The sequence below is a fragment of the Hyperolius riggenbachi genome, chromosome 1, assembly GCF_040937935.1.
Source record: "Hyperolius riggenbachi isolate aHypRig1 chromosome 1, aHypRig1.pri, whole genome shotgun sequence".
Taxonomy (NCBI): Eukaryota; Metazoa; Chordata; class Amphibia; order Anura; family Hyperoliidae; genus Hyperolius; species Hyperolius riggenbachi.
The window spans coordinates 431203230-431491587 of record NC_090646.1 but is presented as its reverse complement, the minus strand read 5'-3'; the positions used below and the strand labels follow the sequence as shown (position 1 = coordinate 431491587).

At 44.5% G+C, this 288358-nt stretch overlaps 3 protein-coding genes across 10 annotated transcripts in view; 2 read left to right on the top strand and 1 right to left on the bottom strand.

The window, feature by feature from the left end:
• Positions 1-9958, bottom strand: part of AOPEP (aminopeptidase O (putative)) — a 539579-nt gene extending 529621 nt beyond the window's left edge. For 7 of the 8 annotated variants that reach the window (XR_011020920.1, XM_068237287.1, XM_068237306.1 and 4 more), the window contains exon 1: positions 9887-9958. The gene's annotated coding sequence lies outside the window, so the exon portion shown is untranslated. Of the gene's footprint in view, positions 1-9767; positions 9788-9886 lie in introns of those variants that run through there. The other variant, XM_068237297.1, reaches the window with a different exon arrangement.
• Positions 9959-126612: 116654 nt separating this feature from the next.
• LOC137518876 (fructose-1,6-bisphosphatase 1-like) lies at positions 126613-183657 on the top strand. The gene is made up of 7 exons (XM_068237276.1): positions 126613-126891; positions 150807-150969; positions 160495-160587; positions 165919-166059; positions 167982-168119; positions 169472-169591; positions 183319-183657. The coding sequence occupies exons 1-7, from the start codon at positions 126722-126724 to the stop codon at positions 183508-183510; spliced, it is 1017 nt and encodes a 338-aa protein (XP_068093377.1). The 5' UTR covers positions 126613-126721; the 3' UTR covers positions 183511-183657.
• A 4710-nt stretch (positions 183658-188367) lies between these two features.
• Positions 188368-248160, top strand: LOC137552971 (fructose-1,6-bisphosphatase isozyme 2). The gene is made up of 7 exons (XM_068271424.1): positions 188368-188659; positions 206989-207151; positions 215013-215105; positions 221000-221140; positions 225169-225306; positions 229730-229849; positions 247843-248160. Exons 1-7 carry the CDS (start codon positions 188490-188492, stop codon positions 248029-248031), a joined length of 1014 nt encoding a protein of 337 aa, XP_068127525.1. The 5' UTR covers positions 188368-188489; the 3' UTR covers positions 248032-248160.
• Positions 248161-288358: the final 40198 nt, after the last annotated feature.

Genomic DNA, 288358 nt, shown 5'->3' with positions numbered 1-288358 from the left:
CCTAGTTAAGACATTAGGCATGGGTGCTGTGATGACTAATGTCGAATGTAGTGATAATAAATTGATGACATGACATTTGAAAGTCAGATAACGCATTTTGTGGATCTTTATCCGCTTCTTCAGATCAATAAAACAAAAGTGTCTGGTATCACACATTCAGTGAGCATGGAGCGCCTGTCTAGATACAGAGTGCCACAGAAGCTATAGAATGCCACAAAAGCGCCACAGCACTCGCCTGCAGGGGAATAGGCTACATCCTGGAAGCGCCTCGGGGGGAGGATGTAGTGTAAAAGGGCCCAAAGACCCATTTGGTTGCACAATTAAAGGAAACCACAATTTCTTCTTTTTAGTAATTGCAAGAAATACGTACATTTCACTCAAAATATAACACAATTTGGTAGTACTGCCATGTCTTCTATGGAGCTATATGAACTGCACATTTTACAGTTTATTGTATATCACCCTCTTGTGTCTTGGAATTTGTTATAAATGTTTTTCATTGTGCTACTTGTGTCACTGTAATTACCAATTCTGTATTTTGTATTGATTCTGTATTTTGTATATTGTTTATACCATTGCCTATATTATTTTGTACCCTATGTTTGTTTCTTTCTGCAGTTGGCTGATGGTGTAATGGTTAAGGGCTCTGCCTCTGACACAGGAGACCAGGGTTCGAATCTCGGCTCTGCCTGTTCAGTAAGCCAGCACTAATTCAGTAGGAGACCTTTGGCAAGTCTCCCTAAGGGCCCTTTTCCACCTGCAATCGCTAGCGTTCATGCTGAACGCTAGCGATTGCTGAATCGCAAAACCGGCGATTCCCCCGACGTTTGCGGCCACGATTTTGCTATGCTATGCACTGCATAGCAAAATCGCGGCAATTATCGCTCCGCCGCGCGTTCGCGTTCCCGACAAAAGCGAATCGCGGTAGTGGAAATGACCTACCGCGATTCCTATGTTAAAAAGCAAACCGTAGCGATTGTAAAATCGCTAGCGGTTTGCGGTTTTGCGATTCAGCCAGCGCAAACGCGCTGGTGGAAAAGGGCCCTTACACTGCTACTGCCAATAGAGCGCGCCCTAGTGGCTGCTGCTCTGCTCTGGCGCTTTGAGTCCCCAAGGAGAAAAGCGCAATATAAATGTTATTTGTCTTGTCTTATCTTGTCTTTCTTACTTTGTACAGTGCCACGGAATATATTGGCACTTTATAAATTAATAATAATTGTAACTGATAATATCCAACATTGCATATGAAGAGGGATTACAAATCTAAGCAGGTTCCAGCTGTGAACAGTAAAGCATATTAAGTCATTTTGCTGACTGTAATAGTTGGAAGTGTCTAGCCACTCTCTGCAGCATTCTGTGCAAAAGCCCCCAGCCTCCTGGGCACTGGGAGATTACAGCATGTACAAGAAAGAATGCAGCCTGCACCAGGAATGTTTTCCTTTATTATCTTTCAATGGATACCACAAAAGTAATTACTGGCTCCTTCCATCGAACATAGATGTGAATTAAGGTAATGACAGATGTTTTGAGCGTCCACATGCCCATTATCAAGCTAACCCAGGGTGGTTATTGTTGCAGTCTTTCTTGTGGGTACTGCTGATTGCAGTAATCCGTCCCTATAATAGCCCACTGCGATGGTGTATAGTCCAAAAAGCACATCATCTAGCTATACACCAGCCAGACTTACACGATTCCAAGGCTTACAATGCATCTGTGCGTTTTTGGACTGGATAAATTGGACTGCTCTAGGGCCCATTTTAAAGTACACAATTTGGAGCACATTTTTCCAGGGGCAAGAATGTTTTAAAACATCTTATATACCTTTTTTCAATAGAGAAACCAATATAGTTATCACACTTGAGCAATTTGTTGGGGGGAAATGCACCTTCTGATGAAACTCACTGCAGGTAAAATCAGAAGTAAACACAAAAGAAACATTCACTATACACTAAAAGAAATGCACATGCTAAGGGATTCACAGATGCTCAGTTCAAGTGTGAAAAGGATCACCGAGCTGGAGATCATCAGAGATCATAAGCAATACTATGGCAGACAGCTTAGATTTATTTACAAAAAAATTCCAGTAGGGGGAAATGCATAAAACTGCAGTTGCACAATTGCTAAATCACTTTTTTCTCTATGTTACGATCTGGCACAGTCTAACCTTTGCTACGTAATATCAGAAAAACCCATTCCCTATGATCAGTTTAATCTTTGATGATCTCTGGGTCTTGCAATGTCTTTGTAAAATCAGATCCAGAGAGATCCAGTTTAGGAACAGACTTTACTGGTAATGGGAATGATTAGCGATATAGCACATTAGCTACAATGTGACATGCTGCTGCCTACAACACCTACTTATGTAGCTACAAGCTTCTGCCAGTCCATCACTGCCATCATTAGTTGCACTGAATTACATTAGCAAGCCTGGAACTGGAGCCGTTTAGCTGTTACAAGATTCTGCTCCACAAAACTGCCATAAGCAGAGAGTAATTGTCACATCAGGTGACAGCCCATGGCAAGGGCAGAAAGAGGAAACTCTGCTTATAATTTATATGGGAGGAGTACACAGGGTGGGGCATATAACCAAGCGGTAACCTAACTGTTTTTATTGCAATAATAATGCCAGAAAAATATAGTAAACTACAAATTTAATATAGAACCTCTTTCAGCACATTTTACTACCATCTAGTGGTCATAGCTGGTGAAACATTCAGGACTCATAATTCAATCGCATCCTGTGAACCTGGGCATTGGGAAAGACCATTTTTTTCCACTGCATGCAACCCTATCATCATTGTTTTCATTGGATAAATGCAGGTATGGCAACATACAACAGATAATAAGTAACTTTAAAGGACCACTATCACAAAATTTGTAACATTTTAAAAACATATAAAACACATACAACTAAGAAGTACCTTTCTTCTAGAGTAAAATGAGCCATAAATTACTTTTCTCCTATGCTGCTGTCACTTACAGTAGGTAGTAAAATCTGACAGAACTGACAGGTTTTGGACAAGCCCAGGGATTGCTTTTGTAAAAAATAAACAAAATACTAAAAATCCCAAATGGGCAAATGCACTAGTCCAAACCCTACTCTAAGTGACAGCAACATAGAAGAAAAGTAATTTATGGCTTATTTTACTCTACAAGAAACGTATTTCTTATTACATGTATTTTACATTTTGCAATTCTTCACGACTGTGGTCCTTTAAAGAGAACCCGAGGCGGATTTATTAAATCCTAATAGGACACAGAGGCATGTTCTGTGCACAATGACATGCCTGTGTCCATCTTCTGCTGCCGCCAGTTTCCCCCAGGCTCTGCTGTCCCCACGATAAATGGCACCAGGCTAGCGATAATCTGCTTGTCGCTAGCCTGATGTTTAACTGGCAGCTTGTCAATCAGTTTTCCCCGCATCACCCCCCCCCCCCCCCGCCTCCTCCATAGTGTGGCTCCCCACGACTACGATCGCAAAGGAAGTAGGCAGTTAAAAATCTGACAGAACCGACATGTTTTGGGCTAGTCCATCTCTTCATGGGGGATTCTCAGGGTTTGCTTTCAACAGCATTTCCTGAACAACAGTTTAACTTCCAAAATAGTAAGATACCAGCCGGCCTCACTAATCACTTGCACACTATTATGTCAGTTAGACTGTGCAACTGCTGTTCAGGAAATGCTGTTGAAAACAAAGAAAACCCAGAGAATCCCACATGAAGAGATGGACTGGCCCAAAACCTGTTGGTTCTGTCAGATTTTAACTGCCTACTTTTTTCACAATAGTGGTACTTTAAGCCCAGTTAAAGAGAAACTGTGATCAAGAATTGAACTTCATCCCAATCAGTAGCTGATAACCCCTTTCCCATAAGAAATATTTTCCTTTTCTCAAATGGATCCTCACGGGGCTCTGAATGGCTGATTTTGTGGTGAACCCCCTCCCACAGTGTGATGTCAGGACCATGGTCCTGACAGATTCCTGTCTGTAAACATCATTTCATTGGGAGAAATAACAGCCGTTTACAGCTGGGTCCAACTGCCAAAAAAAAAAAGCAAGCAGCATCTCCTTCCACTGACATCACCTGCCAGCAGTAAAAATGTCACCATGTGATACACGTCAGAATGTAAATCAGGGAGAGGAAATATTTTACAATGGGCAAACACTGACTAAATCACTTATACATAATTATTGTAAAAATGAAGCACTTTTTTATTACATTATTTTCACTGGTGTTCCTCTATAAGGCTGCTCGTCTCTTGCTGTCTCCCTGGGTGACTCCTGTCACCCGCAAAAGTCCCCAAAAGACTTGCTGAGACGCGCTCCATTGCACATGCGCAGCCTGGCCAGGCGCACTCCCCCGCTGCGCTCCTGTCCCTGTGAGGGGAGAAAAGTAACATTACTGTGCAGGCGCAGATCATTCCCAGGGACGGGAGTGCAGCCGGGGGAACGTGCCAGGCCGGACATGTGTGACAGAGTGTGACTCGGCCAGGCTTTCGGGAACAATTGCGGGTGATAGGAGTCACCCAGGGGGATAGCAAGGGACAAGCATCCTTAACGGGGCTTAAGGAAGCCCCAGGTAAGTATTGTACCAGAGACGCTTCTCATCTCTGGTACACTCGAAGGGGGTTTTATATGTCGGTACTGAAGTGGTTAAAGCGGATCCGAGATGAAAAACTAACTATAACAAGTAACTTGTCTATATATCTTATCTAAAGTTTAGATGGTTTACACAGCAAATCTAGCTGCAAACAGTTTTAATAGAATATGATTATTTATTCCTGTGATACAATGACAGCAGCCATGTTGTTTGTAAACATTACACAGAGGCAGGCTTATCTGTATCTTGAGCCATCAGCCTAATCCCCTCTCCTCCTCCCCTCTGCCTCTGAAATCAATGGCTAGTAACAGCTCCCCCTCCTCCTGCCCAGACTTAGCTCCCATGAGCCGTTGCTACTGTCTGATAGTGCCTTGGCTCTCTGAAAACCTGTTGGCGTGGCTTTTTTTAATTTATAGGGAATTAACCACTTCCCAACTGAGGGGTTTTACCCCTTGACCACCAGAGCAATTTTCACCTTTCATCGCTCCTTAGATTCATTCGTCTATAACTTTATCATTACTTATCGCAATGAAATGAACTATATCTTGTTTTTTTTGCCACCAATTAGGCTTTCTTTAGGTGGGACATTATGCCAAGAATTATTTTATTCTAAATGTGTTTTAATGGGAAAATAGGAAAAAGTGTGGGAAAAAATTTATTATTTTTCAGTTTTCGGCCTTTATAGTTTTTAAATAATGCATGCTACTGTAATTAAAACCCATTAAATGTATTTGCCTATTTGTCCCGGTTATAAAACCGTTTAATTTATGTCCCTATCACAATGTTTGGCGCCAATATTTTAATTGGAAATAAAGGTGCATTTTTTTCAGTTTTGCGTCCATCCCTAATTACAAGCCCATAGTTTATAAAGTAACAGTGTTATACCCTCTTGACATAAATATTTAAAAAGTTCAGTCCCTAAGGTAACTATTTATGTATTTTTTTTAATTGTAAATTTTTTTTTTTTTTTTTTTATTACAAATTGGGGAGTGTGGGAGGTAAGGAGTTAATTTTTTGTGTAACACTAATTTATTTCTATGTAAAAAATGTTTAGGGTGTAATTTACTATTTGGCCACAAGATGGCAACAGTAACTTTTTGTTTACTACAACCTGCAAGCGTCCTTCCGGACCCTTGCAGGAAGTACTAGGAGGCTGAGAGTTTGTTTTTTTTTCACAATGATCGCGCTGCTCAGTGGAGCAGCAGCGGATCATTGCGGGGCTTAGATCAACGAACGGGAATGGATTTTCTCGTTCATTGATCTCCGGGCGAGCGGCGGGCGGCGTGTTTACCGGCGGGAGTGCGCGCTAGAGCGAGCGGGAGCGTGGGCAGCGACGGGAGCGCGGAAAGTACGGATTTCTCCGTCCCTGGGGGTTAAAGGATGGAAAAAGGGACGGAGAAATTCGTACGGGCGGGAGTAAAGTGGTTAATGTATTAAAACGAAAAACAAAAAAGTATTTGGCTTGAGGAATGCCCTATAAACAATAGGAAAGGAACACAAGTATGCAATGTGTAAAAGTTCACCTCGGATCCACTTTAAAGTGAACCTAAAGTCACGCGAAAAAAATGAGATTAACTCACCTGGGGCTTCCCTCAGCCCCCTGCAGACGATCGGTGCCCTCGCAGCTCCGCTCCGATGTCCCAGGACCCGCCGGCGAGCACTTCCGGTTTGGCCGTCACCGGCCGACAGGCATGGGAACGCGAGGCCAGGAGGCCGCAATAGCAGCATAGGGGGCGATATACAGGCTGGGAACGCGAACAATCACTCGCGTTCCCATGCCTGTCGGCCGGTGACGGCCAAACCGGAAGTGCTCGCCGGCGGGTCCTGGGACATCGGAGCGGAGCTGCGAGGGCACCGATCGTCTGCAGGGGGCTGAGGGAAGCCCCAGGTGAGTTAATCTCATTTTTTTCGCGTGACTTTAGGTTCACTTTAAGATAAGTCGTACAAGGCATCAGTGCAATATAACATACTTTATTACATGCCATACTTCACATACTAGAAATAAAGCACAATGTGCTAAGGAGGCCATAAAAAGAGAATGGGGTTATGGGTTGTATACTAAAAGCTGTCAATAATTAGTAGTGCAACACTGTTCTGTTCAAAATGGACAGCCGACAGACAATCCTGTCTCTAAAGTAGCATAGTGTGACTCTGTATGATGTGGCAGGGCTTAGTCAAGCATGTATACTGTACAACCACATGACACGTTTCACACCGATCATGGAGCTTTCTCAGACATAGTGCACCTCCAGCTTCTTTCATACAGGAATTTCATATCATAGAGTCCCAGCAACTTATCACAGTTCGCTTTCAGTGGTCCAGCATTCTGCACACATGTGAATGGGGCAGAGGCACATGTACTAGAAGACAGCCATGGTGCAGTGTTTAAAACCCTGTCAAGTGGAAGCACAGTCACATGATGCAATTCACTGCAGCCAGAGTTTCATCAAATGTGATCAAAACAAGCACTGCATTAACTACAATGGGCTCTATTCTCAAAGACTTCCCGCATGCGGTAAAGTACATGCGGGAAGTTTGCGACCAAAACACCGTCAAGTTGACATTCTCAATATCTTCCGCATGTTTTTCCGCATGCGGAAAAAGTGCGGTAAAAGTGCTGGATTCATGCGGAAAATTTTCGGCAAAAGTCGGTATTTTTCGCAATAAAAAAATCAATTCTCAAAAATGTTCAGGCGCATCATTTCGTCGTTATTTACTGATTTTTAACACCTACAAATATTAGGTGATATATTCCGCATCCCATTGACTTTAACGAAGTCTGGAGGCTTAAGGGCTGTGCTTGCTGGACTTTAATTTTTTTTTTTAAACACTTTTTCATGCGACCTTTTTACCGCATGATTCCCGCATGAATAATGGCTGTTTCCGCATCTTTTTTCCCGCATGTGGAAAACATGCGGAAAATATTAGTGAATGTGGAAAAAATGCGGAGTTTACCGCTGGCGGAAATATAGCGGTAAAATTTTGCGGTGTTTTTGCCTCTTAGTGAATAGAGCCCAATGCCTTCTGGGAGGGGAGGTGCAGCCGAGCTGCCATTCACCAGTCCTTCAGGATAAGGGAGGGAGTGTGGCTGAGCTGGCTCTTGTTCCTTCAAACATTATGGTTGATGGAGGTTAATGAAGTGGTACGGCTGGGGCAGGCTCCCCAACTCTGCAAACAGTAGTCTGCCACTGTTATAAAAAATATGAAAGTATTTTTAAAAAAGGGCTTTTTTCTGTAACTTATCCCTTCCTGGCTCCCCCACCTTCGCAGTCCCAATCAGGGACAAGGGGAGTAGATAAGTAGCACAAGCATGGCCAGATTTCAGGCAAGGCTTTATAGCCCATGGCCTAGGGCACCAGGAAAGCAAGGGGCGGGCTGTGGGCAGCAGGGTGGTAGAAGCAGTTAACGTGCCGAACATTCATCCTGCTACACAGAGTTTGCACATAGTGGTGGGTGGCTACTAACAGCCAGATCTGGCACTCGCCTTTCCCTGCACTGCCTAAGCACTTTTTTACGTGCTTTTGCGGAGCAATTTTTTTTCACTTCCTGACATCAGTCGCGAAGTGAACTCTTTCACTCGGAAATGAATAAATACAATGTATTTATTCATAGAAGCGCTCGGAAAATTCGCTATACAAAGTGCTTTTTCAAGCACTTATTGATTTCCCTATACCTTCCATTGAGCCAAAGTGCTCAAAAAAATGGTAGAGGCAGCGCTTTTGTAAGTCGCTCGCATTAGAACCGCTCATATGTGAACACTCTCATAAGGAATCATTGCACAAGCGCTTCCACACTTAAAATTAAAACCGCCTATAATGTGAGCAAGGCCACAGTGAAGCTGCTCATTGGGCGTTATTTACCATTTTACCTATAGTATTGTCAAAATACTTGAGGCCAGTGTCACACTTAGCAGAATTGCAGATTTCGCAAGCGCTTAAAAAAACCGCTCATAGTGTGAACAAGTCTTAATAGTGATCTCTGCCAAATGTGCTGCTCGCCAAGAAGCTTACAATATAATCCCTGCCATCATGTCACTAACTGTGCTCAGAGAAGTTTATAATGTTATCCTCACCATCACTTCCCTAACTATCCTCAGAGGAGCCTAAAATCTAATACCTGCCACGTTGAGGGGAGTGGAGTTTTGGTTGCTGTTGGCTGGGGGGGGGGGGGGGAGGGACGCAGCTGGTGATAGTGGGCCTTGGGCAGTAAAAAGTACAAATCCGGCCCTGGGCACGAGCACCTAAACCTTGGCGCAACAGCTCAGGGTGGGACTTGAATGGGAACCCCAGTATGACATGACTGCTGCAACTTTGGGGGTAGAGCTAGGTGCAGGCAATACACAGTGCAGGCAATCCCCTACCTACAAACAGGTTCTGTTCTGGGAGATTGTTTGTAAGGTGAATTTGTTTGTAAGTTGAGTCCCGTGTTAAACATGGTAAAACATGGATGAATGATTTACTTTTGGACAACGCTGGATTTGGACAATGCAACTTGTAAGTATGGTCCATGCACATGCAATAGCACAAAGCTGCTCATACACAGACTCCTGCTCTGTGCACCAGTGGCTTCATTCTACTGTGCAGTACAGCCTTGCTTGTACATATAGTGCGACCATAAGGAGGCTCCCAAGGCAGTAGCGGAGGAGTCAAGGAGGACTCTGAACCATTCAGACAGAATCTTCCAACTAGTTAGTATTAGGAAGGATAAAATGAGATGCAAATATTTCCGAGTTCATGCAGATTTATGTAATTTTTAATGCAAATACATGCAGCTTGAAAATGAACCAATCACGTCCCAGCCAGATTTAAATTAAATTGGTCCCTTCTCAAGCTGGATATATTTGCATAAAAATTAACATTTATCTGCAAGAACTCAGAAATATTTGCATCTCACTTATCATCCCTACTTAGTATATGTTTGTTTGTTTTTTTGTATGTTGCATTGGAACTGTCAAAAGTTCAGCTCTCAGAAATTCCAGTTATTGCAGGTGGGGAAAAAATTGCTCAGCTGAACTAAAGAACCATCTTTGTTTATCACAGGTGCTAAACACAGTTTCTTTCCTCACTTCACAGAACTGTTTCTATATTTAGTAAAGTTTTTCATCTCTGAACAGTCCCCCTCTGTGAAGGCGTATTGCAAATTATGTTACATTTATACAGAATATAAAACCTTTTGGCAAGAAGGGACACAAGTAAGACGTCACGTGCTCAAGTATCAACGTCACTTCGGAGTGCGAGCAGCCTGTTCAGTAGATTATACACACATACATGTTCCCGGCCCCCACTCACCAGCGGCTGCTCACACTGCTGCTCTGCGTGCTGCTAATACTCCTGCCTGCAGCGGCTGCCTCACTCTACGAGCCTGGTTTATTGCACAGCAGATTCGACACGGGAGAAACAAAGGCTGCACGTTCGCATCTGCACATTCAACACTGGAAGGTAAACACGGACCATGCTGCTGCTGGGAGGTGGGCGGAGCTACATCACACAGCTCAACCAGGACTCGACTCAGCTCAGCTGCTATCAATGGCAAGAGATAGGGAAAAGCCTTTTCACAAGACTTGACAGCAGCAGATTAAACTTTTCTTTGATAATTTCAAATACGCTCGATTTTGTTTTCAGGAAAAATATAGGAAAGAAGCCTAATGGAGCAATATTTTAGCATCAATTAAATTAAGCAATTATTGTTGTTTTTATTGCACATATATATTTTATGCAGCACTCTACAGAATACATTGTATAATTACGGCCATTTATTAGGTTTTTAAGAACATAAAGCACCAACATTTTGATATTTGTGTTTTGGGATCCTTTTACACTTGCTCTTCAATTGCATTGCAACATATCCGAAAAGGTGCGCCACGCATTAACATTGCAGTGCAACCATCAAGTAAAATGAAAGTTTGCCTCACTGCCACTGTAAGCATGCATGTTGCCCTGTAAATGCACTGTATGCACAACCTTATCCCAATGGAAGCCATCGGCTACATTGCGCCTCAATTTATGTGATATCCACATAGGAATATCATTGCATCTGCTTGTGATGTGATGTTGTGACAAAACAAACTGAAAGGACGCTGGAGGCTGTACACACTCTCAGGGCTAGTTCACACTCGAAGCGCCGCTAGCCTGTGATCGCGTTCAGCTCGCGATTTTAACTTAAATCTCGCAATTCTTGCACGCTTTGCACTTGTGATTCCCGTTCAATAGAACAGGAATCACAGAGCATCGGCCACAAAACGCTGCAAGCAGCACATTTGCGATTGATTGAAATCGCAACCGCTGCAGTGTGAATGTATCCATAGGGATACATTGTAGCAGTGCTTTGCTGATCGCCGGCGATCAGCAAAGCGCTCAAGAATCGCCATAATGTGAACCAGCCCTTAAGGGCCCTTTTCCACCTGCAATCGCTAGCGTTCACGCTGAACGCTAGCGATTGCTGAATCGCAAAACCGGCGATTCCCCGTACGTTTGCGGCCGCGATTTTGCTATGCTATGCACTGCATAGCAAAATCGCGGCAATTATCGCTCCGCCGCGCGTTCGCGTTCCCGACAAAAGCGAATCGCGGTAGTGGAAATGACCTACCGCAATTCCTATGTTAAAAAGCAAACCGTAGCGATTGTAAAATCGCTAGCGGTTTGCGGTTTTGCGATTCAGCCAGCGCAAACGCGCTGGTGGAAAAGGGCCCTTAATCAATGTCGCTCAAAGGGATCAGGATTCCGATCCCTTAAGCAACATTGCAGGCCTGAGGCTTTGCTTGCTTGCAGAAGGTAGATTGGTAAAGGAGTAACTTTGTGCCGGAGCACCAGCCATTAACTCATTAGCGCAACATGCGTTACTATAGCAAAGTGCATGTTAAACTGGTAATGCGCTAATGGGTTAATGGTTGGTACTCCCCCCGCCCTTGTAATGGTAACATTTCCATTTCTATGCATGGCAACTTCACCAGAGTTCAGTGCATCTGGCTCCAAATTATCTGTAGAAATATTCTGCTCTATGCATTTTCCGAGTCTTTTTGCAATATCTTAGGCCTAGTGCACACCAGAGCGGTTCTGCTGCGGTTTGCGATCCGCTTGCGGGTGCGGATCCGCTAGGGTAATGTATTTCAATGGGCTGGTGCACACCAGAGCGGGAGGCGTTTTGCAGAAACGCATACTCCCGGGCTGCTGCAGATTTTGGATTGCGGATGCGTTTCTGCCTCAATGTTAAGTATAGGAAAAACGCAAACTGCTCTGAAAAACGGCACTTCAGAGCGGTTTGCCAGGCGGTTTTTGTTACAGTAGCTGTTCAGTAACAGCTTTACTGTACCAATACATGAAATCTACTACACCAAAAACGCTTCACAAAACCGCAAAATGCTAGCTGAAACGCTACAGAAAAAGAAGAGAAAGCGTTTCAAAAACTGCTAGCATTTTGCGGATCTGCTAGCGGTTTTTGGTGTGCACCAGGCCTAAGATGGGATTTTGGCGCCTTTGTCGAACGGAAACCCAAGGTGAACTGCAGGGCAGTTTCTAGGCCAAAATGCACCCAGGGAGAGGGTGTAAAAATTGCGCTCCCCCCATGGAGCCAGGTATAGGTGCCCGCAGTATAGGTTAGCCAGGTCTAGTTGCACTCAGTATAGGTAGCAAGCTATAGGTCCCCCCAGTGTAGGTAGCCAGGCATAGGTGCCCCAGTATAATTGCCTAACCTGTTTAAATAGTGTCTACAGGCATGTGTGGGAAGGAGTTATTATGCTTTCCCCTCCCCGTTCATTAAGTCTCGTAGCCATACATGCGAATAATGCTACGGGAGCATGATCAAGAAAACGCACTGCCAGGCCAGCGCATGCGCAGTAGTGCATGACTTTCCATTTAAACATGTCAGTTCACCTCAGGTATCATTTAAAGCAAGAATTTCACCCATTTGGGTAAAAAGAAAAAAAAGATACATTTATGTTCCTCAGCCCCTCCCTTATGAAAATGTAGCCTTATTTTATTGCCCTCCACAGGCTGTCTTCCGTAAATGGTGCATACACACATCCAGTTCTACTCTTCTTAACCATATGTACTATGCAGGTCAAATGTGTCTGTCAATCACTGCTTTTTTTAGCTGCTGCTTATGCATGTTCATAGCTTCACATATGCCAGTAATGGCTAACCTTGGCACTCCAGCTGTGACAAAACTACAAATCCCATCATGCCTCTGCCTCCCCGAGTTATGCTTAGAGCTGTCAGAGTATTGCAATGCCTCATGGGACCTGCAGTTCCACCACAGCTGCAATGCCAAGGTTAGCCACCACTGACATATTCTGTCTATCCATCTTAGCCTCTGCCGTCCTCTTTCTTATTAAGGTACACTCCTGGCCAAAAGTTTTGATACTGTCAAAAAATATTAGTTTTCACAGTTTGCTGCTAAACTGCTGTTAGATCTTTGTTTCAGTTGTTTATGTGATGTACTGAAATACAATTATAAGCACTTTATACGTTTCAAAGGCTTTTATTGACAATTACATGAGATTTATGCAAAGAGTCAGTATTTGCAGTGTTTTCAGGACCACTGCAATTTCGACTGGGCGTGCTCTCAATCAACTTCTGGGCCAAATCCTGACTTATAGCAACCCATTCTTTCATAATCACTTCTTTGAGTTTCTCAGAATACGTTTTTTTTTTTTTTTTTTTTTTGGTCACCCGGCTCTTGAGGAATGACTACAAGTTCTCAATGGGATGAAGATCTGGGGAGTTTCCAGGCCATGGACCCAAAAGTTCAACGTTTTGGTCCCTGAGCCACTTAGTTATCACTTTTGCCTTATGACACAGTGCTCCATCGTGCTGGAAAATGCATTGTTCTTCACCAAACTGTTGTTAGATTGTTGGAAAAACTTGCTGTTGGAGGGTGTTTTGGTACCATTCATGGCAGTATTTGTGGGCAAAATTGTGAGTGAGCCGACTCCCTTGGATGAGAAACAACCCCGCACATGAATGGTCTCAGGATGCTTTACTGCTGGCATGACACAGGACTGATGGTAGCGCTCACCTTTTCTTCTCCTGACAAGCCTATTTCCAGATTCCACAAACAATCGGAAAGGGGCTTCATCGGAGAATATGACTTTGTGCTAGTCCACAGCAGTCCATTCACCATACTTTCTGCAGAAGCTCAATCTGTCCCTAATGTTTTTTGGGAGAGAAGTGGCTTCTTTGCTGCCCTTTTTGACACCAGGCCATCTTCAAAAAGTCTTCACCTCACTGCGCGTGCAGATGCGCTCACACCTGCCTGCTGCCATTCCTGAGCAACCTCTGGTTCTAATTCTGGTTTAGTAGAAATGGCAGTAATCTGCAGTGCAAATAAGCAGGGATTTCTAATGGCAATAAGGTAAGGTATTTACAGTGCTGCCCATAATTATTCATACCCATGGCAAATTTTGACTTAAAGTCACTTGCATTCAACCAGCAAGTAATTTTTTTAATGGGAAATGACATAGGTGTCACCCAAAAGATAATAAGACAATGTACAAGAGGAATTATTGTGGGAAAACATTTTCTCAGCTTTTACTTACATTTGAGAAAAAAGTGTCCAGTCCAAAATTATTCATACCCTTCTTAATAATCAATAGAAAAGCCTTTATTGGCTATTACAGCAATCAAACGCTTCCTATAATTGCAGACTAGCTTTTTGCATATCTCCACAGGTATTTTTGCCCATTCATCTTTAGAAATGAGCTCCAAATCTTTCAGGTTGGAGGGTCTTCTTGCCATCACTCTGATCTTTAGCTCCCTCCACAGATTATCAATTGGATTCAAGTCAGGACTCTGGCGGGGCCACTCCAAAACGTTAATGTTGTTGTCTGCTAACCATTTCTTCACCACTTTTGATGTGTGTTTTAGGCCAAAGTCATGCTGAAATGTCCATTGGTGGCCAAGGCCAAGTTTCTCTGCAAACTACCTGATGTTATCGTTGAGAATCCTCATGTATTGCTCTTGTTTCATGATGCTATTTACTGTGATTAGGTTCCCTGGTCCATTGGCTGAAAGAACAACCCCAAAGCATTTGGTTCCTACCACATGTTTGACAGTGGGGGGTTGAAGGATTCTCCTTTTTTACACCAAATGAAGGAAACAGCATTGTGACCAAACAATTCAATTCTTGTTTCATAGAAGACCAGGGGCCATATGCAATTTTCTTTTTCACCTGAGTTTTCTCCTGGGTGATATTTTTACATTTGTCAATAAAATGCATTTTAAGCCATCAGAAAGCAAGAAAATGCTCAAAATAATTTTAATAGTCCTTTTTCATTTACTTTTTGGTACTTTTTTAGTTGAAAAGTGCTGGAAAGTTATTTTAATTTGAAGATGAAAAATTATCTCCTAGGAGAAAACTCAGGTGAAAAAGTGAATTGCATATGGCCCCAGAAGTCTTCTTCTTTGTCCAGATGAGCATTCGCAAAGGCCAAGTGAGCTTTTGTGTGCCTTATCTGGAGAAGTGGCATCCTCCTTGTTTTGCATCCGTGGAACCCAGTAGTGTGCAGTGTCCCTTGGATTGTCTGCCTTGAGACATTGCCACCAGCAGAGCCCAGATTGAGCAGGATGGCCTTGGTAGTGATCCTTGGATTCTTTTTCACCTCTTTTACTATCCTCCTGGCCAGCACAGGTGTCACTTTTTGCTTCCGACCACATACTCTGAGATTTTCCACAGTGTGGAACATCTTGTATTTTTTAATAATACTTTGCATTGTAGCCACTGGAACTTGAAAACATTAACAAATGGCCTTGTGGCCCTTTCCTAGCTTGTGAGCAGCCACAATGCGCAGCCACAGGTCCTCGCTGAGCTCCTTTTGTCTTAGCCATGACTGTCCACAAACCAATTGCAGAGAGCTGCTGTTTTTCACCTGTTGAGTTGATTAAAACAGCTGGTCCCAATTAATCAGGGTAATTAGGATGCTTTAGAACAGCTTGGACTTTTTGGAATGACATAGAACTTTGGATTTCCCCACAGACTGTGACAGTTTGTGAAGGTTATGAATAATTTTGGACTGGACACTCTTTGCTCAAATGTAGATAAAAGCTGAGGATTTTTTTCCCCACAATAATACCTCTTGTACATCCTCTTATTATCTTTTGGGAAGCACCTATGTCATTTCCCATTAAAAAAATACTTGCTAGTTGAATAAAAGTAACTTTAAAGAGACACTGAAGCGAAAAAAAATATATGATATAGTGAATCGGTTGTGTACTATGAATAATTACTAGAAGATTAGCAGCAAAGAAAATATTCTCATACTTTTATTTTCAGGTATATAGTGTTTTTTCTAACATTGCATCATTCTATAATATGTGCAGATTACACAACACCCAGCATTCAAAATGAGTCTTTCAGAGCAGTCTGTGAAGTAATGACCTCTCCTCTAGCAGAGGAAAAGTAAATAGTCCAGGAACAGTTGAGATAATAAAAATCAGATAACAGCCCTCTCCACGACTAAAGGTGGCCATACACTGGCCCGATTCGCGGCCGTTTCGACAGCAGATTCGATCCTGGGATCGGATCTGCTGCCAATCGTTCGCGCTAAACGCACCCACCGATCCGATTTCCTCCCGAAATCGGATCGGTCCGTCGATCGCGCCGTGCGGGAAATTACCCTCGATCACCCGCGGGTATACATTACCTGACGCTGGCTCCCGGGCGTCTTCTCCGCATCTTCTCCGCGCTGCACCCGCTCCATCCCGGCGCTTCCTGTCACTGCAGTGACCAGGAAGTTCAAATAGAGGGCGCTCTATTTGAACTTCCTGGTCACGAAGTGACACAGGAAGCGCCGGGATGGAGCGGGTGCAGCTTGGAGAAGATGCCCGGGAGCCAGCGTCAGGTAATGTATGCGCGGGGGGGGGGGACAGGCGGCAGCGGCGGCTCCACAGATTGTGATCGGTTTCAGGCTGAAATCGATTCACAATCTGTTTGCAGTAAAGGCAGCCATACGATCCCTCTCTGATCAGATTCGATCAGATAGGGATCTGTCAGCTGGTCGATCTAATGGCAAATCGACCAGTGTATGGCTACCTTTACTTAGTCGGAGAGCTTAATGGCTTGTTTGCATAGAGATAACAACTGGAGTTTCTCAACTCTTCCTGTACTGGAAACAATTACACTGATGTATCTGATCTTAATGTTTTATTTCTTAGCTGTGCTACACATACAAATCATAATATCATCTTTTTTTTTGCTTCAGTGTCTCTTTAAGTCAAAATTTGCTAGGGGTATAAATAATTATGGGCAGCACTGTATGTGGGCTGAGAACATAGGTAGTATGCATTCATGATGTATTTTACATATACAGTTCTTGTGTACAAAATATACTGCAGTGTTTTTGTTTTACATAGTTTGTATTACATGTTACAGTGCTGTACTGTATAATTTAAAGGACACTGAAAACATCCAAAGAACATTATTTATACTGTATGTCATTAGTCATTGATCTTCCCGTACAGTAGAAGCATTTATAACACATGACAAGTTTGATTTACAAACCACCTCCTGTAATGTAGCCCATTTGTAATTAGAGGATTCATTTATAGATATTAATCTATAAGAGCAACATAAATGGAGATTTTACCTTTTTGTTTGGTGAGCATGAGACCTTGGAGCATGATTAGAAACTTCTGTTAGTGCTACGGAGCTACGGCCGGCGCATCTGACGTCACTGCACTAGGAAGTGTTTGAGGAAAAGCCAAACGTGGAGGGTGCGAGCTAGCGAGGACCAGGCCAAGGGATACAAGGAGGGATACGGGACGCCGTTCACCCCATGCCCGGAGGCTAGGACAGATCCCGCTGCCGCCATAGTATATGATGCGCTTTATTACAAGAAGATCTAAGTGAGTGCGCATTCATTGCGTGGGCTACCACATTGTCATTCAGTCTACACTATGATGTATTTTATGTGTTTTATAATTTTATGATTCTGGAGAGGAATGAAGCGGTATTAAACAGAGAATTGAAGATTTTAAAAGTGCCTGGAGCATGCTTGTGAGATATATGTTAGATCAACCTGACTCTGAGGTGGCTGCTATTTGGTAAACTGGGAGTGGATTCACGAGTGGAACACGAGCACAATTGTCACAGGGGTGATTGACTGCATGTGGCATATTGTAGGTTTATGGAATCATGCTATGTGCGATTTGTTTTTTGATTTGTAGGAAGGTGGAGAGCGCAGTTCAACTACTTGACATATAATATTCAATGGGCAGCCTGTCAGTACTTGGGGTCTTCCCTGGTTGTACGCTGCCTGTGGCTTTATCCATTTCATCTGCAGATCTGTGCCTCCATGGTCACAGCTTGTTTAGTCATATGTTGAGGGAATTTAATTTGGTGTAGACAGACTACTAGCTCTTCAAGGCAGTATGCGTTTGTGTATATGACTGCTAGACACAGTTTACTGTATGTATTGATGCCCTTTTTGAGCACCTGAGTAAAGTTTCACCCCAAATGTAGTACCTTGACCCTCTATAATATGCCTTTACTGGCCACAAGAGCCCCTGCTCAGAGAGGCAAGTCATATCATAGGCACTTTTTGAGTCCTTCAGAGTAATTGGTGGGTCAAAAATTAAGGCGGAGTTACCCTTGTGAATTTTATTCAATTTGTCAGTTTATAGTCCCTAACACGTGAATATGTAATCATAGATTTAAATGACTCACCGGAATGCTTAAATTCATTGTAGGGAAATTAGCACTATATATGCTATTACCGTACTGATTCATATCCCCATATTTCTGACACAGTCAAAAATGAGCTGTGTAAGTAACAAAACCACTTATATATTTCTTTCTATATAAGATTTAAGCAAAAGAACATAAAATGAACAGCTACTGCCAATCTGTTTTATATTAATATTACTTTATTATTATTTAGTATTTATATAGCCCCAACATCTTACGGAGCGCTGCACAAAGAATATAGTCTTGTCACTGTCAAACTCACAATCTAATCCCTTTTTAGGCCTATCCTGGAGCTTCCAATAATTGTCGAGTTTGTGGCTTTGACTGAATTAAACTTGATGCCCAAGGAGGTGAAATGACAGAGGATCTACTCCAAACATGAAGCACATTGAATTTATAATTTGTTCTTGTCATACACAAGAGATTAGATGATGACTTGTTCTTTCCTGTTCTTCTGGGGTTGTTCATTGGTTTTTATTTTGGTCTCTGCTGACAGCACATTCAGGTTATGGGTCGGGTGATTTCTTTTTCTTTTCTTTCATTCTAACTATGGTACATCTACCATTCTTTTTTACCCCTTACTTATTTTTCACATCACATAATTTTTTTTGTTCATTACATCTTTTATATTTTTTATAGCTAACCGTCTATGATCTAAAAAATGATGTGTGTGAGTTTCTATCTTTTATCATCATTATGACATTCTTTAATACGTTCAATCTATTTTTATGTTATTGTAAATTAGATTTTCTTTCAGACACTTTGTGGTGTAAATGATTGATCCGGGATTATGGTACATTGTGGACTGTCTTAATGATGTGTTTGTTCCTTTAAGAAGCTCTGTTAAGCCTTCTGAATCTTTGGATTATGTTATTTTAGATCATTTGTCAGTGTACAGTCATATGAAAAAGTAAGAAAATGCCATATAAAGTTTTTTTTTCTCTTTCACCTATGTGGGCGTATTAATAATTTATCTTTATTCAGACACTGTATGGTATGAAGACAAAGATTGATTAAAATGAACATCAAAAAACCTGTGGGAAGTTAATTGCAAACATTTAAAAAAATAACGTGCCATTTTTTTCTGTGGAAAAATGAAAAATGTTGACTCCAGGTTTTGTCTCCTCTGGTGAGAATCAGATATTTGTTTCTGACATCAAGTGGGAGAAATGTAATCCCACTCCAAAGTGCAGATTTTTCTTCTGCTGTGCAATGTTTTAGGGGTTCCTTGCAAACAGAGCCCCCCACAGTTCTTCAAGAGGATTTACTGTAGATTCAAATGTCTTTGCCAGATTACAAAGTAGTCCCAAACTATAACATTTTCCCCACTGGGATTTAAAATGTATATTCAGTTTGCTTGGTTAGTGCAGCCTTTATACAGTATGCCTTCTGTTAAGCTTCATACGCACGCTAGATGGTTCTCAGCCGACACCCTAGCAGGTGTGGAAATCATCATCTCCCTAGAGTGCAGGCTTCATGCCACTCAGTCATGCACCGTGTGATCATCATCCCAATGCCCCATACAACTGTAGCCAAGCTCCTTGCTGTAGCCAAGCTCCTTGGTTGCGGTTAGAAAAAAATAATCCCAGAATAGACAAAAGATTTATGAAGATAAAAAGGCAAGGATAGCTTACAAAGATATGCAAGCTGAACTCCGAGGTCAAGGTCCATCAGTGTCTGATTGTACTATCTGTTGAGTTTGGAGCAGGAAATGGGCTCAATGAAAGAAGATCAAGGAGGACTCTACTAATGAAAGAAAACAAAATATCATTCTAGAATTTGCTGAAATGCAGATTGACAAACCACAAAGCTTCTGTGAGAATGTCCTTTGGACAGCTGAGACAGAAATAGACGGAACTACAGCATTTTGGCAAGTTACATCCGATCTATAGGCACAAATTAAAAAATATAAACCTTTCAAGAAATAGTAGAACACGCCTTCTGTGAAACATGGAGGTGGCTTAATTATGTGTTGGGGATGCTTGCCCGTTTCTGTCATGGTGAGCATTGAGTCTATGCAGGGAACAATGAAATCTCAGTCTAGCACAGGCATGGGCAAACTTGGCCCTCCAGCTGTTGAGGAACTACAAGTCCCACAATGCATTACAGGAGTCTGACAGCCACAGTCCTGACTCATAAAGGCAAATGCATTGTGGTATTTGTAGTTCCTTAACAGCTGGAGGGCCAAGTTTGCCCATGCCTGGTCTTGAGCAAAATGTACTAAAGAGTATCATTCACACACTGCCCAATGTCTCAGTCACAGGTAATGGATCCTCCAACAAGATAACTTAAAAAAAATCTATATTAACCACTTAAGGACTGCAGTCTTAAAGAGGATCTGTAACATCAGAAGATCCCCTGGGGGGTACTCACCTCGGGTGGGGGAAGCCTCCGGATCCTAATGAGGCTTCCCAAGCCGTCCTCTGTCCCACGGGGGTCTCGCTGCAGCCCTCCGTACAAGATGACGTCATTATTTACCTTCCCGGCTCCTGCGCAGGCGCTCTGACGGCTGTCGGCTCCGAACTACATGGAAATACCCGATCGCCGTCGGGTCTGCTCTACTGCGCAGGCACAAGTTTCCGGCGCCTGCGCAGTAGAGCGGACCCGACTGAGATCGGGTATTTCCATGTAGTTCGGAGCGGAAAGCAGCCACAGCGCCCCCACTGGAGCCAGCAAAGGTAAATATTGATTTTACAGTCGGGTCTGTCGCCGGCTGTTCGGAGGGCTGCAGCGAGACCCCCGTGGGACAGAGGACGGCGTGGGAAGCCTCATTAGGATCCGGAGGCTTCCCCCACCCGAGGTGAGTACCCCCAGGGGATGTTTTTGAGGTTACAGAGTCTCTTTAAAACCCCTTAAGGACCAGACACTTTTTTTCCATTCAGACCACTGCAGCTTTAACGGTTTATTGCTCAGTCATACAACCTACCACCTAAATGAATTTTACCTCCTTTTCTTGTCACTAATACAGCTTTCTTTTGGTGCTACTTTATTGCTGCTGTGATTTTTAGTTTTTATTATATTCATCAAAAAAGACATGAATTTTGTCAAAAAAATGCACTTTCTGTGCTGACATTTTTCAAAAAATTTCTATATACATTTTTGTCCAAATTTATTGTGCTACATGTCTTTGATTAAAAAAAAATCCAATAAGTGTATATTTATTGGTTTGTGTAAAAGTTATAGCGTTTACAAACTATGGTGCAAAAAGTGAATTTTCCCATTTTGAAGCATCTCTGACTTTTCTGAGCACCTGTCATGTTTCACGAGGTGCTAGAATTCCAGGATAGTATAAATACCACCCCAAATGACCCCATTTTGGAAAGAAGACATCCCAAAGTATCCACTAATAGGCATGGTGAGTTCATAGAAGATTTTATTTTTTGTCACAAGTTAGCGGAAAATGACACTTTGTGACAAAAAAAAATAAAATAAAAAAAAGTTGTGACAAAAAAAAAAAATGAAATCTGCCATGGACTCACCATGGCCCTCTTTGAATACTTTGGGATGTCTACTTTCCAAATTGGGGTCATTTGTTGGGTAGGTTTACTGCCCTGGCATTTTGGGGAGTGCTAAATAGTAAGCACCCCTGTAAAGCCTAAAGATGCTCATAGGACTTTGGGCCCTTTAGCGCACCTAGACTGCAAAAAAGTGTCACACATGTGGTATCTCCGTACTCCGGAGAAATAGTATAATGTGTTTTGAGGTGTATTTTTACACATACCCATGCTGGGTGGGAGAAATATCTCTGTAAATGAGATTTTTTTTTATTTTTTTTTACACACAATTGTCCATTTACAGAGATATTTCTCCCACCCAGCATGGGAATGTGTAAAAATACACCCCAAAACACATTATACTACTTCTCCTGAGTACGGCGATACCACATGTGTGACACTTTTTTGCACCCTAGGTGCGCTAAGGGGCACAAAGTCCTATGAGTACCTTTAGGATTTCACAGGTCATTTTAAGGCATTTGGTTTCCAGACTACTCCTCACGGTTTAGGGCCCCTAAAATTTCAGGGCAGTTTAGGAACCCCACAAGTGACCCCCTTTTAGAAAGACAACACCCCAAGGTATTCCATTAGGAGTATGGTGAGTTCATAGAAGATTTTATTTTTGTCACAAGTTAGCGGAAATTGATTTTTGTTTTTTGTCACAAAGTGTCATATTCCACTAACTTGTGACAAAAAATAAAATCTTCTATAAACTCATCATACACCTAACGGAATACCTTGGGGTGTCTTCTTTCTAAAATGGGGTCACTTGTGGGGTTTCTATACTGCCCTGGCATTTTAGGGGCCCAAAACAGTGAGGAGTAGTCTGGAAACCAAATTCCTCAAAATGACCGTTAAGGGGTATAAGCATCTGCAAATTTTGATGACAGGTGGTCTATGAGGGGCCGAATTTTGTGGAACCGGTCATAGGCAGGGTGGCCTCTTAGATGACAGGTTGTATTGGCACTGAAGTGCAGGAAGCGCAGGATGTTCTCAAATCGTGACCTGGACATGGCAGCAGAGAACATGGGCATGTGATGTATTGGGTGCATAGACCAATAAGACTGCAATACATTCTTTTTGACTAGACCCATGTTAAGGAGAAGGCCCCAAAAAATGTTACGTTCGGAAACTTGGAGTGGTTTCCAACGAAAAGGCTGGGCATGGTAGTTTCTTGGATTGGCGGTTGCGTATTGTGTGGCATAACGGTTGGTCTCAGCCACAATTAAGTCGTAGAGACCAGCAATGATCAGAAAAAAAAATTCTGTCACTGCGGTGGGGCGGGTGAGGGTTTGGCCGGGTGATCAGAAGCCCGCAGGGGGAAGATTAGGGCCTGATCTGATGGATAGGAGTGCTAGGGGGTGACAGGTGGTGACAGGAGGTGATTGATGGGTGTCTCAGGGGGTGATTAGAGGGGAGAATAGATGCAATCAATGCACTGGGGAGGTGATCGGAAGGGGGTCTGAAGGGGATCTGAGGGTTTGGCTGAGTGATCATGAGCCAACACGGGGCAAATTAGGGCCTGATCTGATGGGTAGGTGTGCTAGGGGGTGACAGGAGGTGATTGATGGGTGTCTCAGGGTGTGATTAGAGGGGGGAATAGATGCAAGCAATGCACTGGGGAAGTGATCAGGGGGTCTGAGGGCGATCTGAGGGTGTGGGTGGGTAATTGGGTACCCGCAAAGGGCAGATTAGGGTCTGATGTGATGGGTAGCAGTGACAGGTGGTGACAGGGGGTGATTGGTGGGTGATTAGAGAGAACAGATATAAAGCACTGGGGAGGTGATCAGGGGGGGGGGGGTCTGAGGGTGTGGGCGGGTGTTTAGGTGCCCGCAAGAGGCAGATTAGGGTCTGATCTGATGGGTAGCAGTGACAGATGGTGACAGGGGGTGACGGGGCGATTGATAGGTGATCAGGGTGTGATTAGAGGGGAGAATAGATGCAAGCAATGCGCTGGCAAGGTGATCAGGGGGGTCTGAGGGTCATCTGAGGGTGTGGGCGAGTAATTGGGTGCCCGCAAGGGGCAGATTATGGTCTGATCTGATGGGTAGCAGTGACAGGGGGTGATTGATGGGTGATCAGTGTGTGATTAGAGGGGAGAATAGATGTAAATAATGCACTGGGGAGGTGATAAGGGGGGTCTGAGTGTGATCTAAAGGTGTGGTCGGGTGTTTGGGTGCCTGCAAGGGGCAGATTATGCTTTCTGGTAGGGTGTGCTATACACCATATACTATCTTAGCTCTCTGTAGGTATGTTATTTGCATATTGCAATCTTTTTAGCCACTGTGTGGCAGTTAGATGGTTTCTGTACTATTGTGATATATAAGCTTCACTTCTGCTGTCCCGCCTATGTCTCGTAATATTGTGTGCAACCTGATATCTATGTATGCTCTTTAGCCATGTGCTGTTAGCATCCTGCTGCGGAGACTTTGTTAACAACTTGTGTGGGCGGTGCGCCGATGTCCGGACGCACTGCACACAGATTGGTCGGCGTTGCATGTGGGCGGCAGATGACGCCGCACCCTGCCCACGTGATCCTGACGTTCCCCATCTGGTCCGCCGGGAGTACGCGACCGTTCTTCCGCAATGGGATGCGGACTAATAGATTTAAAGGATGATAGAGGCGGTTCTTATGCTGTGATCCAATCTGTGAGTACCTATATAGTTTCCAATCAGGTCCGCCGTGTGGGAGGGCCTCTCTGATAGGTTGTGTGAAACTAGATAATGTGATTGGTTACTCACAGTACCATGTGAGTATATAATGAAGTTTGTTGAATATATACATGTATTTGACTTGCAGCTTAGCTTGAGAAAGGAGCGTTGCAGCTCTAAAACGTTGCTATAATGGCTGACAAGCAACTTTAATCAATAAAAGAGCATTTAAATACTTATGGTGCCGGCTTCATCGCTACACATTGAAGATTGATCTGGGGTGCTAAAAGATTCAGCCGAGGCACGTACAACGGCTATCAGAGGAGGTGCCACACTACTTTTGATCTAAACGGGGGTGATTGGGTGCAAACAGTGGTCTGAGGGGGTGATCGGGGGGGGGGGGGGTCTGAGGGGTGCTTTGGGCGATCAGGGGGCGGGGGGGGCAGGATCAGTGTGTGTGTGTGACTACATGCACAGCTGCAACCTACCAGGGCAGGAGGCAGCCTGTATAATACACTTTGTATACATTACAAAGTGTATTATATGTATTCCATGCGGCAGATCGGGGGTTAACAACCCACCGTCGCTGCTAATTGGCCGGCGGTTTGACATCGCGGGTGGGCGGAGCCTAATGCCGTCGGATGCGCGCGCATCTATGCGCACGATCCCCGGCTAATTAGTCCCCTGGGTGCCACCGCCAATCGATGTTAGGCGGTCCTGTGGGGGCCTCTTTGCCAATTGGTAGTGGGCGGTCGGCAAGTGGTTAAGGGCCCTATTATTTTTGTCCAGACCATTTTATTGTGTTATTATTAGCAATTGTAACTGTGCACATCTATGGTAATGGTGTACAAAGTAATTTGTGCTTCTATCTCAGGGCAGGGTCTAAGGTCAATAGAGAAGACATTTCATAGTCATATTCACATTTTAACACCAACTGCTAGATTTGCTCTTACCCTTATGCTTCTTCCTCACCTATATACTTGATTTGGCTGTTCATTACATACATATAAATGCCAGGAGACAAGCTCCAGTTATTGGCAGTGTACCTCGCCAGTTTATATCTCCTTCTTTGCATGCGCAAACCCATACATGACAGTAACCACAAGCAGGCAGTGTGGCTTCCTACCAACACTAACACAGATGTCAAGAAACCAAAAAGTGTAAATGCATAGATACGAAGGCTGGAATAAGGCTGTGCCAGCATAATGGGACATTCAAGCTTTAATGATGTTCTTAATTATTTGCACCTGGCTTGGTGCACCTGGTTCTAATTTCAAGCATTCAAGACAGCGATAAACATAATGGTGTAGTTACTTTTGTTACTTGTGAAATGTACATATTTATTTATTTAAATTATACAATCGACTAAAAAAATCGAAATTGTGTATAATATGAGTTTATGTACGTTTTTGTCCATATTGTAAAACAAAATATTAAATATCTGTATGCAGAAACAAGTGAAACATTTTTTAACACACCCCAAAAAAAGTTCAAAATGTACATGGGTTGTACTTTTTGAATTGGCTGTACATTGCAATTAACATTTATTACCATTTTTTGTTAATTGTATCTCTTTTCCAGGAGATGGTGCATTACCGTATGCGTACGTTAAAAAGGGGCGCTGGGAAAAAAGGGCGCCGGGTTTTTAACGATAAGCATGGATAACGTTTAAAAATGTATTGTACTGTATTTCGTTTAAAATTAATGTTTTTTAAAGTTATAAATCATTAAATAATGTGCATTAAATCGGCAATTGTAAAAACGTTAATCTTTCGTTTAAATACTGAAACGTATAATAACGTTTAAAAAAAAAAATTACTAAGTAACCCTCCCTGTACCTACCCCTAACCCCTAGACCCCCCTGTTGATACCTAAACCTAAGACCCCCCCTGTTGGTGCCTAAGTAACCCTCCCTGTACCTACCCCTAACCCCTAGACCCCCCTGTTAGTGCCTAAACCTAAGACCCCCCTGTTGGTGCCTAAACCTAAGACCCCCCTGTTAGTGCCTAAACCTAAGACCCCCCTGTTGGTGCCTAAACCTAAGACCCCCCTGTTGGTGCCTAAACCTAAGACCCCCTGTTGGTGCCTAAACCTAAGACCCCCCTGTTGGTGCCTAAACCTAAGACCCCCCTTTTGGTGCCTAAACCTAAGACCCCCTGTTGGTGCCTAAACCTAAGACCCCCCCTGTTGGTGCCTAAACCTAAGACCCCCCTGTTGGTGCCTAAACCTAAGACCCCCCTGTTGGTTTTTTCGTTTAAAAATAATGTACAAAAAAAAAATGTACTGTTTTTCGTTTAAAAATATTGTTTGAAAAAAAATATTGTACTGTTTTTCGTTTAAAAATAATATTTAAAAATGTATAAATCATTAAATAATGTGTAATCATGAGAAGCAGTAATAAAACATTAAGTCTCCGGGCGCCGCTTTTAAAACGTTATTTTTCTCCGGCGCCCTTTTTTCTTATCGGGCGCCCATTAAACGATATTTATTATAGGAGTGAATGGCGGCGCCCGATTTGTCCACTAGCCTCAGGCGCCCGAATTTACTGTTCCCTTACCGTATAGCCTAGAATATTGTAATGATCGGTTTCAGCACGCAGAGAGAATCTGATTATTGGTGATCTGCAGTATCACCAAGAATGTAGATATATACCTGATTATGGATGATCTGCAGAATCACCAATAATACAGATATAGTACTAACCTCTGGACACCTGTATGTATTCGTGAGTGTTTGGTGTAACAGTATGACTTTGAGTGATGCACCTGCAGAGCAGGTGATTTAGGCAGTATGGGCAATACTGCTCTTAGAGAGTACAGAAACCTCCCAGCAGCCTGAGACTCTCCAAGGGGTGGAGTCAGGCTGAAGGTAGGAAGGACCAGAGAGTGAGTGACACCTGAAGATGGATGTCACTGACACATCTGGAGACTATCTCTTAAAGGGAGAGATAGCTCTCGAGGTCGGGCAAGCCAGGTCGGCAACACACGGACAGACAAAGTACAAAGACAGAAAGCTGATTCGGTATCCAAGACAGGCAGGGGTTGGCAACGGAAAATCAGATATGCGTGGTACCGAATCAGAGAGCAGAGGAATAGTCAGGAAAGCAATAGGACATAACAAATATCAAACAATGCCTAGTCTTGGGTGTGAGGTCTCTACACCCTGGAACTAGTCTGATGTATAACAGAATGCTAACACAAGTTCCCTAGTCTTGGGTGTGAGGTCCGTGGTCTCTACACCCTGGAACTAGTCTGAAGTATAACAGAATGATAACACAAGTTCCCTATTCTTGGGTGTGAGGTCCGTGGTCTCTACACCCTGGAACTAGTCTGAAGTATAACAGAATGATAACACAAGTTCCTTAGTCTTGGGTGTGAGGTCCGTGGTCTCTACACCCTGGAACTAGTCTGAAGTATAACAGAATGATAACAATAGTAGTAATCTGGCTCAGTGTGAATTCCCAGGTCCTCCTGGTTCAAGCACACTGTTGGATCTGACTAAGGTCTGAGTGCTTCCACGTAGTGTTCGCAACGGCAGACAACTTGTGAGTGGCCAGCAGTGACTATATATAGAGCAGCGCTCTCTGGCGCCACCCCTACGTGATGAACCAATGGTTACCAGCTCTGAGGTCAGCTGACCAACCTGGTCAGCTGATCCCTCCTTGGCCATCATAAAAGTTCTGCCTCTCAGCGCGTGCGCGCGTATTCCTGAACCTATGTGCACTAACAGACTCAGCCACACCAGATGCACGCTGCTGCGTGCAACCCGCCGCGCTGGACGCGGAACCAGCCGCCTTGCTGTCCATACATGCAGCGGCTTTTCCGCGTTCTTTCAGATTATCAGATGCACGCTTCCGCATGCAAACCGCCGCGCCAGACGCGGAATCAGCCGCCTTGCTATCAGCACACGCGGCGGCTTTTCCGCGTTCTCTCACAAATATAAGTCGACCTCATGTATAAGTCGACTCCAATATCTGACCCTTTTAAGCTGGAATTTTATTGACTCAAGTATAACTCTACCCAGCAAGTTAATGGCTGCACTTGGGGACCAGGAGGGGTTAATGACTGCATTGCATACACTACTGCAGCCATTAACCCCTCCTGTCCTCTAAATGCAGCCTATAACTCCTCCAGGCCTCCAAATGCAGCAACTTTCCCCCCCCCCCCCTTCATGCAGCCCAGTATTTCCCCCTTGCCCCTTTCCTTTTTAATATTTGTGTCCAGGACTTTCAGAGCTGTGTTTTCTTGGCATTTACTTTATCAAGAAAGTGTCACTTACCATTGGGCAAATTGCAGCAAATGGGAATGTTACTTAGGGTCAGTCCACACTAAATCCGGTTGCAGAACGCAATCCGCGGTATGGGCTCCCGTTTTTGAAAGTGGAACGCAAACGGATCCATGCTGCTCTTTTGCAGCAAAGGTTTTTGATCCTTTTGCGTTTTTTTCTGGCCCAAAAAATGGATGGCTGTGGGGGTAGCAGCCAGGACCCCAACAGGTGTCCCCCAGGTTTCCTGGGGGGTAGCAGGAAGAGGAGTAGCGGGAACAGGGGAGGGGGGTCCCCGCCTCCGTCACCTGAGTCCCCCTGTCCCCGCTCTCCCTCTATCTATGTTCGGCAAAAGTATAGCGAGCGGGGAAGCACCTTACTTCCTCTGAATGCCGTGGCATCCTGCAATGCCGCCCTCTATTGGGCAAGTAGAGGAAGACAGGTAATTACTTCCCCTCTCGCTCGCTCTTACTTTTGCCGCACATAGCTGAAAGGGGAGCGGGAACGGGGGGACCGAGGTGAGGGAGGGAGGGATGGGGCGACGCGACCCCCCCTCCCCACCGCTGTGCCCGCCCTTGTCCTGGCTGCTACCCCTTCAGGCTACCTGGGGGGCACCTATTGGGGTGACGTGAAGGGGAGGAGCAGGCAGTAGGCAATGCAGATCACGCTCCGTTTTGTGTGCAAGAATAGCCTGTGTAGAGAGAGATCCGTTTTTGCACTGCCCTTCACTACCCCTCCATGTATCCGGGAGTGATCAGGGTCTGTGACAATACTGCAAATCCGGACCCTGCGTTCCGTTTTTCAGCAAGGATCCCCCGGATCGCTGGCGGACCCGTTTTTTAACAGGTTGAAGACGGCCTCTATTTTTAAACATTGTATCCGTGGCTCTGGTTTTGATCAGGCCCCAAAAACAGAGCCATGGATAGGTTTTTAAAACAAGTGTGAACCGACCCATATAGTTAACACGTTATTCAGTGTGCTCGGTGTTGCTCATGACTCATGTATAAATCGACCCCTATACTTTTATTTAGTGAGTCAGACCCAAATTTTTAGACTTAGTCGAGTATAAAGGGTACTTCTTAACTTTGTTATACTTAGATTTTGACACGATTATATTATACAGTATTTTGCCTTATAATGTAATGTATGTCCTATGGACTGGAAAGCAAAACAAGACACACCTGATTGCATCAGGGCACATCAACCCCACAACCCTCCTCCTGCCCCCCTCCCTTGAATGTATTTTATCCAACATATTTCATCAGACTTTTGATCCATAAACTGCTATATCTCAATCAAAACAGTGTTGACAGAAAAGTATGGGCAGCTTAAAACATGAAGCGCTTCCTTCAATCCAGCAACATATAAGTCATCATATAAAGTCGTCCATACAAATGTCAATTTTGAGTTGCTTTGCCAGACTGTACTGCTTGATGCAGTGTCACATTATGAGACACACAGTAGATTTACCCCCACCCCTCCTGTCTTACCCACTCCCTCCTCATAGATATTTTTAAACATGTCTAATCAGACTTTCAATGGATAAACTGTTCAGTTAAATACGTTGGGTCAATAGATAACCCGCAGATTCAATCTACGTGATTGGATCGACCAGGTGTTGAATGAAAAACAAAATGATGCTTGTAAACGTTTAAAGTGCTTCTCTCAATTCATCAAGTACCATGTAAGACATCATATAAAGCTGGCCATACACGAGTCGATTGTTTTCCTGAATCAACTACAGTATTTCTTTTTCACTATTTGTCAGTAAGTGCATATATATATATATATATATATATATATATATATATATATATATATATATATATATATATACACACAGCAGCGGTCATTTACAAGCTCAATGTATGCATGTTACCAGGATTTTATCCCCGGAAATAGGCTATAGAGCATCACTCTGCAGCCTTTTTTTGACCATTTTGCAGCAAATGGAGAGACCATTGACTAGCAGAACCAGTAAGTGATTTGTCCTGTCTGCATATCACTGCAATAGATATGATCCTGTTGAAAAGCCAATCTAATCACTGCTGCTGCTGCCATGTTGTCTGATGTCAGTGATGTCACACACGCCGGCAGCACGCTGGGTGTGTGGAGTTACTCTATGGTTGGTCTATACACAGTAGGAAGGGGAGGGGGCAGGTGTGCGGGCGGGCAGGAGGTGGTCATGGAGGAATTGAGGAGAGACAAGACAATTTGTGGCCACAGAGTCTGGTGGCTGGGACAACCGGCGGCCCACCGAGGACATTAGCTGGGACATATTTGTGCCTGGGACGGTGGACCCTTTGATGAGGGTGTGTTTTCTCATGCCCATACACTACAATGAGTTTTGTGAGGGTGTGTTTTCTCATGCCCATAGACCACAATGCATTTGATGAGGAGGCATTTTCCCGTGCCCATACACTACAATGCATTTGGTGAGGGGGTGTTTTCTCATGCCCACAGACCACGATGCGTTTGGTGAGGGTTTTTTTTTCTTATGCCCCTGTTGATGAGGAGGTGTTTTCTTATGTCTAATAACTACAATGTATTTGTTACAATACATTTGATGAGGAAGTGTTTTCTTATGCGCATAGACTACAATGCATTTGTTACAATGCATTTGAGGAGGTGTTTTCTTATGCCCATAGACTACAATGCATTTGTTACAATGCATTTGATGAGGAGGTGTTTTCTTATGCCCATAGATTACAATGCATTTGTTACAATGCATTTGATGAGCAGGTGTTTTCTTATGCCCATAGACTACAATGCATTTGTTACAATGCATTTGATGAGGAGGTGTTTTCTTATGCCCATAGACTACAATGCATTTGGTGAGGGTGTATTTTCAATTTTAGTGTTTTCCATAGGCGCCGGTTTCCCTAGATATGCCAATGGTTAGACTCTCTCCTACGAGTCTATGTGACCACTATTCAATATGGCTTCAAAGGATATTCTTGGAGCTGATGTCTCTTGTACCTGGCCATAAAAGACCAAATATCTTAATTGGGTGGCACAGTGGTTAGCTTTCTTGCCTTGCACCAGTAGATTGCCAGAATGCCAGGTGTGACCTCCGTTCAGGGCACACAACAATTTGTATGTTTTTTTTCCAGACATATTGGCCCTTATTCGATTCACTTTTTCTCCAAAGTTTTCTCAAATGATATAATTGAAAAAGTACTAACAAGAAGGTGAAAAAGTACTATCAAAGTTATTCCGAGTATTTTCTTGCTTGCTGGTGGTTTAAATGGCATTTTGTTGATAAGGTGTGAAAATATCATCCAGGAAAAAACTTAGGGGAAATCTAAGTGAACTAAAAAAATGCCTTAGATCTTGAGCTTGGCTGAGGGTCTGTTAATAATGGTACTTGTTCAATTTATATTTACAGACATATTAATAAATATGTAATAAAATGAAAAACAAAATAACTTGAACATGGGATTATGTTTCTTTTACTGTTTGAACATTTTAGCTTACGTCACTGTGTAAAGAGCAGTGTACAGCTATTAGCAACTCAGTATGGGGAGCTGTTGTACAATTTTCTTTAACCCTCCATCTATTCCACCAGTGAGCAGTCATACTGTGAAGCAGCACTGCACGTTTTCCACACACTGATGCTTCAGCACACTCCTCAGCAGGAATCTCATTTTCTGTATAGTACGGGTCAAATTTCTCTATATACTTTGGCCAGTTTTCCACAAAATTATCAAAAGCCTCATTTTTCTCAAATGTGCAACCATTCAACACAGCTGCAGCTTGTTTTAACAATTTTGAGCACTTACAGTAACTGTAAACTTAAACTGGCCAGTAATTCACAACGCTGCATGGAATGGTGTAGTTTGTTTTCCTTCTTAAATCATGGAAACCCAGGAGATCTTTGCTGCTAAAAAAAGCTGCTATCAACAGAGTGTACAAGTCCCAGAAACAATGCTGGAGTGTTAGAATCTTACAAGTGAAATTTTAACATGTGATGCAATCTTCCGGCATGCTAAGTTATTTAATACACTTGGAAAATATAGGTGTTTTCATTTCAGCTTACAACAATGAGGGCAGCAGAAAATGGATTCCTGTAAAAATGTATTCTTGCTTGTTTCTCCTTTTGGACTGGTCAAAATTTCCTTTGTTTGTACAAGTATGGGCAACTATAGCTACATAGCACTCCATATGGTTACTAAGTAGACCCACATAGTCTGACTGGTAATGATGGCCAGTTTACATAATATAAAACTAGACGCTTGAAATAATTCACTTATCATTTCATGTGAAATACTGTAATTTGCCCTCTTTATAAAAAGCAAATTATGATAGTTGAATTAAAATCAGTGTGTGCATAGGAGCAAATGAGCTATACCACCACCACTATTCACATTAATTGTAGTCTGTGTAAAGTTTCAGCTAACCAGCATGTTACATTTTTTAATCCATATGATAGTTAATTTAACAGTTTTTTTCAATAAACATATTTAAAATGCATAGCTGGCTAGGGTCATTTCCTGTTGACAAGAGGCAGTGTTAATAAAAAAGACAGCTGTCCAGTCTCCTTTCACCTTTCCTATCATCACCTACACAAGTCAGAGATGAGCTGAGAGGAGGCCACTAGTTTTTCCCCATGTTCAGGTATCTTCAGATGACAGAAAATCCATTATAAACTACTTGGTTTGGGAGCATAATTTGTTCCAGAAGCATGCTTGTAATCCAAAGCACTCTTATTATATCAAAGCAAATTTCCCCATAAGGATTAATGGAAACTAGTGTTGGGCGAACAGTGTTCGCCACTGTTCGGGTTCTGCAGAACATCACCCTGTTCGGGTGATGTTCGAGTTCGGCCGAACACCTAGTGGTGTTCGGCCAAACTGTTCGGGTTCGCCCGAACGGCTCAATGCCTGGCCGAACAGGGCCCCTGTTCGGCCGAACAGGGCCCTGTTCGGCCGAATACGGCCCCCCTATGGGGTCACAGGCATAAGGGGGGAGCATGCCCCAATCGCGGGGGGGGGGGGGTCGGAAATTCCCCCCACCCCCTCCGCTAGCGCTCCCCCCTCTGCCCGCTTCCCCATACAAAAGTTTAAGGAAAGTAAAATAGTACCGGTGGTAGTGGCTGGCAGTGGCACTGTGAAGTGAGTGAGGAGGAGGAGTCCGGAGAGTGACACGTTGAGGGAGGCCGGGCAGCGGGCGGTTCAGCGGTAGTACCCTTGTGGTACTTCCGCCCTTTCTCTGACCTCACGTCCTCTGCGTGATGACGCATACGAGGGTACGCGTGACGCGTACCCTCGTATGCAGAGGACGTGAGGTCAGAGAAAGGGCGGAAGTACCACAAGGGTACTACCGCTGAACCGCCCGCTGCCCGGCCTCCCTCAACGCGTCACTCTCCGGACTCCTCCTCCTCACTCACTTCACAGTGCCACTGCCAGCCACTACCACCGGTACTATTTTACTTTCCTTAAACTTTTGTATGGGGAAGCGGGCAGAGGGGGGAGCGCTAGCGGAGGGGGTGGGGGGAATTTCCGACCCCCCCGCGATCGGGGCATGCTCCCCCCTTATGCCTGCAACCCCATAGGGCCCCCAAAAGTGGGATGTTCGGGGAGTTCGGGGTTCGGCCCGAACATGCCGAACATCGCGGCCATGTTCGGCGAACGTTCCCGAACCCGAACATCCAGGTGTTCGCCCAACACTAATGGAAACTCAGATGATTCGTTCCACAAGCCGAAAACCATAATAGAAAAATATTTCATACAAAGTACTGTACTGTATAAAATAAAAATGTTAAAAAAAAGTATTTCAGCATAACAGAATCATTGCTATCTGTTGGTTCACCCCAACCTTTTTTATGCAGCTTTAACTTATACAATGACAGTTGCTTTTGTCTACTTTTGAGGATTTCAAGGAAATGTAACATTGTACAGTCCCTACACTTAAACACGTACATTAAAAAGAACCTCTAAGAAAAAAAAAGAGCCCCTGGAAGGTACTGACTTTTGAAGGGGGAATCCTCTGCATGCTAATGAGGCTTCCCCCTTTCTCCTGTGCAGCACAGTTCCAGCACTGGGACCCTCAGACAGCAGCAGGCAACAAGATTTACATTTGGGATCCAGCATAGGCGCAGTACTATCTTTCCCCTTCTGCTCCAGCAGAAATAGCTCCGATCGGGTCGGCTCTACTGTGCAGCAACATGCGTGTCGTGCCTGCACAGTAGAGCGTACCCGTTTGAGCTTGGCTATTTACACTGGAACTCAAGGAGGAGATGGTACTGCACCTGCTCTGGATCCTAAAGGTAAATATCACTGTGTGCTATAGTCGGTGGATTTTCCGGGTGAACAAGCGCTGGATCAGGGCTACACAGGAGGACAGAAAAAAGCCTCATTAGGATCCAGAGGCTTCCCCTTCCCGATGTAAGTACCCCTAGGGGCATTTTTTTCCTGAAAGATTCTCTATAAGTGCAATCTTGCAGAACCAAAGGGAGAAGAACTGTCAGCTCAGTTGTGATGACGTGATGCATGTATATGTTTTGAGCTTTATATATCAAGACAATGCTTGCTTATCAAGTCAAAATTTCATAAAAATGTTTGCTTTGCTTGTCTTGCAAAGTGCTTTTACACAAAGTTATTTTCAATCCAAGGTTTTACACTATATATTTTAGAACAAACCTTGCTTGGTAAAACTAAGTACAGTAGTAGCAGTAGAGTATTGAACCGTGTTAGCCACCTTGGTAAAAATAACAGAGGCAAATGTGTTTCTTGTATTCAGCATAGATCTGGCAGGATATATGTGGTTTCATGTTTGCATGCAGCCCTATAAATGATGTTTATTTATGAGTGTGAAAATAGTTGTACATAAAATATCTGCACCTTATCTCTTACACTTACATATCCTCTTTCTCCTATCTGCCTGTTAGGCATCTGGGATGATAGCTGAGAATTTGTACCAGCTGGAGCCTGTCCAGCCATGACATAAGACAGCTCCACTGATGACTGCTTTGCTGTTAAAACAACAAAAGTCCAATTCTCCTGATGTCACAAGCAATAAAATAATGACCAATTTTATGGCAAACATTTAACAGGAGAACTGATACAACCCAGCATCAGGAAACGTTTTTTTCCTCCTGGAAGTGCAGGTTGTAAATTCTTGCTCAGTGTATTTTGATTTGTTGACACATGGGATTCCAACTGGGCCTTGTGTGTAAAAGCTTTGATTAAAAGGGAGCTGATGAACGTAACTTCTATCTGACCTTGTGTAAGGTTATGTCTGAATGGAATCTCTGTTTGACAGCACAAGTATCACACTAGGTTTCAGATATAGTTAAACAGCTATGTAATAACACCGCTAGATCTATAGTTAACTACTCAAAAATACAGTAGCCATAAAGGAAACCTTAAAGGAATACTATCGATTCACATATTTTTTTCAATTGACACAGGATTTGTTTGGGAAGTGCTGCTAAGTACTGGTGTATACATTTTAGTAGCAACTTCTTTGTTTACTGTTATCAAAATACATTCAAACTTTACTGACGCCAAAACTGACGGCTGACTGAGCCATGAGGAGAGGGGAAATTCCCCTCACACTTGATCAGTTAACTCTATGTGTAGCTCTGTGTGTGACAGAGAGAGACAGGACACAGGAGCTGCAGCTGTTGGGAGCTCTATTTCTGACTGAAGTGTCTGAAGAGAGCAGAGGAAATGTAACTAATTGTCACAGCTTTTCATATTGTTTTTGCTTTCAGAGTTTGATATGTTTGATATTTTCTTTCTGTAGTCTGATATGCAACTCTGGCTGTGCATTGAAGCAGACACCCCTTCTGCAATTGATTTGTCCCAATATAGCTAAATCCTACCCTCAATTACAGCTTTTGCCTCTGATATTTAACATGAAAAGTAGGAAAATGTTTACACAGCTACTTAGACATTATTTGTACATTGTCATTTTAGAACACTTGGGTATCGATAGTATTCCTTTAAGTGAAGGGAATGTGCACGTAGCCTTTGCTGGATTTCCTTTTATTAAATGCTGGTTGGCTGGCATATAGATCCTCTGTCTCTCAGGGTCTGTTCACATGTTCACAATTTAATCTGCTCTGCCTGGCATACAAATCCATCTACCATACCTCCCCTTCGTATATTTTGGATCTCATCCAGACATACTCCCCCAACACTCTACGGATGTCCACCCTCACATGACTTGCTCACTCCCAAGGCGCTAGGACTTCTCCAAAGCAGCCCCTACTCTATGGAACTACCTCCCCCGTCAGGCTTACCCCTACTTTCAAATAATTCAAGAATGCAGTAAAACTAATTTATTCACTATTGCTTACCTGCCATCTTCATAACTCCACCCCCTCCCTTGGACTTACCCCCCCCCTTTTTTGTCCCTCTCCCCCACCCCTTTAGATCATGAGCTTATTTGGCAGGGCCCTCCTACCTGTGTGCCCTTCTCTGCCACCATATGGACTCGTCTATTATATTTATCCCACATTTTATCCCTACATTGATACATTACTATTTTGTGTACCATAGTTGAATGCTATGTCCTTGTGTAACATTGTTTAATGCTGTAATGTCTCCCCATCTGTTGTACAGCGCTGTTTAATGTGTTAGCGCTTTATAAATAAAGTTTATTATTAATAATAATTGCCCCTTGTGAATGCACTGCCCGTACAATTGTGTGGATGTATTCACATCTTTGGGTTGTAATAGATCATGTTATCCTAATGCTTTGTCTACAGTGTATTTCTGAATACACTTTTTGCAGACACAAGCGTTCCTTAGCAATTTAATGTGCATAGTGTGTGCTGCGTTATGCCTGTGTTGTAGCGTAGGCGTTATGCAATGCACATAGTGTGACGGTAACCAATACTTTTTGAATCCAGAAGTATACAGATGAGGAGTTTGGAAGTTACCGGCTCTATGCTTGTCCCAAGTGTGTGGCTTGGAGACTAATGATGCCAGCAGATCAGCATGACAGACAAGTAACTTGTATTTTAGAAAAATGAAAAAATATGTCAGCTCTTCATATTTCTGACTGCAGGTTCCATTTGAGAAAAGCTCAAGTTCAGATAAATCGTTGAATTATCTTAGAGAAAAAAATAAATAAGCAGTTAGCAGAAGGAACCTTGTGAAGTGAAACTGTAAAGGGACCCATACACTAGCAGATCAAGTAAATAACAATATCTTCTTATGTACTTATGTCTAGTATGTAGGGGAACATGTTAGCACTAAACAAACCGATTGCGCAATTGCAATAAAGCCTGGTACACACCATACAATTTCCCTTCAGATAGATGGGTCGAATAGATAATTTCCAACATGTCCGATCTGATTTCTGATCGTTTTTCTGATCGATTTTGTATAGATGTGAACAGAAAATCGATCAGAAAAACGATCGGAAATCAGATCGGACCTGTTGGAAATTATCTATTCAACCCATCTATCTGAAGATAAATTGTATGGTGTGTAGCAGACTTTAAGCTTAAGTTCTCTGTAGAAGCTCATAGACAGACATCAGAGTCAGTCATGAAAGCATGACCTGATCATCAATGCTCTTGGTTGTGCAGCTGATTAAAAAAAAATACTGTACTGTCCTATCCTCACGCTGTCCTGCTTAAATACCAGGAAAAAAACATGACAGCTGATGCGGGTCAGCTGTGTAGTTGACAATATGGTCTGTTGCTATGCGGGGGGGATGACAGGGCGTCACATGCGTGACTCGTTGGGCAGGGGATTGGTGCAGACAATGCAATTGGCCGTCGCGGGGGATGAGTTGATCTGTTGCGTGTCGGGAGTTGGTGGCCGCTGTACACACACCTGAGTAGTGTCCCAGACTGTTGTTATCGGCTGCCTTAGCTAGGCGTATGTACCTGCCTTTAGTCCTCTGCAATCTCTATCTTGACCTTTGCCATTTAGAGTGACAAAAAAACCTTGCTTGTCTGACCTCTGCAGCTGTACAAATACTTACCGGTATGTCCCGAATGGTCCATGGTAAAACCTCTTAGAATATTGCCATCTGGAAGTGAGGGCTTTTCATCATCTATAATCAGATCTCTCCACATTGGCTGATGCGTACAATGATGTCCCATCCAGAAGTGCAAGAAAATAACATTAAGAAGAGAACATTGTTCATCTCTAGATATCTGGGTATCATCAAATTACTATAGAATTGATAGTATTGAGCTCAATGGCTGCTGTTCACAAAGAGAACTTTATAGGACTTTTTAATTCTATTTTTTTAGTTCTACTAGCTATGTCATCAGTTTTTTCCTGAACTCCTGAACCCACACCTACTCATCACTTTTCATAAGAGCACACTGAGTTTTCCACTCTGATAGTGGTGATCTTAATGAAGAACAGCCATGTTTTGCCACCCATCACAACCTTTGGAAGTAGTGGCTGTGGTCACAATTAAAGTCAATGGTTGATGTACCACTATCTCTAAGATAACAGTTGTGGCTACAAATAATGGTCCCAAGTGGTGACCACTTACCCCAATATAGTGAATAAGGCTTCTGATTGCCATTTCATGAAAATTTTGTTAAGGAAATTCAATACTTTTTACATTTGTTTTTCCCAATTTCATAAATATAACTTCATAGAATTTGCTATCAGGTTTTCAATGTCACCTATGTACTGTCATCTACTGACATCTACGTGTGTTTACTATTTACCTGCATACAGTGTTTTACTGTCGCTAACATCTGGAAATATGCTTGAAGAAGGGGACTAGTTCCCTGAAAGCTTGCATAACTTAACTTTATCTGCCTTTTAATGACAATTAAAGAGACACTGAAGCGGAAAAAAATTATGATAATGAGTTGTATGTGTAGTACAGCTAAGAAATAAAACATTAGGAGCAGAGACATAAGTCTAATATTGTTTACAGTACATGAAGAGTTAAGAAACTCCAGTTTTTATCTATGCAAAAGAGCCATTGAACTCCACAACTTTCAAAGTCACAGAGAGCTCTGTCTTCTGAAGCTTATTATCGCAAGTAAAAACAAGGAACACCAAGAGCCCCAATAGTGTAATATGTACTGGTAAATGGTTACTAGACAGAGTAAATATTAATACTCACAAACCAGGGTTACCATTAGCCAACCACTGTAAAAGCAGGTGGGGAGATTTTCCTGACCCCACTTAGAAATAAGAAGTCGCTCTCTGTAGATGAGGAAAAGGGGGTTCAACGCCCTACACCCAGGGTAGACTCAATATTATGCAGGAGAACAGAGGCGCCAAAAGGATACAAGGAAGCTAAATGAGCTTAAAAAAACAAATTCTTGGTAAATAGAGGAGGTAGTGGTAGACTTACCTCCTCCAAGTAGACACACAACGACTGTAGTAAAGACAGTCAATATATTTTATTTATGAACTCCAAATATGCAATGCATTTCGCAGGTTCGATCCCGCTTCTTCAGGAAATAACAACGGAGCAATAGAATATGTGGTCAGTAGAAGAGCCAAGACTTGCCTTGAACAGCAGCAGAGTTTTTGTACTGCTGCTTTTTCTGCTTGCCCTTTCTGCCCTGATCTACTTGCTTGTATTGCCTGCCCTGTCTGCATAGCCCTGTCCCTCTGCTCCCTGACATTGACCTTGGTTAAGGGCAGCCACTCTCCTGGGCAACCCAGCGCACCATCATCTTGTTCTGAGCGGAGATCCTAAAATGGGAACACCTTGTCCACAGTGAACTGCCTGAAAGAACACCCCTGTTGGATACAGTCATTGCCCACATCGAACACCTGACTGGCAGCATCATGTTTGCCCCGAGTAAACACCGCCATGGGGTAAGTGGGCAGGCTCCTGGGTGAGATTCAAAAGGAAAGGACTACACTCATCATCCCAGTCATCCTTCTGTCGAATGTATGTTCACTCCCAAACAAAGAGGAAGAGCTGCTGCTTCTACTCGGCAGCAAACTCTTGATTGGCAGGGACACCTGGTTCTCTGTTTCACTGAGACCTAGCTAAATGAAAACTTCCCTGATAACTCTCTACAGGTGCCAGGCTATGACCTCCTCAGTGCAGGCCACGACCAAGCCCTCTCCAGAAAAATGAGAGATGGCAGCATATATTTCTACATGAACACCTCCTGGTGCACAATACCACCCTCCTCAGAAAAGGTTGTACCCCTGATGTTGAGCTCCTAGCCATAAACTGCAGGCCACAGTACTCAGTCTCACCCAGGGAGTTCTCCTCCATTCTAGTTTGGGTCTACTTCCCCATCCCACCAAGAATGCCCTGTGAAAACTTAGCAACAGCATCTCACAGTCAGAAATCATGGCCCCCCCTGGGGCCCGCTCGGGGCCTCTTGTGGGGGCTGGAGGGGTGGCAGCATGAGGCCAAAGTCGGCGGGGAGAGGGAAAGTTCCCCCCCTCTCCCTAACCTTGGGGCTCTCCCCTCTGCGCTCCCCTCCAGCTTAAGTTACAGTGTGGGCAGCGAGCAGCGGCGGGCAGATACATACCTTCCGTACGTTCCACTGCATACTCCTCGCTCTAGCGTCTAGCACCCCTCCAGCCCCCACAAAATGGCCCTGAGCGGGCCCCAGGGAGGGAGGGCCCGCTCTGCAATTCAGCAGGGGTGCCCGGTGGGGCCTAGTTATGCCCCTGATCCCAACCAAGACCTTAAAAGTTTTTCCTAATAACAAACCCTGGTTCAACAGCAAGCTATGCCAATTCTGTAAACTCGAGGAGGCTCATAAGTCTGGCACCCCAGAAGTGTTCAGGAAAGCCAGGAACACCCTGAACCAAGAACTGATAGCTGGCCTACTCCAACAAGTTGGGCCTCAGCCACCAGTCCAACAACTCCGATATGTTTGAAAGGGCTTTTGGGCGGCCACAAACTTCAATTCAAACATCCCTCACCAACACGTGGTCCCCAGCGTCCAACTGGCTGACGAGGTCAATGAGCTCTACTGTAGATTTGAGCATCAACTATGCAGCACTGGGTTCACGTCAAAGAAGGCCCCCAACCTTCCCAAGGATCCACAGCACCACAGTTCCGGTTGTAATTCAGAAAATATACTTTGACATCTCTGCAAGCTCAACCCCAGAAAAGCCTTAGGTCCGGGCGGCCTTGAGCTGCCTAAGAACTTGTGCGGACCAGCTGGCTCCCATCCTCACCTCTATGTACAATAGACCCCTAACAGAAGGCAAGGTCCCCTCTTTAAAAAGTCCACCATCATACCAGTTCCCAAATAGCCAGGAAACACAGAGCACAACTTCAGACCCGTAGCCCTAACCCCCACTATCATGAAAATCCTTGAGTGACTGGTGCTGGCCTACCTGAAGCGCACCACCAACGCCATCCTTGACCCACACCAATTCGCATACAGGGCTAACAGGTCAGTAAGTAGGGCTGACGAAGGCGTGGTCAAACGCCGAAACGCATCGTGACGTCAGACGGCATTGCGTGAGGAAGCCTCGCCCACCAGACCCTCGCTCCACACTGTACCATCGCGCTCCTCGCTCTGGCCAAGCGAGAGAGCTGAGAGAGGACCTGACGGCAGGCTCTGAGACACGCTATATCTCTTCTTACACACTGTAAGTGTAATTTTAAATGCGCATTGTCTTTTTAATTAAACGTTAATGCACCAGAGAAGCGCTCTTGTTTCTTCTCTACGTCATGGAACACCCTGACCGACCTGACTCTTACGCCAGGATCCTGTTCTTGGACTTTAGCTCCGCTTTCAACACCATCTGTCTGGACATCCTGCTCCACAACCTTGCACATCGCGGAGTTGAGACAAATCAAGGATTTCCTCTCTAACAGAATGCAACAGGTTAATCCCGGTAACTGCTTCCATGAGAGAACCACCAACATAGGCACACGGCAAGGGTGTGTATTGTCCCAGCTCCTTTTCTCCCTGTATACCAACAACTGTACCTCATATGCTGACTTCGTTAAGGGTATTAAATTCATAGGTGAAACACTATGATTATCTGCAGCACCGGTGAGCATGCGTACTGCAACGAGATTGGGAGAATCTGGACTTTAGAAAACATCCTTCCACCCTCCATCCACCCCTGTGCAGCTCTGCCCCTCACCCTTGCCGTTTTAGGCAGGGGCGTAGCAATAGGGGGTGCAGAGGTAGCCACCGCATCAGGGCCCTTGGGCCAGGGGGGCTCTCCCTCAACTGCAGTATTTGCTCTCTATTGGTCCTGTGCTCATAAGAATCACTTCTATAGATACTTTGAATAGTGGAAATCATTAAGAAGCTGCTTCCCATCCCCTTCTTGCACCTCTGACACTGTAGTTGCTATTGGCAGGTTTCGGTGTGCCGCATCAATTGTTATGTATAGAGTGCTTGGGGGGCCCCATTGTAAAACTTGCATCGGGGCCCACAGCTCCTTAGCTACGCCACTGGTTTTAGGGTTTTAAATGCTTACCCCCATGCTTCTCATGCTTGTATCAATATATAGATATACATAAACCCTAACACTTGGTTTGTCAATGCTATATTTGTCTGTCATATGTACTACTGCCATTGCCATGTGAACCACAAATTATTATGGGTACGTCAATTGCCGTACTTAGTGAATAAAGGTAAATCTGATTCTAATAGACAGTCTACATAATAGTTTATCATTACATGTCTAGAAGCTGTGTCAGCCTTATCTCTTGTATTAGCAGCAACACCTTAAACAAGAGGTACTCTGATTCATAGGTTCTACACTTGGATGCTTATAGACTTATTAAGATCTGCTAACTGTTGACTGTAGACCTATGATTAGCTTATAAGTAAAAATCAATTTATAGAACCAGACAGATTGTTGGCAACTCAGTTAATGCATATAACCAGCTTTTTTTTTTTAATTTCAACAAACTGAAATAAGCAGCACATAAACGGTATCATTTCAAAGGGTGAAAGGAGATGAAAAGCTAATGTAATACAAATAGTAGAACCTATGTATGAGTTCACATTGTTTTCATTGCTTAGTCATTAAAGGATGGCAGATGGCCAGAAAAGCACTCAGTGTTTTCACTGTGTTATGCATCTGCCCAGCACTTATTTGTGTATAGCTGGTGTCTCGAAAAGAAATCAATGTGTGGTTATCAGACACCAGTGGGCTACTTTCTGCAGACTGGCATAGCATGGCTATTCTTAAAACACGAGTATATCTGTCATAAATACAATGTTACTTAGGGGTGTTTGAGGGAAAGTTTAGGACTTAGACTGTATCTTGTAATGATGAGCCTACTACAACTCTCTGCCTTGCTGAAACAGAAGGTACTGCCTTGCTGAACCAAGGTACATGCAATTGTTAGGCTTCACATAAGCAGTTACTACCCTAAAACATCACTTCAGGTTAGTGAGTAAATATGCAAATCCTTACTGTATGACTCAGAACTGCTGGCTATCAAAGAACTATAGCAGAATAAGCCTGGTGCGGGAGAATTGCTCACTCTATAATCTCAATAATCTGCCTAAAATAAAAATTTGGACAACTGTTTATAATATCAAATCTGTGTACTGAGACCATTGAAACAATTGCCTACACCACCATGTTGTTGCGATTCTGTAGTATATAATGCTGACATCTTCAACAGCACTTTACAAAGTGAGACAGCGCAGGGAAATGTAGGTGCACCATGCCCCGCCATAGGCCATACTGTGAATTACAGTTATAGCGGCGCTTAGACATTAATTTGGGCGCCATCAAAAGACAGTGTATTAGCTGGCAGATGAATTACGTCTTTCCCATGAGTCTATGGCGGCCTTGAGAGGGAATAGTAACGCCGATAAGACTTTTGCAGGAACAGGGTGAGCCGTTTCTTGGCTTCACCCTGCCCCCAAATTTCCCGGCACAGTTTTTGCATGTATACTTTACAGAGTACATATGCATGTCAATATCTATACCTCAGAAGAGCTCACAATCTAATCTCCATTATAGTCATCGCCTAGTGTATCCTCCATTGTGTAATGCTGGTAATACACCATGAGATTTTTTGGCAGATAGATGATTCGATAGATAATTTCCGACCGGTCAGATCTGATTTTCGATCATTTTTGTGATCGATTTCTCATAGAAGTGAATGGAAATTGATCAGAAAAAGAATCGGAAAATTGATCAGAAAAACGGTCGGAGAATAAATCTTCTGAAAAATCTCATTGTGTATTCCCAGCATAAGACTCAACAAGCACAGAGCAATTATAATGTTCAAAGAGTATATTGTTTAGTTCCCACCACCCCAAAAATGGTACAGGCACCGCTTTGCTGACCACAAAGTGGGCGCAGCGCGCTGATATGAACCTTCTCACAGAGATTCATTGCACAAGCATTTTATGGGCGATTTTGAAAATTGCCTGCGCTTGAAAAAAGGGCAAAAAAGCCCTTAGTGTGAACAAGCCCTAAGTGAAACCAAATTGAAAAAAAAAACACTTTGTTCACCCTCTCAACAACTTTCATCAAGAAATTGTCTATAATTATCATGGTGTAGATAATCTCTTATATCAGAGAATAAGTATAATTTTAGGGCTCTTTCTAAGAAAAGTCAAATAAGTGAATTGTAAACAATATTGCAGATCATTTTGTATTTTACAATATAAAAGAAAAATCTCTTTACATTTTACAGAGTACCAAAGATCTTCAGTTTCTCAACACTCATAGGCTGGGTTCACACATAAAAGGTTTCTAGTTTTTGACAGTTTGCATTAGTTTTGTTTGAGTTTTCTATGGCTTGACTCACACATAAAATGTAACGATTGATGTCAGCCAAACAGATTTTCTGATTATTGGTGATCTGCAGTATCACCAATAATACAGATGCTATACCTGATTATGTGGTGATCTGCAGAATCACCAATAATGCTAGTATAGCCAGACACAGGACAACCAATGTGAGATAGTGTTTGGTGCAACAGTAATGAGGAAGAGGAGATCTCCCGAGGAGCGGGTGACTCAGACAGTACTGCAGCCAATGATCACCTGGGGAGCAGGTGATTCAGACTGTACTGCAGCCAGTGGACACCTGAGGAGCAGGGACCACTGACTGTGCTGCAAGGAAGATCACCTGAGGAGCAGGCGATAAGACTATACTGCAGCCAGTGGACACCTGAGGAGCAGGGACCACTGACTGTGCTGCAAAGGATGATCACCTGAGGAGCAGGTGATTAAGACTATACTGCAGCTAGCGTACACCTGAGGAGCAGGGGTTACAGACAGTGCTGCAAAGACTGATCACCTGAGGAGCAGGTGATTAAGACTATACTGCAGCTAGCGGACACCTGAGGAGCAGGTGTTACAGACAGTGCTGCAGCTGAGCTTCACCTGAGGAGTAGGTGAAGGCTACTACAGATCCCTCACCAGTGGCTAGGCCCACTGGTGAGGACAGGAAGGTCAGACAAGCAGAGTAGGCAATGTACGGACAGATAAAGTACAAAGACAGAAGGCTGATTCAGTCTTAAGTTCAGGCAGAGTCGGCAACAGGAATCAGATGGGCAGAGGTACAGAATCAACAAGCAGGAGAATAGTCAAAGGAAGCAGAAGGTCATAACAGATAATACAATGCAATTAGTACTTTAAGCTATCAACAGAATCTGGCTAAGTGTGGATCCCCAGCTCCAGCTGGTTCTAGCACACTTTGGGATCTGACTAGGGTCTGAGCGCTAACACGTTAGCATTCGCAACAGCAGACACGGGGCAACTGACAGACTAGTACTATATATACAGAGATGCCCCGCAGCGCCGCCCCATCACTCAGCCAATCCAAAGTACCGTTGGAGTCAGCTGACTTGGCAGATCAGCTGACTCCCCTTCTATTCGCATAAAGGTCCTGTCGCGCGCGCATAGCCCTCAATCTATGTGCAATAAAAGGACCAGGCAGAGCAGCAGCATGTAACTGCGCGGCAGAGGCCGTCGGCTGATACGCGGAGATAGCCGCCATGCCGCTTGCCTCTGTGGCGGTATCTCCGCTATCTATTACATAAAAGGTGTACATTTCCAGTCCAGTCCTGTCAGTTTTGTATCCGTTTTCTATGGGTGTTTTCACACACAAAGGTGTACAGTTACAATCCTGTCAGGTAAAACTGATAGAAAACTGATGCAAAATTGACAGGACAGAACTGGACCGGAAATGTATAGATTTATGTGTGAACCAGGCCTTACACTGATGCATCCTCCCTTCTCCTTTCTCTCTCTGACCGTTGGACCCAAGCTTCCATCAGGACACATGATTAACACAGCAATGCAGTCTACATAAAAGACAGTTGGATCAACTGCCTCCCTCAAAGGAGCCACTCCTCCCTACTATCTAATATCCTACTGATAGGTGTAGGGGTGTTGCCACGATCCTGGGAGATCCGGTAACCCCTGGGCACCAGGATATAATTAAAGTGGCCATGCAGCAGTGCCCCCTGCTTGCAACACTTGCCACTCTAGTAAGGGGTGAAGTATTATGTGTACCACACTCCAGCTTCCCCAACATTACGGGCACTGTGGGTGTGCACACCGGGGCCCCCATATTCAGGGCATTGGCTTCTGATCTACCCCCTAGCGACATGCCTGGGTGTAGACATCCTCTAGATCAGGGGTGTCAAATTCAAATACTTAGTGGCATGGCCGGCCTTTGACCTGAGCGACCGGAGCGGTCGCTCAGGGCGCCGGCTTCCAGGGGGCGCACTTCCCTCCCGAGTCCCTCCAATATAAGTGTCCCCTCCGCACAACTTCCCTCCGATTATTGTGCCACAGCGCTTAGCTCCTCTCACTTCCCTTCCCTTCCTCCCTCCCTCTGATGTAGAGAAGGCAGTGGCTCTCACCGTCCATCTCGCCTCTCAAACAGCAGCTTTGCTCAGCTCAGCCTCTCCGGGCATTCTTCTGAATGGTGGCTTTAAGGGTCCTCGCTTGATGAGGTCATCAAGCAAAGCCCTTCAGAAGGATGCCCGGGGAGCTCAGCTGAGCAAAGCGTTGTTTGTGAGATGGACTGTGAGGCTGCAGAGCAGCAAGTTTGGATATAGCCTCTCTCATCCAGGGATGGATCTGACACAGCAGGGGGGAGAGAGATCAGAGTGCTGCAGCTGGAAGCTCATCTAGCGGGAGAGGTGATAGTGGAACTGAAAACTGTGTAAGCTGGACAATTAAAAGTAGTTTACTTTCTGTCTGACTTTGATCTGTTATCTGTGCAGTGTCCCCCGGACCCCCTCCCCCTCTCTGCTTTCTAACTTCTCACCATGGTATAATAGTTTATTTAACGCTGCTGCACTTCCCAGCCAAACTGGATAAAGACTGGAGCACTAGTAGTGAGAAACTATTCATCTCCTCACAAGATCTCCTCTGCCTCTACCACTTTATCTTCCCTTCTTTCTGATGTCCCACTTTTTTATTTCCCACATCTATCTCCCTCCCCATTCTCATGTCTCTCTCCCTTCCACACAGTCCTTATTATTTTTATTAAGGTGCCCATACATAGGCAGATCGACTAAGAGACAGATCTCTCTCTGATTGGAGAGAGATCTGCCGGCTTCCCTTACACCACAGGCGATTCTTGATAGATTTCAGCATGAAATCTCTCAGGAATCAGTTTTGTGACGCCACCTCTCCGATGCCCCCCCCCCCCCAAACCCTGAAAACGCCTGCAGTGTGAACGAGCCCTAACTGTCTTCCACCCCACCCTCTACTCTGTCCACTCTCTTCCAATGTTTCTTTATCTCTCTCCCACCCTCCTCAATCCTCCTTATCCTCATTCTCACTCTGCTTCCCCACCCACCCCACCCCTTTCAAAAAAAGAAATCAGCAATAGTTCACTGTAAATGTCTGAATATCATCATTTAAATTATCAATTATTATCATGTATTTAAATTTTATAGCACTGACATCTTCTGCAGCACTTTACAGAGTACATAGTCATGTCACTGACTGTCCTCAGAGGAGCTCACAATCTAATCCCTGCTATAGTTATAGTCTAATGTCCTACCATATTACTATTATGTATTTATCTAGCAGTGACATCTTTTGCAGCACTTTACAGAGTACATAGTCATGTCACTGACTGTCCTCAGAGAAGCTCACAATCTAACCCTACCATAGTCATAGTCTGATGTCCTGCCATATTATTATTATGTATTTATATAGCACTGATATCGTCTGCAGCACTTTACAGAGTACATAGTCATGTCAATGCCTGTCCTCAGATGATCTCACAATCTAATTCTACCATAGTCCTAGTCTAATGTCCTACTATTCTCTTTGTATATATTTATATAGCTCAGGCATCTTCCACAGGCTGCAGCAATTTAATCTCTACCAGATCTGCATGTGTGTGTCTGTGTGTGATCTGTGTCTGTGTGATCTGCATGTGTGTGTGTGCGCGTGCATGCGTGCGCGCATGCGCGTGAAGAGGATGAATGGGGGGGGGGGCACCAAAATCTGGTTACGCTTAGGGCGCTGTGAAACCTAAGGCCGGCCCTGCTTAGTGGGCAAAAATTGAACACTGGGACCAGGTCGTGGGGCCAACCTCAATGTCTAGTAGCAACCTCCCCCCATTTATAAAGTTTGCTGCTGTCCAGTGGTCCCCCCTCCATGCCCTCTACAGTTCCCTGGTGTCTATTGCCCCCCACCCCCCTATACAGTTAGTTCCCTGGTGTTTAGTGCCCCCCTCGCCTATACAGTCCCTTGGTGTCCATTGGCCCCACACCCTCCCTTATAAACTTCCTTGGTACCTAGTTGACCACCTCCTTTCCCTATACAGCTTCCTGGTGTCTAGTACTTTCCCCCTTCCTCCCTGTGCGGCTTCCCTGGTGATCTAGGGCTTCAGCTTCATTATAGCTTCCCTGGTGGTCTAGAGTGGGCCAAACATAATGCAACGTGGGGAAACCACTTGTGGCTGCTTTACCACATGGCTGAGTTCCAAGTACTATCCTTAGGCCAACTTTCTTGTGCCCTTCTTTCTTCATGCAGTCTTCTTGTCTCAGATGTCAAAAAGCACCCTACGCAATGGGTTATGTGGTCCCTTGCAGAAAATTGGAACTGGAAGGCATAGAAGAGTAAAGGGAGGAAGAAACCATAAGTCTGTTAAGTTTGGGGAAGTGTGCACCTGTAATCTGATGGTAACGATAAGTGGATATATATATATACATACATGCACAGCATTTCTTTGAAAAGGAATACTAATTAATACTAATTAAATGAATTAATAATTATTGAAGGTGAACTGCTTTTAAAGGTGTATATAATTTTAAGTCAATATCCAGGGTAAGACGATCATAAACATTCCTGATCCAAGACAAGGTTTTAATTGTATCCAAAAATTACATACCATATTCCTAAAAAAAATAATGTAGGGTTTTAAGTGAATTCAGAATGAAACCACATCCCAGGTTTCCTGCCAGTCCTCCACCAAGGCAATTACTACTCTACAGTTGGGTTCTACAAAGATTCTATCCAGGCATATATCAAAATATTAAAAAAAGAGTAACTGTCAGGCTACAAAAGCTAATTTCAACCTCTATTCTCCTGTGTTAAACAGTTTAGAAGGAAGCCAAAAAGGCAATACTGAAGTTAAAAATCTCTCTTACTTTGATGTTTGCTGAACAGCAAGGCTCGTTATTCCCAAGCTCCTAAGGAGGGCGGCAGGACGCATAACAGATACTACAAAGCATTTTAAGGCTGCTCTTCTCCCCACTGCACTACCTTGGTCCTCCACTTCATTTCCCAATCCCGCCCTAAGGCTGCTTTCACAGTGGGAAGTTACAAGCTCTTGTAACAGCAGCCTAAAACTAACAGCACTGAAAAATCAATGTGCTGTTCACAGGGCACATGTTCTGTTAGAGTATACTGCATGAGTCCGCTATTGTTCCTAGCCACATGGCTAATATTCACTGCACAGTAGTGTTGTCCGGATCATGAAGCATTAGGATCTTTGATCCTGATCTTTTTTGTGAGTCATCAGGAAGCAGGGAGGATATTACATCACAATTGGCTTCATACAAGACAGACAAACATGGAACCTGCCATGAGCTGTCAGGAGCATCATTCTCTGCAAATACTATATAAAAATTCTGTGAAATCCAAACGTGGACAGTGAAATGCATAGGTAATGTAAGTACAGCCAATATTTAGCTACTGATATGTGTTTTTTTTCTCTGAGACCCTATACCTAACAGCTCCTCTTTAAGCTCCCAATGAGAAAAAATCCTATACAATAAAACCTAACTGTTCCTGCGTCATCCTTCCTGTCCCTGTCTGTGTGTCCATGGGTTTTTGTACTGCGCATGTGCGCAGTACAGACAACCGTTGGGACAGAAGGACAGGACAGGGAGCCAGGCGGGTGCGCGTGAAGAGACCTAGAGCCTGTTTTTAAATGGGCTTAGGCCAACTAGTATAATATAATTAAGGTAAGAAAACTAATATTGAAATTAAGTTACTCAAGAACAACTTACTTTGAGGCCATGTTCATATGCGTTTCGATTGCGTTAGCGTTCGCGTTGGGCATTTTTTAACGCTTTTTTTTTGCAATTCCTGGCGATTTCTGTGCATTGGGCGTTTTTGGTAAGCGTTTTTGTAAGCACTTTTTTTGGGCATTTTGCGATTTCTAAGTGCCCTAGACCTTATTTTTAAAGGGAAAAGGACCTAAAAATCCCAGAAACACTTCACATTTAAATTGACAGGGGGAAAAAAAACAAAAAAAAAACAACAACAACAAAAAAAATCCCCCACGAAATCACTGACAAAAGCGATTTTTCTAGCACTTTGCACTTCTCCTATACCTCCTATTATCTCAAATATCGCCCCAAAAATGGTCCATGCAGTGCTTTTCAGATCCGAAAGCGAATGGAACGCCCCAATCTGAGTTAGCGCATAGGAAAGCATGGTGTAAGTGCTTTCAGGGTGATTTTGAAAAATCGCCAGTGCTTAAAAAAATGAAACCGTGCCTCTAGTGTGAACGAACCCTTAGGGATTATTTTGCTTGTAAATGTGCAGAAAGGTGATTTTTATCAAATAGGTGATAAGTAATTTATGAGAGGTTTTTGAATAGAGCCCATTTGTATATAACAATATTTTTACCATTGCTTCATCTTTATCTGAGATAGAATAATAAATGTTAAAATAACGGTAATACAATCACAAAATATTGTCTATAACAATGAAAATGAAAATATATTTACAATCGTAATAAGCATAGTAAAACATTGGTAAATATTACCGATATTTAACTACAACTAAAACTAACCCTACTCTTACACAGAACCCTCCCTCTACCGATGCCTGACCCTAAGACACCCCCCCCCCCTCCAGTGGTGCCTAACCCAAAAACCAGCTTCCTGACACCTAACGCTAAAACTCCCTTTCTCTGCTGCAAATAACGTTGTAACCTGATTTATCCGTTAGCACTCGGCCCCGGCTGAGTGGAATCCACAAGACACTGACTCGGATGAAATTATCAAAGATTTATTTGTAACCTAAAGGTGGTCACTGTAGAAATGGATGGACCAAAAACACTTCAATGTCACAACACACTTCCCTTGCACATTAAGGGTCACAATAATACAATCTCCTGGTCTTCACAGCCAGTGCACCGGTAAAAGCTGCGGAATAAAAAGGTTAGTTACATACAAAGTATTTGAACTACAAAGGTCTTCTTGTACAACAATTCACTTTACAGCATATACAATACACAGTACCATTGTTGGGCTTGGGCTGGGGGAAAGGGGCTGGTCTACTGACTAATTCAGTCCAGTTCCTAAACAGTTCCCAGTCCCTTGTAACCAAGTCCAAGCTACATTGCTCAGCAAAACCTTGGGGGAACTCGTGACAGTTTTTGAGATGGTACTGAACAATTGACAGTTCGCTGGTTGGTCCCAAATAGGACAGTCACCTTGTTCAAAGATCTGTTAGGCTCTTTACTCTTTGTATGGTAGCACTCAATTCACTTTACCCCTAACACCTCCCCTCGGGATGGGCCTCCCAAAATAACAAACAAAATAAAATATAAATCAAATAATAAAAAAGGGTTAGAGCAAAATAAAAGTAAATAACATATAGTGACTGATGCACCCCTCTATACCATCAATACCTCCCTCCTACAATATAACTCAGTTTAAGTGCACTTTGACTTTAAGGCTGAATAAGCTCTGAGCTCATAACGTTGTAACACTTGAACTTCAACCTGGTTGACCCTGTTGCTTGATCAGGTGTCACCTGGTTTCTCACTGTAGCACACTGTAATATCACAAGATGCAATGTAACTCCTCCTCCTTCACTTATCTTCTTTAGCACAGACAGGTTCTCTTTAATTATCCAATTCTCAGTAATTCTGCAGGACACATCAACTGAAGAACTTATAACTTTAACTACTGACTTGAAATGGACTTGACAGGAACATTGTCTCTATACCAGGACTTAATGCAAGTGGGGGCTGTATCAGCTCAGCGGGCACTTTAAGGAGGCTACTAATGTCTTCCAGCAACAACAAGGCCTGAACACGCAATACACTTCTTATAATCAGCAGTAACTTCTCTTACTTGATCTGAGCAGTTCTCTTCTGCATAAACAACTGTATTCTTAGCACAATGTCTCTGTGTCTGTATAGCTTTCTCACACAGGCAGTCTCTAGTAACACCACTTCCGAACAGAGTTGGCCTCTTCAGGTTCTGGGTTGCTATCTTTCTCAGCAAGCCTCCGCTGAACACCGGCTACTAACTGAACACACACTGTGGCTTGTATGGTACTCAGGCCCATACTCATCTGTCTGAGTCTCCGGCCTAGCTCGGATTTGGGTCTGGGTCTGCCGCCTCGGGTCACTGTCCTCACTGGCTCTGCTGTGGTCACTGTATGGCTGCCGGGTCCCCTCTTAACCTCCGGGTGACTGCTACGGCCTCTCCTATGGTCTGCCTCCTTCCTGCTCCGCACCGCGAGCTCCTGGCTCTAAGTCCTCATCTCTCCACACTCTGGCGCGATCTCCTCTGGTCCCAACCAGTTCCCTCCGGTTACACCCTCTAGCTCCACCCCTCCACTATAGCTTCCTGACAGGCCACGCGGGGCTTCCAGAAAGTTCCAGCAAGTTCCACTGCTCTGAGTACACTGGTCGCCTAGCAACAGCCTATATGATCATTCTAGTGCTTACTCTCCTTCCTCATGCGACTTTTCAGTTCCACCAACCTGGCATTTAAAGAGGAGCTGTAACGTCAAAACGTCCCCTGGGGGGTACTCACCTCGGGTGGGGGAAGCCTCCGGATCCTAATGAGGCTTCCCACGCCGTCCTCCGTCCCTCAGGGGTCTCGCTGCAGCCATCCGTACAGCGGCGACGTAAATATTTACCTTCCCGGCTCCTGCGCAGGCGCTCTGGTGGCTGTCGGCTCCGAAGTAGGTGGAAATACCCGATCGCCGTCGGGTCTGCTCTACTGCGCAGGTGCAAGTCTCCGGCGCCTGCGCAGTAGAGCGGACCCGACGGAGATCGGGTATTTCCATCTATTTCCGAGCCGAAAGCAGCCACAGCTCCCCCGCTGGAGCCTGCAAAGGTAAATATTGATTTGACAGTCGGGTCTGTCGCCGGCTGTTCGGAGGGCTGCAGCGAGACCTCCGTGGGACAGAGGACGGCATGGGAAGCCTCATTAGGATCCGGAGGCTTCCCCCACCCGAGGTGAGTACCCCCCAGGGGATGTTTCTGATGTTACAGAGTCTCTTTAAGGCAAATTGTAGCCTTAGCTACTGAAGTCACCTTACACATAGAAATACATGGGCAAAATCTTGTGACCCTTTTGTGGAGGGTTACAACTTTAACCACTTGAGGACCACAGTGGTAAACCCCCCTAAAGTCCAGGCCATTTTTCTACTATTAGGCCACTGCAGCTTTAAGGCCAAGCTGCAGGGCCGCACAACTCAGCACACAAGTGATCACCCCCCTTTTCTCCCCACCAACAGAGCTCTCTGTTGGTGGGGTCTGATCGCCCCCCCCCCCCCCATTTTTTTTTTATTTGTTTCTAAATATTTATGTGCTGTTTTTTTTTTTCAAAAAAAAGGCTACATTTTATTTATTTATTTATTTGTTGTATTTATAAAGCGCCAACATATTACGCAGCGCTGGACATTAATTTAGGTTACAGACAATATTTAGGGGTGACAAACAGCAATATGACAATACAGGAATACAATACATTTCTTAAATGCTGAGCCACCCTCCCTCCCCTGGCCAGCCTATAACAGCGATTGGCTGTGATAGGCTGCCGATCGCTCCAGTGTCCCACAGGGGGACAGCCGTGTCACACGGCTATCCCCAGTACAGCGCTGCTGCTGATCGGTTTCGCCGTCTAACAGTCTCCTGAGCTGCCATTGCCGCTCGGAGACTGAAGGAGGGGCGGAGCTCCGCACCCCGAGCAGGAGATGCGCGTGCACCCTACGTGCGATCTCCTGCAAATCCCAGCCCCAGGACTTGACGCCAATTGGTGGGGCTGCCGCCGCGCCCACGCCCACTGGCGTTAGGCAGTCCTCTACAGGTTAATACAAAAAGCAATATATTTCTAAGATAATAAAGTTCAAAACGATAATTTACAATATGATAATTCTCAAAATTAATTTCGAAGCTATATTTATCAAAACACTTATTCTCAAAATGAAAAATTTCAGGATGGGCCTGGCACCCGCTGTTTATTGGGTGCCCAAATTTCTTCTTTGGCACCCAATAGCCAATATTTTGCATTAGCGCCTTTGGGGCGCCCAAACAGTCTATTAGCCCCAGACGCCCAAATTTCCTAATTCCCCTATCCAGTGTATGTGGTATCAATGCAGCACCTTAAATAATAAAAAAAAAAGTTTACAAAACCCCACTCAATTGTTTGCAGTGTACTGTATATGGTTGATGCCGGTTCCTCCTTGTAGTTTAGGGAATGAAATCCTTTGTGCTGCGAGCAATAAGAAGACTGAAGTCAGGGTCACACTTAGCAGAATGGCATGCACTTTCACGATGTGCTATGGGGAAAACTCCTGCAATTCTGCTAAGTGTGACCCTGGCCTCAAGTATCTTGACAATACTATAGGTGAAATGGTAAATAACGCCCAATAAGCAGCTTCACTAATAGAGTATCTACAGAAGTAAAAGTGCGTGCTTAGTGTTATTAATATTAATTATACAAATTTTAAAAACTTAACCACATGGATGGGAGTCCAATTCACCTAGCAATAAAGTCCAATCTTTCTCTGTAGGATCCTTGCACTCACACCAATCTCAGGTGATATGTCCCGCTCTTTCTCTTCCTATATGTGAAAGAGATAGTTTTATGCTATGGTGAGTCCTTTTAGTTATAAGGAAACCCTGCAAAGTTCCATGGAAGGCTTATTGGTCTGAGTTGGGAGAGGGAGTTAACTAAAGGCCTTTGAGCTGTCTAATGCTGGGTACACACTATGATATTTTCTGGCCGATTTACTGTCAGATCAATTATTTCCAACATGTCCGATTTGCTTTCCAATCGATTTCTGAGCATTTTCCGAGCACTTTAAGCACTTAAGGACTGCAGTCTTAAAACCCCTTAAGGACCAGACACTTTTTTTCCATTCAGACCACTGCAGCTTTAACAGTTTATTGCTCGGTCATACAACCTACTATCTACATGAATTGTACCTCCTTTTCTTGTCACTAATACAGCTTTATTTTGGTGCTATTTGATTGCTGCTGTGATTTTTAGTTTTTATTATATTCATCAAAAAAGACATGAATTTTGTAAAAAAATGATTTTTTTTAAACTTTCTGTGCTGCCATTTTTCAAATAAAGTAACATTTCTATATACATTTTTGTCTAAATTTATTGTGCTACATGTCTTTGATCAATAAATAGACACTTACTGGATTTTTTTTGTTGTTGTTTGGGTAAAAGTTATAGCGTTATAACTTTTGTGAGCACCTATCATGCTTCATGAGGTGCTACAATTCCAGGATAGTATAAATACCCCCCAAATGACCCCATTTTGGAAAGAAGAAGACATCCCAAAGTATTCACTAAGAGGCATCTTTTTTGTCACAGGTTAGCAGAAAATGACACTTTGTGACAAAAATAAAAAATAAAAAAATTTCCATTTCTGCTAACTTGTGACAAAAAAAATGAAATCTGCCACGGACCCACCATGATCCTCTCTGAATACTTTGGGGTGTCTGATTTCCAAAATGGGGTCATTTGTGGGGTGTGTTTACTGTCCTGGCATTTGGGGGGGGGTGTGCTAAATTGTAAGCACTCCTGTAAAGCCTAAAGGTGCTCATAGGACTTTGGGCCCCTTAGCGCACCTAGGCTGCAAAAAAGTGTCACACATGTGGTATCGCCGTACTTAGGAGAAATAGTATAATGTGTTTTGGGGTGTATTTTTACACATACCCATGCTGGGTGGGAGAAATATCAGACCTGGGTTCAATTCCTGGCCAAGGTATGTAAGCTGGCTTTTGAAAGCCTACAAATCTTTGAGCAAGCTCATTTTTCTCTAGGATATATCATAATGGTACATGCTAGGCTGGTTTCAGAAAGTAGTGTTGGTGGTGGTATAGCGGTTAAGAGAGCTATCTACCACGCACTCAGACGTGGGTTCAATTCCCGGCCAAGACCTGGGTTCAATTCCTTGCCAAGGTATATAAGCTGGCTTTTGAAATTCTACAATTCCCTGGAAGATGAGACCCTCCAGAGGAGGGAGTGAGGGAGGAGGGAGTGAGAGAGGGGGAGGGGGAGAGGGAGAGAGAGAGGGATACACTGCTTGATGCTGTAAAGCAGTGTAGGCCTGTAATTGAACATTGAATGAGATTTGTCACCTTAAAATAGGGGTTTATGTGAAATCTAGATTTTTGTCTGGGACTTTTGATGTGTATTTCACTCAATCATGTCTGCTTCCAGGTATTAGATCCCTTGAAACATGTTTTCTATCATTTTTTCAGCCGGTAGAAATTTTTCTAAATTCTTAAGTTCGCCTCCCCATTAAAGTCTATTGCGGTTCGCGAAAGTTTGCGCGAACCGAACCTTCCGCGAAAGTTCGCGAGCGGGGTTCGGGAACCAAAAAACGGAGGTTCGGCCCATCTCTACATGGCAGCAGAGAACATGGGCGTGTAATGTATTGGGTGCGTAGACCAATAAGACCGCAATACATTCTTTTTGACTAGGCCCATGTTAAGGAGAAGGCCCAAAAAAATGTTACGTTTGGAAACTTGGAATGGTTTCCACCAAAAAGGCTGGGCATGGTAGCTTCTCGGATTGGCGGTTGTGTATTGTGTGGCATAACGGTTGGTCTCAGCCACAATTAAGTCGTAGAAATCCACGGTGCAGAACAGATGAAAAAAGTCTAGGGCCAATCCTAGATTATCTGTCTCTACCTGGACTTCAGACTGGGCGGTGAAAGGGGGCAGTACGGGTGCGGCGGAACCAGAGGATAGCCAATTGGGATTTGCCAGCACCTCTGGGAGACTATGGGTAGTACGGGCACGTTTTGCTGGTGGCTGCGACTCGGGTCTTAATGCACGTGCCACCGAACCAGTTTCTACTACCATGCTGGTGCTCGCCACTTCACCAGGGTCTACGGTAGTACTGGCGCTAGGTCCAGGAGATGCTACGCTGCTGGTGCATGCCTCTCCAAGAAAACTTGGATCAGTGCTAGCACCACTCTGCTGCCCTTGAGTCTGATCCTGCGGTCCAGTGACATGGAGTGTGGTACACCTGGCTCTACCTGGGACCTCAACCTCGGAAAGAGAGCCACTGCTGTTCACCGGTTCATATTCTGACCTGGATGATTCGTCGGATGAGGCTTCCCAATCGCACTCACCCCACTGGGCCAGAATCTCGGCGGCCTCTTCAGCAGAATACCCCTTTTTTGCCATGGTGGACTGTTAAATTTAGGGGGTTTTCCTCTGAGACTACCCAGGAAAAAGAAGACCTACCTAGCAAAAGGGAATACTTGTGAAGTAGAAAGCGGAGGTCACTGAGTTTTGATTAAAAAAAAATGTAAACTGATCTTTACAGCGCCAAAGTTATTGTACAGTGTTTTTTGCAGTGATCAGAAGAAAAAAAGTTCTGTCACTGTGGTGGGGCGGGTGAGGGTTTGGCTGGGTGATCAGAAGCCCGCAGGGGGCAGATTAGGGCCTGATCTGATGGGTAGGAGTGCTAGGGGGTGACAGGTGGTGATTGATGGGTGTCTCAGGGTGTGATTAGAGGGGGAGAATAGATGCAATCAATGCACTGGGGAGGTTATTAGGGGGGGGTGGGGGTCTGAGGATGATCTGATGGTGTGGGCGGGTGATTGGGTGCCCGCAAGGGGCAGATGAGGGTCTGATCTGATGGGTATGATGGGTAGCAGTGACAGGGCATGAATGATGGGTGATCAGTGGGTGATTAGAGGGGAGAACAGATGTAAATAATGCACTGGGAAGGTGATCAGGGGGGTCTGAGGGCGATCTGAGGGTGTGGGCGGGTGTTTGGGTGCCCGCAAGGGGTATATTAGGGTCTGATTTGATGGGTAGCAGTGACAGGTGGTGACAGGGGGTGGCGGAGTGATTGATAGGTGATCAGGGTGTGATTAGAGGGGAGAATAGATGCAAGCAATGCACTGGGGAGGAGATTGGGGGGGGGTCTGAGGGCGATCTGAGGGTGTGGGTGGGTGACTGGGTGCCTGCAAGGGGCAGATGAGGGTCTGATCTGATGGGTATGATGGGTAGCAGTGACAGGTGGTGTCAGGGGGTGATTGATGGGTGATCAGTGGGTGATTAGAGGGGAGAACAGATGTAAATAATGCACTGGAGAGGTGATCAAGGGGGGGGGTGTCTGAGGGCGATCTGAGGGCGTGGGCGGGTGTTTGGGTGCCCGCAAGGAGCAGATTAGGGTCTGATCTGATGGGTAGCAGTGACAGGGGGTGACTGATAGGTGATCAGGGTGTGATTAGAGGGGAGAATAGATGCAAGCAATGCACTGGTGAGGTGATCAGGGGGGGGGTCTGAGGACGATCTGAGGGTGTGGGCGGGTGTTTGGGTGCCCGCAAGGAGCAGATGAGGGTCTGATCTGATGGGTAGCGGTGACAGGGGGTGATTGATGGGTGATTGATGGGTGATCAGTGGGTGATTAGAGGGGAGAATAGATGCAAGCAATGCACTGGCGAGGTGATCAGGGTGGGTCTGAGGGTGATCTGAGGTTGTGGGTGGGTAATTGGGTGCCCGCAAGGGGCAGATTAGGGTCTGATCTGATGGGTAGCAGTGACAGGTGGTGACAGGGGGTGATTGATGGGTGATTGATGGGTGATCAGTGGGTGATTGGAGGGGAGAGACAGATGTAAACAATGCACTTGGGAGGTGATCTGATGGCGGGTCTGCGGGTGATCTGAGGGTGTGGGCGGGTGACCAGTTGCCCGCAAGGGGCAGGTTAGGGTCTGATCTGATGGGTGGCAGTGACAGGTGGTGATTGATGGGTGATTGACAGATCATCAGTGGGTGATTACAGGGGATAATAGATGTATACAGTACACGGGGGGGGGGGGGGATCTGAGGGGGTGGGGGGTGATCAGGAGCCCCCAGGGGGCAGTTTAAGACCTAATCTAAAATATAGCATTGACAGATAGTTGATGGGTGATTAGGGGGGTGATTGGGTGCAAACAGTGGTCTGAGCGGGTGATCGGGGAGGGGTCTGAGGGGTGCTGTGGGCGATCAGGCGGCAGGGGGGGCAGGATCAGTATGTGTGTGTGTGTGTGTGTGTGATTACATGCACAACTGCCTCCTCCCCTGGTGGTCCCTCGATCACTGGGACCAGCAGGGGAGGAGGCAGCCTGTATAATACACTTTGTATACATTACAAAGTGTATTATACACTTTGTACGGCGAGATCGGGCTGTGTACAACCCGCCGGCGCTGCTAAATGGGCGGCGGGTTGACGTCGCGGGTGGGTGGAGCCTCATGCCGGTGGATGCGCGCGGATTCCTGCGCGCGATCCCCGGCTAATTAGTCCCCCAGGTGCCGCCGCCAATCGGCGTTACGCGGTCCTGGGGGTGCCACTTTGCTGCCGCCTATTGGTAGTGGGCGGTCAGCAAGTGGTTAATAGGTAATCTATCGGAAAATGCTGTACAGTAATCTGACAGTAATCTAACAGTAAATCGGCCAGAAAATCTCATAGTGTGTACCCAGCATAAAGCCTCATCTACACTTTACAATTTTCTGTCAGATCGATGGATCTATTAGATAATTTCCAACCGGTCCAATCGGATTGTGTTAGATTTTGGGTACTTATCAAAGCAAAATCTATTGCATAATTGATCTGAAACACTTTGGACGTCTACACACCATGTAATTTCTTATTAGATCTATCTAATGGATCTGTCTATCTGATAGAATATTGTCCCGTGTAGATGAGGCTTAAAGCTTCATCTACATGGTACAATTTTCCATCAGATAGATAGATCTAATAAGAAATTGCAATTTAGTTAGGAAGGGGGGCAGATGAGAGGGAATATCCTGCACGCTGGTGCCCCCTGCTGGTCATATAGCCATTGTCTATATGCAACTGAAGCCCTCTCCAACTGACTGGCTGACTTGCTCAGCTTCTGCTTGATTAATCACTGCAAGCTAGGTGTATTATATGTGTGCATTTCTCATTGGCTTATAAGCAGCCTGCAGGCTTTATAAAGCAGCAGAGAACTGTTTGGGAGTGAGTTTCTCCAATTGTGTGTTTGGTAAGTTTTAGAGCAGTAGGAGACAGGCCTTGGGGGTGGCAGCTCCAAGGATTTGGCTGCGCTCACATATGGTGTTAGATGCTGGTTCTGGGGCCCCGGGCAGTGAGAGTTCCCGGGGCCCCAGGCTGGCTCATGCACCATTGTTTTTAATTTTATTGTAGTATCCCATGCAGTTTAGTTAGGAGGGGGGCAGATGAGAGGGAATATCCTGCACGCTGGTGCCCCCTGCTGGTCATATAGCCATTGTCTATATGCAACTGAAGCCCTCTCCAACTGACTGGCTGACTTGCTCAGCTTCTGCTTGATTAATCACTGCAAGCTAGGTGTATTATATGTGTGCATTTCTCATTGGCTTATAAGCAGCCTGCAGGCTTTATAAAGCAGCAGAGAACTGTTTGGGAGTGAGTTTCTCCAATTGTGTGTTTGGTAACTAATAAGAAATTGCATCGTATGTAGATGTCCAAATTGTTTCAGATCAATTTTGTGATAGATTTTGCTTTGATATGTACCCGAAATCTATTGCAAAATCTAACGCAATCCGATTGGACCTGTTGGAAATTATCTAATTGATCCGTCTTAATAGATGCGATCTGATGGAAAATTGTACCGTGTAGCTCTGGCTACTATAAACTGGACAGCGGAGGAATAGGTGGAAGGCCATTAGTGACACTCTGTATGGCCTGGTGCACACCAAAAACCGCTAGCAGATCCGCAAAGTGCTAGCAGATTTTGAAACGTTTTTTCTTTTTTTTCTGTAGCGTTTCAGCTAGCGTTTTGCGGTTTTGGTGTAGTAGATTTCATGTATTGTTACAGTCAAGCTGTTACTGAACAGCTACTGTAACAAAAAACGCCTGGCAAACCGCTCTGAAGTGCCGTTTTTCAGAGCGGTTTGCGGTTTTCCTATACTTAACATTGAGGCAGAAACGCATCCGCAATCCAAAATCTGCAGCAGCCCGGGAGTATGCGTTTCTGCAAAACGCCTCCCGCTCTGGTGTGCACCAGCCCATTGAAATACATTACCCAAGCGGATCCGCACCCGCAAGCGGATCGCAAACCGCAGCCGAACCGCTCTGGTGTGCACTAGGCCTATGAGGAGATTATTACACTCAGGTGGTGGAGTTAAAGAGACACTGAAGCGAAAAAAAAAAATATGATATAATGAATTGGTTGTGTACTGTGAATAATTACTAGAAGATTAGCAGCAAAGAAAATATTCTCATTCTTATTTTCAGGTATATAGTGTTTTTCTAACATTATATCATACTATAATATGTGCAGATTACACAACACTCAGCATTCAAAATGATTATTTCAGAGCAGTCTGTGAACTAATGACTTCTCCTCTGGCAGAGAAAAATAAAATTGTTCACTTACACTTGAGATAATAAAAGTCAGAAGACAGCCCTCTCCACGACTTTTAAAGTCGTAGAGCTTAATGGATTTTTTTGCATAGAGATAACAACTGGAGTTTCTTAACTCTTCCTGTACTGGAAACAATTAGGCTCAACACACACCATACAATCTTGGTTGTTCAATCTTACCACTTTCATGTAGTATAGGAGCTTATCCAATCAATCATTCCAGGTATTTTCAATCTGTTGGCCCTTATACTACATAGATTTGGTAAATCTGTACAACCAAGATTGTATGGTGTGTGTTGAGCTTTTAGACTGATGTATCTGATCTTAATGTTTTATTTCTTATATGTACTACACATACAAATCATAATATCATATTTTTTTTTCGCTTCAGTGTCTCTTTAAAGCATGTTGTGTATGCGGTCTGTGGCTGGCAGCCATTCAAGAGGATGAGAGGCTATAAGACCTAGATGTGAGGTGGTGGTGAAAAGCAAGAAGAGAGTCTATCACAATATAGTCTGTACAGCGCTGTGGAAGATGGCGCTATATAAATACTAAATAGAGAGAGCATGTGGTATTCAATACATTATCACTCTATTGTTTTTGTTTATTTTCATGTTTTATGATGAATTTGCACATACAGGAAGATAAAGAGCAGGACGTATTGCCTGGGATTGATGTGAGTGCAGGATCCTACAGAGTTTTGCTTCACAACCTCTATTTTTTTCTGTTCTAGGATTTTCTGTTTTATTATTCAGATTCCAGCTGTCATATTTTATTTAACATTTTAATACATCATTTAGGCATTAAACCAATAAAAATCATAAGTCTGTGGAATATTATAGTTTTTTGTTCCAAGCACGTAAATCAGAGGCAACATTAGTTCGCTAAGAGAAATCAGATATGCACTGCCATCTTGTGGATGTAGGAAACACACAACTATCTGCAGTTAGCGAAGCTGAGTGTGTTTCCTTTCTAAATACAAAAGTTTGCTTTCTTAAAACAGAAAGAATTTGCGATAATTCAGGTTGGAGTGAGCTCCCAGATGTCTTCCAGTGCATCACTGCTTTCTAAATACCAAAGGCAAGGAAGTAATGGTTATAAGTCAGCATGAGGCAAGTACAGGATGTGCACTGGCTACTGGAAACTTTGCATTTTTTATTAAACATCCATGGAACTGACAACAGAACAAAACACTGGCAAATTGTCATTAGAGTTGGGCCGAACCTCCGATTTTAGGTTCGCGAACCGGGTTCGCGAACTTCCGCGGAAGGTTCGGTTCGCGTTAAAGTTCGCGAACCGCAATAGACTTCAATGGGGATGCGAACTTTGAAAAAAAAAATTTATGCTGGCCACAAAAGTGATGGAAAAGATGTTTCAAGGGGTCTAACACCTGGAGGGGGGCATGGCGGAGTGGGATACACGCCAAAAGTCCCCGGGAAAAATCTGGATTTGACGCAAAGCAGCGTTTTAAGGGCAGAAATCATATTGAATGCTAAATGACAGGCCTAAAGTGCTTTAAAACATCTTGCATGTGTATACATCAATCAGGTAGTGTAATTAAGGTACTGCTTCACACTGACACACCAAACTGTTCACTGAACAGAACAGGTATGCAGTGGCGGGTTCACTGAACAGAACAGGTATGCAGTGCCGGGTTCACTGAACAGAACAGGTATGCAGTGGCGGGTTCACTGAACAGAACAGGTATGCAGTGGCGGGTTCACTGAACAGAACAGGTATGCAGTGGCGGGTTCACTGAACAGAACAGGTATGCAGTGGCGGGTTCACTGAACAGAACAGGTATACAGTGGCGGGTTCACTGAACAGAACAGGTATGCAGTGGCGGGTTCACTGAACAGAACAGGTATACAGTGGCGGGTTCACTGAACAGAACAGGTATGCAGTGGCGGGTTCACTGAACAGAACAGGTATACAGTGGCGGGTTCACTGAACAGTACAGGTATGCAGTGGCAGGTTCACTGAACAGGTATGCAGTGGTGGGTTCACAGTACAGGTATGCAGTGGTGGGTTCACAGAACAGGTATGCAGTGGTGGGTTCACAGAACAGGTATGCAGTGGTGGGTTCACAGAACAGGTATGCAGTGGTGGGTTCACAGTACAGGTATGCAGTGGTGGGTTCACAGAACAGGTATGCAGTGGTGGGTTCACAGAACAGGTATGCAGTGGTGGGTTCACAGAACAGGTATGCAGTGGTGGGTTCACAGTACAGGTATGCAGTGGTGGGTTCACAGAACAGGTATGCAGTGGTGGGTTCACAAAACAGGTATGCAGTGGTGGGTTCACAGAACAGGTATGCAGTGGTGGGTTCACAGAACAGGTATGCAGTGGTGGGTTCACAGAACAGGTATGCAGTGGTGGGTTCACAAAACAGGTATGCAGTGGCGGGTTCACTGAACAGGTATGCAGTGGTGGGTTCACAGAACAGGTATGCAGTGGTGGGTTCACAGAACAGGTATGCAGTGGTGGGTTCACAGAACAGGTATGCAGCCAGGGACAAGCTAAGCCTAACTAATCTTTCCCTATGAGAGAGAGTGTGCAGCAGCTCGCCCTACTCTCACTAATGCAGGCACACGAGTGACCGTAATGGTCGCCGCTGCCTGCCTTTTAGTAGGGGGGAGTGGCTCCAGGGGCTAGTGTAGCCTAATTGGCTACACTGTGCCTGCTGACTGTGATGTAGAGGGTCAAAGTTGACCCTCCATGGTGCATTATGTGGCGAACCGAACTTCCGCAAAGGTTCGCCTGCGGGACGCGAACACGAACCACGGAAGTTCGCATGGAACCGTTCGCAGGCGAACCGTTCGGCCCAACTCTAATTGTCATGCCAGTCCTCATCTCCGCAAACCTTGTGCAAGGATAAGCACAAATCAAAGTTAGTATCATTAATTTGAAATTTATCCTAAGGGTGTTTACACGCTATGCACAATTTAATGCAAGGTATTACTGTATATGAAATCTTACTGTCTATGAATTGCTAACATAGTGCAATTATATTGAAATGGTATGTTAGCAGTGCTGTGGAATCCGATGGCATAATGTGATGCATGCTGTGTGGTGCCATATAACGTGCGCGTTTACAGTTACTGTGAAGCTGTATGCTTTAATGCATCGCACCATACGCATAACACGTGATGTGATTTTTCTCCTCTATTGCTACACCCTGTTTGTATTTAGAGAATTAGCCTGTCTAATTCCGCCTCATTTGTGTCTAATCACAAGTTGTAATTTGATCTCTCCCCTGTGTCACCTGACTGCCATGGCAGTCAGGTAAGATCATATGAAAGCACAGGCTGTTAACAATATGTCTGCTTCCATGAATCAGGAAGTAGAAACAGTGCAGATTTATTTTAGGATTTGTATCAGCTGTAACACAGAAATGTTTTTGTTTAAAGGTTATTATGTTGTTTGTTTATCTTTTAGAGCAGAGAGGATGTTCTGAGTTCAGGTCCACTTTAAGCTGAACCTAAACTTAGATTAAAACTAGATACTTCAGTAGAGGGCAGCCTTGGGAAGTCCAGAGGCTCTAAAGAACTAGAGGATCCCAGCCAGCAGCAGAGGGTTCAAGGAGGGCTGGAGCATCCAGAGGCTTCCCTAAGTATGGTTTCTCCCCAGGTTACAAACCTCTCGAGTTACAAACAACCTGCCGAAACAAACTTACATCACTTACATGCTAAAGGAGAAGTAGGAGAGCACAGAGAACTTCTCGGACCTCTGTGGGACATTTTCAGAAATGACAAAGGTAGGTGCAGTGCAGGTACGGGGTGGGTGGGGAGGCACAGGGGAGGTAGGGGGTACAGTGTTCTAATTACATACAATTTTATCTTGAGACCAAACCTGTAGTCATTATCTCTTTCGTTATCTGGGGACTCCCTTTATCAAGTTTATTTTTGGAGTTCTTTGGAGTTCAAATTTGCTTTAGCACTCATGGTCTATACATTTTAATCTTCTCTAATCAATATGTATTTTTCATAACTTTGGTCATCTTTCTACTATTTCTGAAAAATATATATATCTTAATAAACAGCATTAAAATAAATCCCATCTTAAGGGTTGGCTACGTTAACTGCAAAAACAATGTACATTTATCCATTATTGAGCACACCTCAAAAAGCCTAAAATGGGTCAGAGCGTACAGTTATATTAACCCATTCGCGTTCCGTCGTTTTCACTTGAGCAATGTTCACCTCCCATTGATTAGCTTATAACTTTATCACTACTTATCACAATGAACTGATCTATATCTTTTTTTTACGCCACCAATTAGGCTTTCTTTGGGGGGTACATTTTGCTAAGAGCCACTTTACTGTAAATGCATTTTAACAGGAAGAATAAGAAAAAAAACGGAAAAAATTCATTATTTCTCAGTTTTCAGCCATTATAGTTTTAAAATAATACATGCCTCCATAATTAAAACTCACGTATTGTATTTGCCCATATGGCCCGGTTATTACACCGTTAAAATTATGTCCCTATCACAATGTATGGCAACAATATTTTATTTGGAAATAAAGGTGCATTTTTTCCGTGTTGCATCTATCACTATTTACAAGTTTAAAATAAAAAAAAATATAGAACTATTTCATCTTTACATTGATATTTAAAAAGTTTAGACCCTTAGGTAAATATTTACATGTTTGTTTGTTTTTTTGTAATGGTTTTTTTTTTTTTATATTAAACATTTTATTTGGGTATTTTTGGGAGGGTGGGATGTAAACAAGTTTTACAATGTAAATGTGTCTTGAGTTTTACTTTTTTTACTTTTAGTTGTAGTTTTACTTTTTGGCCACAAGATGGCGGCCATGAGTTTGTTTACATGATGTCACTCTAAGCGTAACATACGCTTAGAGAGACGCATGGGGGAGGCAACAGCCAGAAAAAGCGCAGCTTCCGAGAGAAGCTGTCGCTTTTTCAGCGGGGGAGAGGAATCAGTGATCGGGCACCATAGCCCGATTCACTGATTGCCTGGCTAACGAACCGCGGGCCGGGAGCGTGCGTGCACGCGCGGTAGCGCGCATGGTTCCTGGACGTAGTTTCTACGTCCAGGAACTAATATAGGTTAATATATACAAACGTAATGTCAAAATTAGGAATGAGCTGTCAGATTTGGATCAGATCTGGCTGATTCGTTAAAGTGGACCTGAACTCTTGCATAGGACAGAAGGAAAACATAGAGAAATGCACCCTGTATGTATTTAGAGAGGTTAGTCTGTCTAATCCTCTCTCATCTGTGACTTATCACCACTGTCATTTGATCTCTCAGCTTTGTCAGCTCAGGAATCTGCCATGGCAGAGCAGCTAATTTGTAAACACAGGATGTTAACAATAGGTCTGCTTACAAGAAAGCAGGAAGTAGACACACTGCAGATTTATTGCAGGATTTGTATCAGCTGTAACAAAAAAAATGTTTTCTTTAAAGGTTATTATGCTGTTGCTTATCTTTTAGAGCAGAGAGGAAGTTCTGATTTCAGGTCCGCTTTAAGGGCTCTTTCACATGAACATCAAAACGGTGTGTTAAACGGGCTATTTAACCATCCAATTGCCAGTGTTAAATGCCTTCCTGTTGCAAAATAATGCAAATGAATGGCAGTGTTTGTAACTACAAGCTGGTAACAGTTGATGCGGTACGTTTATTTTGTATTATACGCTCCTAGATGACTGAGCATATCTGATCTGTCACAGCCACAAATTTTTGGACTAATAAATGACAGTTATTTTTGCAGCAGTGCCAGGATTCATCTCCATTTTTTACTATTTTGGATGGGGCAGCTGAAGACTCAGGCTAAGTTCACAGTGGGACGTTAAAGTCGCACGTTAAAACAGCATTTAACGCAGAATAACTCACTGCAATGAAAAATCAATGCCCTGTTCACAGTGCACATGTTGCGTTGGTGTCTAACCTGCACGTTAAGTAAAAGTACTGCATGCAGTGCGTTATACATGTTATAAGCTGCGTTGGACTGTTTGCACATGCTCAGTAATGACTTGGAAGCATACTTTTCATTGCCTGTATTTTTTACTGTATCTGCTGTATGCGACGGTAACGCTGCGTTGCCACTTTTTGGGCGCGTTGTGTTGTAAGCTTGCGGTGCGACTTGAACGTGGCATCAAAACGCAACGTCCCACTGTGAATCTAGCCTCAAGCAACGTTTAGGCCTCTGTTCCACGAACTGTTGAGCTGTGTGTTCGGCAAGCAGTTATCAGCCAGCAGTGAGCAGTTACCAGGCAGTAACAAGCAGTTACCAGGCAGCAGTGAGCAGTTGTGAGAGTTTGAGAGGCATTTCACTGCCTATCAACAGTTCCTGGAAAAGAGGCCTCAAATGGAAGAAGGATCCAGATAATGAAGAGGAGTGAAGAGGGCCAAAGGACCCGGATGGGTCTCCCCTGCAGAACTAAAATTTGCGGGCAGCTGGCAGCGTGCGGGACTTACCTCTGCCTCGTTCCAAGCGCCGGGTAAGTTCTGCGTGCTGCTGCTTTGGTCTAGACCAGACCAGACTAAGGAGCGGGAGCCCCAAGGTGAGGGAAGGGGGGAGAAGTCCCCCCTTCCCTCCCGCTGTACCTACCGCTCCCCCTTCACTGTGCTGCCACCCCGCCTGCTGGGGGGGACACCTGGCTACCTATTCTGTGGACACCTATAGACCTGGCTAACTATTCTGGGGACACCTATGGACCTGGCTAAATATACTGGGGACACCTATAGACCTGGCTAAATATTCTGGGGACACCTATAGACCTGGCTATATATATACTGGGAACACCTATAGACCTGGCTGCATATAATGGAGACACCTATATACCTGGTTATCTGTATGGGGGACACCTATAGACTTGGCTAACTATTCTGGGGACACCTAAAAACCTGGCTATCTGTACTGGGGACACCTATACACCTGGCTATCTGTACTGGAGGCACCTATAGACCTGGCTAACTATTCTGGGGACGCCCAAAGACCTGGCTACCTATTCTGGGGGACATTATACATCTGGCTACCTATTCTGGGGACAACTATACTCATGGCTACTTACACTGGGACACCTATAAACCTGGCTACCTATGGTGGGGATACCTAATTTGGGGTGACTGCTGTCAGATTATCTGTATTTTTGAGAAGTATACAGTATATGCTATAGATCAGGCACCAAAATTTCTGCTCTGGTGACCAAAGATCGCTATTTTGTATTGGCGCCTAAGGCGGCGCCCATTTAGTGCTTTTTTCCTGCCTCGATCTGCGTTACCTAATGTAAACGATGCCTTAGAACTGGATATACTACTACACAAGAATCTTTTTTTATTATACCATTTTTTATTTTTACCACTAGGTGTCACCATCGGTTAATGCAGTTCTGTCTAGCTCAGCGTGAAATCGTCCCCGAAATCGAACTTGTCAGTTAGAGCTAGTTCACACTAGGTATCCGTGGCTCCGTTTTTAAAACCTGATTAAAACCGGAGCCACGGATAGCAATGTTAAAAAATAGCAGCTGTCTTCATCCAAGCAAAAAACGGATCCGTCTGCGTTTGCGGGCACCCGTTTTTAAAACCGTCCTGGAAGATCCGGATCTACTGCATTACTGTGCATTACTGCATTACTGTGGGCAGCACGGTGGCGTAGTGGTTAGCTCTCTCACCTTGCAGCACTGGGTCCCTGGTTCGAATCCCAGCCAGGGCACTATCTGCAAAGAGTTTGTATGTTCTCTTCGTGTCTGCGTGGGTTTCCTCCGGGCACTCTGGTTTCCTCCCACATTCCAAAAACATACGGATAAGTTAATTGGCTCCCCCTAAAAAATTGGCCCTAGACTACAGTACTTACACTACATAATATAGACATATAGCAATGGTAGGGATTAGATTGTGAGCTCCTTTGAGGGACAGTTAGTGACAAGAGATATATATATATATATATATATATATATATATATATATATATATATATATACATACACTGTACAGCGCTGCATAATATGTCGGCGCTATATAAATACTAAATAATAATACTGTATTTTCACGCAATGGATCTGGAACCTGATACACGCAGGGGTAGTGGCAGCCAATGGGAAAACGGATCCCCCTCTATACAGGCAGATTTGGACACAGAAACGGATCCGTTTCTGTGTTACAGCCTGTGGGGAGAGAAGGGGCCGCTTTACTGGAGGGGTATAGTGCCAGGACGGGGGTGGCAGCGGTCAGCGGGTAGGGGGGACGTCCCCCACCCTCACCTGGGTCCCCTTTCCTCCAGCTACATGCCGCAAAAATGTAATGTATAGCAGCGGCGAGCAGGGAGCTTACCTCCTCCTCCTACTTCCTCCGCTCGCCGCGTCACTGCCTGCAATGCCACCCTCCAGAGTATAGAGGAAGTAGTAGGAGAAGGAGGTAAGCTCCCCACTGCTATACATTACATTTTTGAGACATGTAGCTGGAGGTAGTAGTGGGGATGGGGGACCCAGGTGAGGGAGGGGAGGGGACGTCCCCCCTCCCCGCTGACCGCTGCCACCCCTGTCCTTGCTGCTACCCTCTCGGATCAAAAATGCATGCTGCACAAAGATCAGTTTGCGTTCCTTTGGCTAGGATCACGGACCACTGGTTCCGTCCTGCAACGTGCCTAATGTGGACCTAGCCTAAGATGATGATAATTTCATGTTTATGAGGAAGTTAGATTAATTGTATGCAAATACTGTATATGCAACACAAATGGTCAGTGAGATGCAAATAATTCTTTCAATTGGATCAAATAAACTTCCTGATATTGTAGCCCATTTCCAAGCTGCATAAAATATGCATGAAAGTTGGAATTCTATGTATATTATGTAGGCCTCTTTCAGACTGGAGGCTATACTTTGCACTTGCATGAGCAGTTAAGTCACCCATCTGCCTCCCACCAGTGCAATTGGGGTGCAATTTAAATGCAGCTGAATTGCAGCTGTAGTAACACCACGCATGTCAAGAGCCAACATGCGGTAATGTAACAGGGCGACAGAGCATGCCAAGTCTGAGCACAGCAACACTCAGATCTGACTCCATGGGGGAGCTGCCTGTCCCGCACCGGTGTTGAGCACTAGCGAACACCCGGCCTGCACTGGACATTCAGGCCTGGTGCACACCAAAACCCGCTAGCAGATCCGCAAAATGCTAGCAGATTTTGAAACGCTTTTTCTTATTTTTTGTAGCGTGTCACCTAGCATTTTGCGGTTTTGTGAAGCGTTTTTGGTGTAGTAGATTTCATATATTGTTACAGTAAAGCTGTTACTGAACAGCTTCTGTAACAAAAACGCCTGCAAAACCGCTCTGAACTGCCGTTTTTGAGAGCTGTTTGCATGTTTTCTATACTTAACATTGAGGCAGAAACGCCTCTGCAATCCAAAAAAATGCCTCACCCCGGGAGTATGCGTTTCTGCAAAACGCCTCCCACTCTGGTGTGAACCACCCCATTGAGATACATTGACCAAGCGTATCCGCAGCCGCAAGCGGCTGCAAAAACGCTAAATAACCCGCTCGGTGTGCACCAGCCCTCAGGGCTTATTCATACCTAGGGCATTTTGTGGGGTTTTTTTCTGAGCGCCGGCAATTTTTAAAAATGCCCTGAAATCGCTAGTGCAATTAATACTTATGGGATAGTTCATATCAGCGCATTGCGTCCGCTTTCTGCTCAGCAAAGTGCTGCATGTACCATTTTTGGAGTACAATAGAAGGTGTAGGAAATGTGCAGAACGCTCACAAATCGCTTTATCCGGGCAATTATCCGGCGATTGTGTGAGCTCTGTTATGAATAAATGTATTGTATTTATTCATTTCCGGGTGAAAACGTTCACTTCCTGGCTGACGTCAAGAAGTGAAAAAACGGAATTGCTATACAAAAGCGCTTACAAAGCGCTTTGTACAAAATAGTAACGTGCAGTGGAGCGCCGGGAGGGGAAAACAAAATTGCACAAAAAAAGCACAAACCGCGGCCGTCAGCAATTTCAATTTTAGATGTGAACAAAGCCTCAGTGCTGAATTCAATAAGGGCTGGTGCACACCGAGCGGCTTTTTGGGCGTTTTCAGATCCGCTTGCGGCTGCGGATCTGCTTGGTCAATGTATCTCAATGGGGTGGTGCACACCAGAGCGGGGGGCGTTTTGCAGAAACGAAAAATGCCTGGGTGAGGCATTTTTTGGATTGCGGGTGCGTTTCTGCCTCAATGTTAAGTATAGGAAAAACGCAAACCGCTCTGAAAAACGGCACTTCAGAGCGGTTTTGCAGGCGTTTTTGTTACAGAAGCTGTTCAGTAACAGCTTTACTGTAACAATATATGAAATCTACTATACTGAAAACCGCAGCAGCAATCCGCAAAACGCTAGCAAAACGCCTCATAAAAATAAAAAAAAGCGTTTAAAAATCTGCTAGCATTTTGCGGATCTGCTAGCGGGTTTTGGTGTGCACAGATCCGCAAAATGCTAGCAGATTTTTAAACGCTTTTTTTTATTTTTATGAGGCGTTTTGCTAGCGTTTTGCGGATTGCTGCTGCGGTTTTCAGTATAGTAGATTTCATATATTGTTACAGTAAAGCTGTTACTGAACAGCTTCTGTAACAAAAACGCCTGCAAAACCGCTCTGAAGTGCCGTTTTTCAGAGCGGTTTGCGTTTTTCCTATACTTAACATTGAGGCAGAAACGCACCCGCAATCCAAAAAATGCCTCACCCAGGCATTTTTCGTTTCTGCAAAACGCCCCCCGCTCTGGTGTGCACCACCCCATTGAGATACATTGACCAAGCAGATCCGCAGCCGCAAGCGGATCTGTAAACGCCCAAAAAGCCGCTCGGTGTGCACCAGCCCTTACTGAATAATCTCTAGCTTGGAATTGTAATACGGTAGATAATGATTTTAACTTGTCCAGTCCCAAGCTGCATAACATTCACATAAAATTTGCATTACCTCAAATTATTAGCATTTAATTTGCCAATCTATTTTACAGTCCTCTGTAAGGGCTGGAACCCACAGGAGCGCTTTTGGCAGCGTTTTGGCAGCACTGCGATACGCTAGCAGTTTGCCAAAACGCTGGGCTAATGTTAATGGATGGGGCAACTTCCACAGGAGCGTTTGCGTTTCCCAGAAACGCAAACGCAGGACCTGCAGCATTTTGGGAGCGTTAACGCTTCAATGTAAAGTATTGAAACGCTAGCAGAAACGCTCAGCAAAACCTAAACTGAGTGGTTTTGCTAGCGTTTTGCGGTTCAGCACACTGTAACAAAATGAAAAATAATTCACAGGACCAATCAGGATAAAAACGCAAAACGCTACGCACCCGCTGGGCAAAAAAATACAATGTTGCAAAACACAACCAAAAACGCGCATGAATCCGCTTGCAAACCGCTCAGACAAAACGCTAGCGGTTGCGTTTTGCGTTTGCTGATTTCAGTGGGTTCCAGGCCTCAGATAGATTGGCAAATTAAATGCTAATAATTTGAGGTAATGCAAATCCAGGAACAATAATATATCAACTGATCAACAGCAAGTGTGACCACCTTTATAAAATTCTTTGGCAATTTGCCAGTCTAGAGGTATGTTTCACCAGAATGCCAGGGCAACATATTATAGGTGAACTCCATGCACATGTCAGTTTACATCCAGTGTAAGGCCTGGAACCCACTGAAATCAGCAAACGCAAAACGCAACCGCTAGCGTTTTGTCTGAGCGGTTTGCAAGCGGATTCATGCGCGTTTTTGGTTGTGTTTTGCAACATTGTATTTTTTTGCCCAGCGGGTGCGTAGCGTTTTGCGTTTTTATCCTGATTGGTCCTGTGAATTATTTTTCATTTTGTTACAGTGTGCTGAACCGCAAAACGCTAGCAAAACCACTCAGTTTAGGTTTTGCTGAGCGTTTCTGCTAGCGTTTCAATACTTTACATTGAAGCGCTAACGCTCCCAAAATGCTGCAGGTCCTGCGTTTGCGTTTCTGGGAAACGCAAACGCTCCAGTGGAAGTTGCCCCATCCATTAACATTAGCCCAGCGTTTTGGCAAACTGCTAGCGTATCGCAGTGCTGCCAAAACGCTGCCAAAAGCGCTCCTGTGGGTTCCAGCCCTTAGAGCTGGTCCACACTAGACACAGTTGCAGGACGGACACTGCAGTCCGGATCAGGGGAAGTACCCACCGTACTGCAAACTGATGAAAGTGCATCAGTTTTGCATCAGTTTCCGTTCAGGTTTTTCCCTGACAGAAAACGTCTCCATCATTAGGAAGGAGTGGGAGGATTTTTTTGGGCCAATCATAAAGCTCAGGCTATCCGTTTTAACATCCGTTTTTTGCCTGTGGAGCTGGAGATGCGTTTTCTCATTGCTTTCACTACCCCCTGCGTGTATCCGTGGTCCTGATCCGTTGCGTGAAAATGCAGCAGATCCGGACCTTCCGTTCAGGTTTTGAAAACGGATCCCCGCAAACGCAGACGGATCAGTTTTTTACTTGGGTGAGGCTGGCTGCTATTTTCAACATTAGTATCCGGGACGCCGTTTTTCATCAGGTTTGAAAAACGCAGCCACGGATACGTTTCCGGACCTAGTGTGGACCAGCTCTTAATGTAGCAGCGTCAAGAAGTCTACAATAACGGAAAATTGTATACTTGCCTAACAATAATTTTCCTGTACTGATCCATCCGTGGCAGCACTACTGGACAATGCCCCGCCTCCTACTCACCTAGGACAGGTGGATAGGTAAATTATAGGAAATACAGTAGCTCCTCCCCTTGTCTTTTTTTTTTCTTTTCTTCCACCTAGGACGTTCTGTAGCTGATGAGAGTTTTTTTTTACTCCTACTGGTTTTTGCTTTTGGCTCCTATCTGCCAATGTCTTAGGGCCCTTACACACGGGCAGTTGATCTGTGTGCTCACCAATCAGTTTTCAAGCAGCAGCGTGCAGTAACCAAGCATTTACCAGGCAGCAGCAAGCAGTTGAGAGAGGTCGGCGGGCATTTCACTGCCTCTCAACTGCCCGTGTGAAAGAGCCCTTACAGTCCTCCACACAGGTTCATCCCCTCCTGTGTAAAGAATCCCCCATTCTTTAACTCTAAGGCCCGGTGCACACCAAAAACCGCTAGCAGATCCGCAAAATGCTAGCAGATTTTGAAACGCTTTTTCTTATTTTTCTATGGCGTTTTGCTAGCGTTTTGCGGATTGCTGCAGCGGATTTCAGTATAGTAGATTTCATATATTGTTACAGTAAAGTTGTTACTGAACAGCTTCTGTAACAAAAACGCCTGCAAATCCGCTCTGAACAGGCGTTTTTCAGAGCGGTTTGCGTTTTTCCTATACTTAACATTGAGGCAGAAACGCACCCGCAATCCAAAAAATGCCTCACCCCGGCATTTTTCGTTTCTGCAAAACGCCTCCTGCTCTGGTGTGCACCACCCCATTGAGATACATTGACCAAGCGGATCCGCAGCCGCAAGCGGCTGCAGAAACGCTGAAAAAGCCGCTCGGTGTGCACCAGCCCTTAGGCCTCTTTTTCACAGACTGCTGAACTGTGTGCTCAGCAAGCAGTTACAAGGCAGCAGGGAACAGTTACCAGGTAGCAGTAAGCAGTTTCCAGGCAGCACAAGCAGTTGTGAGAGTTTGAGAGGCATTTCACTGCTTATCAACTGTCCATGGAAAAGAGGCCTAAGGCTATGTTCACAGTGGGACGTTATTGTCCTGCGTTATAAAGTTATTATAACGCAGGCTACCACACTGCAATGTTAAGCCTATGCGATGTTCACAGTGTGACAAAAACGTTGCGTTATAGTAACGCAGTGCTGCAGTGTGTTGCCTCTAAATGCAGATGTTAACAGTTACAGGGAAGCATAATTTTCATTGCCTGTATGCTCTACTGTATGCGAAGGTAATGCAGCGTTAAGCTGCGTTGCCACTTTATTGTTGCATTGTAATTTTGTGTTGCGACTTTGACGTTGCATTGCAACTCTATGTCCCACTGTGAACATAGCCTTACAGAGTTGTCTGGTGGGAATGCCCTGTTCTGCTGGTCTTGGGGAAAAAGAAAGTAATCTGCACCTTCCCTATAGTTTGGATGAAAGATCAGCTCACCCTGGGGAGGTATACAGCAGTTTGGCATGATGGCTTTGGCATCTACCCAGTAGTGCTGCCATGGAGGCATAAGGAAAAGTAAATTGCTAAGGATGCTCAAGAACAGTTTTTTGAAACTGTCCCAGCATGTACAGAGGTGCAGACCCTTGTTTGACATTCTTACAGGGTCCCAATGATAGATCAATGTGGTCGAGAACAATGGAGAACTGGACTATCCAGAGGCCTCCCTCTACTGAGGCAAGTATACATTTTTTATTTTTTGTTCACATCAGGTTCCCTTTAAGTAAATTTACTGTGAGACGTAGCATGGACTTGCATGGTGGGTGAAGAAAAGGTGCTCGACAAAAGGTACAGGAAGGTAGATGGTTGAAATTCTAAAATTTCCTAATTTGCTGCTTTCATCTACATCAAATGACTGCAAACCTTAAGCCCGAGAGCCAGTGCTGGGCGTAATGGAAAAAACTACGCTTACGGATCATTACGCGTAATTTTACGCTATTACGCATTACGGAATTACGCTTACGGCGTAGACATTCATTTACGGTACATGTCTGTAATTACGCATAGCCCTTACGCAATTACGCGTAAGAATACCGTAATTAAGGTTGTTACGTTATTGGCTTACGCGTAAATTCCTACTAGCAATTAATGCGGTCATGCTGCCAAGCGGAAAAGTTGACGCATGGATCAATGTTAGGTAGCCGCCGACTTTAAGGGTTAATAGCAAAGCCCCCTTAATTGCTAAGAGCCTCACATTTGGAGAATATATTAAGGAGATCAGAAGGAATAAGAGGAAATTTTTTTTTTCAAAAAGACCTTATAGTTTTTGAGAAAATCGATGTTAAAGTTTCAAAGGAAAAATATATACATTTAAAAACCCGCCGACTTTAACGGTTAATAGCAAAGCCTGCTTAAAATTTAGGAACACCAAATTCACAGGGTATATTAAGGGGATCAGTGGGAATAAGAGGAAAAATTTTTTTTTCAAAAAGACCTTATAGTTTTTGAGAAAATCGAATTTTTAAGTTTCAAGGGCAAAAATGTCTTTTAAATGCGGAAAATGTCAGTTTTTTTTGCACAGGTAACAATAGTGTTTTATTTTCATAGATTCCCCCAAGTGGGAAGAGTTTTACTTACTTCGTTCTGAGTGTGGGAAATATTAAAAAAAAACGACGTGTGGTCCCCCCTCCCAGACCTCTTTAACCCCTTGTCCCCCATGCAGACTGGGATAGCCAGAATGCGGTCCTTAGCAGACCAATGGGGTTCCTTCTGATTTAAAGGAACCCCATTGGTCTGCTAAGGACCAATGGGGCTCCTTGGAGCCCAAATACAAAGATGCTTAGAGAGCTCTGAGCTATATAGCTCAGAGCTCTGTCGGGTGAAGGACGCTAAGTCCCCGCCGGCTCCGCTGCCCTCCCCGCCTCTCCAACATGTCACCTATATACATGCTGGCACCCATGGGTGCCAGCATGTATATGGGTGACAGGTGTGGGCGGAGTGGACGGCGGGAGCCGGCGGGGACTTAGCGTGTATGCGGCGGCCGGCGGGTGAGCGGCGAGTGACGTCGGGTGCGGTGGAGTTACAAAGTAACAAAGTTGTTACATTGTAAGAACTTTGTTACATTGTAACTAATTAGTATATTTCCGAGGATATTGCATGGGAACTGGCTTTTAAAGGGACAGGTAAGTATTAATGGTTAATTAAGAATATTAAAGGACTTTTTTCGTGGTTATGTTTTTTGTTCAATTAAAATACTTTTTCTATGTGTTTGTGTGTTTATTTACTTTTAACTCTTAAAGGAAATGGGTAAGGGGTACAAGTACCTCTATACTCATTTCTCCTGGGAGGGGGGGTGGGCATCTGGGGGACCCCTTTTTAAAGGGGACTCCCAGATGCCACCATGAACCCCCCCCCCAGGAAATCGCGGCCTCCACCTCCACCGCCCATCGGAGGTGGAAAGGAGCCCCTTGTCCTTGGATTGGACAAGGGCTCGGAGGGGGAGGGGAAAGCTTGGCTGCCCCTCCCCTTCCGAGACCCCCCAATCCATGGACCATGCGGGCTGGTATAGTCAGGGTGCGGAGCCCCACGCGGCCGGTGCTCCGCATTCTGGCTATCCCAGTCTGCATGGGGGACAAGGGGTTAAAGAGGTCTGGGAGGGGGGACCCCACGTCGTTTTTTTTTAATATTTCCCACACTCAGAACGAAGTACGTAAAACTCTTCCCACTTGGGGGAATCTATTAAAATAAAACACTATTGTTACCTGTGCAAAAAAACCTGACATTTTCCGGATTTAAAAGACATTTTTGCACTTGAAACTTAAAAATCGATTTTCTCAAAAACTATAAGGTCTTTTTGAAAAATTTTTTTTTCCTCTTATTCCCACTGATCCCCTTAATATACCCTGTGAATTTGGTGTTCCTAAATAATTTTAAGCAGGCTTTGCTATTAACCGTTAAAGTCGGCGGGTTTTTAAATGTATATATTTTTCCTTTGAAACTTTAACATCGATTTTCTCAAAAACTATAAGGTCTTTTTGAAAAAAAAAAAATTTCCTCTTATTCCTTCTGATCTCCTTAATATATTCTCCAAATTTGAAGCTCTTAGCACTTAAGGGGGCTTTGCTATTAACCCTTAAAGTCGGCGGCTTTTTTATATTATACGGGAGCGTAATATTACGCGATTACGGCAGACTGTGTAATTTCAATGGGAGTTTACTGTCTTACGCGTAATTTGTTTGTTTACGTAATAACGTAACCTACGGTCTACGCGTAATTAATTACGCGTAATACCGTAACCTTACACGTAATGCTTACGGTGCATTTGTAGTGAATTACGATGCGTAATTACGCTAATGCGTAATTTCGGCCCAGCACTGCCGAGAGCACACTGGTTTGAATCTGTGGCAAAACAAATGCAAAATCGCTCTTAAAGGGAACCTGAAGCAAGAAGTATATGGAGGCTGCCAAATGTATTTCATGTTGAACAATACCAGTTACATGGCAGCCTTACTAATCTCTTTGGCTGCAGTACTGTCTGAATCACCCACCTGCAACAAGCATGCAGCTAATCTTGTCAGATTTAGCAAAAAAAAAAAAAAGTCAGACACTCGCTGCTCAATGGAGTATTGCCTTCCAGTGGAAATCATCTACCCTTGACATCTCTTTGATTGCTCATCTGGGAAAACTGGAAACTCGGTAGACAATTATGAAAGGCCTACATGATGATTTTATTATGGATTTCTTACATTCCCTGGACCCTCTCTTTTCTTTTTTCTTTTACCTTTCTTGGTTATCAGGACCCATATTTGATGCTATTTGACATGACATGGTTTGTCTTATTTTGTTGTTTTTTTCCTTTGTTTTTCTTTTTATACAGGTTTGGTGAGCTTACAGACTTTATTGGACTTTATATTTGAAATGATCCCTGGAATCTGTGTAGGGTGGTTTTACTCCCCCATTTTCCAGGTGGATCAGATTTGTACTTTCTCTTAAGCAGAATGTATATGCTCCCCCTGTTGTTTTTTATTTCTCTATGTATATTGTACTGTTCATTGTTTGTGTGTTGGTATATCCACTTTCTCTTTATGCTTTAATAAAGCTTTCTTTAATTAAACAAAAAGTCAGAAACACCAGATATGCTGCATGCTTATTCAGGGTATATGGCTAAAAGTATTAGAGGTGGAAGATCAGCAGGGCTGCCAGGCAACTGGTATTGCTTAAAAATAAAAATGGCAGCCTCCATATACCTTTCACTTCAGGTTCCCTTTAAAGAAAGCCTGTAATGACAAAAAGTTCCCCTGGGTGGTACTCACCTCGGTAAGGGGAAGCCTCTGGATCCTATCGAGGCTTCCCCCGTCCTCCTGTGTCCCACGGCAGTCTCGCTCTGGCCATCCGAACAGTGGGGATGTAAATATTTACCTTCCCGGCTCCAGCGAATGCGCAGTATTGGCTCTCTGCATGGAGATAGGCGGAAATAGCCGATCGCGTCGGCCTGATCTACTGCGCAGGCACAAGTCTCCTGCGCCTGCACAGTAGAGCGGACCTGACAGAGATCGGCTATTTCCGCCTATCTCCGTGCTGAGAGCCGCAACACTGCCCCCGCTAGAGCCAGGGAAGGTAAATATAGCAAGCCTTGTCAGGCTTGCCGAGCGTGAATTGCAAGAGACTCCGGGGGAGCCAGTGCTGGATTGCCTGCAGCTACAGCGGAGGGCGAAGCCTCATTGGGACCGTGAGGCTTCGCCCTACTGAGGTGGATACCCCCCCAGGTGAACTTTTTTTTGTTACAGGTTCTTTTTAATGAAAGTCTATGAGCCGAGATTTGCAATGTACCATTTTGGCAGGGTCACACTTAGCAGAATCGCATGCTTTTGTTTACTATGCACTATGGGGAATACGCATGCAATTTTGCTATGTATGTTCCCTGCCTTTAAAGAGAAACTCCGACCAAGAATTGAACTTTATCCCAATCAGTAGCTGATATCCCCTTTTACATGAGAATTCTATTCCTTTTCACAAACAGACCATCAGGTGGACCATCAGGTGGCGCTGTATGGCTGTTATTGTGGTGAAACCCCTCCCACAAGAAACAAGAAAAGTACGTACTCCTGGCAGTTTCCTGTCTGAGAACCTTGTTACATTGGCCTCGATTCATAAAAGAGCTGTCGGTAAAGTAAATCCGTGCGGGGAAACACCGCTGTCGGTATTTCAGCCTTCTGGGTGGTCATTCATAAAAATGTTTCTAGTTGCGATAGGAGTGCAGAGATATCCCGCTGTAGGCTGTCGGTAGGCTGTCGGTAGGCATGCGGAAACAAGAGAAGCTGGCCGAGTCCCTCCGTGCGGTGTTCTCTCTGCTGCTGCTTGGGAGGTCTGTCCCATTCACTTACATGTACTCCGCTCGCTTCTCGCTACATCCGAGGTAGCGGTAATCCCCGTCCGCATACTGCTTGCTCTAAATTTTATGAATGTACATTTTGTTACATTTCCGCATAGAATCACCGCACAATGCGGTCATTTATCGCTCGGCTTGGGAAAGTCCGCTTCGCATGTGGAAACAGCCTTTATGAATACACATTTTGCTATGTGGTCGGTAAAGTCGGCTGTTTTTAGCATTTCCGCATGCGGGAATGCTTTATGAATCGAGGCCATTGTGGGAAATAGCTGTTTACAGCTGTCTCCAACTGCCAAAACAGCTAGCAGCAGCTAGATCACTTGCCCACAGTAAAAATGTCACCATGTAATAAATGTCAGAATGTAAATCGGGAAGAGGAAAGATTTTACAATGAGCAAACACTGACTAAATCATTTATACATAATTATTGTAAAAATGAAGCACTTTTTTTATTACATTATTTTCACTGGAGTTCCTCTTTAACCACTTCTCTACCACAGGTTTTTTCCCCTTCAAAAGCTCTTCCCGTTCATTTGGTAATAACTTTATCACTAATTATCACACTGAAATGATCTATACATTATTTTTTGCCGGAAAAACTAGGCTTTCTTTGGGCAGTACTTTATGCTAAGAATTATATTATTTTATATGTATTTGACAGGGAAGAAGAAGAGAAAAATGAAAAAAAAAATCACCATTTCTCAGCTTTCAGCCATTGTAGTTTAAAAATAAAATGTGCTATTGTAGATAAAACAAGACACATTTTATTTGCCCATTTTTCCAGGTTATTACAATGTTTAAATTGTGTCCTTAGTACAGAGTATGGCGAAAATATTTTGTTTTGGGTTAGGGGTGAAGGAGTTTCAAAAATAATGAAAATGTATTCAATTTTTCTATGGTAAGTGAATAATGGTGTGTTTGGAAGTAGTTTTACTTTTTGGCCACAAGATGGTGCTATACGTACTCAGTTTTCTAAAAATAGAAAACAGAACCAAATATTTACATGTGTTTATAGGTGTTTGTAAACAAGGACGTAGAAAAGTGTGGCAGAAGTTGCTAAGTGGTTAAAGCGGACCCAAACCAAACATTTTTTTAATTCAAAATATTTAGTTGCCCCACACATACACATACATACATGTACCACACATACACATACATACACATACAAAGATAAATAAACACTCCTTTAACCACTTGAGGACCCACCCTTTACCCCCCCCCTTAAGGACCAGCGCTGTTTTAGCTGATCTGTGCTGGGTGGGCTGTGCAGCCCCCAGCACAGATCAAACACCAGGCAGAGCGACCAGATCGCCCCCCTTTTTTCCCCACTAGGGGGATGATGTGCTGGGGGGGTCTGATCGCTCCTGCCTGCCTAGGTGTTGCGGGGGGGCACCTCAAAGCCCCCCTCCGCGGCGAAATTTCCCCCTCCCTCTCCTTCCTCCCTTCCCCAGAGATCCGAGGCTGCACAGGAACGGATCTGTCCTGTGCAGCCTCTAACAGGCTCCTGCCTGTCATGTGACAGCGATCCCCGGCCGCTGATTGGCCGGGGATCGCTGATCTGGTACAACGCTGCTACTGTTAGCAGCGCTGTAAAAATGTAAACAAAGCGGATTATTTCCGCTTGTGTTTACATTTAGCCTGCGAGCCACGATCGGCTCGCAGGAGCCCCCTGCTCCCCCGCCCCCTGCGAGCCGCGATCGATTCACGGAGCCCCCCGCCGTGAATTGACAGGAAGCAGCCGCTCGCGCGAGCGGCTGCTTCCTGAGTAATTAGCCTGCAGCCGGCGACGCTGGTCCTGCAGCTGCCACTTTGCCGACGCGCGGTATGAGTGCGCGGTCGGCAAGTGGTTAAGCCTATGAGCATTTCAGTGCATGCTTTTCATCCTTCTCTTTTCATAACTAGGGCTATACAGGTGGCAGCCATTACTTCTGAGATTAGTAGGAGGTTTTAGATCATGGGTGTGTTTGTCATCAGCTACCCTCCCTCACAGGGGCATCTATGAGAAATCTCACACAAGCTGAGATCACCTCCCCTGTGACATCATCAGTAGCAGCCTGTGTTTTGTTTTTGTTTTTTTATCTCCTCCACCAGTTTGCCGGAAAAATCCCGGCAATATGAAAGGAGGGGAGGTGTTCCTCCAATAAATGTAAAATATTTTATATTTGTCATCATGCAGCTGAAAAAAATGCTGCTATTTATTATTATAATTTCGAAAATAGATTTTATTTCTGAAATCTTGTATTTTTAATTTGGGTCCACTTTGAGGCCTCTTTTCCACGGACTGTTGATAGGCAGTGAAATGCCTCTAAAACTCTCACAACTGCTTGTTGCTGCCTGGTAACTGCTTGTTGCTGCCTGGTAACGGCTCACTGCTGCCTGGTAACTGCTTGCTGAGCACACAGCTCAACAGTCCGTGGAAAAGAGGCCTAAAATTCCACAACATGTTATTTTTTTCCTGAATACTGCATGCGATTCGCATACAATTATTTTTATGGAGCTGCAAAAATGTTATTGTAATGAAAATATGATACTGGATTTTTTTTAAATGGTTGTAAAGGCAAGTTATGTTAAAATCCAAAATGGAAACGCATGAAAACCATATCTGCACACGCATACAAAAACGCAATTTGCAAAACGCGGTTTTCTGTACACAGAAGTGTGCTGTAATGAATAGCGGAGATGCCGCCGCATGGGCAAGCGGCATGGCGGCTATCTCCGCGTCCCAGCCAGCGGCTGCTGCCGCGCAGCAGCGTGATACTGCTTTGCCTGGTCCTTCTAGTGCACACAGATGGAGAGCTACGCGCACGCGCGCGCGCCAGGCGACAAGACCTTTATGCTGCTAGAAGGGGAAACAGCTTATCATGCCGATCAGCTGACTCCAGCTATGCTCTGGATTGGCTGAGTGACTGGGGCGGCGCTGTGGAGCGCTTTTAGTATATATAGGACTTGCTTGTCACTTGCAAGTTGTCTGCTGTTGCGAACAGTTACGTGTAAGCGCTCAGACCTGAGTCAGATCCCACAGTGTGTTAGAACCAGCCAGATTCCATTGATAGCTTAAAGTACTATTGCTTGCTACTGTATATGTGTTAGACTAGTTCCCGGGTGTTGAGACCAAGGACCTCACACCTAAGACTAGGAGATTACTACATTGTCACTAATCTGTTAGACTAGTTCCCAGGTGTTGAGACCAAGGACCTCACACCTAAGTCTAGGACTGTGACACATTATTTGTTACCTGTTATGACCTTTGGCTTTCCTGACTACTCTCCTGTCCTCTGATTCGGTACTTCCGCCCATCTGATTATCTGTTGCCTGTACCTGGATACCGAATCAGTCTTCCGCTTCTGTACTTTGTCTGTCTGTGTGTTGCTGACCTGGCTTGTCTGACCTTTCTGGCTGTCACCTAGCTCTTGGGTGATCAGCCTTACTATACACCTGTGACACCTGCTCTTCAGGTGGTTACTAGCTGCTATTTCTGGCCTATGGTCACCAGCTCCTCTGGAGGCCATCGTGCAGCACAGTCAGTGGGTCTCTACCCCTCTAGGTCCACTGGCTGCAGTACAGTCTGATTCCCTGCCTCACAGGGAATCCTTGGCTGCAGTACAGTCTGATTCCTTGCTCCTCAAGGAATCTCTAGCTGCAGACCAATCCTCATCATATCACTCCAATCAGTGGTCCCTGCCCCTCAGGTATCCACTGGCTGCAGTACAGTCCAATTCCCTGCCCCTCAGGGAATCCTTGGCTGCAGTAGTGTCTGTATCTCCCGCCTCTCGGGAGATAACCTCTCCGATTACTGTTGCACAAAACACTATAGCACATTGGGTGTCCTGTGTCTAGCTATACTAGTATTATTGGTGATTCTGCAGATCACCACCTAATCAGGTATAGCATCTGTATTATTGGTGATACTGCAGATCACCAATAATCAGAAAAATCTGTGTTGCTGACGTCAATTGTTACATGTGCTCTCAATTGTAATCTGTGTTGCTGACGTCAATTGTTACATGTGCTCTCAATTGTAATCTGTGTTGCTGACGTCAATTGTTACATGTGCTCTCTGCCTAAGGTTTTCGGTGCTAGTCTAGTAGACAGGACCCGGCGGGAAACCTCATAAACCAACAACCGCTTTCAGCTCACAGCAATGTGGTCCTGCATGCTGCGTTTTTTTCTATGTTTTTCTTCTTGTTTTGCTAGTATACAGTGAAAATCAGAATTGTGATTTGCAGTGTAAAAGAAAACAGATAATCTTTAAATCATTACATTTGCCATTAAAGTTTGAATTGTCATCCTATTGAATACATAATGGCATATTCTGCAGAAATAAAAGCTAGTATGTGTCTGTGTATAGAAGGAATGGGCGATTTTGCAGCAACAAAATACATTTTACAACAGGATCATAGAGGATGTGGTTATGATACAATTATTGCACAGTAATGTTAAAAATACAAAAACATGACATTTATGGTTAGATTGGCTCAACTGGAGAGCAATAAGTAACTTCCCTAGAAAGTTCCTCTATTTTGTGGTCATATAAAGTGGAATTGAATTTGCAATAAGTGCAGACAGCTCGCTTATGTGTTTGCTGAAGAGGTAACGCCCACATTCAGGAACAACTTTTATATGCATATAACAGAACGTTATTCCAAATGGATTATGCATATGTTGGAAATAGGATGTTGAAGAAGCCTGTACAATGAAAACAGGGAAGATACCTGCTACACCGTCCCCCATCCTCAGCAACCTCCAGCTGCCTGCAAACTTTGCAGGTTTTTTGCGGAAGATGTAAATGGGAAAGTCAAAGCCTTTTTACAGCATTTGTTGTTTTCAGCAAAATTAGTCAGAATTTTCTCTCCAATAGATTTGCTACACTATTCTAACTGCTAAAAAAATGCTGTTGATAAAAATGTCTGAAATATTACAAGGTACTTTATTTTTCCTCTGAAGTCTTGTCACATGAGTGCTTCAACCGGACGCTGCAGTACACTTGGGGTGCTTTCACAATGAAAGTCTATGGCGACTTTCATACCACAGCGGTTTGGCAGCGTGCGACGGAAGTGACTTTTTCGCTGCATCCGTGACACTAGGACAAATCTATGTTGTAGTGCGGTTTTGTGTTGACCTAAAGCAACATGTAATAAGGCATGTCAACTCTGATAAGGCATGTTAACTCTGACAAGGCACACTGTTTGTTATAGTGATTCAACCCCAATATGCCAACTACAATATGTAGGCAGGAGTTGACAGAAAGGCTTTTGTAATTTTGCATTATCTTTGGCATATTTGCAATAAATATGTTGTCAAATCTACAAGCAGGCAAAATACATTTTTGCAGGAATTTCTGATGCCCCCTCCCCCAACTCCACTGCCACTATGTGCTACTATTATATTCTGTTACTCTTTGTTCTTTTATATTGTTGTGTACTCTGCTGCCACCAAGTGGGGAATTGATAATGGTACTTGTTTACATTAATCATTTATTGCTGTACTTTTATCGCCATTCTGTTTTATTGTTTATATTTGTTAGGAATTTGAAGTTATACACTGATTCAGTAGACCTTATATGAACTGCTGCCAAATGATTCTCTGGTGCTTCAAAGTGTTACATTATATACTCTTAGGCTTCTTTCACAGTAGGACGGTGCGTTTTTTGATGCGACGTCAAAGTTGCAATGCAAATTACAATGCAACGCCCCAAAAAAGTCGCAACGCAACTTGATGCCCCGTTATCGTCGCATACAGTCCAACGCAGCTAATAACGTGTATAACGCACTGCAGGCAGTACTTTCACTTAACGTGCAGCGTTAGTCACCAACGCAACGTGTGCACTGTGAACAAGGCATTGATTTTTCATTGCAGTGAGTTATTCTGCTTTAAATGTTGTTTTAACGTGCGACTTTAACGTCCCACTGTGAAAGAGGCCTTATGCATCTATAATTTGTATGCGAGCAAGCAGTGTGTTTTGTGAATGTAATCTTGGAAGGCAGTGTCCTAATCTTATAATTATGTATTTATATAGCACTGACATTTCCACAGTGCATAGTAATACCTAGTGCATACCTAGTGCACAGTAATGTCACTAACTTCCTAAAAGAATGGTATGTCCTGCCACAGCCAAAGGTAAGCATTGGCTTCCCCCTCTAAAACGGATGGTCTTGAGATGTGGGAGTAAATAAAAACTGCCTCTAGGAAATCCATGAAAACACAGGGAGGGCTGGTGCACACCAGAGCGGTTCTGAAGCGTTTTTTAAAACGCTTGCAGGGGGAAAACCGCTCAGCTAATGAAAGTGAATGGGATGGTGCACCGGCGTACCTACCGGGGATGCGACCCCCTCAGCCGCAGGGGGGCCCGGGGCTGCTCTGGGGCCCGCTCACTGTGCGTGGGGGGAGCGCTGCTCTGGACCCCCTCCCCAGCAAGGTGCTCAACTGGCAGCAGCGTCTAATAGACGCTGCGCCAGTTCATTCCCCGCAGCCCCGCTCCAGCAGCCTGCATAGTCTCCGGCAGGCAGAGCAGAGCTACGGCAAGATGGCCGGCGAAGAAGCCCTACACTGGAGACTATTTGTGTCTCTAGTACAGGGCTTCGGCAGCCATCTTGCCGTAGCCCTGCACTCTGCCTGTCAGCGCGGGAGATGTGCTGCAGGAGGACTCGGGGAGTTGCGAGCCAGATGCCGGGAGAGGAGGAGACTTCTGTCAGGTAAGTGAATTGTTTTTTTTTCACAGGTGCATTTTTTTTTGTAGTGTCTGCTGCCTACATTGTGATTTTCAGGTGTCTGCTGCACACATTATGATTTTCTGGTGTCTGCTGCCCACATTACGATTTTCTGGTCACTGCTGCCCACATTGCGATTTTCTGGTCACTGCTGCCCACATTGCGATTTTCTGGTGTCTGCTGCCCACATTGCGATTTTCTGGTGTCTGCTGCCCACATTACGATTTTCAGGTGTCTGCTGCCCACATTACGATTTTCAGGTGTCTGCTGCCCACATTACGATTTTCTGGTCACTGCTGCCCTCATTGCGATTTTCTGGTCACTGCTGCCCACATTGCGATTTTCTGGTGTCTGCTGCCTACATTACGATTTTCAGGTGTCTGCTGCCCACATTAGGATTTTCTGGTGTCTGCTGCCGACATTACGATTTTCTGGTGACTGCTGCCGTCATTGCGATTTTCAGGTGTCTGCTGCCCACATTGCAATTTTCTGGTGTCTGCTGCCCACATTACGATTTTCAGGTGCCTGCTGCCCACATTACGATTTTCAGGTGTCTGCTGCCCACATTATGATTTTCTGGTGTCTGCTGCCCACATTGCGATTTTCTGGTGTCTGCTGCCCACATTACGATTTTCTGGTGTCTGCTGCCCACATTGCGATTTTCAGGTGGCTGCTGCCCACATTACGATTTTCTGGTCACTGCTGCCCACATTGCGATTTTCAGGTGTCTGCTGCCCACATTACGATTTTCAGGTGTCTGCTGCCCACATTACGATTTTCAGGTGTCTGCTGCCCACATTACGATTTTCAGGTGTCTGCTGCCCACATTAGGATTTTCAGGTGTCTGCTGCCCACATTAGGATTTTCTGGTGTCTGCTGCCCACATTAGGATTTTCTGGTGACTGCTGCCCACATTGCAATTTTCTGGTGACTGCTGCCCACATTGCGATTTTCTGGTGACTGCTGCCCACATTGCAATTTTCTGGTGACTGCTGCCCACATTGCGATTTTCTGGTGACTGCTGCCCACATTGCGATTTTCTGGTGTATGCTGCCCACATTACGATTTTCTGGTGACTGCTGCCCACATTGCGATTTTCTGGTGACTGCTGCCCACATAAGGATTTTCTGGTGACTGCTGCCCACATAAGGATTTTCTGGTGTCTGCTGCCCACATTGCGATTTTCTGGTGTCTGCTGCCCACATTACGATTTTCAGGTGTCTGCTGCCCACATTACGATTTTCAGGTGTCTGCTGCCCACATTACGATTTTCTGGTCACTGCTGCCCTCATTGCGATTTTCTGGTCACTGCTGCCCACATTGCGATTTTCTGGTGTCTGCTGCCTACATTACGATTTTCAGGTGTCTGCTGCCCACATTAGGATTTTCTGGTGTCTGCTGCCGACATTACGATTTTCTGGTGACTGCTGCCGTCATTGCGATTTTCAGGTGTCTGCTGCACACATTATGATTTTCTGGTGTCTGCTGCCCACATTACGATTTTCTGGTCACTGCTGCCCACATTGCGATTTTCTGGTCACTGCTGCCCACATTGCGATTTTCTGGTGTCTGCTGCCCACATTGCGATTTTCTGGTGTCTGCTGCCCACATTGCGATTTTCTGGTGTCTGCTGCCCACATTACGATTTTCAGGTGTCTGCTGCCCACATTACGATTTTCAGGTGTCTGCTGCCCACATTGCGATTTTCTGGTGTCTGCTGCCCACATTAGGATTTTCTGGTGACTGCTGCCCACATTGCAATTTTCTGGTGACTGCTGCCCACATTGCGATTTTCTGGTGACTGCTGCCCACATTGCGATTTTCTGGTGTATGCTGCCCACATTACGATTTTCTGGTGTATGCTGCCCACATTAGGATTTTCTGGTGACTGCTGCCCACATTGCAATTTTCTGGTGACTGCTGCCCACATTGCAATTTTCTGGTGACTGCTGCCCACATTGCAATTTTCTGGTGACTGCTGCCCACATTGCAATTTTCTGGTGACTGCTGCCCACATTGCGATTTTCTGGTGACTGCTGCCCACATAAGGATTTTCTGGTGACTGCTGCCCACATAAGGATTTTCTGGTGACTGCTGCCCACATTAGGATTTTCTGGTGTGTGCTGCCCACATTATGATTTTCTGGTGACTGCTGCCCACATTACGATTTTCTGGTGAACTCTGTCCACATTACGATTTTCTGGCCCACATTACGATTGTCTGGTAAAATGCTGCCCACTTTACAATTAATTTACAGTGAAACGCTGCCCCATTACGATTATTTGGCACCTATGGGGGGGGCCCCATCCAAATATTCGCAGGGGGGCCCAGTGATTTCTAGTTACGCACCTGGGATGGTGCACACCAGAGAGGTTCATTTTTTCCACAAATGCAAACTCGGGGGCTGCAGCATTTTATAGATTTCTGAGGCGTTTCTGCCTCAATGTTAAAGTATAGGAAAGTGGAAAACTGCTCAGAAAAACACTAGATCAGAGCGGTTTTCCAGGCGTTTTTGTTACAGAAGTTGTTCAGTAACAGCTTTACTGTAACAATATTTGCAATCTGATGCACAAAAACGCTCCAAAAAACGCTAGGCATGTTTAGAAAACCTCTCTAAACATGCCTAGAATTGCTCTGAAATCTGCTTCAAAAACCTCTAGCGTTTTGCAGATCTGATAGCGGTTTTTGGTGTGCATTGGGCCGGAAACATACAGACTTCATGCAGTTATTTCAGGCTGGGACTCTAGCAATGCAGACAAGACTGCTAGCTTCCTCCTATTATGTGCCATATTTTGTTATAGTTCCTGCATATGTAATCTACACCTTATACTTGGGTAATATACTTGGGTAATATGGTGATATTTTATGAATTAGGCAAAATAATAACATAGTGTGAAAAACATACTTGCCTCTTTCCTGATTCTGTCACTTATTTTTTGCTTATAACCTTTAGTTATTCATCATTTTTTTATCTCCAAGTATGTTTAGTATAATACACAAAACAGCCTGCATAAATCCAATCCACAGTGTTTTGATTGCTCATTTGATTTATCCAAGGAAAAAAGTACCCATCTGAAAAAGTAATCATCCTTATCTTAAAGTTTGGTTGTGCCATCTTTAGCCGTAACAGCTGCAATCATACACTTCCACTAATAGGAGACCAGTCTTTGGCATCACTGTGGAGAGTGTTTGTCCCACTCTTCTCCACAGCATTGTTTTCAATCAGACACAATTATCTCCCACCACAATCTTAATGGGCTTCATCTCAGGGCTTTGACTAGATCACTCCAGAATCTTAATTTTGAGTAGTTCAGCTATACAGTTGTGGGCAGGCCCGTATTTACCTCACAAGAGTCTATAGGCACAGATGTCCTGGCACCTTAGACTTTGCCCCCAAGTACCCTAAACTCCCCCCCCCCCAATTACACTGCACTGCTGTCATTTCTCCCTTACTTCCCTTGCCTGTCATTGGTTCCCCTTAGTATTAGGTAGCCAGAACTACCCTCAATATTAAGTAGCTAGAGGTGCCCCTAAGTATAAGTTAGCTAGAGGAACCTCAGTATTAAGTAGCTAGATGTTCCCTTGACTAAAGGGAGATCCTGTAAGTGAAATGCTGAGTGAATAACCTCTCATTTACACTCTCATCAGGACTCTGCTTAGGCAAGGAGGAAGCGAGGCGCTCTGGGAGGGGAGTTAGCTGCCTTTCCATCATCAGGCACCTGTAGGCACATGCCTACAGTGCCTTATGGTAAATTCGTCCCTGTTCTGCTGCATAATCCAGTTGAGATTGTGCTTCAGACCATGGACTCCTTCAATAAATGAAACAACTTAGCATTGAACATCTGGAGTAAGTTTCCTTATATTGTCTTTTGCTTTGTAATAAATATTCTTGGAGATTAGGAGGTAATAGTGGCAGCTATTACAAGTAATATCCCCGGTTTTCCAATACAGGACCTCTCTCTGTGAAAATGGACCAGGAAAAGCTCCAATTAGCTGATTAACACACCCTTACAAAGGGAAAATAGAAATAAAATACCAAGGAAATTAGGTAATCCTCTCAGTATTGTATTTTTAACAATGTTCTGAAATGTTTAAAAGCAGCAGAATCAAGACAAGTCAAGACCTGTAACCTTTATATCGCACTTTTCTCCTGGCGGACCCAAATAACTCCATCTAAAACAAAGCTTTCACCACAAAGGCATAGAGACAGCATATACAGTTGATATCACAGAAGTAGTTCTGTTGTGGTGATGGGAGACAGCTGAGGAAAATGTAGTGATATAAGAGGAAAATTGGAGGGGGTACCTAAAACTTAAAGGGCCCTATAGCAAAATGTTGATAGATGCGCTCCTTTCCTCAACACATTTGAACAAAAAGACCATCTTTCTTACCAGTTCATAGAGTGCATGGTGGGCGAGGATCAAGTCCCTGCTTTAGAGGGCTTTGAGCTCCCTTCATTTACTGCTACCAGGATGTTGGCAGTATATTGACCTTAAAATGGTAAAGATTACCATTGTGTGTGCATCCCATAATAGTAATCATTAATTACAAGGCCTTCTGCTGTCCTTTCAGAGTATCACAGGCACACCACTCTTTGGAAGCAGGTTCCATTTGACAAAAGCTTTTAAAGGGTTAAACAACTATTTACATTATCTTAAGATGGAGAAATAGGCATACAAAATAACCATTCATCTAATGGACTTCATCTAAAAAATTCAGTTAGGCAGAATGATTTTCCAGAGATAGTGGTCTGTTGTATGAGTTGCTTGGCTAAAAGTACAGCTCAGATAAAATATCAAGCTAAAATCACCTTCTATCAGACAGCTTTCTGCTCAAGTTTGCCACTTTATTCTGAATCCTGTAATCCTCTTACAGAAGTCAAAGTGTTATCATTTGATGTGACTTTTTTTTTTAATTCAAAAAGTTTTTATTGAAACAATTTCAACATTACACAGCAGTGTAAATATTAGATCACAGTGTATATCCAATAACAACCGTTTAGGAAAGCATCAATAGTAGATCAGCTTCTGGAGTATTAGGTATCTTGATTCCCAAGCAATCCAGAGAAGTTTCGCAAATCAGTGTCCAAGGGGTGGGGGCTCTTCTGATAAGAATGCCAAATATGTGACAGAGAGCCCGCCTCCTCCTGCAAGCAACAGCAACAAAGCAGTGAAATTTCAGAATTCATTTTGTGGAGCAAAAATGGAGTGTGATACCACCTGAACATTATTTTTAAAGGCATTTTCCTTGCCCCTACCAGATATCGATGCCTTGGAGACAAAAAAACAAAGATTTCATCAGGAAACTCCAAATTAACCTCCTGCTGCCATTTGTGATGTATGAGGGCTTAGAGCCATAGACGTGTTCAAGAAGCATATTGCAGTAAATGGAAAAAAGCAACGATCTTGAGGCAAAAGTGCCGCCTAGCAGAGCGGTGGACCTAGACAGAGGCCAGTAGTGCACCTTGCATTAATTCATCTTCAATGTGCACCCATTGGCGAGTCCACATTCCCCAGTCTTTAGTGCTAGTCAAGTGCCCCACTATCTGATATAGCTGAGGATTGGGCCAACCTCCTGGTGCACCAAACTGGTAGGTAATCTAGGGCAATGCCCCCTCCACACAGATTCAATCAACATGAAAGAAAGCTTCTTCCAAAATTTAGCAGGGATGTGACTAGGGAGTCTCTGAAGGAAGTGCAAAAGTCTTGGCATTACATTCATCCTAATGTTGTTGATATGTACTGTCCACCAATGAAACAGGCCACCCCACCTTTGCAAATCTGCCACAAACCTACTTTGCAAGACCTGAATTTTTCTTTGAATGAAAGGCAAGGGTCCTTAGTGATCTTAAAGTGTACCTGAGGTGCCATTCGACACGACAAGATAAACGTGCATGTACAGTGCAAATTAATAACCAGGCTGGTTTTTTTTTTTTTGCTTCTTGAAAGAGTTAATTTTCAGGCATGGAAGTGACTGCTTCTCTCTCTTGTTGGTACCTAGTCGGGGAATATAGTAAACATCACTGATAGGCAAATTACAGCCATAAAACCCACTTCTATCGTGTCTGCTCTTCCCTATTCCATGTCTTTCTTGTAGACCATTTCAATGCACACTGCGAAGGCCTCAAAATCACACTTGGAAGGGATTGAGCGAAGCAGGGCCTTAATATCTAACTTTGTCTCCCCTTCACAGCCCTCAGGTGAGGATTGCATGCAGACAAACATTCGATGGGGAGAGGACCGTTAAGGCTGCGAATGGAACACCTCCGGGTGGGAGGGAGTAATGGTGTCTGTGTCCCCCATCTACTGGCTTGAACCAGCACCAGACGTTTGGAAAAAAAGCCCTGATTTCCGCACAGCAGCTTCAGCTGCATTCTTGACCTTCTTGTTCTTCACCATAGCGCAGTGTGTGTCTGTGTTGGATTGCTAAAATTAGCGGTGAGGCAGCGTTGTAATAGGGGCTCGGCTCAGATGCGTCCTACCTTGACCGTCACCAAGCCCATCATTTGCTTTGAGTTCACATAACTCCAGTACAACATTAAGGTATATCAAGGGGGTGGGGGGAGGAGATGGATATGAAGAAAGGAGAGAGAGCAAATCAGGAGGATTAATATCAAATAATGTACGTAATGCTAGACATTCTCTAACATAAACGTGTTAACACCAGATATCCAGGTAGTAAATACAGCAATACAATGTATTTGGTATATTCATTAGTAAAGTTACAAAAAGAGTTGAATAAAGCATGCTGTTTACATGCAGCATAAGCCAGGCAATACAGGCTTCTGACCTTTGACCAAACAGACCTTTACCTGTTGTCTTCATCTCTGTTTATGATTAACAGTGGCATGAATTGCTGGATGTTACTAGTAAGTCACTTTCAATGTGAGCCCTGAAGCAACAACAGTGATAGATTTGTTGTTTTTAAGTCCTTGACTGAATGTGCCATTTCAGAAAACAAGTAATTTAGTACACAGAGAGCAGAAACGTACATACCATATCACGTGATCGTGTCATTCAGTGCTTGTGAACAGGTTCTGTTGCCTTGCAAAAAGCTTTGAGTCAAAGTTCCCATAAAATGAGACAGATGTGTGCCCTAATTAATCCATGAACCCTGAAAACAGCTTCTGCTTATGGTGGCCAAAGACTATAAGCATTGTTAATAGATCAGACGTAAAATTCAATATAAAAATAGAATCTGATGAAAATCTACCAAAGATAAGCGCACAATAATTAATCCATCGTTGATCACAGTCATCAACAGTACATGCTTGTAGCCAATTCTTCGGCTGAATTGTAATATCTGCTGGTGTAAGATGGTAAACCAAGTGAATGATACATTTTAGGAAAATATTGGTCACTGTTTTTCCTTGCTACAATGGGGTTTTTTCTCTTCACGCTTGCTTGAAGTCATCACTGAGGATGTATGGGATGTATCACTGACTGGCTAGCTGTTGAGGAAAGGAGGGGCAGAACAGTGTATTTGGTGGTCAGAGGGACTAGGGGCAAAGAAAAGCTGGACATTCCTACATGAGGTGCCTAAGGCATGTGACCCCATACACCTTTCCCCAGCTTTACACAGTGAAGAACTTCCAAAATCTGTGTTTCTTAACATCATTATAGCATGTACCTCTTATTGTTGGCCAAGTAACACCAACTGTGGGTAACATTATTTCACATACCCATTGGAGCACACATATTTGGTAGGAGTATCTCATAATTGTTTTTTTATATTTAATATGTTTTTAAAACTTTTTTAAACAAACCTTGTCATTTTTTCATTAACTATAAATACGGTACTTATTCTGGTTTTGTATATATTTAATTCTCACATTTTCTTCGACTCTAAAAAGGTACTACAGATATACTGTTCCAAGTTTAGGTACACCCCGAGCCCAATTTAAGTGCCTTCTGAGGTACGTGTACCATGAGTTAAGAATGTATTATTTTCTTCAGAACAAAGAAGAACATTTAGCAGTAGAAGTTATAAACCACTATGAGGCTCAGCAAACCTGTCTGACTGATTAAAATGTTTAAAATTCCACCCTGCAGCGTGTTTCTTTGCACCTTTTCACATATACTGTATAGCAAGATGTAATGAATGCACAAGGCTATCCTGGTGGTCCTGTTTTTATGGTCTCTAGTTCATGAACCAAGTAATGATGATCTGAATGTCACAAAGCATTTGCAGTAACATCAGCAGCCCTGTTATTAAATGTAACACAATGCAGTGTAGTTCTATATGCAGGATAAATGTCACTGTATCCATAGGTCTTATCACCTGCATTATGAAGAGTCAACTATGCCCCAGGCAATGTTTTTGAAAATGTCCTTGTCATTTTTGAACACCTTTCACAAGAGAACTATGGAGGCTGACATTTTGTATTCCATCTAAAATTGTTAGTTTTCAGGTGGTTGCACCACTAATCTTATAATTATACTGTTGTAAATTGCCCACCTGGATCAATTATGTACAGCAGGTATTTTGACTTTCCTATGACTTTTGTTCATCTGGGTAATGACTCAAAAGTGTCATAGCCAGATAATCTGCATTATAGCCACATTACTGGGAAAATGGCAGCTTTCATAGCTTCCTCATAGCAGGTAATATATGTTAAAGTTGCAGGACCATACTGCTGTGGGTTAAAATAAGGGTCCACTGCAAAAATTATAAGTTTCTCAGGCTTAACATTGAACTGAACAGCTGCCTTATTTTTTATGAAATGCTGGCTATATTTCTCCTTATTTTTAAATAAAAATATTGTTTTTATTTATTTTAGTATTTATATAGCGCCGACATATTACGCAGCACTGTACAGAGTATATTGTCTTGTCACTAACTGTCCCTCAGAGGGGCTCACAATCTAGTCCCTACCATAGTCATATGTCTATGTATGTATTGTGTAGTGTATGTATTGTAGTCTAGGGCCAATTTATGGGGAAGCCAATTAACTTATCTGTATGTTTTGGGGATGTGGGAGGAAACCAGAGTGCCCAGAGGAAACCCACGCAGACACGGGGAGAACATGCAAACTCCTTGCAGATGTTGACCTGACTGGGATTCAAACCGGTGACCCAGAGCTTTAAGACAAGAGCACTAATCGCTACACCACCGTAGTGGTTAGCATGATTTACTGCATAATTTACAGCATAAGTTTAAAGGAAATGACAATACATGCAAAAAATAAAAATGATGCAGTGTTTACAGAACTCGATTAATTCACAGAAAACAAATCTCCCTATTCATTCTTAAAGAACAACTGAAGTGAGAAGAATAAGGAGACTGCCATATTTATTTCCTTCTAAACAATACCAGTTGCCGGCAGCCATGCTGATCTATTTGGCTGCAGTAGTTATTGAAAAGTGATTTAGTGGTTGCCAGGAGTAACCACCTTTGGCACCAGCAGCCAGAATGACTGCACTTAGCGACTTGACATTCTCACAGCCTCGGCAGATACCTCAAAGTGGACCACAGACACCTCAAGCAACTAAGGAACTTTATTTGGCTTCGACAGGAATACAGGTCCATAAATCATTAGACCTATTAACTGACCTTGGTTCGGCCTAAGGAAAAGTCTCTAGTAAGTCTCTAGACTACGTGAAGCAGAGAACCTACAGCACAAGTAAGTCCGTTAAGCAAGAGAGTGAAGTGAAGGACCCCAGAAACTATATACAAAAAAACCTCTAGCTTACCAAGGGTTACATCTTGACATCACACTGTGGGTGTGCTGTGAGTGTGTGGCGCCTGTCAATCACATTCTAAGCTTGTTATTGGCTCCCAGGAACATGTGGATGATAGGACCCACTCTGCAAGTCCCAGAACCCTGAACCATAATTGGAGCGCTTCCGGAATTCCAAAAACTTTCATGTTTTCTGTTCTTGCTTTGTAGGCCCAGGCCCGACAGTAAGTCTGCCCGGGAGTGAGATAAAGGTATGGTTTACCTTTTCCTACAAAGCACAATGTACCATTAAAATGATCCTCAGAATTATGTTTTTTTGTGTCTTAAATGAGAACTAATGTATTTAGTCTTCTTTATGAAAGCATGGTTATCTAAAGTAAATGAGGGATTCTATATTGCAAGAATCTGATCGCTTCTTACTGTAGTGTCTGAATAACGCCAGAAACAAGCATGCTGCTAATCTTGGCAGATCTGATTATAATATCAGAATCTGTACTATTTTCCTGAGGCAGATGGACTTATAAATAGGGAGGGATAATTACTGTATATTTAAAAACTCCCCTACGTGGTCCTTTCCCTCAATGGCCTTGCTTTCTGACCCGACCGAGGAACTATAGAGTATATTTAGAAGGAAAGAAAGAACAGCAAACGTACATTTGTACCCATTATGGTTGGCTGTTCCGTCTTTCCATTTAAATTTTTTCAATAATGTCAAACATCTGATTTGCTTGCTTGTTCAGGGTCGATGGCTAAAATTATTAGAGGCAGAGGAGCAGCAGGATATGCAGGCAATGGGTATTGCTTTAAAAGGAAATATAAAAACTTCCATATCCTTTTCACTTGTCCTGTAAAGGATGTAGGTGAAATAAGCATATAAAGCTTTACTTATCTGGGGCTTTTTCCACCCCCTAGAAGTCTTTCTGTTCCCCTGCTAAGGTTCCTCCAGGGTCCCGCTGTCAGCCCCATATAGGATCACCGACTCAGCGGGTCGGCAGCTTCTGCACATTAGGGCCTCCCTTGATCGCACTCCCATGGCCGGGAGCATCCTGCACATGCCGGGTCGGCGATCACCACAGGGCCCTGGATGGAACTGCAGTGAGGGAACAGAGAGACTTCTAAGGGCTGAAAGAAGCACCAAGTACAGCTTTATATGTTTATTTCACCTCATATATCCTTTAAAGGGACTCCGAGCAGTGCAGAAACTATGGAAAGATGCATATCATTTTAAAGCTCTCTTTCTCCTCTTTCCAATGATATACAAACCGCCGCCCTACGCCTTTTAGTTTTCGCTATTTTCGCAATTGAAATTGCCGCGGCCGCGATTTCAATCGCGAAAATAGAGAAAACTAAAAGACATAGGGTGGCGGTTTATATATCATTGGAAAGAGGAGAAAGAGAGCTTTAAAATTATATGCATCTTTCCATAGTTTCTGCACTGCTCCGAGTCCCTTTAAATAAAATGGCAATAATGGTTTGACTAATGTACATTCAGAAATCAGTATTTGGTGGAATAACCCAGTTTTGCAATCACAGCTTGCAAGCATTTTGACATGCTCTTCACCAGTTTTAAAGACCCTCCTCTTTTAGTGCCCAGGATTTGGGAGTTTTCTGCCAGCTGTGTGATTGGATGTTTAGGCACATTTAAGTGCCTGCTTGTAACATATGACTGCAGGTTACACTGCTGAAAATGAACAGAAATAACTTAAATGTACCCTCAGCAGGAGGGTAGGTGTAAAGCTGAGTGAGGCATCTTTTCCACAGGCAGTGGATAGGCAGTGAAATGCCTCTCAAACTCTCACAACTGCTCACTGCTGCTTGTTAACTGCTTGCTGAGCACATAGCTCTACAGTCCGTGAAAAGCATAGCTGGCAGTTCTTTGGGGAAAATTCAGTCTATGGCCCAGTGCACACCGAGCGGTTTTTGGAGCGATCCGCCGGCCGCATCCGCCTGGAAAAATGCTTGGCTAATGTATTGCAATGGGATGGTGCACACCGGCGGTTTGAGGTTTTTGCCAAGCCGCAAACGCGCCTCCTGCTGCGCGTTTGCGGTTTGCTAAAAAACCTCAAACCGCCGGTGTGCACCACACATTGAAATACAATAGCCAAGCGTTTTCACTGGCTGATGCGGCTGGTGTATCGCATACAAAATCCGCTTGGTGTGCACCCGGCCAAATATCTGCTCTCTGCTCCCAAAACCGCTAGCGTTTTGACGATCTGCTAGCGGTTTTAGTGTGCACTGGGCCTGACTCTGGCTAGACAGAGGCAGTGTGTCCAGTCATAACCAATGTGAGAAAATGCAAAATGTTCCTTACAACTGATAAAAGGTTCATGCAGACGTGATAATGGAGTTTCCTTTAAATGCGAAAAGCAGAGTTCAATCTTGACTATGCATAACTGTTTGCAAAACATTTTATTTACTTAGTTACAAATCCAGCACTGCAATTTCTATAGTTCCTCACTGGGAGTGTGTACTGATTGCTATTTCAAGATCTACAAAAGAAATAACTGCTAGTACATGTTTCCTGATATGGATTTAATCCAGTATCCACCAGTATAAACATTTCAGGGATCAAAAACAAGGAGAGCATTCGAATATTAACACACCCATAGATTGTTATCTTGTATAAAATAATGCACACTCATTATGAGTCTATGCTGACTAGTGATTACTGCCCTGTAGGATCTCACAAGACAATTCAGTAGAAAGTGATTCTTTTCCTCAGAACTTGAAGAGATTTCCCCAATGTATTGCATGGTATTTAAAGAGACACTGAAGCGAAAAAAAAATGATATAGTGAATTGGTTGTGTACTATGAATAATTACTAGAAGATTAGCAGCAAAGAAAATATTCTCATACTTTTATTTTCAGGTATATAGTGTTTTTTCTAACATTGCATCATTCTATAATATGTGCACATTACACAACACTCAGCATTCAAAATGAGTCTTTCAGAGCAGTCTGTGAAGTAATGACCTCTCCTCTAGCAGAGGAAAAGTAAATAGTCCAGGAACAGTTGAGATAATAAAAGTCAGATAACAGCCCTCTCCATGACTAAAGGGGGCCATACACTGGCTCGATTCGCGGCCGTTTCGACAGCAGATTCGATCCTGGGATCGAATCTGCTGCCAATCGTTCGCGGTAAACGCAGCCGCCGATCCGATTTCCTCCCGAAATTGGATCGGTCCGTCGATCGCACCGTGCGGGAAATTACCCTCGATCGCCCGCGGGTAAAGTGCGCGTCGCTAGCGGCTGCCGATCCGATCAAGTATACATTACCTGAGGCTGACTCCCGGGCATCTTCTCCGCGCTGCACGGCTCTGTTCCGGCTCCATCCATCCCGGCGCTTCCTGTGTCTCTGCAGTGACCAGGAAGTTCAAATAGAGGGCGCTCTATTTGAACTTCCTGGTCACGGAGTAACACAGGAAGCGCCGGGATGGAGCCGGAACAGAGCCGTGCAATGTGGAGAAGATGCCCGGGAGCCAGCCTCAGGTAATGTATACGGGGGGGGGGGGGAGGTTGACAGGCGGCAGGAGCAGCTCAGCAGATGGTGAATCGGTTTCAGGCTGAAATCGATTCACAATCTGTTTGCAGTAAAGGTAGCCATACGATCCCTCTCTGATCAGATTCGATCAGATAGGGATCTGTCAGCTGGTCGATCTAATGGCACATCGACCAGTGTATGGCCACCTTAACTTATGCTTCATACACACTTGAGATAAAAGTCTTTGGAAAAGGCAAGATCACAGACCAATTTTACCCCCTTCCATGTAGTATGAGAGCCATACCTACACAGTCTATTCTATGGAGCTGCACTCCCCATCAGATAAAATCTTTGCAAGATGCTGCACACAAAGATGCCCGTACACACTCAAAAGATCATTATCTGCAAAAGATCTGTTCCTGCAAAAGATCCATTCCTGCAAAATGTATTCATAGTCTATGAGATCTGCAGATCATCATACACACCTTGTTTAACAGACTTCATCTGCATATCTGGCAATCATCTGCAGCAGATGATTGCCAGATATGCAGATGAAGTCTGTTAAACAAGGTGTGTATGATGATCTGCAGATCTCATAGACTATGAATGCATTTTGCAGGAATGGATCTTTTGCAGGAACAGATCTTTTGCAGATAATGATCTTTTGAGTGTGTACAGGCATCTTTGTGTGCAGCATCTTGCAAAGATTTTATCTGATGGGGAGTGCAGCTCCATAGAATAGACTGTGTAGGTATGGCTCTCATACTACATGGAATGGGGTAAAATTGGTCTGTGATCTTGCCTTTTCCAAAGACTTTTATCTTAAGTGTGTATGAAGCTTTATGGTACGTACAGACATACGATAACGATCGTTCGTTCTGAACGACGAACGATGTTAAAGGAGGTATCGGCCGATGATCGTTTGAAGAAAGGCTACTTTGAACATCGTTCGTGTACGAATGATCTTGGAACGAGCGTTGCGTGCGCAACATGATGTATAAACTGATTTCAAACACAAGTGTCAAAAAGAACTGTTTGAGCATGTGCAAAGCTTTGAGAACGAACGATCAACGACCGATCGTTGTACAGACATTACTTTTTGAACGATGGTCGTTGGAAAAGATCTGGCAGAATGGATCGTTCTTTACCAACGACATATCTCGTTGGTCGGTCGTTTTAATGATCGTTCGTGCACTTTTTACGAACGATCGTCGGGCAATGCCGTCGGTAACGATCGTTTTAAACGACTATAGTCGCATGTCTGTACGCACCCTTATTCGGAGAGCTTAATGGCTTGTTTGCATAGAGATAACAACTGGAGTTTCTTAACTCTTCCTGTACTGGAAATAATTACACTGATGTATCTGATCTTAATATTTTATTTCTTAGCTGTGCTACACATACAAATCATAATATCATCATTTTTTTTCCGCTTCAGTGTCTCTTTAAAGTGTTGTACAAACATTACAATAATTTTTTGTCCATTGCTGAGCATTTTTCTATGTGGTGCGATGCATTTTTTTCTACTGTATATGTTTTAATAAATGGAAAATACACAACCAATGACCACATCCTGCAAAAGTGTTCTCTTTATCTTCTCCCTGAGGGCATGAAGATTATAGTACTTGTAAATCATACTAAAGAGAATTCTGCTGTTTTTAGCTGGTGGTTTTAGGGCTCATTTCCACATGCAGTGCCCAGGCAGCAGCATGCAGTTGTGAAAGTTTGAGAGGCTTTTTACTGCCCATTAACTGCTCCTGGAGAAGGGGCCTAATGGAGTTCTCCCCCACCCCGTATGCAAATGTAGCTGTAAATGGACCAGTCAAATTCCACATTGGTGAGATTTGATTGGATAACTTTCAAGCTGCATGCATTTGCATAATTGGCTTTATCTCACAATTATTTGCATCTCATTGACCATCCCTAATCCTTACCAGATTCCAGTATGACTAGTTGCCCTTTCTAGAACTGCACATGGTACCAATAAAGTGTTTTTTTTTACAATATTCTTTGTGTATCTATACAACTTATATAGATCTAATAAGTAAACATGACACACCAAATTGAAACACGGACAATTGTTTATTAACTGGAACTGGTGTAAAAACCTGTAGCCAAGATTATTATTTTTTTCTATAAGGATTCCTTTTTTATGTGTTTTAAAGATTAGCTAAAATTGAAATAGAAAAAAAAATCACACTACATTCACACAACAATGTGTCAGTAACTTGAATTTATGGAGTTGGGGAAACATGAATAGCTAAATATGTTTACTTAGTGTCCAATTACAATTCCTCAAACATTCCCACATCCTGCGTATAGTTTCCCCTAGTCAATCTACAGTCAGGATGGGTTAATGTATCAAGAATGGTACAGACATTAAGTAAGGTTCCTTCCTCAGATAAAAGCATTGCCTGCAGGTGGATTCCACTGCAAATCTGCTGAATATCTGATGAAAGGGACTCAAAAGAGACAAAGTAAAAGTATTGGTTGGGAGGTGGTGTTGCAAACATACCAAATTGGTATGTTTGCAACACCACCTCCCATCACCAGCTATTAAATGAAAGAAAATACCAATGCAAAAATATGGCAAAATAAAAAAAAGCCTCCATTAGGTGGAGTGGTAAGGCCAGCAGTATCTTCTCCTCTGGTACAGTACTTTCAAATATTCCGCTGTACCCTGGCCTGCCCATGCCATTATGCATTCGTTATCGCTTTTAGGAGCTTTCCCTTTGCCTTGGCTGTCACTTTGTAGAGAAGTATTATGCAGATCTACATTTCTTACCTCGTAGGGTCCCAATTTTGGCTTTATGTCAGTAAAGGGGAGGGTAGGGGGGAGTTGGGGTGGGTGCATGCTCTCTTACCACTGTGGACTGTCTTCTCCATGAGTTCTCTAAAGGACCACTATCATAACATGCACATTTGTCTCATAGTGAAATGCACTATAAAGTTACCTTTTTTTCCTCTGACTCTTTCACTTACAGTAGGTACTGTATAATTCATCTGCCAGTTATAACAGAGCATGTACATCCAGGCCAGGATTTATATCACAGGAGCCTATAGGCACAGATGTCCTGGCACCCTAGACTTCACCCTCCATTGTTCTACAAATCCCCACCAAACTGCACTGCAAGTGTGCTGGCTGGCCCAGCTGTTACTTCTTCCTTACTTCCCTTGCCTGTCATATGTTCTTACAGGTGTCCTTTAGCATTATGTACAGAGGCGTAGCTAGGGTTTTCAGCGCCCGGGGACAAAGACTATTAATGCGCCCCCTAAGGTGAAGGGTCGTGACCAAATGTGGGCGTGGTTATGGGTGCTCCACATTTGGTCACGCCCCTTCAAATGTACATGGAGGTTAGCAGGCTCACGCTCACCCACCCTCCCTCAGTATGTACCTTCCAGCATGTTCCAAGACAAATTCCGCAATCATGAGTAAACATGAGGCCCCCAACATGACCAACTCAGCAATCATGAGGCCCCCAACAAGACAAATTTAGCAATCCTGAGGCCCGCAACAAGACAAATTCAGCAATCATGAGGCCCCTAACAAGACAAATTCAGCAATCATGAGGCCCCTAACAAGACAAATTCAGCGATCTTGAGGCCCCCAACAAATCATGAGGCCCCCAACAAGACAAATTCAGTAACCATGAGGCCCCCAACAAGACAAATTCAGCAGTCATGAGGCACATAAATAGACAGCATTTCACATAAATAGGCAGAATGCCCCCTTAATATGGTAGACACCTCTCACCTGGCAGCAGTTCCCCAAAATACACTCAATCTGACAGCAGTGCTTCCCCAAAAATAGGTAGCCCCAGGTCTATAGGTGTCCCCAGAATAGGTGGCCAGCAGTATAGATGTCCCCAGAACAGGTAGCCAGGGGTAGAGATGTCCACAGAACAGGTAGCCAGGGGTATATGTGCCCAGTATATGTAGGCAGGGGTATGTGTCCCCAGTATATGTAGCCAGAGGTATATGTGCCCAGTATATGTAGCCAGGGGTATATATGCCCAGTATATGTAGCCAGGGGTATATATGCCCAGTATATGTAGCCAGGGGTATATGTACCCAGTATATGTAGTTAGGGGTATATGTGCCCAGTATATGTAGGCAGGGGTATATGTGCCCAGAGTAGGTAGCCAGGGGTATATGCCCAGTATATGTAGGCAGGGGTATATGTGCCCAGAGTAGGTAGCCAGGGGAATATGTGCCCAGAGTAGGTAGCCAGGGGTATATGTGCCCTGAATAGGTAGCCAGGGGTATATGTGCCCAGAGTAGGTAGCCAGGGGTATATGCCCAGTATATGTAGGCAGGGGTATATGTGCCCTGAGTAGGTAGCCAGGGGTATATGTGCCCAGAGTAGGTAGCCAGGGGTATATGCCCAGTATATGTAGGCAGGGGTATATGTGCCAAGAGTAGGTAGCCAGGGGTATATGTGCCCAGAGTAGGTAGCCAGGGGTATATGTGCCCAGAGTAGGTAGCCAGGGGTATATGCCCAGTATATGTAGGCAGGGGTATATGTGCCCAGAGTAGGTAGCCAGGGGTATATGTGCCCAGAGTAGGTAGCCAGGGGTATATATGCCCAGAGTAGGTAGCCAGGGGTATATATGCCCAGAGTAGGTAGCCAGGGGTATATGTGCCCAGAGTAGGTAGCCAGGGGTATATGTGCCCAGAGTAGGTAGCCAGGGGTATATGTGCCCAGAGTAGGTAGCCAGGGGTATATGTGCCCAGAGTAGGTAGCCAGGGGTATATGCCCAGTATATGTAGGCAGGGGTATATGTGCCCAGAGTAGGTAGCCAGGGGTATATGTGCCCAGAGTAGGTAGCCAGGGGTATATGTGCCCAGAGTAGGTAGCCAGGGGTATATATGCCCAGAGTAGGTAACCAGGGGTATATGTGCCCAGAGTAGGTAGCCAGAGGTATATGTGCCCAGAGTAGGTAGCCAGGGGTATATATGCCCAGAGTAGGTAGCCAGGGGTATATGTGCCCAGAGTAGGTAGCCAGGGGTATATGTGCCCAGAGTAGGTAGCCAGGGGTATATGCCCAGTATATGTAGGCAGGGGTATATGTGCCCAGAGTAGGTAGCCAGGGGTATATGTGCCCAGAGTAGGTAGCCAGGGGTATATGTGCCCAGAGTAGGTAGCCAGGGGTATATGTGCCCAGAGTAGGTAGCCAGGGATATATGTCCAGTATATGTAGGCAGGGGTATATGTGCCCAGAGTAGGTAGCCAGGTCAGGTGTCCCCCTCCCCAGCAGGAGGGGAGCAGCGCAGAGAAGAGCTGCTCTCCCTTCCTCGCTGTCCCCTCCAATGTCCGGGTGGCTGGCAGCGGCGGGCGGAACTTACCTCCGTCTCGTCGCAGAGCCGGATGGATCTGCCACTACTCTGGTCTGGTCCAGACCAGAGCAGCGGCTGCGCATCCGAACTTCCGCCCGGCGCTGGAGCGAGATGGAGGTGAGTTCCGCCCGCCGCTGCCAGCCAAGAGCCACCCGGACATTGGAGGGGACAGCGAGGGAGAGAGAGAGCACCTAAGGTGAGGGAAGGAGGGGGGATATGGCCCCCCTTCCCCACCGTCCGCACAGCTCTCCCTCTTCTCTGCGCTGCTCCCCTCACCCGCCCAAAAAAACAAAAACAAATAAAAAAAACCCCCGCAGCTCAGCCAGGCGGAGGGCGCCCTTGGGGACCAGGCGCCGCGGGGCACTTGTCCTACCCCGACCCCCCCTAGCTCCGCGCCTGATTATGTAGCCAGAGGTACTCTCAGTATTAAGTAGCTAGTGGTGCCCATGACTGAAGGGGAATCTCATCAGTGGAATGCCGAGAGCTGGGTGAGTAACCTCTCATTTACACTCAGCTCAGGACTCTGCATAAAGAAGGAGGGAGGGAGGCACTCAGGGAGGGGAGTGAGCATCTTTCCCTCATCAGGTGCCAGTAGTAGGCACATGCTTACAGTGCCTTATGGTAAATCCGGCCCTGTGTACATCTCTTAATGGCGGATGTAAATGAGTCCCTTGGAAAAAGAATCTGTATGAAGACACTGGGTGGCCTCCCTACTCATTGCACACTCTGGTGGCAGTTGGACTGTGCAAATGGTGTCCAGGGAGTGCTATTGAAATTCCTAAGAATCCATGAGAAGTTGCACTAGTCCAAAACCTGTCAGAGCTGTAAGAGTAATTCTAGGTGCTGTGAGTGACAGCTACATAGGAAAATAAGTAATTTTACCCTGGTACAAATGTACATCTTTTGTGGCTGTGTTGTACTATTGTTTGTGATAGTGGTTCTTTAAAGTGTAACTGCCGGGCATAAAATCAAAAATCAATTATTTATTTGTATCTGGTAAACAAGTAATAGGGGTGCTAACCAGACAATCCAAAAGTTAAAATCTCTATTACTTTTCTTGTTTATAAATGATCATTCCCCAGTTTACATGACTCTTATTTGGTATGTTGCCGCACAAAGGAAGTTGCAGGGTATGCTGGGTTGTCTTTTTTTGCTTCTTTATTTCCCCTCAGACTTAACTAATGTACAGAAGCAAAAAAGGACATCCCATCATGTCAGGAACCTGCCCGCGGCATGCCTGCGTATACGGTTCCCGACTGCGGGTTTGACCAGATCACGCGGGGAGCAGCCTTATTCGAGCTAAAACAAGGCTGGGACCCCTCAGAACACCTCTCACTGCCACCACTAGCGGTTCGCTAGACACTTCCACTCTGCTGTCGAGTCCTCAGCGCGCACTCCGCGTTTTCGTATTCGGGTCAGCTTTGCGCTTAGGCCGAATACGGGAACGCCACGCACCCACACGGTTGCAATCTTACACTGTAGTGAAGCAAAAAAACACTAACAGTCGTTCCGAACGATACTGTTAGCCACTCTGCTGTCGCTACTCGCACTGGCGTTTTTCGTACGTTGGGTCAGCTGCGCGCTTTAGGCCAACGTATGACAAACGCCCCCACACATAATGCAATTACAATTTCATATAGTAGTGTTGCTCAAGCATACAATTAGGCATGGACTATACACAGTTGCACTTCAATCTCTTCTAGGCTATGAGTGTTAGTTTAGCACAGCAGAAGTCAAGTTTATTAAATAACGATTTAATATTCCATAAAAAACGTGGAACAATGCAGAACAGATTATATACAAAAGATTACAACAAATAAAATAAAAAGTTACAAAGATAAAAGTTACAGAAATACACACAAAGCGATTTTGCTTACCAAAATAAACAGGGAAATAAACGTACCAGCGTATCGATCTGGCGTTGTTGCGGGAGTACGCACTTCTGGTCAGGAACCAGGTTAGTTCTAGCCGTGTGAGCTACCTCCAAGAACTACCAGTTGTGGCTATCCTAGCTGCGGTTTTATACTGTGCGATGCGCCTGGAGGCTGCAACTTCCTTGGGGAGGGGAGGAACTAGTTTTTAATTAAATCTCAGACATATTCCATTTACAGGTAAAAGTCTATACATCAAAAGATTGTGAAGTGAGGCTTTCAACTCCAGGTGAGAACTTGATTAAGGCTTCCTCCCATTATTTCCTAGCATCAAAGCTTTCCTGTCTCAGCCCTTAAAGTCTGCAGAGATTTCCAACCCCCTTCCAATAAATGTAATTTACAGGGTATCGTTTGCACCTCCACCAATAATTCAATTTCCAGTAGGCTGTCATGTACATTTCAAACCTTCAGGTGTCAGCTTCCCCCTGTCCCCAAGACTCTGGCAGGCTTGCCTTGTATAAGGGGACAATGGCTGACACCAGACTCAAAAGCCATGCCGACCAGCCTATTCTTCCTCAATTGGCAGCTAATTAGCAGTAGACACAGTTTCCCCTGCTGGACAATGGGGCAGAGGTAATGGACATCTACATACAGAATTACATTAGACTTCAGTTTACTCTGGCCAGATGACCAATTACTCCCAAGCACAATACACATCTGAGGTTTTACCCAGTAGATAGAAACAGGACAGAAATATGTTCCGTTATTATCCCCAACATTATCAGCCTCATAACTAGCGGCTATATTCCTGACATGCCCCCTCTTCCAGATGGCGCTGGCAGATGATTATAACGAATCATCCTGCCAAAGCCTACATTGACGGCCGGGCCGGGTGGGATAACCCTTTAGCATCCTCAGGAGGGTTCCCCACCTGTCAGTTAGCTCTAAGCTACAGGACTGGAAAGCTAGGTCCGGTTGCTGCAATGTGTCGTTGCCCCTGGCAACCTGACGTAACCAACCAGGGGAATAAGGGTCAGTGACGACCGTGAATTCGCAACCATAGAGACAGTGCTGCAGCTGGGGAAGGGTTCCTACAGTCGCTACACGCACTTTCTCTACAGTGGTAGAGGAGCTATCTCTCGGTCCCTTTGGGGAACGATTATCTGCCGGTCTGCCTCCTCCACTTCGGATAGCTCCGAGGGAATAACTTCCCAGAACCCTCTCAGCCCGCCCCTCCCAGCTGGTGACCTGCTGGCTAGCCCCCTGAGCTCTTCCAGGCTGCTGTCAACTCGAACAGCCCCAGAGAGCTCAGTGCTGCCTGTCACACATTCCAGGAAGGCTGCAGACGGAGAGGCTCTGGGCCCTCTGGGCCAGGTTCCGAAGTGGATGTTGCTGACCCAGTAACATTTGTCACTTTAGTGGACAGTCCCTCTGCTGTAGACTCGCTAGCACTGCGGGTTACCACGGCAGCTGAGGGAGCGCCCACCTTACACATATTATAACCCACATCACCTTTGCTCTTGAAACCATCTGAAGGGGAAAGATCTGGCCTGGTGCCATCTGCCCCTTCACTGGACAGTCCACCTGCTGCAGCCCAGCGACCACTGCTGGTTACTCCTGCAGCCGACGGAGGGTCCCCAGGACAAGCATCATTATGTAGCACAACACATAAGATATCAACATTATCCGTCTTATACATATTGACATTTAGAACATCACATAAAACATCCACATTATCTGTATCATTACACACATTGCTACTCAGCACTTCACAAGTATTATCAACAGTTCCTGCTTCGATCGCCTCGATAGTCCGTGCGTCATAAATGACATCATCAGTTTCTGCATTCTCTGGATCAACATGTTCCACTCCAGGCCTAGGCACTGGAGACTCACTAGGGCTGGCTCCTAGCATACAGTCCGTAACCCCTGGAGCCTCGCCAGCACTCCCCACTTGCACAGCATTATCAAACAGTACCTTGCAAGAGTCCTGAACTTCTGTTGGGGATGCAGGTTCCACGGGGTTTGGAGTAGGCTCATACCGGGCCACTAACCGTCCCAGGTCAGTACCCAGCAAAACGTTGGTGGGGATTTCGTCAGTTACCCCAACTTCTTTCATTCCGCTGCCGGCCCCCCAATTCAGGTGGACCAAGGCAGTGAGTATGGCTGGGGTGACACCCCCAATTCCTCTGACAGCAATCATTTTCCCAGGTATGTACTGCTCCGGGTTCACAAGCAGGGGATGTATGAGAGTCACTTCTGCTCCAGTGTCTCTCAGCCCAGTGGCAATTGTACCCCCAACTGTGACCAGCTGCAGATTCTCTGCATAGCCAGTGGAATTCCTGGTAGCACACAAAGCAGTTGGGACTTCACTGGGGTTTGAGGCCTCACTGGATTTTGGGGCCACCCTCTTCCTCTCTGGGCAAGTCATGCTGAAATTGACCCACCCTGTCACATACAAAGCATTTCCGAGTGTCAGTGGTTGGTTGCCTGAATCCAGGAGACAGTGGTGCTTGCCTCCTCTGGGTGCTGGGTGACACAGGTTTAGCAATCTGTTCTCCCCTCCAGCTGGGCGTAGTAGTCCTCCAGGACTCAGGTGCTCTATGGGCGGTGTAGGAATCGGCCATTTCCGCAGCCTCATCCACTGTCTTTGGTTCTCGATCCAGCACAAACAGCTGGACCTCAACAGGACAGGTGTGTAGGAACTGGTCTTTTATCATCAGCTCCTGCAGGGCATCCAAGGTTTTGACTGACAGTCCTTTTAACCACTGCTGGAAGGCAGTGCGCAGGTTGCAAGCATTATCCAGGTAGCTGTCATTAGGACCTCGCTGCACTGTCCTGAAACGTTTGCGATACACCTCGGGTGTGAGGTGGCTTTCTTAATTGCCTCAAAGTCTGTTTCTTCCTCCTGGGGGAGACTCACAAACGCCTCCAGGGCCTTGCCTCTCAGCCCTGGTGTGAGATACCTTGCCCACTGCTCACGGGGCACCCCATACTGCCGACAAGTCCTTTCAAACCCCTGTAGGAAAGTGTCTATGTCAGAGTCCTTGTCCATGGCGGGGAACTTATCCAGGGGGATTCTGTGGACTCGCTCACCTTCGCATTCTGCGGGTCCAGCAGACCGGTTCTGCTGCTGAAGTTTAGCCAGCTCCAGCTGGTGTTGCCAAGGGCGTAGGGCCCGTGGTCGCAGCGGTCGCCTTGGCGACCGGGCCCGGCTCCTGAGGAGGCGGGGGAGGGGCCCGGGGGGCCCATCTCCGTTTGGAGGGCCATGCGCCCGTTCGCGCTGGTAGGAGGGAGCCGCAGCCGCGGGGAGGGCAGCCCGACCTCTTCCTCCCTTCCTCTCCCCGGGGCCCCCCCTCAGATGCAGAGTAAGCGGCTAACGGAAGCGCTATAGGCAGAACTCACCTCCCTGCGTTCCACTCGCCGCTGATCTCCTCTCTGGCTGGCTCTGCATAGATGTTGTTACACACGCAGCTTCCGGCTAAACAGGAAGCTGCGTGTGTAAACATCTATGCAGAGCCAGCCAGAGAGGAGATCAGCGGCGATTGGAACCAGGGAAGGAGGTGAGTTCTGCCTATAGCGCTTCCGTTAGCCGCTTACTCTGCATCTGAGGGGGGGCCCCGGGGAGAGGAAGGGAGGGAGAGGTCGGGCTGCCCTCCCCGCGGCTGCGGCCCCCCCCCCCTCCATTATGGGGACGGGCAGCTACCTAATCTATCCTGGGGGGCAGCTACCTAATCTATCCTGGGGGGCACCTACCTAATCTAACCTATACTGGGGGGCAGCTACCTAATCTATCCTGGGGGCAGCTACCTAATCTATCCTGGGGGGCACCTACCTAATCTAACCTAATCCTGGGGGGCAGCTACCTAATCTAACCTATACTGGGGGGCACCTACCTAATCTATCCTGGGGGCAGCTACCTAATCTATCCTGGGGAGCACCTACCTAATCTAACCTAATCCTGGGGGGCAGCTACCTAATCTAACCTATACTGGGGGGCACCTACCTAATCTATCCTGGGGGCAGCTACCTAATCTATCCTGGGGGGCACCTACCTAATCTAACCTAATCCTGGGGGGCAGCTACCTAATCTAACCTATACTGGGGGGCACCTACCTAATCTATCCTGGGGGGCAGCTACCTAATCTATTCTGGGGGGCAGCTACCTAATCTAACCTATACTGGGAGGCACCTACCTAATCTATCCTGGGGGCAGCTACCTAATCTAACCTATACTGGGGGGCACCTACCTAATCTATCCTGGGGGCAGCTACCTAATCTATCCTGGGGGGCAGCTACCTAATCTAACCTAATCCTGGGGGGCAGCTACCTAATCTATCCTGGGGGGCAGCTACCTAATCTAACCTAATCCTGGGGGGCAGCTACCTAATCTATCCTGGGGGGCACCTACCTATTCTAACCTAATCCTGGGGGGCAGCTATCTAATCTATCCTGGGGGGCAGCTACCTAATCTATCCTGGGGAGAAGCTACCTAATCTATCCTGGGGGGCAGCTACCTCATCTAACCTATACTGGGAGGCACCTACCTAATCTATCCTGGGGGCAGCTACCTAATCTATCCTGGGGGGCAGCTACCTAATCTAACCTATACTGGGGGGCAGCTACCTAATCTAACCTATACTAGGGGGCACCGACCTAATCTAATTTATACTGAGGGCACCTACCTATCTAACCTATACTGGGGGCACTTACTTATCTAACCTGTATTGGGGGCACCTAGCTAGCCTATACAGGTGGCAACTAAACTGGCTACCTATATTGGAGGCACCTACCTAACTAACCTATACTGGGGGCACCTACCTATCTAACCTACGCTGGGGGCAACTATTCTGGCTACCTATATTAGAGGCACCCACCTAGCTAACCTGTACTGGGGGCACCTATCTATCTAACTTATACCGGCGGCGCCTGCCTATCTCACCTATACCGGGGGCAACTATACTGGCTTACCTATGCCTGACTACCTATACTGGGGGTACCTATAGCTGGCTATAGGGATTTTGATATGTGTGTGCATCCGTCGGGTGTTGTCGGGGGAGGGGGGGCTGTTGTTGCCGGGGGGGGGGGGGGCCCACATCCAGATTCCGCATCGGGGCCCAGAGGTTTGTAGCTACGCCACTGGGTGTTGCCATTCAGCTCTTTCCCTCTCGGCTTGGTGTCGCCGTTCAGCACTTTCCCTCTCGGTCTGGTGTCGTTGTGCCGCTTGTTCCTTCTCTGCCTGTTGGTGCAGTAGGATCAGCTTTAGGCGCAGTTCAGGATCAGCCGAGTTCAGTAGCTGTAGATCAGCTTCCAGAGATGTCATCTCCGTGTTCGGTGGATCATCCAGGACATCAGCTCCACTCGCATTCTGTGGCGGGAGCGATTCCTCCTCTGGAGTGTCGTGAGCTGCATCCGCGGACGTTGAAGCACGGGCTTGCTCTGCCTCATCATGCTCCTTGAGGGCACGAACTAACTGCTCCTTAGTCTGGCCGTTCGCCATCTCGATGCCTCTGTTCTCACACAGGTTGAGGAGCATCTCTTTGTTTTGCCTTGCATAGCTGGATGCTTTCTGAGCCATCGTGTTGCAAAAAATAAAAAGAAAAAAGGGGAGGAGGGAAAGCAAAATACCAAGTATGTATCTTTGAACAAAAAAAAAACGTATATAGATTCTGCACTGAGTAGACTTCTGTAGGCTAGTTGCTTCTAGCAAGCTTCCAGCCTTTAGTACTCAGAATAGAGAGCTAAACTGCGTACTAATGTACTAAACGATCCCACCACTGCCAGCCAATTATGTCAGCAACCGGCCCGCGGCATGCCTGCGTATACGGTTCCCGACTGCAGGTTTGACCAGATCACGCGGGGAGCAGCCTTATTCGAGCTAAAACAAGGCTGGGACCCCTCAGAACACCTCTCACTGCCACCACTAGCGGTTCGCTAGACACTTCCACTCTGCTGTCGAGTCCTCAGCGCGCACTCCGCGTTTTCGTATTCGGGTCAGCTTTGCGCTTAGGCCGAATACGGGAACGCCACGCACCCACACGGTTGCAATCTTACACTGTAGTGAAGCAAAAAAACACTAACAGTCGTTCCGAACGATACTGTTAGCCACTCTGCTGTCGCTACTCGCACTGGCGTTTTTCGTACGTTGGGTCAGCTGCGCGCTTTAGGCCAACGTATGACAAACGTCCCCACACACAATGCAATTGCAATTTCATATGGTGGTGTTGCTCAAGCATGCAATTAGGCATGGACTATACACAGTTGCACTTCAATCTCTTCTAGGCTATGAGTGTTAGTTTAGCACAGCAGAAGTCAAGCTTATTAAATAACGATTTAATATTCCATAAAAAAATGTGGAACAATGCAGAACAGATTATATACAAAAGATTACATCAAATAAAATAAAAAGTTACAAAGATAAAAGTTACAAAAATACACACAAAGCGATTTTGCTTACCAAAATAAACGGGGAAATAAACGTACCAGCGTATCGATCTGGCATTGTTGCGGGAGTACGCACTTCTGGTCAGGAACCAGGTTAGTTCTAGCCGTGTGAGCTACCTCCCAAGAACTACCAGTTGTGGCTATCCTAGCTGCGGTTTTATACTGTGCGATACGCCTGGAGGCTGCAACTTCCTTAGGGAGGGGAGGAACTCGTTTTTAATTAAATCTTAGACATATTCCATTTACAGGTAAAAGTCTATACATCAAAAGATTGTGAAGTGAGGCTTTCAACTCCAGGTGAGAACTTGATTAAGGCTTCCTCCCATTATTTCCCAGCATCAAAGCTTTCCTGTCTCAGCCCTTAAAGTCTGCAGAGATTTCCAACCCCCTTCCAATAAATGTGATTTACAGGGTATCGTTTGCACCTCCACCAATAATTCAATTTCCAGTAGGCTGCCATGTACATTTCAAACCTTCGGGTGTCAGCTTCCCCCTGTCCCCAAGACTCTGGCAGGCTTGCCTTGTATAAGGGGACAATGGCTGACACCAGACTCAAAAGCCATGCCGACCAGCCTATTCTTCCTCAATTGGCAGCTAATTAGCAGTAGACACAGTTTCCCCTGCTGGACAATGGGGCAGAGGTAATGGACATCTACATACAGAATTACATTAGACTTCAGTTTACTCTGGCCAGGTGACCAATTACTCCCAAGCACAATACACATCTGAGGTTTTACCCAGCAGACAGAAACAGGACAGAAATATGTTCCGTTATTATCCCCAACATTATCAGCCTCATAACTAGCGGCTATATTCCTGACACATCATGCCCTACAACTTTATTTTTTCTGCAGCGTACCGAATAAGAGTCAGTTACACTGGGGAATAATCATTTATAAACAAGAAAAGTAATAGAGATTTTAACTTTTGGATTGCCTGATTAGCATCCTTATTACTTGCTTACCAGATAAAAATATAAAAATAAAGAATTGATTTTATGCCCGACAGTTACACTTTTTAAGAAGGTTGTCTGTCATGAACTACCACTTGGTGTTAAACCCGTTCACTGTTTAAACTTGGATAAATAATTGTCTTTTATTAATGATTTCTGGCAACTGGACAGTCTTATTCTGCTCTACATTTCACATTCAATATTAAAAAGTCAACCGTTTCAGAGATTGTCATATGGAGAACCATACACCCAATATACTCACCTATTCATAACTTAACGGCAAGAACATTAATATAAAACTATTTGTACTGTGCATGCAGCTTCTAAAGTATTGCATTGCTTATTTTAAAATGTAGAGGGTATTTGTAGGATTCATAGGTAACCATTGGAACATCTGTAGAGGTATGAAAAATTAGCTTTTAAAGATGATGTTTTCACTGCTCTAATATATGAAGATGTCAATGGGGAAATGTTCTATGCCTAAATTTTTTTGCACTAAAAGTTGTGCATTATTCTCTTTTAGAGATGGCCCGAACTTTTCGTCCAGCAAATAGTTTGCAACGAACAACGCGTGTTCGTGAAAATATGGTGTGTTTGATTCTATACATTAAAACCGAGCCAAGAATTGACCCCTCACCCCAGAGTCAGCAGACACATGGCAGCCAATCAGCTATCCCTCCCACCTGGACCAGCCCCCACCTATCAAAAAGCTAGCATAGCAGCTATTTTACACTCTGACTGTGGGTTCTGTGAAGGAGACTAGGGACAGAGCTGTACTGCTATTAGGGAAAGCGTTAGTTAGGCCTGTGTTCTGTGTCCCCAGTGGAGTTTCTTGCTGCTACAGTACCAATTCACCATCTACATAACGAAGCCTTCTAAAGCCTGTGTTTTGATCTTGTGATATTGCTGTTCAGTGTGTCTTCACAGTGCACTTTAGCTGTTTCAGACAGATGCAGTCATTGCTTAGTGCTACAGTAGTTCACCCTTCTAAGAGCTGTTTTTCTTTTTCTTGCTATTGTTATATTGCAATTCTGTGTCCAGTGCACACTTTAGCTGTTGGAGACAAGTCTGCTGGTCCTAGTAGTGTACCGACCATAACCCAATAATCCTTCACCACCACTACTGGCATCTAGTATCCACTACTGCCCCCTGTATAAGGCCTCAGTGCAGAATCAGTGTTTTTTGGCCACTTAACTGTCATTGAACTACCTCAGCCCAACCATAAGGGCTGGAAAACCGCAATCGCCTGCACATGTGCGCACAAGCACAGCAGCCACTACACACTACTACACAAAGATTGCCGCCGAGAGGACTAACATTTATGCCCTGGAGGTGTCAACTAGTAAAAACAATGATTTGCCCATCTGGCATTATCACTAAAGCTCTTTGCAGTTGTTTGCGGTGCGTTAAATGCTGCGTTTTGTCTGTCAGTGTGAACCGGGCATAACTCTTACACTACCTTATGGCCGTGTACGCACGATGGATGTTTTAAAGCATTTTATCCACCAATTTAGGAATGTACTGCGATTTCTGCCCTTTAGAGACCAAAATACGACTCTGTGGCACCTACATAATTTTTGGTGGGACTTTTGCCACGGATCCACTCCGGCATGCCCCCATCCTGGTGTTAAGCCCCTTGAAACAACTTTTCTATCACTTTTGTGGCCAGACACAGTCCCTATAGGTTCTAAAATTTGCATGCCCATTGAAGTCTATGGCAGTTCGCCAGATTCGTCTGTTCGCAAACTTTTGCAGGAAATTTGCGTTCCCAAACCGAACATTTGATGATCGCTACATCACTATTCTCTTTTACAGAAGTTGATAGCTATCAGGATGGGGTGAAGGTGCAGACACATAATGCAGCCACCCCAGGAGCACAGTCTGTGAAGCTTCTCCTAGGCTGCAGCATCTTTTGCTGTGACTGACTGCCAGTTTGGTAAGGTTGCTGCCTACTCTTGATTATACAGTGATAATATTTCTGAACAGTCTCTCTTTCTCAGTACCTGTACTGGATTTCTGCAAAGGCCACAAAGAGCTTAAAACCAGGATGGCTGCTGCACAGGGAGGTGGCTGAACATGGAAGAGGGGAAGCTGATAATGAGGACTAACACATGGAAGAGGGGAGCTGCCAACCAAAGGTCGGTACATGAAAGAGATGGGCCGCTGTACATGGATGTCAGACGCGGAAGAGAAGGTTGCTACACATGCAATCTTTGGTTGCTTTGTACTGTATATAGTAGGCAGGCTGCAGATAGAGGGAACACCAGAAGAAAGATGACATAGCGGAAGAAAGAGTGCATTTACAAGTCTGCTCAGGACAGTTCTGAATGGCCATTTTTTCACAGGCCTGACCCTCTACCAGAGCCGGATCATCCACAAGGCAATTCTAGGCAGCTGCTTAGGGCCTGGAGAGAGCCAGTGTTGCCAACCTCGGAAATACATTTTTACTGACAAAGCACAAAAAATTTACTGACAGAACACTTTTTTTACTGACATCTAATGTTATTGAAATTAAATGAAAGATATCACACATGCGCCCTTACGTGCAATAAGAGTGCAGTGGCGGACACCGGACAGGTGAAGTATTAATGCATGGCATCTGGGTGGGGGCGGGTGGGGGGATGGGGGGACTTTAATACATTTACATTTGGGGGATGCACCCAGGGATTTCCTTCACATTTGTGCTTGATTATCGGAGCACTGACCGCTGCACACCTTATCGCATGCCAACCTGAGATTTTCCAGCATGTCCGATTGATACATGCGATCGATACATGCAACCGATTTCGGCCCGAAATTGATTTGATTGTCAACTAGGCATGCTCTTGATGGCACCGATTTTTATAATATCAATAATAATTGTCTTGTCTGATGGTTAATCAGCTGCCAAGTCTATGGATGTATGGCCACCTTTTGCTAGAGCAGTGTACATTCCAGAGCGATACGTGAACTGATAAGCAGTAAGTGCTGTGATCTTCTAAGAAAGAGAGACTTTTTTTTACTGACACCACAAATTTTTCATGGACTTTACTGACAGCCCAGATTTGTTGACTTTTTTACTGACTGTGAGTAAATTTACTGATGGTTGGCAACACTGGAGAGAGCCTAGGAACCTGGTTGATGTTAGCCCCCCCACCAAATCTTACTAAAAAAGGCCATGTGACCATCAGCGCTGGGCAAAAAGTACTATCTTGCCTTGGACCTCATTTCATCTTAATCCTTTTCTGCCCTCTACAGAGGAAAGTGAATACTGTAAAATGTATGACAGAAACATACATTGCATGTATATGGATACAAACACTTTTCTAATGCTATATGCAGCCTCTCTGGGAGTCCCCATGCTCACTATACTGTTTGTGTCAATTTTTCTGTCAGTTTTTACATTCGTTTTTCCCAATTAAGGTGTGACCAGTTCCTACATCATGTGATCTGAATGTCAGCTTTTGAAGCTGCACTGCAGGCACCATTTTATGCCTGTGCAGTGGCGGGAATAGAACAATTCACCTTGCATGACCTACCACAGCCTCTATCTACTTACTCTCAGGCGTCTGTCGCTTTGGTAACAGCGCCCCCTGTGATGACGCACTACATCATTACAGGGGGGCGCTGTTACCAACAATGCAATGGACACCTGGGAGGAAGAAGATGCTGCGGTGGATCACAGAACCCGAGTTGATCTATGCCCGCCCTGCAACTATGCATAACTACCTATACTGCAGCCACCTATGCCTGGCTACCTATACTGCAACCACCTATGCCTGGCTATCTATACTGCAGCCACCTAAGCCAGGCTACCTATACTGCAGCCACCTATGCCGGGCTATCTATACTGCAATCACCTATGCCTGGCTATCTATACTGCAGCCACCTATCCCTGGCTACCTATACTGCAACCACCTATGCCTGGCTATCTATACTGCAGCCACCTATGCCTGGCTACCTATGCTGCAGCCACCTATGCCTGGCTACCTATGCTGCAGCCACCTATGCCTGGCTATCTATACTGCAATCACCTATGCCTGGCTATCTATACTGCAGCCACCTATACTGCAACCACCTATGCCTGGCTATCTATACTGCGGCCACCTATGCCTGGCTATCTATACTGCGGCTACCTATGCCTGGCTATCTATACTGTGGCTACCTATGCCTAGCTACCTATACGCTACAGTGGATCACAGAAGGTGAGTTGTTCTGTGCCTGCTCTGCAACTATGCATAGCTACCTATACTGCAGCCACCTATGCCTGGCTACCTATATTGCATTCACCTATGCCTGGCTACCTATACTGCAGCCACCTATGCCTGGCTATCTATACTGCAGGCACCTATGCCTGGCTATCTATACTGTGGCCACCTATGCCTAGCTACCTATATGCTGCGGTGGATCACAGGTGAGTTGTTCTATGCCCGCTCTGCAACTATGCATAGCTACCTATACTGCAGCCACCTATGCCTGGCTAAGTATATTGCAGTCACCTATGCCTGGCTACCTATACTGCAGCCACCTATGCCTGGCTACCTATACTGCAGCCACCTATGCCTGGCTACCTATACTGCAGCCACCTATGCCTGGCTACCTATACTGAAGCCACCTATGCCTGGCTATCTATACTGCGGCCACTTATGCCTGGCAACCTACACTGCAGGCACCTGTGCCTGGCTACCTATACTGCAGGCACCTATGCCTGGCTACCTATACTGAAGCCACCTATGCCTGGCTATCTATACTGCGGCCACTTATGCCTGGCAACCTACACTGCAGGCACCTGTGCCTGGCTACCTATACTGCAGGCACCTATGCCTGGCTACCTATACTGAAGCCACCTATGCCTGGCTACCTATACTGCAGCCACCTATGCCTGGCTACCTATACTGCAGGCACCTATGCATGGCTACCTATACTGAAGCCACCTATGCCTGGCTATCTATACTGCGGCCACTTATGCCTGGCAACCTATACTGCAGGCACCTGTGCCTGGCTACCTATACTGCAGGCACCTATGCCTGGCTACCTATACTGAAGCCACCTATGCCTGGCTATCTATACTGCGGCCACTTATGCCTGGCAACCTATACTGCAGCCAGCTATACTGGGGGCACCTATGCCTGGCCACCTATACTGAAGGCACGTATAACTGGCTACCTATACTGGAGGGACCTGGCTAACCTATACTGTGGGCACCTATACCTGGCTAACCTATACTGCGGGCACCTATACCTAGATCCACGGGGGGGGGGGGCACAATTTTTACACCCTCGCCATGTGTGAAATTTAGCCTAGAAACTGCCCTGCTGCTAATCGGTTATTGGACATGAGATTCAAATCATACTTTACACCTTGCATGCTACCTGTACTTACCAAATAAATAGCTCATATCAACAGTCTGATTTGAAGTTCCTTATTCTATTACTATATATGGTAAATAGAGTGATATTATTGCACCTTAATGGTATTGGTAACTATGTCAATGGTATTGTGCAAGTTACACCTTTACTACTCCTGTCTGGTGACAACAGGTAAACCTGCTGAACAAGCTTCTTTCCAAAGTGTTTGCTCCTTATCACTGTCAAAGCTTCACAGGCAAACGAAAACAAGGCAATCTGTGGATTCCATACCTGTTTACCAATATTTTTTTATGTGCAAGGGGTGACTACAATATAAAACAATGTAAAATAATCATTTCTGCAATACATTTAATTGTGTGTATTACAAATAACATTTCTGTACCTTATAAATGATCATTATGTAAAAAGTGCTTATGTCAAGAAATTCCAATGGCAAATGCTTTCCTAGTTCTGGGCAAGTACTCAATTATTATTATTTAGTATTTATATAGCGCTGCTGACATCTTCCACAGCGCTGTACAGAGTAAATATAGTCTTGTCACTAGCTGTCCCTCGGAGGAGCTAACAATACAATAATACAATACAATACAATAACATTTCTATAGCGCTTTTCTCCCATAGGACTCCCTGCCATAGTCTTATGTCTATGTATGTATTGTGTAGTGTATGTATTGTAGTCTACCACAGCAAACATTTCCAGAGCTACAGGCTGTGTGTTTTCCACCCTCTTGCAGCCTGTACAGCTTGATGATGGGGACCCAAACAGCACCAACCCTCTGCTGAGCCCTTTGCTAGGTCCTATATGGGGGCTGCTTTAGGTCACATTACCACATTTTAAAAACTGAATTTTAAGCTGCAGAGATGGTTTCCTGAAAGAAAGAGGCGGCACACCAATGGCTGCAAAACGTTGCTTGTATAACACCTGATGAAGGACCTGTGTGTTCCGTAACATGTAGTGTCACTGTTCCGCAGGATATGCATATAGAAAAGGTCAGTAGTTGAAGATGGGGGTTGTAAAGATGTAGTCTTTACATCTCCTGGCCGAAAGATGTAAAGGCATTCAAGTAAACCAAGCACCATTTTTAGCACCCAGGGCAGCTCTATAGCACTTTAAAAATGCATGTCAACAATGTGACCTGTTATTAAAAAAAATATTAATTTTATTTATTTTTACATTTGAAGATTAAGCACAGGCCATTAATACCCTATTTCCTCCTACTTCCATGGCCAGGCTGTCCAGCAGAGGTTTGGGTAGATAAGGACTACTAATTATTTTATTGCACACATTACTAGAGAGAAAACAAAAACCTTTTGATCAGCAGGGAGTGTGTGTAGGTTGCACACAGTAATAATAATAATAATCGGAACATTTATATAGCGCTTTTCTCCTGTCGGACTCAAAGCGCTCAAGAGCTGCAGCCACTGGGACGCACTCAAGAGGCCACCCTGCAGTGTTAGGGAGTCTTGCCTTGAACTCCATACTGAATAGGTACTTACCCTAGCCAGGATTCAAACCCTGGTCTGCCATATCAAAGGCGGTGCCCTTAACCAGTACACTGTCCAGCCACATATACACAGTGCTTCAAAGACTGTAGAGAAGCCACATATGCTATCTTCACACCTGAATAAATAATAGCCAGCCAGAAGGGGAGGTGGCAGCTCCTACAGCTATTAGAAGCCAGGCAAAAAAGTGTTTGATTCCCTTTAAATTGAACCTTAACTGAGAGGGATATGGATGTTTCCTTTTAAACAATACCAGTTGCCTGGCAATCCTGCTGATCTTTTTGGATGCAGTAGTGGCTGAATCACACACCTGAAACAAGCATGCAGCTAATCCAGTCTGACTTCAGTCAGAGCACCTGATCTGCATGCTTGTTGAGGGGCTGTGACTAAAAGTATTAGAGACACAGGATCAGTAGGAGAGTCAGGCAACTGGTGTTATTTTAAAAGGAAAAATCCCAATCCTTCTCAGTTTAGGGCCCGTTTCCACTAGGGCGGTTTCGGCGGCGATTCTGCAGAGTTTCCCCGCACATGATTTGCACGGGGAAACTCTGCCATAGGGGATGACGGGGCCGCGGCAAAATCGCTTGCGGGAGCGATTCGCCCGAAACCTCCCGCAGAATTCGCCACGGAGGCTGCGAATCCCATAGCCGTGCATGGCACGGCTCATGGGATTCACCTGCGATCCCGCCCACCTGCTAAGTGCGGCGTGCGTCTGCTAGACGCACGCCGCACTAGTGGAGACGAGCCCTTAGGTTCCCTTTAAAGACTTCATCTCCAGGCATGCATCTGCTCCCTTTCAACACAAAATAAAACTGAGATTCCAGGGAAATCTCAGTTTGAAATTTTTTAGTTCAAGTTTGCTTTAAAATATCTGTGCTGATTGCATCTACCGTGAACACCCGGAATGGCAGTCAATGGCAGTCTATGTTCAGGATCTTTTTGACTCAAGGTACCTTAGATCTGTATACTGTAGCATCATACAATAAATGGCATCCTGAGGAATGAAAATGATGTAGATGTACTGCAGCAGCACCTTAAGAGCTCAGCAAGGTAGCGTAGTGTAAAAGGGTTCCCTACATTGCCATTATTTTGCAGATGTATCTGTGCATTGAGAATCACAAATGCAGAAACTGTACATAGTGGAAAAAGGGACTAAGTAAAATTAAATGTCTGACTTCAAGTGTTGCTTATAAAAGGGGTTCCTTACCCTAATACCAGCTCCATTGGTTTATAACATTGGAGGTCTTTGGCAAAAGGGAGTGACTCCCCATCCCCTATTAACTCCACCATTTCTCTAACCAGCACTCATCTTAATTTGTGCTGCATAAACTGAGAGGAAGGATGTGCTGCAGAGAAGAGGGCTGTGCAGCAGAGACAAATAAAGATGTGCTGCAGGGGCAGAGGAGAAGAATGTGCTGCAGAGACAGAGAAGAGGTCTGTTTTGCAGAGAAAAAAGAAGAATGTGCTGCAGGGAAAGATAAGAAAGATGTGCTGCAGGAGGACTGTGTTGCAGAGATGTGCTGCACAAATGTACAGGTAATTGTGCATACACATGTCCAATTTTTATTGGCCAGTGATTGGCCAATTTTTCCACTTCCATTTAGTATGAAGGCCAACAGACCTTTAATACTATAAGCAGATTGTGTAGGTAAGCTGTTATGGCAGAGCCCCTCCCACATCCATATCCCATCCCCTCCTCTGACAGGTAGTTCCAAGAGGGAGGAGTTTCTCCATATAAGAGAGATGACAGCTTGAGAACTGTGCTGACCTTACCATCCAGCAGCCCGGGGACCACTTACCTACACTCACAGCCATGACGGAACAAGCCCCCTTTGACACTAATGTCATCACCATGACCCGACAGGTGATGGAAGAGGGAATCAAAGCCAAAGGCACGGGGGAGCTCACCCAGTTGCTTAGCTCTCTTTGCACTGCCATCAAAGCCATCTCCTCTGCTGTGCGCAAAGCTGGCCTTGCCAACCTGTGAGTACTGTGCAAACATGTCAGCTGCACCCCTCTGCTTGGCTGTCATACTGTGTTTTAGTGACAAGATATGTTAAGGATTAGGACAATCTTCACTTTCCTCCTCTTCTTTATTGGTCCTATACCATTTTCTCTGGAGTATTTTCTCAGATTGTTTCTTATCTCACCTTTTTTACATTTTGCAAATAGCAAGGTAAAAAGTATTATGAATTTGGAAGAACAGTGATATCAATATTACGTAAATTGGGGCAGCTTATTTTGAATATGGTTGTCTTGCATTGGGTTGAAAAGATTTTATTTTCAAAAATATCCACTAGGAGAACTTTTAAGGTAGGGTTTGTAGTGGTGCAAGACAGTACTTTTTCTTTTAGCAGCCTGCTTCTTTAAGCCTCTTTTACATGGAAGGCTGAACTGTGCGTTTGTCTGTTTAACAAAGCAACATGTGCTGCAGGGACAGAGAATGTTGTGCTGCAGGGGCAAGGAAGGATGTGTTGCAGGCACAGAGAAAGTTGTGCTGCAGGAACAGAGAAGAATGTGCTGCAGGGGCAGGGAAGGATGTGCTGCAGGGACAGGGAAGGATGAGCTGCAGAGACAGAGAAGGATGTGCTACAGGGAAGGAGAAGGATGTGCTACAGGGAAAGAGGATGTGTAGCTGAGGTATGAAAGAAGGATGTGCTGCAGGGACAGAGAAGGATGTGCTGCAGGCACAGAGAAGGATGTGCTGCAGGGACAGAGAAGGATGAGCTGCAGGGACAGGGAAAGATGAGCTGCAGAGACAGAGAAGGATGTGCTGCACGAACAGAGAAGGATGTGCTGCAGGCACAGAGAAGGATGTTCTGCAGGCACAGGGAAGGATGTGCTGCAGGCACAGAGAAGGATGTGCTGCAGGCACAGAGAAGGATGTGCTGCAGGGACAGAGAAGGATGTGCTGCAGGGACAGAGAAAGATGTGCTGCAGTGAAAGAGAAGGATGTGCTGCAGTGAAAGAGAAGGATGTGCTGCAGAGAAGGATGAGCTGCAAGAGACACAGAACAGGATGTGTTGCAGAGGTAGAAAAGAAAGATGTGCTGCAGAGAATGATGTGCTGCAGGGACACAAAAGAATATGCTGCAAGGATAGAGGGGAAGGATGGTCTGCAGGGACAGAGAAGGATGTGCTGCAGAAAAGGAGAGGGAAGTATGCTGCGCAGTGCTGAAGGAGGAATGTTGTACACCAGGGAAGAGCAGGAATGTGCTGAGGACGAAGAGTAGTAACCCTTTTGCTGTCTCCAGTCCAGTCAGACCACTTCTTCTTCCAGGTATTTACTGTTCATTTGCTTCTCCTCCTCAGAGAAATGCACAAGCCCTTCCACCGCACAGAAAGTAAAAATGATATTCACAAAATGAGATCCTGAATCCCTCCTGCTGAGACCGCCCCCTCTTCAGTGAAGGCGAAGTGTAGTCTCAGTGCAAACAGCACACATCTGCACAGTCGTCGCCTTTTCTGTTTATGCAGCCAACTCTGGCTTCATCAGTGGACTTTACCCACATGTACAGCGTTAGGGGGATGGGTAAGAACACTACACAATATACTTCCTTTTCCACCCCTTGGGCTGAGCTACTCGCTGGTGGAAACGAGTGTAGAAAATTGTGAAAAGTTTAGCAGAAGCGTGTAGTGATTGGAGCAGAGTTACAGCCTCTCCCACACCCACATCGCATCCCCTCCTCTGACTGGCAGTTCCGGGAGGGAGGAGTGTCTCCATATAAGAGAGGTGACAGCTCGGGGACTGTGCTGACCTGACCATCCAGCAGCCCGGGGACCACTTACCTACACTCACCTGTGTGCGCCCTCAGCACTCACAGCCATGACGGACCAAGCCTCCTTTGACACTAATGTCATCACCATGACCCGACTGGTGATGGAAGAGGGGATCAAAGCCAAAGGCACGGGGGAGCTCACCCAGCTGCTTAATTCTCTTTGCACTGCCATCAAAGCCATCTCCTCTGCTGTGCGCAAAGCTGGCCTTGCCAACCTGTGAGTACTGTGCAAACATGTCGGCTGCACCTCTCTGCTTGTTGGCTGTCGTTCTGTTCTTCAGTTATTCAGGACAAACTTCACTTTCTTCCTTCTTCACAGATCCTATAAACTTTTTCTCCTCAGTATTCTGTCACATGATGATTTGTTAACTTTTCTACATACAGTATTTAGGAAAAAGCAAGATGGAACCCCCTTATAAATTAGGTAAGGAAAGTAATAATTATAGGACAGCTGAAAGCAAGAAGGATATGGAGGCTTACATATTTCTTTCCTTTTACAATACCAGTTGCCAGACTATCCTGCTGATCTTCTGCCTCTCATATTTTAGCCATAGACCCTGAACAAGCATGCAGCAGATCAAGTGTTTTTGACATTATTGTCGGATCTGATAAGATTAGCTGCATGCTTGCTCCTGGTGTTATGTAGACACTACTGCACCTATATAGATCAGCAGGGCTGCCAGGCAACTAGTATTGTTTAAAAGAAAATAAATATGGCCGCTTCCATATCCCTCTCGCTTCAGTTGTCCTTTAAAGTGGGGACTTTTAATCTGTATTTTCTTGCAGTGAGTTGAAAAGTTATCTGACAGTTTGCAAGATTATCCCATTTGAAAACTCACTACTGAATTTACACTTTACCCATTGCATTGGCCAATAATGCTGCATGTCAAGTCACTGCCCATACAATTCTATGGGCCAATTCACATTTCTGCACTGTAACAGATCGCGTTATTCTAGCTCACTGCAAGCATGCTTTGAATTAACATGTACGGTATACAGGGCAGCCATCGGGGGGGGACAACTGACACTGCAGTGAGGGACCCAGGGCTTCTGGGGGCCCTGGGCCCACCCCCAAAGTGCTAGAAGGGCCGCATGTGCTGGGCTAATGTGGCTCACTAACCAGCACACCACGTTCACGCACTGAGAGAAGAGTGACATTAGTGGTTGAACATGGGGAGCAGATGAGTGAGCCCGCTACAGCAGACTTTCTATACTGGGGCACCATCTATAGCTGGCTACAGGCTTCCTATACTGGGCCTCCACTTATACCTGGCTACCTATACTGGGGCTGGAACCACCTATACCTAGCTACCTATACTGGGGCACCACCTATACCTGGCTACCTATAATGGGGCACCACCTATACTTGGCTAGTTATACTGGGCGCCTATAGCTTGCTACCAATACTAGGGGCACCTGTACGTGGCTAACCTATACTGGTGCACCACCCATACCAGGATACCTGTACTGGGGGCAACTATACCAGGCTATCTATACCGGGGCACCACCTATAGTTGAATACCTATACTGGGGGTACCTGTATCTTGCTGGCCTATACTGGGGCACCAGCTATACCAGGCTACCTATACTGGGGGCATCTACACCAGGCTACCTATACTGGGGCACCACCTATAATTGGCTGCTTATACTGGGGGAAACATATACCTTGCGAAATTACTGTAAATTGAGACAGACCGGGCACTGTCACTTTGAATGCTTTATTCCTCTATAGCCATGCAAATGGAATATCTTCACATAGATGGTACAACATGTCTGCCATACAAAAACATAACGATCAAACCTTGATGTTACTGGTGCTGGGGATAGTGGTGACCAGGGAAGAAATGGACGGCACAACAGCCGTTTCACGCCCGACTGGCGCTTGCTCACATGTGTGTCCTGGATACCTTGCTACCTATACTGGGGACACCTATGCCTGGATACCTATACTGGGGGCACCTATACCTGGTTAGGGCAGGGGGACAAGCTGAGACAGAAGGAGAAAAGAGGTAACACAGGGGGATAAAAGAGGCACGGGGGGAACAGAGGTGGACAAAAGAGGCACAGGGAGAAAATAGATGAGATGGGAACATGAGGTCACACAGAGGGACACAAAAGTGGCACAAACTGAGGTGAGACAAAGAGGGGACAAAAGAGGCACAGGAAGAAAATAATGGGACAAAAGATAAGGGATAAAGGATAAGAACGGACCTACAAGTCCCTATCTCATTTGTTAACCGGGGTCTACCTGTATTTTGCTAGTATTTGGCTCCACCCACAACATGCCATGGTCACGCCCACTTTTTGCCGCATCACGCTGTGCATGCCGCTTTCTTCAGTGTCGGAGCCATGCACATTTTTCACCTCAGCGCACTTCGTGCATGGACACGGAGGTGGGGTGGCTAGTGGGCAGGCACAGCAACCAGTGGGTGGGCCCAGGGAGGGGGTGCCCAGGCCTGATGATGTGTGAGGGGCCCCAAAATTTCTGATGGCGGCCCTGACGGTACACAGTGTGTTTATTGCCGTTTTACGCACATTATAACATGTTCATGTAAGAAACGAGGCAGCTGCGGCGAACAGCACCGCCGCAGCAGCTGCCTCCATGCGGCCATCCGTCCCTTCGGCGTCCAGGACGCCAAGGACGGAACGTCCTCCCGTGCAGGGGGCTGCCATAGCGCGTGGGCGCGCGCATAGACGAGACCGTTATGCGGGGAGGAAGCCCGTCAGCTGACCTGCTGGTCGGCTGACGTCAGGGGAGACCCACGGCGCCCAGAATTGGCTGATGAGACGGGGGCGTGCCAGTGAGGTCTCCACTGCTTCATAAGCCTCCGGGCTGCATTGCTACTTTGTCTGTTGTCGTGAATGCTTGCGTGTCAGCGCTCAGACCTTAGGCTAGTTCCCTGGTGTGATGCTACGGATTTCACACCAAGACTAGGAGATTGTTATCTGTTTATTGTTATTTGTTTAGACTAGTTCCCTGGTGTTGATGCTAAGGACTTCACACCAAGACTAGGAAGGATATTGCTTACTGTTTGATCTCCTGTGTATGACTCTTAGCTATTCCCTCTGACTCTGATCCTGCCTTCTGATCCTTTACCTTCGCCTATCTGCCTACCTGTTGCTGAACCTCTGCCTGATTACCGTTTACTCTCTTGTCTCACGATTTGGTACCGATACTTACCTTTCTGTTGCTGAACCTTGCCTGTCTGACCATTCTACTCGCCAGTGGGCCCTCGCCACTGGTGAGGTGTTACTTCGCCATCTCCGCTGGTTCAGCAACTCTGTTAGGCTATAGTTTAGCCTTAATTACCTGCAGTATAGTTTGAATCACCCACTCCTCGGGAGATTCAGCCTCTTCAGTTTTGTCTCTCCAGCTTGCTGGAGGTTATACGTTGGTACACGCTAAGTGTACTGTTTATACCTCACCAGCCCCTCTGGTGAGGTCTCATTAACCATTAAAGTTACGGTTGCACCCAAACACTTACACTTTATTAGGTGTCCAGAGGTTAGCCATACTTGTACTATTGGTGATTCTGCAGATCACTAATAATCAGGTATACATCTGTATTGTTGGTGATACTGCAGATCATCAATAATCAGATACTCTCTGTGTGCTGACACCAACCGTTACAGTTCATTATGCAATGCACACAGTGTGAATCCAGCCTTCAGGCATGCTCAAATCCGTATTCGGGAGACATCCGGATAGTTGTATCCGGATATCTTCCAGTAAAGCTGTGCGGGGGGGAGGGTTGGGGGGGGGGGCAATCTTACCTGCTTGACGTCTTCTTCAGTCCATCCCTGGCACCTCCCACGATGTACTCCAAGCGGCGGTCACGTAACTACAAACACTTCCTCCTTCCGGGTTGAAGGAGGAAGTGTTTGTAGTCACGTGACCGGCGCATGGAATGCATCGTGGGAGGCGCCAGGGACGGACCGAAGAAGACGTCATGCAGGTAAGATTGACCCACCTGCCCCGCACAGCTTTACTGGGAGATATCCGGATACAACTATCCGGATGTCTCCCGAATATTGAGTTGAGCAAGCCTGCCAGCCTTATTTGGGAAGTTTACTGAATCGGGCTGAAACACAGTCCTGATTTTTTGTTTTTTAGCAGCATAGTTCTTTTAGGCCTTGTTCACATTATCAAACAGAGATGGCTGTGCGATTGGAACACAACACGTACGATCGCACTCCACCTGCGTTTGCATGCGTTGTGTGGCTGATTCTCATTCACTGTAGTGAATGGGACAGCCATGCATTTGGGCAAAAAATGCAGGCAGCATGCGTTCGCAGACCGCACTAGTCCGCAATGCATGCGGTGTGAACATCAGACAGTGCATGTCTGCCTCCTGCACGCGTTGCTGAAATACGGATGGCAGCGCTTGTAATGTGAACAAGGCCTTAGGTCCCTCTCACACTGAACTGTGTGCTTGCCTGATCACCAGTTTGGCTGCCAGTCCCCTGGAGCCTTCTGGCTGATATTTACGCAGCGGATTGTCAGCGCTTGTAACCCCAAGCATGTAATTGTTTGACTCATTATGACAACAAGAAATCGCAACATGTCACACTTCTCCACCACTCATGCAGAGTGCTAGCAAGCACCCAGCTAGTGCATGAGAGAAACTGACATGCAGCGAATCCACTGCCTTCTGTCCCGATTTAAAAAGAGGGCTATAGGGCTGGGACCCACTTGGGCGTTTTGGCAGCGTTTTGGGATCGCCAACAGTTACAGGCGGTTCCCAAAAGTGAGCAGTGGGGAACTCATAAGTGCGATTGGGATTAGGTGTAATTGTAATCGCAGGACATGCAGCATTTTGAGTGTGTTTGTGCTCAATGCGGTGTAGTAGCGCTGCAAAATCGCTTTAAAAAGCGATTTTGCAGCAATTTGGAGGTTAGTGATTGTACATTTAAATAAAGTTATTAATACTTACCGGCTTCCATCTGTAACCATGCCCTCTAGCAGAAGAGGTCACAGGTGCTTCTCTTATTGGTCCTAGAGAAGCACCTATGATTTCTTCCTTTAGGGGGTGGGACAGCAAACAGAAGCCGGACATCCAACACCCGGTAAGTATAATAAAGTTTATTTAAAGAAAAAAAATGCAAACAGCTAATTTTACTAAGAAATCGCTAATTTCTTTAGGAATTTTTAAGCCCTGCAATGATTCCTAGTGGGTCCCAGCCCTTACAGTCTGTCTCTGCAGCACATTCTTCCTCTTTAAAGGAATACTATCGATACCCAAGTGTTCTAAAATGTCAGTGTGCAAATAATGTCTAAGTAGCTGTGTAAACATTTTCCTACTTTTCATGTTAAATATCAGAGGCAAAAACTGTAATTTATTGAGGGTAGGATTTAGCTATATTGGGACAAATCAATTGCAGAAGGGGTGTCTGCTTCAATGCACAGCCAGAGTTGCATATCAGACTACAGAAAGCAAATATCAAACATATCAAACTCTGAAAGCAAAAACAGTATGAAAAGCTGTGACAATTAGTTACATTTCCTCTGCTCTCTTCAGACACTTCAGTCAGAAACACAGGACACAGGAGCTGCAGCTGTTGGGAGCTCTCTTCTCTGTCGCACATTGAGCTACACATAGAGTTAACTGATCAAGTGTGAGGGGAATTTCCCCTCTCCTCATGGATAAGTCAGCCTTCAGTTTTGTCAGTAAACTTTGAAAGTATTTTGCTAACAGTAAACAAAGAAGTTGCTACTAAAATGTATACACCAGTACTTAGCAGCACTTCCCAAATAATTCCTGTGTCAATTGAAAAAAATATGTGAATCGATAGTATTCCTTTAAGACACAGTGCACACCAAAAACCTCTAGCAGATCTGCAAAACGCTAGAGGTTTTTGAAGCAGATTTCAGAGCGATTCTAGGCATGTTTAGAGACTTTTTCTAAACATGCCTACCATTTTTTGGAGCGTTTTTGTGTAGCAGATTTCAAATATTGTTACAGTAAAGCTGTTAGTGAACATTTCTGTAATAAAAACGCCTGGAAAACCGCTCTGATCTAGCGTTTTTCAGAGCGGTTTTCCACTTTCCTATACTTTAATATTGAGGCAGAAACGCCTCAGAAATCTAAAAAATGCTGAAGCCTGCGTTTGTGGAAAAAAACGACCCGCTCTGGTGTGCACCATCCCATTCATTTTCATTAGCCAAGCGGTTTTCCCCCTGCAAGCGTTTTAAAAAACGCTCCAGAACCGCTCTGGTGTGCACCAGCCCTTAGAAACATGTCCCCCATATGCAGCACATTCTTTCTTGCACTCTGTTTCCATAGCATAGTCTTGCTCGGAAGAATATCCCTTCTATCCCTCTCTATGACCTTTATTGAAGATTTATACCATGAGAATATTGTTTTTATTTTTATCTAAAAAATATATTTTTTGTCACCTGAAAATTGAAAAAAATACAAAAAAGTAGATAAAGTAGTTCTTTCAAATTTAAAGGACTTCCGAGGCGAATAAAGCATTGCAGTTTTACTTACCTGGGGCTTCTTTCAGCCCCTCAAAGTCACCTGCGTCCCTCGCCGCTGCTCCGGTCTTCGCTGATCCTAAGTGGCTGGCTGGCAGCTGGGCACCGGAGAGGCCTGGAGGCGTGACGAGAGACCCAAATGACTTCTAGGGGCTGGAAAAAGCCCCGGGTAAGTAACACTGCAGTGCTTTATTCGCCTCAGAAGTCCTTTAAAAGAAAAATAAAATGTGAAAACTTCTCCTGTGAGCAAACTAATTTATATTAGTTTATAAATTGGCTTCAGGATTGCTATAAAGTGGACCTGAACTCTTGCACAGGACAGAAGGAAAACAGAGTGGAATGCACCCTGTATATATTTGGGGAGTTTAGCCTGTCTAATTCCCCCTCATTTGTGACTAACCACATAAGTTGTAATTGTAGTACAGAGGATGAGAAAGACAGCCAGACAATGAGCATCGTTTAAAAACAGAAAAAATATGGCAGCCTCCATATGTCTCTTACTTCATGTACGCTTTAAAGGAAACCTAAAGTCAATTAAAAGATGTCAGTTTAACTTACCTGGGGCTTCTTCCAGCCCCCTGTAGTCCTCCTGGTCCCTCGTCGTCATTCAGCGCTGCGCCGATAAACAGGAGTGCCCTTCTAACAGCAGCATGCCCCAGGCCATGTGCCTCCTGATCGCTCATTCGTGGCCCGGAGCATTCTGCGCTTGCACTACCCTTTAATCAAATAAATGCCTAGAACAGAATTCCCAGTATCACTGAGGACAGTTTTACATTTGAGTTTAGCGGTTCGACCGCATCACACCGCAAAAACTAGCCATCATATGACCCTGTATCACTGTGTGGCAACAGGGCCATGTGCATTGCACCGCTCCCCGCTCAGTGACATATTCCCTGCTGGGCATTGGGCTCCCATTTTTTTACACGTACAGCGTCGCCCATAGACTTCTATTACCCCAGCACCGCGCATTAGGCATGGCACTTGTGGTAACACGCTGCAGGCTGTGTGTTGGGATTTCGGCAGATTGCATATTTCAAGCGCATCATGACGCAATGCCGGCGCACCAAGACGCAAAGTTGGAATGGCCCCATTGACTTGCATTGCCGTTGCGTCAGCCTGAAGTAAAATAGTAACGCAATGCACGATTGCAATGCAAGTGTAAAAGGGACCTGAAAGAATTGAAACTGCTGAGAAAAGAATGTTCCCTTCAGGCTGTCTCACAATGTGTTTGTTCTGTTCCATCACAATGAACAATGTCATCATGTGATGGAATGATATTCCTATGGTGCTTTCAACAGATGAATGCACAGCATCCTGTTTGTTTATCAGGCAACATGCGCAATTACAGTGGCAGTGAAGCATACTTTCATTGAACTGTATACTTCACTATGTAGTTGCACTGCACTAATGCGCGGTGCAACTTTTTTGGCACTGCTGCGTTGCAATGGTATTGCAACACAACATGCACAGTGTAATAGGACCTGGCAAGGAAATGAGCAGTGCTACTTAAAAACAGACAAGTGCCTAGTTGCAAAAGAGTGCAAGCCCCACTTGTGGGATATAATACACACCGAGCATACACATGACCTGTCTACCACTGGAGGATGTTGGTTTCCTGTAACAGCTTGTATGCAACCTATTAAGTACTCGTCCCTCCCACTGCGAAGAAGTCAATCCTCCATGGGAGGGGACCTAACACTAACTAAATCCTAACCTATGCATATGCATAGCCTGGGTGCGCTAACAAGTAAAATTGAAAATTGCGCAAAAGGTGAATCAGCGGGGCTTGCACTCTTTTGCAGGTAGGCACTTGTCTGTTTTTAAGTAGCGCTGCTCATTTCCTTGCCATGTACTAATTTAATTCGTTTTTGGTCAGCTGTTCCCACTTAACAGCCTTGTTTTTGGTGTATATGCAGAGCTTCTGTTTGGGTTCAAGGTGCGTTTGTAGTTCCTGGGGGGGCTCAGCGCACCTCTGATTGTAGGCCATTCGGAGGCGGCCTGGTGATGCGCTGATCCACCTTTTGCGCAATTTTCAATTTTTCAATTTTACTTGTTAGCGCACCCAGGCTATGCATAGGTTAGGATTTAGTTAGTGTTAGGTCCCCTCCCATGGAGGATTGACTTCTTCGTAGTGGGAGGGACGAGTACTTAATAGGTTGCATACAAGCTGTTACAGGAAACCAACATCCTCCAGTGGTAGACAGGTCATGTGTATGCTAGGTGTGTATTTTATCCCACAAGTGGGGCTTGCACTCTTTTGCAAGTAGGCAAGTTGTGCTGCTCATTTCCTTGCCATGTACTAATTTAATTTGTTTTTGGTCAGCTGCTCCCACTTAACAGCCTTGTTTTTGGTGTATATGCAGAGCTTCTGTTTGGGTTCAAGGTGCTTTTGTAGTTCCTGGGGGGGGCTCAGCGCACCTCTGATTGTAGGCCATTCGGAGGCGGCCTGGTGATGCGCTGATCCACCTTTTGCACAGTGTAATAGGACCCTTAGATGGAAAACACTGTAACAAGCTATTTGGGGATCAATATCACATCCGATAGACCAATATATCAAATCTTTATACTGTAAACTATGTCCCCGCTAGTAACACCACTGGGAAAGATTAATGTGTTGAAGAAATTGTGGGGCTCCATGGATGGGAAGGATAAACTTGGTGAAGCTGAATGTTCTGTGAATTTTACATACAGTATACATGTTAATACATATATAGTTTACATTCTTAAAAGTATATCATGTGCTGTAATATGTACGAACAGAGGCGCCAAGCAGAGTAAAACAATGTTCTAAAAATGATAAAAAGAGGGAAGTCGAGGTGGACTTACCTCCCTCTGGTAGTGGACATATACTCAAATGCAGAGTAAAAATATATATACAATTTATTCACAACTCTATAAAATCGCAACGCGTTTCGCGGTCAACAGTCCCGCTTCATCAGGCAGTATAGGAGCATAAAAAACTGGTTCAGGTCCATAAAGCGTGTGAGCGCCTCTGCGCTCACACGCTTTATGGACTCACACGCTTTATGGACCTGAACCAGTTTTTTATGCTCCTATACTGCCTGATGAAGCGGGACTGTTGACCGCGAAACGCGTTGCGATTTTATGGAGTTGTGAATAAATTGTATATATATTTTTACTCTGCATTTGAGTATATGTCCACTACCAGAGGGAGGTAAGTCCACCTCGACTTCCCTCTTTTTATCATTTTTAGAACATTGTTTTACTCTGTTTGGCGCCTCTGTTCGTACATATTACAGCACTATTAAGTCCACCCCTGGTGGAGGGGTTCTTTCCCCATTTTCCTATCTACAGAGAGCGACTTTTATACCTGAGTGGGGTCAGGTACTAATACTCCCCACCTGCCTGTCAAGTGGTTGCCTGATGGTAACCCACCTTTGTGAGTATAAGAACCTTTGACATTATTTTATATATTGAGCTTACCAGACAATATTGCACTATTGGGCTCTCGGTGTCCTCTGTTTTGTTTTTACAAGTTAAAAGTATATCAAGTACAGGTAGTCCCTGACTTAGGCACGCCCGACTTAGGAACTACCCGCCGATATGAACAGCATGGATTCTCTGTTTCCATGGGAACAAGTAAAAAAAAATTGAAATTGGACTTTGAATTTTTTAAAATCGATTTTCTCAAAAACGACAAGAAAAAATGACTTTTAAACTTGTATAAGCAGGTACAAAGGGCAGAGGTGACACAGAGGGGGACACTGGAGGCACAGGTGGGCACAGAAGAGGTACAGGGGACAGAGATGGCACAATGTTCGAACTTAAGAACAGATTCAGGTTAAGAACGAACTTACAGACCCCTATCTCGTTCGTTAACCGGGGACTACCTGTACTGTATATGTCTGTTTCCTCAGGAGGAATTGTGGCATGAGGGTCAGTGATGTGCATTTGTGGCCCAGTCACATGAGGCATATTGTATGGGTGTTATAAGTGTGGCACAACACAACAATTGGGTCTCATACTTTTAACCACTTTACCCCCGCGCGTACGTATTTCTCCGCCCCTTTTTCCATCCTTTAAAAACCAGGGACGGAGAAACACGTACTTTCCGCGTTCCCGACGCTGCCCGCGCTCCCGCTCGTAAACACGCCGCCCGCCGCTAGTAAACACGCCGCCGCCCGCTCGCCCAGAGATCAATGAACGGGAAAATCCATTCCCGTTCGTTGATCTAAGCCCCGCAATGATCAGCTGCTCTCCTATGGGCAGCGCGATCATTGTGAGAAAAAACTCACGTGTCCAGCCTCCTTATTCTTCCTCCAAGCTTCCGGAAGGAAGCTTGGAGGTCGCATTAAAACAAAAAGTTACTGTGGCCATCTTGTGGCCAAATAGTAAACTACACCCTACACATTTTTAACATACAAATAAATGACTTTTACACATAAAATTAACTCATTACCTCCCACACTCCCCATTTTTTTTTTTTTTTTTTGTAATTAAAAAAAAATTAAATTTACAATTAAAAAAAATACATAAATAGTTACCTTAGGGACTGAACTTTTTAAATATTTATGTCAAGAGGGTATAACACTGTTACTTTATAAACTATGGGCTTGTAATTAGGGATGGACGCAAAACTGAAAAAAATGCACCTTTATTTCCAAATAAAATATTGGCGCCAAACATTGTGATAGGGACATAATTTAAATGGTTTTATAACCGGGACAAAAGGGCAAATACGTTTCATGGGTTTTAATTACAGTAGCATGCATTATTTAAAAACTATAATGGCCGAAAACTGAAAAATAATTATTTTTTTCCCAACATTTTTCCTATTTTCCCATTAAAACACATTTAGAAAAAAATAATTCTTGGCATAATGTCCCACCTAAAGAAAGCCTAATTGGTGGCGAAAAAAACAAGATATAGTTCATTTCATTGCGATAAGTAATAATAAAGTTATAGACGAATGAATGGAAGGAGCGCTGAAAGGTGAAAATTGCTCTGGTGCTCAGGGGGTAAAACCCCTCAGTGGTGAAGTGGTTAATTGTTTCCATTTTTTTGCCCTGTCTTTTATGACTTTTTACCAAGGATATTTTAATTTTTCTTCTGATTTTCCTTATATAGTCCTATCTAGCCAAACGCAGGTGGCCATGCAAAACACTCGCATTCTTACACAATTTTCACTGCTGCGGTTGTGATTCCCAATCATAATGAATGGGAATCGCAATGCGTTTGCATATTTTTGTCAGAAGCCATGCGTTGCAATTCCATGGTGAGTTGCCATGCATGGATGAAGGCATCAGCTACTGCAGTCTTTGCACTTCTGATATCCATGCTCATCGCTTTGCATCATATTTTGAAAAATGCACCCAAAATCGCGGTATGTTGGGAAGAGGCCTAAGCTGGCAAATGGCAAGGAGTGTGTATTGCAGCACCACCGCATGAGTTGGACGTCAGGTGGTGCAGATAGTAAAAATATCGGCACTTAACATTAATTATATTTTTCTATAGACTTACTCACACTAACACCACCCCAACCTAATGCCTAAAACGAACCCCCACTCCTATTGCCTAACACTATCCTCCCCCTCTTAATACATACTATTAACCCCAGCACCCAAACAGCCGCTACTTGTTGCAGATCTTCTACAAAATATATGATTGGCTTCTCTAATTCCTCTGTATATAGCCAATCGGCTACTTGCACCACATCAGGCGACTAACTCACATCCTAGGCACCTGTGCGCCAATACTTTTCATTGATGTTTATTAGATGCTTGCCGATCCCATCCCCCAAGTGATCGGATCCGAATGCCGATTGTCTACTGGTCACTATAGTTGTTCAGAGCAAAGGTAAGAGACACAGATAGCCATAGTGTCTTTTGTAAATAGTGCTGTATGCATTGGGAAATCCTTACAGCTCCATGACAACCTCATTTGACCTTGCTTCCTGAACAAGAGTGATGTAATGTGACACAATAAACTGTGAAGTAAAGCTTCTTATGTGGAAATGTAGTTACCAAATACAGTTGTGTAAAGCTCTTGCAGAAAGGCCGACCCTCAAGATTATCAGCCGAGTGCCGGGTGTAACCCTTCACTTCGGTGTACCAATAAAAATAAACTGATGAGATAAACCATTGTATCTATCCTCCCTTCTCCTAAAAATTAATTTTTAAGATACCCCACAGTTTTATTTTAGTCAACACGACTGGGGATGAGGTGAAGAAGCTGGATGTGTTATCCAACGACCTTTAGATAAATATGCTGAAATCATCCTATTCCACTTGTGCTATGGTTACTGAAGAAAACAAAGATATCATTATTGTCCCAAAAGATATGAGGGTCAGTGTAAAAAAATATGTATATATATTTTCTAAAATCACTGTATCTACTAAAAAATATATATTTTTATTTTATCTCTAAAACCATGACACATAAGACCTCCGTCCAGTATAGGTTTCATTTTACATGAGTTGTTCTGGTGACTTAACCACTTCACCCCAAGGGGGTTTTTACCGTAACGGACGAGCGATTTTCACCTTTCAGTGCTCATCCCCTTCATTTGCCAATAGCTTAATCACTACTAATCACAATGAAATGATCTATATCTTTTTTTCACCACCAATTGGGCTTTTTGGGTTGATATTTGTTTTAGTAATTACTTTATTTTCTATGCATTTTAAAGGGAAAAACAAGGAAAAAATGAAAAAATACACTATTTTTCCAATTTCATCCCCTATAGTTTTAATATAAACAATGCTACTGTGCATAAAACCCACACATTTTATCTGACTATTTGTTCTGGTTATTATAAAAAGTATGGCGACAATATAGTATTTGGAATTAAAGGTGTATTTTTTGTTTTTTCACTATTTCATGTGCAAGTGAATGCACGTGCACGCGCACAGCGGCAGCAGCACTGTCTGTCTTATAAAAACGTCCTGAAGCCATTAAGATGCTCTAGCAGGACGTTTTTATAAGTCAGCTTGTCATTAAGTGGTTAATCTAGTTTTTAAGTTTTTACTGTTCCATTGTCTCGGCTTAATGACACATGCATTAAAGTATGCCAGAGCTCAAATCTATGAACTATTGACTCTTTTTATCTCTTTCCTGCTCTCAGAAGCCATTTACGGACTGGAAAGTGTTTTATGGCTGTAATTCCTTATCAATGCCCTCACCCAGTCCCAACCTGGATAGAAACTGTCACTTGCATACCTGATGTTTAACTCTTTTGGGCAGAGAAAGAAAAAAAGGAACATAGCATAGTGATTTGTGTGCTTGGCACTGTACATACACATGTCTATCTCATCATGTCACAGGTCACCTTGGTTGTCCTTTAAGGATACATTTATATTTACCGCGTCTTGAGTGGGACTATATAACTACCTGGCCAAAGCCAGTTTTGCCATAATTCTGTGTTTACATTAAGGGTTGGATCACACCGTGTCCTGCATTGTAATGCATGGATTGGGCAGTGTGCAGAAAACAGATGGATTGAAGCCAACTATGATTTTTCTTTGGGCCAGTTCACATCTCTACATTCATATTGGATAGATATAAAATTTATTGAATATATGTAACGATCGGTGTCAGCAACCAGAGAGAGAATCTGATCCTTGGCGATCCGCAGTATCCCCAAGAATACAGATATACCCGATTATTGAGGATCTGCGGAATCGTCAATAATCAGATATGTCTAACCTCTAGACACCAGGTAGAGTGTAAGTGTTTGGTGCAACAGTAACAACTCTGAGTAAAGACCACCAGAGGAGCTGGCGGCCTATACTCCCGAGGAATTCACCCCTGAGCGGTGGGTGATATTCCTGTAGCCTGTGGACCCCTTAACGAGGGACCAAGGCTGGGACGCAGGAAGCCCTGCTGCTAATATGTAAGGCTTTGCCCTGAACTGGGCTAACGTAACACAGTAATAACACAACCTAGTCTGGGTGTGAGGTCCGTATTCACAACACCCTGGAACTAGTCTGGAGCATAACATAAAAGATAATACAGTTCCCTAGTCTTGGGTGTGAGGTCCGTATTCACAACACCCCGGAACTAGTCTAGAGAATACACAGAGGATACACAGTATTCCTAGTCTGGGGTGTGAGGGCCTTGATCTAAACACCCTGGAACTGGTCTAACAAATTATACCATACAATTAGTACTTTAAGCTATCAAGGATCTGACTCAGTGTGGATTCCCAGCTCCAGCCGGTTCTGGCACACTGTCGGGTCTAACTAAGGTCTGAGTGCCTTCACGCAAGTGTTAGCAATGGCAGACAACCAGCAACTGACAAGCAGCAGAATATATAGTTGCCGGACTCTGCTGCCCCGCCCGAACCATTCAGCCAATCATGAGTCCTACAGGAGTCAGCTGACCTTCCTGATCAGCTGACACTTCCCCTGCTGGTATAAAGGTCCTGCATTCAGGCCCGCGCGTGCATAGCTCTCTCTGTCTAGGTGCACTAACAGACCCGGCCACACCAAGCACACGCCGCCGCATGCAAGCAGCCGCTTTGCTGTCAGGACATGCGGCGGCTTTTCCGCATTCCACCATACTACCAGACGCGTGTCCATGCGTGCAAACCGCCGCTTTGGACGCGGAATCAGCCGCCTCGTTCTTGGCATATGCGGCGGCTTTTCCGCGTTTTCTCACAATATAAAAATACAGTATCACAGCAGGTAATACCACTTATACAACTATTCTGCAAATAGTATTTCAGCTGTAAAAGCCCGTACAACTAAAGGGAGTCATCTTTATAATATGTCCCAATCAGCCCACAAATACAAGACAATTTTGAAGTATTAACTTCATGGAATAGTCCACCATCATCAGTATTGCTCATACAACTTAACTGCTCTGGTGACTTTAGTAGAAGTTCAATCTATAATTATTTATATGTAGCTGATAAATAATATGAGCTTTGTTCAGTCTGTCATCCAGATGCTGACAAATTTGTCAATACTTCTCCATAAAAAAACAAGAAGAAACCACAATTGTTGCTGGAAAAGACTCTGACCTGACAAATGACATTCATAATTGTTTGTTCCATATCACAAACACCAGACTTTGCTTTTAAGTTTTGATTCAAAATCATTTTTTCAGGCAGTAGGAAAAATAAGAAATGGCAGGAACAAAAATGATGGGACCCTTAATATAATATTTTTTTGCATAGCCTTTAGGGGCAATCACTGCACACAAGATAGTTGTTGTTGTCTTGTTTGCAGAACAGTTCTTTTGTTCTTTCTTCTTGGGTGCTTTCAGCTATGTTTTGTTTCATTATCCTGTTAGAAGACCTGTGACAAAGCTATTTAACACTGAGCAGTATATTTTGTTCTAGAATGTCTTCAGACTTCATGTTTAATTCTTGCACAGGGTCGAGGCACCACATAACAGACTCAGCAAAGCAGCTCCAAACATAAATAAGCCTCCACCATGTTTTACAGTAGATATTGTTTTGATCTTTTTGTTTCACATGTCTATTGTAGGTGCATTGTAGCTAGTCTATGTGCATTTTAGTAAATTGCAGGCTGGCTTTTTGTTTTCAACGGTAAGACTTTCTAGATCTTCTTTTCAATGAGGTCAGCTTGTGAATCTTTGGAGGCTGCTCCTGGCCTTGTCCCACGACACGATTTTACTGATACATTGAGCGAAGAATAAGACGCGTACAAGCTGTTTGGAATGCAGAGCGGACGGCGGAATTATGGGTAAATAACCCCTTGTGTCACAACTTTAAAAAGGTTGGGAACCACTGTGATATTTTCACAACTTGTCAATAAAATACCTTTTAAACCACCAGCAAGCAAGAAAATACTCAGAATAATTTTTCTAATACTCTTTCAGCTACTTTTTGATACTTTTTCAATTGCCAAGTGCTGAAAAGTTATTTTAAAAAGAAGAAAAATGATCTTCTATGGAAAAAGTTGCATATAGGTCATGATCTAGAAACGCCACTGCCTTCCCTAGGTCTAAGCTTATTTAAGATAGACCAGAGAGAAAATATATTTAAGATGGACAAAGGGGAATCAGAAAACTGTCCTGTGGTGTAACGGATGAAAATTTTGAAACATCACGGATGTTGCATCCTCTGGGTTGGGAGAATCTGACTTATTATCAGTACACAGTTCAAAATAAAGCATCTGTGAGGTTATGGCAGTACATTATTGCACATGACATGGGTAGCTTGCACATCTGGGAAGGCACCATTAATACTGAATGATATTGTCAGAATCCGCTCTGCTGGCCTTGATTCCCTGGACAGTTTTGTTTCCTATGCAGCTTGCATAGTTCAGTCCAGGGGAAAGAGGCCTTTCTGTCAGTTTGCAAGGCTGACTGATTTGCATCTATTTATCTTGCAATCTGCTTGTCTGCTTCCTTTGAAGGTTTCTAGTATAAATGTCACTTCCTCCCAGAATTCCCTGCTCGACATAGTTCCTGATTAGGGAAACTAACCTTAGAGCTTCAGCATCTTTGTTGCTATATCCTAGTGTAGTTAATTCTTGGGGAGCGCTCCTTGCACTCCTATTAGTGCAGTCAGTTTTGTGTTTAACCAGTTCGGCCTTTCTGGACGAGCTTTCTCGTCCAGAAAGGCACTGCTGCTTTCAATGCGTGGTGCGCGCGATCGGGCGCAGGCGCACCCGCCGCCCACCGCTAGCCCCCCGATCAGTGAATGGGAATATAATTCCCATTCACCGATCTAACTTCCCCGCAGAAATACCAACGCTTTCTATCCAGAGAGCGTGGTATTTCTGCCCCCCAGGAAACAACTCCTCTGAATTTTGGTTCCTGGATGCGAAATCGTTCCCAGCCAGGACTTTTCTCACTGTGGCCATCTTGTGGCCAAATAGTAAACTGCACCCACATACATTTTTAATTAAAGAATTTGCTTATTTTACATGTAAAATAAGCAGTTTCCCTCCCACACCAAAAATTACCCACATACATTTTTTATTAAAAAAATAAATAAAAAAAATACAATTAAAAAAAAAAAAACAACATAAATAGTTACCCAAGGGTCTAAACTTTTTAAATATACATGTCAAGAGAGTATGTTATTATATTATTTAAAATTATAAGCTTATAAATAGTGATGCACGCAAATTGAAAAAATGCACCTTTATTTCTAAATGAAATATCGGCACCATAAATTGTGATAGGGACATCGTTTAAATAGTGTAATTAATGGGACAGATGGGCAAATAAAATACATGGGTTTTAATTACGGTAGCGTATATTAATTTCAAACTGTAATGGCCAAAAACTGAGAAATAATGAATTTTTTTCATTTCTTTCTTAATCTTCCTGTTAAAATGGATTTAGAAAAAAATAATTCTTAGCAAAATGTAGTACCCAAAGAAAGCCTAATTAGTGGCGGAAAAAACAAGATATAGATCAATTCATTGTGATAAGTAGCAATAAAGTTATAGGCGAATGAATGGGAGGTGAACGTTGCTCGGATGCATGAGATTTTCGGCACTGCGGCGCTGAACCGGTTAATTTGTACTGCCTATTCTGTCTTGTCTTGTCCGTGCGATTGCACTATCGCCAGCGGTGGCTGAAAGTGAATCGTTCTGTCCTGTTCCTAGATCGCATTCACCCTAGCGTTAGAGGCGGTGGATCTCCCTTATCTAAATCTTGGAGTATAACCTTAGCTGCGGATGCTACTGGTTACTCCTTCTGTCTGTCTTGTCTAGAACGAACGCTTGCTGTTGTCTGGTGTGAGGCAACCGATTAGTAAGCGTTCGCGGTATCTGTTTGTTTTCATTCTCAGTGTTCATTTGTTAGTCAAGGTTGGTATGTTTTGTCACTGTTGCGCTTAACGTGCGGTGGCCGTGCTATTAACGCGCTTGTCACTGTTGCGCATATCGTGCGGTGACCGCGTTTAGCTAGTTCATTTGTTATTTTCCTTGGCGTTCAGATTGTGGTTATTTGCTGTGTCTTCCTTACTCAGTTCACGCTCTGTCTTTGCTCAGCCTTGTGTTGCTGATCGCAATCTACTCTCTTGCGATTAGCTTTCTCATTCTGGTTTGTTCTGATGTGATATGTCTCCCATCGCTGGGTGGCGACTAGATTGGTAGACATTCATATAGTCTGTCTCTGTTCTTGCTTTCTTCTGTGTTGCTACTTTGTTGCCCAGTCTTGCTTAATCGTACAATTTCAATCTGGCATCTGTGGCTGTACAGAGGACTTATTCCTCTGTACTCCACAGCTCCATCTGCTGGTTGGAATTCTCCTCTACAAATCTATACTGGGTACTTTGCTTCTTTGATTGTGGCGAGTTCCTTCTGCTTCAGCGCACGTGGTGTGCGCTGATTGGAAATCGCCCGCAGATCATTACAGATATAAAGAGGTTTTGGAGCAGTATACTGCCATGCAGATGATGTCTTTTTCAAGGAAGACCAACTTGTACCAGTAGTAAAATGTCAAACTGCATAATGCACATACTGCACTGGGTGGAGTCTGAGGATAATCGGGCCAGACCCATGGCTCGTTAAAAACATGTGGTGTATTATAAAAACTGAACTGATGGACAGCTAAAATCCTAGTACAGGCAAAAATATGACAGCATTTCACTTCAGTCATACAGCAATTTGTGATTGATTGTGACCTAAAAAGCAGATACTTACAGTACCTATGAAGAGGGAAGCCTCTGGTTCCTCCAGAGGCTTTTAGTGTCCTCCCTACCCCCACCATTGCCAAGCACAGACTGCCAGAGCATATATTGTCAGTTATCATGACCGAGCTAACATCAGCATGGCTGCGCTCATTCACAGCAGAGAGCACGGACACAAACTTCAAGAGGGACTGCAACACCTTGTCTACCAGAGTCCTCTGCTGCAGATATTTAACAGAAAATGGGTTATCCTGAAAAATAGTTTTGTCTTACTACATATATTGTTGTGGATCCTCTTTAAATGTTTGTTGCCCAATGCAATATTTTGCATTGCTTTTGCTTTTGCTTTTGCTTTTCATGGCCGTTTTAGCATAAGAGCTGTAGACACGCTGCTAATCTTCCTGTCAAGCAGCATGCACTGTTCTATGGAGAGGGCAAGGTGAGGACATGTGAGTGGCACCGCACTGCGTAAGCTTACTTTGAAGTTCCTGCAGGAACGAGCAAGGCATGGGACAAAGTGCTCCTTCCTGGTGGGTTGCAGATGAGGAGGCCAGTGACATCGGGGACTCCTGTGCACTCTTTTGTTTTCCAAAAAATGATCGCTTTAGCCAAGGAAAGTCTAAAGTGTATTTGTAACTTTACAAAGTGTTTTTAAATGAAGAGATGATTCAGCACAAACGGATCATTCAGGCTGGGCTTGATCTTGCATGCCCATTTATTTATATTGGTTCCAGTGATTATCTCCATCAGGAGAAAACTGAAAGACTGGAACATGGCCCAGATTTACAGAGGAGCTGGATAAACTGGTGTCCTTTATTTTTTGGAGCCTGATCATGACAGAAATGGTGCAAACCAGTTGCTGCTTGTTTATGGAATTATTTTCACTGGTTTAAAGGCTGGGGCTACAGAATTCATTTTAATCATTCAAGATCAAGGAATTGAAATCCGTTTTGCAGGTCTGCTATCAAAAACCCTTAGACGGTATATTATAGTGTCCTTCTTGCCCCCCATCCTTCCCCGCCTTTGGCCAGGAACTAGAGTACTAATCATATGCCCTCCTGGTAATCCTGCCTTCAAGAGGCACTGAAGCGGAAAAAAAATTATGATATAATAAATTGGTTGTGTAGTACAGAGTATAACTAGAACATTAGTAGTAAAGAAAATATTCTCATATTTTTATTTTCAGTTATATAGTGTTTTTTTATAACATTGCATCATTATCTAATATTTGCAGTTTACACACTACTCCGCATGCTAAATGATTTTACAGAGCAGACTAGTGAATTTTTGAACTGTCCTCTTCAGATGACAAGCATCAGAAGACAGAGCTCTATCAGAATCTGAAAGTCGTGGAGCTCAATGGCTCTTTTGCGTAGATAACAACTGGAGTTTTTTAACTCTTCCTGTACTGGAAACAATATTAGACTTATGTCTCTGCTACTAATGTTTTATTTCTTAGCTGTACTACACATACAAATCATTATATCACTATTTTTTTCCGCTTTAGTCTCTTTTTAAAGGAATACTGTAGGGGGGTCGGGGGAAAATGAGTTGAACTTACCTGGGGCTTCTAATGGTCCCCCGCAGACATCCTGTGCCCACGCATCCACTCACCAATGCTCTGGCCCCGCCTCCGGTTCACTTCTGGAATTTCAGACTTTAAAGTCTGAAAACCACTGCGCCTGCGTTGCCATGTCCTCGCTCCCGCTGATTTCACCAGGAGCGTACTGCGCAGGCCCAGTATGGGCTGGAGGCGGGGCCAAAGAATCGGTGAGTGGCTGCGTGGGCACAAGATGTCTGTGGGGGACCATTAGAAGCCCCAGGTAAGTTCAACTCATTTTCCCCTGACCCCCTACAGTATTCCTTTAAGCTCCATACACACATCCAATAAGCATTGCCCATCGGGGATTGGGAAACCAGTATGTAAGAATCCCATTGGCCGTGTTTACTGACAGCATGTTTGCGAGGCTTACGGTGGATGTGAACTTGAAGACAAGGGGTGATAGCCTAGCAAAGCCCACCAATATATGACATGTCACTTTTGGATGGACAAAACCTTTTGTGGTCTATTTATGAGGCTGATTTCTCTTTCACTAATAACCACCCTACCCTTGATACAATAAAATGAGTTTTTCACCTATTTACCTTTAACCTTTAACAGAGGAGAGTTTGAAAAATATTGATGTCACATTTCACACTTATCTGGGAGAATGGTAATCATTTACTTGCTGACCCAACAGTCAGCAATATACAGCTTTTTCTGTTGATCATACCCAGGTATTTATAAAGTGATCATGCAATTTAGGAATAACGAAACAAGTTTTCCAAGCATAATTTGCCTTAACAGTTTAATAAAGCCAGACTTTCATGAAACTGAACTTATCACAATCTACAGTGTATGATCAATATATGAATAATGCAGGGCCGGTTTAAGCAACAATGGGGCCCCAGGGCAAAATAAACCTGGGGGGCCCCCCCAACATATACCCCGGAACAAAAATTGGCATTAGGGGACCTTTTTTACAGCTGGTATAGTCAGGGTGTGAAGTCCCAATCGGTCGGAGCTCCACATTCTGGCTACCCCAGCCTGCATGGGGTGGGGGGGACAAGGGGTTAAAAAGTTTCAGGAGGGCAGACCCCACATAATTTTTTTTTTTTTTTTAAATTCCCACACTCTAAGCATAAAAAAAAAATTGGGAAAATAGGAAAAAATGCCAGGGATCTTCATACAGCCATATTGCGGCTGTATAGCGATCCCTGGCCAAAGCACTGCGGCTGCGTATGGACCCCCTGGAAACCCCGTCAGGAAATTTATTGCGCTTTCGTTTGATGCATGTAAAATTACACTACCGTTAGGTTTGCTACTAAAAGTGACATTTACCGCATTTAAAAGTATACTTTTTTCCTTCGAAACTATAAAATCGATTTTCTCAAAAACTATAAAGTCTTTTTGAAAAATAGTTTTTTCCTCTTATTCCTAATGATCTCCTTAACATATCCTGCAAATTTAGGGTTTCTAGCATTTAAGGTGGATTTGCTATTAACCATTAAAGTCGGCAGGTTTTTAAATGTGTATTTTTTTTCCTTTGAAACTTTAAAATCGATTTTCTCAAAAACTATAAGGCTGATTTGAAAAATTATTTTTTCCTCTTGTAGCCACTGGGGGCCCCTACAAGCTCTGGGGCCCTGGGGCAGCTGCCTCCTTTGCCTCAATGGTAGCGCCGACCCTGGAATCATGTATATGTGAACATTTACACTTACACGCATTGGAAATGCCCTGGTTTGGCAGCATTCCTTTGCCATGCAGAAATAAATGTGTTCATTGAGAGATACAGGCTGAGGAGTTTCCCTTGTCTAGCTAATCAAATGCATAATCCCCTCTAGGCTCCTTCCAGTATTTTTTCTCTGGAAATGAATAACGCTATAGATGAGGCCACAAATGGAGTTAGATGGCAAAACAGTTTGCAACATGCAGCTATAAAAACTCACAAATTCTCTATTCTGTGGTTTATTTTTATTTTTTTTATACAGTACTATCATACATATTTTTTTGTCATATGTCTACCATATGGAATTCTAAAGCTAGTCACACAAATGTCACAGGGGGTCAACAGCAATCAAATTCAACAAGTTTTAGGTTTAGGCTACTTACACACCAGGACGTTGCGTTTAGGGGACGTTATAGGGCACATAACGTGCCCCTAACGCAACGCCTGGTGGTGTTGGAGCAGGACGCTACCAAGAGCCGCGTTACAAGCAGCTCTTGGTGCCCCTGCTCTGTCGGAGGCGATGCGGAGACCACGTGAGTGGAGCTCTCCGCATCACGTGGTCCCGCCAGCCAATCAGCGGCCGCTCCAAAGAGTAAACACAGCAAGTGCAGTGAATATAAAGTAGCCATGTGCCTGGCTACGTAGCGGCCTCTCCCCGCCTCCTCTCCGCCCCTAAAATTAAAAAAACACCCGTACTGAGCATGTGCAAACAGTCTAACGCGGCTTAGCCGCGTATATAGTACGGCATGCGGTACGTTGTCTTGACGTGAAACGTTACCGTGTAACGCAACGTGGGCACTGTGAACAGCCCATTGATTTTTCATTGCTGTGCGATGGGGGTGCGTTACAGGCTGCTCTAACGTGCGCCTGTAACGTCCCACTGTGAAAGCAGCCTTACAGTTCAATTTATGCTCCTCTCAGTCTGTGGCATGCTGTGTGCAGCGATTGTCACTGTGGATTCCTCTTCTCCTAGCTATGTGCTGCTCAGTTAAGTATGCAGTTATTGAGATCCTGCTGTCCCATGTCTTCCATTGAACAAAATTTTACAGCTGTACCTGATCAATCTTACTTGATGATCTGTCTTGATGAAATCATCCGAAAGCTATCACTCAACCATGGTGTTGTAAATCATCTGCTAACCATGTATGACCACTTTAAATTCCATTCCTTTTTGGTTTTAAGACATAGGCCCGGGTCACATTGAGCTAGATCCCAAACAGTTGATTCGGAGTGGACAGTACAGTGTGTGCTCTGTGGGTGTTTTGTGTTCGGTTGGAATCTGGAGAAGAATGTGTTTCCACCACAGGCTTCTATGAGAAACGCATTCGCTGTCCAAAAAAAACCAAAATCGCACAGGTCAGATTTTGGCATTGCATTTACTGATCTGTTACATACTGACAGTGTGAAAGGATCCCATTGATAACACATGATCTGTAAACTGTCTGTTTTTGTGATCCGTTGCAATCCAGCAGAACAGTCCATTTTGTCCTTCAGTGTGAACCGAGTCTTACTGCTAGAATATATAACTTTATTTTTAGTGGTACACCTACAAATGATATCAATCACTTTGCAAACTGCCTCATGGGATTTCACATTTGTGTATACAAGCATGGAAGAGAGGAAAAACAGGAAGTAGAAGTGACACACATCATATGGTCAACTTGTGGTTGTCTGATTAGCTGTTTCTAATCATGTGTCACATGTTTCCTTGTGCTTGTACACCATAACTACATTAAGTGTGAATAATGTTATTTATGGTATCCTTAACAGTACTTAATGCATTTTCCTAAACATACTATTTATTTTAGATATGGGATTGCTGGATCTACCAACGTGACAGGGGACCAGGTGAAGAAGCTTGATGTCCTCTCAAATGACCTGGTTGTTAACATGCTAAGAGCTTCATTTGGTTCCTGTGTCCTTGTATCGGAGGAGGACCCACACGCGATCATTGTAGAGCCAGAAAAGAGGGTATGTGTATTACAAGCTATTCATTATTCTTTTTCTTTATTGCAAACAAGTCCCTTCTGAAGGACTTTTAGTTGAATGGTATTATGGGTTAGACTTCATTTTCTTTTACCACTGCTTTTAATGATCAAGAACATTAGGGGCTTGATTCACAAAGCGGTGCTAACCTACTTAGCACGTCTAAAGTCTTTAGACGCGCTAACCAGGGTGCTAAGTAGGTTAGCACCTGATTTCTCAATCAGATCGTGCGCTAACTTTGTGCGCGTAAAGTTTTACGCGCGCAAAGTTTTACGCGCGCTAAGTCCCATAGGCTTTAAAGGGCACTTCGCGCGGTGCGCCCTGTGCTCTGTGCAGTACACGCGTAAAGTTTTACGCGCATAAAGTTTTGCGCGCGTAAAGTTTTATGCGCGAAAAGCTTGTTTAGACGTGCTAAGGGGGTTTTCACAGGCGTGCTAACAGTTAGCACCGCTTTGTGAATCAAGCCCTAGATGTGTATAGGGCGGCCTTTGATATGTACAGCATGGAAAGCCCATGAATTTAGTCAAAGGGGTAGTGGAGGCGCCATATGGCAGAGGATTCTTTTAAGAATCAGGTAATTACTGGTTGTTCCTAAAAAAGCAAAGGAAATATAAGGCGGACACTCATAGGACAATTTCAGGATATAACAAGGTGGTAATAATAATAGACTAATGAGTTCCAGTCTGACCATATGGAAATACTGTCCTATTTCTATGAACAGATATATTATTTTATTATTATTATTTAGTATTTATATAGCGCCGACATATTACGCAGCGCTGTACAATGTATATATATATATATATCTTGTCACTACCTGTCCCTCAAATGAGCTCACAATCTAATCCCTACCATTGCCATATGTCTATATTATGCAGTGTAAGTACTGTAGTCTAGGGCCAATTTTTTTTGTTAGGGGGAGCCAATTAACTTATCAGTATGTTTTTGGAATGTGGGAGGAAACCGGAGTGCCCGGAGGAAACCCACGCAGACACGGAGAGAACATACAAACTCTTTGCAGATAGTGCCCTGGCTGGGATTCGAACCAGGGACCCAGCGCTGCAAGGCGAGAGAGCTTGATTGCCCTGGCATTTGATTGCCAGGCCAGACCTGAGGATTTATATTGTAGAGGGAATGTTTGATTCTGCAGGGTTAATTTATCATTCCGCCATGAGTGATCTTCTAGGAAAGGAGACTTGCAATTGTATTACTTTATTATGGAGCATTATTCATAAAAAGAGTGGGCATGAATTATGCAAGAACTGCTGCAGGATTGTTTTATTACTCACAATGGCCTCAATTCACTAAGGTTATCTCCTGTCTTTAATAACTCTTCTAGAGTTGTTACCATGGTGATAAGGCATGTAGTATTCAGGAAACATTTTACCTCAGGCAAACCTAAAGTTAACTCTTCTGTCTTTAACCACTTCAGGACCACAGTCTTTTCGCCCCTTAAGGACCAGAGCCTTTTTCTCCATTCAGACCACTGCAGCTTTCACGGTTTAATGCTCGGTCATACAACCTACCACCTAAATGAATTTTACCTCCTTTTCTTGTCACTAATACAGCTTTCTTTTGATGCTATTTGATTGCTCCTGCGAGTTTTACTTTTTATTATATTCATCAAAAAAGACATGAATTTTGGCAAAAAAATGATTTTTTTTAACTTTCTGTGCTGACATTTTTGAAATAAAGTAAAATTTCTGTATACATGCAGCGCGAAAAATGTGGACAAACATGTTTTTGATAAAAAAAAAACCATTCAGTGTATATTTATTGGTTTGGGTAAAAGTTATAGCGTTTACAAACTATGATGCCAAAAGTGAATTTTCCCATTTTCAAGCATCTCTGACTTTTCTGCGCACCTGTCAGGTTTCATGAGGGGCTAAAATTCCAGGATAGTACAAATACCCCCCAAATGACCCCATTTTGGAAAGAAGACATCCCAAAGTATTCAGTGAGAGGCATGGTGAGTTCATAGAAGATTTTATTTTTTGTCACAAGTTAGCGGAAAATGACACTTTCTGACAAAAAAAAGAAAAAAAAAAAGTTTCCATTTCTTCTAACTTGCAACAAAAAAAAAAATGAAATCTGCCACGGACTCACTATGCTCCTCTCTGAATACCTTGAAGTGTCTACTTTCCAAAATGGGGTCATTTGTGGGGTGTGTTCACTGTCCTGGCATTTTGGGGGGTGCCTAATTGTAAGCACCCCTGTAAAGCCTAAAGATGCTCATTTCTGTGCTGAGAGGGTAGAAAAAAGGAGGGGAAGACACCGGGAGCCCAATCTGGTGTAGTATATCACGTGTGGTTGCCTCAATAGTAGGAAATGATCAAATATACTCACAAAGCTGGGTTGCGTATAGAGCAACCAGTCTGGAACGCACGTGGGGAAGTACCGTCCCCACTCGGCCTTGTGAGGTACTCTTGATGGTCGCGGCTCCTTTGAAGAGAGTTACCACCTGCCGGGTGGTGACCCCCAATCCTTGGCGGAGGGGGTGATAAAGCAACACGGGGGATAGGAGGCGCCCTGATGGGTACTGTTAGCACGACATTTCCGTCGAATACAGACAATTTGAGAGCTAGACCTAAGGTCAAATCAATCTAATAATACAATAGGTGGTACAGGTATGTACCCCTAATGCCGAGAGTGTTGGTATCAGTTTATGTGATAATTTGGTAATATTAGCAATGGATGGAACGATCCTACCTTAAGGAGTAGTCATTCCATAGTAGTTGTAAAAAGCATTCTTTATTGGAGCACTCAAATAATGACAACGCGTTTCGCGGTTCAAAACCGCTTCATCAGGTCGTATATCGTGCCTTAAAATAGAAAGGAGATGACATGGCGCTAAATACAGGGGACAGGCTCCTATTGCATAAAAAACACACACATAACAGTATAAAATCCAATAGTGAAACAAAATTTGACAATTGAATTAACAAATATATCCATAACACACGTTAAAACATGCATATTATAGTATATGTGATGACAAGAACTATTATGTAGAGAATAGCACATGCCGCACTCACTGTATTTGTTGTGAATGGTTATAAGGTCATAACACATATATATACATACAATCTTATCAGTGAATGGACACACAGCCCTCAAGGCCCTTACGCCTCTTCCACACAGACGGGCCTCCCCGTATCAACAACCTTAGGAGTGCTGCACTGTTGCTTTGGCAGCTAGAGTGTGTAGCAACCAGCCCAGCGTATTGAACCCAGAACCACTTCTCTATGTTTCCTGGAGGGCTCACTCCCGCCCACTTTTTTATACTATGATTCTTCCAAATATTTTTACTACCTCTTATAATTATACACACACCTTGAGGGCTGTGTGTCCATTCACTGATAAGATTGTATGTATATATATGTGTTATGACCTTATAACCATTCACAACAAATACAGTGAGTGCGGCATGTGCTATTCTCTACATAATAGTTCTTGTCATCACATATACTATAATATGCATGTTTTAACGTGTGTTATGGATATATTTGTTAATTCAATTGTCAAATTTTGTTTCACTATTGGATTTTATACTGTTATGTGTGTGTTTTTTATGCAATAGGAGCCTGTCCCCTGTATTTAGCGCCATGTCATCTCCTTTCTATTTTAAGGCACGATATACGACCTGATGAAGCGGTTTTGAACCGCGAAACGCGTTGTCATTATTTGAGTGCTCCAATAAAGAATGCTTTTTACAACTACTATGGAATGACTACTCCTTAAGGTAGGATCGTTCCATCCATTGCTAATATTACCAAATTATCACATAAACTGATACCAACACTCTCGGCATTAGGGGTACATACCTGTACCACCTATTGTATTATTAGATTGATTTGACCTTAGGTCTAGCTCTCAAATTGTCTGTATTCGACGGAAATGTCGTGCTAACAGTACCCATCAGGGCGCCTCCTATCCCCCGTGTTAAAGATGCTCATTGGACTTTTGGCCCCTTAGCGCAGTTAGGCTGCAAAAAAGTGCCACACATGTGGTATTGCCGTACTCAGGAGAAGTAGTATAATGTGTTTTGGGGTGTATTTTTACACATACCCATGCTGGGTGGGAGAAATATCTCCATAAATGACAATTGTTTTATTTTTTTTACACACAATTGTCTATTTATAGAGATATTTCTGCCACTCAGCATGGGTATGTGGAAAAATACACCCCAAAACACATTATACTACTTCTCCTGAGTACGGCGATACCACATGTGTGGCACTTTTTTGCACCCTAACTGCGCTAAGGGGCCCAAAGTTCAATGAGTACCTTTAGGATTTCACAGGTCATTTTGAGAAATTTCGTTTCAAAACTACTCCTCGCGGTTTAGGGCCCCTAAAATGCCAGGACAGTATAGGAACCCCACAAATTACCCAATTTTAGAAATAAGACACCCCAAGGTATTCCGTTAGGAGGATGGTGAGTTCATAGAAGATTTTTTTTTTTTTGTCACAAGTTAGCGGAAATTGATTTTAATTGTTTTTTTTCACAAAGTGTCATTTTCCGCTAACTTATGACAAAAAATAAAATCTTCTATGAACTCACCATACTCCTAACGGAATACCTTGGGGTGTCTTCTTTCTAAAATGGGGTCATTTGTGGGGTTCCTATACTGCCCTGGCATTTTAGGGGCCCTAAACCGTGAGGAGTAGTCTTGAAACCAAATGTCGCAAAATGACCTGTGGAATCCTAAAGGTACTCATTGGACTTTGGGCCTCTTAGCGCACTTAGGGTGCAAAAAAGTGCCACACATGTGGTACCGCCGTACTCAGGAGAAGTAGTATAATGTGTTTTGGGGTGTATTTTTACACATACCCATGCTGGGTGGGAGAAATATCTCTGTAAATGACAATTGTTTGATTTTTTTTTACACACAATTGTCCTTTTACAGAGAGATTTCTCCCACCCAGCATGGGTATGTGTAAAAATACACCCCAAAACACAATATACTACTTCTTCTGAGTACGGCGATACCACATGTGTGATACTTTTTTGCAACCTAGGTGCGCTAAGGGGCCTAACGTCCTATTCACAGGTCATGTTGAGGCCTTTGGATTCTAGACTACTGCTCACGGTTTAGGGCCCCTTAAATGCCAGGGCAGTATAGGAACCCCACAAGTGACCCCATTTTAGAAAGAAGACACCCCAAGGTATTCTGTTAGGAGTATGGTGAGTTCATAGAAGATTTTTTTTTTGTCACAAGTTAGCGGAAAATGACACTTTGTGAAAAAAAAAACAATACATATCAATTTCCGCTAACTTGTGACAAAAAATAAAATCTTCTATGAACTCATCATACACCTAACAGAATACCTTGGGGTGTCTTCTTTCTAAAATGGGGTCACTTGTGGGGTTCCTATACTGCCCTGGCATTTTACGGGCCCAAAACTGTGAGTAGTCTGGAAACCAAATTTCTCAAAATGACTGATCAGGGGTATAAGCATCTGCAAATTTTGATGACAGGTGGTCTATGAGGGGGCAAATTTTGTGGAACCGGTCATAAGCAGGGTGGCCTCTTAGATGACAGGATGTTTTGGGCCTGATCTGATGGATAGGAGTGCTAGGGGGTGACAGGAGGTGATTGATGGGTGTCTCAGGGGGCGGTTAGAGGGGAAAATAGATGCAATCAATGCACTGGGGAGGTGATCGGAAGGGGGTCTGAGGGGGACCTGAGGGTTTGGCCGAGTGATCAGGAGCCCACACGGGGCAAATTAGGGCCTGATCTGATGGGTAGGTGTGCTAGGGGGTGACAGGAGGTGATTGATGGGTGTCTCAAGGTGTGATTAGAGGGGGGAAATAGATGCAAGCAATGCACTAGCGAGGTGATCAGGGCTGGGGTCTGAGGACGTTCTGAGGTGTGGGCGGGTGATTGGGTGCCCGCAAGGGGCAGATTAGGGTCTAATCTGATGGGTAACCGTGACAGGTGGTGATAGGGGGTGATTGATGGGTAATTAGTGGGTGTTTAGAGGAGAGAAGAGATGTAAACACTGCACTTGGGAGGTGATCTGATGTCGGATCTGCGGGCGATCTATTGGTGTGGGTGGGTGATCAGATTGCCCGCAAGGGGCAGGTTAGGGGCTGATTGATGGGTGGCAGTGACAGGGGGTGATTGATGGGTGGCAGTGACAGGGGGTGATTGATAGGTGATTGACAGGTGATCAGTGGGTTATTACAGGGAATAACAGATGTAAATATTGCACTGGCGAATTGATAAAGGGGGGTCTGAGGGCAATCTGAGCGTGTGGGCGGGTGATTGGGTGCCCGCAAGGGGTAGATTAGGGTCTAATCTGATGGGTAACAGTGACAGGTGGTGATAGGGGGTGATTGATAGGTGATTGATGGGTAATTAGTGGGTGTTTAGAGGAGAGAATAGATGTAAACAATGGATTTGGGAGGTGATCTGATGTCGGATCTGCGGGCGATCTATTGGTGTGGGTGGGTGATCAGATTGCCCGCAAGGGGCAGGTTAGGGGCTGATTGATGGGTGGCAGTGACAGGGGGTGATTGATGGGTGGCAGTGACAGGGGGTGATTGATAGGTGATTGACAGGTGATCAGTGGGTTATTACAGGGAATAACAGATGTAAATATTGCTCTGGCGAATTGATAAAGGGGGGTCTGAGGGCAATCTGAGCGTGTGGGCGGGTGATTGGGTGCCCGCAAGGGGTAGATTAGGGTCTAATCTGATGGGTAACAGTGACAGGTGGTGATAGGGGGTGATTGATAGGTGATTGATGGGTAATTAGTGGGTGTTTAGAGGAGAGAATAGATGTAAACAATGGATTTGGGAGGTGATCTGATGTCGGATCTGCGGGCGATCTATTGGTGTGGGTGGGTGATCAGATTGCCCGCAAGGGGCAGGTTAGGGGCTGATTGATGGGTAGCAGAGACAGGGGGTGATTGACTGGTGATTGACGGGTGATTGACGGGTGATTGACAGGTGATTGACAGGTGATCAGGGGGGATAGATGCATACAGTACACGGGGGGAGGGGTCTGGGGGGGGGGGTCTGGGGAGAATCTGAGGGGTGGGGGGTGATCAGGAGGGGGCAGTGGGCAGGGGGGGGGGGATAAAAAAAAAATAGCGTTGACAGATAGTGACAGGGAGTGATTGATGGGTGATTAGGGGGGTGACTGGGTGCAAACAGTGGTCTGGGGGGTGGGCAGGGGGGGGTCTGAGGGGTGCTGTGGGCGATCAGGGGGCAGGGGGGGGGAAATCAGTGTGCTTGGGTGCAGACTAGGGTGGCTGCAGCCTGCCCTGGTGGTCCCTCGGACACTGGGACCACCAGGGCAGGAGGCAGCCAGTATAATAGGCTTTGTATACATTACAAAGCCTATTATACTATTTCCATGCGGCGATCCGGGTGCTAGTAACCCGCCGGCGCTTCCGAACGGCCGGTGGGTTACTACGAGCGGTGGGCGGAGCCAGTCCCCGGCGGCTGATCGCGTCACGAATGACGCGATCGCCGCATAGCCACCCACGCAGCCGCCCCGCCGATGGGCGTATTGCGGTCGTTTGGGCCCGGACTTTGCCGCCGCCCATCGGCTGGGGGCGGTCCTCAAGTGGTTAAGTTAACTCTTTAATCCTTAAAATAACTCCAGAGTTAAAGACAGGGGTCCATATGCAATTCCATTGTTCTGCTAAGTTTTCTCCTAGGTGATATTTTTTAACTTGTCAATAAAATGCATTTTAAGCCATCAAAAGCGGTAAAATACTGTAAATATTTTTGATAGCATTTTTTCAATTACTTTTTATTACTCTTTCAGTTGAAATGTGCTAGAAAGTTATTTTAAATAGAAGATGAAATATTATCTCTTAGGAGAAAACTCAGGAGAAAAAGTAAATTGCATGTGGGCCAGGCTGTTTATTAACTGCATGTGAAAATAACTACAGAGGAGGTAAATTAACTACAGAGGAGGTAACTTAAAGAGGAACTCCAGTGAAAATAATTTAATATAAAAAGGTGCTTAATTTTTACAATAATTATGTATACATGATTTAGTCAGAGTTTGCTCATTGTAAAATCTTTCCTCTCCCAGATTCACATTCTGACATGTATTACATGGTGACATTGTTACTGTGGGCAGATTATGTAGCTGTTCTGGCTTTAACAGACAGCTATAAACAGCCATTTCCTGTGTGTGTCATTGTTACATTGTGGCAGTTTGCCCAGAGTACCGTACGGTACCAGAGCCTCTTGTGGGAGGGGTTTCAGCACAAAATCAGTCATACAGCGCCCCCTGATGGTCTGTTTGTGAAAATCATTATATTTTTCATGTAAAAGTGGGTATCAGCTACTGATTGGGATAAAGTTCAATTCTTGGTCGGAGTTTCTCTTTAAGGAATGAAGAGATAAGAAAACTCTCTCTTATGTGGAGGTAAGTTTTCTCTTGCCTTATTATCTCCAGCATGATCTTAGTGAATTGAGGCCAATATTTGTCATTCCTAAGAATGAAGCATATTTAACCACTTCACCACTGAGGGGTTTTACCCCCTGACCACCAGAGCAATTTTCACCTTTCAGCGCTCCTTCCATTCATTCGTCTATAACTTTATTATTACTTATCCCAATGAAATGAACTATATCTTGTTTTTTTCGCCACCAATTAGGCTTTCTTTAGGTGGGACATTATGCCAAGAATTATTTTATTCTAAATGTGTTTTAATGGGGAAATAGGAAAAAATGTGGGAAAAAATTATTATTTTTCAGTTTTCGGCCATTATAGTTTTTAAATAAAGCATGCTACTGTAATTAAAACCCATGAAATGTATTAACCCATTTGTCCCGGTTATAAAACCATTTAAATTATGTCCCTATCACAATGTTTGGCGACAATATTTTATTTGGAAATAAAGGTGCATTTTTTTTCAGTTTTGCATCCATCCCTAATTACAAGCCCATAGTTTATAAAGTAACAGTGTTATACCCTCTTGACATAAATATTTAAAAAGTTCAGTCCCTAAGGTAACTATTTATGTTTTTTTTTTATTGTATTTTTTTTTTTTTTTAATTACAAAAAAAAAATAAAAATTGGGGAGTGTGGGAGGTAATGAGTTAATTTATTGTGTAAATGTAATGTTTGTATATGTAAAATGCTTTTAGGGTGTAGTTTACTATTTGGCCACAAGATGGCCACAGAGTGTTTGTTTACATGCGACCTGGAAGCAGTAGGAGGCTGGGAGACTCACAATGATCTCGCTGTTTCTGAAAGAAGCAGCAGATCATTGCGGGGGCTTAGATCAAAGAACGGGAATGGATTTTCCCGTTCATTGATCTCCGGGCGAGCGGGCGGCGGCGTGCACGAGCAGCGGGTGCGCCCGCACGAGCGGCGGGAGCGCGGACAGCGGCGGTAGCGCGGAAGTACGGATTTCTCCGTCCCTGGTTTTTTAGGAGGGAAAAAAGGGGCGGAGAAATCCGTACGCGTGGGGGTAAAGTGGTTAAAAACTTTCAAAATTCTATGAAATCTTTAAAAATAATTTTGATTGATTTTAGGGTAAATATATTGTCTGCTTTGACCCGCTGGATGGATCTTCAAATATTGACTGCCTTGCATCCATTGGAACAATCTTTGCCATATACAGAAAGGTAAGGCCCTTTTCAGTGACGTGACCAGTTATTAGATTGCATTTGTCTAGCACTGACATCTTCTGCACACTTTTCAGAGTACATCACATTTCAGAGCTTACAAGCTCCATTGATTGGCCATGGTGCTGCAAGGAAAGAGTGCTAGCCACTTTGCCACCCTGATGCCCACTGGCTTAAAGGGGAACTGTCACAAAAATCTTAAAATTTAAAACACATACAAATAAGAAGTACATTTCTTTCAGAGTAAAATGAGCCATACATTACTTTTCTCCTATGTTGCTGTCACTTACAGTAGTAGTCTGACATTACCGACAGGTTTTAGGTTAGTCCATCTCTTCATGGGGGATTCTCAGTATGGCCTTAATTTTGACAAGATTATCTGCATACTTGCTTCTGGTGTGATTCAGACACTACTGCAGCCAAATAGATCAGGAGGGCTGCCAGGCAACTGGTATTGTTTAATAGGAAATAAATATGGCAGCCTCCATATTCTTCTCACTTGAGTTGTCCTTTAAATCAGATATTTAGAAAAAGTTAGGGCACATGATCTGCATAGGAGTGACCTGCAAAGTATTTTAACCAGAATATCCCCACTGCAGCCAAGAAAATAGCATAGGTTCAAGCAATTTATCTCTTATGGCAAGTTTGCTTTTAAGCTTGAGCAGTATTTCACTTTTGTTTTAAAATGTCTATAACTGCCACTTTGCTGCAAAAGTAATTGGCTTCACAGAGCCAGTGCAGTTTCTAGGCTAAATTGCACCCAGGGCGAGGGTGTAAAAATTGCGCCCCCTTAACCACCCACCCCCGTGGACTCGTGAACCCTTACTCTTTAGGGACAGTCACACCGCCACAGGTCAAAAGTAGGTCTGCCTACTTACTAGTGACTAGGCGCTCAGCCAGGCGTAAGCAGGGACCAGGAAAACACACAGGCGAAGAGAGCCCAGACAGCCAACTCCTCCATGGGCGCCGCGCACTGACAGCTTGCAGTTACCGCTACAGGACATCAGGTGTCATCACACGGTTGAGACGTGATGATGACGTCGGATGCAGGCAGCCCAGGAGGAGTAAAAGAAGGTGATTGAGCTGGTAATCTTCTTTTTTCATTTGGCTGCACCGTGTGTCACTTCTTCTACTTGCCCTGTCTGCACTTCCCATGAAACAGCCCTGTACAGAGCAGGAGGTATTGTAGAGCTGCATACACAGGTGAGATACATTTTTTAGAAATGAACGATCATTCACCGATTGGCTGATAATCCTTGAGAAAATGTTGCCTAACGACCTTTAAAAGATAATGACAAAATATGTTTCTCTCTCAATCTGCCTAATTCATCCTAGTTGATTTTTTCTGATGACATGTAATGATCCGCTCAGCTGGATGCACTGGCAGACAGCTGTTTGACCATTCCTCTAGTCTGTGGGCTGCAGGTCTCTGAAAGAGAGACCTTTCTTTCCATTACAAGTTTCTGGTCTGTTCTGCTGCTGAGGAATTTGCATACACTCGTTATGCAAATCCCCTACCTGCCTCCTTTGATGACTGGCAGTATAAAGAGCTATGTTTCCCAGAGTCCTTTGCTGGTCATAAGGGTTAGTCCTGTGAAACACTCGGTGGAGTGTCAGCCTTGCTCATTGTTGAAGATTAGCTTAGAGTAATTCCTAGAACTGCACTAGGCAGTTTCCCTAGTGCAGTTAGGATTGCATATCTGTTTTGTTTGTCTGTTGCGATTGTCCTGTCCCAGCGGTGGTCGACAGGAAATCGTTCTGTGTGTCTGGGTGCTAACCGGAACAGCGGTTGTTACTGGTAGCCCCTTCTGATCTGTCTTCCTGGATCGCACTAGCCTCTTGCGCTAGTGCTGTGGATCCTTCTGGTCTGCTAGTCTCTTGCTGTACTTGGATTGCACTCGCCTTGCGCTAGTGCTGTGGATCCTTCTGTTCTGTCTTCCTGGATCGCACTAGCCTCTTGCGCTAGTGCTGTGGATCCTATCTCTCACTTATTCCTGTTTTCGCGTATCTGTCTTGTCTGCTACGAACGCTTGCTGGAGGCTCGGTGAGGTAACCGTTAAGCAAGCGCTCGCGTCCTCAGTTTCATGTTTGTCTGTCGGTGGTTAGTTAGGCGTGCTTGTCTCTGTTGTGCTTATCACGCGGAGACCGCGCATAAACGCGTGCACTGTTGCGAATGAGTGCGGTGTTCGCGTTTAGCTAGCGTTTGTTATTTTCCTTATCTTCTCATTGTATGATTTGCTGTGCCTTTGCTACTCTCGTGCTCTGCCTTGCTGTAGCCTTGTGTCACCTCTGGCAATCGCCTCTCTCGCGATTGCGTTTCTACTTCATATCTGCTGTTGTGTATGCACCGTCGCGGGTTGGCGACTAGTTTGGTGCACACACATACAATCTGTCCCTGTGCTCATTCTCTTTCGCAATCGCTTCTCTTGCGATTGCGTTCTCACTTGGTTTCCTTTGTTGTATGTCCGCCGTCGCAGGGTGGCGGCTAGATTGGTGGACATACATACATTCCTCATCTGTGCTTATTCAGTCTTGTGTCGCTGTTAGCAATCGCCATCTCTGGCGATTGCCTTCTCTCCTGTTCTTTATGGTTGTGTGTGCACTGTCGCGGGTTGGCGACTAGATTGGTGCACACACATACCCTCTGTCGCATTGCTCTCTCTCCTTCAGGGCTATCTTGCCCTGCGTTTCTTCCCTTCGTGCAATGCCTGTCTTGCGTCTGTGGCAGGGCAGAGGAGCTGTTCCTCTGCACTCCACAGCTCCACCTGCCGACAGGAATTTCCCTCTACAGGTGCATTGCACCTTTTGCTGGGTTCCCTCAAATTACACGCTTGTGGAGGATTTCCGCAGTGTCAGCGCACGTCTTGTGCGCTGATCACGGAGAGAATTCCACAATCGTTACATGACAATTGTCCTTTTCACAAAAAATCAAAAGAGAAGTCCAAAACACTCTGAAACCCCCATTAACACATACCTGCTGGTGCAGGATCTGGTCAGCCAAGCCATATAAACAAACAAAAGGGATCCGCAGGCTACAGTGAGGTTGGTAAAAGCCGGTATTCTTTTATTGAAAACTCCACACAAAAGGACAACACAAACAAAAGGAATCCGCAGGCTACAGTGAGGTTGGTAAAAGCCGGTATTCTTTTATTGAAAACTCCACACAAAAGGACAACACATCCACTGGATCAACTGACGCGTGTCGAGCTCAGAATCTGCACTTAGTCATATGACGTGTCAGTTGATCCTGTGGATGTGTTGTCCTTTTGTGTGGCGTTTTCAATAAAATAATACCGGCTTTTACCAACCTCACTGTAGCCTGCGGATTCCTTTCGTTCGTCCTTTCCACAAGTAGTGTATGAGATCATCAGATATTTCCTAACTGTGGTATGCACAGCGCAAGCGTGAAAAAGAAGGAAGTTAATGGACTAAAAATGCATTTCTTGGGCCTTATGCATCAACTCATCATTTGCATGTGTACAGTATTGATTGATTCCTTGTGTTTAAAAGGTTTATATCTGAAGTGTGTGTATGCAGCTTTAGTCTGTTTCATGACTGACATCACATTTTAACATTCCTATACCATCGCAACACAACAGTGCCAAAAAGTCACACTGCATTAGACTTGTGGGGCGACTATACAATGAAGCATGCAATACAAAAAAAGTATGCATCATTGCCACTGTAATCGTGCACTTGCCCTGTTATCCTGACGGGACCCACCACACTGCACCCAATGTGAACGTACCATAAGAATATCATTGTAACGAAAAAGAAGGGACACCGAGAGCCCAATATAGTGTAGTAAGTTGGGTGATGGGTAAATGGAAAAGTATATGATAGATATACTCACAAGTCAGGGTTAGCAATTAGGCAACCACTGTGTAGGCAAGTGAGGAGATTAAGCCTGTCCTCACTCAGGATGAAGATGTCGCTCTCTGTAGATTAGTAGAGGAAAGGGAATTCAACCCCTCCACCAGGGGCGGATGCTGATATTGTAAGCAGAAAAGAGGCACCAACAGAATAAAATATATCTAAAAACTTTAAAATTTCTCAGAAGGCGGTGGTGGACTCATCTCTCTGAAGCAGACATAATACTGTCGGTTTTAGTACAAACAAATGTATTTATATACTCCAACATACAATGCAACGCATTTCGCGGGTATATTCCCGCTTCTTCAGGCAATAACAAGCAGGAGTAAACAGAGTCGTTTATCGTGACCTTAAGACAGCACTATGTGTACTCCTGTTCATTATTGCCTGAAGAAGCGGGAATATACCCGCGAAACGCGTTGCACTGTATGTTTGAAGTATATAAATAAATTTGTTTGTACAGAAACCAACAGTATCATGTCTGCTTCGGGGAGATGAGTCCATCACCGCCTCTCGAGGAATTTTAAAGTTTTTAGATATATTTTATTCTGTTGGCGCCTCTGTTCTCCTTACAATATCATTGTAACGAATTCAGTGTGAAAGGACCATAAATGCTCATCATTCACATGTCAACATAAGTCCCTAGACTTTCATGTTACCATTCAAATTACTGCTGTGCGATCCCATGCATTGCGAATTTAACACGTCTGGGAATTTTTTATTGCACTGCACACGTTTCTTAATGGGTTCTACTGTTTTAAGCCTGCCGACATCTGCACTTTAACGCATCACAATGTGCATTCTGTGTGAAGGGAATGCATGCACGAAATCGCGTTTCATGCATGCGTTCTGTAGTGTGAATGAGTCCTAAAGTCACAAATATATGTGTGAAACATCCCTAGGGCACAAATATATAGCGCTCAACTGAATAGGTGGCGTTTTTTTTCCAACAAGTAATTGATCCAGGGATGTGATGAACTCAGGTGGTCTTTACATGCAGATTGCAATTACAGCAGCAATGGAAGCTGCTTGAGTGTCATTTAGTGACTATTTGTGGATATGTGCAGTCATTTAGCATCAATCCTGTCTTGCTTAAATTTGTAGCTGTAAAACAAAATATTATACTGCATTGAAACAGACAATTTTTCTTATATTGAATTAAATAGCTTTACATTTAAAAGGGGTTTTGTAATGCTTAATTACAGCCAGATGGTGGCGCCATGTGTTATATTAACTGCAACCATACTAGTCTATGGAAATAGTAACACTTCAGCACCTAAACAGAGACTGCCTGTGGCAGTATACAGCTGAGTAAAATGTAACTTGTTAACGCTTTTCTCTTTTAAGTATTTTCATTTTAGCCTTTAAATAACTTATGGTAATACCTGTAATGGTGTGTGTTGTAAATGCAAATTCACTAGTTTTCTGGGTGATAAAATACATTGTTCTCTATTCCAGGTCACAGATGGTGAGCCCACTGAACAGGATGCTTTGCAACCAGGACGTAACATTGTAGCAGCAGGATATGCGTTGTATGGAAGTGCCACAATGCTGGTCCTTGCTACAGAGTTTGGTGTGAATTGCTTCATGCTAGATCCTGTAAGTTCTGCTTTTTATATTTTATTAGGTATGGTCTAAGCCTTTCATATCACCCAGGTTACAAATCCCATACCGTAAGAATGTAGCTGTGGCTTTAAAAGGTCAGATACCAGGACCAGTGATGCACTAACATACGGTAAGCAGCAGGATATTTGTAGAAGCCGGAGGAACTAGAAAGTTGATGGCACTAAAACCCAGTACACACCATGCAATTTCCCATCAGATCAATTCGATAATTACCAACTAGTTGGATAAACTCCTGATCGCAAGCGATCGCATTATTGATTTGGAGTTGATCGAAAGGATGAAAAAAGGGGGAACATAGAGAAATTGGTGGCACAAGTTGTAGCAGAAAAGTCTTGGCCAGGCCCAGATTTACATCACAGGAGCCTATAGGCACAAATGTCCTGGCACCTTAGACTTCACCCTCCATGAACCTAGAATCCCCAGCTAAGCTGCACCGCAAGTGTGCTGGCTGTCCCAGCTGCCACTTCTCCCTTGCTTACTTTACCCATCAGAGGTAGCTACATGTGCCTCTCAGTATTAGGTAGCCAGAGGTACCCTCAGTATTAAGTAGCTAGAAATGTCCCTGAATGAAGGGAGATCTGGTCAGTGGATTGCCGAGAGATGGGTAGGTAGCCTCTTATTTACACTCTGCTCGGGACTCTGCACAGGGAAGGAGAGAGGTAGGCACTCAAGGATTGGAGTGAACCTTCCCTCCATTATCAGGTGCCTGCAGGCACGAGCCTATACTGCCTTACTTTAAATCCAGCCCTGGTCTTGGCCGTAACATAGTGGGAAGAACAGAAAGGAGATGTAGAGGATAATATATATATATTTTATATATACGTGTGTGTGTGTGTGTGTGTGTGTGTGTGTATGTATATGTATATATATATATATATATATATATATATATATATATATATATATATATATATATATATATATATATATATATATATATATATATATATACACTGTATATCCAAATAACATATATCTATGTATATAAAATCAGATTTATGTGTGTGCATATGTGCCCCCATCAATCGAACATGCCTTGTCCGATTTCAAGTAAACTGACCCTGACTACCTGGGAAGATATGTTCTGGGGGACTCACGCCCCACCCCCCTGCACACCTGGGTGGAACTACAACAGCCAATCAGATTTCACCTATTTACATCAATGGGGAAATTTAGAAGGCTGCCATTCTCACAGTAATAAAGCCAGAGCCCTCAAACTTGGCACCGTTGGTGACTGAGGTTAAAAAAAATCACAAAAAGAGTTTAAATTTAGAAAAGGGGCGGAGTCAAACAGCCATTTTTTTTGATTGATAAACTACGTCCATGCTCACATTATTAATAACAAGGGCCCCAAAGCTCACAAACTTCGTTCTGGGAATATCAATTCAGGAAAGTGGGTGGAGCCTACAACAGCAAATCAATATACACCTATTTATTTTCAAGATAAATATTCAAATTGCTGCTATTCTTACATTGCTAATAGCAGAGCCCTCAAACTTGCTACAGTCAATCATTGGGTGACTGGGGTTCAAATTCTGAAAGGGGGGTGGAGCCACAAACAGCCAATCAGATTTGTTTGCTTAATTTTAATGGGAAAATTTCAACTACTTCCATTCTCTCTTACTATGAAACTGCACAATGATCTCAGCCTGATTTCAGTGTTGTAAAGTAGCTGTGTTGTGTCGCTTTGTTACCATAAGAATGAGGAGAGACCTATAAAAATAGAGGCTGTAGCTGGAATGAATGCCTAAAAACTTCTAAGCATTTTCATCACTGACTGTGCCCAACGTGTACAAATTCCCTTGTTCATTTTAATTGTTATCCTTTAATTTTGATATAAATGTGTATAATCTAGAGATCTACATTTAAGATGTGAAATTTCTCCCATCATCTAGGCAATTGGAGAATTCATTTTGGTTAACAGAAATGTAAAGGTCAAGCCAAGAGGCAATATCTACAGTCTTAATGAAGGTTATGCCAAGTACTTTGATGCAGCAGTCACTGAGTATCTGCAGAAGAAAAAGTTCCCAGAGGTAAGTGCTACGTGGATGTGTATCTGTGTACAGTGGCGTAGCAATAGGAGAGGCAGAAGTTGAGACTGCATCTGGGCTCTTGGGCCAGAGGGGCCCAACCTCAACCAGTATTTGCTCTTTATTGGTCCTGTGCTGATAATATTCACTTCTATAGATGCTTTGAATAGTAGTGATCATTAACACACTGTTTCCTATCCCCTTCTTGTACCTCTGACACTGTGGTAGTCGTTGGCAGGTTTTGGTGCGCCATAGCAATTGTTATGTATAGGGTGCTTGGGGGACCCCAATGTAAAACTTGCGCTGGGGCCCACAGCTTCTTCGCTATGCCACTGTCTGTATATTATGTTAGCACTTTATAAATAAAGTTTAATAATAATACATGTAGGCTTGGCAGGCCACTGGTACATGGTAACCATTTGCCAGTCATATCGTGGGCAGCCAGACCAAAAATTATTCATCTGAAAAGTTTCTCACTGTTCCATCAGAGATTACTAGAAAGGGAAAACTCTTTTTCAGGTTAACAAATATTTTCTTGCTTTTACTGACATGACAAAGCAGAAACCAAAGGTTTGTGCTGCAAAATATTTATGTCCTCACTGAGAACTATTGCTGCCAGTTATGTACTCCTGATAGTGATGTCTCTTATGTTTCCAGTTCCATGTATTGTTCCCCTAATAGCTAATACTCTCCCCCCCCCCCCCCCCTTCCCTCCCCTTATCAGAATAATGCAGAATAAAAAAAATTTGGTAAGGTTATCCCACCTGCTTCTTCAGTGCACGACCTTCTCCAGCTCTCAGTCATGTCTGAGTCCATCTCTCTATTTGTACATTACTAGGTAACCATGCATGTAATAGGGGCATACATATACATATATATTACATATAATGGTAAATGCAATTACAGGCTGCACAGCAGCTATGCATTATCAGCTACAGTAATAATACGCATAATAGGGATACGTATCATCAACATATGTAATAACAAATGCATTACGCACATTACATGTCATGCATTGCTTCATGGCTTTGTGTGCACTGTTAGCGTACAATAAAGTTTAGTGAATCTCCTCCAAAGTGAAAATGAGAGAAGAAATATCTCTTGGCAGCTTTACATAATTGTGGACAACTAACAGAAATCTACCTACAAAAAATAGCGTTGATGTCAAATTTTTATCGATAAGTCTCTAAAAGTGAGTGAATCCTGCATAGATGAGTGACAGCCAGCACTGCCAGCGCATATATTACTACCATTGTTGTCTGAGGGATGACCACATTTCATTACTTGAGATGGACATAGATGTCATTTAAAAAAAAAAGACAAAATAATCCAAAATATTCTCTGTTGTTTTTTAGGATGGAAGTTCACCTTATGGAGGACGCTATGTTGGTTCAATGGTGGCTGATGTTCACCGAACACTGGTTTATGGAGGAATCTTCTTATATCCTGCTAACTCAAAGAGCCCAAAGGGAAAGGTAATTATGTCTAAAGCTTACTCTGCAAACATACACATGTGAATATATCATTGTAAACATCATAGCGTAGGTATAGGCGGGGCCGAGGCAGAGGCCAGAGAGGCTCCAGCCTCAGGGCGCAGTGTAGGAGGGGGTGCACAACACACTCTGCTATCATTACCCTATTGTGTTTAAAGCAGAGAGAAATAAGAAAAGGGGATACATGGCAGATACTGCAAGGCAGATAACTAGAGATTAAGGTGTTGGGGGGTTGGGGGCCCTTGGGCACCTTTTTAGTCTAATAGCAATCGGTGTGTGACGGGCTGGCTGGGATGGGAGGGGCGCACTTTGGTGTCTCAGCCTTGGGTGCTGGAGGACCTTGTCCCGGCTCTGGGTATAGGGCATGCAAATATACCATAGTGAATATCCTAGCATAGGGATATTTGAAATACACAGAACATTCATGTTTGTGAAGGTGTAATTGCTACCCTAAAGACCCCGTGCTGGCATTGGATATGTACATATAGACATTATCTTAGTGTTGACCTTCAGTTAGCTGCAGTGGAATGGAATGCATTGCTAGGAGATTATAAAAATAGGTTTGTGAACTTTTAAAATAGTGTAACTCTACATTGCAATTCATTGTAAATACATAGAAGACTGGCAAACAGGATGTCACTTAAAGGACAACTTAAAAGGAACCCGAGGTGAGAGATATATGAGGGCTGCCATATTTATTTCCTTTTATATAATACCAGTTGCCAGGCAGTTCTGCAGATCTTTCTGGTCATTAGTGTCTGGATCACACACCTGAAACAAGCATGTAGCACATCTTGTGGCCAAATAGTAAAATTACATCCAAAAACATTTTTTTAAATAAAAAGACCCATTTTAACTTTTTAAATTGACCCCTTACTTCCCATACTCCCCAATAGTTGCCCCCCAAAAAATGTGTAAAAAAATAAATAGTTACCTTAGTGACTGAACTTTTTAGTCTAGAGGGTATATTACTGTTACTTTATAAATTATGGGCTTGTAATTAGGGATGGATGCAAAACTGAAAAAAAAAAATCACCTTTATTTCCAAATAAAATATTGGCGCCATACATTGTTCTAGGGAAACATTTTAAACGTTGCAAATCGGCAAATAAAATGTGAGGGTTTTAATTACGGTAGCATGTATTATTTTAAAACTATAATGGCAGAAAATGGAGAAATAATGATGTTTTTCCATTTTTTTTTCTTATTTTTCCTGTTAAAACACATTGAGAATAATATAATTCTTAGCAAAAAGTTCCCTCCCAAAGAAAGACTAAGTGGTTGCGAAAAAAACCCAGATATAGATTGTTTCATTGTGATAAGTAGTTATAGGTGATAGGTGAACGAATGGAAGGAGCGCTAACAGGTGAAAATTGCTCTGTTTTTTTTAGAGGAAAAACCCTTGGAGGTGAAGTGGTTAAAAGGAAATAAATATGCAAGGCTCCATATGTCTCTCACCAAGGGCCCATATGCAATTAAAGGGGAGCTTCAGCCTAAACAAACATACTGTTATTAAGTTACATTAGTTATGTTAATTAGAATAGATAGGTAATATCATCTTTTACCCACCCTGTTTTAACCCCCTTGGCGGTATGAAAAATACAGCCAGGGGGAAGCGCAGCAGTTTTTTTTTATTTTTATTTTTTTTAAATCATGTAGCGAGCCCAGGAGGGCTTCCCCCGTCGCCATGGCGACGGGGCGGGATGACGTCAGCGACGTCGGGACGTCATTGGGAGACCCGATCCACCCCTTGGCGCTGCCTGGCACTGATTGGCCAGGCAGCGCAGGGGTCTGGGGGGGGGGCGCGCGCCGCACCGGATAGCGGCGATCGGGGTGCTGGCGCAGCTAGCAAAGTGCTAGCTGCGTCCAGCAAAAAAAAATTATGAAAATCGGCCCAGCAGGGCCTGAGCGGCACCCTCCGGCGGCTTACCCCGTGTCACACACGGGGTTACCGCTAAGGAGGTTAAGAGAACAGGCTAATGTTTGTGATTCATGGGGACTGCCATCTTTGTCATGGGGGCAGCCATCTTTTTGGTTGAAAGGAGGTGACAGGGAGCATGAGACACAGTTCCAACTGTCCTGTGTCCTGATAACCTCCCCCAGCTGCACACACTACGCTTCAAATGTCAAATTCAAAATGTAAAAAAAAAAAATTGCACCAAAACAGCAGAACGAGAACAACAACATCAGAAATCCCATCATGCTTTGCACAGCATAGGGGAAAACTGCCCGGGCAGTTTTCTTCTGTGCAGCTAAAAATGAGGCTTGTATAAGAGAAACAAAGTTCTGATGCTGTGAAACTGTCAAAGAAACACCAGACCTTTTCAGTGCTGCTGAGTCGATTTTTAGTCTGGAGGTTCACTTTAACTTTTTCTCCTGTTTTTTTTTTTTGTTTGTTTTGTTTTTTGTTTAGTTATGTAAATGTTTGCTTGTTTCCCATTACTATCAAATACATTGCGGTTTGCAAACTTGATTACACGTTGGATGTGGCAAGCAAAAATAATATCATTATGGCTGATTCAGGCTCTGCTCCCACTTAAAGAGAGTCTGAAGCAAAAATAATTCTTGCTTTTTACCTGCTATTTAGTTTAAGCAATATGAGGAGAGGTGAAACGCCGCATTTTCGTGGCAAAACAAGGGCTTTATACCCCCCAAATCCCTGGGGCAAAATGCGAGCATCACTTTCTGAAAGAGGCAGACCTTTGCGCTGTAGCTTTGCCTCTACTGGAGTCAATCTGTGCTAATCGCCGCCTCTCCCCGCCCCTTTCAATCTTCCATCACTGAGAGGGGCGGGGGAGAGGCGGAGATCCACGCGCAGATTTACTTCAGTAGAGGCAGAGCTACAGCGCTAAGCTCTGCCTCCCCGGGCAGAGAAATCCACGACTTTGAAAGTCGTGGATGTTTGCCTCAGGATTTGTCGTGGATGTTTGCCCCAGGATTTGGGGGGTATAAAGCCCTTGTTTTGCCGCTGGAACGTGGTGTTTCTGCTCTACTCATACTGCTTAAACTAAATAGCAAGTAAAAAGCAAGAATTATTTTCGCTTCAGACTCTCTTTAACCTCCTTAGCGGTCTGGACGAGCTCAGCTCGTCCAGTACCGCCGGAGGCTGCCGCTCAGGCCCTGCTGGGCCGAATTTCTTCAAATAAAAAGGAGCACACGCAGCCGGCACTTTGCCAGCCGCGTGTGCTACCTGATCGCCGCCGCAGCGCGGCGATCCGCCGCGTGCAGCGGCGAAAGAGGGTCCCCCCAGCCGCCCGAGCATAGCGCAGCCGGAACAAACCGTTCCGGCCAGCGCTAAGGGCTGGATCGGAGGCGGCTGACGTCAGGAAGTCGGCTGACGTTCATGACGTCACTCTGCTCGTCGCCATGGCGACGAGGTAAGCGAAACAAGGAAGGCCGCTCATTGTAGCCTTCCTTGTTACTTCTGACCTCCGGCGATCAGAAGTACGCATCCAGAGCGCCCTCTAGTGGGCTTTCACCCCCATGTAATAGTTGGGGATGTAATCGTTTTTTTTTATTTAAAAAAAAAACCTCCCGCAGCCGCCCTGGCGATCTTAATAGAACGCCAGGGAGGTTAAGTGGAGGAACAGGCATTTTTTTATCCATTCTCTACTCCACAGTGAACGACTTCTATTTTATAAATAGTTTGTTCACACTTGTCACGCTGCAACGGATCTGTGGGATCCAATGCAGTAAGCGGGCCGCACTTCTGTGCAGTCAGCGATAATCCCGGGTACATGGATGCATTCTCCTATATAGCCTATGGGGGAGTGCATCTGCCCTGGGCTACAGCCGGACCATGGCGGACCATCACAGTCAGACCACCAGGGGGGCCACCAACTCCCGCTGGCCGCAAACAAGTGGGAACACAGCCTCAGTCTATTAGACCAAGAATCCACACATGAAGTAATAAAAAGGGTAATTTGGACCTCTTATCAGTTTACTACCTGCCTGAACAAACCTATTTGTGCTGCAGGCATTTCGACTGATCAGGTAAATCACAATATATCAGTGAAAATGCTGGCGTAGTGAATTTTTCCTGTTCAAAGGGACCATCTTGTTCTAATATGTAGTAGGAAAATTCACATTCCATCTTATTAGCTTTCTGTTGGTGCTTTGCTGATATTGACCACCTCTATATGTGCATTGAATAGTAATAATCCTTAACAAGTTATTTTCATACTCTGATTACACTTCTCAGACCCTGCAGCTGTGCTTGGTAGGTTTTGGGGCTCCATATTAATACAGTGCTTGGGGCCCCATGTAAAACTCGCATTCCTTAGTTACGCCATGGCCAATATTACACCTGTGCTATGGAGACTAGCTCCACTAAGACTGTTAGGGATGCCCCACAGAGAAGCTGTGCAGTGTTGCTTAATGGATGAAGTGTCATCGTACAGGTCTATCTGTAATGTAAGATTTTATACTTTTGCCTCTCAGGCATATACTTGGTTATGGCCATTTCTGGCCCTAAAAAAAAAACCTCTGACATGCACGCACGCACGCACGCACACACTCACACACACACAGTGATGCTCTCACGAATAATCACGAGTGCTTACTCATGATTCAAATGAGCTTTAATTGCTGCAGCTGAGCGGCTGGATGAAAATGAGTTATTTACCCATAATTCTGTCGTCCGCCCCCTGTGTTCCAACAGCTTGCACACGTCCTATTGGTCGCGTTGCAAGCCTCACCAAGGCGCACTTCCTCCTTTCGGCTACAAGGAGGTGCGCCTTGGTGAGGCTTGCAACACGATCAATAGGACGTGTTCAAGCTGTTGGAACACAGGGCGGACGGCGGAATTATGGGTAAATAACTCATTTTCATCCAGCCGCTCAGCTGCAGCAATTAGAGCTCATTTGAATCACGAGTAAGCACTTGTGATTACTCGTGAGAGCATCACTACACACACACTCACTCACACACTCTCTCTCTCTCTCTCTCACCTCTCTCTCTCCCCCCACAAAATGAATGCAGTTATCTTGTCCCTTATGTTGCAAGATCATGTATCATGTCCTACACATAAAGCAAAATATTTGTCTCCCACATAGCAAGTGAAGTCTTCATTTCAGAATGCATTTTCAAAATCATTGCAAATATGTGACCACCTGTTAGGATAGAAATGGAGTGGATATTTCATAACATTAGGGGCTGACCTAGTGAGATGATAAATGCATAATCCATTCTGGAGATAAGCACAGTGTGTTTTACATGAGACAGAATAGGAGGCAGCATGAAGGGTCAGACTAGGTGATACAAAGCTAAAAGGGTAGATATGAGTGGAATAGTGGTGTGGTGGATAGCACACTTGTATTATCATGTCAAGTCCTAGGTTTAAATCTTACAGGACACAATCTGCATGAAGTTTCTATGCCCCTCCCCCATGTTGGTGTGGGTTACTCAATATACCTCACACATCCCAAAAACATACTGATAAGTGAATTGGTTTCTCCAAAACAAGCCTAAGCATTAGACTTTTACTACTGTAGGGATTGCGATTGCGGGCTACTCTGAAGACAGTAGTGAAATGACTATGTGCTCTGTTAAGTGCTGAAGATGCCACTGCTGTCTAAATACATAATAGGAGGAACATTAGACAGTGATTGTGTTCACACTAAGTGCATTGCTTCATGAATTGCTGCATGTAAAATCCATGCCCATACAATTACATGGCATGTATACATCTCTGTATTATAACAGACCATGTTATTTTAACACTTCGATAAGTGCATTTGTGGAGAACGTGTATAACAGACACATTCCAAGTCAGTACTTCATGATGTAAAAATAACATGCAAGAGTGTGCATCTGTGTTATGCACGTTATAACGTAATGCACATAAGGCCCGGTGCATTAACGTGCGCTAATATTGACTTGCACAGACAGCGCATGACAATATTATCCTTACTTCCAGCAGTGTGTACAGCGAGTTACGCTATTAGCACGACTTGAGTAGCACGACTGTTGCTATGGTAATGAGTGTTACTTACCATAGCAACAGTCACACTAATAGCGTAATTCGCTGTACACTCTGCCGGAAGCACGCCTGAACAAACCCCATAATTGTTGAACTATACATGCCTATGTGTGTAGTATGGAGTTCTAATGCTTACAGTTCCCCGTTTCAATGGTTTACATCGATTACCGTGCTCTACTGTATTGAAAGCTCCCTCTATTGACAGCGTACCTCAAAGTTAATTTTTGAAGCAAACCTGAGGGGAGAAAAATAGTTATACCATACTCACCTCAAGCAGGGCCGGGCCGAGGCATAGGCTGGAGAGGCTCCAGCCTCAGGGCGCAGTGTAGGAGGGGGAGCACAATTCATTCAGCTGTCATTCCTAATTGTGTTTGAAGCAGAAAGAAATAAGAAAAGGAGATACATGGAAGTGACTACAGGCCAGATAACTAGAGATTAAGGTGTTGGGGGCCCTGGGGTGCCTCTTAGTCTAATAGCAATCAGTGTGTGACAGCTGGGGTGAAGGAATGGAGGGGCGCACTTTGGTGTCTCAACCTTGGGTGCTGGAGGACCTTGTCCCGGCTCTGACCTCAAGCATCTACAGGCTCTTCAGACCCCTCTAGGCTGCTTATTGCATCCAATCTCCCCCTCTGTCTTACTCCCGTATATTCCAATAAGGAGCCTGGTGGGATCTGAAGCTCCCATACATCGAGGTGAGTATATATTTTATTTTTCATCTCAGGTACACTTGAAGATAGAATTAGATACTTACCACAGTAGTAAGAAGCCTCTGAATAGCCCTGACGGTTCCCTGATCCTCCTGCCGCCCACCGTTCCAGTGCTGGGTCCCAGTATGGATGTGCTTGTACATGGATGAGAACACGGCCACACGAAGAAGTATATATAAACTTTATTCCCCCCTCCTCCCACCTCAGAACATTTTTACATACCTTTTTACATCAAATAAAATTTAGAAAGGCATTGCTAATGTAATACGCTCCGCACTGCAAAAATCCATCACCATCAGACCACCTACTCAGTACTGTAGCAGCAGCCGGACATGCACCAAAGCAGGTACAGAAATCACACTCTGATAGCCCATGCTATTTCAGTTGCTGCTCCTGCCACCCTGCCGTGTCTCCTGCAGCTGCCTTAGGGATCCTCTGGGTACTCCAATAGGTCACAGGTGATGTTTTCACTCCACCTCAGGCTAGGCAAAAGCAGTCAGCACCACGGCCACCAATCTCTCTTGCTGCACACTCCAAAACAAGCCTAAGCATTACACTTTTACTACTGTAGGGATTGCGATTGCGAGCTCCTCTGAAGACAGTAGTGAAATGACTATGTGCTCTGTTAAGTGCTGAAGATGCCACTGCTGTCTAAATACATAATAGGAGGAACATTAGACAGTGATTGTGTTCACACTAAGGGCCATATGCAATTCACTTTTTCACCTGAGTTATCTCCTAGGGGATATTTTTAAATTTGTCGATAAAATGCTTTTTAAGCCTCCAGAAAGCAAGAAAATATTCAAAATAATTTTGATATCACTTTTTCATTTACATTTCGGTACTTTTTTAATTGAAAAGTGCTGAAAAGTTATTTTAGATAGAAAGTGAAAAATTATCTCCTAGGTGAAAACTCAGGTGAAAAAGTGAATTGCATATGGGCCTAAGTGCATTGCTTCATGAGTTGCTGCATGTAAAATCCATGCCCATACATTCACATGGCATGTATACATCTCTGTATTATAACAGACCATGTTATTTTAACACTTCGATAAGTGCATTTGTGGAGAACGTGTATAACAGACACGTTCCGAGTCAGTACTAGTTGCTAATGTAATACGCTCCGCACTGCAAAAATCCATCACCATCAGACCACCTACTCAGTACTGTAGCAGCAGCCGGACATGCACCAAAGCAGGTACAGAAATCACACTCTGATAGCCCATGCTATTTCAGTTGCTGCTCCTGCCACCCTGCCGTGTCTCCTGCAGCTGCCTTAGGGATCCTCTGTGTGCTCCAATGGGTCACAGGTGATGTTTTCACTCCACCTCAGGCTAGGCAAAAGCAGTCAGCACCACGGCCACCAATCTCCCTTGCTGCACACTCCAAGCTAGCCACATGAGTGGGAGAGACAGCGAGCCATCACACCACCGGCTCTAGTATGTATGTGGTCGGGACTGGAGTAGAGAAGCCGCAGTATATTTTCTACTAGCCCTGCGGCACTGCTCAGGAGAAGGTGGGGAGTGGAGTGTGATCAGGGGGTTGCATGGAGCTGGTGCTACTGATGGGATCACTCTAATTACCATCAGCAAGCACTGTAGTGACCCTGAGAACCAATGTTGCTCCAGCCAGTGGCCTGTAATGTCTTTTATTTAGCAGTGGCTGGATCTGGATCTGTCTCTGACACAGATCGAATCTCTGCTCCTCCTGTTCAGTAAGCCAGCACCCCTTCTGTAGGAGACCTTGGGCAAGACTTCCTAACACTGCTACTGCCTATCGAGCGCGTCCTAGTGGCTGAAGCTCTGGCGCTTTAAGTCCGCCAGGAGAAAAGCGCGATATAAATGGTATTTGTCTTGTCTTGTCTGTACTAGGTAAATACTGTATATTCCTTGTTACCTCAAATATAACCACAACTTCTTATACTCAGATAAGTGACTGGTATAATGTACAGTTCATCTGAAATTTTTATATCAATGTAGTACAGCGAAGATTGCGTGAGAAAAGGTCCTTTGTTTTTCTACTGGTGAAGTCTGATATGCATTCTGAAAGAATCATGTCTTTCTCCAGAGTCTCCATAGTCTTCATTAGTGTGACCTATCTCGGAGGCAGAGCACATCTGAAGTGAGCGAGATATGGAGGCTGATGTATTTATTTCCTTTTAAGCAATGCAGATTGCCTGACTGTGCTGCTTATCTTCTGCCCATAAGCTCCATACACACGATAGATGAAACTGGGCTGAAGCAGCCATTAACAACGAGAACCCAGGGTGTTTACAGCAGTCCCCACCCTCTGGACTGATTGGTCAGCAATCCGATCTGACGGATCGCTTTGGCTGAACGACGGCAGAGATTATAGTTCTCCCACTTAGCCTACTGTCGTCTGATGTCACTCTAACGCCGCTTCGCACCCCGCATAGGAACAGAACATATCACTAGCCTACAAACTAGTGATGCATCTGTCATCCTTGGCCTTGCAATGTTGCCCAAGGGATTGGGTCCCAATCCCCTCCAGGCGACATGCATCAAGCGTTTGTATGGGCCTTAATTTTAGCCATAGACCCAGAACAGGCATGCAAATCAAATGTTTGACTTAAATTTGATTGGATTAGCTGTATGCTCATTTCAGGTGTGCAATTTAAACACTACTGATGGCTGAAAGATCAGAGGGACCCCATGCAACTGGTATTTTTTTTTACTTCAATGTTTTTTATTAGTCAACAAGAAGGCATAGCACATAAGTACAACATATACAGTGGAGGAAATAATTATTTGACCCCTCACTGATTTTGTAAGTTTGTCCAATGACAAAGAAGTGAAAAGTCTCAGAACAGTATAATTTCAATGGTAGGTTTATTTTAACAGTGGCAGATAGCACATCAAAAGGAAAATCGGAAAAATAACCTTAAATAAAAGATAGCAACTGATTTGCATTTCATTGAGTGAAATAAGTTTTTGAACCCCTACCAACCATTAAGAGTTCTGGCTCCCACAGAGTGGTTAGACACTTCTGCTCAATTAGTCACCCTCATTAAGGACACCTGTCTTAACTAGTCACCTGTATAAAAGACACCTGTCCACAGAATCAATCAATCAAGCAGACTCCAAACTCTCCAATATGGGAAAGACCAAAGAGCTGTCCAAGGATGTCAGAGACAAAATTGTAGACCTGCACAAGGCTGGAATGGGCTACAAAACCATTAGCAAGAAACTGGGAGAGAAGGTGACAACTGTTGGTGCGATTGTTCGAAAATGGCAGGAGCACAAAATGACCATCAATCGACCTCGCTCTGGGGCTCCACGCAAGATCTCACCTCGTGGGGTGTCAATGGTTCTGAGAAAGGTGAAAAAGCATACTAGAACTACACGGGAGGAGTTAGTGAATGACCTCAAATTAGCAGGGACCACAGTCACCAAGAAAACCATTGGAAACACATTACACCGCAATGGATTAAAATCCTGCAGGGCTCGCAAGGCCCCCCCTGCTCAAGAAGGCACATGTGCAGGCCCGTCTGAAGTTTGCCAATGAACACCTGAATGATTCTGTGAGTGACTGGGAGAAGGTGCTGTGGTCTGATGAGACCAAAATAGAGCTCTTTGGCATTAACTCAACTCGCTGTGTTTGGAGGAAGAAAAATGCTGCCTATGACCCCCAAAACACCGTCCCCACCGTCAAGCATGGGGGTGGAAACATTTTGCTTTGGGGGTGTTTTTCTGCTAAGGGCACAGGACAACTTAATCGCATTAATGGGAAAATGGACGGAGCCATGTATTGTGAAATCCTGAACGACAACCTCCTTCCCTCTGCCAGGAAACTGAAAATGGGTTGTGGACGGGTGTTCCAGCACGACAATGACCCAAAACATACAGCAAAGGCAACAAAGGAGTGGCTCAAGAAGAAGCACATTAAGGTCATGGAGTGGCCTAGTCAGTCTCCGGACCTTAATCCAATAGAAAACCTATGGAGGGAGCTCAAGCTCAGAGTTGCACAGAGACAGCCTCGAAACCTTAGGGATTTAGAGATGATCTGCAAAGAGGAGTGGACCAACATTCCTCCTAAAATGTGTGCAAACTTGGTCATCAATTACAAGAGACGTTTGACCTCTGTGCTTGCAAACAAGGGTTTTTCCACTAAGTATTAAGTCTTTTATTGTTAGAGGGTTCAAAAACTTATTTAACTCAATGAAATGCAAATCAGTTGCTATCTTTTATCTAAGGTTATTTTTTCAATTTTCCTTTTGATGTGCTATCTGCCACTGTTAAAATAAACCTACCATTGAAATGATACTGTTCTGAGACTTCATTTCTTTGTCATTGGACAAACTTACAAAATCAGTGAGGGGTCAAATAATTATTTCCTCCACTGTAGTAATATGGTAATGACAGCAATCGCATATATAGCATAGAAAAAATATCCGTTTGATAATAAGGCATCAAATACAGCAAATATAGAAAAAGTATAAGCAGACAGTGTACAATGCTTTTTACCATCTCCTCTGAGGACAAAATTAATGTTTTTTTTTCATTTGTTAAGTATAACCTCCCTCTCCTCCACCTCTACTACCTACATTTTCCTTTCTCCATGAACCCACAACCCAGCAACACTCTCACGCCCTCTATTCCACGAGCTTAAATTTTTCTCTCAACGGTCATTTAAGTTATATGACCTACAGAGTTGCAGGACAATTATCAGCACCTTACTGGAAGGCCTCTCTACCTATATTTACTGAGGTGTTTACATATAAATCGTCCAACCATTAACCTTGTTTAAAAACCATGCCAACTTGCATGTTTAAATCTGCTTCTTAACTCTTGGCCAAGGTATTCTTCCCTTTCTCAGATTCCAAATAAATATTCCATAGTGTCCACAAGTTCACATGTGTGAGCTGTCTACTATGGGATTTTTGGACCAGATCCTCCAGCCTCTGGATCTCTTCCACCTCCTCCACCCGTTCTTTAATTGCAACTGGCATTGTTTACATGGAAATAAATATGACAGCCTCCATATCCTTCTCATTTCAGGTGTGCTGTAAGCTTGTCATACCTCAGATTTGACAGGGTAGTCTTAAAGTGAACCTCCAGACTAAAAAATCGACTCAGCAGCACTGAAAAGGCCTGGTGTTTCTTTAACAGTTTCACAGCATCAGAACTTTGTTTCTCTTATACAAGCCTCATTTTTAGATGCACAGAAGAAAACTGCCCGGGCATTTTTCCCCTGATGCTGTGCAAAGCATGATGGGATTTCTGATGTTGTTGCTCTCGTTCTGCTGTTTTGGTGCAATTTTTTTCCCTTACATTTTGAATTTGACATTTGAAGCCTAGGGTGCACAGCTGGGAGGGGTGATCAGGACACTGGACAGTTGGAACTGTGTCTCCTGCTCCCTGTCACCTCCTTTCAACCAAAAAGATGGCTGCCCCCATGAATCACAAACATTTGCCTGTTCTTTTAAAACAGGGCGAGTAAGAGATTATATTACCAATCTATTCTAATTAATATAACTAATGTAACTTAATGACAGTATGTTTGTTTAGGCTGAAGTTCCCCTTTAAGGCTCGTACACACGTGCAACAATTTTACCCAACTATCGTCTAAACTTAGTCTGTCGAACAATAGTTGGGAGTGTGTACAACAATACGTTCAACTGATAACAAGCAGTTTGTCCGATCCAACTGGCGGATCAAGCTGCCCAACTATCGTGCAGGTTGGCCACCACGGTGTGCAAGTCATTTGAACAACTTGTTGTTTTTGAATGCAGACATGTTGGTGCGCGCGCAGTATTTAAATGAGTTGATTGTTTAGTTGATCAGCACATGTGTACGTACTTGTCATGTAAATAACAAGTCATGATCATGTTGTGCGGTTGGTCAAGCATTAAAGCGGATCCGAGATGAAAAACTAACTATAACAAGTAACGTGACTATATGTCTTATCTAAAGTTTATCTAGCTGCAAACAGTTTTAATAGAATATGATTATATAATCCTGTGATACAATGATAGCAGCCATGTTGTTTGTAAACATTACACAGCGGCAGGCTTATCTGCATCTTGAGCAAAAAAACCTAATCCCCCTTCCTCCTCCATCCTCCCCTCTGCCTCTGAAATATCTGGCTAGTAATACCTCCCCCTCCTCCTGCCCACACTGAGTTCCCATGAACCCTTGCTACTGTCTGAAAGTGCCTTGGCTCTCTGAAAACCCGTGGGCGTGGCTTGTTTAGTTTATAGGGAATTAGAGTATTAAAACAAAAAAGTATTTGGCTTGAGGAATGCCCTATAAACAATAGGAAAGGAACACAATTATGCAATGTGTAAAAGTTCATCTCGGATCCACTTTAAGTTGCACGTGTGTATGAGCCCTAACAGGCTTTACTCCTGGAGCTTATTACACAATTGCATTGACAGGAACTGTGCTGTAATCAGCTGTCTCCACTTGTGAGATTTTCTTTGATATGCCAGAAGAGAAGATAAAATGTTTGTTTGATTAGTTAACTAAAGGAGTTTCCAGGTGATAGCAGTGCTGATCCTAAACTACAGAATGCCTTCCCCTTCCCTCAAATGTGCAACTGCCTGTGATCAGAATAGGAAGTAACCGTAGTTACCAATAGCTGCCACCAGTTCTGACTGCTCTGTGAACTGGAAGGAAAGGAAATTAATGCATGTGAAAAATGTATTAAAATGCAAATGCTTCATTTTGGTGCACATTGGAAAACAGCACGTCTATTTTTTTTCCGGTTATTGAGAAATCGTGCATACAATGCAAACGAATAAGTGCGGTGTCTGGAAAAAAACCTCACAAAAAGACTTAACCAGACCCACAGGCCTCCTCTGTGACTTTTACATTACTGTAGAACAAAGGCAAGTAGGATATCTATTTTGTGAATAAGGACTTGGGAGACAAGTTTCTATTGCATGGTACACTGGTCTGTAATTCTGCTTTAAGATGACAAAAACCCTGGAAGTACTGAATATCATTCATTCAGAAAAATCTCAAGTGTATTAATTTTGGCTGTATTTACTCTGTTAACAGCTGAGGCTGCTGTACGAGTGTAATCCCATGGCCTACATAATGGAGAGGGCTGGAGGGATGGCTACCAATGGACTAGAGAATGTGTTGGATATAGTCCCAGAAAATATTCACCAGAGGATGCCCATAGCTCTGGGCTCTCCAGAAGATGTGAAGGAGTACATGGAGATTTTCAAGAAACATGCCAAGAAATAAGGAGCTGCTGGGAGGCATTCCGGGAGAGAAGACCAAAGAATACATTCCATGCAACCTTTCATAACCGCTCAGGAACGCAGTATTCTGTATTGTTGTGACTGTGTCAGGTGTGGTTATAAAATGTGAATAAATTTTTGTATTATTTCATATTTGCATTTTGTGTATATAATCAGTCTTTCTCAATGATTAAACATTAATTACTGCAGGGACCATGGACTTACATTCTGGTCCATTTTAGCATCACTTCTTACCTCCTGGATGAAATAACCACTTATCAATGTGCTTTGTGGGTCTGGTCCTCCTGGCACAGCCATTTTTCCATTACTTATGGAAGTGGAGCAGAGCCACGAAAGGCATTGTTTATAGTACCGGTACTTAAAAAATATTTGAGTGAATATTTCTTCTAAGAAGTAAGTAAAGATTTTTATTCTCCTTTTTGTGCATTTACCATTTTGTGGTTCCATTTTTAGTTTTTTTTAAGTACTGTGTAGAATTATTGCTCTTAATAATAAGACTGTGACTAAATTCAGGGATCCAGTAGCTCATAGAGAGGGCAAATATGCTGTATAAGATAGCATGCCACTAGACTGCCCCCTGCAAGCGTACAAGAGGAATCGGCGCGGGAGACTTGGGCGCAGGATGGCTGATTCTGCTGCTGCACAAGTCCCAGCCGTGTTAAATACTATTTCCCCTCTAGGCCGACATGGATGGTGGGGAATGAAATAATTAGGTTTCCAACAATTGCTGGAAGCCAAATTATTGTGTTTTAAAAGTAACTTCAGCTCAGTCTTCTGACGGCGCCAAAGTTACTCCCTGTGCGCTGCTATAGCTGTAATTCCTATTACAGACTATGATGTAGCCTTTCCAGAATTTGGACCCTTGTTGACCCGCCATCACCCAAAATTATTTTTAGGGGCAACAAAAGACTATGCAGTTTTAGATGTTGAACTGCCTTCTTATTTCCAGTGGGATAACCGATATCTTAATGATCTTCAGTAATATCATAAGCACTGGATCAATGCTGTAACCAGGGCCAGTATCCATCTATGACAGGCTCAAACAGCGCATAGCCCACCAATCACAGACATCTCCATTAATCTATCTGCTTGGCAACTTTTCCAGTCTTCCTCAATGATTAGCTAAAAATAGAACAATGCAGAATGAGCTTAATTACCTCACACATTGATGTTTTAAGATCCATAATCTAAAGGGGAACTCTAACACAAAACCTAACAAATGTAAAACATTTTATTTCCTTTGTCTCAACAGTCCCATGTGGCAGCTGCTTGATAAGCACTGTCATGCCATTAGTCGCTCACCCAAATAGGGCATACATAGTTGTTTAATGTAACAGAAGTGTAATGTATGCTTGTAGCATTCTACTGGGTACTTATCCATTAGCCGGACGCATCCGTCAGGTGGCGCTAATTACTATTCCCCCTCCAGGCCGCCATGGATAGTAGGGAAATATGTAACTCTGTTGGAGTTTTGTCGCCACCTGCCGGATGCGCCCGGCTAACGGATAAGTACCTTATACTGTTTATAGGAATAAGCATGCAAACAAAATGTGGTATATATCCTTGTATTTATCCTTATATCCATTTTAAACATAACCATTGCCCAGCATTTTGTCATGGTCAATATTCAGTACTACATAGTAATGTTTAGTTGTAATCAGAGCTGGTAGCCTGACCTTTTACATAAATGTCACTGTGTAAGTCAATGTCACTCTGCTAAAAATATAACAGTGTCTTGCTTGAGATGTAGTACCAAGGGTAAGCTGATGTAAAAAGGTCATTAACATAATATATCTAAATGTTTGTATTTTGCAACTGTTCTCACACATCATAGATACACCGTGCAATGGATTATGGAAATATATATATTTTTTTATAGTAGCAAAAAGACAGAGTATAAGAAGATTATCTGATTGTATTTTTTCAAGGACGGTTATAAATAGCCAAGGTGTTAACTATTTAAGACTTAAAGAGACTCCGTAACAAAAATTGCATCCTGTTTTTTATCATCCTACAAGTTCCAAAAGCTATTCTAATGTGTTCTGGCTTACTGCAGCTCGTTCTACTATCACCATCTCTGTAATAAATCAACTTATCTCTCTCTTGTCAGACTTGTCAGCCTGTGTCTGGAAGGCTGCCAAGTTCTTCAGTGTTATGGTTCTGTGATGCATCTCCCCCCTCCAGGCCCCTCTCTGCACACTGCCTGTGTATAATTTAGATTAGGGCAGCTTCTCTCTTCTCTCTTACCTTTTACAAGCTGGATAAATCCTCCTCTGAGCTGGCTGGGCGTTCACATACTGAGGAATTACATACAGGCACAGCTGTCTGCACTCTGCAGGAAGAAACAGCCTGACACTTCAGTGGAAGATAGCTGCAGGGGGAAAGAAACACACAAATGATCTCTTGAGATTCAAAAGGAAGGCTGTATACAGCCTGCTTGTGTATGGATGTATTTTCTATGTGTGGACATACTGTACATCAACCTACTTCCTGTTTTGGTGGCCATTTTGTTTGTTTATAAACAAACTTTTTAAAACTGTTTTTAACCACTTTTAATGCGGCGAGGAGCGGCGAAATTGTGACAGAGGGTAATAGGAGATGTCCCCTAACGCACTGGTATGTTTACTTTTGTGCGATTTTTAACAATACAGATTCTCTTTAAGGTGGGTACACACATCAGATAAAAGTCTTTGGAAAATGAAAGATCACAGACCACTTTTACCCCCTTCCATGTAGTATGAGAGCCATACCTATACAGTCTATGGAGCTGATCTCCCCATCAGATAAAAATCTTTGCAAGATGCTGAAAACAAGGATACTGTACACATTCAACAGATCAGTTCCTGCAAAATGCATTCATAGTCTATGCTATCTGCAGATCTCATACACACCTTGTTTAACGTACAATCATCTGCAGATCATATCCACTAGGATGGATCTTCAGATCTGCAGATAATTGTCTGATCTGCAGATGAATGTCTGTTAAACAAGGTGTGTATGAGATATGCAGATATCATAGACCATGAATGCATTTTGCAGGAACAGATCTTTTGCAGATACTGATCTGTTGAATGTGTACAGCATCCTTGTTTTCAGCATCTTGCAAAGATTTTATCTGATGGGGAGATCAGCTCCATAGAATAGACTGTGTAGAGTATGGCTCTCATACTACATGGAAGGGGGTAAAATTGGTCTGTGATCTTTCATTTTCCAAAGACTTTTATCTGATGTGTGTATGCACCTTTAGTGCACACTTTGTATGTTGGCGATACAACAGCTTGAGCCATAATTAGGCCTCTTTCACAGTGCGACGTTAAATCGCACGCTAAACACATTCAACGCAGAATAACTCACTGCAATGAAAAAACGAATGCCCCATTCACAGTGCACATGTTGCGTTGGTGACTAACGCTGCACGTTAAGTGAATGTACTGCATGCTGTGCGTTATACACGTTATCAGCTGCGTTACACTGTTTGCACATGCACAGTAATAACTTGGAAGCATACTTTTCATTGCCTGTATGCTCTACTGTATGCAACGATAACGGGGCATTAAGTTCCGTTGCAACTTTTTTGGTGTGTTGCGTTATAATTTGCGTTGAGACTTTAACATCGCATCAAAACGCAACGTCCTACTGTGAACGAGGCCTTACTCTTCACAGTTATTTAAACGTGCAATTTTCTTCCCTAACAAAAAAATATAATGTAGATTTATGGGAGTATATATTATATATATTTCCTTTCATAGGCAAAGGCACAGGCACAGGTTGATAAAAATTTGCAAAGAAAATACATTATTTTGCAAATGACCTACTGAAAAAAGTGCATTCAAAGTAGAAATGACTCAACAATTTGAACTATTATTCTGCATATTTACTGTATATCCCAAAATCCTCTGTAAGTACATTACTAAAATTGCAATGTTACGTTACATGCAACAGTAAACATATCTGTCTGCCACCATAAACACAGCTCACCGCTTTCCAAAGAAATAAGGCCTGATGCAAATTAGGGACTTGTGAACCTTTTTTTTAAGAAATAAAGGCACTGTGGCTGTTTGTGGTTTGTTATGTAGTTGATCAGCTTCGTTATGTAGTTGATCATTAGTTCCTGAGTCTGAATATCCCATGCAAAAACCTGCTTCTGTGTAGGCTAATGTTTCTGTGTAGCAAAATGCAAGAATATCACTTATTTGACAGCTTTTCCCTGTTGCTTTCTCCTGAGAATGGTATACAAACAATTCCTGTGTTACATTTCCACAATCGAGTGCTACAATAAGCACAGCAAGTGCATGTTTCCAGGAATTTCTATACTGTATATAGAAACAAGAGATGCACATTGTTCTCAATAGCCCCATCTACACGATACGATTCTTTGTACGATTCGATTACGATTCTATTTACGATCCGATTAAATGCGACGTGTCCGATCGGGATTTAATTCGATTTGCCATTGTTTTGCAATGGCAAATCGAATTGAATCGAATCAGGATCGGACATGTTGGATTTAATTGAATCGTAAATAGAATCGTAATCGAATCGTACAAAGAATCGTATCGTGTAGATGGGGCTAATCACATTGCAACTGCAGCTTAGTAAGGGAAAGCTAGAATCTCAATAACTGCAATGTTACATGCTGCTTGTTTTCACTGGTCTGATGCTAACCACATCAATACACTTCTAATGAAATAACCATGAAGATGAGAGGCTAACTTATAGCTGTGTGCACGTGCGTCGCATCACATAATCTATGCAGCCTGTTCCTGTCAGTGGTGTAGCTGTGGATTCCTCCCTTGATATTTAAGTCTCCATGGTCACATGATCCTAGCAACATTTTATTATGTGCAGCTCAGCAAGCCTTCAGATGGCTGTACGTTGCTGAAGCTGCTGCTACTCGACCATCTCCGTCTCTCGTTTTACTAATATTTTCTGTGGATACAAGGGGATACAAATTTCAGCAAAATGTCTGACAGAAGCCCCTTTGAGACAGACATGTTTACCCTTACCCGGTATGTCATGGAAAAGGGTCGGCAAGCCAAGGGTACAGGAGAACTGACACAGCTGCTCAACTCCATGCTAACTGCAATTAAGGCCATTTCATCTGCTGTGAGGAAAGCTGGAATTGCCCACATGTAAGTATCTGTGCTCACATGTCACTTATTTTATAAAGCAATGTGTAAAGTGAGTGCAGCTAGCTCTTACCTCTAATCATAGTAATCATTTTACTGTACATCAGACTGTACTGGTTTGGTTGCTGTAGGTTACCATGCTTTCCATTGGATGGTTGCACTTTAAATAGCCTAAATGAGCAATGCTGTGCAGGAAAGTGTTTTGGTTTCAGTTGAACTAAATTTTGAGTCATTTCCAGATTGCTGCTTATGATGAAACTGAAAGTTAAGGATCTTGTGTAGAAAGTCAGCTGATCATTCTTCTGCTGTCAAATGAGGTTAATAAATAAAGGGTGTAAAGTGGGCAGTTTGCTATGGACATACAAGTTCTTTCAGAATTGTTTACATCCAAAACCCACTAAAGCTAATGTGCAGAGTGGATCTGGACCAGTCACAGCAAGTTTTAAAGGGCAACTGAAGTGAGAGGTAAATGGAGGCTGCCATATTTATTTCCTTTCAAACCATACCTGTTGCCTGACATCCCTGCTGATCTATTTGGCTGAAGTAGTGACTGAATCACACCTGAAACAAGCATGCAGATAATCTTGTCAGATCTGACAATAAAGTCTGAGGGCTCGTTTCCACTAGTGCGGCGTGCGTCTCGTAGACGCACGCCGGCACTGAGCGGGTGGGCGGGATCGCAGGCGATTCCCATCAGCCGTGCCATGCACGGCTATGGGAATCGCAGCCTCCGCCGCGAATTCTGTGGGGGTTTCCGGCCGAATCGCTACTGCAAGCGATTCGGCCGGCGGCGCCGTTGTCCCCTATGGCAGAGTTTCCCCGCGCGATTTGCCTGCGGGGAAACTCTGCGGATTCGCGGCCGTTTCCGCGAGAGTGGAAACGGGCCCTGAAACACCTGACCTGCTGCATGCTTGTTCAGGGTCTATGGCTAAAAGTATTAGAGGCAGAGGATCAGCAGGATAGCCAGGCAACTGGTAAGGAAATAAACATGGCAGTCTTTATATCTCTCTCACTTCAGTTGCCCTTTAATGAGATTCAGGATGTCATGCAGGTGTTTAAACGGAAGAGTTATAATGCAAATGTGCTTGTGGAATGGCAATGCATATGTATGCATTTTCATATGTGCTGGATTCTGTTTTCTGCATTTACATACCCTTTTCCTACCTGTGGTCCTCATCACACACATTTTCTGAAATACCCCCCCACCCCTAAAAAAAAAACAGTGGCAGTGTGTTTAAAGAATTACTAGAACAAATTTGAGGCTGGTTTCACACCAGGACATTGCGTTTTAGGGGACGTTATGGTCGCATAACGTGCCCCTAACGCAACGCCTGGTGCTCTCTAAGGTGGCCGTCAGAGTGAGCCGCGTTGTGCAGCTCACTCTGGCGTCCGTGATGCGCACTCTTGGACGCATGCGGCATCACGTGGTCCCGCCCGGCCAATCGCCGCACAGAGCGGCCGCTTCAGGAAGTAAACACTGCACGTCACTGAGTGCAGTGAATATGAATTAGCCATGTGCTTGGCCGCTCTCCGCTCCTCCCCAACATTACTGCGCATGTCCAAGCAGTGTAACGCGGCTCTGCCGCTTACAAAGTACTGCATGCAGTACGTTGTGTAATGGCGCAGCGTTACTGTGTAACGCAACGTGGGCACTGTGAACGGCCCATTGATTTTTCATTGCTGTGCGTTACAGGCTGCTCTAACGTGCGCCTGTAACGTCCCACTGTGAAACCAGCCTGAATGGCAAATCACATTAAACATAAGTGTGTATAATTGGCAAGCATGGATGCTACATTGCTGTAAGTCTTGCTTGCAGTGCTAAGGTGCGTACACACATGCGACTATAGTCGTTTGTAACGATCGTTCCCCGATCTTTACCAACGACGATCGTTACAAAAAACGAACCAACGACTATTAAGGCAAACGACGAACGAGGCAAATCGCTACAAAACAAAGTTCTGTCTTGGCGGATTTTTACCACCGACGATCGTTAGCAAAAGTGGTACATCGTTGGAAACGATCGTTCGTACCAGGCTGGACATGCGCATTTCACTTTTTCTCCAAGGAACTTTACAATTTTATGCGCAGGCGCATTAAGTGCTTTTACGTGGTGTAACGTTCGTTCTAACGATGTGATCGTTACACACTTTTTACAACTAACTTTACTTCGGTCGTTCTTTCGTCAATTAAAAGTTCGTTCGTCGTCCTCAACGAACGATCGTTGTCGCATGTGTGTACGTAGCATTAGTCCTTTGTTTATTTTCTATCCAGGGCACTATCTGCATGGAGTCTGTCTGTTCTCCCTGTGTTGGTATGGCTGCCCTCCTGGCACTCTAGCTTTCTCCCACACCTCCAAAAATTAGATTCCCCCAAAATTGCTGTTATTAACCACTTAAGCCCTCAGTTGTTTTCACTTTATGCATCCGAGCAATGTTCACCTCCCATTCATTAGCTTATAACTTTATCACTACTTATCACAATGAACTAATCTATATCTTGTCTTTTCCGCCCCCAATTAGGCTTTCTTTGGGTGGTACATTTTGCTAAGGGCTACCTTACTGTAAATGCATTTTAACAGTAAGAATAAGAAAAAAAACTGAAAATTCATTATTTCTCAGTTTTTGGCCATTATAGTTTTAAAATAATACATGCCTCCATAATTAAAACCCACATATTATATTTGTGCCGGTTATTACACCATTTAAATTAGGTCCCTATCACAATGTATGGCGACAATATTTTATTTGGAAATAAAAGAGCATTTTTCTGTTTTGCATCCATCACTATTTACAAGCTTAAAAAAAAAATTAGAAATATTTCATCTTTACATAGATATTTAAAAAGTTTAGACCCTTAGGTAAATATTTGTGTGTGTGTTTTTTTTTATTGTAATGTTTTTTTATTTTTTTATTATTATTAAACATTTTATGTGGGTATTTTTGGGAGGGTGGGATGTAAATAGTATTTGTTTTGGGTAAATATATATGTATTTTTTTTTTTTTTTTTTACATTTAGATGTAGTTTTACTTTTTGGCCACAAGATGGCAACCTTGAGTTTGTTTACATGACGTCACTCTAAGCATAAGATGTACGCTTAGAGCAGGGGTCTCAAACTCGCGGGCCATTTGCGGCCCTCGATACAATATTTTGTGGCCCTCGCCGGCAAAAGCTTCCTTATAGTTTCCTTCAGTGCTCCCAAGTAATCCGCTGCATCCCCGCCGCTAAACGAGGGCTGCAGAGCCCCCAAATCGCCCAGGGGGCAATCCCCCGGCATTTCCTGGAAGGGGCAGAGCTTTCAGCTTCAGCTCTGCCCCTCCTGACGTCAATCACCGCACGGATCGCCGCCTCTCCCCGCCCCTCTCTGTGAAGGGAGAGTGAGGGGCGGGCAGAGGCGGCGATGCGCCGCGATTGTGAAATTCCTTATGTGGCCCAGCCTCATCCTGACTTTGCCTCCTGCGGCCCCCCAGGTAAATTGAGTTTGAGACCCCTGGCTTACAGGGACATAGGAGGCAGAAAAAGCGAAGCTTCCGAGAGAAGCTGACGCTTTTTCTGCGGGGGAGAGGAACCAGTGATTGGGCACCATGGCCGATTCATTGATTCCTGAGCTAATGATCTGCGGCCGATCGCGCACGCTCGATCGGCTGCGGGAGCGCACATGGCCTCCTTGACGTAGTTCTACGTCAAGGAGGACAAAGTGGTTAATATACTGACTGACATCTTCTGCAGCTCTTAGCTGTGTTCACAGTCATGTGACTTAGGGTTTGTTCACACTGGAGGCGCTTTTGGAGTTTTTAAGCGCTGGCGATTTTTCCAAATCGCCCTGAAAGCACTTGTGCAATGATTCTATATGAGAGAGTTCACATCTGAGCAGTTAGTTTCCGATCCGCTCAGAGAAACGCTGCATGGACCATTTTTGAGGCGTTTTTCCTCAATGAAGGGTATAGGAAAAACGCAAAACGCTCACAAAAGCGGTTTGTGCAGCGATTGCATCTGCATTTTTAAGAATAAATACATTGTATTTATTCTTTTCCGGGTCAAAGAGTTCACTTCCTGATTGACGTCAGGAAGCGAAAAAACGGAATCTCTCTGCAAAAGCGTTAAACGCTTTCCGAAACCGCCCAACTCACAGAAATCACTGGGAAGGGAAAAAATGCCCAGTGCAAAAGCAACCGCAATCGGAACGCAATGTGAACGAGGCATAACTGTCCCTCAGAGAAGCTCAAAACCTAATCCCTAGTCATAGTCCACTGTCTCTGTCATAACTTTTTTTTGAGAGGAAGAAATTCACTTAGAAGTAGGTTTGTGAAAAGAAATGAGTGCCCAGAGGAAACTCACGTAAATAGTGTCCAGGCTGAGTTTTTAATCTTCCCTAGCGCTGCAAGGCAAAAGTGCTATCCACTACCATGCCACCGCGTCATGGTATAATGGGGACATTCAGATTGTGATCTCCTCTGAGGAAAAGGTTTTTTAAAAGCAGAGGTTCCAACCCTTATCAACTATAAAACAAATTTCTTTTAAACAAAAATATTGCAATATGCTGTTTAGAAAAACTTTGCATTGTATTAACAATCCACATTTGCTTTTAGCTCCTTTTTTTGCATTTCATTTTAAAGCTAAACTGATTATTTGTGGTTAACTAGGCCACCGTATTGGCCAGCAGGGCACTGCTGATGAGCCTACAAATTAGGAATGGGCCTGAGGCAAAATTATCTTATTATATAATAGATCATAAGATACAGATAGTGGGACAATGTTAGGAGGTGGAGTGGAGCGTAAGCACTACACTGAATCCCTCATGCATTCCTGTAATGCTTTCTCAGCACACCCAGTTAGGTCATGGTGAACCAGAGCCTCTACGTCACCTAGAAGTCCCCTACTTAAAAAAAACAAAACACTATACTAAGGCTCGGTGCACACTTGTCAGTGTTTGAAAGGTCGCTTTTTCTGTCATTTGTGTTTTCAGTGCTTTTTTTTTTTTTTTTTTTTTTTTTTTTCTTTGCATTTGTGTTTTGCATTTTTTTTCCGTACATGTATTTTTCTTGCGTTTTGTGCGCATTTTAAGGTTTGTGGTTCGCATATACAAAACTCATTAGCGTTTTGCATGCCTTTTTTTTTATGCGTTTTATGCAAATCACTAGGAAGTTAACAGGAAGCAGAAATACATCATAAAACAGGTTTGTTTGTTTTTTAACACATATAAAAACGCATGCAAAATGCACCAAAACGCAATACCTCTGCGTTACCATTGACTTTCATTATGTGCGTTTTTTTATGCATTTTTGAACAAATCTGCAACAAAACCAGCATTTTTAAAAACGCATATTATAAAACGCATACAAAATGCATATGTGTTTTTTATATGCCTTTTTATGCGTCCTATTGACTAACAGTATACGCATAAACGCTGCGTTTTATGCAATGCTGGCATTTCTGCCTAGTGCGTTCCCAGCCTGAATATAAATATGCCTTCTGAACACAGAAGGCACTTGCAATTATTCAGCTTTACATGAGCAAGAAGGAACCTAGTGATTTGTGTATTCAGTGGCTGAATATGCAAACGATTCTTTATATCCCTGAAAAGCACATGTCCAGAACCTCTGTTGTATGGTATGCTTATAGCCTACTCCTTTTCCAAAGCCATTGAGGCTTATTTGCGTGCAGGGGGCAGGGGTTTTGTAGATATAGGTAAAAAGACCTTTTCCTAGCAGGGAATTGGTAGGTGAGTTCCAGAGCTTCCTGGAATGTCCTAGTTCTATCATGATCATGGAGTCTGGCTCAGGCCCAGTCAAGATTTAGGTTTTCCAAATATAGGACCAGGTACAGAGACCGGGAGGAAGTCTGTCATCTGTGGATGGATTTGAGGCGCACAACTCAGCAAAGGGAAGTACACACAAGGCTTCAGAGGGACAGAATGAAGGCATTTGGTCCAGCATCCACTCAACGGACTCTGCAAAGTATATGTCTGCACAGAGGCTCCATTGAGGTCTTGCACAAAGCAGTGTGTGTGTGTGTGTGTGTTGGATTTTTTTTCTTACTGGAGATGCCTAACTAGACCAATCCTGCCCACACACACCGTACACACACTTTCTCCTACTGCTATACTATACTGAGGCATTGGTGCTGGACACTTGTGCATTCTGCAAGTCAAAAAAAAAGTGTTTTCTGACAGTATAACAATGGATCATGCCAATCTGGCATGGTATCGTGCTTCAGACAAGAGTGTGTCAGCTGTGCAGGGTTGGATAGTGTGTGCACAGATCTGCTAGGTGTCATGGGAGAAGTTAAACCAACAGGGCCCGTTTCCACTTGTGAAGTGGGAGTAGCCGCGGTAAAAATTTGCATGCAGATGCGAATTTCGCATGCGGTTATATGCGAATTCGCAAGCGATTTCGCATGGATGACGATATATGCGAATTTAACCATGGCAGTGCCTGTCTGCTTTTCCATTGATTGCAACCGAAATCGCATGCGAATTCGCATAACAAAACCGCATGCAAAATTCCCTATTAAATACAATGTATGCGAATCTCATAGCGGTATGCGAATTCTGATGGCTCTGCCATGCGGATTTTTCACGCGGACGAAAATGCTCAGAAATCCTGACAAGTGGAAACAGTCCCATCCACTTGTATTGGTTATGCGAATTTGCATGCGTACATCGCATGCGAATTCGCGTTAGTGGAAACGTACCCACAGAGTTTTCAAAAGGGATTTAGATAGGCAGGCTGCCAAGCTGATTAGACAAGGTTTCAGGATCTCTTGCATGCTTATATTACTTCCCCCTACCACTGCGCCTAATATTCTTCAGTATTCAATAGAGACAAGACTTTTGAGACTTTTGTGACTGTTGTGAAAGGAAAATCCCAAATTGTGCTTTCTAAGTAATATTGAGCGAGCTTTATACTGATTGAGGCTAGATTCACAGTAAGACGTTGCGTTTTGATACGACGTTAAAGTCGCAACGCAAATTACAACGCAATGCCCCCAAAAAGTCGCAACGCAAGTTAATGCCCCGTTATGGTCGGATACAGTACAGCATACAGGCAATGAAAACTATGTTTCTTAATCATTACTGAGCATGTGCAAACAGTCCAACGCAGCTAATAACGTGTATCACGCACTGCATGCAGCACTTTCACTTGACGTGCAGCGTTAGTCACCAACGAAACGTGTGCACTGTGAACAGGGCATTGATTTTTTATTGCAGCGAGTTATTCTGCGTTAAATGTTTTAACGTGCGACTTTAACGTCCCACTGTGAACTTAAGCCTCAATGTTAAGTCATTTTATTCCTCTGTATGGAGACCTGATCCAATGACACCAGTGCAGACATTCCTGCTGAAGTGACCTAACACAGTTGTTGGCAAAGTAGGGGAAAGGTCACAGCAGCACCAGGAGACAGGTTTCAGCGTGTAGTGAACAAGTATCTGATGATTCTGCATAAGAACAAAGCTGCATGCAAACATGCTATAAGGCCTAGTGCACAAAAAAACCGCTAGCAGATCCGCAAAACGCTAGCGGCTTTTGAAGCGGTTTTTCTTATTATTATGAATAGTTTTGCGGTTTTGTGTAGCGTGTTTTTTTTGTGTAGCAGATTACAGATATTGTTACAGTAAAGCTGTTACTGAACAGCTACTGTAACAAAAACGCCTGGAAAAACGCTCTGATCTGGCGTTTTATCAAGCGTTTTGCGTTTTTCCTATACTTAACATTGGAGGCAGAAACGCCTCAGAAATCCAAAAAATGCTGCAGCCCGGCAGTATGCGTTTCTGCAAAACGTCTACCGCTCTTGTGTGCACCAGCCCATTGAAATACATTAGCCAAGCGGATTACAGGCGGATACGGCCGGCGGATCACATCCAAATCCACTCGGTGTGCACTGGGCCTTAGAAATGATTTATATCCTCCACAGATATGGTACAGATACATAGGTGGGGCATTGTGTTGGGAGTAGTGTTCCGCTTGTATTTCTCACAGTCATTTCCAAGTTTTCTACTTATAAACTGTATTAAAAGCAGACATACATTACTTAATTTACTGAGGTCCACACTGCAGATTATACATACTACATACTGAAGCCTCATACAAACTCTAGAGGGTTCTTGGTTGAGGCAGCTGGTCAATGCCCTCTGAGAATCACGTGTGTGTATGCATTACTGAGAGAAGTGGATCACCTCGGCCGAGCAAAAGAGCATTGTCCTTTTACGTGGCACAGAGATCACCATAGCCGCCATAGCGACTGCTGTGGGGCCTGTAGCTAAAGGGGGCCCAGTGTGGGGGGCAGTATCGTGGTCTGCAGCTGGCTTCTTGGGGACCTTTTTTTTCCCCTTAGAGTAGCGCACAAGCATAAAGAAGTTACTCACCTCTTGTCTCCACCGACAATCTATCTTCATCCCCATCTCTATGACTACAGGAGAGGGGCACAAAGGTGCCTTATAACTTTTTTTGGGGAGGGAGGTGGTCCCAACCAAAACTTTGCTATGTGGCCCCATGATCTCTAGCTACATCCCTGTTACTTTAACCACTCAAAGCTGCTCTGTAGTGCGCTGTGCCGTAATCACTCCACCCCCTCCATAGGAACAGAGAAGTAAATGTGCGCGTACGCACCTTAAAGTGAACCTCCACACTAAAAATCTACTCAGCAGCACTGGAATGGCTTGATGTTTCTTTAACAGTTTCAACACATCAGAACTTTGTTTTTCTCACTTAAGCCTCATTTTTAGCTGCACAAAATCTAAGCTCCACCCCAATGAAGAAAACTGCCCGGGTATTTTTCCCCTGATGCTGTGCAAAGCATGATGGGATTTCCTATATTGTTCTCGTTGCCTAGCAACTGGGAGAGGTGATCAAGACACAGGACAGTTGGAACTGTGTCTTATGCTCCCTGTCACCTCCTATCAACCAAAAACCTCGTTTTCCCCCAAGAAATTAAACATTTGCCTGTTCTTTTAAAACAGGGTGGGTAAGAGATTATATTACCTATCTATTTTAATTAACATAACTAATGTAACTTAATGACAGTATGTTTGTTTAGGCTAAAGTTCCTTTTTAAAGGACATCCGAGGTGAAAATAAACTAAGAAGATAAACAATTGCATCTATCCTCCTTCTCCTAGAAATTACTTTTGTAGATATCTCACAGTTGTATTTTATATTTAAATCTACTTTTTAAATTTTTACTGTTTCATTGTTTCTGCTCAATGACACATTCAATGAAGTATGCTAGAGCTAAAATCTATGAACCATTGACCCTTTTTATCTTTCCTTCTCTGAGAAGCCATTTTTTGCTAGTAAAGTGTTTTATGACCGTAATTGTCTGCAAAATATTGCACAAAGGTACAGCGCTCAGCACCCAATAGCTAATCACACACTCAAATGTGTCTTCCTGTGGAAAAAACCTCTAAAAATGTCCTGCAACTGGCAGGGCATGCCAACTGGTAGGTTTTTTCCACAGGAGGACAATTTGGAATGCATGATTAGCTATTGGGTGTTGAGCGCTGTACCTTTGTGCAATATTTTGCAGACAATCATAGTACAAGTAGGGTGGTGATATAGCGACCCACCGCAGGTACTAGTCTGGTATAAACATTAACACACATAGGAGTCAGTTAACGTCAAGTTTATTGATGGCTTAGAGGTGCGCACGAGCCACTAATCTGTTTTATGACTGTAAATCCTTATCACTGAGGGCTATACTGTAGTCTGACCCAGTCTTGACTCAGACAGGAAGTGTCACTTACACATCTGATTGTTAAACCTTTCAGGCAGAGAAAGAAAAAAAGGAACACAGCATAGTTATTAGTGTGCTTGGCACTGTACATACACATGTCAATCTCATCATGTCATATGTCATCTTGGGTATTCTTTAAGGTAAATGTGTAATTTTGAAAAAAACAAGAGTTAGAAAATTACCTTGGTAGAGGGACAGAGGCTTCCCACATTCTCCTCTTGACCACCACTGAGCGCCGGGACCCTCTGGAAGTTTGCGACCGCACTGGTTCATGGGCGCCAGCACGGTGATGAACTTCCAGAGAATCCTGGCGCCTTGTACCTGTGCTGTAGCAAAGCAGAAATAAAAGATCCCGATTAGCTCTGTGTTACTGCGCAGATGCAAGGCATCCTACACAGTGCAGCCATGTTCCTTCACACGCACACTTTAACAAGCCCTTATCAAAGAAGTTCAGAGGGCCCCATCTGCTTTTTTAGGTAAAGCTAAGACCCCTCTGTGGTCTTTCTCTCTAGTGGCTGATCATATAAATCTTATCAGAGCCGCAGTAGTCTAGTATTTTTTTTCCCAGAAAAGCAGAGTCAAGTTTGCTTTAAAGCCCACCTCAAGGACTTTCTTTTTCCATGTTAGTTTTGGATATTGTGGAAAGGAGTTGTTGTTCTTGCTGTCTATGTCCACACTGCTGAGTTTCTTATTCAGTACATGGAACCTCCATGGAATTTTGAGACTCTAATGTGAAAACTGATACTCTCTCACACAAGAAATGAAAGACATCAATAAAATCCAGTTTGGTATTGATATTGTATCTCCTCTTAAAGACTGGTACACATATCCAATTTTGATTGGCCAGTCTTACTACTCCCGTGTAGTATGAGGGCTTACCTGCTCACACTGCTCATAGTTTAAATATCTGTTGGCACTCATGCTATTTGGAAGTGGTAAAATTGACTTATCAAAATTAAATGTGTTACACACTCTAGTACACACCTTCCATTTTAATTGGCCAATCACTAGCCAATTTTACCACCTCCATGTAGTGTGAGGGTCAACAGATTTGGAATACCATGAACAAATTGTATAGGTAAACTCTTATACTACATGGTGGTAAAATTGGTCAATGATTGGTCAATCAAATTTGAAGGTGTGCACCGGGCTGAAGAACTACTGGGGATACACGGTACGTTTCTGTACCGTGTATCGACCAGCTGATCCGGCCAGCTGATAATATTCAGCTAGCCCGATCAAGCCGCTCGACCCGCGCCTGCTCGATTCCCGCCGGCAGACAATGGCAGGGAATAGACTGGTGATAAGGAAGCGCCGGCGGGGACGCGGCTGGGGTCGATCCGGAGGCTAATGTGTATTCCCAGCATTAGAGTCCTTTCACACTGAATCTGTTGTGCTTTGTCCCAACACAATGCAATGTTATTTCTATGGTATGTTTGAATAAGATGCGGGGTGGTGGATGCCATCGGAGTAATACAAAACATGCTGTGCGTTTACAGGAAATTTGTGCATTTACAGTGGCAGTGAAGCCTAGTATAATTGTACTGTCTTTTACTGCATGGTTGCACTGCACGTCTACCGCTCAATTCCACTTTTTAGCACCCTTGCATTGCAATGTTATCACGACGCAACATGCACAGGGTAGAAGCTGCCCTTTTAATGTAACTTTAGAACTTAAAGAGACTCCATAACAAAAATTGCATCCTGTTTTTTATCATCCTACAAGTTCCAAAAGCTATTCTAATGTGTTCTGGCTTACTGCAGCACTTTATACTATCACTGTCTCTGTAATAAATCAATGTATCTTTCTCTTGTCAGACTTGTCAGCCTGTGTCTGGAAGGCTGCCAAGTTCTTCAGTGTTGTGGTTCTGCTATGAACTCCCCCTTCCAGGCCCCTCTCTGCACACCGCCTGTGTGTTATTTAGATTAGAGCAGCTTCTTTCGTCTCTCTTATCTTTTACAAGCTGGATAAATCGTCCTCTGAGCTGGCTGGGCTTTCACATACTGAAGAATTACAGACAAGGGCAAAGCTGTTTGCAGGAAGAAAAGAGCAGCCTGAAACTTCAGTGCATGAGAGATGCAGGGGGAAAGAAACACACAAATGATCTCTTGAGATTCAAAAGGAAGGGTGTATACAGCCTGCTTGTGTATGGATGTATTTTCTATGTGTGGACATACTGTACATCAACCTACTTCCTGTTTTGGTGGCCATTTTGTTTGTTTATAAACAAACTTTTTAAAACTGTTTTTAACCACTTTACCCCCGCGCGTACGTATTTCTCCGCCCCTTTTTCCATCCTTTAAAAACCAGGGACGGAGAAACACGTACTTTCCGCGTTCCCGACGCTGCCCGCGCTCCCGCTCGTAAACACGCCGCCCGCCGCTAGTAAAACCGCCGCCGCCCGCTCGCCCAGAGATCAATGAACGGGAAAATCCATTCCCGTTCGTTGATCTAAGCCCCGCAATGATCAGCTGCTCTCCTATGGGCAGCGCGATCATTGTGAGAAAAAACTCACGTGTCCAGCCTCCTTATTCTTCCTCCAAGCTTCCGGAAGGAAGCTTGGAGGTCGCATTAAAACAAAAAGTTACTGTGGCCATCTTGTGGCCAAATAGTAAACTACACCCTACACATTTTTCACATACAAATAAATGACTTTTACACATAAAATTAACTCATTACCTCCCACACTCCCCATTTTTTTTTTTTTTTGTAATTAAAAAAAAATTAAATTTACAATTAAAAAAAATACATAAATAGTTACCTTAGGGACTGAACTTTTTAAATATTTATGTCAAGAGGGTATAACACTGTTACTTTATAAACTATGGGCTTGTAATTAGGGATGGACGCAAAACTGAAAAAAATGCACCTTTATTTCCAAATAAAATATTGGCGCCAAACATTGTGATAGGGACATAATTTAAATGGTTTTATAACCGGGACAAAAGGGCAAATACGTTTCATGGGTTTTAATTACAGTAGCATGTATTATTTAAAAACTATAATGGCCGAAAACTGAAAAATAATTATTTTTTTCCCCACATTTTTCCTATTTTCCCATTAAAACACATTTAGAAAAAAATAATTCTTGGCATAATGTCCCACCTAAAGAAAGCCTAATTGGTGGCGAAAAAAACAAGATATAGTTCATGTCATTGGGATAAGTAATAATAAAGTTATAGACGAATGAATGGAAGGAGCGCTGAAAGGTGAAAATTGCTCTGGTGGTCAGGGGGTAAAACCCCTCAGCGGCGAAGTGGTTAACCACTTTTAATGCGACGGGGAGCGGCGAAAATGTGACAGAGGGTAATAGGAGATGTCCCCTAACACACTGGTATGTTTACTTTTGTGCGATTTTAACAATACAGATTCTCTTTAAACTACCTGTACCCTTTTCTTCCTACATTTTTTCATCTTTTGGGTCTGATGTACATTAGTAGAGTCACAAAGTATGTATGTGCTGCAGGTCTTCCCTCACACTTTCATATGGCAGCCAATTCAGTAATTCCTGCAGTAATCCCCTCAGAAATCTTAAAGAAAACCTGAACTGAAAATTAAATGTCAAAATAGACATACACAGGTCATACTTACCTCCCGTGTAGTCTACTCCTCAATCTCTTTCTCCTCTCCCGCGTCCTGTTTGTCCACTGTGAACAATAGAATTCTCTGTCCTCCATTTTGAAAATGGCCATTACCCCACAACAGCTTTTGGATCAGCACACTGTTAAACTGTAACATCTCCCACTTGAGCCATAGGGAAACATGGACTTTACCGGCCACATCAGTTGTCCACTCAGCTATAACTGACAGCAACTGATATATAACTGACAGCAACCGATATATTTCAGTTCTGACAAAATGTTGTCAGAACCCGTTTTTGGTTTGCTCGCAATCACTACAGGTTTACGTCTTTGGAAGGATTTATATGCCTCCCAAACTGTGGAAAAGTGGTCAACACGCCTCTCATTAATCTGGATGTTGGTAGTTGATTTTGAGTCAGAGGCTGTCCCCTCATTCAACAGTATAGTATCGATAGGGCAGCCAGCAAGCAGCAGGTCTGCTGTATGCAGAGCCGGGACAAGGTCCTCCAGCACCCAAGGCTGAGACACCAAAGTGCGCCCCTCCATCCCTCCCACACGAGCTGTCACACACTGATTGCTATTAGACTAATAGGCGCTCCAGGGCCCACAACCTCCCCAACACCTTAATATCTAGTTATCTAGCTTGCAGTCACTGCCATGTATCTCCTTTTCTTATTTCTTTCTGCTTCAAACACAATTAGGAATGACAGGTGAATGAATTGTGTGCCCCCTCCTACACTGCGCCCTGAGGCTGGAGCCTCTCCAGCCTATGCCTCGGCCCGGCCCTGGCTGTATGCATCTAGACTCGTGTTAGGTTATACAGGCACATTGTCGGACCAAGTAGTTGGACTAATTCTGGGCATACACGGCATTCTGGGCAGGCTTATCAATCGAGCCTGATGGCTCGATTGATAATATCCGACAGATCTGATGACCTGCCGGATAGATTCCCTGCTCGAATAGCGGGGAATTGAGCGGCTGATTAGGAGCACCTGCGGGGACGATTTGTTCATTTTGAAGTTACCTCGTGTTTATGTGAAGTAACTCATGTGAAAATATTCAGCTGGCCCGATCAAGCCACTCGACCCGCGCCCGCTCGATTCCCGCCGGCGGACAATGGCAGGGAATAGAGCGGTGATAATGAACATTAGTTACCTTGCCATCGGTTCCTCTCAGAAGCTCACGATTTTCTTCTGACAATGATCCCTTCCAGTTCTGAAAACTGGTTTTCTTCATTAATTGAATAGCACCAGGGGCGGACCGACAACTCATGGGGCCCCCGGGCAATAGGAGATTATGGGGCCCCCATACCAGTGTCTCCCACCTTTCACGTTCTATTTTTACAGACTAAGATATAATAATTGACTGACAACAGTAAATACGTTATATTTTATACTGATAAAAACCCCTGCGCTGCGCGTAGCACGGCGTGCCAAAAAATGGGTGTGGTCACACAACAGAATATGGGTGGGGCAAAATATACATGACCTTAGCAGTGGTGTAAAAGGTCTGCCGGGGAAGTTTGAACTCTGCCATAGTGTTTCCCCCAAAAATACATGTAATCTGACAGCATTTCACCAAAAATCCATGCAATTTGGCAGAGGTTCCTCCAAAATACAGATAATATGGCAGTCGTTCCCCCAAAATAGACGTTATCTGGCAGCAGCGGTTCCCCCAAATACACATAATTTGGCAGCGGCTCCCCAAAATATGCATAATCTGGCAGCGGATCACCGAAAATACATGTAGCAGCAGTGGTTCCCCCAAAATACACAGAATCTGGAAGCAGCAGTTCCCCCATTATACACAATCTGGCAGCGGTTCCCCAAAAATACACGTAATCTGGCAGCTGTTTCTCAAAATACACTTAATCTGGCAGCAGCAGTTCCCCAAAAATAGTTAATCTGGCAGCAGTTCCCCCAAAATAGGTGTCCCCAGTATAGGTAACCAGGTCAAAAGGTATCCCCAGTGGAAGTAACCAGGTCTATAGTTTTTCCCAGTGCAGGTATCCAGGTCTATAGGTGTCCCCAGTATAAGTAGCCTAGTCTACAGGTGTCCCCAGAATAGATATCCAGGTCTATAGATGTCCCCAGTTAAGATAGCCAGGTCTATAGGTGTCCCCAGTATAGGTAGCCAGGTCTACAGGTGTCTCCAGAATAGGTAGCCAGGCATATAGGTGTCTCCAGTACAGATAGCCAGGTCTATAGGTGTCCCCAGTACAGATAGCCAGGTCTATAGGTGTCTCCTGTATAGATAGCCAGGTCTTTAGGTGTCCCCAGTATATGTAGCCAGGTATATAGGTGTCCCCAGTATAGCCAGGTCTATAGGTGCCCCCAGTATATACAGCCAGGTGTACAGGTGCCCCCAGTATATGTAGCTAGGTGTATAAGTGCCCCCAGTATATGAAGCCAGGTGTATAGGTCTCCCCAGTATATGCATCCAGGTGTATAGGTGTCCCCAGTATAGCCAGGTCTATAGGTGCCTCCAGTATATGTAGCTAGGTCTATAAGTGCCCCCAATATATTTAGTCAGGTGTATAAGTGCCCCCAGTATATGCAGCCAGATGTATAGGTCTCCCCAGTATATGCAGCCAGGTGTATAGATCTCCCCGGTATAGCCAGGTCTATAGGTGCCCCCAGTATATGCAGCCAGGCTTGTAGTGTCTCCAGGAGGGGAGACAGCCAGTGAAGGAGGGCGATGAGCATAGCAGCGGAGAAGGGGGGAAGTCCCCCCCCCCTTCCCTCACCTTGGGGGCCCCCTTCCTGGCTCTCCCCTCCAGAATCGGTAAAGTGTCGGCGCAGCGGGTAGCGGCTGACAGCGGGCGGAGACTTACCGCTGTTCAGCCACCGGAGGGAGCGTTGATCTGTGTGCCACTAGTCTGGGCTTGAGAAGTCTGGGCTGACCACTGGCCCTCGGTCCGTGCCCGAGTGCCCTAATGGTCAGTCCGCCTCTGAATAGCACTTTGGCAAATCATCAACAGCTGGAATGGTATCAGAAGAGAAACCAAAAAGAGGAACAGTTGGGAGCTATGCATTAAATCTGTTGTGCTGTACATGTGTGGCACATCACAATGGATTTATATAGACAAAGAACATTTATATCCTGACGGACTCAAAGCCCCAGATCTGCAGCCACAAAGGCACATTCTACAGGCAATAGCAGTGTTAAGCCGCATCTACACGCGTAGATGCGGCGGCTATGTTCCTCGATTGAGCTGATGCGGCTCGATTGATAAGATCCGACAGGACGGATCTCCCCACCGCCGATTCCCTGCTCGCTCCCCGCGAGGGTACAATCGCAGGGAATCGAGCGGAAGATAAGCGGGGACGAGCGGGGAATTGAATCCGGCGAGCAGGGACGCGCGGGGACGCAGAAGAGGCGATCCGGCGGCTAATCGAGCCGCCGGATCGGAGCCTCATTTACCCGTGCAGATGAGGCTTTAGGGAGACTAGCACAGGTTTCCTCACTGAAAAGTTGAAGTTTTGCTGCCTCAGGCAAACTTGTGAGGATCCCCCCCCCCCCCTCCATTTGTAATGATCGCACGGCATCTGACAATTTACTCTGCTTCTGTCAGAAAGGGAGCCTGCACAACAACTTGACATGACATGCTGCAGCTCAGAAGCGAGTTTGTGACAAACTGCTCACCCTTAACCAATCGACCGTCCTCCATTCTTCCTCAGTCAGGACAGCAGTGCTACCTCCTCCCTTCTGCTGTGCAAGTCAAGTAAGGCACTGCTGCTCTCTTGCCTCCCCCCCCCCCCTTCCTCCTCACTCACTGTCAGACTCCTCACAGCACAACAAGCTGCTTTTTCTCCAATGATGACCTCTTCACCTTGCTCACTTTCCTCTCACTTCTCCTACTCTGACTGCATGCTGTTAGTGTAAATACACAATACAAACATGCTGCCCCTGTAATCTGTGCCCCTGGTGCAAATGTTTAACCTTGCTTCATGAGAGAACCTGGTTGCAGTCTTACTGAACAGAAAAAGCCGAAATTCAAACCCTGGTCTTCTGTGTCAGAAGCAGAGCCCTTAACCAGTACACTATCCAGCCACTGAAATGGGCACTTCCGGTAACACATGGTGGGAGCACATGGTACAAAGTTGCCATTCTTTTGTAACGTGGACATACGGCAAGTTTTCAATATAAAAACCACCATGTCCCGCCACAGTGCCATAAAGCGGTACGTGGCTGTGGGCACCCACACTGTGGACAGGCAGCAGTTTTGTTGCCACCGTCCTTTGCATACATGTGGATGAACTATGTGTTTTTTACTCTCAATAACTGTTTTGAAGACCTTTTAACTGCTCTCAAAGCCAGCCATGCAAACTATGCCTATTACCCGTTTCCACTAAGTGTGAATCCGCAATTCAAATATTCACATTGAAAATGTAACCAGTGCATGCAAATGGAGTCATTTCAATTGAATGCGAATTTGCCATACAGAAAAAAATATGGATTGCATGCTGTATATTTCTGCAGCATGCATCCATTACCCATACAATGATTGAGAAAACAATGCGAAAATCTGCATCCAGAAAACCAGATGCAGAATGCAACATGCTAGTGGAAATAGGCCAATATAACCTATCCTTTTAAAGGGACCCTGAGCAGTGGCCTAAAATGAAAATCTGGACTCGCCTGGGGCTTCCTCCAGCCTCCATAGCCTGCAAGGTGTCCCTGCATTCTCTTCCTCTGTTCCGTGGTCCCGCTGGTGGCTCTGGTAATCCGGTGACTTCGGATGCTGGGGGACCTCACTGGCTATGGTAGCTGGAGGAAGCCCCAGGGAAGTCCAGATTTTAATTGTAGGCCACTGGCGAGGGAGGGTCCCTGTAACTTTATTTTTTTTTTCTGCCCTTGTCGGTAACCCCAGTACAGGTTTCCCATCTGCATTCTTGGAATCACTGTTTTATCATGATTGTTCTTTTTAAAACTTTGTATTTTAGACTTTAAAAGAAAAATGGAAATGTTTTCACAAATCTGCTTCTTTTTCTGACATATCTGATGGCTCTCCGCACTTAGGTACGGCATTGCAGGACAAGTCAACACCACTGGGGATGAGGTGAAGAAGCTGGATGTGTTATCCAACGACCTTGTGATAAATATGCTGAAATCCTCCTATTCCACTTGTGCTATGGTTTCTGAAGAAAACAAAGATATCATTAGTGTCCCAAAAGATATGAGGGTCAGTGTAAAAAAAAAAAAAATCTTTTCTAAAATCACTGTATCTACTAAAAAATATATATTTTTATTTTATCTCTAAAACCATGACACATAAGACCTCCGTCCAGTATAGGTTTCATTTTACATGAGTTGTTCTGGTGACGTAACCACTTCACCCCAAAGGAGTTTTTACCCTAACGGACAAGAGCGATTTTCACCTTTCAGTGCTCATCCCTTTCATTTGCTAATAGCTTAATCACAATGAAATGATCTAGCTCTTGTTTTTTTCACCACCAATTGGGCTTTTTGGGTTGATATTTGTTTTCAGTAATTACTTTATTTTCTATGCATTTTAAAAGGAAAAAAAAAGGAAAAAATACACTATTTCTCCAATTTTATCCCCTATAGTTTTAATATAAACACTGCTACTGTGCATAAAACCCACACATTTTATCTGCCTATTTGCCCTGGTTATCACAAGATTTTAATGATGTCCCTAGTACAAAGTATGGTGACAATATATTATTTGGAAATAAAGGTGTATTTTTTTTCTATGGTGTTTTTTTTAGCCACTTTTTTCACGTGTACGCGCGTGGGAATGCACGTGTACGCACACAGCAGCAGCAGCAGCAGCACTGTTTGACTTATAAAAACATCCTGGAGCTGTTAAGAGGCTCTAGCAGGACATTTTTATAAGTCAGCTTGTCAATAAGAATTCCTTCTGTATTATGTTGTACACTGGTGTTAATGACATCCTACTCAACAGTACATTTGCTTAGAGCTCAGGTATCTCTTTGGGCTGGAACCCACAGGAGCGCTTTTGGCAGCGTTTTGGCAGCACTGCGATACGCTAGCAGTTTGCCAAAACGCTGGGCTAATGTTAATGGATGGGGCAACTTCCACAGGTGCGTTTGCGTTTCTCAGAAACGCAAACGCAGGACATGCAGCATTTTGGGAGCGTTAGCGCTTCAATGTAAAGTATTGAACCGCTAGAGGAAACGCTCAGCAAAACCTAAACTGAGCTGTTTTGCTAGCGTTTTGCGGTTCAGCACACTGTAACAAAATGAAAAATAATTCACAGGACCAATCAGGATAAAAACGCAAAACGCAAAACGCTAGGCACCCGCTGGGGAAAAAAAATACAATGTTGCAAAACACGACCAAAAACGCGCATGAATCTGCTTGCAAACCGCTCAGACAAAACGCTAGCGGTTGCGTTTTGCGTTTGCGGTTTTCAGTGGGTTCCAGGCCTTTAAGTAGGTAGGAAATATGCATTGCTAATATCATTTTGTAATTTAAGGTTTACTGACCACAGACCAAATCAGGGACGTAGCAATAGGGGTTGCAGAGGTTGCGACCGCATCAGGGCCCTTGGGCCAGAGGGGCCCCAAAGGGCCCTCCCTCAACTGCAGTATTAGCTCTCTATTGGTCCTGTGCTCATAGTAATCACTTCTATAGATACTTTGAATAGTGTTAATCATTAACTAGCTGGTCCCCATCCCCTTCTTGCACCTCTGACACTGTAGTTACCATTGGCAGGTTTTGGTGCGCCGTATCAATTGTTATGTATAGAATGCTTAGAGGGCCCCATTGTAAAACTTGCATCGGGGCCCACAGCTCCTTAGCTACGCCACTGGACCAAATAATCAATCGGTTCATTCCTGAAGTCCTAGGAATAAAGTATGTGTTTTCTTTTTTGCCAGTGCTGTTTCCCTTGATTCAGTCACATATATGTAGGTATCACTAAGGGCTGGATTTATCATAAAGCACTGGAGACACATGCCTGTAATGGAAAGGCGGCTCACTCCCCTCCCAGAGCGCCTCCCTCCTTCCCTATGCAGAGTCCTGCTAAGAGTGTAAATGAGAGGTAACTCACCCTGCTTTCGGCATTCCACTGATGAGGTCTCCATTCAGTCAGGGGAATTTCTAGCTACTTAAAGTGAACCGAGCATCATTTTTTAACACCCAGGGCAGCTCTATAGCAAATTAAAAATGCATTCCAAAAATGTGGTGTATTATTAAAAAAAACTTTAATTTTACCTCATTATTTTACATCTAAGGGTTAAAATAGCCACTTTGTCCATCCGTAAAGGACCTGCGGTCGATGAGCAGTAGATGGTGGAACACAGATAAGAAATCACCTCATTAGACTTAATTGACCACAAACAAACCCCCATTGTACTTCAAACAGAAAACATCAGTTACAGTTGAAGAATTTCACACCTAGCCTGGACAATGCTAGTTGTAAAACAGCAGGGGTTGAGCTTCTGAACAATGGCAGCCCTTGCAGCTATTTGAAGCCAAGAGCTGCTTGGATCCATTTAATACTGAGGTTCCTCTATCTACCGAATACTTGGGGGCACTACTAGCTACTTAATATTGAGGGTACTTCTGGCTAACTAATTCTAAGGGGTCGTCGGTAGCTACCCATGATGGGCAAGGAAAGTTCCTGCACTGACACCTAGATTCTTGCTGTATACACTGCAGCCCCCCTTTCTCCTGTCCCTTCATCCCTCACCAACTACCACATTTGTGCTGTAAGCATGTTTAGAATGTCCTCATTGAATGGATGCAGAAGCAGTTCCCTCACCCTGTCCGATCATTATCACCCCGCATAGCAACAATGTCTGTATCGAGTCTCGATCTCTCTTTGGCAACATGCATCTTACGTGTGTACAAGGTTTAAGGTTTAGTAGTGTGTATGTCACTGACAAAGAATTGCTGGTGTTGCTCATTAATTTTGAAACTTAGAAGGTACCCAAGGATAAGGAGTGGGGGGGGGACAACTGGCAAACAGGGAGTGAAGAGGGAGTACTTACAAAGCACTGAGACTATTTTAGAAAAACATGCAAAGTAACAAAGTAAAAGGTTTTCTACATACTGAGATTGCTATACTTAAAGATTTGGGGTGATGTGTGTGTGTGTGTGTGGGGGGGGGGGGGCATACATTACTCATTCTGTGGTGTTGATATCTGGCCGATTTGATCATAAGGATTGAATCTGGCAGAGATATCAATGCCACAACGTGGCTGAAATCTATCAAAACAACTGATCCGGCGTGCTGAAAAGATCTCGCACACAAGGACTCAGGTGTTTAGCGGTAGCAGTGTTAGATCTCCCAACAACCTACGGATCCCCGGGCTGGTCTTCCCCCTGTATAACGTACCCCCCTGGTCCATGGTGAGTCTCACAGTCTCAGCAGTCTGCTGGTGAGCCTCCTCTTGTGTTCCGCGTCCTTCTCCATGCTCACCGGGGACGCCTGTACCACTTGACACTGTTGCATGTACTGACATGCTGCTTTGATTTAACTGACTGGAATTTATTTAAAGAATCCTCCAGTGACCTAAATGAATACACTGACGCTGTGACATCATATATTACCTTTTGTGAAGAGTCCTGCATCCCCACAAAAAAGTGCACCAGGTACAATAACGATAAACCCTGGTTCACATCACATCTTAGGAAGCTGCGCCTCGATAAAGAAAGGGCATATCGTACAGGCGATAAAGTCCTCTACAAAGCTGCGAAATACAAACTGCAGAGAGCCATTACCGCCGCAAAAAAAGATTATTCTCAAAAACTTGAGGAAAATTTTTCTAACGCAGACTCATCCACAATATGGAAATCTCTACATGAAATTACCAGCTACAGGAAGAAATCTCCTCCCCCCTCACTACATAACCTGCAGCTTGCAGATGAACTGAATACATTTTATTGCAGGTTTGACACTACTAACAAAAGCCAAACACAACAAGTCAATTTGCATCTCTGCCACAGGCAAACTGAACACTCTTCCTGCCAGCCAATGTCTCCACCCCCTGCGGTGCCTCAGCAACTACACAACACAGGAGGCCAGACACAATCTGCTAACCTGTCCCCAGATGTGCATGCTCTAACAATATGCCAATCAGATGTAAATAGACTCTTTAAAAAACAAAACACCAGGAAAGCAATGGGACCAGACGCTGTGTCTGCGAAATGCTTGAATCTCTGTGCTGACCAATTAGCGCCTGTATTTACAGACATATTCAAAGCATCTCTAGAACTCTCAATTGTTCCTGCCTGTTTTAAATGCGCAACTATTGTACCAATTCAAAAAAAAAACAAAACCTACATGTTTAAATGATTACAGGCCTGTTGCCCTGACATCACTGGTCATGAAAGCATTTGAAAAACTGATAATGACTTATCTGAAATCCATCACAGATCCCCTGCTGGACTCTTTGCAATTTGCCTACAGACCTAACAGATCCGCAGACGATGCCGTGAACATGTGTATGCATTATGTACTACAGCATTTAGATAACCCAGGAACCTACACCAGGATTTTATTTATAGATTTCAGCTCTGCATTTAATACCATAATTCCATCACTGCTGCACAGCAAGCTCTCCCAGCTACACATACCTGAATCCCTCTGCAAATGGATAACCGACTTCTTAACCGACAGAAGACAGCGTGTTAGACTTGGTAAACTCACATCAAGCTCTCGGACAGTCAGTACTGGTGCACCCCAGGGCTGTGTGCTTTCCCCACTGCTGTACTCACTTTACACCAATGACTGCATCTCCACAGATCCATCTGTTAAGGTTCTGAAGTTTGCAGACGACACAACAGTTGTTGGTCTCATTCAAAACGGGGATGAGTCTGCATACAGGCATGTGGTGGGACAGCTTTCCTCCTGGTGCAGCAGCAACAACTTAGAACTAAATGCTCTCAAAACCATGGAGATGATAATAGACTTTAGGAGATCTCCCCCCCAGCACCTCCCCTTAACCATAAATGGATCCACAATAACCCAAGTAGAGTCATTCAAGTTTCTTGGGTCCACAATCTCAAACGACTTAAAATGGGACAACAACACTGCCACTATTGTCAAGAAAGCACAACAGAGAATGTACCATCTGCGGCAGCTGAAAAAGTTTGGCCTACCTCAAAAGCTAATGGTGCAGTTCTACACTGCAATCATCGAATCCACCATAACATCATCCATGACTGTATGGTTCAGCTCCTGCTCAGCATTAGAAAAGGGGAGGCTGCAGCGCATCATCCGATCAGCGGAAAGGATAATTGGCTGTAGCTTACCTTCCCTGCAGGATCTTTACACTAGCAGGTGCAGAAAGAGAGCGACCAAAATTGCCTCTGACCCCTCTCACCCAGCTCACTCCATCTTCCAGCGCATGCCTTCAGGAGTAAGATTCCGGTCAATCGCTACCAAAACCTCTAGACACAGGAACAGTTTTTTTCCTCAAGCGGTAGCCATACTTAATGCTGAACCACGTTAGAGCTGCTAGGACTGAAAGTAATCAGCACAGAACTAAACATGAACAATTCTCACATTGCTTACTGCCACTATACTTATAATGTCCTTAACTTGTAATATTCACACTGTCTGTCCTTGTATTGTTTTTTGTTTGTGTTTGTTAAGCAACTGCCAAGACAAATTCCTTGTAGGTGCAAACTTACTTGGCGAAAATAAATTGATTCTGATTCTGATTCTGATTCTGACATCAGTGCATGCAGCTGGCTCATGGGGTAGGTGAGTCTGTGACACTAACCACAGGTCCTGGAGGTACACAATATATGGGGTAGACCTGGGGGGACCCAGCAGGTGGAGGTGGCTGCACAGATTTCCAATAGGTTGCAGCAGCTCTTTACACTACACAGACAGCAATAGATCACAGTCTGATCAGATTCAGAGAGGGAGCTATCTGATGTTCAACCTGCTGACCATGTGGCAGTGTATGGGCCCCTTAAGCCTGCACCTCAGACGCACATCACTGAGCTGTGGGTGCCCATGACCCAGTTACCATTCCTTGGACTGCTTTTGGTACAGAATTGCTGAATACTGGGGACTTCTCAGAGATCAAGAACTGTGGAGATGGTTTGACTTGGTCATCTAGTTTTAGTCTTTAGTAAAGTCTTTAGATCCTTCCACTTTCCCTTTTCCTGGCCCCAGGTGTTTCATCGTTACCAAGATAGTTAAACAAATAGAGCTGGCGAGTGGACTGCCAATCTAGACTGCATACTTCTAAAATATACTTTTGCATTTTAAGCCAATACATAGAAATAGGCAAATGTTTCCATAAACCATAATACAAATCTGCATTTGGCTCTTTGCATTTAGGACATTGGGGGAAATAATGAGATGAGGGAACTATGTGTGGGAGGTTTTAATGTTGTGTGTGATCAATATTTACTTCATTTGAATTGATACATTTTTTTTTTTAAGGATATAACTAACTGTGTTTAGGTTCTCTGCCTCTGTTCACATAACTGACAGCCTTGCATTGAATGAGCTGTCTCAAAAGTTTGTAATTGATCCTCCAAAAAAAAGTATATATTTTACTACTCAGTTCCCAGCTTATTTTGGATACCATTAGGAAACTTACTGGTTAAAGTCTTCAAGTGAGAAATATATGGAGTGGTGGGAATGTGCTACATCAAAAACAAATTCTAGGTTTTGAGTAGTATCTCGAGCATACCGTAATTTGTTTCTATTACCAAGAAAACCAGGAGGTGGTGCTGTTGTTTCAAGTAGCTAATCTGCTTCTCAACCTATTGTTACTTGAATTCTTGATCATTGTGTCAGCACCACTGAGGTTATTGTGACCTCATTTATCGTATCTTTTGATCTGTTAGTTATGAACAAGAAATACTAAAGGTGGCCATACACCTAGCAATTTGGAGGCCAATCGACCATCCGATTCAAAATGAGATTTAATATGCCATAAACTTTTTACTATAGCTTATACGAAACTGTGACATAAAATAACAAAAAGAATACAGTACTTTTTTTACCTGAGGACAGCTTTGTATGCATTTGGACAGATAACCAGAATTGACCCATAAAGATAGTGTTCAGTTCATGTCACACAGCAGATTGAGTCACAGTTAACTGCCACAAAGAATAGCTGATGTAAAAAGTTCATAGCACCAGCAACTGTTCACCAGCAATGCTCGCAATTATTTGCTATTTCTGGAAAATCTACTGAAATGTAGGTAGACAGCCAACTACTAGTTGTGGTGACTCAGATGTTGAGTATGCCATGGCCCTTTTTCTATATTGTCAGAATACAGTTAATATTTTACTGTTCCCTTGGTGGGGGAGGTCTCTTCAAGTCCAGATTTGTTTTGTTTTGTTTTTTTTGCCACTAGTTCACTTTTCCTGTGGCTCCTTTCCTTGTGCAATACCCTCCTCCCATTTCATGTGCAGCCCCCTCTTTCATGTGTAACATCCATTTACAGCTGTCCCTCTGTTTCTTCTACAGCTTTATTGGGCAGCTGCTCTCAATTTGCAGGAGCATTGTTCAAACTGTAGACTCCTATTCCTTGTCCAGCTGGACGGCTGCTTGGACAGCAGCACTCAAGGCCCAGACCTCTGGTCTTTCCAGCAATCTGGTCTGCTCCTTATGTTAAAAACGAACTCCAGTGAATGCCCATGGGCCTGTTTCCACTAACGTGTTCATGGGCATTCATTGGAGTCAGTTTTTCTGCATCCAGAATCTGCGTGTAGTGAAAACAGGCCCTTAATGTTTTTGAGAGCTGGCATTACCCCTCCCATGTGGACACACGCGCCACTCATATCATAGGTTGGCCCTGTCCTTTTTGCGCTGGTAAATCCCAAAGCAACTCAGTAGTATTGATTATTAAATCACAATGTTCCAAAATGTTATACTACACAGAAATTAATATTATGGGCATGCTCTTTATTTTGATATTTCCCAAGAATTAATGTAAACCATAATTACACCATGGATTATCTGTACGTGTTCTTGTAATATACATTAATATACATACATCTTCCTAGGCAGTTTGGTTATGTGTTTGGCGGATACTGTATATGCTTTAAATATACTGATTCTCAATTGTTTTTCTTGTAGGGGAAATACATTGTCTGCTTTGACCCCCTTGATGGCTCATCCAACATCGATTGTTTAGCATCAATTGGCACAATATTTGCCATTTATCGAAAGGTAAGACTTCATATGTGATTACTTTAACATGGTGTTATACTTTACTGCAGACCTGAACTGTTTGTATGAGAGGTTACTATTTTGGATTTTCGATGAAAGCAGAACACTCAGGAAATCCTATAAGAATGCAGAGAGAGCACAAAAACATGATGCAGCATGTGTCTGTGGGGGTAGCTGGAACCAAAACCTCAGTGTTGCAAGGTTGCTGTGCTGTCCATTGTAAGCTAGGGCAAAACGCATTGAGAAGAGGATATGGAATAAAAACTTTCTTAGCTTTCTTAGTGCAACCATTCAGCTTTGTGAGCAAGAATGCATTCCCATAATAATGCATTGCCTGAAAAACCAAATACACAGAGCTGCTGGTGTACATTGTGCCTACAACGGGTGGGCAAACTTATAGAGAATGTGGCCTGCAGCTTGAATCTGCATCTCCATCTCTTCTTTCCTCCCTCCCTCTGGGAAATGTGCGGATGGATAAATATTGAGTGGAAACTCACACAATCGCAAGTCCATTGATCTCCTCCTTGCTTCTTTTACTCAGTTGTGTCCTGTGTGTCATCCCTCTGCCCTCTCAATAGCAAAAGAACTGTACAGAACTTGCCCCTAAACTTTTGCCCGAAGGAATAGAGTCTCCTGCAGACAGTTATTTTGCATGAGCAGGAGGCTTTGGTCTTTGAGAATCACTAGAATTGTTTTCCATGACTTCAAAGGGCCAGGCACAATTATGATCTGTCACCGCGGTTGTGGAAAATGTAAGGAGTGTACAAAGCTATGGGATGACCAAAAGCAACTTGTGAGAGTACAAAAGCAACTGACAATAATACAGTCTGTAGATGGACATGGTGGCTATCAGGTGCAATACTATTCAGGAAATACAGGGACCATCCAGGCAAAGAGGGATATATACCGAACGCCTCCAGGATAGTAAATACTCCTGGTCACTATATACTGGATGTTTCCAGATGCATAAAGGATTTAGGTCCAGGATACACATGACTCTTCCTGGTAAGACAGGATTCAGGAAGAGGAACTGTAAATAACTAGGATGGCAGCAACGTATGAGGCCGGGCTGCCTAGCAAGTAGGTTATGTGTGTGTGTAGTCTAGTAAAAAGTAATGTAGTGTATCAGTAAACACTGCTGAAGTAAACACTTAAATGTAAGTATATCATGAGAAAATCAGCAATAGATATAATACTGAAGCTGGCACAGTGAGAAAATTAGATACACAGCTAGGGAAGAAACCGGAAAAACAAAACAAAACAATGATAATCACATCCTTGCCTGGATAAAACTCAAGAAAAGCTGCTTATAAATGAACAGATCATAGCAATATGAGCCGGGAAAGAAAATCTCTGTAGTGACTTGGTAAACATGCTTGCCTTGTATGCTGTACATTTGGGTCAACAGTCTGGTCCCACCAGGGACACTGTTCACAAGGGTACAGTTAAAAATGGCGCAGAGTGAATAATGGCACACAGTTCTGCCGATCATAAAAGGCTATTTACCGTTTTAATGTAAATACATTAAAATGGTAAATAACGTTTTATAAAAGATTTATGAGCAGAACTGTGTGCCATTGCAGGGGGGCTAGTGAGGCAGCGGTGGTCGAGGGGGGGGGGGGGGGGCAGCGGGACACTAGGCGCAGCGGGGCGGAGGATTAAGTGGAGGGAGGATTAGGTCAAAGCATTTCATTTAGGCATTGTAGATGCCAGGCCGCCCACTATGCTAACTGCCAGAACAAATGTCTAGCCACAGTTTGCATAGTGGACTGCCCCAGCGCCCACTATTTTATCAGGTGTTTTTGGAACCCAAATTACACACAACAGCCACTAATCAAGGTTATTAACATAGGCACCTATGTCGATACCCATATTATCGGCAGTTAGACATTGGCAGGGAAATGGTCTTATGGTAAGCCATCGTGGGGGGGGAGGGGGAATGGGTCTTCAGTTTAGTCCTTATTATGAATTATCAGCAAGGAGATAATTTAGGGTAAGGCCTCGTTTACACTTAATCAGTTGGTACGCATTTTTTTTCCCTTCCCCATAGCAGTGCATTGTGAAAAAGATTACAGTTAAAACACGTTTAGTGTGAAAGGTGCCGCCATAGGAAAACATGGACATTACTTTGAAAATCAGTTGTCCTTTCAGTTATAACTGAAAGCAACTGATTAAGTGTAAACAGGGCCTTAGGCATCGAGAGGGAAGAGGGAGAGCTTCTGTGGTGAGAGTAAGGTTAGCTTAGGCCATAGTAAGATGTCAGTATTACTAATATTTTACTATCTGAATTAAGTTGTGGAATATCGGTAATGATACCGTTACCGATATTCCATTAGCACCTATCTCTGGCGCCCCCAAATTACTGTGGCACCCTTTTTAAATGTACGTCACTGGATATGCCGTGTGTGCGGTTAGGTGTGTCCTCTCACAATATACTGGTAATGCAAACACCCAAACTGGGGTCCTATTTTGTATATTACTGTGGTAAGGACATTAGATTGTGGGCTCTTTCAGGCCACTAATGTGAATGGTTCTGTGTTCTCTATGCTATGAAAAGTACCAGCTGAATAGAAAAAAAAATCTCATTCCCCCTGCCACAAAATAAGGCTGAGTTTCCACTGAAACTGTTGCCAGACCATTGCCTGGACCATCCATTTTGATGTGCTAAAGGTTTTTCACCCCATTACTGAATGTATGTTGCTGTGGGTTTATTTTTGTTTTAATTATGCATAGATGGCTGCCTTGTCATAAAAGTGACAACTCCTACAAATCTTTGGCAGAAGCTGCCCTCGGTAATTGTATCATGTACACATGCATCCAGTGTATATAATTAAGTATGTGTGTTCTTTTCCCTGCAGCAATATCCTGAGTCATAGAAAATGTGGTTAAATATTTACTAGCGACCGCGTGACCTGAAAAACGTGTTTAATAACAACACCACATAGGCCATTGTGAATGGAATTCCACAACTGAGGGCGTAGCTGTAAGATTTTACTTGCAGTGTAGGCCAATCCCTTATCTGATGTCTTGTAACAGAAAGGCTGCCCTCACTAGTACTGTTCCCAAAAAGGCTGTGCTTTTTACTTCAAAGTGAGGAATAAGCAGTTCTGTTTTAAAGCCCAGTTTAGACACCAGTTTTTTTTAATGAGGAATATTTTATTATTTCCAATGTACAACATTTTTGCACTGCACAAAAACTAGTTTAGCATTATCCATTCTTTTGTTATCTGGCTTGTTGGATTTGGAAAACTGCATTTCTGTGTAAATCAGAGATGTGCAGAAATGCCAATATACTTTTCACGTTAATTTTCGCAAAAAATAGTGTTAAATTCGATTTTCAATTGAAAATAAGTTTTATTTTTCGTGTTTTTCGTGCATTTGTTTGGTAAAAATATTTATTTATTTATTTTCCCCCGCTACATTTTTTCCACTTTTTTTTGGTAAAACAATTATATTTTCATGTATTTTCACAAAAATTTTCTCGATCTCAAAAATTTGCAAGCAACTCTGGTGCAAATGTCAAATGACTCTCACTTAAGGTGGCCACTAACGGTCCAATTTCTAGCGAAAAATCGTTCGAGCGATCAGAAATTCTGATCGGATTGGTTGTAAATAATCTCCATTGGTGGACACAATCGATTATGAACGAGTGAAAAAAATGTCGCCCGAATGAATTTTCGTCGAACCAAAATTTGGATTTTCTTTTTGGTTGTGATAGATAGGAAGTAAAGATTGGTTCGTTGATGGTGTAGTGAACGATTTATTACAATATTTCACTTCCGATCAGAATTTCTGATCGCTCGAACGATTTTTCACTAGAACTTGGACCGTTAGTGGCTACCTTTAGGCTGAATAGTATGGTAGTTTGTGAACTGTATAAACTCCTCACTCCATAATCTGATCATTGCTTAAGTGTTTCACAACTTTTATCATCTCTGAGGGCTGCATTTAAAAATATATATAATTTATATTTGTGTGATTGATAATAAGAAAACCTATAAAAGCACGGTGACAAGATACTCCTCCTCTAAGGACAAAATGAGCAAGCTGAGCAAATATGGCCAGTTACAGTTGAATAAAATTTTTGCAACAAAATGTCACATTTTTCATTAATGATGGCAATGTTTGCAAAAGCTTTGTAGAATTTTTACAAGCAAGAAGCTTTGAATCAGGATGATACCAATTATTGGCTACATACTTTAGCCAATAAATGGTATCCTGATTCAAAACTTCTTGCTTTTACTGAGGGCCAACACGGTACAATATGCTCTGCTTGAATTTTTACAAAACAGAATTTTATTAAATGCCTTAAAAGTCGTAGATGATACATTTTCATGCTTTCACATTTTTGTAAAAAATATTCCGTTTTGTAAAAAAATGTATATATTTTTGCATCAAATTTTAGCTCAAATGAAACGTAAATTTTGCAGGAGAAATAAATCTGGTAAAGATTTGCCATCATCCCTCTCCACGTACTATGAAAGTGAAGCTGATCCTTACCTTTGCATATAGGAGCCCATGGAGCTTGTAGACCTGCATGCCCAAATACAGTAGTCCTGGTTATTCGGAACTACACTCCCCAGCTGTCTCAACCAACCGCCACAAATCGCTGGCAGTACTCAGTGGTGAAGGCCAACTTCTTAGGCTGTTTGTGGGCTCTGCTGTGCTGCAAGACTGGGTTCCATGGCTCCCCCAAGGTTCATAAATATTCAATAACTGTATCTTAACCTTTAATACAGAGTTCATGGTATGTATGTAAAGTGGGTTATAGTACTGTATTAGCTGGGCCTATTTTTTAACATTGAGCCACAAGCATCCACCTGATCCTTATCAGTGCCGAATAACTGAGACTCTACTGTATTTTCATTACTCAGAAGAATGTCATTGAAGTCTGGCTTGCATGCAAACTGTATGCAGCTTGGAATTGGGCCAATCAAAATATGCAAATTAAGCAGGAAGTGCATTTCATTGGCCCAATTCCAAGCTGAATACAATTTTAATTCACCTAAAGGTGGCCACACACATTACAATAAAATGATCTGATTTTACGACAATTCGATAAATATGATTGGATCTCCTGAAAAAATCGAAATCTATTTTTTCATTCAACTGAAAAATCCAATCGGATTTCCCGTTTTTTGTTTTTTTTTCCGATCGATTTTCTAAAGATTGTATGGTGTTTTTCTAAAGATTGTATGGTGTCTGTGTTAGATTGTCAATTTATTAATCTAAACACCCTAGCAATTTTATCAGATTTTCCAATTGCAATTCTTAAATTTAACAGTTATTTTAAATATTGTATGGTGTGTGGCCACCTTTAGGCCTGGAACCCACTGAAATCCGCAAACGCAAAACGCAACCGCCAGCGTTTTGCATGAGCGGTTTGCAAGCGGATTCATGCGAGTTTTCGGTCGCGTTTTGCAACAGTGTATTTTTTTCCTCAGCGGTTGTGTAGCGTTTTGCGTTTCGCGTTTTTATCCTGATTGGTCCTGTGAATTATTTTTAATTTTGTTACAGTGTGCTGAACCGCAAAACGCTAGCAAAACCGCTCAGTTTAGGTTTTGCTGAGCGTTTCTGCTAGCGTTTCAATACTTTACATTGAAGCGCTAACACTCCCAAAATGCTGCAGGTCCTGCGTTTGCGTTTCTGGGAAACGCAAATGCTCCTGTGGAAGTTGCCCCATCCATTAACATCAGCTGAGCGTTTTGGCAAAACGCTAGCGTATCGCAGCGCTGCCAAAATGCACAAAAAAACGCTCTTGTGGGTTCCAGCCCTTAGGCTGTGTTACCTCTATGTATTTGCTGACACTTGTTCGGCAATTAATTATTTTCTGTAGATGTTCTTGATGGTTTTTGTCATAAACTACAGTAATTCTTCTTGCATCTCTGATACAGACAACAGAAACCGAGCCCTGTGAGGAAGATGCCTTACAATCAGGGCGTAACATTGTGGCAGCTGGATATGCCCTCTATGGTAGCGCTACACTTGTCGCACTCTCTACTGGTCAGGGAGTGGACACCTTCATGCTGGATCCTGTAAGTATGGCAGACAAGGCTATTTTTCAGCATGACGTGCAGAGTTTTAAATGCCACACAGCCAGGACTGGGCGGAAAAGCAAATTTATTACACATTGTGGCTTGACCAGTCATATTTGTCACAATTTAGTGCTCCACCAGAGTGGGGTCTATACATTTTTGATGTTTGCTACTTGTATGCCCCTTGGGACACAGGGGCAGGGATTGTGGCACACATCGTTTAATCTATCTAGTGGTGCTCCTTCACACTTCCTATGTCACAATTTAAAGGAAAGGTCCAAGGAGAAAAAACAACAACCAAGTTACCCAGGGCTTCCTCCATCCCCTGGCAGCCAATATGTCTCTAGCCACAGCTTTGGTGTCCCAGTTGATATGTCCCTGCCGCAGCTCTGCGATCACGCTCACGTGGCCTGGAGCATTCTGCACAGGTGCAGCAGTTCTGCCTGCCACTGGAGCGCGACCGCAAGCTGCAAGGCCGAGCGCTAGTGCAGGCACAGAAGATGCCGACCTGGCAAGGTCAGCATCTGCAACGGAGGGGACCCCAGGACACCAGTGCTGTGGCAAGGGACCTATCCGTTGCCAGGGGCTGGAGGAAGCCCCAGGTAAGTAGAACTTTGTTTTTAATTTTCCTCGGATGTGTCCTTTAATGCCGCACATACTTTTGTCGAAGTGGCAAACTATATATTATTATTATTTTTCATGATTTATAAAGCACCAACATATTCTGTAGTGCTGTACAGAGTAAGAGACCAACACAGGAACATAAAAATACAGTACATAAAAATATGGACAATTGTATACACAAAATATAGACATTGGTACATAATTTATTATTATTATTATTATTATTATTATTATTATTATTATTATTATTATTATTATTATTATCATTTACTAGCAGACCCAAGCCCGTTTAAAAACGGGCTCTAGGTCTGTGTTTCTCCCCGCTGCATGTTAGTACACGCACACCGGGCCGCCCGCTCACACGCCCGCCCGGCTCCGTCCTCCTTTCTCTGTGAGGCTGGGTCCGTGCTGCGCACATGCCCAGTAGCAAAAAGCACAGACCCAGCTATACAGGGACAGAGTGACGCAGGGACATGGCTTTTATTATAGAGGATTGTATTTATAAAGCACCAACATATTATGCAGCACTGGACAATAAATAAGGATACATGCATTGTAAGAAGGGGTGACAGACAGAGTGGCAGCACATGGTTTTACAACCTAGCACAAGGTTATACATGCAATCAGGGTATACAATGTGTTTTACAGAGACCCAGCAAATCAAGTCCAAGTTAGTCCATGAGAAGGATGTAATTGCTGGGATAGCAAAAATACATAACTGGCAATTACTGTGACAAATATAATATGATTAACAAAATAAGCTTTGATAGTTTGAATTGTGTACATCCATATATATACAATCGATTTTCACCATCCCAGTGATCACATGCAATCAAATGTTTGGTAGTAAGGCCTGTGTACCACACAATTTTTGTGACGTGTATGATGTTGGTGTGTGAGATTGTGAATTTGTAGATCCCAGAGTGGAGGTTGGTGGAGATCCGGTTGAGCTTTAATCCTGTGATTTTAGTGCTTTTAATTAGTGTGACTTGGTGTCTGTTTTGAAAGTTCTCAATACAGTTTTTCTAATTTTTGAACTTGAGGTCTTATATCACCTTCTTTTCCCTTCCTTATATTAGTTCATATCACTAGTTGGAGACCCAAGAACAAATGTATCATACGGTATGTAGAGGTGTGTGACACCCAACTACCTGTGTGAACATTTGGTATCAAAAAAGAGAGGGGACTTTTTTCTTTAACTTTTGCGATTAACTACTGTGGTTATTTTAAACCTTCTGTGAGTCCCCTTTTGTCCCATACAAGGGCGTTGCAAGAAAACAGTTTGGTGAACCTTCAGGGCTTGTTTCCACTGTAGCGGTGCGGAATCGCCTGGATTCCACCGCTGAAGAAATCGCATGCGGCTGCGTTTCCGCATGCAGATTTACCCGCGATTTCGAATTTAACCATGTCACTGCCTGTGTTAAGCTCCATTGGCTTTCATGCGAAATCGCATGCGAAATCGCGGGGAAATCTGCATGACAAAGCCGCATGCGATTTCCCTATTGAATGCATTAGCGGCGATTCGCCCGCATTCCTGCCGCACGCGAATCTTCACGACCCTGTCGTGCAGATTTTCCCCGCACCGAAAAACGCCGCCGCCGCCGCCGCACACGTGGAAACAGCCCCATCCACTAACATTGAGTATGCGAATCCGCATGCAGTGCCCGCATGCGGATTCGCTATAGTGGAAACGAGCCCTGACTATATGACACCTAGTCATATAAGGATATATCGGAGTCTGGACATTTTAAATAATTGAAGGGCGTGTGTGGGGAAAAGAGCCTAAAATGGCCTATAGAATACATGATGTGTTTGAACAAGAGATTGAAGCTGCCTTCTCAAAACCTGATGAAACAGACCCAGTAAAAAGTAGTAACAAAGAACCCCTATGGCAATTGTTTAAAGAACATAAGACACCTGATGGAGAGACAATTGAAAAGAAAATGGAATGTGTCCTTCCTACAATCCTATCTAAAAGCTAAAGTTATCCCTCGCGGTATCCGTGAAAGGATTGCACCTGCCAAAAACTTACAAACTGAAAGGTTTAAAAAGATATGGCTGGAGGATAGTTTCAAGAGAGGCCTCCATCTGCTTGAATTGTTTATTGAGGAAGAAAAGGTGCAGCTTGGGGAGTTATCTGAACTGGTTAATAAGAGTGAAGTCTTAATAGACTCATATAAGAAACACCCAGAATTTTCTAAGCTCAATAATGACCTCAAGCTGCATATAGAGAGAACTCAATATAACATTAAGAAAATTAAGCAAACAAATTTTCAAAAAGACCTATCAGAATGGGATCTTGGGACGGTGTTTGACCCGTCATTAAGGCCAAGGAGGGGAAGATCACGGTCGAGGAAGAGAGGTGAGGGTAGCCGTCCGCGACCGCTCTACTCCTAGATGAAAATAAGCTTTGATAATTTGGATTGTGTACATCCATATATATATACAATCGATTTTCACCATCCCAGTGATCACATGCAATCAAATGTATGGTATTAAGGCCTGTGTACCACACAATTTTTGTGACATGTATGATGCTGGTGTGTAAGATTGTGAATTTGTAGATCCCAGAGTAGAGGTTGGTGGAGATCCGGTTGAGCTTTAATCCTGTGATTTTAGTGATTTTAATTAGTGTGACTTGGTGTCTGTTTTGAAGGTTCTCAATAAAGTTTTTCTAATTTTTGAACTTGTCTTATATCACCTTCTTTTCCCTTCCTTTATATTAGTTATGATTAACAAAATGTATAGCAACTTCCAAGACACAAAAAGGAGATAGAACACTGCCCTTGTGAGCTTACACTCTAAAGCAGAGTTGCCCAACCCTGTCATCAGGGCCCACCACCAGTGCTTGTTTTGCAGGCAACCACAGATGTTCACAGGTGAGGTAATTAGCAGCACTGCATGCCTTATTTGGGCGCCACACAAATTAGTAAAAAATAAAGGTATTTTGGACACCGGCAAAAGCCAGTGCCTGAATTACGCGCCCCCTGACTTGCTACAACTCTGAGGGGGAACAGTAATCAGCGTGGAGTTTGTGCAGGAGCAGGGTGAAGTTTTTTTGGGCTTTACCCTGCACCAAAATGGCCCACGCTGATAATGAATGGACTCACAAAATGGTGGAGACTTTCTTTTGTGCAGCTACTGCCAGTTGTTCTGTCAGTGCCTTCTGTCTGCTCGATCTCCCACAAGATGACTTTTCTGATATGATTACAAATCATGCCCCTCACCGCTAACATTCACACTCTGTCTCCCATTGTTGACCAATCTGCTAGCAGCCATATGTGGCCATCATAATACCCTACCCATAACAAGCATGGCCACAACTTCTGATCTTATCAATATTTGACAAAAGATGGCCATATTAAAATATTTATTGCTGTGATGTCTGCATATCTATCTTTCAGGCTCTGGGAGAATTCATTTTAACTGAAAGAAATGTTAGAATAAAGAAGAAGGGCAAGATTTACAGTCTCAACGAAGGATATGCCAAATATTTTGATTCAGCGCTCACAGAATATCTACAGAACAAGAAGTTTCCTACGGTAAGAGAACTCCTTCAGAGTTGTAAATGTCCTCGTGCAACCATTGTAAAATAGCTTTGTATAGGTGAAGTACAGCTAGAATATCGTGGCCAGTGGCACACAGGTTAGACCAGCTATCAGTGTGATATGAAATCAGCTAATATGTCTGTGCTTTCTCTGTTTGCTAAACCCACATTGTTTTAAGTTCAGGAATCATTTGTCCAGACTTGTTTCCCAGGGCGAATCTTCAATGTTCGAATGGAGGAATCAATGATGGTCAGGGCCGGTTTAAGAACAATGGGGCCTCAGGGCAAAATAAACAGATACCCCGGAACAAAAATCTGCATTAAGGGACCTTTTTTGCTGCTAGTATAGTCAGGGTGTGAAGCCCCAATCGGAGCTCCACATTCTGGCTATCCCAGCCTGCATGGGGGACAAGGGGTTAAAAAGTTTCAGGACAGGGGATGTCACATAATTTGAAAAAAAAAAAATTCCCACACTCTAAACATAGTAAAAAAAAAAATTGGAAAAATAGGAAAAAATGCCAGGGATCTTCATACAGCCATTTTGCGGCTGTATAGCGATTCCTGGCCAAAGAACGGCGGCTGCGTATGGACCCCCTCGAAACCCCATCAGGAAATGTATTGCTCTTTCTGTTGATACATGTAAAATTACACTACCGTTAGGTTTGCTACTAAAAGTGACATTTACCGCATTTAAAAGTATACTTTTTTTCCTTCAAAACTTTAAAACCGATTTTCTCAAAAACTATAACTTCTTTTTGAAAAATTGTTTTTTCCTCTTATTCTCAATGATCTCCTTAACATATCCTGCAAATGCAGGGTTTCTAGAATTTAAGGTGGACTTGCTATTAACCGTTAAAGTCGGCGGGTTTTTAAATGTGTATTTTTTTTCCTTTGAAATTTTAAAATCGTTTTTCTCAAAAACTATAAGGTCTTTTTTTTGAAAAAAAATGTTTCCTCTTGTAGCCACTGGAGGCCCCTACAGGCTCTTGGGCCCTGGGGCAATTGCCTCCTTTGCCTCTATGGTAGTGCCGGCCCTGATGATGGTACAAGGAAGCCTTTTAGATTGTAAACTTTTTTTAGGGCTAGAAGGATATTAGAAGGATATACACATCATGAAGTACTTTCAATCAAATGTTATCCTACCTAATAAAACCTAAGTGTTGCTGCGTCCAGCAGCTGTCCCTGTGTCCCAGGTTTTTTGTTACTGCGCATGTGCGGGCGAGGTGTGCGGGCGCGCACGCGGCGGGAGCGGGCACGCGCTCGGCGTGCGGCGGTTGCATGCGCACTGGCGGCGGCCGTAAAAAGACCTAGAGCCCGTTTTTAAACGGGCTTGGGTCTACTAGTGCTAAATAAATTTTGCACATAATGGCCAACAAGTTGATGGCACATGCTATATTTGCCTATTATCTCTGTAATTGCTGGTCACCATAGGAGATTCATTGTCAAAGGGATGCTAGCTGGTTTTATGTGCAATGGAACCTGATGTGAGAGCTGTGACCAGTGGCGTAGCTTAAAAACTGTGGGCCCCAGTGAAAGTTTTACATTGGGCCCCCCAAGCACTCTATACCAATTGATACGGTGCACCAGAACCTACCAAGCACCACCACAGTGTCAGAGGTGCAAAAAGGGGATGGGTAACAGTTTAATAATTACTACTATTCAAAGCATCTATAGAAGTAAATATTTCCAGCGCAGGCCCAATAAAGAGCGAATACTGCGGTTGAGGGAGGGTCCCTCAGGGCCCCTTTGGTCCAAGGGCCCCGATGCGGTCGTAACCTCTGCACCCGCTATTGCTACACCACTGGTTGTGAGTGATGTGCAAACCTTGCACATCTCTTGATTTGTGATCGAATGTGTATTGAAAGAATATGTGCAGGAGGCGTGTCAAATATTTCAGCAAAAAAGGCCTTATATATACTCATTACTAAAGCCTGGAGCACATGCTAGCTCAAACTTGGCTGAGATGGTTGATAACCTGATAATCTGAGAGGCTGAAAATCTAGTATTTGCACTGCGGACCCCGATCCCAGTCGGCTGAGCACTGGCCAAGGGCATTGTTCTCTCCAATCACCCCGCTTGTTCTGTAACACTGTTGACCCTCCTCTCATAGCAACAAAATGCATTACTAACCTGGTGGCTAGTGACGCATCTGTACAGCAGGAGACATTTAGTCTCGATCTCCTATGGGCAACATGCCTCGTAAGTGCATACAAGGCTTTAGTGTTTGAGGACCCCTAAACCCTTCCCACCCACAGCAGGTCAGCTCCACACTGTCAGTCTTTTTTATGATGTCAGACAGTAGATTGATCAGAAAATGAGGTTTGTTCATAAAAGGTCTGCCAAAATATACACTTGTAATTTTTCTTTGATTCTATGGGCAATACATAATGAGGGTTTATGTATAATGTGCACCTTGCTTGTATTATTATGCTCTTCCTATCGCGTGTAATATAAGCACGCTATTCTGATTACTGTAGTTTAGTGAATATACCCCAATAAACCAGTTTTCCATTGCTCAACTAATCGCATGCTGAACAGCATATGAATTGTGTAGCTGAAAAAACTGTAGAAAAGTCCTGGGAATGGGGAAACCCCTACCAGGAGTTTCTGTGTAGTCAGGGAGGGAACCCAGGCTCCCTGCCAAATGCGTGTCTGGCTCATGTTGCAAAATGACGGTAATACAACTACTATAAAATGTATTTGCCTATGCAAAAAGGAAAATGAAAGCTTGACTCTGCAAAAAAAAAATAAAAAAAAAATCTGCAGTTCATTTGAATGGGATACAGTGGAAAAGAGCAAAAATATTTACTTTCCTTCTGTTTACGTTAGTTTCCTCCAGGCAATCCGGTTTCTTCTCACATTGCAAAAAAAAAAATATGAGGCAGCACCCTTGGCCCACTGTTTCTGCAGGCATGTTCAGGGTTTCCAGAGCTCCGTGATTCAATTTTCTGCCTTCATTTGAGATTTTTCAAATTGTGGCAAGATATATTACAATAACAATAATATTTATATAGCGCTTTTCTCCCTGGGGACTCAAAGCGCTGTGACCCTGCATTATGCAGTCTCAAAGGCTAGGGAAAAGAGGTGAGGTTTTTTTAGCCTTTTTTTAAAGCTGTCCAGAGAAGGAGCCTCTCGTACTGATTGTGGAAGTGAGTTCCATAGAGTAGGGGCTGCATAGGAGAAGGCCCGAGCACCAAATGTTAAGTGTATCCTGGGAATAACCAGATTCATCTTGTTGGCAGATCGGAGGGTGTGGGGAGGGGTTGGAATTGGAATCGGCATTGTCCTGTTATGTGTGAAAACACAAAGGTGTTCGATTTTTAAATCACAGAAATCCAAGAAGTGTGCTCCCAGCCTAATAAGTTACATGGCTTCCCCCATATAGGCCCTAAACTGCAGTAGCGACATCAGACTTTGGCCATAACAGGGATATCAGATTATTAAGTCAGACAGAGGAGCCCGGCGGCAAGTGAACATCATTTGGAGCCTAGCAGGTGAGTTTATTTTCAATGTGTAATATAATACTGCAGTGGAGAGGGGAGCACTGAGGTGAGGGGGGGGGGCGCCCAAGGAGAGTGAGGGAGGAGTCAGGCCCCCCTCCTCATAGCTGAGTAAAAATGTGCCCACGGCTCCCTCCTCCCTATCAGCACCCTGGGCAGACACCCGCCTTGTCTGCCCATAAAAAACGGGGCTGGCTGTACACACAATCGATACTAAGCCCAGACTGCCCAAAACAAATGTCTTGGCCAAAGTTTATCCAGTGTGTGTATATCAGGCTTTAAGGCAAAACTTAACTAATGTGAGTCAGAAGGAGTGTCAGATGCAGGCAATGCCATTTCTAGTATTTGTTTCAAGAAAGATGGCAGCTCCTATGAAACAGAGAAAGCAGATTCTGCAGCTCTGCCCAGCTAGGCAAGATGACCAGGTGCATTGGTAAAATAATGTTGTTCTGGACTGCGGAACAACATGGCAGAAATGACAAAGTTTTTGGTTCAGGTTTGTTCTAAATTGGGTTATAATTGATAATGAAATTTGATAATGCATTGTTGATCCAGAACCTATAATAAGGCATTAAATAGTAACTAACTGTAAGTATACTGTAAGAATACTATTAATCTCTTAGGCATGGTGTCTATTTTAATTAAGACAGTGATCATACTTTGTTTTTAAAAAAAAATTAAAACATTAGTTGTGTTCTACGCAAGTCGACTAAAGGAACACATCAGAATTGATGTGTATTGTGTATTGCATTTATTAGGCTCATGCAGCTACTACACAAGAGGGTAGAACAATAACTTGTGAGCCTCATAGTCCCAGCTGCTTATGTAGTATGATTACTGTAGATTATCTGTCAATAGAAACAGCAAACAGCCTGGTGTACTAATGAGGCTGCATAATTCTCTTTCTGTGTTGTGCAGGATGGCAGCGCTCCATACAGCTCCAGATATGTTGGCTCCATGGTTGCAGATGTTCACAGGACTCTCGTGTATGGAGGGATCTTCATGTATCCTGCTAATGAGAAGAGTCCTAAGGGAAAGGTAACACACAAACTTTAGCTTTCACAACAAAGTATTTGTGCTTTGTAAGTAACCGCTGGGCAGCTCCTAATACTGGCCATGCTTTTCTGCACAAGGTACACTGCAGGCATTACCAATGCCTCACACTATAGGCCTAATAAGTTAAATGGCTTATCCCATATCGGCCCTAAACTGCAGTAGAGACATTAGACATTGGCCTCGATTCATAAAGCATTACCTCATGCGGTAATGCTGAAAACAGCAGACTTTCCCGACCACTTAGCAAAGTGTCAATTCATAAAGGCTGTTACTGCATGAGAAGCTGACATTACCGACCAGGGAGATAAATTACCGACTTGGCTGTAGTTACTGCCAACACATGTCAGTAAATTGTCAGCAAATGTCAATTCATAAAGCCTGCAACAAGCGGTAAGCCTGGTGGTAGTTACCGACACCTCTAGTGAGGCGTTAACAAGTTACCGACAGCTCTGATGAATGCAAAGTGCAGAGAGCCGAAGTCTGTCTGAGTCATCAGTGGAGAGAGCCAGAGAGCCGTCTGTGTGAGTCATTTGAGCAGGCAGGGAAAGACTGTGTGACTCATCTGTCTGAGTCATCAGTGGAGAGAGCCAGAGAGCCTTCTGTGTGAGTCATTTCTGCAGGGCAAAGAGAGAATCGAGACACTGCTCTACTCTACCGCTTAATGGGCTGCGGTAATTTACCGACCTCCAAGGGCAGCTGGGGAAATCTTTATGAATCAGCACACAGACCGGGAAAATACCGAGTGCAATATTTTCCCGACAAGATTTTTTTATCACACTGCTTTTTATGAATCGAGGCCATTGACCACAACAGAGACATCAGATTATGAACTGCAGCAATGTAGCTACAAGGCAATGGGTCTGAGGGCTTTCCAGGGTCAAAAGAACAGCCATGGTGGGTAAGAGGTATAAGCTAGGTGAGGGGGCAATGATAATGATAACACTATTCAAAACACAAATGAAGGTGATCATTAATACTGAAGCACTGATGAAGATCTAATTAAGCAGATGAGAGGCCCTCACGTCCAGGGGCCCAGGTGTGGTTGCAACCTTTGCATTCCCTTAAGGTGGCCACACATTAGAAGATTATGGGCAGATTCGACCAAGAGACAAATTTATCTCTAATCGAATCTGATTTAGAGATAAATTTGTCTCTTGGTGGAATCTGCCCATACACTACAGGCCGATTCTCGTCCAATTTCAGCATGAAATCATCAGGGAATCGGCTGAGCCCGCCGCGTCCACCTGGCCGCTGCCCCCCCCCCCTTTCAATGTATAAATGCATGTAAAGTGTGCATTTATACATTACCTGTCCTGTAGCCGCTTACGCACGGTGTCCGTCCATCTCGCCGCATAACAGCCGCATACACGCTAGCGGCGCATAGCATCTGACGTCAGACACTATGCGCCGCCGGCGTGTACGCGGAACCCGGAGATGGACGGAGACCGCGTGGAGGCTGACACCGGACAGGTAATGTATAAATGCACACACTACATACATTTATACATTGCGGCGGCAGCGGCGGGTTTTTCGTCATCTCGGTGCTTGTTCACAAATCGGCTGCTGTACTGTCGCACACCCGACCAACAAACTTCGGCCCAACATCTTGCAGCATGCGCGCTCGACCGTGCGACCAATTTCTGTCCCGAAATTGGTCGCTTTGTCGGTCGGGCATGCACTTGGCAGCACCAATTTTCATCCAATTCGATTATAATAATCGAATTGGATGGTCGATTGGTTGGTTGGTCGGCTAATGTATGGCTACCTTTGTTAGACCACTGTTGAGCTCTTCTTAGGAACAGAGGAGCTAAAGATGCATGCATGATACTTTTTGCCAAAGGGGATAGGGACTCAATCCCTCACGTGACCACAGAGCTCTGAACAAATACACTGCTCTGTTATGTGGAGAGGAAGAGAGCAACACTTCTGTTGGGGAGGAGGGATGTTGTGAGGCACATAATAGAGAGGTAAGGGGAGAAACAATGGAGATCTAACACAACAAATCATTAACTGATCTTGGCGGGAAACTTGTACACATACTTTGACCAAGAACAGTCTAGCATGTGTATGAAGCTTAAATAGGACATGCAGAGTGAATCTTAAAACCCAGCAGCCTGCAAGTAAAACAAAGTTATATTTACCCGAGAAGCCTTGTCCCGCGATGCCGTCCCGAAGTCCCTGCATCGCCCGACTTCCGGCACCTGGCCCCGCCTCCTCTCTCCGCAGAGAAAAACACCACGCTATTTGCTGTAGTAAGTAGATTGGAGTTTTTCTTCAGGGAGAGAGAGGAGGCGGGGCCAGGTGTTAAAAGTCGGATGATGCAGGGACTTTAGGACGGCATCGCGGGACAAGGCTTCTCGGGTAAATATAAATTTGTTTTACTTGCAGGCTGACGGATTTTAGGATTTACTCTGGAGGTCCTCTTTAAAGTGGACCTGAACTCAGAAGTCCTCTCTGCTCTAAAAGATACACAACAGCATAATAACCTTTGAGCAAAAAAACATGTATTTGTTACAGCTGATACAAATCCTAAAATAAATTTGCAGTTTCTACTTCCTGATTCATGGAAGCAGACATATTGTTTACAGCTTGTGCTTTCAAATAGGCTTATCAGCCTTATCTGCCATAGGCAGTCATGTGACACAGGGGACGGATCAAATTACAGCTTGTGATTAGACACAAATGAGGGGAAATTAGACAGGCTAAACTCTCTGAATACATTCAGGGTGCATTTCTCTATGATTTCCTTCTATACTGAGCAAGAGTTCAGGTCCACTTTAACCTAGAGACACCAGGGAGGGGAATGGGCTGCACACCCACTACACTGCAGAAAATGACAACTCTGGGAGTCAAGTCATGCAGAACAGGGCAGGATGCAAACTTAGCAGCATTAGCCCACCTGTCTTAAGCAGCCCATACACTCAGCCGATTTTCTGGCCGACCGATCGATCCCGATCGATCGATCGATCAATCGATTGCAAATCGGTTGGCCAATCGACCGATCGACGGCCGATTTCGATCGATTTCGATGGATTTCCATCGAACTAGCAGGGTGGAAAATTTAGGTCGATCTGATGAGATTGCTTATCAGTTTGCATTGGCCTTAATGGAAATCTGATGGCAAAAAAATGCCATCAGATCGAATTTCAATAGATTTCAAACTGAAATCTATTGGAATTCTATCCTGGTAAAAAATGTTCTAAAAACGCATCAGATAGATCATCAGATGCATTTCTTATCTATCTGCTGCCAATCTGACGAGTGTATGGGCACCTTAACTCATCTTTTAGTTGGACTTCAAAGCCCACATCCTGGAATCTTCTGGTCACCCCTCCCACTCATTATCTAACAGGAAGAAGGCCCCCTTTCCTCTAAAACGTCTGGAAAGAATAATATGAAGCGCTTCACTAGGAAAAGAGATTTGGTCAAATTGTTAGGTGGTGACTCTGAGGAAAGAGAGGGCTTTAAAAATACCCCATTATATACACAGATGCAAATACTATGTTGGCATATATTTGCATGAACAGACTGCCTACAGAAGAGATAAACCCTATATATTAAAAACCCTCTGTCCCTGCCTCATCCTCCTGTTCCTGTGTCCATATGTTTAAGCTGCTGCGCACGTGTAGCCGTTGGAAGAGGAAGGGCCAGAGGGGCGGCCGTTGGTGCGCGTGGCGGGGTGTGCGGCCGTGCACGTGGTGGAGATGCGCGGCATGGAACGCGGCCGTGCAGGGTAGGGTCGTATCACAGCCGTAGCACCCATTATTTAATGGGCGGGCTAAATAGCTAGTTTGTAAATAAAACACTAATCACAAACAATGTGCTAAATGTATTCATGCGGTACATTTTATATGCATACACATAGTCCCTTGCGTACAAGCAGTCGCGTTACAAGCTTCTAATATACACAATGTTTTCCTCATGTACAAAATATACTGTACTGTTTGCTACACATTTTTTTTATTATTGTGTTACAGTATTGTATTAACAGTGATAAGTTGATTACACGGCATTAAAAACTACAAAAAACATTTCTAATACTGCATGTCCAGATTTAGAGTTAATAATAATACATAATTTATGCACACGTTCCAACTGGTCTTTCAGAATGCTCTGGGAGGAGAATTCTACATAATAAACAGCCTAAGCTGAACTTCACGGGGACAGAGGACCAATATTCAGTAATATATAGTTAGGTTGCAATTCCAGCCAGGGCACTATCTGCATAGAGTTTGTATGTTTTCCCTGTGTCAGTCCCAAAAACATAGAGATAAGTTAATTGGCTTTCCCCTAAAATTGGCCCTACAACAATGTACATATGTCTATGGTAGGGATTAGATTGTGAGCTCCTCTGAGGGACAGTCACATGAATCTGTACTCTTTAATGCGCTGCGTAAGATGTCGGTGCTAAAATACTAAATAATAATAATAATAATTATATATACAGTAGCTATAGGAAGTGTTTGTGATGTGGAGACCAGGATAATTAACGTAAAAGAGAGTATCCTAATTCTACTATATTCTACTGATTCAAGTTCCTCTTTAATGTCTTGTATATTTCTCAAGTGTGCTGCATTTTTTTTGTCTGCTCTACTTTGCCCTTGTGAAAAAGGTTTTTATTTTCCACATTTGCATTGCCTGGCTGTGTTAAATCCCAAATACTAATGCCACTTTCTGTGTGTTGTCACAAAACTTTGTGGGTTTCTCAATATCCAGTGTGTCAGAAAAGCTTTGCAGTAAATGAGTCAGGGACACTGGGTGTGATTGTTCAATAGTAGTAAAAATATCCTCCCTAAAACAGCTGACAACAACTGATAACCACAGGACAGGACAGGAGGTGCTGACTGGTGTATTCAGCACTAGTGAGCTAGTGTGGGAAAAGTGGCAGATCGCATTCTCTCTTATAATGGTGGCCAAACTACACATCTGCGGACTTGTATAATTTTTTTCATGCACCACTAAAATTATCTGTGCAACAACACTCTTAAGCCACGTACCTACATCGCGATATTTCTTGCAACCAGTGACTATGTGCAACGCGCGATTGTCTCTGCGATTTCAGAACATGGTGATACGTGTGAGCATTTAAATGAACACCGTTTTGCAATGCGTATTGGTTTCGACCGTCACGGCGGAGCAAATCTTTAAGAATCTCGACGACTCCCGCACAAAGTGCCCCAATTGATTGAACTCTCGTTCACCCTGTCATGTGCCGTTGTGTGACTTGATGTGTTCCCGCGGGTAGGAAAATGGATTGGGAAACACTTGTTCATCAGGTCACGTCATTGTGGATTCCCCGATCCATCTTCTGGTGAGTACGCGCCTTAAGGCCACATTCACAGTGGTGCAGTGTGGTTTAGCAGCAGCTTTGTAATGCTGCTTACTGCAATGCGCCACCTATGCGATGTTCACAGTGCAGTGGGAGCGTTGCAGTATAACGCTAAACGTGCACGTTAACAGTAAAAGCGAAGCATACCTTTTATTGAATGTTTGCTTCAGTGCACCCAGCGCAATACGCAAACGCAAGTATAACTGCACAGCCGCTTGCTTGGCATTCTTTCCATCACAGGGAACACAATGCAACAACCACTGTGAACGTGTCCTAAGGAAAATGAGGGCAGCCTCATACCCCTCTTGATTCATGTTTAGCTACCAGGCTGTTATGCTTAAAGAGGAATTGTCGTGAAAATCTTAAAATTTAAAACACATATAAATAAGTTTGTTTCTTCCTGAGTAAAATGAGCCATACATTACTTTTCTCCTATGTTGCTGTTACTTACAGTAAGTAGTAGAAATCTGACATTACCGACAGGTTGATGACGAAACCGGTAGGGCGGAGCCTAGAGAGACGCGCCGAATAGGGAACTAAGAGCACACGCAGCCGAGACCGGAACGATTCCTGGAGGCAACGGTGACTATGTTATGGGCTTTTTTCAAGAGATTTTCATGTACGCATATAGATTTTAAGCGAGAAGCTTCCTATTAAATTGGTTTTACACATAAGGTTTTTATCTTTGTGAGGTGCACATGTACTGATACAAGATACGACGTTGAGAGACATGCAAGCATAAAGAGTCCATCTGGTGAGCGGGGACCCGAAAGGGGGGTGTGTGAAACCTTTCCCCTGGTGGAAGTGATTGCTGGCACTGGTGGTGCATATAGTGTGCGGTGTCTGGGAACACATTGGTGTCAAGCAATATAGAGGCATCCTGCACTATGATGTGTCTCTTCTTATGTTTTTATATTTAAAGGTGTAAACACGTCTTGAAGGTTTTTTGTGCTGAAGGATACATTATAATCTTTGGACAGAGAGCGTCAATTAATGAATCCCATTTAGAAGATAAGCACTTATTAATGGAAAGAAAATAAGCAGCACTAGCTGCTTCCACAGTCCGTGACAGCTCCCCAAGCCGCTTGCTGACGCTTAACATGTCCTCTGAAGCTTGTTGTGCTGAAATCTTTCCAAACATTGGAGTGTTCTGTTTCAGCCCAGTTACATTTCTTGGAAAAAAAGTTTGACTGTTTATCTTGCTTTTTCTGATGACAGAGTCCTTTCCATCACTGCACAACCTTATCACTGAATCTTCCTGTTTATTTGGAGCTTTGTCAGTCCAGGTGAGATGTAAGAGAATTTGCACATAGCTAGCTAAACTGTTAAAAAAAGAACACTATACTAACCCCCCCCCCCCCCACCCCCCCTTTCAAATTCAGCAATAAGTAAAGTTTAATACACATCTTAAAGGATACCACAATTGACATGTGACATGTTGAGATAGACATGTGTATGTACAGTGCCTAGCACACAAATACCTATGCTGTGTTCCTTTTTTTCTTTCTGTGCCTGAAAGAGTTAAATATCAGGTATGTAAGTGGCTGACTCAGTCCTGACTCAGACAGGAAGTGACTACAGTGTGACCCTCCCTGATAAGAAATTCCACCTATAAAATACTTTCCTAGCAGAAAATGGCTTCTGAGAGCAAGAAAATGATAAAAAGAGGAATTTCTTATCAGTGAGGGTCACACTGTAGTCACTTCCTGTCTGAGTCAGGACTGAGTCAGCCACTTACATACCTGATATTTAACTCTTTCAGAGAGAGAAAGAAAAAAAAGGAACACAGCATAGTTATTTGTGTGCTAGGCACTGTACATACACATGTCTATCTCATTATGTCACATTTCAGTTGTGGTATCCTTTAAGGTGGCCATACACTGGCCCGATTCACCGCCATTTCGACAGCAGATTCGATCACTGGGATCGAATCTGCTGCCAATCGTTCGCGCTACACGCCGAATTTCGATCCTTTTCGTCCGATCCCGTCGATCGCTCCGTGCGGAAAATTAGCGTCGATCGACCGCGGGTAGGGAGCGCGTCGCTAGCGGCGTTCGAGTACCCGACGACCGACGCAATAGAGCCGCATACATTACCTGCTCCGCCGGCACGTCTACGCCCGGTCACCGCTGCTCCGTGTCCGCGCTGGTCTCCGGCATGCTTCAGTTCCTCCGGCCCAGCAGGAAGTTTAAACAGTAGAGGACGCTCTACTGTTTAAACTTCCTGCCGGGCAGGAAGAAGTAAAGCATGCCGGGGCCGGAGACCAGAGCGGACACGGAGCAGCGGTGACCTGGGGACTGGAGTCGCGCCGGCGAAGCAGGTAATGTATGTGGGCATGCGGGCGGGGGGAGCGGCAGCAGCACCACCACCACCACAACAGGTGGTGAACGGTTTCAGGCTGAAATCGGTTCACAATCTGTTTGCAGTAAAGGTAGCCATACGATCCCTCTCTGATCAGATTCGATCAGATAGGGATCTGTCAGTTGGTCGAATCTGATGGCAAATCGACCAGTGTATGGCTACCTTTAGACTATTATTGGGCGAGGTGGTTGGTCGCAGTCAGCTCTTTTGAGTGCCAGATCATCTTGTCCGAGCAGTGCTCGGCGAGCACCATCTTGTATTACACCCCTATCCTTTGTCCACCTTTTTTTTTAGACATTGTGCTTTCTGTACAGCTGATGACCCTGCTTGTGGGAATAAGGATCTGCTTCCTTGGATTTTCCAGCCAATCACAAGTGAATTTTTAGATCACAAGGCGTATATTCTCTTTACTCTGTACACTAAAGATCATGCCAACAAACCTGGGACAAAGTCACCAAGCGCACAAGGCACGGATGCATTACAATATACAGTGCAGGTTGTGTATTTAGCCTTGTACACATGCTAAATGGTTCTTAATCAAGGGAACTGGTCAGGGCCATTTCTTCCAAGAATCTAACATTTAGACAACTGCCCCCCGACACCTCTTGATGCGCTAGCAAGAGATACGGTCTGCTGGATCATCTTATCTGAGTACATTGTTTTCCTCCTTATGCTTCACACTCCATGCCGCGCTGTGTAATTGGCCTACCTCCCCCTCCATAGCAACAGAATGCACCACTAATCTCTAGGCTAGTGACACTTCTGTACAGAACTTGGCTACAAACTGTTGCCCAAGGGAATGATTCCAGATCCATGCGGGCAACAGAAATTGTGTGTGTATGTTCCTTTTCTAGTCCACAGCTACTCTCAGCAGCTTTCACATATAGATACTAGACTGTAATGCTTACAACCCGATAAGAAGTTTTAAATAGAAAAAGATAATAATAGGCAGCAATTGCTGCTCTCACAGACCACGACAGCTTCCCAAGCCGCTTGCTGACGCTTAACATGTCCTCTGAAGTTTGTTCTGCTGAGATCATTCCAAACATTGTAGTGTTCTGTTTCAGAATGGTCTAATTTCTTGTGAAAATACTGTAAGTATACAGCGCAGGTGCCTAGAGCCAGTGGATAAGTATACAGCGCATGTGCTTTCAGCGCGTGGGTAACTGTACTACATGCGGTTACAGCATGTGGGCAATTTTACTGTGAATGTACTTACAAGGGTTGGGTAAGTATACAGCTCATGTGCTTACAAGGGTTGGGTAAGTATACAACTTGTGCTTACAATGGTTGGTTGGGTAAGTATACAGCGCATGTGCTTACAAGGGTTGGGTAAGTATACAGCTCATGTGCTTACAAGGGTTGGGTAAGTATACAGCTCATGTGCTTACAAGGGTTGGGTAAGTATACAACTTGTGTTTACAAGGGTTGGGTAAGTATACAGCGCATGTGCTTACAAGGGTTGGGTAAGTATACAGCGCATGTACTTACAAGGGATGGATAAGTACACAATGCATGTGCTTACAGTGAGTGGATAAGTGTACAGCACACGTGGTTACAGCACATTGATAAGTGTGTAGCACGTCTGCTTACAACGCATGCATAAGTGCTGAGTGTATGCGCTTATAGTGGATAGATAAGTGTACTGCAAATATTGTTACATCAAACGCTCCGTATCTGATTCAAATGCAATCAGATAGTAATCAATTCCTACCATACAAAGTTTGTTCAATTTTAATAGATTTGAGCAGAAATCTAGGTAGTGCAGACTGAACCACAAGCATTGCATTTTACAATGCAACATAAGGCTACAGAGCCACTGATCCCCCACTGTTCCTTACAGTGACATTTTACAACATGTCTGATCAGACTTACATTTGATAAAGGGGCCAAAATTTATGGAAAGTGAATTGATGGCATATGTTGGAGGAGCAATAGATGGTACAGCAGATCAATGTAATTAAATGGACTGTGAATTGATCAGAAAAAATGAATACATCTATGGGCAGGTTTAGGAATACAGAGGCATTATACAATAAAATGTATGAAATATATTTGTATGACATGTCTCAGGCTTTTCAGTGACCATTTTGCACACAGACAGTGTGGGGAGGTGGCATCATGTGATTTGCACAGCAGGGAGTGGCTGCTACTGGAAAAGGTTTTCAGATCTGAAGAAACCTTGTACTCCTGCTAGAGGGTTCTCAGACAAGGTGGCCAGTCGGGGCCGCCTCTGCCAAGGATCTTGTGCATATTTAGTGTGCATCTGCCCCCAACCTCCCTCAGGGCTCAGTGCATTGTTCTCCCACTTGCTGCACCCGCTATGTTGTGCACCTCCGCTGAAATGCTACACCTTCAGGACTCCTTGGAATGCTTTGGAAGAACTCACATCCCTGAGTGCTTCCAAACATGGGGTTAGGCATACTGTGCAAACTGATACTCCCTGACCCCCTTAGCTAGGATAATCCAAGCTTATCTGCTGCACTCTGACTAAGGTAGCCATACACTGGTCGATTTACCATCAGATTCGACCAACAGATAAATCCCTCTTTGATCGAAGCTGATCAGAGAGGGATCGTATGGCTGCCTTTACTGCAAACAGATTGTGAATCGATTTCAGCATGAAACCGATCACAATCTGTGGTGGTGCTGAGGACTCACGCTGGCCGGATCAGGTAATGTATTGCCGCTGTATTGCGTCGGTCATCGGGCATTCGAACGCCATTATCGATGCACTCCCGACCTGCCGGCGATGGAGAAAAATCTTCTACACGGACAGCTCGACAGGGATCGACAGGAACGATTGATTTCAGATGGAAATCGATTGTTCTGTTAGCGTTTGCGCAACAATTTCACAGCAGAATCGATCACAGTGATCGAACCTGCTGTATATCGGCGGGAAAATCGTTAGGTGTATGGGCCCCTTTACCCTAACTCACTTTTCTGCACTTACAGTGATGTGCAGACTGTGTCCAAAGCATTGACATTGTATGATGGCAATTTACTTCAGCTAACTTTGGGTGCTGGTTTACTGGTGATTAATGCAGAGACCTACTTCTTGGCTCTTTGTCAAGCACCACATACTCTGCTATGAAGAGGGCGATGAGCAGACGAGATCCCACTGTGGGGGAATTACAGCGGGAAAATACAATGCCAGTTACTGAGGATTTTCCACCTCAATGCAAACACTTTCATTCCAGCACAGGAGATTTGGGCGCAGCTGGCGCCACCATAGGCCGTAGTAGGAACTATGGCTATAGCAGGCACAGGGAGTAACTTCAGCGCCGTCAGAAGACGCAGTTGCTGGAAGCCGAATTATTTCATTCCCCACCATCCATGGCGGAGTGTAGGGGAAATAGTATTTAACGTCTTCACCGTGATGTTGCGCTCAGTCCTCACTCTCTCGTTAGGCTGCTGACTATACACAGAGACAAGTCCCAGTCACGATACAATGTTCACACAATAGCCGCGCCAGTTATCCGTGTTTTCTCTTGCAATCCAAAGCCCTTAAAAATAAGAACACAACGGCCAAATCCTTCTCATAGTGAGTATTGCCTCATCAGTGACACCCTTGTGCATAAACACACACTGCGTGAGGTAGTAAATGGCTATCACCGGGATTGACTGGGGATCACACACCCCCCTTGCTTTCCCTGCTCACCAGAGAAATTCTTGGCAGTATTGCATATCATAAAACATCCGGATTGTAAAACCTGTAAAACAACAGGGAAACACTGCCACTATCTGAGATCCCAGATAGTGGCAGTGTTTCCCTGTTGTCTTACAGGTTTTACAATCCGGATGTTTTCTGATATGCAATACTGCCAAGAATTTCTCTGGTGAGCAGGGAAAGCAAGGGGGGTGTGTGATCCCCAGTCAATCCCGGTGATAGTCATTTACTCCCTCACGTAGTGAGTATTTAACGTCACTGGGAACTTGTGTAGGAGCAGGATCAGCCGTACAGGCTGTATCCTGCACCCAAGTGTCCCGGCAGCTGGGAACTTGTGTAGGAGCAGGATCAGCCATACCGGCTGTATCCTGCGCCCAAGTCTCCTGGCAGCTGGGAACTTGTGTAGGAGCAGGATCAGCCATACCGGCTGTATCCTGCGCCCAAGTCTCCCGACAGCTGGGAACTTGTGTAGGAGCAGGATCAGCCATACAGGCTGTATCCTGCGCCCAAGTCTCCCGGCAGCTGGGAACTTGTGTAGGAGCAGGATCAGCCATACCGGCTGTATCCTGCGCCCAAGTCTCCCGACAGCTGGGAACTTGTGTAGGAGCAGGATCAGCCATACCGGCTGTATCCTGCGCCCAAGTCTCCCGGCAGCTGGGAACTTGTGTAGGAGCAGGATCAGCCATACAGGCTGTATCCTGTGCCCAAGTCTCCCGGCAGCTGGGAACTTGTGTAGGAGCAGGATCAGCCATACCGGCTGTATCCTGCGCCCAAGTCTCCCGACAGCTGGGAACTTGTGTAGGAGCAGGATCAGCCATACCGGCTGTATCCTGCGCCCAAGTCTCCCGGCAGCTGGGAACTTGTGTAGGAGCAGGATCAGCCATACAGGCTGTATCCTGCGCCCAAGTCTCCCGACAGCTGGGAACTTGTGTAGGAGCAGGATCAGCCATACCGGCTGTATCCTGCGCCCAAGTCTCCCGGCAGCGATTCCTCTCGTACGCCCTCAGTGGATTCCTGAAGCGCAGACTGCTGTTATTGGGGGATATTTTTACACACGGTGTACAGCTGCATAAACACAGTCCAATGTTATCATCTGATATGACTGCTGTGATTCTTTTGGGTAATGGCTTACTAACGGGAGCTATTACATAATTTCAACCCCCTCCTTGTCCATTAGCCCTGACTTTAATCCTTTGCCTAACACTAAGCTAACATTTGCCAGAAGCCTAAACTTCACCCTTGAGATGATCTCTAACCGATTGTTAACCCTCACCCAAGTCATTGCTTTCCTTTAATTGATAACTGATACGCAATCTAAACCCTAATGCTTAAGCCTAACCCACCTCCAATCTTCCAATCTTAACCTTTACTAACCCTGAAAATACTGCTTCAGGTGCTGTCACGGAAGAGCCGCGAGACCAGAAGACGCAATCGGTTTCCTGAACTGATTGTCGTTGCGTTGCCAGATCAAGATTTCATGTCTAGGGGGGGTTTTCTATTGGAAATCTAGCTTTCATAGCTGCTATAGGAAGTCTTTTCATGAAGCCTGTTGTCTGTGAATGTCCCAAGGTTTGTTTAATTAGCAAGGAACATAGGATTTCCTGTCACAGGAAGATTACAGCTAAGTGTGAGCCTGCCATGTGGAAACAATATCATTTGGTGAGCCCCCAGCAAAGTGAACTCCCTCACAGCAAGGGCTCAGACGCACCGGAGCCAGCTTAGAAATACATGGAGTTTATGATTTTTAGCCGGTTTAAGGAAAACCGTTCAAATGAGAGGTATGAAAGTTCTCTCATTCTGCTGGCCCGGATCTGGTAAATATTTTAATATTAAATTGAGGCCGCTGACCTACCCAGAACCCGAGGTATTCCGCTATTTCGTAGCTGGGCATGCAAAAGCACCCAAGTTTGATGTCATTTGAACCGTCATATTCTGAGGAATATGAATCTGTGACTGTTATGTGTGTGCGGGAAGCGTAAGCCGAGATATGGAAAATGTCATATTTGGTGGGCACCAGAGACCCACCCAGGAGGTTAACCGCACCCTGTCCAGCCCCTGGGCTAAACCTGAGACTACACCCAAAATTATGGTTTATTCAAAAGTGTTTGCCAGGACCTCTTCCTTCATTCCTCCAATTCCATCTTTTCTGAGCCTGCCGCTGCTATGAGGAAGAGTACTGGCCATCTTGTCTGCTCCTGAACTGAAACAAAGAACTGCACGTGTTTTCCCAGAAAGGACATATTTCCGCATGAACTTAAGTATTTTCTTCCCTTTTTATTTTTTTTTATACTGCGCTACGATTGTCTCTATTATTGTTGATTTTAATGATTTTCTGTATATATTAATTATTTATATTGCATTAATTATAAACAACTAAAAAGTTTGTTCAGCTACACCTGCTATCAGCCACACAGAAAAAATTCTAGCTTCTGAAGATCGCTACTGAGAATTGTTGTTAGTTAGAACAGGGTGTGTTTTAACTGTTTATGAATAATCCACCTTGGTGCTCAGATACAGCTGACCTATTCTAGGTAGCAGTTGCCGGTGCTCTTTTTCTGCAGGTCCACCACTCCTGCCACACATATACTCCACCAATGTAGAAAAAGGCACTCCACAGGCTTCAAACTTGCGTTTAACATGTAGTGTGTCTTGCTCAATAAACGACAAACGCAAGTTTGGAGCCTGTGGAGTGCCTTTTTCTACATTGGTGGTGTGTTTTAACTGTTTTCCTGCAGGTCTTAGAGTCAGTCAGTGGGCTTCTCTGTCCTAGTGAAACAGAGATGGTGGCAGTTATACCCTGAAATAGTGTGTAAATTGTATTACCGTAACTCACAGGCTCCCTTCTAGTCCGTCTTCTGCCAACATTCCAGCGGTTTCTGCGCTTCGATTGCGACCACAGATTGCATGGTCTGTGTGCTGAAACCGATTGAAAGGCATTGTGCGGTCTGGCCACTAGGGGGCTTGTGACTGGTGCATTTTGCTAGGTACCGGTAAATGATCCTGTCCTAAAGTTCTTTGGACCTATAAACCATGTTTCATGTCAAGCTGTTGTCGGTCCTAAAGGTTATTTTTGTGGTTTTGTTTTTTTTTCTTAGTAAAGGGCAAGTGCAGGGAAGTGAAGCTACACATATAAATGTATACCATACATATCTACGTATATGTGTAGGGCTGGGACAAGGTAATCTTTCACCCTAGGCAGAAATGCCAAACTGCCCTCTCCCATAAAATGTATGGCCTCATTATCCCACCAGTAAGAAGGGCAGCTATCCCCCTTCCCAAAGCAATTGCTGCTAACATCCCATCCCGCCCATATCAAGTGTGACCATCATAATCTTTCCCACCCCTGTAGCAAGTGTGGCCACCAGTATAACCTCCCCCCACAGCAAGAGTGCCCGGTGTAACTCCCACACTTCCCTGGCTACCTCCTAACAAGTGCAGTGTCAACCTCGTAACAAGTGCGGGCTCTCCCTCCTCGTATGCAGAGCAGTGCATTGTATTGTACTTGCTCCCTCCAATGCTGCCTGTTAGTCAACTATCCTCTTCATAGCAAGCAAGCAGTAAGCAACCACTGAATATTCACAAAACATGCTCAGGTGCTGCACAGAGGTATTACTACAGCAGGTAGCTTCTGACCACTATGAATGAGGAGCTGAGACCAGACCAATGTGGCTCTGGAATAGGTAGAATGGACTGGTCCACTGCACTACTCTGCAAATTCGGAAGGGGGTGGAAAGACAGCAGCTACGGGGAGAATGAGGGAGTGGAGTGCTGAATGGAGGCTGTTTATTGGAGGGGGAGATGTGAACCTCTTATGGGCACTACACCCCAAGTTTGGAGTATGTGTGAAAACTGAAAAGTTGTGAGTGCATATGTTTTCATCCTCTCAACTAAGAAACCCCTAAATAATAAGATCTGGCTGGTGCCAATCCCTCAAAATCCCATGCTAACTCCAGTTTGTAGTGAGAAAAATAAAGACCAACATGGGCGGCAAATGCTTTTGCAAGATTCCTTATCCTCATACTCACTAGATTACTGTTGCAGTGTTGAGCGATAAACAAATAGTGTGCACTGTTCAATTGAGAGGATAGGAGCGACAATGGGCAGGCAAGTCAGTAAGAGCGGTGCAGCGGTACAGAAGAAAGGGGACAATCCATTCATCCATGATTTCTCATTTAGCAATTTGTCATGGTGGATCACTAAAGGGTGTTGTGGGGCAACTGAATACACCTCAGATTCGCGGCCAAGGCAGCACAATTCAATTGTCTCAGCTGAGTATGATCGTATAATCAAGCGAGGGAACATGGCTATACTATACACAAGATAAGAATATTGGAAATGTGACCCAATAGCAAGTCCAGAAGTACCAGCTGTGTTTCTGATAAATGATGCTTTGAAAATACCTTTATTCAGCACTTGCTTTATTTCTGTTCAAGCAAGAAACGAAGAAGGTAGTTGCACTGCTGATTCCTTTTGACAATGCTACTTCCCTGGCTCTTGAACTGATCATCTTTTAGTGTAGTTATTTTTTTTTAAGTCATTGGCCCATCACAAGCAGGGGTGTAACTAGCAGGCCTGCAGGGAAGGGAGGGGGGGGGGTGGCAGGCAGAGGAGTGGGAGGGCCCCAACCCCTAACCATTCCTTTCCCTGATACTCCAGATCAGGTGTTTTTGTGGCTACACATGTTATGGCTTTGGGTGTGAAGATCCTGTTGGCCACACTTGTTTTATGGCCCTTGTATGATAACCCCCCATGTTGTGAGGGTCACCAAGGGAGGCAAGGGAGGCCTTAAGAACATTAAAGGGCCCCATCAAAATGTTGCTGGGGGCCCCATGATTTTAGTTAAGCCCCTGATCACAAATATGCAGGCCTAGTGTTGACTTTCCTGGTGGTTCCAGGTGCTCAGAAATGAACAATGGCAACAGCTACATGACAAACATGCAGCTGGTATTTTATAATAGGGAATAAAAATGTCTGACTTTGCTTCCCACCTCACAGGATTACTGTAAAACCCACTGCTAGCTACTTGCTGCTGGGCTGATCCTCTCCCTGTAATCTAGTCATTGTCCTAGACCGAGCATACAGATCAGGTGTTCTGACTCCACTGACTGCATACCTGTGTCCCATATGTGACTCAAACTATCGAAGCTAGAAACAGGACAGCCTGGTAATTAGATTATTAAAAAGCAAATAAATGGCAACTTCTAATTCCGCTCACATCAGATTTATTTTAATTCTAGCATTTTAAATACGAATTACATTAAAATACTAAAATACAAATGTATATTTTTTAAAAACGTAAAAGCAAGAAGTTTTGAATCAGGATGATAGTATTTATTGGCTAACTTAAAAAATATAAGAGTGAGCTTTTGGCTATGCAGCCTTCACCAGACTGAATCCTGTATGCTGACAAGTTGTTAGAGCACACAGCTATATACATGCAACTTCAAAAGGAGAGACATGGATTTTTCTTTTTAGAAACATAATGACATGTATTTATATAAAAAAAAAAGCCGTGTATCCCCTTTTGCTGTTGCATGTATATAGCTGTGTGCTCTAACAACTGTGCCAAGGTGCCAAGCATAGTCTGGTCCCCTAGCTGTGTGTTACTCCTGTTGTTTTATTGCCCGATGAAGCGGGATTGTGCCCGTGAAACGCGTTGCCAGTTACTACTAAGAGTATGTGAATAAATTCCGTTTTTAATATATCGACAGCATCGTGTCTGTTTGGAGTGTCTGGTCCACCACCGCCTCCCGAACGATTTTAGATGATTTTAGCGTATTTTACTCTTGGCGCCTCTGTACACCTCTACATAGTAAGTTATCCCGAACACGGTAAATCCAGCGCTGGAGACTTGGGCGCAGCAGCGCAGGAGACTTGGGCGCAGCCGGCGCCACCATAGGCCGTAATAGGAACTACGGCTATCGCAGGCACAGGGAGTAACTTCAGCGCCGTCAGAAGACGGACCTGAAGTTGCTTTTAAAACAATAATTCGTATTCCAGCGATTGCTGGAAGCCGAATTATTTCATTCCCCCACTATCCATGTCGGCCTGGAGGGGGAATAGTAATTAACACGGCCCGGACTTGTGCGGCAGCAGGATCAGCCATATACTGGCTGTGTCCTGCGCCCAAGTCTCCGGCGCCGTTCTCTCTCGTACGCAGTTATCCACCCTTGGTGGAAGGGTGATACACCCTCCTTTTTATTCTATCCACAGAGAGCGACATCTTAACCCTGAGTGGGAACAGGTCTAATCTCCCCACCTGCTTCTTCAGTGGTTGCCTATGCGGTAACCCTGGTTTGTGAGTATAAATACTTACGTTACATATTATCTCCCTTCTTCCAAAACATACTTCACCATATTGGGCTCTCGGTTTTCTGTTTTTGTAATCCTCACAAGTCTAACAACTTGTCAGCATACCATTCAGTCTGGCGTAGGCTACATACCCCAAAAGCTTACTCCTTATATTATTAAGTTTAGCAATAAATGGTATCATCCTGATTCTAAACTTCTTGCTTTTAATGATGGCTAACACAATACAATACTCTGCTAAAGAAAAGTAATCCTGAATAAAGCCAGCTGAGCCATGTGATGGTGACTGTCTGATTTCTCTTGCAGCTCCGGCTTTTGTATGAGTGCAATCCGATGTCTTTCATCATCGAGCAGGCAGGGGGAATGTCAACCACTGGAACGCAGCCAGTGCTGGATGTCAAGCCAGAATCACTCCATCAGAGGGTACCACTCATCCTAGGCTCTCCAGATGATGTTCAAGAGTACCTGGAATGTGTGAAGAAACACCAGAAGTAACTGTGGTGTTTTTGTGCCTGTACACTTCATGCTGGACACGTGTCCTGGACCTGCTTTCCTTCCACAATACATTACCTTTCCATCCATGTCTTATTTTATCACTGATAAAGATGACAAGTGGAACAATCAGTCGTCTGCCGTGCATATTTGTTTGGTCTCAAGTTTTAAAGTTCTATCACAGCCCCCCAGATTGTTAGTAAAGGTGGCCATACACTGATAGAAATCTATCTGATGGTCGAATCTGTTGAAAATCTGTCAGATGCCTGTCAGGTTGAATCTGACAGGAATCTATCTGATGTGTGCCACGCGCTAGGAACAGATTTCCAATATATTTCAGAATGAAATCTATTGGTATTCTATTCAAAATCGATCTAAAGGCATTACTGCACCATTAGATTTAATGCAACTCTACAGGCCATGGAATTGCTGCTAGCAGCAGATTGACCTAGATTTTCCTTCCTGTCAGATCAAATCGATCAAAATCGGCCGCAAATTGATTGATCGATTGGCCATTCGATCATGCAGTGATTTGCGATTGATTCAAATCGATCCATCGCTGAAATCAACCAGTGTATGGGCCCCTTGAAGCTTAACCGGGAACCATACTATTGCTCGCACAATTCTTATATTCGATGCAGCTACCCCAGAGAAACTTCCTTTGGAAGATGCTCCTTTTTCAGATTTACATGCAAATTTCATGTAGTTTGGAATCGGAACAATTAAATGCACATCACACACTGCCATTTTTAACCAAAGGCAATCCAGGCCATTGCCTGAAGTGCCATTGGTCCTGGGGGGGGGGGGGGGGCACGATTCCCCCGGATTAAGCCCCCAGACAAAGCCCCCCCAAAGGGTGTTCGATCACCCACTTCTGTAGCCTGGGTGTAGCAGCAGGAAATTCAGTGTCCTGAAGAGTAGCAGCATCACCAGTCCCTGGAGAGTAGACATCACAAGGTCCGGATAGTGTAAGTTGCAGGCAGCCTCCACTGTGTCCTTTTGTGCCACCTCTGTCTTCCCTCTGCCCAGTGCCCCCTTTTGTCACCCTTTATGCATCCCTCAGTCCTCCTTTGTGCCTCCTTCAGTCCCTCTGTGTCACCTTTGCCCCCCTGTGTGCCCCGCTGTGCCGCCTTCTGTCCCCCTTTGTGCCTCCTTCTGTCTCCCTTTGTGCCTCCTTCTGTCTCCCTTTGCCTCCTTCTTCCCCCTCTTTGTGCCTCCTTCTTCCCCCTCTTTGTGCCTCCTTCTTCCCCCTCTTTGTGCATCCTTCTGTCCCCCTGCATCTCCTTGTGTCCTCGGCACATTGTTAATAATCTCCAGTGTGTCCTTGTATTTTTTTTTTGCCTGGGGTGACAAAAAGCCTAGAAACAGCCCTGATTACAAATCTGTGTAGCCCAGTTTAATGCTGCATGCAACATGGTAAAAAGAACAATTGATAGTTCTAGGAACACATTTCAAATGAAAATACATGGGCATTGCTGGGACTGTCTCTACTACAGATGAATGGCGACTAGAGTCTAGAGGTGGTCAGTGATCAGCTAATACGACCTCAATACAAAGGCATTGAGCGGGACGTATGTCTGTAATACAATGCCCAAAATATATAGTATAATCAAGCACGTAGCAAAAATGTATGCTAGTCTGGGCATTTCCTTGCACGGGGGTAACTAGACTTTATAAGGCCCCCCCCCCCCCCCCTGCAAAAATTATAGCATGGGGGCCCCCTTTGTCCTTGAAACACATGCAGGTCACAGGATTGGGAGCCGGCGAATGGCAGCAGAGAGTGTTCTGCTGTGAAGCAGCATCTGAAAGCAGGAAATAATTTCACACAGTTTTCGTGAGTGAATGGGGAGGTTTCTTTGCTAATTGGCTGCACTTGCGGTTGGGGAGAGGGAGGCGGAGGGGCCCCCAAAGCCTCTGGGCCCCCCTGTGATGGCAGGGGTCACAGGGGTGATTACTACGCCCATGTATCCTTTTTGCTAAATAATAACTTTTAATAGAAAATACAGTAAAAATATAATGTTTTGGTTAAATTGTGTAAGCACCTAAATGGTGAGTTTACTCTATGTGTGTTGCTTCAGAGCTGCCTATACAGCTGTATGGGTATGTTCACATCTCTGCATAGTAATCGACCAGTTATCCTAACATGTTATTCTACACTGTGATTTTGGATAATGTGTTCAATAACAAGCTAGTTATACAGCAATTCTTCATGCTATCTACATGTTACAGCATGTAAAGTGTGCGTTGTGTTATGACAACACACATTGTGTAAACTCAGCTTAACCACTTGCGGACCAGGCCCGTTGAATCAATGTCCTGCAGGTGGTGGTACCGTTCTGACCGGACGTTGATTCAACGACCAGCGCTAACAAACCATCCCGACGCGATCGTGCGCACCCGGAGGGGGAGATTAAGCTGTCATATGACTGCTGATCACGTGATCACTGCGATCGCCGTCGGATTGTAGTGATCCACTTTGACAGCGGCGGCGGCAGGGGGGAAAGAAGAGGATCCGCTCACCTCCCTGCCGTTCCAGCGACGATCGGCGCCCCCCTCTGCTCTGGCCGGCATCTCTGCTCCATCTGACATCAGCGCCGGGTCCCGGGTTGATGACGTCATCAAGCCGCTACCCGACCTGAGCGTCATTTGTAACGGAGATGCCGGCTGGAGAAGGGGGCTACTGCGGCTTACCGCTGGAGCCTGGAAGGTGAGTGATGGCTGCTGTGCACGGGGGACACCTGGCCACACAGAGGGGAGACAGCCCAGCCAGCCACAGACTGGATCCGGCTGCCCGACCCCCCCCCCCCCCCAAACGCGCGCACCCCCCTCCACCGCAAAATGCCCTGGTCTTTAAGGGGGGTTAGGCGGCCGGTCCCGAAGTAGTTAAAGGATACCTTAGCGCAAAGACAATTTAAAAACATGGGAAGCAGGCATGCGTGGCGGGCTCTCCTGTTCCCCTCTGTCCCCCTCTGTTACCGCATACCAATCTCCCTAACTTACTTCCTGGTCGGGGTGGTCGCGGCTGACTGTGCGCAGGCGCACTATGTAGTTGTGAGTGAGACAGTGCACCTGTGCAGAGTGCTCCCTGTCACGCAAACAAGGACGTGTGCCGCCGGGCAGCGCCTGCACAGTGAGCCGCGATCACCCTGACCAGGAAGTTAGTTTGGGGGATCGGTATTCAGTAACGGAGTGGGACAGAGGAGAATGGGGGGAGCTGTGGGCATTAGGAGAGCCCACTACACATGCCTGCTCCCCACATTTTTAAATTGTTTTTACGCTAATGTATCCTTTAAGTGTGAAGATCCTCTTGTGCATAAAGATCTGAAATGTACATTTATTCGATAAAACAATACATAGTGCAGACTCGGTAAGAAAGCCTGACTTTTTTGTTTTGTCAGTTTGTCATAGATTATTTTAGTTTATAAAGCCCAGTATAGCAATTTTCAGTTACAGTGTTTAGTTTATAAAACACAATATTTTTCTTGGCTTTCTATATTGTAAACTCTGAGAGTAAACATAATCTGGAGTCAAGTTGATAGTTTGCTTAGCATGTTACTGGTAATGCCAAAAAACAGAAAACTCATTCATTCACATGTCACTTCCTATAATGTCACAATACGCAGTCGCTGAGTGTGATGATTTTGTAAATGCTCTAGTCCTGTGATCCTGCATCTTCTGCCTGCAATCGTTGTTAAGCAACTTCCACCATTGGCTAGATATTGTCTACTGACTACTCCTTGTTTTCCACAACTGCTTCATACATATTGGGAGTTGTTAAAAAAAAAAAACATCACCTCTGTGAAATTGTGCAAATATTAGAGGAAGCTTGAAGTAAGAGGAACTTACTTCGAAAGATTATAAAAATATTTGCTGAATAAACACACTTCAATTTGACGTGCATGTGTTTTAAATAAATGGTTAGCTGTGCCATTCAGAACCATACAGGTATTCAGGCAGATCCAGTTCTGAATTGTGCCAGAAGAAGAAACTTGAAGGATAACTGAGTAAAACTTCTTTGTACAAGCGGAGGCTCTAGGCATGTATGGGCAGGAGTCATGCCTACCTCTTCCTCTGTTCACCTCAGTAAGGCTGAAAGGTTGAATTTGATGGAAACACATAGATAGCTGGTTATCCGTATTTTATTCATTAATTACCCTTACATTATACAAAAAAAAATGTAACTACCAGTACCACTGTCTGGGCTCCTGATCATAAGAGTATGCAAAAAGATGCATGCTGGGAAATTAAATTCAGTGTATGCTGAAGACGGCCACCCCACTCTCTGCTTTTCTACAACTCTGAAAAAGAAGGGGATGCCTTTTAAGGTGCGTACACATGCACTACAGCCGCCAACGACGGGTCCGTCAGACCCTCCCGCTGGGCGGACTTTCAGGCGACAGTAGCGCATGTGTACGCACTCTCGGCGGACTGATAAGGCTGTTGCTGAGCGATCCGCTGTGTTCAGAAACAGCCTTATCAGTCCACCGACAGTGCGTACACGCGCTACTGTTGCCTGAAAGTCCGCCCAGCGGGAGGGTCTGACGGACCCGTCGTTGGCGGCCGTAGTGCGTGTGTACGCACCTTTAGACAAGTCATTTTACAAAGATGAGACTCCTGATTCAGGTCATGGAATGTCTGGATTACACAGGTGGATACTGTTTAAGTAGGAGGCTGAATATACTATGAAAAATACTATTACGTAGTTACTTTCACTTGAGACACAAGATGTGGACCACCTTTGAAAAGCACACAGAGACAAAAAGAGCGCAAATAGTGAAATATTGTAGGTCAATGAATAAGACTTGATTGTGAATAATGATACAAAATAAGGTTTCTAATATGGGCAACCAACCAATTTAAGCATATGCAGATATTTCCATCTCGACTCGGATGCCCGGCTAACCCAGGATCACTGTTGCTCTGTTGGAAAAAGTAGGGAGCCTTGGAGCATAGACTGAGGCCCTACATCTCCCAATGGGAGGGTATACAATGCAAAAGGGGTTAAAGAGGCACAAGGGGGTTAATAAACATCTTAAAAAAAAACAAAAAATAAGGATAAGAGGTGGCTTACCTCAAATAATACACAATCTAATGAGCTGCAAGATGTTTTATTTGTAAACGTCTGGCAATGTGTTTCGTGAGGCTGAATGCTCACCTCCTCAGAGGCCACTCTAGGCACCCAATACTCGGCTTTGTTCAATGAGGGGCATTGTTACTGTCCTGAGGAAGTGAGCATTCAGTCTCACAAAACGCTTTCCCAGCCATTTACAATTAATTCGTTTTGCAGATCATTAGACCATTTTTCTTTGAGCTGAGCCACCTCTTATTATTTTTATGTTTTTTTAAAGATTTTTTTTAATTATTAATTCCTAGGTACTCTTTACCCCCTTTTGCATTATTATTTTGTTGGCAATTTAAATGCATATTTTGAATAGAGGTCAAATCCTAATTATATTTAGTATTCCTAATTAGACAAGTCTTACCTAGTGCCGCCTTGCAATACTGTGCTATTAGCATACTGCTGTTCTATTAATATTGACATGCCATGCCTAGAGGCTTTTTAGTAATGGATTACAGATGTCATGAGACACCTGACTCAGCACATCCAGTTCCAAGAAGGTAGAGCAATCACCTTGTGACACGGTGTTCACTTATGCGGATCAGAAGCCATCACATGTTTGTTTTTGTCCACAGGAAAGCATCTGATAATCAGTATTTACACAGGGAGTTACTGGAAGACTTGCTAACAGTAGAAGTTCTAAGAACATTACCTGTATATGTATACCTGTCATTTTCTGTTAGCAGCCTCTAAACAGAATGCAGACTAGAGAACAACAGATAGCTAGTCATTATGCATCCTTAAAGCAAACATGAAGTGAAAAAAACCCTTATGAATTAATGAATTGTATGTGTAATACGAATAATAAATAGAACATTAGTAGCAAAGAAAAAAGTCTCATATTTTTATTTTAAGTTATATAGCTTTTTTTTTTATAACTGCATCATTCTGTCATATTTGCAACTTACAAACCACACTCAGTATATTAAACTATAAAACAGAGCAGAGCTAATGACCCTTTGAACTTTCCTGCAGTAAAACCTTATCTCAAGCTGTCTCTCACTGTTTCTTGGTTGTTTAAGTGCTTCAGAAAACAGGACTGAGTTCTACCCAAGTTGGGTCAATTAGCACAGAGAAGTTCTTTAGCATAGATAACAATTGAAGTTTTGAATCTATTTGTTATCTGCACTACACATACAAACCATTATATCTTAAAGAGGTGCTGTCAGCCATACTATCTCAGAAAAAACATACATATATAAGTAGATAAATACTTGCTCTACTTAAAGAGACTCTGTAACAAAAATTACAACATTTTTTCTACCATCCTACAAATTCCTAAACCTGTTCTAATGTGCTCTGGCTTGCTGCAGCACTTTCTACTATCACGTCTATGTAATAAATCAATGTATCTGTCAGACGTGTCGCCCTGTGTCTGGAAGGCTGCCAACTCTTCCGTGCTGGTTTGTTTATGCACACCCCTTTCCAGGCCCCTCTATGCACACTCCAGTGTGTGTGTTATTTACATAAGCCAGCAGGTCTCTGCTATCTTATCAGTGATTGAAGAGAGCTGGATAAAAATCCTCCTCTGTTAGGCTGTGAAAGGAGCTGGGCTGACACATACTGAGGAATTAGACAGGAAGAAAGGATCAGCCTCACAGCCTGTCACTAGTATTCAGTGCAGGAGAGCTGAAAGGGACAGAAGGTAAAAACACACAAGTGATCTCTTGAGATACAAAAGGAAGGGTGTATACAGCCTGCTTGTGTATGGATGTATTTTCTATGTGTGGACATGCTGTACAGCAACCTATTTCCTGTTTTGGTGGCCATTTTGTTTGTTTACAAACAAACTTTTTAAAACTGTTTTTGACTACTTTAAATGCGGCGGGGAGCGGCGAAATTGTGACATAGGGGAATAGGAGATGTCCCCTAACACACTGGTATGTTTACTTTTGTGCGATTTTAACAATACAGATTCTCTTTAAGGTCCGTACACATGCCGGACTGCAGGCCACGACGGGTCCGTTGTCACCTCCTGCTGGGTGGGCGTTCCAGCGACAGTCCGGCGTGTGTACAGTCTGTCTGCAGACTGATACGGCTGTTTGTGAGCAATCCGTCCGGCGGATCGCTCAGAAACAGCCGTATCAATCTGCCGACAGACTGTACACACGCCGGACTGTCTGCTGAAAACACGCCCAGCAGGAGGTGACGACAGACCCGTCGTTGCCTGCAGTCTGGCGTGTGTACGGACCTTTACATAACATATGTATTGTACTGTCCACATTTTAATTTCAGTGAGTTTTATATAGTAAATAAAGAGAATTTTGTTTCTGTCAGTTTCCATCTTTGAATCCCTGTGTCTGAAGCCAATCCTGATGTAATTTCCTCCCTTACTCGGTTTCCTCCCCACTACCTGATTGTGTATGTATGTATGTATGTGTGTATGTATGTGTGTGTATATATGTACAGGGGAGGAAATAATTATTTGACCCCTCACTGATTTTGTAAGTTTGTCCAATGACAAAGAAATGAAAAGTCTCAGAACAGTATCATTTCAATGGTAGGTTTATTTTAACAGTGGCAGATAGCACATCAAAAGGAAAATCGAAAAAATAACCTTAAATAAAAGATAGCAACTGATTTGCATTTCATTGAGTGAAATAAGTTTTTGAACCCCTACCAACCATTAAGAGTTCTGGCTCCCACAGAGTGGTTAGACACTTCTACTCAATTAGTCACCCTCATTAAGGACACCTGTCTTAACTAGTCACCTGTATAAAAGACACCTGTCCACAGAATCAATCAATCAAGCAGACTCCAAACTCTCCAACATGGGAAAGACCAAAGAGCTGTCCAAGGATGTCAGAGACAAAATTGTAGACCTGCACAAGGCTTGAATGGGGTACAAAACCATTAGCAAGACGCTGGAAGAGAAGTTGACAACTGTTGGTGCGATTGTTCGAAAATGGAAGGAGCACAAAACGACCATCAATCGACCTCACTCTGGGGCTTCATGCCAAATCTCACCTCGTGGGGTGGCAATGGTTCTGAGAAAGGTGAAAAAGCATCCTAGAACTACACGGGAGGAGTTAGTGAATGACCTCAAATTAGCAGGGACCACAGTCACCAAGAAAACCATTGGAAACACATTACACTGCAATGGATTAAAATCCTGCAGGGCTCGCAAGGTCCCCCTGCTCAAGAAGGCACATGTGCAGGCCCGTCTGAAGTTTGCCAATGAACACCTGAATGATTCTGTGAGTGACTGGGAGAAGGTGCTGTGGTCTGATGAGACCAAAATAGAGCTCTTTGCAATTAACTCAACTCGCTGTGTTTGGAGGAAGAAAAATGCTGCCTATGACCCCCAAAACACCGTCCCCACCGTCAAGCATGGGGGTGGAAACATTTTGCTTTGGGGGTGTTTTTCTGCTAAGGGCACAGGACAACTTAATCGCATTAACGGGAAAATGGACGGAGCCATGTATCGTGAAATCCTGAACGACAACCTCCTTCCCTCTGCCAGGAAACTGAAAATGGGCCGTGGATGGGTGTTCCAGCACTACAATGACCCAAAACATACAGCAAAGGCAACAAAGGAGTGGCTCAAGAAGAAGCACATTAAGGTCATGGAGTGGCCTAGTCAGTCTCCGGGCCTTAATCCAATAGAAAACCTATGGAGGGAGCTCAAGCTCAGAGTTGTACAGAGACAGCCTCGAAACCTTAGGGATTTAGAGATGATCTGCAAAGAGGAGTGGACCAACATTCCTCCTAAAATGTGTGCAAACTTGGTCATCAATTACAAGAAACGTTTGACCTCTGTGCTTGCAAACAAGGGTTTTTCCACTAAGTATTAAGTCTTTTATTGTTAGAGGGTTCAAAAACGTATTTCACTCAATGAAATGCAAATCAGTTGCTATCTTTTATTTAAGTTTATTTTTTATTTTTTCCTTTTGATGTGCTATCTGCCACTGTTAAAATAAACCTACCATTGAAATGATACTGTTCTGAGACTTTTCATTTTTTTTGTCATTGGACAAACTTACAAAATCAGTGAGGGGTCAAATAATTATTTCCTCCACTGTATATATGTATATATATGTATATATATGTGTGTGTATATATATATATATATACACACACCCCTCTCAGGCTTCAGGCACTCCCACACAGCATGCATTGCAACTTCTCTTTTGCAGCAGATGTACCAAATAAGAGCTATAATTGATTTTTGAGTTTATGCCTTAAAGGGAAGGTTCAGGGAGAGTGGTTAAAAAATAAAAATCAATTTCCACTTACCTGGGGCTTCCTCCAGCCCGTGGCAGGCAGGAGGTGCCCTCGCCGCCACTCCGCAGGCTCCCGGTGGTCTCCGGTGGCCGACCCGACCTGGCCAGGCCGGCTGCCAGGTCGGGCTCTTCTGCACTCCAAGGCCCGGCACTTCTGCGTCCCACGCCGCCGCGCTGATGTCATCGGACGTCCGCCGGGCTGTACTGCGCAGACGCAGAACTACTACGCCTGCGCAGTACAGCCCGGAGGACTGCCTAAACCTAAGACCCCCCTTACTGATCGCTTTATTATGTGGATAATAATATTTTACTAATTGTGGCTGCAAAAAATATATTGCAATTTACGTTACGTACTGATCGCTTTATTTTGTGAATAATAATGTTTTACAAACAGTAAGGGATAAAACTTTAAATAATGTTTTAATTAGTTAAATAAGATAAATATGTTTAGTATTTTTATAAACGTTATTCGGCACGGATGCATTTTATAAACGTAAATCACCACAAGCACAGTTATAAATCATTAAAAATCTCTGGGCGCCGTTTGTAAACGTTATTTATCTCCGGCGCCCTTTTTTCCTGCTCGGCGACCATTAAACGTTATTTATTATGAGAGTGATTGGCGGCACCCTTTTTGTCCACTAGCTGCCTGCGCCCTTTTTTCCCGCTTCCGTATTTACCTCCCAATTAAGGGGAGTATCACTTAATTACACGCAGAGTGCACTTTCAATATAGGGACTCTATAATAGACAATGAGGGAAGATTTATTTATTTATTGTATTTATAAAGCGCCAACATATTACGCAGCGCTGTACATTAATTTAGGTTACAGACAATATTTGGGGTGACATACAGCAAAATGACAATACCTGAATACAAGAAAGACCAGATCATGCAGCACAGTATGAGTACAAGGTAATGCTTAGTCAGTCACTGGAGGGGAGCATGGAGATTAGGCAAGTTAGGTTCACTCAGATGCCTAGCATGGGTGTACAGTAATGGAGGTGCATGATCAGGTTGGACACAAAAGGAGGAGGACCCTGCCCAAAGGCTTACAATCTAAAGGGAGAGGTAGGGACACGAGAGGTAGGAGACCAGTGTTCAGCTGTGGGTTTAGAGAACTTGTGAGGGGTAGTAGGCCAGAGTGAAAAGGTGAGTTTTGAGGGAAACTAGCAAAATAGCCATTCTGCATTTATTTTCCTCCATTGTGTGTTGTACAATACCCCTGAACTTATTCTTCCTCTATATGTACCACCTTCCAATATGATATAATTAACCACTTTACCCCCACGCGTACGAATTTCTCCGTCCCTTTTTCCATCCTTTCACCACCAGGGACGGAGAAATCCATACTTTCCGCGCTCCCGCCGCTGCCCGCGCTCCCGCTAGCTCTAGCGCGCACTCCCGCTTGTAAACACGCCGCCGGCCACTCGCCAGGAGATCAATGAACGGGAAAATCCATTCCCGTTCGTTGATCTAAGCTCCGCAATGATCCGCTGCTTCTCCGATAAGCAGCGCGATCATTTCCCAGCCTCCTAGTACTTCCTGCAAGCATCCGGAAGGACGCTTGCAGGTCGCATTAAACAAAAATTTACTGTTGCCATCTTGTGGCCAAATAGTAAAACTACACCCTAAAGCATTTTTCACATACAATTACACAAAAAATTTACTCCTTACCTCCCACACTCCCCAATATTTTTTTTTGTAATAAAATAAAAAAAAAAAAATACAATTAAAAAAAAATACATAAATAGCTACCTTAGGGACTGAACTTTTTAAATATTTATGTCAAGAGGGTATAACACTGTTACTTTATAAACTATGGGCTTGTAATTAGGGATGGACGCAAAACTGAAAAAAATCACCTTTATTTCCAAATAAAATATTGGCGCCAAACATTGTGATAGGGGCATAATTTAAACGGTTTTATAACCGGGACAAATGGGCAAATACATTTCATGGGTTTTAATTACAGTAGCATGCATTATTTAAAAACTATAAAGGCCGAAAACTGAAAAAGACACATTTTTTCCTATTTTCCCATTAAAACACATTTAGAATAAAATAATTCCTGGCATAATGCCCCACCTAAAGAAAGCCTAATTGGTGGCGAAAAAAACAAGATATAGTTCATTTCATTGTGATACGTAATGATAAAGTTATAGACGAATGAATGGAAGGAGCGATGAAAGGTGAAAATTGCTCTGGTGGTCAAGGGGTAAAACCCCTCAGTTGGGAAGTGGTTAAACGGGCACTATCCTTTGTATCAAGCAGTGGCGTAGCTAAGGAGCTATGGGCCCCGATGCAAGTTTTACATGGGGCCCCCCAAGCACTCTATATATAACAACTGATGCGGCGCACTAAAACCTGCCAAGGATTTCCACAGTGTCAGAGGTACAAGAAGGGGATCGCAAACAGTTTGTTAATGATTACTACTATTTAAAGCATCTATAGAAGTGATTATTACCAGCACAGGTCCTATAGAGAGCTAATACCGTGGTTGATGGAGGGGCTTACGGGGCCCCTTTGACCCAAGGGCTCCGATGCGGTCGCTACCTCTGCACCGCCTATTGCTACGCCACTGGTATCAAGCTATCCACACCTACCTTCAATCTGGCTTGGAGACCTGAATTATTTATTTTATTTATTTATTTATTGTATTTATAAAGCGCCAACATATTACGCAGCGCTGAACATTAATTTAGGTTACAGACAATATTTAGGGGTGACATACAGCAATATGACAATACAGGAATACAAGAAAACCAGATCACTCACCATAGTATGAGTACCAGGTAATGCTTAGTCAGTCACTGGATGGAGCATGAAGATTAGGCAAGTTAGGTTCACTCAGATGCATAGCATGGGTTCACAGTAATGGAGGTGCAAGATCAGGTAGGACACAAAAGGAGGAGGACCCTGCCCAAAGGCTTACAATCTAGAGAATTATTTTCTTTTCCCAACGCTAGACAAATATCCTAATTTAACTAATTAAAGACCGCCCCACGCCAATGGGCGTGGTCGCGGCGGCAACCCCAGGACCGCCTAACACCAATTGGCGTCAAGTCCAGGGGCTGCATTTTGCAGGAGATCACGCGCAGGTTGTGCGCGCATCTCCTGCTCGGGGGGCGGAGCACCGCCCCGCCTTCAGTCTCCGAGCAGCCGCTCGGAAGACTGTTAGACGGTGAAACTGCCGTCTTTTCTGTTAATACAGTGCTGCGATCAGCAGCAGCGCTGTACTGGGGATAGCCGTGTGACACAGCTGTCCCCTTGGGCGACAAGAGAGTGATCGGCTCTCATAGGTAGAAGCCTATGACAGCCGATCGCAGGATTGGCTGGCTGGGGGGGAGGGAGGGATTTACAAAACAAACAAAAAGGGAGGTATAGTAAAAAAAAACCCACAAAAATCACCAACATAAATATTTATATAAAAAAAATAAACATGGGGGACGATCAGACCCCACCAACAGAGAGCTCTGTTGGTGGGGTGAAAAGGGGGGAGATCACTTGTGTGCTGTGTTGTGCGGCCCTGCAGCTTGGCCTTAAAGCTGCAGTGGCCAATTAACAATAAAAAGGCCTGGTCTTTAGGGGGGATTAACACTGCGGTCCTCAAGTGGTTAAGCAATGCCCCTACTTCTACTAAACTACTGCAAATTCTTCAACTAGTCTCGATATCAGATTCCTGGCATGATAAATACCCTGACACTCCGATGTACTCCTGTCACTCCGCTACTCACCATACTAGATCACGCCTTGACTATGTACTGGTCAGTGACTCCTTACTACCCAACTGCACTGCAGTGGAGTACTTACCGGCTGTTCTATCAGATCATTCCCCCTGTAAAGCTACCTTCTCTTGGTCTTTTCCGCCAAGATCCGATTTATGGAAACTTAACCCTTTCTGGTTAACTATCACCAACTATTCAATTGGAGCCTAAGTTGCAGGAGTACATCGAGAGCCAGGGTACTGATATTTCTTTTACTTCAATTTGGAGTGTTACTAAAATAAGACCTCTGCCTGCCAGGAACAAGCAGCAAAAAAAATGTATTAACTGAGGCTGAGAAAGCATTTACTATTACTCCTAATATAATGACAGAGCAAGAATATAAGCATAAATTAGCACTATATGAGCAACTGCTGGCAGAAAAAGCACAACGTAAGCTGCTGTTCTCTAAACAAGACTGGTATGCGTTTGGGGATCAATGTGGTGCCCTGCTTGCTAAAATTTCTAGACACAGAGAATCACCCCAGGTGATTACCAGTGTAAATTATCCAAATGGTAATCTGCTAACCAGTCCAGATCTAATCCTTGGCAGATTTGAGGCCTATTACAAAGCACTATATACCAAACAGACAACTAAATCTCCTTCTGAAATTCATGACTACTTAGACTCAATTTCACTACCCACTCTCACTATTGACCAGGTGCAGATAGACCTATCACCATTGCTGAATTCTGCGATGCCATAGCCTCTTCCAAATTCCCCGGCTCAGACGGTTTACCAGCTGAATTATATAAGGGACATTCCTCTGTTTTTGCACTCCTGCTTCTCAAACTATTCAATACTGCCAAAGAGCAAGATATATTACCATATTCCATGCGTGAAGCAGTTATTACACTTATGTTAAAACCAGGAAAAAACCCACAGGAGTGTAGTGCCTATCGCCCAATCTCTTTACTGCAAACTGATATTAAAATATTAGCCAAAATTCTTTCTAACAGATTAAATTCAATTATATCTACCCTCATACATAGAGATCAAACTGGATTTATTCCCAGTAGATCTACGGCTCTGAACCTACGACGTCTTTTTATTAATCTACAATCTAAACACTCTAACACCAGTACTCGTGTCCTTATTTCACTAGATGCTGAAAAAGCATTTGACACAGTAGAATGGGATTTTTTACTTGCTGTGCTCTCTAAGTTTGGATTTGACGATGGGTTCTCCTCCTGGGTAAAACTGCTCTATAATAGTCCAATCGCAAGAATAAAACTTAATTGTTGGCTCTCCTCTCCCTTTACGCTCCAACATGGCACTCGACAGGGCTGCTCCCTATCCCCACTCCTATTTGATTTAGTGTTGGAACCTCTGGCAGTATTGATACGAAATACTACTTCTATATGTGGTTGGGAATTGGGGGGCATGTCTGAAAAAATAAGTCTCTATGCAGATGATATGCTCCTCTATCTGGCTGAACCTAGTGAATCCCTACAAGTTGCCCTTCGACTATTGAAACTTTTGGCTTATTTTCCGGCCTGTGCATAAACTGGTCTAAGTCTTATATCTTACCTGTAGATCATTTTGCTCCCTCACCTGATCAACTTACAACACCTCTTAAGTGGGTTAGGGAATTCAGATCCTAGCATTAATATCTCACGTCTCTTGGATGATTTTATCCCCTTGAATCTCACCCCTCTGCTGCACTCCATGATTATTAAACTTCGTACATGGGAAAAACTGCCACTAACTACACTAGGCCGTGCAAACATGTTTAAAATCATTATTCTCCCTAAAATTTTGTATATAGTATGGCACTCACCAGTATACCTTCCACCTAATACTTTTTCTAAGCTAAATGCACACCTGACGCAATTCATTTGGTACCACCAACGACATAGGTTGTCCCTTTCTGTTCTACAACACCCTAAAGCTACGTCTACACGAAGCGATCCGCCTCTTCCGCATCCCCGCACATACACGCTCGCCTGCGCGTGCGTCGGATTCGATCCGCCCTCGTCCCCGCCGGCGCCGCTTATCTTCCGCTCGATTCCCTGCCATTGTACCCTCGTGGGGAACGAGCAGGGAATCAGCGGTGGGGAGATCCGTCCAGTCGGATCTTATCAATCGAGCCGCATCAGTGGCTCGATTGATAAGCCAAATCGCCGCCGGATCGCTACGTGTAGACGTAGCTTAAGGATTTAGGAGGTATTGCACTGCCGGATTGTTATTCCTATTACGTGGCTGCACAGTTATCACTTCTCTACGCTGGGTTTAGGGAGGATAAGCAGGCACTGCAAACCCTTTTATTTGATGAATTGCCTGTTCAATATACTGATCCTGTATATAATGTCCTAAAAGGTAAATAGGGTATAGCTAATTTCCAATCTCTGTCTCCGACTCTGAAACAAATACTGACTGTATAGGACAAGGCACATGCAAAACTACTTAATAATTATGTAATACGACATCTCCCCCTCTGGGAAAACAAGTGCTTACAAGAATTATTTAAACTAGAAAACTCTGGATTCTGGAATAATAAAGGCATAAAATTCCTTTACCAACTCCTTCAAGGATCGAGACTTAAATCATTTTCTCAGCTCTCAGAGGAATATGGACTCCACCACACGTCTTTCTACAAATATATGCAACTATCTCATGCTATCTATACCCAATTTGAAACCTTAAGCTGGGAATACACAGGTAGTTAAATAATCGTACTCAATGCCAAGCCGCTGCAGCTAAAGCGAACAAAATTTTGGGATGCATTAAAAGGGAAATAAAAACTCGAGATGCTAGCATAATATTGCCCCTGTTTAACTCTCTAGTAAGGCCACATCTGGAATATGGAATTCAGTTCTGGGCACCACATTACAAAAAAGATATTGCAGTTTTAGAGCAGGTGCAGACACGAGCTACAAAATTGATACGTGGGATGGAAGGTCTCGCTTACCTAGAAAGGTTAGATAAACTGGGTTTATTTAGTCTAGAGAAAAGACGCCTTGAGATCTAATTAACATGTATAAATACATCAGAGGGCAATATAATAGCTTGGCGGATGAGCTTTTTGTCCCTAGGCCTTCTCAAAGGACTAGAGGACATGATCTGCGCATGGAGGAAAAACGTTTTAGCCATTTATTTAGGAAAGGGTTCTTTACAGGAAGAGTGATTAAGATGTGGAATGCATTGCCACAGGAAGTCGTTATGGCAAACTCTATACCTGCATTTAAAGGGGGCTTAGATGCTTTCCTTGCGTTGAAAGACATCCATGGCTACAATTACTAGGTTATGCCTAATGATGTTGATCCAGGGATTTTATCTGATTGCCATCTGGAGTCAGGAAGGAATTTTTCCCTTTTGGGGCTCATTGGACCATGCCTTGTGGGGGTTTTTTCGCCTTCCTCTGGATCAACAGGGGTATGTGGGGGAAGGGCTGGAGTTGTACTTTGTACTGGTTGAACTCGATGGACGTATGTCTTTTTTCAACCAAAATAACTATGTAACTATGTAACTTTGATTATGCGCCGGAATCGGCGCATCCCTGCTCGTCCCCGCGGCCTCCCCCGGATCGATTCCCGCTCATCCTTGCGGGCACTTCCTTATCAGCGCTTCGTTTTTTCTTTGTCCTGCCTGCCGGTATAGAGCGGGGAATCGATCCGGCGGGCAATCGGACCTGTCGGAAATCATCAATCGAGCCATCAGCGGCTCGATTGATAACAAGTATCGACCCGTGTATGCCCAGCATTACCGTCCGAACTCAAGTACTCATGTATCCTGAATGTGATCAATGGTCTTACCTCTAAACAGCTAATCTCTGCCTTATACAATGTAATCAATACCCCTACTGCTAGTGTACGTGCCAACTCTTGCAAAGCTATTTGGGAAATGGATGTGGGACCATTAAGCCGCATCTACACGAGTAGATGCGGCCGCGATGCTCCTTATCAATCGAGCCGCTTATGCGGCTCGATTGATAAGATCCGACAGGACGGATCTTCGCACCGCCGATTCCCTGCTCGATCCCCGCGAGGGGACAATGGCAGGGAATCGTGCGGGAGATAAGCGGCGCCGGCGGGGACAAGCGGGCACGAGCGGGGAATCGAATGCGGCGCACGCGCGGCGAGCGGGGACGCGGCGGGCACGCGGAAGAGGTCGATCCGGCGGCTAATCGAGTCGCCGGATCGCTTCAATGTTCCATGGTGTAGATGGGGCTTTAGAGGAACAAGATTGGGAGGACACCTTTGACAGAGTGATCTTAGTATCTCCTCATGCCCCTGATAATTTGATTTATTTGTATATAGTACATAGAGCTTTTTTAACACCTGTAATGCCGGGCATACACGGCTCGTTTTATGCGCCAGATCGAGCCAGCGCGTATCGATTGCCGCTAATCCCCGCCAGCGCTTCATTATCACCGCTCGATTCCCTGCCATTGTAAGTCGGCGGGGATCGATCAGGCGCGGGTCGAGCGGCATGATCGGGCCAGCTGAATATTATCAGCTGGCCGGATCAGCTGGTCGATACACGGTACAGAAACGTACTGTGTATCCCCAGCATAAGACTTTCTAAATTTAAAGCTAAAGCTTTAAAACACCCAATTGCCCTAAATGCATAACAGACAGGGGAACCTTTTTCCACATGATTTGGGCTTGTCCTGATATTAACTTCTACTGGGCTCAAGTTATTAAATTCTTAAACGATTATATGGGCTGTCCGATCACCTGTGACCCTAAAATATGTCTCTTATACATCTTCCCTGATTCTCTCACAGATAAATATACCCGCTAATTCATAATTGAAGTGTTGCATATTGCCCGAAAGCTACTTACCAGATATTGGATACAGACAGGGCCGGCCTTTGACCTGAGCGACCGGAGCGATCGCTCAGGGCGCCGGCTTCTAGGGGGGCGCTCCTGCCTCTGACAATAACAAGCAGGGGAGTAGGGCACAAACTGTTTGCGAATTGCGAGCAGAGCAGCCTGGCTGTTGTCTAGGGCAGCAGCGGGCACTAGGACCTGAAGAAGACATACGTCTCCAACCTCCTGCTCGGACTTCCTTATCGGCCCCCCTCCCCGCCCCCTCAAGCACTCTGGATGGATAGAGGAGCAGTCCGAGGTGGCGAGCTAATCCCCTTGTGGGCTGTAATGGCCCATACTCACGAGGGACTTTTGTCGCCTCAACACGCGGCGCGCGCGTGTTGCGGCGACAGGTCGCCCGTGAGTATGGGCCGTCGCACGCCCGCGCGCCCCCGAACTGTCGCCCGTCGCTATGTCGCCATGCGATTGAAACTTTCAATCGCATGGCGACAGTCGCCGCTGCCCCCGCCGCAACTGTCGCTAGTCCGCGTGAGTACGCGGACTAGCGACAGCAACCTCCATTGAGGTTCACAGACCTTCCGGCGGGGGGAGGAGGAACGTCAGCGACAGCTTCCGCCTTGCCGCTGGTCCCTCTTCCGCATGTGTACGCGGAGGGACCTGGCGAGAAGCTGTCGCCGGCCTGTCGCCCACACGCTCACGTGTGCTGGCGACAGGCGAGTTTTGCAGCCCGTGAGTACGGGCCTTTAGACTTTGTTTCGCTTTCTTTCTGGAAGAAACAGGGTCTGTCTTGTCCTGTCTGCCGCTGATAGGATGTAGTGTGTGTAGCTCAGCTGTGTATATAGACTGTGGGTGTGTGTGTGTGTGTGTGTGTGTGTGTGTGTGTGTGTGTGTGTGTGTGTGTGTGTGTAGACTGTGTGTGTGTGTAGCTGTGTATATAGACTGTGTGTGTAGCTGTGTATATAGACTGTGTGTGTGTAGCTGTGTATATAGACTGTGTGTGTGTGTGTGTGTGTGTGTGTGTGTGTGTGTGTGTGTGTGTGTGTGTGTGTGTGTAGCTAGACTGTGTGTAGCTGTGTATATAGACTGTGTGTGTGTGTGTGTGTGTGTGTGTGTGTGTGTGTGTGTGTGTGTGTGTAGCTGTGTATGTGTAGTGTGTGTAGCTGTGTATATAGACTGTGTGTGTAGCTGTGTATATAGACTGTGTGTGTAGCTGTGTATATAGACTGTGTGTGTGTGTGTGTAGCTGTGTATATAGACTGTGTGTGTGTGTGTGTGTGTGTGTGTGTGTGTGTGTGTGTGTGTGTGTGTGTGTGTGTGTGTGTGTGTGTAGCTAGACTGTGTGTAGCTGTGTATATAGACTGTGTGTGTGTGTGTGTGTGTGTGTGTGTGTGTGTGTGTGTGTGTGTGTGTGTGTGTGTGTGTGTGTGTGTGTGTAGCTGTGTATGTGTAGTGTGTGTAGCTGTGTATATAGACTGTGTGTGTGTAGCTGTGTATATAGACTGTGTGTGTGTGTGTGTGTGTGTGTGTGTGTGTGTGTGTGTGTGTGTGTGTAGACTGTGTGTGTGTGTAGCTGTGTATATAGACTGTGTGTGTAGCTGTGTATATAGACTGTGTGTGTGTAGCTGTGTATATAGACTGTGTGTGTGTGTGTGTGTGTGTGTGTGTGTGTGTGTGTGTGTGTGTGTGTGTGTGTGTGTGTAGCTAGACTGTGTGTAGCTGTGTATATAGACTGTGTGTGTGTGTGTGTGTGTGTGTGTGTGTGTGTGTGTGTGTGTGTGTGTGTGTGTGTGTGTGTGTGTGTGTGTGTGTGTGTGTGTAGCTGTGTATGTGTAGTGTGTGTAGCTGTGTATATAGACTGTGTGTGTAGCTGTGTATATAGACTGTGTGTGTAGCTGTGTATATAGACTGTGTGTGTGTGTGTGTAGCTGTGTATGTGTAGTGTGTGTAGCTGTGTATATAGACTGTGTGTGTAGCTGTGTATATAGACTGTGTGTGTAGCTGTGTATATAGACTGTGTGTGTGTGTGTAGCTGTGTATGTGTAGTGTGTGTAGCTGTGTATATAGACTGTGTGTGTAGCTGTGTATATAGACTGTGTGTGTAGCTGTGTATATAGACTGTGTGTGTAGCTGTGTATATAGACTGTGTGTGTAGCTGTGTATATAGACTGTGTGTAGCATGTGGCCGTGTATATAGATTGTGTGCGTGTGGCCGTGTGTATAGTGTGATTGTGTAGTGTGTGTGTGCGCGCATACGTGCATAGATCTGCTGTCTGCCTGTTGTCTGTTTTGTGGCTGGGGGTGCCTGCATTATGCTGGGCATACACGGCTTGTTTTTGCCACTCGATCGTTTCGCCGCTTGATTCTGCAGTCGATTCTCTTATCTTCTGCTTGTTTTTCTTATCTTTTCCATTCACTGCTGTCACAAATCGAGCAGCGAAACGATCGGGCGGGAGATCGGACATGTCGGAAATTATCTATTAAGCCATCTAAATGGCTCAAAAACAAACCGTGTATTCCCAGCATTGTTTGTGGTGGATTTCCAAGTGGAGGGGATGGGGGGGCAGATCAAAGTGTGTGTGTACGCGCAACCGCATGTGCAAAGAGGCTGAAACGGGGGGGTGGGGGGGGGCACCAAAATCAGATTTCGCTCAGGGCGCTGTGAAACCTAAGGCCGGCCCTGGATACAGACTAAAGTCCCTACTCATAGAGAATGGATAGCCTCTGTGAATGGTGTCCTTCCCTTGCGAAAAGCAATTTATGAGAAACGAGGTGCATTACACAAATGTAATAGAATCTGGAAGAACTGGCTAGATTCCCATCATACTAAACCATAAACCTTATAGTGGCCCCATACAACCCCTTAACAACCTCGGTGGCTATAATGTTGTTATCTAGTCTCTAATGTTACTTATCCATGGGAAGCTGGAAGTATTTCTGATCCTTCTCTTTTTTTTCTTGTCCTAGTGCAGTGGGCAGCACAATAATACCTTTGACTTTTAGTTTTGGGTTTTATTTTGTTATACATGTTATTTTAAAACAATTGTTAGATGGTTATCTGAAAACACTTCAAGTGACATTCCTATTTTGCTTGCTAAAAGGTTGGATAAAGCATACTATATCTGTAATTCCTGTGCAATACCAGCAATGTATACCACTAATATGGATATAAGGCACTGTAATATTTTGTTTTTCAAATAAACTTGATTTGTTTCAAAAATAAATAAATAGGTGACATATTTACAATACCACTACTAGATTGCAACAAGGCTCAATGCCAAGCTAAAGGGAATAGACACACACATTCAAATGTTACAGAATATTTTGTGAGTTGTGATAGGTCGTGTAGCAGCTGAGATAACCAAGCTATTTAGATATCACTCACACTCATCACTCAATCAAGCTTTCTGAGAGCTTTTTAAAAAATGTTCCCAATGACTTACATTAAAATCGTGGTAATATTGTGATCGCAATAAAATTGTGCGATTTTATTGCGATCTGGATTTTAATGCAAGTCAATGGGAGCATTTTTTAAAAAAGCTCTCAGAAAGCTCTGGAGGCCAAAAAGCGCCCTAAAAACCACTTATAGTGTGTCTGAGCCCTAGGGCTGGATAGCTCTATAAGGCTTGTGATATTTGTAGCTGCACTCAGCACATACATACATTTCAAAAACACCCGATTACTAAAGCAATTCTCCTTAATGACTGAGATTTTTAGCATAGTGCAGAAGGAGTCAGTGGTAGGAAAGGACAGAGCTGATTAGGGTTTGGGGGAAGTTAGTGCAGTTTATTAGTTAGATAAAAATATTTTTGGGAAAGTTTGATAGTTTAGTGTTAGAGATTGAAGATCCAGGTGCCGCATAGATGAGAGGTTGTTGTTAATGTTAGGATTTAATCAAATACAGCATTACATATTAATGCAATGCTCAGATTAGGACTATTGGAGGGACCATGATAGCTCGTAGCAAGTGTTATGAAGGGTTATGAGAGAAAAGTTAGCATTGAGGGAAGACTAGAGGGGAGCCAACTTTGTACTGTTATATCTTGTGATAATAAGGCCTAGCACCTGGATATCAGTGTCAAACAGCTTTTTCATTGGTTGACTGTGCAGAGCAGCAGGACACTGATAAATCATCACTTGTCACTCCTGTCACTTTAATGCCAGGTACACACCATGCAATTTCCAGTCAGATAGATGCAGGGGCGTAACAATAGACCCTGCAAGGGATGCAGTCGCAGGGTGGCCTAGGAGCCGCAGGGGGCCCCATGGGGGAGAAGTTTATTTTCCCTGTCTTGAGAGACTGACAACTAAGGGTACGAAGAGAAAAAACTTTCTGCTCTCTGCACAATTGTTCTAATGCCTGCATCTGCTCAGCCACTGATAAGGAATCATACAAAGTTTTGCAAACAAATATTTGTAGACAGTCCCTATTCAGTGTGCAGCAGGGTCTTGTGTACAATGCCCCACCCCCAGCCTATCCACCCCCTTCTCAAGTACTCTGTACTGCAGTGATGTTGGAGAAGTGTGCAGAGCTAGTTCTGCACCATCAGAGATGGACAGAATGAGTGTAAGAAGCTGAGACCGGGAGCACACTCCTCTGATGGTTTTCTGTGTGTGTTTTCTGCACACCATGTGTGTCTGTATGTGTGAAAACATGCAAGTTTTATCACAGAAGCAAATGGAATTGATAGAGAAAATGCGTGCAGTGCTTCACTGCTGTCAGTTTTATCTGCATTCAGGAAAACACATTCAAGTGTACACTAGCCAACTGAAGAATATTGGTTCTCAGTTTACCTGTGCAGAAAGCAAGGGGGGAGGGGCCCCATCCTAATTTTCGCAGGGGGGCCCAGTGATTTCTAGTTATGCCCCCGGATAGATGGGTCGATAGATAATTTCCGACAGATCCGATCGGATCTGATCGATTTTCTGATCACTTCTATGCAAATCAATCAGAAAAACAGTTGGAAATCAGATCGGACCTCTCGGAAATTATCTGTAACGATCAGTGTCAGCACACAGAGAGAATCTGATTATTGGTGATCTGCAGTATCACCAAGAATACAGATATATACCTGATTATTGATGAGCTGCAGAATCACCGATAATCCAAGTATAATTAACCTCTGGACACCTATATAGTGTGATTGTTTGGTGCAACAATAATGACTTTGAGTTGGACCACCCGAGGAGCAGGTGGTCTTTGGCAGTATGGGTGATACCGCCCTCTGGGAAGTACAAAAACCTTCCAGCAGCCTGGGACCTCCAAAGGGGTGGAGCCCCAGGCTGAAAGTAGGAGGTACCTGACTGAGTGACACCTAGAAGGTGGCTGTCACAAGTAGGTCTGGAGACTATCTCTTAATGGAAAGAGATAGCTCTCAAGGTCGGGCAAGCCAGGTCGGCAACAGATAATCAGATATATGTAGGTACCGAATCAGAAAGCAAAGGGATAGTCAGAACTGCAATAGGTCATAACAGATATCAAACAATGCCTAGTCTTGGGTGTGAGGTCCGTGGTCTCAACACCCTGGAACTAGTCTGGAGTATAATATGATGGTACACAGTATCCCTAGTCTTGGGTGTGAGGTCCGTGGTCTCGACACCCTGGAACTAGTCTGTAGTATAACACAAAGGTAACACAGAGTCCCTAGTCTTGGGTGTGAGGTCCGTGGTCTCGACACCCTGGAACTAGTCTGAAGTATAACACAATGATAACACAGAGTTCCTAATCTTGGGTGTGAGGTCCGTGGTCTCGACACCCTGGAACTAGTCTGAAGTATAACACAATGATAACACAGAGTTCCTAATCTTGGGTGTGAGGTCCGTGGTCTCGACACCCTGGAACTAGTCTGAAGTATAACACAATGATAATACAGAGGTAATCTGGCTCAGTGTGAATTCCCAGGTCCTCCTGGTTCTAACACACTGTGGGATCTGACTAAGGTCTGAGTGCTTTCACGTAAGTGTTCGCAACGGCAGACAACCTGAGACTGACCAGCAGTAACTATATATAGAGCGGCGCTCTCCGGCGCCACCTATCAGTGATCAACCAATAGTCACTTGCTCTGAGGTCAGCTGATCCCTCCTTGGTTGTCATAAAGGTTCTGCCTCTCAGCGCGCGCGCGCGTATTCCTCAACCTGTGTGAACTAACAGACCCAGCCACACCAGACGCACGCTGCTGCGTGCAAACCGCCGCACTGGACGCGGAATCAGCCGCCTTGCTGCCAGTACACGCGGTGGCTTTTCCGTGTTCTATTACAGTTCCCCCCTACCGAGGAGTGAACTCCGGACACTTCCCACCAGGCTTTCCAGGGTGCAAGTCATGGAATTCTTTCTTCAATTCCTCTGCGTGCATACGACAATCTGGCACCCAAGTTCTCTCCTCTATGCCATATCCCTTCCAGTGAACCAGATATTGCACGGAGTTCTGCACAAGCCGTGAGTCCAGAATCTTTTCAATCTCATACTCAGGTTGGTCATCAATCAACACGGGGGGGATGCGGAATCCACGTGCACTGCCGGCTTGAGTAAGGACACATGGAATGATCTCACACCTCGCATGCTGGTAGGGAGATCAATAGCATAAGTGACATCATTGATTTTTCTGGTCACTGGAAAAGGACCCACAAATCTAGGACCCAGTTTGGGTGACAGTCGCTTTAGAGCCAAATGTCGTGTGGACACCCAGACTAAATCCCCTGGAGAGAATTCCCATTCTATGGAACGTCTCTTGTCAGCCTGTTTCTTCTGGTTCTGAAAAGCCCTCCCCAAATTCCTTTTAACCATTCCCCAAACTTGCTTTAGGGCTCTTTCACATCAGACAACGCGAACAGGAGCCGTTCTCCTGCACGCGTTGTCTGCCTGCGGCGTGTTGTCGGGTATCTGCGGTGCGACGCAATCAGCGGCGGTAGCTGGTAATTAAACCCGACGGAAACCGTTGGCTCGCGGGTGCGTTGGAGGAAAAACTGCGCCGGGTGCGTCGGAACCGCAACGCATCGAAACACAGCGTCGAGTGTGAAAGGTAAAATTAAAGTCTATGGACTTTCATTTTACCTTGGTTAACGCAAACGGCTGCCGTTTGCGTTAACGCACAAAGTCTGCCCTAATGTGAAAGAGCCTTTAAGGACCTCTGCCAATTCTCCAGGGCTGGAAATGGAGTAGAAGCCACTGGCAATGGGGCAAACTTAGGTGACCTTCATGTCACCCCCTGGAATGGGGAAAATCCTGAAGAGGAACTTTTCAGATTGTTGTGTGCAAATTCTGCAAACGGCAAAAATTTTACCCAGTCGGTTTGTGCATCTGCAACATAACATCGCAGAAACTGTTCCAGGGACTGGTTGACTCTTTCGGTCTGGCCATTGGTCTGTGGGTGGTAGCCTGATGAAAAAGAAATATCCATGTCTAACTGATGGCAGAATGCCCTCCAAAACTTAGATACAAATTGGATTCCCCGATCTGACACTCTATTTTCCGGAATGCCATGCAGCCGGAAAATGTGCTGGATGAAGAGATCAGCCAATTCCTGGGCCGAGGGGAGTCCTCTCAGGGGGACAAAATGAGCCATCTTACTGAATCGATCGACTACCACCCAAATGACCGTCATGCCCTCAGACCTGGGAAGTTCGCCCACAAAATCCATGGACAAATGGGTCCACGGTTCACTCGGAACTGGTAAAGGCTGCAATGTTCCAACAGGTGCCTGTTGGGGGGGTTTGCTCCTAGCACACACTGCACACTCTCTCACAAACTCCTTACAGTCTGTTGCCAATGACGGCCACCAAGCACATCTAGCAATTAGATCCTGAGTTCTGGTGGCCCCAGGATGCCCAGCATTCTTGTGGGAATGAAACAGCTGCAACAGTTGTAGGCGAAAAGGCAATGTTACAAACAGGACCCCCTCAGGCTTCCCTTCTGGAACATCCTGTTGAAATGGACCCAGAGTGACAGTCCAGTCTTTCCAGGTCTCAGTGGCTGCCAAGACCACCTTCTGAGGTAGAATGGTCTCAGGGGCTGAAGGCTGTGCTGTCTCGGGCTCAAAACACCTGGATAAGGCATCAGCCTTGATGTTCTTACTACCAGGGGTATACGTGATTACACATCTGAATCTCGAAAAAAATAACGACCACTGGGCTTGTCGGGGGCTAAGTCTCTTAGCGCCCTCAATGTACTCTAAATTTTTGTGGTCAGTGTAAACTGTAATGGTGTGTTCTACCCCTTCTAGCCAATGTCGCCATTCCTCAAAGGCCAACTTAATGGCTAGAAGTTCCCGGTTGCCTATATCGTAGTTTTTCTCTGCGGGTGAAAACCTACGGCAAAAATAGGCACAAGGGTGGAGTTTTCCCTGCAAACCAGAATGCTGAGACAGCACAGCCCCTACCTCTGAGGCATCAACCTCCACGATAAAGGGAAAGGTGATATCTACATGTCTCAATATGGGTGCAGAACAGAACAGTTTCTTCAGAGTGGAGAAAGCAGCATGGGCCTCTGGGGACCAGTGGTGAGTATCTGCCCCTTTCTTGGTGAGACTGGTGAGAGGCGAGATCACCGTAGAGTACCCCTTTATGAACCTCCTGTAGTAGTTGGTGAACCCCAGGAATCTCTGGAGTGCCTTCAGTCCAACAGGCTGAGGCCACTCCAAGACAGCAGAAACCTTTCCAGGGTCCATAGAGAGGCCGGAGGTCGAGATTATGTACCCCAGAAAGGCGACAGAGGTCACTTCGAAAATGCATTTTTCCAATTTAGCATACAGCATATTCTGTCTCAACTTCCGTAGCACAAACCTAACATGTTTCCTATGTTCTGAGAGGTTGGATGAAAAAATCAGTATATCGTCTAAGTACACCAAGACGAATCTGCCCAACACCTCTCTAAACACCTCGTTAATCAGCTCTTGGAAGACGGCCGGGGCGTTACACAACCCGAAGGGCATAACCAGGTACTCGTAATGCCCGTCGGGCGTGTTAAAGGCCGTCTTCCATTCATCACCGTCCCTGATACGCACAAGGTTGTATGCACCCCTTAAATCCAGCTTCGAGAAAATCTTAGCATTGGTGATCTGGGTAAACAAATCGTCAATTAAAGGCAAAAGATAATGATTTTTTACTGTAATCTTATTTAAGCCCCGATAATCAATGCATGGCCGGAGGCCTCCATCCTTCTTTTTCACGAAAAAGAATCCTGCCCCTGCTGGTGATCGAGAGGGGCGAATAAAACCTTTAGCTAAATTTTCTCGGATGTATTCTTGCATAGCCAATTTCTCTGGCCCAGATAAATTATAGAGATGACCTCTAGGGGGCATACAACCAGACCTGAGATCGATGGGACAATCAAAAGGACGGTGAGGAGGAAGTTTGTCTGCTGATTTGGGACTAAACACGTCCGCGAATTCTGAATACTGGCTTGGCAAACCTTCCACCTGAATCTTGGTGTTACCCAAGGTTACTTTCGCTAAACAATGATGATGACAATGGGTAGACCAGCTTGTTAGCTGACCTGAAGCCCAATTGATCTGAGGAGAGTGAAGCTGTAACCATGGCATGCCAAGAATGATCGTGGAAGTTGTCATTCACAAAACCAGAAACTGTAGACTCTCTTTGTGTAACACCCCCACCCTGACCCTTAACTCTGGGGTCTGAGACAGAGGGTATTCACTCTGCAGAGGAGAGTCGTCCACTGCAGTGACCAGAATCCGTTGATTCAAAGGGGAAATAGGAATCCCCAATTTCTTCGCAAATTCGTAATCCATAAAATTGGCTGCTGAGCCAGAGTCTAGGAAGGCCTCAGTGGCAACTGTTTGATCTTCCCAAGATATAGTAAAAGGGAGGAGCAAACGTTTATCGTCTAGAGGTAAAGACTGCGCGCCTAGGGTATTACCTCCAACTACACCTAGGCGGCAGCGTTTCCCGACTTCTTGGCAAAATTCTGTACTCTTTGACCCTCCTCTGCACAGTATAGACAGAGCTGTGCTGTTTTTCTGCGATTCTGCTCCACCCGGGACAATTTTGACCGACCAATCTGCATTGGCTCTGGTGGAGGTGAAACGGGTGGAGGAGAGGCGTAGGAAACGTATCTCACATTGTTCCTACTCCGAGTCTGTTTCTGGTAATGTAGACGACAATCAACCCTGACTGCTAATGAAATGGCCTTATCAACAGACTTTGGCTCAGGATGACCCAGCATTAGATCAGAGACCGCGTCTGACGACCCTGACAAAAAACAGTCCAGAAGTGCGAATGACCCCCATCTAGCTGAAACTGCCCATTTTCTGAACTCAGATGCGTAAACTTCAACCGGATCCCTGCCCTGCCGCAAAGTCTTGAGCTTCTGCTCAGCGGTAGAGGCAATGTCCAGATCATCATAAATTATAGCCATAGCTTTAAAAAATACCTCAACTGAGGCTAGGGCCTCATGCCCTGTCTGGAGACTAGATGCCCAGGTCTGGGAATCCCCTGACAGCAGAGTCTTAATGAACGTAATTCTCTGTGCCACGGTTCCCGACGAATTAGGCCTCAACTCAAAGTACGATAACACTCGATTTCTAAAGTTCTGAAAGTCAGATCTGTGACCAGAAAACCTTTCGGGTACAGGCATGCGTAAGTCTGTACTTGGAGGAGATCGCACTATATTCACAGCCGTCTGTAGGACTTGTGCAGACCCAGACAAAGCGTTGATCTGGGTCTGATGACTGTCCAGCTCTTGGATGAAATTTTCCACTGAGGTGGTAAGTGCATTAAGACGGCTGTTAAGTGCGTCCATTTGGTTTTGGTCTGCCGTTCTGTAACGATCGGTGTCAGCACACAGAGAGAATCTGATTATTGGTGATCTGCAGTATCACCAAGAATACAGATATATACCTGATTATTCATGAGCTGCAGAATCACCGATAATCCAAGTATAATTAACCTCTGGACACCTATATAGTGTGATTGTTTGGTGCAACAATAATGACTTTGAGTTGGACCACCCGAGGAGCAGGTGGTCTTTGGCAGTATGGGTGATACCGCCCTCTGGGAAGTACAAAAACCTTCCAGCAGCCTGGGACCTCCAAAGGGGTGGAGCCCCAGGCTGAAAGTAGGAGGTACCTGACTGAGTGACACCTAGAAGGTGGATGTCACAAGTAGGTCTGGAGACTATCTCTTAATGGAGAGAGATAGCTCTCAAGGTCGGGCAAGCCAGGTCGGCAACAGATAATCAGATATATGTAGGTACCGAATCAGAAAGCAGAGGGATAGTCAGAACTGCAATAGGTCATAACAGATATCAAACAATGCCTAGTCTTGGGTGTGAGGTCCGTGGTCTTAACACCCTGGAACTAGTCTTAAGTATAATATGATGGTACACAGTGTCCCTAGTCTTGGGTGTGAGGTCCGTGGTCTCGACACCCTGGAACTAGTCTGGAGTATAACACAAAGGTAACACAGAGTCCCTAGTCTTGGGTGTGAGGTCCGTGGTCTCGACACCCTGGAACTAGTCTGAAGTATAACACAATGATAACACAGAGTTCCTAATCTTGGGTGTGAGGTCCGTGGTCTCGACACCCTGGAACTAGTCTGAAGTATAACACAATGATAATACAGAGGTAATCTGGCTCAGTGTGAATTCCCAAGTCCTCCTGGTTCTAACACACTGTGGGATCTGACTAAGGTCTGAGTGCTTTCACGTAAGTGTTCGCAACGGCAGACAACCTGAGACTGACCAGCAGTAACTATATATAGAGCGGCGCTCTCCGGCGCCACCTATCAGTGATCAACCAATAGTCACTTGCTCTGAGGTCAGCTGACCAACCTGGTCAGCTGATCCCTCCTTGGTTGTCATAAAGGTTCTGCCTCTCAGCGCACGCGCGCGCGTATTCCTCAACCTGTGTGAACTAACAGACCCAGCCACACCAGACGCACGCTGCTGCGTGCAAACCGCCGCGCTAGACGCGGAATCAGCGGCCTTGCTGCCAGTACATGCGGCGGCTTTTCCGCGTTCTATTACATTATCTATTTGACTCATCTATCTGATGGGAAATTGCATGGTGTGTACCAGGCTTAAGACTACTAGTACATAGGCAAACGCAGGGGAGGATTACAGCCACCCATAATCCCCCCTCATACCAGGGCCGGTGCAGTGTCTGGGGACAGGCACAAGTTGAGACACCAGAATATCTACAGGCATCCTGCAGCTCACAGCACTGCCCCCTTTCTCACCCTGCTACAGGTGACTTTGGATGGAGCAGCAGTGTGTGTACAGAGCATGGAGCAGCTCTGGGGAACTTAACAGAGTCAGGTATGAGCACAGCCCTGTGCCCTGCTGTGTGAATGCTTCACTTTCCCCTTCATTACTGATGTCAACTGTCTTATTATTTGTATCCAAACTGCTCCAGATTTATTCTGTAGTCAACCGGGAGCAAATTAGACATGTAGGAAATAATGGTCAGATCCTGTCAGTCGGAAGGGAAATTGCATTATGTGTACCCAGCATGATGTCCTACCATATTATTATACTGTATTGTGCGTGGCTGAGGGAGACCTTTCAGGAATCCCCCCCCCCCCCCTTAAAAATTCTGGGTTTGCCCCTTTAGTACTGTGCTGCTCCATCTTCTCTACACTGACTTCAACTGAGAGGAGCTTACTTTATACTAGCTGCATACAAATATACATTTCATTTTTTTAACTGACACTTACCGGTAATTATTTTAAATAGTACCGTAATTTTCTATGTCTTTAAGGAAGTCAACATTAAAATGAGTGCTCATAAACTGCATATTGGATGTGTGGCTCATTCGCAAAGTAAACCACAAGTTTTCTTCAGCAGTGGAAGTTCCACAAATTTTCTGATAGGGTCATATACTTATTATTGTCATTCTAACAAGAAACCCTGCTCTGTATTCTATATGAGGAAGTCTTGACCAGGGTAGGGCCCTATTTGAGCCGACCTTCTTAATTACCGTAACAAAAGCTATGACACCCAATTGGAGTTATAAGGCCACAGCTTTATTACAGTATTAAACATTAGCTGAGCTGTGACAAGGAAAAACATTGATATAAAAACATTAACATAAAAAAGATGGGTAAGGGGGGAAAAACATATTCCAAACAACAACATATCTGCATTACAGATGGCGGGGCGCTTGAGCGCTCTGCAGGTCCCTTGACAATGCCCTTGTGTGCTGGCCACCAGCCTTCGGCTTACATTATCACATTACACCACCACTCCTCACTCCATTATGCATTATCCATTATCCATTATCATGTATATTTCATTATGGGATCCTCATTCGACGCATTAATTGGTTATGCCAGCTCAGTGGTGAATACTTTCACGATGTCCAAAGATAAGGCATTGTCAAGGACCCGCCACAGCATTCGTCCTTGCCCTCTCAAGGACGAATGCCCGCCCACACGCAGAGCGCTGCCTCGAGAGCCTCTCTCAGGCCATATCAGAAGATGGTGTTGCCCAGGTCATTTAGGTGCACACCGTCCCTTTCCAGGTGCCCTGCCGGCTTTTCTAGTAGCGTGTGACGGACCGCTAACCCCCCAGACCTGAACATAAATTTCGAAATGGCTCTATTGATTTTTGCCCGAGATTGGTTTAGGACCTGCTCGGGCATGCGCGGGCGCCACCTTAGTCTAGGGATGATTTCCGACCACACTATGGTCATGCGGGGACAGAGTGACCAAAACCGTGTGAACATAGATATTAATTCCTGCATCAGTAGATGCTGCTGCATATATCCTACGCCGTTACCCCCTATATGGACCATTAGTATGTCGGGGCACCCCCTTGATTTTACTAGCTTAAAACATTTTTGGGCCAGTTTCGCGACTGTCAGCCCGCCCTGGCCCAACCAGTGGACCTCCACATTGTCCCTTACCTGCCCGAGGCGTCGGTCTCTGTCTCGCATTGCCGCTCGTCGCTCAGCCCGCACTATGTATGAGTGCCCCATTATCCATACCCTACATTGTCGCCGGCCTGTGAGGGATGATAGTCATTATAACATGCTGTATAGATAAAACAAAACTTTTTTTTTTTTGTATATATATATATACATATATATGTATATATACATATATATAAAATCTTCCCTGCACCCTATTCTTATCGTTCTGCCAGGTGCGGGCGAACGTAAGACCTGAAACGATGAGATTCCCATCGGCCGATCTTTTTGATCATTTCGGCGCCGAGGCCCCATCTGGTTGCCTCGGTTGCTGCCCCGATGCGAAAAGAGTGCGACCCGTATTCGGCCGCGACGCACCCGATGCCTGTGAGTGTGCGCTTTAGCAGGGCTACAAACTGAAATCTGGACAGCGTACTCCCGTCCTCGTGCCGCAGGAGCGGACCGGCTCGGTCAGACTGCCCCTGCATAAAACTTGTGTACAGTTGTACCGGGCAGGCCCTGCTCCCGGCCATCTCCCTCAGCCTAAGGGTCACTCCTTTGGCCCTTTGGTCAGTTTTTGACCTGGGGATGTGTACCCATAGGCTGCCTTGCGCTAGCGAGATATCCTTCCGCTGTATCCCCCCCCCCGGTAATTCTATTGGGGCCTACCAGCTCCCCCACCCTTCAAAGCTCCATGGAAGGCTAATGCAAAAGCCAGTTGGAACAGCCGAGTTTCGTATTCACTGCGGCAATGTACCTCCAGTGCGTTCAGTAGCTTGATCAGCAGTGCCAGCGTGATGGGCCTTCGGCAATCCCCTCCCAATTTCTCCTTACCCCTATAAAACCCTTGACCACCTGGCGGATCATGAAGACCTTAGTTAAATCCTCCTCCCCCCTTAACTTAAACAGGAACGCCAGCGCCGCCATGGCCTTGTCCATTGCGGAGGGTGATGTAGCAGTGGCACATATGTTGTCGAGGAAATGCAGCATAAGGCTCCTTTTCTCTTCGGGGTTCCCCGGTGGGCGCCTGCTTTCCAAGTCCGCCCACCTATTCCATACCCTGCTGTAAGCCCTCCAAGTGGTTGGTGAGATGGACTGTCTCACCCAACTTGCCAGTCTGTCGAGACTGTGTCCCATAGGCCTGGAGGTATCTGTGTAGGCCTCTCGTCCGCCTCTGGGGCCAGCTTCCGGAAACGGTCCAGCTGAAAACGAGACAGTGCGTCAGCTATCCCGTTCTCCTTACCGGGGATGTGTACTGCCCTAAAGTTAATGTTATGCTGCAGACACTTTAGCACAAACTGCCTGATGAGACTCACAACTGGGGGTGATGACGAAGTCAGATTATTTACTGCGGCGACTACTGCCATGTTGTCCGTGCGAAATCGGACTGCTCTGTTGGCTAGCTCGCGGCCCCAGACCAACAGTGCTACTACCAGCGGGAAGAATTCTAGAAAAGCCAGGTTCTTCCCGAGTGGTGATCGGAGCCATGGGTGTGGCCACCTGCCGCTCACCCACCGTCCTTTGAAAAAGGCTCCGAAGCCTGTGGAACCCGCGGCGTCAGTGAAAAGCTGTAGCTCCTCATTCGTGCGCCACTCCTGGGGCCATAGCGTTCTCCCATTATACTCTGCCAGGAACGATTCCCATACCCTTAAATCATCTTTTGCCTCCCGGTTTAGCCTGATGAAGTGGTGGGGCTGCTGTATTCCTTTCGTCAAAAGGGCTAGGCGCCTGCAGAAGATCCTGCCCATCGGCATGACCCTGCATACAAAGTTCAGTTTACCCAGTAGTGACTGTATCTCGCGCAGTGTCCTTTTTTTGGCTGCCAGGAATTTTCCCACTTCAAATCTGAGGTCACTCACCTTGTCCTCAGGTAATCTGAATTCCATCTCCTCCGAGTCTATCTCTATCCCCAGAAACTTGATCTGCCGCGTTGGGCCCTCTGTTTTTTCGGCTGCTAATGGTACCCCGAATAGGTCAAATGTGTCTACCAGCGTGCGCATCAGCTGCCTGCATTCGCCCGACCCCGCCGGGCCCACGCAAAGGAAGTCGTCCAAGTAGTGGACTAGGCCCTTGGAGCCGCTTTTTCTCTTCACTACCCATTCTAGGAATGTGCTGAAGGCTTCGAAATACGCGCATGATATCGAGCAACCCATGGGCAAGCATCGGTCGACATAATATTGACCCTCGAATTTACACCCCAACAGGTGCAAGCTATCCTTGTGTACCGGCAGTAGGCGAAAGGCCGATTCTATATCTACCTTGCCCATTAGTGCCCCTTGGCCTTTTCCTCTCACCAGGGCTGTTGCCCTGTCAAAGGATGCGTAGTGTACCGCCGCTAAGTCTGGGTCGATCCCGTCGTTTACGGACGTGCCCCGTGGGTGCGATAAGTGGTGGATAAGGCGATATTTACCTGCCTCCTTCTTGGGGACCACGCCTAGGGGTGATATGTGTAGATTGGGTATGGGTGGGTGGTGAAAAGGACCTGCCATCCTTTCCATGGTTAGTTCTTTGCCCAGTTTTTGTGCTACCACTTCTGGGAATTGGTAAGCGGATTTTAGATTTTTGCACCTGTCGTTTGGGTAGGCCGTTTCGCATGGTATTCTAAACCCCTCCCGGAAGCCATATGCTAGAAGGTCGGCCTGTTCCCTATTGGGGTACCTATCTAGCCATGGGGCCATCGCCCTGACGTTAACTGGTGTGACTCCCTTTTCCAGCTCCTTGCTCTGTCTTGGTTCCCTGCGCATTTCTGTTTCTTTTGTAACATTTAGCCCCTGGGTGCCCGCTGGCCCCGCAGACTGCGCAATCGTGCTTGTACCTGCATGTGGTCCCCCGCTTGCAGGTATCATTGTTGAAGTTCCAGCATAAACCCTTTCTGTGCTGGGCCAGCGAGGCATCCGCCCCGCCGGCACCCGCTTGAAAGGGGGGTGCTCTGGCCCCCTTTGTACCCGCCCCCGTATTCTGGCTTGGCGGGGCTACTCAGCGACATCCATAACATGATGTCCCTGTGTTCCCACGTCAGAGATGACCTCACTGCCATTCTTTGGCGAAACTGCTCATCGTATAGCAGCCAGGCCTTCCCTCCATATTTGTGGTATGCCTCCCTGATGCCGTCTAAGTAACAAAACATTGCTGCGCATTGTTCTGGGGCCTTTTCCCCCACTATGCTGGCGAAGATGTGAAATGCCCTGGACCAGTTGGGGAATGTCCTGGGTATTAATCTATACATTCGCCTTATGTCGTCCTCCTCTTTGCGGTGTTCCTTTCCCCTTTCCCACTTGTCTATGTTATAATTATCCAGGGGGAGCACTGTGAATATGTCAATGTACTGACCCTTCCAAATTTTTTCTTTTGTTTCCTCTGACACGTGGAAACCTAAGGGGCCCGCAAAACAGATGTATGTGCTGCTTTTAGCCGAATCGGCTAGACGGGGTGCCCGTTCGGGCTTCTCGGTCGCTGCTACCTCTGGGGTTGCGGCGACCGGCGGTTGAACGTTCCCAACCTCTGGAACCGAGCCGCACACTTCCGCCTGTTTCGCGGCCTTGCTTCCTCACCCCCTCCCCAGGCCCCCACCTGCTGAGTTGTATTATTTGCCCTAATGGCCTTTAGAATTTCCAGCAGTAAAGACCGCTGGTCCCCATCCTGAGGAACACTATTAGCAGTTGTATAAGCATACATTTCGTTGGCAAACGTTTTGCTAGTCTCACCTGCTTGGTTTTCCGCCTCCTGGAGTGTCGCTGGTCCATCTCTTCCATGTGGCCCCTGAGCTATCTGCTCCCCGGAGCCGTGATGGGCGACCTGGGGAGGCAATAACAAAGAGGCGACTCCCTTCGCCCAGTTATACTGCTGCCGCGCGCCCCGCTGCTGCTGCCCTTCACCGCTGTTGCTGGCCCGGCCTTGCGCCTGGTCCGCCCTCGCTTCCCCCGCGCCTTCTTGACATCGCCATCCGCCCTCTTGCTGGCCCCCGTATCGGCCCTGGTCCTCCTCCTGATCCTCTTCGCTCTCTCCCCCCTCCTCCGCCGAACTCACCTCCGTGGCGTGCTCCGGCTGTTGCTGCCGCCCTCTGACCCCCTCCCACCTGTCGGGCCTCTGTGTTGCCCCCTGTCCCCCGCCCTGTTTTCTTGTGGCCCCCCTGCCCGCTGCTCTCTTCCCCCCAGACTTGCGCCCCCCCCCCTGCGCTGCCCTGCGCCCCTCTGTCCTCCTGGGGCCCCCTGTCTGTAGCTCCTGCCTCCCCCCAACAGCCCCCGGTTGCGTGCTGGGGCTCTGTGGTGACCCCTTTACCTGCCCCGGTGCCTGCAGGCTCATGGCTGGGCTGGGTCCCCCTCGATGGCCATGCCTGTGTGGCCTATGGATGGGGGTGGCTGCTTGGCGGCTGCTTGGGGATGGGGTGCGTGTGCGCTGCGCTGCGGCGGTTAATGCAGGGCCCCCGCTGGCCCCACCGCTGCGTTCGCCGCCGCGCTGTCCGCGCCGCCGGGGGCTCTTGCTCGCCCTGTCCCGGTGGTGGCCATTTTGCCGTGGGCTGGAAGAGCTAGTACGGCGGCCATTTTCCCGGAGCCCCGGGTGGCGGCCATCTTGCGGGAGCTCCGGGTGGCGGCCACTTTGGGGTGTACCTCGAGGAGGAGGAGGGAGGGGGCGTGGACCTGCCGCTTGCTCCTGCACGAGCGAGAGAGACTCCTCTGCCGGGCCGTCCCCCGCACTCTCCGCCCGGCCATCGTGATCCCCGCAATCCGCCGCCGCTGCATGGGCCCCTAAGCTCGCCGCGCGGACCTCCGCTGTGATGGGGCCTTCCTCCCCCCTTCTCCTGCTCCTGGCTGGGGAGCCCGCGGGGCTAAAACAGACCGGAGGCCTCCTTCTTCTGGTGCTCTCCGGGCGCGGAGCCCCCGACAGGTTGGTGAGCTGGGCCTGTAGCCACAGCATCCCTTGGTCCCCCGGCATGGTCCGCACTCGGTCCCAGAGCTGCTGCATGGGGGCATCCATGTTAGTGTGCTCCTGCAGCTGCTCCATGATGGGGAGGGAGGCGGTGTACCCGTGGGCTGAGGTGGACTGTCCTGTATGAGGGCCCTGGGATGGGGTAGCTGGGCAGGAGGGGTGAGTGGGGCGGGATGTAGCAGCCCTACGGCCACAGAGGCCCTCGGAGTGTGCGGGGTGCTGAGGGGAGGGGGTTACTGTGCTGGATGGGATGGGATTCTGGATGGCACACTAAGGGGCCGCCTGACGCTGGATGGGAGGGAGGCCTGGAGTGCCCCGAATCGCCTTGGGGTGAGTTGCAAGGTGATGTAGGCCTGCCGGTCGGCTGCCTGAGGCTGCCGTAACGCGCTGGGTGAGCTGGGCCGCCGGGATGTGATGAGGTTTGGCCGGGCTGGGGCAGCCGGGGTGAATGGGATGGATGGATGGGACTCGCAGGGGCTGCAGCTATCCAACGGGGGAAAAGGCTGCTGTTGTTTGGGCCTGATGCTGGGAGATGGCTGGGGAGGGATTTCTGGCTAAGGCCTAGTAATAAAAAACTGCACTTACCCCAGCCTGAGCTCCAGCGAAGTTTGCTGTATCCACACGATCCAAGAAGGGAGGCTGAATGGCCAGCCTCCTGGTCTTATAGTGTCCTGGCCCTAGCCAGGACACTCCACCTTTACTTCACACCTGGCGACCCTATTGTTCTTGGCCAGTCCAGCTCAGAGCCCACCCGGTCACGCCCCTTCTCGCCCTAGCTTCGCCCAGCTCTCAGGTTACTTAATAATCTCAGCCGGTAGCAACTGTTACTGTGCACGTCTTAGGTTCTTCTTGGCTGTATTATATCCAGATTGCAACAGGCCTACATCACATGAAAGTAGAAAGATGTGCTAAAACAGTGAGGAGAGCAGAGAACACTCAGGGCCAAGCTACACTGTACACAACATTCACAACAGGATGAAAACTAGGGAGGAGAACTATGTTCATGCTTGAATTCCTTGTCAGCTGTTGTTATGTTTGATTTCACCCAGTGTACTGAAATGTAGGGCAAGAGGTGCAATACAGGCATGCTTATGAATTCCCTGCCTAAAGCTTTAGTCTAGGTAGGATGAGGATCAGTCATGTGAAGCAATCTTTTCCTGGCACACGGAGGGTTACTTAAGTTGTCCTATCATGCACAGAAGGAAGTGAAGTGCTGACAGGGTGAGGAAATGTTATCACGTATGGTCAGTCACGTGTGTATCATCCCAAAACCTGGCACAATCAGCATAGAACTCATGACAGGGCCATTGTTATTCAGCTAACTCTGCATGACGTCATCCTACATTGTCATTCTGTGAGTATGAGTAACATTTCCGTGAGAAGTCAGGCCAGTTAGTAAAGGGCTGACTTAGCATCCAGAACACAATTCATTTTTAGCAAGAAATAAAATAATTCCGATTCAGGATATTAATTATGAGGCGATAGTGGAGTCAGTTCAGCCCTTGCATTTTTTGGTACTGCAGTTTGAATGCACATACTGTGCCTTTAACCACTTCACCACTGAGGGGTTTTACCCCCTGACCACCAGAGCAATTTTCACCTTTCAGCACTCCTTCCATTCATTCGTCTATAACTTTATTATTACTTATCCCAATGAAATGAACTATATCTTGTTTTTTTCGCCACCAATTAGGCTTTCTTTAGGTGGGACATTATGCCAAGAATTATTTTATTCTAAATGTGTTTTAATGGGGAAATAGGAAAAAATGTGGGAAAAAATTATTATTTTTCAGTTTTCGGCCATTATAGTTTTTAAATAAAGCATGCTACTGTAATTAAAACCCATGAAATGTATTAACCCATTTGTCCCGGTTATAAAACCATTTAAATTATGTCCCTATCACAATGTTTGGCGACAATATTTTATTTGGAAATAAAGGTGCATTTTTTTCAGTTTTGCATCCATCCCTAATTACAAGCCCATAGTTTATAAAGTAACAGTGTTGTACCCTCCTGATATAAATATTTAAAAAGTTCAGTCCCTAAGGTAACTATTTATGTTTTTTTTTTTTATTGTATTTTTTTTTATTTTTATAATTACAAAAAAAATAAATTGGGGAGTGTGGGAGGTAATGAGTTAATTTATTGTGTAAATGTAATGTTTGTATATGTAAAATGCTTTTAGGGTGTAGTTTACTATTTGGCCACAAGATGGCCACAGAGTGTTTGTTTACATGCGACCTGTAAGCGTCCGGAAGGACGCTTACAGGAAGCAGTAGGAGGCTGGGAGACGCACAATGATCTCGCTGTTTCTGAAAGAAGCAGCAGATCATTGCGGGGGCTAGATCAACGAACGGGAATGTATTTTCCCGTTCATTGATCTCCGGGCGAGCGGGCGGCGGCGTGCACGAGCGGCGGGTGCGCGCGCACGAGCGGCGGGAGCGCGGACAGCGGCGGTAGCGCAGAAGGTACGGATTTCTCCGTCCCTGGTTTTTTAGGAGGGAAAAAAGGGGCGGAGAAATTCGTACCGCTGGGGGTAAAGTGGTTAATTTGCTTACTTTGAACTTCTGACTTCTGTATTTATTGTTGCAAATCTTCTGGATTTCCAGGACAAAAATACAAACTGTAAAGACTCTGGCTGCACATTTAGGAAAATTGAATACTCACCTAACGGTAATTTTCCTTTCCTGTTGCCTCCATGGCAGCACAAACAGTTGGGTTGATCCCGCCCCCTCAACCCCCATAGGACAGAATTTCTATAATAGATTCCCTGTTCACTGCAGTAGCCATTCTTATAACTCTACTCCTCCCGAAGGACCTGGGAGGGTCTGTTGTGCTGCCATGGAGGCAACAGGAAAGGAAAATTACCATTAGGTGAGTATTCAATTTTCCTAATTCCTGTAGCCTCCATGTCAGCACAAACAGTTGGGTATTAACTATCAACCAACAGAAGGGTGGGACAACAAATAATGCTGAAATCATAATTTTATTTCCCAACAAAAGCCATATTTAATACTGCATTTCCATATTGAGCAGACGCAGCTGCCGTCAAATCAACTTTGTAATTTTTAACAAAAGTGTTTTTGGAAGTCCAGTTTGCTGATCTGCAGATTGCCTCTGCCGAGACACCTGCCAAACAAGCCCAAGAAGAGGATATACCCCTAGTAGAATGAGCTGTCATTTCAGGAGACTCTTTATTTGCGGATTTGTAAGCTCTTTTAATTAGTCTGGACAGCCAAGAAGCAATTGTCCTGGATGAAGCAGGTTTCCCTTTTCTGTGTCCCGTGGGTACAATAAACAATTGTTGTGAATTTCTAAAACTTTCTGTCGCTGCAAGGTATGCCCTTAGTACCGTAGGAATACATAAGGGATGAGCAGTAAGAGGTTGATCTTGTTGCGTCAGGTTTGGAAAAATCCACTCTGCATTCATGTGAAAAGGTGAAACTACTTTTGGTAAGAACCGCTGTATGGGTCTCAAAACCACTCGGTCCGGATACATAGTTAGAAAAGGCTCTTTACACCCCATAGCTTGAATCTCTGATACTCTGGAAGCCGAAGCTATGGCTATAAGGAAGACTACTTTCTGCGTGAGGTCTACCAGTGAGCATTGCTCGTTTGGTATAAAAGGCTCTTTAGCAAGAAAGTCTAGTACCAGAGAAAGGTCCC

Bases quoted from the DNA above. Each gene is read 5' to 3' on its own strand.
- LOC137518876 (XM_068237276.1), top strand. From the start codon at position 126,722: ATGACGGACCAAGCCTCCTTTGACACTAATGTCATCACCATGACCCGA. The intron at 126,892-150,806 runs GTGAGTACTGTG...TATTTATTTTAG, and splicing joins AAAGCTGGCCTTGCCAACCT to ATATGGGATTGCTGGATCTA. The intron at 160,588-165,918 runs GTAAGGCCCTTT...TCTCTATTCCAG, and splicing joins TCTTTGCCATATACAGAAAG to GTCACAGATGGTGAGCCCAC.
- LOC137552971 (XM_068271424.1), top strand. From the start codon at position 188,490: ATGTCTGACAGAAGCCCCTTTGAGACAGACATGTTTACCCTTACCCGG. The intron at 188,660-206,988 runs GTAAGTATCTGT...CTCCGCACTTAG, and splicing joins AAAGCTGGAATTGCCCACAT to GTACGGCATTGCAGGACAAG. The intron at 215,106-220,999 runs GTAAGACTTCAT...TCTCTGATACAG, and splicing joins TATTTGCCATTTATCGAAAG to ACAACAGAAACCGAGCCCTG.